This window comes from Coturnix japonica, chromosome Z, assembly GCF_054131305.1.
Source record: "Coturnix japonica strain WE chromosome Z, WE-NBRP24, whole genome shotgun sequence".
Classification (NCBI taxonomy): Eukaryota; Metazoa; Chordata; class Aves; order Galliformes; family Phasianidae; genus Coturnix; species Coturnix japonica.
Genome location: NC_140702.1, coordinates 52,801,600 through 53,089,957, shown reverse-complemented (window position 1 = coordinate 53,089,957; position 288,358 = coordinate 52,801,600). Strand labels below are relative to the sequence as shown.

The 288,358-nt window shown below is 39.8% G+C and overlaps 8 protein-coding genes and 2 long non-coding RNA genes across 33 annotated transcripts; 5 read left to right on the top strand and 5 right to left on the bottom strand.

The window, feature by feature from the left end:
- Positions 1-127,981: 127,981 nt before the first annotated feature.
- Positions 127,982-172,369, bottom strand: NNT (nicotinamide nucleotide transhydrogenase). Of its 7 annotated transcripts, none has more exons than XM_015848654.3 (22): positions 172,240-172,369; positions 171,299-171,495; positions 164,769-164,998; positions 162,795-163,012; positions 162,311-162,398; positions 161,511-161,599; positions 158,211-158,398; positions 157,458-157,591; positions 155,657-155,848; positions 154,302-154,455; positions 153,262-153,423; positions 152,386-152,496; positions 151,519-151,664; positions 150,607-150,802; positions 148,789-149,022; positions 146,886-147,046; positions 146,226-146,405; positions 140,642-140,801; positions 139,785-139,866; positions 131,290-131,408; positions 130,979-131,094; positions 127,982-130,179 (listed from the first exon to the last, which is right to left on the bottom strand). In XM_015848654.3, exons 2-22 carry the CDS (start codon positions 171,447-171,449, stop codon positions 130,030-130,032), a joined length of 3,261 nt encoding a protein of 1,086 aa, XP_015704140.2. In that variant the 5' UTR covers positions 171,450-171,495; positions 172,240-172,369; the 3' UTR covers positions 127,982-130,029. The 7 variants fall into 7 exon arrangements, 6 of the variants coding, with proteins under 6 accessions (XP_015704140.2, XP_085385700.1, XP_085385698.1 ...); XM_085529574.1 differs by having other exon boundaries at positions 168,759-171,495; positions 172,240-172,286; XM_085529572.1 differs by lacking the exon at positions 172,240-172,369 and adding an exon at positions 172,001-172,232.
- PAIP1 (poly(A) binding protein interacting protein 1) lies at positions 172,215-192,662 on the top strand. 3 transcript variants are annotated; one of them, XM_085529580.1, is made up of 12 exons: positions 172,215-172,345; positions 173,479-173,574; positions 175,450-175,625; positions 178,668-178,856; positions 181,251-181,363; positions 183,019-183,130; positions 184,211-184,336; positions 185,251-185,357; positions 186,385-186,502; positions 186,631-186,685; positions 187,327-187,420; positions 191,178-192,662. In XM_085529580.1, the coding sequence occupies exons 3-12, from the start codon at positions 175,515-175,517 to the stop codon at positions 191,269-191,271; spliced, it is 1,119 nt and encodes a 372-aa protein (XP_085385706.1). In that variant the 5' UTR covers positions 172,215-172,345; positions 173,479-173,574; positions 175,450-175,514; the 3' UTR covers positions 191,272-192,662. The 3 variants fall into 3 exon arrangements, with proteins under 3 accessions (XP_085385706.1, XP_015704146.2, XP_015704144.2); XM_015848660.3 differs by lacking the exon at positions 172,215-172,345 and adding an exon at positions 172,361-172,497; XM_015848658.2 differs by lacking the exons at positions 172,215-172,345; positions 173,479-173,574 and adding an exon at positions 174,038-174,366.
- LOC146754072 (uncharacterized) lies at positions 190,312-191,243 on the bottom strand. Its single transcript, XR_014939643.1, has 2 exons — positions 191,146-191,243; positions 190,312-190,601 (listed from the first exon to the last, which is right to left on the bottom strand). It is a non-coding gene; the product is annotated as an uncharacterized LOC146754072 (long non-coding RNA).
- Positions 192,663-193,548: 886 nt separating the features above from the next.
- CZH5orf34 (chromosome Z C5orf34 homolog) lies at positions 193,549-205,894 on the top strand. 2 transcript variants are annotated; one of them, XM_085529577.1, is made up of 12 exons: positions 193,549-193,657; positions 195,016-195,105; positions 197,243-197,889; positions 198,495-198,593; positions 199,791-199,914; positions 201,711-201,802; positions 202,036-202,105; positions 202,396-202,566; positions 203,182-203,270; positions 204,033-204,125; positions 204,927-204,967; positions 205,353-205,894. In XM_085529577.1, exons 3-12 carry the CDS (start codon positions 197,525-197,527, stop codon positions 205,535-205,537), a joined length of 1,329 nt encoding a protein of 442 aa, XP_085385703.1. In that variant the 5' UTR covers positions 193,549-193,657; positions 195,016-195,105; positions 197,243-197,524; the 3' UTR covers positions 205,538-205,894. The 2 variants fall into 2 exon arrangements, with proteins under 2 accessions (XP_085385703.1, XP_015704143.2); XM_015848657.3 differs by lacking the exon at positions 193,549-193,657 and adding an exon at positions 194,605-194,825.
- Positions 205,895-206,054: 160 nt separating this feature from the next.
- TMEM267 (transmembrane protein 267) lies at positions 206,055-218,038 on the top strand. Its single transcript, XM_015848661.3, has 4 exons — positions 206,055-206,149; positions 207,208-207,333; positions 209,316-209,700; positions 215,238-218,038. The coding sequence occupies exons 3-4, from the start codon at positions 209,389-209,391 to the stop codon at positions 215,571-215,573; spliced, it is 648 nt and encodes a 215-aa protein (XP_015704147.1). The 5' UTR covers positions 206,055-206,149; positions 207,208-207,333; positions 209,316-209,388; the 3' UTR covers positions 215,574-218,038.
- A 5,942-nt stretch (positions 218,039-223,980) lies between these two features.
- On the bottom strand, positions 223,981-239,883 carry LOC107305952 (uncharacterized). 7 transcript variants are annotated; one of them, XR_014939637.1, is made up of 7 exons: positions 238,750-238,888; positions 238,267-238,408; positions 234,579-234,750; positions 230,695-230,814; positions 227,896-227,967; positions 226,353-226,491; positions 223,981-224,175 (listed from the first exon to the last, which is right to left on the bottom strand). It is a non-coding gene; the product is annotated as an uncharacterized LOC107305952 (long non-coding RNA). The 7 variants fall into 7 exon arrangements; XR_014939639.1 differs by lacking the exons at positions 223,981-224,175; positions 226,353-226,491 and adding an exon at positions 233,018-233,094 and having other exon boundaries at positions 227,699-227,967; positions 230,695-230,787; XR_014939640.1 differs by lacking the exons at positions 223,981-224,175; positions 226,353-226,491; positions 238,750-238,888 and adding an exon at positions 239,532-239,883 and having other exon boundaries at positions 227,699-227,967; positions 230,695-230,787.
- Positions 226,022-239,100, top strand: CCL28 (C-C motif chemokine ligand 28). The gene is made up of 3 exons (XM_085529581.1): positions 226,022-226,332; positions 235,119-235,245; positions 236,032-239,100. The coding sequence occupies exons 1-3, from the start codon at positions 226,269-226,271 to the stop codon at positions 236,192-236,194; spliced, it is 354 nt and encodes a 117-aa protein (XP_085385707.1). The 5' UTR covers positions 226,022-226,268; the 3' UTR covers positions 236,195-239,100.
- Positions 239,884-240,896: 1,013 nt separating the features above from the next.
- HMGCS1 (3-hydroxy-3-methylglutaryl-CoA synthase 1) lies at positions 240,897-269,700 on the top strand. 5 transcript variants are annotated; one of them, XM_085529579.1, is made up of 11 exons: positions 240,897-240,946; positions 242,966-243,423; positions 243,787-243,912; positions 244,436-244,600; positions 244,776-244,944; positions 245,068-245,238; positions 245,617-245,723; positions 246,057-246,182; positions 246,487-246,650; positions 247,069-247,175; positions 269,050-269,700. In XM_085529579.1, the coding sequence occupies exons 2-10, from the start codon at positions 242,976-242,978 to the stop codon at positions 247,159-247,161; spliced, it is 1,569 nt and encodes a 522-aa protein (XP_085385705.1). In that variant the 5' UTR covers positions 240,897-240,946; positions 242,966-242,975; the 3' UTR covers positions 247,162-247,175; positions 269,050-269,700. The 5 variants fall into 5 exon arrangements, with proteins under 5 accessions (XP_085385705.1, XP_085385704.1, XP_015704156.1 ...); XM_085529578.1 differs by lacking the exon at positions 269,050-269,700 and adding an exon at positions 257,060-257,583; XM_015848667.3 differs by lacking the exons at positions 240,897-240,946; positions 269,050-269,700 and adding exons at positions 242,109-242,162; positions 249,689-249,799.
- Positions 251,115-260,551, bottom strand: NIM1K (NIM1 serine/threonine protein kinase). The gene is made up of 4 exons (XM_015848672.3): positions 260,307-260,551; positions 258,997-260,147; positions 253,958-254,226; positions 251,115-251,975 (listed from the first exon to the last, which is right to left on the bottom strand). Exons 2-4 carry the CDS (start codon positions 259,286-259,288, stop codon positions 251,226-251,228), a joined length of 1,311 nt encoding a protein of 436 aa, XP_015704158.1. The 5' UTR covers positions 259,289-260,147; positions 260,307-260,551; the 3' UTR covers positions 251,115-251,225.
- Positions 269,701-270,638: 938 nt separating the features above from the next.
- On the bottom strand, positions 270,639-285,598 carry ZBTB35 (zinc finger and BTB domain containing 35). Of its 5 annotated transcripts, none has more exons than XM_085529576.1 (8): positions 285,484-285,598; positions 281,752-281,890; positions 279,793-279,894; positions 279,014-279,158; positions 277,477-277,837; positions 277,152-277,374; positions 273,926-274,056; positions 270,639-272,884 (listed from the first exon to the last, which is right to left on the bottom strand). In XM_085529576.1, exons 2-8 carry the CDS (start codon positions 281,873-281,875, stop codon positions 272,213-272,215), a joined length of 1,758 nt encoding a protein of 585 aa, XP_085385702.1. In that variant the 5' UTR covers positions 281,876-281,890; positions 285,484-285,598; the 3' UTR covers positions 270,639-272,212. The 5 variants fall into 5 exon arrangements, with proteins under 5 accessions (XP_085385702.1, XP_015704151.1, XP_085385701.1 ...); XM_015848665.3 differs by having other exon boundaries at positions 285,494-285,598; XM_085529575.1 differs by having other exon boundaries at positions 277,152-277,837.
- Between the last annotated feature and the right edge of the window lie 2,760 nt (positions 285,599-288,358).

Here is a 288,358-nt window from a genome sequence, read left to right as displayed (position 1 = left end):
GATACAAGTTCTATGTAATGTCTTCATCATAATAATTCAATTAAAAAAACAAACAAACTTTTACTGCCTTTGCATACTGCAAGGATCTTCCATTCTCTTGCTTTGAAAGGTAGCTTGAATGTCAAAATAAGCAGCTCCCTGACTGATAACCAAGTTGCTAGAAATATTAACCTTAGATTCACTCTAAATACTCCACATATATAATTCAGAAAAGGCATTAAAAACATAAGATTCTCACTACCAGTTACCTTACTACCACTGAAGTACTTCATTACAAACGCAACAGATTATCTCACTACTAGTTCAACTGCAGATGCATTTACGGGTATCTGCTGCATGGTTGAAGATGCAAATTACTTCTACTTCTGATTCAAAAATTGAGGAAAGCTTTGTGAATAACACAAACAACAGAGTTGGTGGTATTTCTGACCTCATGCAAGAACTGATTTGGCCTACTTATATACTAAGAATCAGTTATCAAACTGCAGATCCATGGGCTGACTTGAAAATCAAATTTTGCTTAGGAATAGAAGAACAAGACCAGGCCATAGATGACAGAAGCCACTGTATATTTCACAAAGGACATTCTAATTTCCACTCGTAGTAAAGTTAGTGAAGTGAATTTGTCAAAGCAAAGTCAAATTAGCACACTACTCCTTCTGCCATTACAGGTTTTTAGTTTTCAGCCTTGAAGGAGCACTTTCAAGAAAAACCTACCCAAAATATGTATATGTACAACAAGTACATAAATTGGTTATTTCTAAAGTATACTGTTAGACCTCACAATTGAAAGGTGCCAAAATATGGAATTTCCACAGCTGTAAACAGTAAATACCCAAAATGTGGAGAGAAAAAATGCATGAAACTTCCAGTAGAGTGTGTTTTGCATTAATGTACACAAATGAAATGTTTTTCGAACAATTTAAATAAGTGGATGAAACGTCAGGAATGAAGAAATATAATCCAGTAAAGAAAAGCATGCATACCCTGAGGCAGAAGTGTTTTTCGTTTTCTTGTCATTGCACAGCATTTTGTTGTGAATGTGTGTGTTGGTGGAATGAGGTAGGGAACACTTTAAACAAGGACTTGAGCAAAATCCTGGAAAGTCTTTGCAAAGATTTCTTGTTCTAAAGAGCAGGTCTCTGTTTAAAGTCACAAACCATATGCCAGAGTGTGTTGAAAAAGTTCTTCTTTCCCTCATATGGGTTTCCACTTTCCTATGTTTGAAGTACAAAACTGTTCTACTGCTTTTTCTCACATGTAAAAATAATGCAACCTGCAGACAACTTACTCTTCCATTACTGCTTGTTTGTTTTTTACTGCCCAACTCAAAATTTGGTTTTCTTTTAGAAGAGCTTTTTTCTTTCTTCCCTTCTCCATCTCTGAACTAAAGAATTTAGCAACTGTGAGACAGTGTTCTGGAGCTGGGTGTTATTCATAGGTCTGACTGAATTTTACAGACTTTGGGCATTTGCTAGAGAGAAGTATCTTCAAAAGAACTTTTTAAATTAAATCTTCATATCTTTCTCTTTTTAATTACATACCCACGTATTCATTCTTTTCTCTTGACTTCTTATCACTTCTTGTCTTGTGTTTATTTCAGGTTCATATAATGCCTATTACTCTAATTACAAGTAGTAAAATAAGCTTAGTCTTTTGGGGGGAGTTTAAAGTCACTATGCATCCTTAGAAGAAAGAGATGCTGACCCTTTCCAAACCCTTGTTTAGAATAGTCACCTCTGCCCTAGAAGCTTGCACTTCAGACACTGTACCTTAGTTTTTAAAATCTTCAGTTTTAAAAGGGAGTGAAAAAGCAAAGTGTCCCCCTGGTTTTCCTCTTTTTTTTTTTTTTTTTTTTCTGTTTTTCTGAGAATATGTATCCTTACATTTTATCTGTATAAAGAACTACCCTCAAGTATATTTTTATTTTGTTAAATTAAATATTAAGTGTATTTCATTAGCAGTCCATCAAGATTTATCATTAGAAGTTTCTGTCTGTTTGTGTAGTCATATTTTTTAAATGAATAGGCATCATCATCATAGTCTCATAGTATCACAGTCTCGTGCGGGTTGGAAGGGACCTTTAGAGATCATCGAGTCCAGCCCCCGGGATTCGAGCCTCTGTGCAGCAGAGCGGCACTTCTACCACTTGCGCCACAGGGGGGATTCGAACTCCGGGCCCCAGTGCTGCAAGGCGGCATTCCTACCACTGCGCCACCGGGGCATGTTTAATTTATTCTTTACTTTTCCTATGTCACAGCATATCCATAATCTTTGCAACCCCATCACAGTACTATGTCCTCCTCTCTTATAGGCTGACAGGTAACTGCAATAAGCAGAGATGTGTAAGTCTACAGAAAGCTTTCTTTACATTATTAGTGAGTAAGACAGTATCCCTTCAGTATCTTCATGTAGGATTGTTTTGACCTGCACTGCTCAGGGTTGAGATGGCCAAAAGATATCCCTTGATGTTATGGTGCACACTTTGCTGACGAGCATACAGCACTTTTCACGCTGTTGTGGTGCTTCTCACACTTCAGTGTGGTTCTGCTGGAAGACTGCTATCTTTGATCTCTCAGAGCTCTGTCTTTTGATGCTATGTATTTTTTGACCATGTGGAAGGATGTTTTCCTTTTTTGAAGAGGAATTCTCACATGTTGTTTACTTTTCCCTATCTCTCTGAATTTCACTGAAGTGTTCCCTCTAGACTGAGAGGAACATGCTGTTCATGTGCACTCTTTCTCCTGCTCATGTTTGTGTTGCCTGGAAAAGACCAATTTTCCCTAACTGCATAATGCCATGCACTATAAATCACATTTGTGTCCCATTTAATATATAAACCACAACAGACACAGAAGAACAAAAGGAACCACACGCCCAGCTTTTTGACAAAACTCCCACACATTGATAATTAGAAGCACATAAAACCATACGCAGACTAGGAGAGCCTGAGTGGCTGTCATGCCTCATGCTGTCTGTCTCAGCCTCCTCCACTTTCAATTCTGCCACAAAATTGCCTGGAACAGTAAAAAGGGCAGGAGAAGATTAACATAAACAATCTGTGAAACAATGGAGATTAAAATAATAGTAAAGATTGCCTGACAAGTGTGCTTTCCTGAGACTATGGGAAATCTTTGCTTTAATTAATTATCTGCACTTGTTCAAGGGATAGCTGAAGCACTTAAACACTAGGAAGACAACGTGTTTTAAAAACTATCTCTAAAATAAATAGTTGATGAAAACCTTTTAAGTAACTTACCACATAGGGGATGCAAATAGGGGATTCTGCCTAGATGTTTGTTTTATGTTTTGTGATCAGACTCACTGGCTCTACAGACTTAAACAATAACCTCGCAGACTCACATGTGTAAGTATTCCCTCTAAGCCCAACAGAACCATTTGAAGGGCTGGATTATGCTGTTTGTGGTATGTACACTAACAAATGCAATGAACAGCTCTCATTACATTTGCTAGGTGAATACCCATGCCTCCACTGGCCTAATATCAATTTATATCCCAAAGAGGGGACTGAAGGCATTAGCAATTTGTAGGAAAAGAAACAGTAGCTTAAAGGGCTTTACCCAAAGATACATGATGGATCAAAAGCAAAGCCCATTAGGAAAACTAAAGCTACTTTTTCCTCTTATAGTACCACCATTTAGTGTGGTAAGATTTTTTCCAGCTTGCCGAATCAGGACCATATTTCAGGCATATTACAGTAAGTGTAACATCTGGAAATGTAATGAAGATTCTCACTGATTACAGCAATGTAATGATGAATATTTTAGCCAAAAAATTACCAGCTCTGATCAGTCTCACTTCTCATTCACTTCCCATTCTTATCATTTTGGCACCTGTCTTTTCATTTTATTATACAAATATCCTGTATTAATATCAACCTGTAACTCCCTTTAAAAGGTTTGAAAAAGCATCTTGAAAACAGATTTATTTTTCTTATTCTTTCTCTTATTTTTAGATCTATCATTAAATATCTCAATGTATAGGTATTTCACAGTAAAACTCTGTGCCAATGAATTGTGTTTAGCCCAAAGCAAAAGAAATACAACAGGAAGCTTAGCTGAAGTCACATGAGCATCACACTTCTTGATCATCTTGCCACATATTCTACCAATATTTCTCCCTTTGGGCAGCACCAGCATTTATTGGGTCCTGATCTCCCAGGACTACACCAAGCGTATCTACTGAATAACAGTGAATGACTCAGAATCTAGCGATTGTACGTGTAATTACTCCCAGGACAAATTTACTCCTCTTGCATGTCTAGTCAGTAGCAATCAACAAGAACAATTATTTAGTTTAAGAACCTAAATTAGTGCCTAGGTTCAAGTGGTCTGACAGCAAGATGAAAGTTAATTAGCTCTATTTGCGAAATATTTAAGTGCTAGTGAAAAGGGCTTTCTCATCTTGAGGTAATTAATTGCCTTTTGGTCATTCAAGCTGTTCATGATTGCAAGTCTGAAAGAGCTTTTTATGTCCCAAGAAAACAAACCAGCCTTAAAAAACCCTGGAACATCCTACCAACAAACAACCAGGAAATTCAAACAGCTCTTTGTCCAAAAATCAAAGAAACAACTGAAAATTCAATCATTTATGCCTTAGCTCCAATACAAGATTTTTAGGAGGTGATTCATAGTACTGATCAACATCTTATTTGTTTTTTAAAGTATACATAAAACATTAATTTAGTCTGATTTTTTTTTTCATGGTATTATATATGATAGAAGAAAATAAGGGGAGAAAACCCATTTTACTTTGAAAGTTAATATTCTTAATATTCAAATTTAGAATGATTGAATACGACCAATTTAGAATTTTTTCAGAAAACAATGATACAATAATAAATGCATTCCATAGGATTCCAATAAAATTTAAAATATTATTTCTGCTTTTTCTTATCTTTCAGTTAGAAAAGGAGACGAGCTTTAACAGCATTTTAAGCTTTTCATAGGGATGTTCTCTGAAACTGCAACAATTGAGCATGGTACCAACATATTTCCAATTAGGTTTCTTACAATTTTTTTTTAAGGAAAAGAATCAAATTTATCTATGTGATTCTGTCACGTCACTCATGGACACAAACTAATATTCCTTTGCTTTTAGTATGGAATTTTTTCTCATTTGTTTCTTTTTGTTTTAATTTCACCGTTCTTGTGAATATTTTTCATGTATTTAACTATAAGCTTATTAACGTATATCTTATTCTTTCTCTAGTTTGCTGTTGAAGGATGACAGAATGGCTAGTGAATAAGTATAAAAAATAAATATTCTGTGTGATATCTACTTTGACAAAGCTTCACTATTCTTGTACCCAGGAGTATAGAGGCTGCTCTGAAAGTAATGCCTCATATTTTATAACAATGGCCCATTATGTCAAAGAGATGTTGGCAGCACAGCAGTAGAGACTGAACCTTACCAGAAGCAACTCATTACATTTTGTTCCATGTGACAGATAGCAGCAGAGGGGCCGTTTGACAAAATGGCACTTGACATGGATGGAAGTACAGATGAGTGCAGTTAGGTGAGGGGTGGTGCATTTCAGCAGCAGTGACAGCAACAGTGGTCTGCTGATGCAGATTTTGATGAGGGCAGCATGCAGGCTTTTCATCATAACTGGTGACAATGTATAGCCAGTGGTGGTAACTATACCTGAAACTAGTGTTTTTCAGCTGAGAATTTGCTTTACATATTAATGTTATTGTGTTATTTGTTGTAGTTTATATGTAAATAAATAGAAGACATTACTTTTAAAAGCAGCCTACATATCTAGGTTGGTTTATGTAAATCATTTCCAAAGCAGCACATCTAAAAGTTTTGTGCTACTTTGTTAGTTAAAAAAAAATCCCTGTAGTTAAGTGGAAGGTAGAGAAAGCAGTGTACTTCAAAAACACTGCAAGTTGAAGAAATAAAAAATAGTGTCGCTTTCAACTTGGAAAATAGTAAATCCTCGACTAATAATTAAAACTCTTGCTTATTCTGAGCCAAGAAAATCATAAATATCTTTTCTGGAGGGGCTTAATTATACCTCTTACTAAAGGTTTTTGTATATGGAAAAAAAGCCAAATTAAACTTGTCTTACAACAATTCCTACACACAACAATTCATGTGAATGACGTTTTTGTTAATGGAATATCTTCATAAACTCCAAACTGGGCTCTTTTTTCATCATAACACAGAATAAGACTCAAATTGCTAGCCCAAGAATTGGTGTCATGACAGTTTCCCAGTCAGTTAACAGTTTACGAAAAGAGAATTCAAATAATAAAATAATAAAATAATTAATACAAATAATAAATGCCAATAATGAATATAAAATAAATAATAAAGATATAGTAAGATAATATAAATTACATATAAAACAGACATTTCTAACCACTAAAGTTGTTTACCAAAGACGCATGTACACAGAAAATTCTTCAGATTTGCTACATTCTGCCTAGAATCTTATCTGAAATTAATGGAGCTATACTGATATTTCTCTGTCTTGCTATCTAAAGGTAACAGGAACCTGAGATGGGATATTTTGAACTATGCTATTCTGTTATCCTTTTTGGACAAAAATAAATTTGGGTATATTGGTAATATGAAAAGGAAAAAAAATAGAAGAATGGGTCTTCCTCTTCCTTAAATGTGTGGGTATAGTACATGCTATAGATATTATTTTTAGGTCTGAAAACTGGTACACTATTCTATATTTTATGTATGGTTCAGCAATAGACATGCACTGCTGCTCAGCTGAACAGACAGAATTTGTCTTAGCCAAGGCCTTTTACTCACAGAAACGACACTTTATAAAACATTTTAAAGGGCTGGTCTTTTTGTGTGCATGTTTGTTTTGGGTTTTGGTGTGTTTTTTTTTAATTTGTAACACTACCCTTAGGAAGGCTTTTGTTGTCCTTGTTTTGTTTTGTTTGCTTGCTTTTGTAAGCTGAGAAGCCATGTTGGCTAGGAATTAATTAACAAAACCTCCCAACTAAAAAGTAATTGACCTTTGGAAACTAAGTTAAAAATGCTGGTCCAGCAGAGAACCCATGCATCAGGACTGTTTCAGTTTAAGTGTTTCTCACCCTTCACAAGCATAAAGACCACATGAGGCGATGGAAAGCCTCTGCACATGTTTTATTACCCTGCCAAATTATTCAGCTGAAAACTTGGTAATTACATGTAACTATTTTTGGCCCTCTAAGCTGAGGCCTCATGCAAACAGTCAAAATTTCATTGTTCCCCAGCCTAGATTACTGATGACACATTCTCCTCACCAGAATTTTCCTTCTTCTCTGTACCTTCTGTTATACTCTTTGGCAAGGTAAAACATCTTTTTCAGATTCCCTCTTAATCGAAGTTGCTGTCAACACAACAGAGAAATCAGTATGACTGATGTCTGGCACAAGTATGTACCTTGTAGCTGCCTCTTCCTGTCAGCCTACGCTATCTGCATGATTTGATGATCAGTATTAGAAACACATTGATTAGAGCTCTTCAGCTGATGCATGGATTAAGAAAGGCATTAACAGTTGCTCCATTTCAAGTGCCATGTCTTTTGAAAGCAGACCAATTGTTCCATCTAGGCCGGATTAAGAGCCAATCACAAGTAAAGTAAGCAAATGGTAGCCAAAGCATAAATCATTGCTACATGCTGGCAGCTGGCTGCAACTACATGACAACTATTCACAAACAGGATGCTTGGTGCCCTTTTATGTGGATCTTGTGTTCTTTGCACATGTTTGTTCCACATTAATTGTTCCTTTGGAAATACAGGGAGAGAACTAAGGTGCTGAGAGAATAATAAAATACCTCATTGTCTTTTGCTGCCTTTTCTTCTTGGTCTAAAAACCATTTTGTTTGTGGAGGAAAGACAATTTGCAGAACTGATGCAAGCACAGATAAGCAAAATCCGCAATGTTTCACTTATACGTGGTGCAAAAAGCATAAACGTTCTTGAGTGCTTTTCACTGACATATGAAATTACTGACTTTCAAAATGACACTAACTACAATCCCTTCCCTGGTATTTCCATCCAGGCACAGCCTTACTACCTCTTCACTGTTACTAGGAGGACTCTATTTATATGCTATTTCTCCCTCAAATTATGGTCATGTCAGATAAAAACAAAAATCTTCAGAAAGAATATTAGGTTCTTTTTATCTTGGAGAAATCCCAGCTGTGTTTTTACAGGCACGAAAACCATCTCCCCTTTGGGAAGATGACAGTATGTCTGAATGAGTCCACTTTCAAAATCCCAAAGATAGAATTCAGTAGGATTTAGTGAATTGGGTGGCTGAACATTTTTTTTGTATTTGATTTACTCACTACTTCTAATAGTCACAGGTATGTATATTTCACTCATATAAAATTGTACTATAATGCCAAGAACAAACAAAAGGAAAAGAAACCACACTATCCTATGGAATATATTTTTTTCCTTATAATTTAAACCAAGATTTGTGACATGCTTCCATGCCAAATATGATTCTTTATAACATTATCTCAGTTCATGAAAACTGCACATTACTCACAAATGTAAAAAGCATTTGATTGATCTCAAAACATCAACATAATAATAGCTAAGTAACATGCTCTTTTGCTCTACCTGTACACTCACTACTATCATGAGAAATACTTCTAACATGTAATCATTATTAACCATCTCAAAGCAAGCCAAACATCTGATATTCAGTTTTTCTGCCATTCAGACACAGAGGTCAATACTTTATCTATTATAGTTGTAAATACCAGATGTAAATACCAGAGAAAGGTGTAAGAATTTAAGCATAGGCAGGTGTTAGATAATCATGTCATGTTAGCTTTCATCTTGAATCCTAATTTTGAGCAATGGTTTATGCATCAAAATATGACAGAGTCCTGGAAAATGTTTTAGCATTAGCAGATGTGTAATTGTGAAGTTCTCAAACCACGTAAATGTCCAGAATCTTTCCAAATCCTGATGAGCACTTCAGCACATTTACTTTTTCTAGAAAATGGCTGCATGGAGGTTTTGGTAGACTTCTGTGTTATAGCTGGAATTCAGGAAAATTCTTTCCAGTATAATCCTCATTAACTAGACCAAGAAATAGTTTCAGAAATCACAGATTTTGGATTTCAAAACCCTTACAGACAGAAAGGATATATAGTCACCTGATAGAATAAATTTACAACCAAAGGAAAGTCAGAAACCAGTTAAGTCTGTTGTATGAACTGCTTGGGAACATCATGGAGCAGATCCTCCTGGAAGATATGTAAGGCACATGTGAGACGAGCAGGTGATCTGAGACAGACAGTATGGATTCACTAAGGGAAGATCTGACCAAATTGAAGACCTAAGATGGAGAGACAACACTGGTGAACAAAAGAAGGGCGACTGGTGTTGTCTACCTGGACTTGTGCAAGACCTTTGACATGGTCCTGTATCACATCTTTGTATCTAATTTATAAAGATATGGATTTGAAGACTGCACTACTTGGTGTATAAAGAACTGGTTGGATGTTTGCAACCAGAGATATTGTTGTCAACAGCTTTATGTCCAGCTCCTCCTCCTGGAGGAGGTCATAAGTGGCGTCCCCCATGAGGTCCATCCTGGCAGGGCTCTTCAAAATCTTTATTAATGTGACAGGGGAAGGGAGAAATGTCTACCAAAGGGATGTGGATACATTCAAAAAGTGGGCATGCAAGATTCTAATGAGGTTCAACAAGGACAATTGCAAGGTGCTGCACTTCGGCAGAGGTATCCCAAATACAAGAACAGACTGGAAGTACTCGTAGGGAGCACTGCTGCAGAGAAGGACTCAGGGGGGCCCTAATGGTCAAAAAGATCAACATGATCCAGCTGTGTCCTCTTGCAGCTGAAACACCCAGTATTCTGGGTTGCATCAGAAGGGGAGTGACCTGCAGGGATAAGAAGTCCTTTGTCCACCTGCACCCTGGCCATGTGAGGTCCCACCTGAAGTACTATGTCCAGGCCAGGGGTCCACAGTACAGGATGTGGAACTGTTGCAGCGGGTCAAGAGGAGGGCCACTAAGATGATTAGAGAACTGGAACACTTCTCTAATTAATATAGGTTGAGGGAGTTCAGCTTGTTTTAGCTTGGAAAAGAGAAGGCTTCAGGGAGACCTCATTGCAGTCTTCTAGTACTTGAAGGGAGCTCATAAGCAGGAGCAGAAGTGACTTTTTAAATGGTCTGATAGTGGTAGAACAATGAGGATATGATTTGAAACTAAAAGAAAGTAGATTTAATTTAGGAGTTCTGAAGAAAGCCTTTACTCAGAGGGCAGCAAGGCATTGGCACAGGCTGCGTGGAGAGGTTGTGGATGCCTCATCTCTGGAAGCATTCAAGGCAGGACTGGATATGATCTTGGGAAACCTGATCTAGTGACTGGCAACCCTGCCCATGGCAGAGAGGTTGGAACTAGATTATTTTTAAGGTCACCTCCAACCTAAGCCATTCTATGATTTTATGAATAGTGCTATGAAAAGGTCTTGAAGTACTATGAAAAAAAAACTCCAAAAATGAAATGACTTTTTTGACTGAAATAAATTCTATGTGACTTGGAGGCAGAGGTCTCTTTTCTGCAGAAATAAACGTCACACTTATCTCCCTTGATTTACTTCATGGAAACAATAAAGTTCCTTCAAATAGTTGTAGTTACTGAATGTGGCACTAGCATAATAATCTTCCAGTTTCTTCCCTTCAATATGGTGTTTTATGCACATATTAAATCTAACAGAGCAAAGTTAAATACCTGACTGCTGGATTCATTACTAGAGATTGTCACAATTGTCAGTAGCATCATATCATGATAACATGTTAAGTAATATGAGAGTTGCTAATTATTCTAGAGCTGGAACCTATTAAAAATACCAGAAAGCTAAACCAGAGAAGGGTGCTTTCTATTAAATTCTCAGCAGGAGTGAAAAGTCTATGAATTCAATTAAGTGACCTCATAATTTCTACTTGAAATCATGCCTTTGCTGGGTCTATGCACATATTTTGTCATGAGATATCTTTTCAGAAGAATGAAATTATTTTAATCAGTTGTTGTATTGATATACCACTAATAGGGATCTTTTCGTTTCAGTAAATTTATTTGCCTTCTTACAGGGTATAAATCAACTATAACACTTTTATATCATCATAATTGAACACACAGTAGTGACTTATCTGTTGCTGCAAAAGCGTCAGTAGGACAAAGTAACAAAATAAGCAGCTAGGGAAGGCTGACAAAGGGTCATATAACCTTCACAAAATCCTTTTGAGAAAGACGTTGCCTTCTGGCTTAGTTCTCTGCTCACAAGAGTCTTCTGGGTGTATGTCTAAAAGCCAGTGAAGTCTACAGGCTTTAAAACACATGCTAGCTATTAGAATATATTTAAGCACCATTTCTGAATAAAAATGTTTTCCTGAATCAGGGCCGCAGACAGGCTCAGAACTTCTCTGTGTGACCCAGCATCCCATGTGGGTTGCTGTAAGTGTAGCCTTGAGGAACTGGAACTGGATATTCCACATGATGATTCAACATTAAATGTTTTTCCAATTTGTGCTGGTCCTTTATATTTCCAAGAATGGGTGGTCCTAATTGGCATCATCCCAGTGTTAAATAAGGTAAAGGTGTGCTGAACAGCAAGCCTCAGGAAGACAGCACCACTATACTTGTATGGCTTGTAAAAGTGATTTTCTTGCCAGCAGCAACAACAGTAGTAACTGGAATTGCTTCATTTCAGAGGCTAATGGTAAATGCAAATAAAGGTTTCCTTGCTCTGAAAACAGCCCTTCTGAGCTAACAGAAAACAGAATAACTAGTAGCTTACCCACTCAGTAACAAATCTGCTTTAGCAACAATCCACATATAAGTCTCCAAGGAATCTTTCTGCTACGTAATTCTCCTTAGTCTGGTTATTATCTACAGGGATACTACCTTAGGTCAGCTAACCAAAACTGCTCCAGCAAGTCAGAGGAAAAAATTATATTACAAAATCATTCCCGTCAATTTTACATGCTTTTTTTTATTATTATTATTACAGCTGTAATCACAGCCCCTTCTGCACCATTGAAAGAGCAAGACGGCTTAGCAGCTCTACTGATGCACTTTTTCTATTGCTGATTATCAGTCCAAAAAATGATTACAAAATAGATTTTAAACAAAGTTTTGAAGACTTCTTCAAACCAAGATCCTTGTTTTGGCACAGGAATAAGATGTTTTGGGAAGAAAAAAGATGAAGTTCTATGAAACTATGGAAAAAGGTGTTTTTTTTTTCAGAGTGGAAAAAAAAAAGAAAAGAAAAAAACCACCATAACTGTTACAAGCAGTTCACTCCACTCTGGATTTTTAGCACAACACCCTTTTTTGGAAGTAACATGAAGATTTTTCATTTGTTGATGTCTACTCTTCTTCCTACTGGCACAAGCTTTTGTGATGCTTTCAGTCTAAAGTAAAATTACTTTATTTTCTGTACGATTCCTGTCATAAGACTGTAGTAAACAAATATTTCCATCTGCTTGGGGAGAGAAATGATCAAAGATTTGCCAACAATGGAAATGAGTATGGATGCAAACCAGCTCAAATCCAATCCAGTCCAATCCCCAGACTTAATAATTAGAGGGGCAATGGACACACAAAAGCTGACAGAACACAAACTAAAACCCAGGATACAAATGATCCAGAACTGAAGAACAGATGAGCTAAAATATCCTTCCAAACTTAGTGACTTGATCTCATCCCTGTGTGGACTGAAACTAGGCCCATGACTGCACTCCCTTGTTAAGTGGGAACAGAGCTGTGCCACAGCTCTGTGTCTGGTTTGAGAATAAGAGAATTCATTGTTGCAGTCTCAATAACTTAAATATTAAATGCAGATTGAGCTAGTAAATTCAAGGTCTGAGTTTTGAGCAATATGGGAGGTATATGAATCCAACACTGAGTCAGGCCTCAGGCTCTCTTGCTGCTAAGCCAAATCTGTACGTCTGCCTAGTATGCATTTCCAATTTCAATACATATTGGTTCTCTCTCCTCAAAATATTCCTGTTCTGAAACCTCCCTTGAGTTTCTGACTCTTTCCTCTTTCTGTCAATTGTTGTTTTTCCTTTTCTCTTGTTTTTTTTTCCATTGTTCTTCCCTTCCATTTGTACTTTTTAAAGGTCCTTCTGTTGCTTATTCCTTTTTTCTCTCATTATTTTCCTCTTCTTTTGTATTGACTCACTGACAGTAACTGTGGGAAATGACTGAACCTACCCAGTACTTTAACAAATGTAATAAAACTAGCGAGTCTTCATATGAAACATGATGAATCCCTACATTTCCTTTTGGATTTGCAGCAAAACAGGTGGTCAGCATCTTTAGGAGTAAGTCAGATATTCCCCTTCTCTGTATCGTAACCTCACCAGATAATAAGGATAGTAAGAATGGAGAAAGCAAGCAAAAATATATGGGTTAAACTTAAAGCAAAGAAAACAGGCTCCACTCCTTAGGCATTAAAGCTCAACATACAAATACAGATATTTACTGAGTTTAAAGTCATCCACATGCCAAAGACATTGGAAATAAGGAATGTAATGTTTTGGTTACATTCCTTGATCTAAAGGTAGAAAGAGTAAAAACTTTAAATTAGAAGCAGGGAAATAGAAAAGCAGTAACAAATTTTTAGAAGTTGTCTTACAAAAATTTCTATGCTGTGTTACAGAAAAAGATTTTTAAAAAAGAAAAAAGAGAAAAAAAAAAATGTTCAGAATCTTTGATCTGAAGTCTTTAGTCCTTTCAAGCCCAGATGTGGCTCTACTTTGAAGAAGAAAATCATATGACGTTTTACCTTGTCATGCTCACATTTGCATCAAGTACCATTTTGCTAGCAGAGTGACTCTGGTATTCCAAACATTCTGAGCCATTTGTAAACTTGTTCTTCCCAAACTGTTTCTTTCACTCAGTGAGACTTACAAAATGTCTCATCATTTCTTATCCTCATCTCTGAAAATTCTCTGTGGTGTTTCCTTTTCTTGAACATCAGCTTTTATATTTTGCTGCCTACTTAGACTCTCAGTAGACTTTACCTATTTACTTTAGAATTATTAGTTTAATTTTTAAGTCTGATAAGCAGAGATGTATTCTCAGTGGACAGAGATGGATAAGTGTTGTATATTGCAAGGGTACGCCTTATGGCACAACTTGCAAGAAGGGAAATGAAATGATCAGGCTCATTCAGACCTACTCTGATGGCTAAAGCCCCCTCAGACATTACCTGTCACTCACAGGTCTGGACCAGTGTAACAGATGTCAATATTTCCCTGCTGTCCTAAGCATCTTCCAGACTCTGCAGTGCTGCACAGTGTTTCTGTCCGTGACTACAAGCAGCCTCTTTGGTCTCAGCTTCACTCTAGCAAGCATCTCACACCAGAACTTAGAAATGATCCTCAAAGACATCCTCACAATAGACTACCACAGCACTTTATGGAAAATGAGTCTCTCAAGGACCTCTTTAAAGAATCTATATCACCAATGGGATTTTGAGCCTCCACTTTCTTCAAAATATCTAGAGTATTGTATTATATAACCTATTTTTCCAGCTTATTATTAGCCTGTTTCCATTGCTCATATGAAGAAATTCAAGATCTCTTCCTCCCACTGACTTACCACTGTGTACAAATAACATTTTTTTCTTCCTTTTCCCCAGAAAACTAAGAAGTACTGTGCATTTTTAAAATGATTGCTAAAGACACTTAAAGTGCTATGATGCAATATGTCATTTGCATCTCCCAGATGAAGCCCCAGTAAGCTTTAAATATCAAAGTGGAATCAGGTTTGGCTGTTAATCTAGACAGAATGTAAGGACTCTAAGAATGCCCATGCTGGACATTTCTCTGGAAAACTGCAAAAAGTGCATTCCACAAAGCTTCCAAAAAAATCCCACAGAAGCTACCAAGAGTGAAATTAGGATGCTTTTAGAAATAAACCTCAAAATTCTTCTTTGTCTGTCTCCCTGGACACTGTGTGACACTGTGTTCCAAGATTAGCACTAGAAAATGTAAAAAAAAACAATAAAAAAAAAATTATTGTCATTCATGAAGATATTTATCAAAGTATATTTTTACATGTATTTGCAAATTTGACATTCAAAAAGGTCGGACACCTCAGATGTAGGAAGATCTCAAGAACAGTGTTTTCAGCCTACTCTTCCCAGCCTACTCTTTTCTTGATACAAGATTACCAGTAAGACCAAGCTGTAGTTCAGTCAGGGTTGGTGAAAGACTGAGGCTATGCCTAGGCTTCAGGGGCATGCTGTGGGTCCCCCTGACCTGTGTGTCTGAGTGTTCTTCCAGTGCAACCCAAGACAAGAGGGAAATAACACCTGCTGGTGTCTCCAGTTGAGTGGAAGCTACCTAGAAGAACCAGTATGGATGGAAGATAGCAGTCCCTGGGATGTCCCCAAATTCTAAGAGATTAGAGATGATTACTCACCCTATTTTATGATGAGCAATGTGTGTAATTTTAGTTATTGTTGATGATAATTCTGTGTACATAGTATTGTACCGCAAAGGAAATTTAATTCTTCTTTAGTGGTGAAAAAAAACAGTTCTGGTATACCACAGCCTATGGTTTGCAAAATTCTGGAAATCTTATGGCCACTGTAGCTACAGTTATGGCAAGGAAAAATTTTCCACTAAATGGACAGCAACACTTAAATTTAGTTCAAATTCAAAGAAATTACATTTTCATAAAGTTACAGCAGTGCCATTCTCAATATAAAGCAGCAGAAAATCTGACTAAGTAACAAGAAAATGACAATTTTGCATATATATATATATATATGAAAAAGCTGTAGCACATTACCTATGCTTAGGAAACCATAAAAAGGTCAAAATCAAAGAACATTCATCTTGAAAAGAACATATTCCAGACACAAACACTAACAGAGCCACCAAGTCTTCTAATTCAAATAAACTAGCACCTTTTGTAATATATAAATCACTGGTATGAACACGTGTTAAAACTAAATACAGACGAACACGCTACAATAATTTTTTCCAAGTGCAACTCTTGGAATCATATAAGTCACTGTGGTTTCCAAGAAGACAAATGGCCTGAAAAATGAAAAATAAATTATTTCTGTGACTAATTGGAGTCAGAGATTGGAGGTCAGGCTCGGTTCTGCAGTTGACCCTGGTGACCAGTAAAAGTCCAGCTTGGCTCACAGTACAACTTTCTGTATTTAAGAGTTGTTTACAGTACAGAAACGCTGAAAGTGTACATTAGAAAACTTCCTCTAACAAATCTAAAACACATGCCAGCTCATAGGCAAGTAATAAACTTATAAGGGGCCATGTTGACAGTTTCAAAGCCTTCTGCTAGGACCCTGCAACACAAGACTGGAAACTTCATAATAAACATCTCTGCTTTTAAATTTTGCTGCTTGCTGTAAGATGCTTGAAAAATGTATCAGCTTCAAAAAATATTCTGTGTCCCCTTGCCTTTCTCATAAAAAAAATAAAAATATCATTCAACTTTCAGCACATCTTACTCATGCATTAATGACATACAGTCCTGATAAGGTCAAGAGAGTTATGCTATTGGAGTATCTGAGAAAGTTTCTTCACAGTCAGGCCTCTTATTTTTCACGAGGAAACAATATGATATTAATTTAGTCCATTGGCTTGGACTTGTAGTGTCTGATATTTTCATTGTGTTGTTCAAAGTATTTTGCTCCCTTCAAAAGTGTTAAAACTGTTTATAAAACACATCTGTTTCTTTGCATCATGTAATCATTGAGCGTGAACTCTGTTTATAAAGCACCACACATACGACAGGTTATAAAATTTCTCAAAGCTTTGATGAACAAGAGTCTCTTTAATCAGAGAAAAGTCAAGCTGTCCATGTGCACGGTATTATTATAATTACTACTTGAATCCACTTGTAACCATAACAGAGGAATCCATTTCCCAATGGAAAAATTCTTCCTAATCCATTAAGATAAAATCTTCCACTGCTCCCCAAAATCTCAAGTAAACAATGAAGCTTCCAGTAGAAAGATGGAAAGAAAGGAAACATTCAGTACAATTCAACAGCTTGACTTATGATGTCAGGTAGCAGCTAATGCAACTCTGTTTAATGCTGGGGAGAGAGAAGCAGCACAGCTATCATGCTCTTACCACCTAATAGGTAGCAGGATAGATCTTCACATGTCTGGATTGGCTGTACATGCAGTTTTAGATTTCTTGCTTTTATTGTCTCATCAGGTCAATGGCATTTTCTTCATTTATGTCTTTCCAAACCTATCTACTCATTCCTGCTCCACCCATGCTGGATGCAAAAGCAAACAGGGCACTCTTTTCTCCTAGCTTGTGGAACAGAAGGCAATTACAGGAGCTCCCAAATAGCAGGGCATTTAAGAAAATGTTTGAAGTGTCATTTACAAATCGTTACTATTCCCAACACTGATCCAGGATAGTTGAATGCTTTTGCTGGTCTTGCCTCCAGATAATTCTCAAAGCACTGTGGATTCCATTTAAAAGTCAATCATATCACAAAAATAGCCTTCCAGAAATTGTCTCCTCAAGAGCTGGAAGCTGGGATTTTTCCATGACTAATACATTCCATGTCTGTTTCATCTAATTTAATTGCATTGATGCATCCATTTTTCCCTTTTCATTGTTGAGCATGCCACTACCAGTGCTTAAACAAGTACGTCTGTCCTTGTTTGCCTCTAGCTTAAGAATGTCAAGGGCGAGAATCTTGTACTTTGACTGCTGCCCTGAATCCTGATGATGGTTTTCTCATCAGATAACCCAGAAGTCATTAAAATATATATACATTTTTTTAGTGTAAAATATATTTCATGTACGCTATCATCAGACCAGTCCTCTTTAATCTGTGGCAATCTTATTGGTTGATAAAGGGTCTATAAAAACTCTCCATTATGCTTGAGTTGGAAAAGTAATTTTAATAAGCAAACACTGAGGAAAATATATGCACCTGGAGATGCAGTGGACATAGAATGAGAAAGCCATCTCCAGTGTGGTGAATGAGATTCCTGTGCCACAGCAGCTGCATGAACATTCAGGCTGTGTGATCACAGCATAGGGTTGGTGCCTTCAGCAAGCTGCCTATCACCTGCAGGTCTTCTTCCACTATACAGAGAAGAAGAGATCATCAGCAGGTAAGAGAGACCTATCCCACTTGAGAAGAACTGGAACAGCAACTTCCCCACCAATTGCATCTGCTGTTCATTCTCATCAGGAAGAGTACAGCAGCTCACCAGCTGTTCTCCTGCTCTTGAGACCCAGAAATCAAAACGCTTACAGGATATTCAGTAAATAGCTCAGACCTTAGTAGGTCCCAGAAGAGATAGATCTAATAAGAACTAAAAACTCTTTTTTCCCCTAGGTTCTCTTACAAGACTTCATCTTCTTCTCAGAAAAGTCATCACCTCTGTGTTGAAAAATGCTGATTTAGAATATTTCCCTCATCTAACTATGATAAATGCTACTACTGTGGATTAATAGCTCTCTCAGGTAATTTAAAAACCATACTGCTGTGGATTAAAATAAAAGAATCTTTTTTAATAGTAAGAAAAATAAATAAATAATGTTTGGCACGCAAACAAAAAGGTCATAGGGTGCCTTAATGTACCCACCATAGGTGATGATATTAAAACACCAAGGCTAGATTATGGTTTAGGAAAATAAAATTCCTGTCATCAGATACTCTCCACTTCCACTTTATTAATACTATAAAATATTTTTTTAGTAGTAGTTGATGAGACGTGAAAGGAAACCCCTCTACAAAACAGGCCACATAAAAACAGTTCAATTTACAGACTGTTATTTTTTTGTAGTTATTAAAAAACTAAAATTTCCATTTATAACTGTTCCCAGAGAGTGAATTTCCAGTATCAATTAATTGTAAATAAAGAAAGTAATTAAGCTACATTGCCAATAGATTGTGCAATGTTAGTACAAGAATGGAAAGTTACAGAAACAGTGAGAAATAATACAATAGAGAGGAAATGGGTAAGAATACGCATATGAAGTGTTAGTCTTTTCTGCTTCATACTGTGAGCTCATCAGAGGTCATAAACTAAGTTCTGGACTCTGTCCAAATTAAAATTTAGATAAGAAAGCCTGGGAGTTACAGGAAGACGTATTTTCCGCTGTTGGCTAATGTCAGCCTATTGCCAGAAACTGGAATGGGGGACTGCTGGAAGCACCATATTTCAACTGTCACATAATGCATACGTAATGCTTATTTGTGTCATGAAAAATGTCACACCACCACTCTAACTGGAAATATACGTTAATCCTGCTGTGTTGGTAGGTTTCTGCAGAGATAATAACACCCTGCCTAGCTAAACAATCTTCCCATGCTTCCACAAACTAGAGTGATTTTGCTTGAAGTTAATTTCAACTTATTTGATTTAAATCATAGGTGTATCCATTAAAATGCATATCCCCAGAAATTAAAAGCATGCCATCCTTAAGACAATCCTTTACTTGTGATTCTTCACCTAAGCCAAAGCAAAATATTCAAAAAAATAAAAATCAGCAGCCTCTTTCTGGTGCAAATCTCCATTCACATTCGAAAGACAGTTCATATTATTGTGTGGAAAGCAGAGTCGAGTCTGTGTCATTAAAGGTCAGGAGCTACACTCTAAATATGGCTTCCTGTGTTATCCATGCTGCTCTCATAAACTCCCCGTGCCCCGCTACTTTCCTGCTCCGAATTGTGGTGGTCACGTGAAAATCTAGGATTCACATTATTTGTCTGTGGGTCGCTTGGTGCTATAAAAGACTGTTTTTACCACAGTGAATACATGTTAAGGGCTTACAAGCAACAACGAATTTAAGCTTGCTGTTAACTCTGAGCCTTCCAACTCTATTTATCCTACAGTCCCATGCTAAAATCTCACTGAAACTTGTTTCAATACAGAAACAAGAAGCACCCCACTATACTTTTTACATGCAGAAGTGTTCATTCAGATGACAGAAAGGGAAGAACTGGATGAGTGGGCAAACACTGCTGAAAGCTCTGCTGTGCTTATCACTGGGATTTGCCAGACTCTCCATTTATGTGAAATGAAAAACATTTCAAAAGCTATCAGTGAGGTTTGGTTGTCAAAGATGGCTTCAGGATTTGCATCACAACACCCACCAGTTAAGGCAAGACTCAGGCTTGAGTTATGAGCCAGGAATGGTGACAGCTGAGCAGAGCACTGATATTCCTGCTCTGAATAAGAAGCTTAGTTAAGAAGTGCAAATAAATGGCTTCATCTTCTGCAAGAGGCAACACACCTTGCAATCTGGCTACATGTTCTTAGATATTAACTGTGTCCCAGCACTAGGCAGTTTAAATCAGAACAAGCCTTATTGTGCTAGCTATCCACCTAGATTCAATGATACGTGAGGCACCTGGGATTCCACTCCAAACCCTTCTGCTGCTCTGCTTGAGAAGATATGTCAGTGCATCTACCAACTGAGTGTCTGCATCATCCCAGTAAACAGTCATTAGCATAATCCTCTGTCCTAGCTAATTCTTACATAGATTCATAGAAATAGAACAGCTTTCCAAGATGACTCTAAATGTTTTAGTTAAGAGATATGGACAATGCCTTCACATATGTGACTCAGAAAGAGTACAGAGAAGTTGTTGAGATGCATAGAGATAAAATCAGAAAGGGAAAAACCCAGCTGGTACTCAGTCTGGCAGCTGGGGTAAAAAGGAATAAGAAACTCTTTCACAAATATATCAGTACTAAGAGTAGGACTAAGAAGAATCTCCACTCTTTACTGGATGAGGCTGGGAATGTGACCACTGAGGATAAGGAAAAGGCAGGGGGTTCTGAATGCCTTCTTCATATTTGTCTTTAAAGGTCAAACCAGTTATCCTCAGGGTACTGCACTCTCTGACCTGGTAGTCTTGGCTGGGGAGCAGACTAAACCCCTGATGATTCAGGAGAAATCAGTCAAGAGTCCTACTACCCCAACTGGACTGCCACAAGTCCATGGGGCCAGATGAGATTCACCAGAGAGTGATGAGGGACCTGGCAGAGGAGATAGCCGAGCCACTTTCCATCATCTATCAATGCTCCTTGTTGACTGGTGAGGTCCCAGAAGACTGGAGGTTTGCCAATGTGGCTCCCGTCTTCAAGAAGGGTTGTAGGGAGGACCTGGGGAACTACAGGCTTATTAGCCTGACCTTGGTGCCAGGGAAGATTATGGAGCAGATTGTCTTGAGGGGGATCACATAGCAAGTGTGGGACAGTGGGAGAATCAGGACCAGCCAGCATGGGTTCACCAAGGGTAGGTCCTGCTTGACCAACCTGATCTCCTTCTATGATCTAGTGACCTGTCTGGTGGATGAGGGAAAGACTGCTGATGTAGTCCACCTAGACTTCAGCAAAGCCTTTGACGCTGTCTCCCACAGTATTCTCCTACAGAAACTGGCAGCCCGTGGCTTGGACAGGTACACCCCTGGCTGGGTAAGAAACTGGCTGGAGGACTGTGCCCAGAGAGTGGTGGTGAATGGAGTTAAATCCAGCTGGCTGTCATGAGTGGTGTTCCCCAGAGGTCAGTGCTGGGGCCTGTCCTCTTCAATAACTTTATTGATGACCTGGATGAGGGCAGTGAGTGCACCCTCAGTAAGTTTGCAGATGACACCAAGTTGGCTGGAAGTGCTGATCTGCCTGGGGGTAGTGAGGTGTACAGAGGTATCTGGACAGGCTGGAGAGCTGGGCTGAAGCCAATGGGATGAGGTTTAACAAGGCCTAATGCCAGGTCCTGCACTTTGGCCACAACACCCCCAGACAGCGCTACAGGTTTGGGGCAGAGTGGCTGGAAGACTGTATAGAGGAAATGGACCTAGAGGTATTGATTGATGCTTAGCTGAATGTGAACCAGCAGCGGGCCAAGTTGGCCAAGAAAGCCAATGACATCCTGGCTTGCATCAAAAACATTTTTGCCAGCAAGAATAGGGAAGTGATTGTCCCCCTATACTCAGCACTGGTGAGGCCCCACCTCGAGTACTGTGTCCAGTTTTGGGCTCCTCACTGCAAGAAAGACATCAAGGCCCTGGAGTGAGTTCAAAGAAGGGCAACAAAGCTGATGAGGGGACGTTAAGAAATATTACTTCTCTGAAAGAGTGGTCAGGCAGTGGAATGGGCTGCCCAGGAAGGTGGTGGAGTCACTGACCGTGGAGGTGTTCAAGGAACTTTTGGACGTTGTGTTGAAGGACATGATTTAGTGACAACTAGTGGTGTTTGGCGGATGATTGGACTGGATGATATTGTAGCATCTTTTCCAACCTTGGTGATTCTGTGATACTGTGATATGGGAGGTCAAGGACAAAAATCTATCTTTCAAATTGGAGAGAGGATTTGAATGCCTCAGTCATATCATGAATGTATGTGATAGATGAGTTGGTGTAGCTCTAACTCCGGGGATGCTGCTGTAGTGACCTCAATAACACTATCTTCAATTCTTGTAGAAACAAATAGTCCAAAGACAAAATTTGTTAAATCTTCTTTTTGAAATCACTTCTGGGATTTACAGCAACTGTCAGAGTGGAAAGCAGCAATGTTTGTTTGTATTAGAACTAATCAACTCAGCAAAGGCTTGGAAATTACTGAATTGTATATTTTAAAACTCCTTTTTTTCCACATTATATTATTTTTTATGTTTTAAATGAAGTAGGATGAGTGAAACTCTGAACACATAATTTTCAAAGAGCATATTAAAGTCTGTTGTTTCCAGCATGATCCTCCAAAGGGTGTTTTTCAGAAGCAGATTTCTCAAGTGTCAGCCCACTACTACATCCTGATCTAGTGTTCAAAAGCAGTGAGGTTGTAACACATCAATAGAAAATGCAACTAATTCACTGACATATTGTGTATGAAGCTCAGACAACTGGATAGCATTCGTTTATGCTGATACTTACTGATTCCCTGGGGCTTGTCACAAGCAGCAACCAGTTTGTCATGTTCTGTCTTGTGTGGAATAGCCAGGTGACTGTGGGACATCCACATTCAAATAGGGACTTCATAGATGCATTTCCTTCAAGCCTGATGGTTGGTGCTCAGATCTGTAGTGTGCTCTTTTTATGGGAATGTGTAAATCTTCAATACGGAAACTGTTAGTCCAATCGAATTTGGAACTAAGGAACTGAAAAAAGAAGTCATAAACGGATTAGACTATTTGACAATGAGATTAATACTTGAAACCCTGAAGCAATCCAATTTGATTCCCCATTACTGTGTATATATTACTTATGAAAATAATTCTTGGAAACACATGGCTGTTTATGTGCTTAGTCTAATTCTTTTGATAAGTTTTTTCCACAAACAGCTAGGAACAAAAGAGTTAAGAAACTGAATTTCTGTCAAAAGGTTGATACTATCCCAGTGTTCACTCATTTTGGACAAGGTCATCTTAGATATACTCTGCTGTAAATTTCATTAGAAAACAGATTGTGTAGTGTCACTCAAAACTTTGGTGACACACAAGAATAATGAAAAAACATAGTTCAAGTTCATTGGAGTAAACTGCCAAAAATGGAACCTCCAGAGTGTTGGAGTGTTCATACAGCAGGCTTATGATTTCTCATGCAGAGACAAGGGCAGTGTTATGTTTAAGATTACTGTTTATTCTGATGATATAAACATTTCTGCTAGTCATGTGAAAAGTGTATTTCACTTACTCCCTGCAGGTACAACATCCTTAAAATATCTTGATAATTTTCTTCATGCTATAGGATCAGTGTATTAATGATATAATTCCAAGGCAGAAAATAACGGTAACCAGACATCTCCAACAGAAGAAAACTGGTGTCTATTGACTAAATGTCTGGCCTTGGAACCAAGATCACTTGCATCAAGTTTGGTTTATATAACATAACCACCAAGCTGTTTCAAAACAAACCAAACTAGACTAAATAAAAAAATAAATAAAATGAAAAACCTCTTTTCATAACTCCTAAGGGAAAAAGCAACCTCAAGTTTAAAGCATAAAGTCATTCTCAGGTAGGTCTGCCTGGGCAGCTGCAGCTTTTCACAAGAGAATTTATATGCAGCCAGAAGAAGCCACTGCACAACAGTTTTGAGTGGAAGAGGAGGATCTTTCAGCTAAACAGTAAAATAACTGAGTCTGTTTGTAGTTATTGGACTGTTGTGCTTTTTTTTAGTAGGTCAGCATGCTGTTGTCTTATTAATTTGTGTCTGGACCTATCACGCAAAAGCTGTTATTTCACAGATGATTTCAATCAGAGCAGTCAAACCAGCAAATAGGACATCCTGGTCACAGTTACTTTCTCAACCTTATTTTGAACTGCTGTTTTTCAATCAGTCTTGGCAGATTTCATTACAAGGTATTTAATCCATCAGCCACATTTAACGTGACATAACAGCTTTACGTAAGAAAAGTCCACCTTCAATTGCAGAGCACACCGAGATACAAAAAATCTGTTAGTCAAAGAAATGGTCTTAATCAAATGTTATTCTGTGAGATGAAAATAACTTCTGTACTTCTGCTAGTCTTCTATTTTTCTTTAAGCAAAATCCCTCTCTGAAGAAGGAACCAAAGGAAGTTTGAATTTTTAGCTTTTAAACTGTAGAATCTAATTTCAAAACAAAATGTCTTTCCAAAGGTAAACTGTAAAACATTTGATCTGGAGAACTTTGAAATGAAACATGTCACTTTTCCAGAAACAAAAAAAAAGTTGCAAACTTTCAAACAAAACTATTCCCCAACTGTTGCATAAATTCTCATATAGTTCCAACTGAAACTGCGTCTGTATTTTTAAGTGAATGAAATATCCCTCCACCTCCTTCCTCCCCACAGAAAAAATATAAATAAATAAGTAAAACAAAATAAAACTCCTCCTTGCTTTTACTTGTTAGCTTCCAGTCTCTTCGTTTCTGGGAAAAGATTCTAAATATCAGTTCTCCCTGGATTTCAGCATTTTATATAACTTCTGTTTAGCCAAATTCAATTGTAATTTTGGAAGGGGAAAAAAAAAAATAAGATTCTCCTGATTCTCTTCAACTAAGTAAGGATTAACACTACTAATGTTTTAAATTTAATGGACAATCAGATTTAAAATTCTTAGAAAAGCTGGTGTGAACATGTGCATGTCAATCTGAAAAGGGAACAGGAAAATAAAGATTAAAGACAAATACATGAATGTGCACAAGAACTTCTTTATGGTGAGGTGACGGAGCACTGGAACAAGCTGACCAGGGGGGTTGTGGATTCTCCTTCTCTGGAGATATTCAAGACCTATCTGGACACCTACCTGTGTGACCTGGTGTCATGCACCTGCTGTGGCAGGTTGGACTTGATGATCTCTGGAGGTCCCTTCCAATACCTACGATTCTGTGATTCTGTGAAACTTATTCATAGCTCTCTGTGCTTACATGTCATTTTCAATTGTTATCTAGGTCACTGACTACTTATTCTTGAAAACTAATATTAGTAATGAGAGCACATATATATGTTTTGACCTTTCTGCTTGATTTTACATCTCTCAAAATGCAATCAGTTTCTGCAGTAGTAATCACACTAAGGATGTAACTAAGTTAATTTTTTACTCAGAAATTGACAACAGGATGTATTGAATGTATTATGTTCATTTGTAATTGAAGCAATTATGTCACTGAAATACAGAGGGGCTTTTTTTAGTCTTTTTCTCATAAATAGATGAAATTAGAATTTAAGCACGAAAACTGTATTACATTCCTATGTACATGCAATGTGGTATTTTAGCCCAGGCTGTATGTGTTGCTGGCACCATTCCTCAGCAGCTGATCTGCACAGGTATGTGGTCAATATAGCAGACAATTTAAGAAATTCCAAATTTATCTGTGTTTCTGCCATTTTATGTGAATGGACAAACAAAAGACATCAGCACAACTGGTGCTGAGGCTACATTACAGTTGCTGTCTTGCTTGTTAGCTGCTGTGGATACTGTGGTTACGTAATTGGTATAGTCTTGACTTTCAGTTAGTGTGGTTACATGTAATGATGTTGCCTTGCTTGCTAGCTACTGGGCAGCTTTGGTGCCTTCTCAGTTTACTGTAAGGAGTTACTGCTTTGATGCATTTTTTCACTGCCAAGCTACAGACAGGATGTAGCTATGGTCCAAATCTTGGAATTTTTGCTCAGCCAGAGGTTTGTTACTGAAACATTTCCCTTCATGAGGAATTTCAGGACTCAGTCTGACATCAGTGCGCTGCTGATAAGTATAATTGAAATATGTAAGTTTTATGAGGTTTAGATGGTGTCTAAGAGTCTCAACAATACAAACAGGAGTTACACACCCTGTTTTTTAAAAATTTCTTCAGAGAATAACTGCTCTCTAACCCCTTCTTTAAAGTGTAAGGAGTTCTACTATAAAAATCTTTTGTTACAGTAGAAAGGGAGCTTTCTTCTGTAAATTGTTTAACCCACACATTTCATCATATTTAGCTCTCTGCAGTGGAATTTTCAGGCAGTTAGTCTGAAACCATTCTTCCAATTTTTGTTTCTGAGCTAGAAGTGTGAAATCATAGAATCATGAAATCACCAAGGTTGGAAATGACCTCCAAGATCACCCAATACAACTATCCACATATCACCAGTTTCCCCATTAAACCATGTTCTTTAGTACCACATCTAAACTTTCTTGAACACCTCCAGGTATGGTGACTCATCCACCTCCCTGAGCAGCCCTTTCCAGCACCTGATCCCTCTTTTGGAGAACAATTTTTTCCTAATGTCCAACCTGAATTTCCCCTGATTCAACTTGGGGCTATTCCCCCTAGTCCTATCCCTAGTTACACAGGAGAAGATTCCAACTCCTTCCTCTCTACAACCTCCTTCCAGGCAGTTGTTGAGAGCAATAAAGTCTCCCCTGAGCATCCTCTTCATTGGAGTAAACAATCCCAAATCCCTGAGCCGTTCCTCATATGACTTGTGCTCCAGACTCCTCACCAGCTTCATTGCACTTCTCTGGACATACTCCAGGACATCAGTATCTTTTCTGTAGTGAAGGGGCCCAAAAACTGAACACAGTACTTAAGGTGCAGCATCACCAGTGCTGAGTACAGAGGGATGATTTCTTTCTTACTCCTGCTGGCAGCACTACTTCTGATACAAGCCAGGATACCATTGGCCTTTTTGTCCACCTGGGCACACTTCTGGATTGTGTTCAGCCCAGCGCTGACACCTCCAGGCCTATTTCTTCCAAACAGACTTCCAGCCACTCTACCCCAAGCCTGTAGCATTGCCTGAGGTTGTTTTGGCCAAAGAGCAGGACCTGGCACTTGGTCTGTGTTGAACTTCATTCCACTGGCCTCAGCCCAGCTATCCAGCATGTCCAGATCTCTCTGTAGGGCCTTCTTACTCCCACACAGATTGATACTTCCAGCCAACTTGGTGTCATATGCAAACTGAGGTTTCACTCTATCCTTCATCGAGGTCATCAGTAAAAATATTGAACAGTAGACACCAGTACTGATCCCTGGGGAACACCACTTTTCACTACAGGATTTAACTCCATTCACCACCATTCTCTGGGCTTTTCCATCCAATCAGTTCATTATCCAGCAAAGAGCATTATCTGTCCAAACCATAGGCTGACAGTTTTTCCAGGAGAATACTGTGAGAGACAGTCTCAATGGCTTTTCTGAAGTCTAGGTAATATCCTTTCTTTCATCCTCCACATGGGTCACTCAATCATAGAAGGAGATGAGGCTGGTAAAGCAGGACTTGTCATTCATGAATCCATGCTAGCTGGTCCCAATCCCCCTGTTAATTCACATATGTTATTAGATCTCACTCACTATCATCTGCTCCATAACCTTTCCTGGCACCAAGGTCAGGCTGACAGACCTGTAGTTCCCTGGATCCTCTTTGGGACCCTTCTTGTAAATAGGAGTTATACTGGAAGTAAGAGATCCCTACCTGGCGACAGAACATCTTTTGGTCAGAGTAATAGATGAAAACTGCCCACTGTCTTTCTGCAGCCACTTTCTTAATGACTGTTTTTCACATGGATTTAAGAATCTGTTTCTTCTAATTTGAACATTCTGCAGCTGTATACATCAGGATGAAGCATGGAATGGAAAGCTGCCTTTCTTCAACATAAATTATCGTAGAATCACAGAATGATAGAATGGCTTCAGTTGGAAGGGACCTTAAAGATTATCTATTTCTAAACCCTTCTCCCTTTGTCAGGGTTGTCAACCACTAGATCAGGCTAACCCGAGCCCCATTCAACATGGCTTTGAATGCCTCCAGGGAGGGGATATCCACAACCTCTCTGAGTACCTTGTTCCAGAGTCTCTCCACCCTCACAGTAAATAATATCTTCCTAAAGCTAGTCTAAATCTACCCTCTCTCAGTTTAAAGCCATTCCCCTCTGTGTTATTGCTATACATACACTTGAATAAAAAGTCTGGCTTTCTCTTGCTTATAACATCCTTTCAAGAACTGGAAGGTCAAGTACTGGAGCCTCCTCATCTCCAGGCTGAACAAGCCCAAATCCCTCGGACATTCTTTATAAGAGAGTTGCTCCAGCCCTCTGGTCATCTCTGTGGCCCTCCACTGGACCCTCTCCAACAGCCCTACACATTTCTTGTATTGGGAACCCCAGACCTGGACACAGTACTGCATTTGGGGCCTCACGTGGGCAGAGTAGAGGGATAAAATCAACACCCTTGCCCTGCTGGCCACTTTCCTTTTGACGCAGCACAGAATACTGTTGGCCTTCCATCTGCAAGCACATATTGCTGAGTCATGTCCAGGCTTTTGTCTACCAGGATCCCCAAGTTTTCTCTGTAGGACTGCTCTCTATGAGCTCTTCTTCCAGTCTTTACTCATATCTGGGATTGCTCCAAACAAACACCTTGCAATTGGCCTTGTTGAGCCTCATTAGGTTCATGGGGGCCTTCTGGATGGTGTCCCTTCCTTCTGCTGTGTCAATTGCACCACTCAGCTTTGTGTCATCAACAAACCTGCTGAGAGTACACTCAATCCCACTGTCTATTAGTATTTTACTATTAGTAAAGACATAGAAGAGTGCTGAAGAACATGTTGTCTTCCCAGCAGATATCTAAGAGATTGAAATCTCCCATTGGGAGGGGAGTCTGCCAACATAATGCCTCTTGAAGATGAAGTAAGAAGGCCTCATCAACAAGCTCTTCTTGATCAGGTTAGCCATAGTAGACCCCAACTACCAGATGTCCTTTATTGGTCTGGTCCCTAAATTTAACTCACAAGCCTTCAAGCTAGTCATGTCTGGTCCTCAAAATCAGCTCTTCATAATCTACCCATGTCTTAACTTACAGAGCAACTTCCCTGCCATATTGTCCTTCTGACGCCTTCTAAAAAGCTTGTCATCCTCAATTACAATATTCCAGTTGTACAATTTGTTCTACCTCTCCTCTGTTATATCTATTTAGTAATAGTTTTCTAAATGCATCACATTTCCCACCTCCTCCTACTTATTCCACTTGCATTCAACTGGTCCATCAGCAGCATTACCTTCCCTGGAGAAGCCCCCCCAAATTCCTGTAGGACAAATCCAAGTTCTTCCCCACTGCTTCTTAAAGCGACAGTATTCTCCAGCTCTGTCACTCAGAAGTACATCCTCTTCTCCCATGAAATGTTGTTTAAAGCCTGTTGCTTAGTATATTCTTGCCTCACCTGGTCAGTTTCAACCCATCCAGCATCAACAGCACTGTCTCTCAAAGGTACTTCCAAGATCACAGTGCCTAAAACCCTGGGCATGACACCATCCACACAGCCATTCATTCAACTGATACGTTTTCCTCTTTCTTCCCAGGTCCCAGTCACCAACCTGGAGGATCAAGGAGAACACTATTTGTGTTCCTGATCCCTCAAACATCCTCTCAAAGGACATGAGATCTCTTAAAAATTTCTAATTTCCTAGTTGCAGCCTCCTGTGACCCACCTTGAAAGAGCAGGAATGGACAGTAGTTCTCTGTACTTATCATACCTGGAGCTTCTTCTTGATGTCCAAAATACAAGTTCCTCATAGGCAGCAAAATCCAGTAGAGAGATTATCTAGGCAGCAGATGGGTGCCTGAATGCCCCTCATTACAGAGTCCTTAGTTAAAAAGAACCCTTCACCTTTCTGTGGTGACACTGGGTTGGACTTGAGTCTTCGGTTGGACCATATTAAATAGTTGTCCCTTTCCTGCTCTGAACCTTTATCTACACTTTCTCTTTCAGTCCCAAGGGCTTAATATCTCTTGGTTAAAGGGACTTCCTCTTGCAAGTGAGAGGCTCCTTCTCCTGCTCTGAATGGAGGTGAGTGCCCAGTCTCTTCCATCATGCATATTTTTCTGTCTGTCTTCTCAGGGTTGTAGGCTAGCTTAGCTTCTTTCCTTGCATGGACTTAAGTCAGGGCTGTCAATGTACCTATGTCTCTGCATGATTCCACACATCAGTCTCTCTCAGATTGCTGGATAATTCTCAGCCTGGTGATTTCCATGTGCAACCTGGCTCAAAATGTCAATTGAGCTGGGCATACTTGCAGCCATGACATTCTCTTTGTCCTCAGGCCCTTGGGGGATTTCCAGATTCTGGAGTTCCCTGCAACCAAAGGTCTGGGCAGCTCTGTTGCTACTTGACAGGTCTAATGGGTGCATGTGTCAGGCACCCCTGCCTGAGTTTCTTCCTGAACATAACCATTGTAGTGAGTAGTTGCCATGTTTGTTTCAATAGCATGCAGATCAAGAGAGCAAAGCAGTCCATCTTGTGTTCTCTCTTTGCCACACAAACTGCTGTGCCATGCCGTATTCTCATCCTGGTCATTGCAGTCCTGATCACTATACTTCCTGGGGGCTGCCAGTGTACAAGTGAGGGTGTTAAAACGGCTGCTTCTGGTCCCACCCTTACTGTGTCACCTACTCTCACAAGCACTGCAGACCCTGGGCAATTTCTGTCAACCCTCTCCCAGGCTTTCAACTTTTGGAAGCCTCTCTCACAGGGTGATCCTCATTTCCACTGCAGAGTTCAGCTGCAGTGCTGCTGATCACCTTGGGACAAGACCATTAATAGCAGCTGTGCCACATGAATTCCTGTAATTAAATTATGACAGGCCATAATTTACTAGTTACTAACTCAGAGCTATTCTTAAACCATTTTCCTTTTGTAGGCACTTACTTGGGAAAAAAAAAAAAAAAAAGAGATAGAAAAAAAGGATGGCCAGATTGGTGGCAAGCACGCACAAATGCTTTCCAAAAGCAAAACTTTCAGTCAGAGTGACAGTCACACAATTACATATTTTCCCCACTTACTAGATATTTCCCCTATTTCATCTTTGATTTCATATTAGAAACTTATAAAAGAGACTGCATCTGTGCTTCATTAGACTGTAAGTTCTGACAGAGAGAAAAAAAGAGAAAATACTTCAAGTGTTTCTCCAAACTTCTCTGGATTCTCCCAGTGGGACTGGCAAAGGCAGGAGGCAAAAGATAGAACTGACAGATTAACAGAGATGGAACATCTCAAAGAAAATACTAATAAACACATGAAGTATAAGACCTACTACCAAAAAAAAAAAAAAAAAAAAAAAAAAAAGTAAAGAAAGAAAAAGAAAGAAAAAGAAAGAAAAAAAAAGAAAGAGGAAGAAAAAGAAAAAGCTGTGTTCCAAGATTAATCCTAAAATTTTGCATTTGAAAGCATCTGTTTTATTAAATATATATATATACATTGCTTTTAATAAATAGACAACCTAGGTTTAAAAAACATATAGAAATAATGACAAAATAAATGAAAACTATTAATTCATAATCTAATTGTTCTTTGTACATAATGACCACACAGTATTCTAAGTACTCTTCTTCCTTGTTCAGTCTGCCATCATGAGTCTCCTCTTCAGAGACAATATTTACTCTTTTAATTTATTTTTTTCCATTCTTTCATGTACATTTCACCTACTGCTCTGACTACATTCTGACAAATGCTTCATGCCACATGTCCTTGCCTTTCTTACACTAGAATTCATATTTCCCAAATGTCATTTTTTTCCCTCCCAGTTATTTCTTGGCCTGCTTTTCTTGGTGGCTACAATGCCAGTTAGCAGTGCTTCTGTATTCTCTTGCTCATTATGCACTTACTTTTTTCCATGTTCCCCTTGTGCTTCTCATTTTTTAAATTTAATATGGGTTTTATGAAATCACTGACAGCAAGTCTTAGCACTTTTTTCATATTTTATGCTGAGAACAAGAACCATGGTGTTTGTTTTTACAAAATATAATCATGATTAGTATGTTTAAAATTGACCAGTTTCCTCCTTGTGGTAATCTTTTCCAAATGCCCATGTCACTTACTGTCCAGCTCTAAAATAAGAGCTTTAAAGAACAAAACAAACAAAGAACAACAACAGTAATGAAAATGCTACATAGCTGATGTCAGCTCTATAATGTTGAGCTGGGCTTTTTTTAGAATTTGAGATAGATTCAGAGGAAAATACATATATAATTTCTTACACTTACTTGATAAATCTTTTGCAACAGGCAAGTACTATCCGTCCTCTGTATGTTTTAGTATAAGAGCTTCCTTTGAATCTCTCCATTATTGTGGAGCTAATATAAATATAAATGTATAAATTATGTAAATATAAAATATAAATATAAAAGTTCTCCACTCTTATAGACCTATGACATACAAAAAGCAGTATATGCTTGGTATCTACAAAGCACTGTCAGTGTGTACTGTCAATATATTATTATATGACAGCCCTCTGGAATGAAGCTTTATCTTGTGCAAATAAAATTAGAAGTGCTCATGCAGATGTCAATTATACTACAATATAAAAATAAAAATGAATCTAAACAACAAACGAGAGAAAGGAATAGACAGGCTGTTTGTTAGTATGTAGGTTTCACTCCCAAAAACAAACTGTCATTTTGTCTTCTCCCATATAGCCAGGATGACTACCAGCCATTTTTATTAACGCTAGTGCTTCCCCTGGGTTAACATACCTTCTCTTGTCAATGGTTATCTGCCATCTATTTTTCTTTTTTTAATTTTTAATTTTTTTATTTTGCCCACCCTCGGCACACTAGTAACAAAGGAAGAGTCTAATTCCAAAGGCACTCACCAGCTACGGTTTCTAAGATGCTTTCTGTCACCAAATGCCATTCCCTATTTTCTTGTCTTTGTTTTTTCCCATTAACTAACTGTATATGAAACTTAAACTCTTTTAAGTGGAATGTCTGAAGTTGAACATCTCCAACACAAAGAAAAATTTAAAAAAAAAAAGAAAAAAAAGGAAAAAAAAAAAAAGAAAAGAAAAACAACAGAAGAGGTAGAAAGACCCAAAGTCAGAGTTACACTGACATATCCAGAAATAAGCCCTGACTATCACAAATGTACAGAACAGGTCTAAAACTCCAGGGATATAAGGGCCTGGGAAAGAGTAAGTAGATACCTAAATGTGCAGTCCATCCTGTGTGCCAAACGTTTCTATCAAAAATGCTGGTTTGGCTCTTCAAGGTTAGGGTTACTTAATGAAGTTGTACGCCCATGATCTGCACACAAGTGAGGTTGAAGGCCACTTTGTGCTTTAGACAGAGAACTGGCTGGTGTAAAGCTAGTTCAGCTATCACAACAGTAAAATGCTGTCATTGTAGTTACATGCAGCCAAGGCATCCCTCTCCAGGAGCTGCAGTAAAGTTCGTGGTGTTACTGAGATGCTAAAGACAGTTTTCTTTTTAAATATGAAGTACTAGTCACTGCTGGGGACAAGAGTTAGGGTTTTTTTTATTTTGCTCTAATCCGCTACAGCAGTTCTTATATTGTAAAGTGTGAGCAAGAGGAAAAATCTGGTCCAGTGAACCCACAGCTTTTAGCCTTCTGACTTTAAGCAGGACTACAGAGCTGTGATATTGTTTTCATTAACTCCAGCAATAAGCTGGCCTTCTGGGTTCGATCTAAAGCTGCTATGAAAAGAATTAATTATTTTACCAAGCTCTCAGTTTTGAGGAATGAAGATTACATAATTCCAGCCTGGTCTCCTTAATTAATTTAATGCAGGAATGTTACTTGCCCACAGCCTGTCTCCTATTGTCCAGTGAACTGTTACACAAACTAAAAAGTAATCAGGAAAAATAAAAGCCTAAGTTTACTATCTAATTAACGGGAAAACAGAAAAAGTAAGGACTTTTCTCACGTTAACATGTACTGGTACCCAAATTTAATCTTGGTATTTATTTAGGCTGTTTGTTTCATACTTTCCTTCACTGGTTCCAGAATGCACTGGATGGGAGGGCATTGTACCTCCTACCTGAAAAAATATAACAGCTGAAGGAGATTCCTCTGGGCAGAGAGAAGGACACACAGCAGCTCCCACTGCTGCTCTGATGGATGCTGGCATGACACCAGAGCACAGATATGACCCAGTCAGCAAGTACACAGCGGCTCTTCCGCTCAGACATCAATACATCTAGCACTGTGAATTGGGTCCAATTCTGTATTTGGGGAGTCACCTCCACCACCTCCAGGGCTGTTCACACAGCCCTTTTGGCAGCACGCTTTTCAAGAGCTGCTCAGAAGAAGACGCTCTCAGCACAGCCGACCCACCCACTGGGCAGAAACCACAGCACCGCCATGACAAACGTGCTTTTCCTCAAACACTGTTATCGGGAAAACATGGACATTTCTGGGCAGTTTATTCTCTTAATTCGCAGATTGCTCAATAAGAAAACACTTCTGATTCATCCTACACAATCCATGTTCCAACAAAATTGAAGGGTGAAAAAGAAGTATGGAAATAATGGCATAAAAACTTTTATACTACTAAGCCTCCAAAACAAATTTAAAACAGATGTATTTTTAAAAGTATTTTTTTCTACAAATTGGACCGTATTCAAGTCATTGCTTAAATTTTGCCAAACCAGAAAAAAATATGCCAAGTAAAGAGCTTTGATGAATGCGCAGGTGATGTCATTTCAGAAAGTCCTGGGACATTTAAGGGGGGAAACAACTTATGATTTCACCTCTGAATGAGAACAGTCTGCTGTTTATTCAGACTGTGCTTGAAAACAATACTAATCTGGTCTACAGAAAATGAGATAATTTTATTTATTTCAAGAAAATAACTATTTATACCTAAACAAATATATAACAATTTTCCTTTCATACTGACTGTGAAATATGAAAATATTCCTGCAGTAAACCCCAGAAATTATCCTTCTAGAGTCCTTGAAACATTCTGCTTTTTTGCAAAATTTGCACATTAATTTTCAGTACGTGGTCTTCAAATTTTCATTCATGTTACCGTGTCTAACCAGAGAGCAGAATGTGAAAATGGAAATATGATCCTGTTTTTAGGACAATGAAAAAGATAGGAACAAAACAAGAACTTGCCTGTCCTTCTGTCACCTTGGTGATCATTAATTCCAGCTTTCCTTGATTTTTATTGGCATACAGTAGAGTACAGGAAAGCCAAGTATATGGCAGACAAAGGGAAGGCAACGAATGTAATTTACCTGGACCTGTGCAAGGCCTTTGACATGGTCCCCCACTACATCCTTATCGCCAAATTGGAGGAATGTGGATTTGATGGGTGGTCCACCCAGTGGATAAGGAATTGGTTGAAAGGCCACAGACAGAGGGTGATCATAAATGGTTCTGTGTCTAGGCGGAGGCCAGCAATGAGTGTATCCCCCAGAGGGCTGTCTTGGAACTGGTGCTCTTCAGCATCTGGAACAGGCTGTTCAGGGAGGTGGTTGGAGTCTCCTTCTCTGGAGATACTCAAGACCCACCTGGACGCCGAGCTGTGCGACGTGGTGTTGGGAACCTGCTTTGGCAGAGGGTTTGGACTCAGTGATCTCTAAAGGGCCCTTCCAACACCTACAATTCTGTGATTCTGTGATCATTATCAACAACATCGATGATGGAATTGAGTGCACCCTCATCAAGTTGGCTGATGACACCAAGCTGAGTGGTGCAGTTGATGCGAAGGAAGGGATTCTATTCAGGGGGACCTCAACAGACTTGAAAGGTGGGTCCAGGTGAATATAATGAGGTTCAACACAGCAAAGTGCAAGGTTTTGCACTTGGGCTGGAGGAATCCCAGGCATATATACAGACTGGAAGGAGCAGTCCTTGCAAGTAGCCCTGCAGAGAAGGACCTGAGGGTCCTGGTGGATGAAAAATTTAACATGAGCCAGCAGTGTGCTCTTGCAACTTGGAAAGCAAACGGTATCCTGGGCTCCATCAGAAGAGAGGTGACCAGGAGGGAAAGGGAGATGATTGTCCCTCTCTACTCTGCCCTCCTGAGGCCAACCTGGAGTACAGTGTCTCAAGTGTCTCTGGGGCCCCCAATACAAGAAAGAGAAACAGGGAGTTGTTAGGGAGTGTCCAGAGGAGAACCATGAAGATGATCAGAGGGCTGGAGCACCTCGCCTACAAAGACAGGCTGAGGGAGCTGGGTTTGTTCAGCCTGAAGAAGAGAAGACTGAGGAGTAACCATGTTGCAGCCATCCAGTATTTAAGTGGAGATTATAAACAGGAGGGGACTCAACTTTTTACAAGGGTAGATAGTGATAGGACAAGGGGGAATGGTTTTGAGGTCAAGGAAAGAAGGTTTAGGTTAGATGTCAGGGGGAAATTATTCATAAAGAGAGTGATGAGGTGCTAGAAAAGGCTTCCTGGAGAATTTGTGGATGCCCTATCCCTGGAGGTGCTCAAGACCAGGTTGGATGGGGCCCTGGACAATCTGATCTAGTATTAGATATGGAGGTTGATGGCTCTGCATACGTCTGGGGCAACAAACAGCAATTTGATGAACATGGGCCATGCCACTGTTTTCTCTTATAGACTGCATAGAACATGGTGTGGGTTTCATCTTTCATATAAACAGACAGAGGTAGTTTGTACTGCCATGTTCTTTTGGAGTGATCACTAATTCAGGCACCAATCTAGTACTGTGTCACTGAAAGGGAAATCTAAAGCTTTGAAGTAGTTGGTGGCATTTAGTGAAAATAGCATAGCCAAGATGATCTCCAGAGCATTTCTTCAAACCTGAGCAATATTACCAGCCCACACATTCAAGCAAAATGGCCTTTCATCTATCTTTCTTCTCTCTGACTTCATTTAAGCCTTTACTTGAAGGTCTCTACATTTTTTTGTTTAGTATTTAAACATGCTTCCTGTTTCACCATGCTGTGCTAGAGCTTGTCTTTCTTCCACCATGCTTCCCTAGCATGCATCCATCCCTGTCCCAACAGCACCCCCACTTTGTGGATCATTTGCCATATTCTCTACAGACACATATACGGCAACCCAAAATATATTCTGCCTGCTCCTCCCAAGTCTCTTAGAAATGTATAATAATTCGGGAGCAGGTTATATTTGTACTTTTTTTATCTTCTTAGCTACTTCTGTTTATATAAAATTTAGTTCAAGTATGTCCCCAATGGGTTTTGCTATACAAGGAATGTGTATGTTTACTTTTCCTCCCATATTGTCACATTCAGCTCTATGCCAGTTATCTGAGAACAATAACACTAGGAAGACATCCTAGGCCAGCAAACCTTGGCCTCTGATGCTACTGTCAACATACTTATATCTTTTCTTCTCTATAATGTGATTATGTAAGAGGATAAGGAAGAAAAACGTAAAAACACCCATATTCCAGACAGAGCAGAGACAGTATCAGTAATCTCAAAGTGCTGGAATTCAAATTTTGAGTGGGCTCAGGAACATACTAGGTGCTTGAGAAAGCACATACAAAGAGAGCACTTTAAGAATGCTCTCCCACCAGCTATCCTAGAATGATTCTTTAAACTAAAAAGAAAAATCCTAGATAACAGGACTGAAAAAAGTCAGTTAGTGTATTCCTATAGGAATATAGCTGTACCTAAACTGTATTTAAATCAAGAAGGGTGTGGGGGATCCCCTAAGCTCATTGCAAGCATTATATCAGTTATATTTCTATCTGAGACTTTCACCAAAGATATCACTCATTGATAGGCCCAAAGTGTGTCTATTTGATTTTCACAAGCCTCCTGTTTGATCTAATGCTGACTGACTACAATTATCTCCTGAATCTGCTAGTTTACACATGAATTCACCCAGTCATTCTCTGGCAAAAATGTCAACAGATAGATAGTTTCTCTCTTTTCTTGGAAGGGAATGAGAGTATTGAAGAAGCTGGTGATGAGGAGATGGAAGGAGATTTTCTTTTGTACTAGAAAGTAGCTGATGATAATGTGGACACCTCAATGTTTACAGTTCTGCATCTAGCAGTTAAAGGACATGTGGTTTTCATAGCATTCAGCATCAGAGCATCTAAGATCCTGTTTACAAAGTTAGTCACCCAAGTAAGTAACATTGTGCAGTTTTTGCTACCTGAAGAAATATTTGCTACCATCTCAGAGGTATCACTGGTGGACAAAGAGAAGGTAATGATACCCACCTGGACTTCTGCAATGCCTTTGACATGACATTCTTACCTCTAAATTTGAGAGAGATGGATTTGAAGGGTGAACTACTTGGTGGAAAAGGAATTGGTTGGAAGGTCACAACCAGAGAGCTATGGTCAATGGCTCTGTGCCTAGGTAGGAGACAGTAACAAGCAGTGTCCCTCGAGTGTCTGTATTGGGACTCGTACTCTTTGGCATCTTTATCATGACATAGATGATGGAATTGAGTGCACCCTCAGCAAGTTTGCTGGTTTGCTGCAAGCTAAGCTGTGCAGTTGACACAGCAGAAGGAAGGGATTTCATCCAGAGGGACCTTGAAACTCGAAAAGTGGGCACTTGTGAACACAATGAGATTCAACAAAGCAAAGTACAAGGTTTTGCTCTTCAGTCAAGGTAATCAATATAAACTAGGAGAATACCTACTTGAGAGGGACTTAGGGGTTCTGGCTGAAGAAAAATATGACATAACCCAGCTTGCTTGCAGGCTGGAAAGCCAATGGTATCCAGAGCATCAACAGAAGAAGGGTGGCTAGCAGGGTGAGGGAGGTGAATGTCCTTTATTCTGCCCTCATGAAACCCCAGATGGAATACTGCATCCTAGTCTGAGACCTCCAACAAAGGAAATATGTGGAGCTTTTGGACAAGGTCCAGAGGAGCACCGTGAAGATGATCCAAGGGCTAGAACACCTCTCCTATGAGGACAGGCAGAAGAAACAGGGCTTGTTCAGACTGGAAAATAGAAAGCTGAGGGAAGACCCCATTGCAGCTTTTCAGTATGTAAAGGGAGTTTATAAATATGAGGGAAATTAATTTTTCACATGGGTATATAGTTACAATGGGGAATGGTTTTAAACCAAAAGAAGGGAGAGTTAGATTAAATGTCAGGGGAAAGTTTTTTACTGAGAGTGGTGAGGTGCTGGCACAGGCTGCCCAGAGAGGCTGTGAATGCTCCATCCCTAGAGGTGTTTATAGCCAGGTTCGATGGGGCCCTGGCCAAACTGATCTAAGTACCGATCTAGTGGCTGGCAGCTCTGCCTGTGGCAGGGGGTAGGAACTTGATCCTTGTGATTCCTTCTAACCCAAGCCATTCTACGATTCTGTGACTCTATGATTCTATGACCTTGTTTTCTTACAGAATGACAAAGTAAAACAGAAAACAAAAATTCCAACATTGCTCCCCTGACCCTACCTCCAGCACACTGTCATGAAGAAAAATGTATGCAAACAGAGCCACTTGACTAAGAATGTCACACTACCAGGCTTGAAGATTTAACACCATGAAACCTGCTCTGTGCTCATAGTGAGGTAGAGCAACAGAGAGGGACCTTCAGTAAACCAGGCTGACGAGATTTGTCAAGAATAAATAGAGAAAATCCCACTGTAAGTTTTAGCTAAAATGTAGATTGGTGTTAGAGCAAGTCAACCCACTTGTTGAAGAAAAGACTGCCTCCAGAGAGACTGGAGCTGCTAGCAGATCAGAGTACAGTAGATAATGGTGGACATGACTTTTTGAAGAGGAATTAAAAGTTGCAGTTTTCTACTCAGTGAAGCACTGAAAATAAATGACTACAATGCAATCCAGGACGAGTTTTTTCTCCTTTTGAGGATACACACATACAAAGTACTTTAAGACTTCAGCACTTATGCTGTTATTACTTAATATCAATTATTATATTTTAAAACATATATGATTGTGATGTCGTCTCTTTTATCCATTAAATAATGATCATACTTAGTTCCTTGAACTTAACAATCTGCAGAATTCATTGAGTTTGGTTGTGTGATTTATCTGATTTTATCATCATTGTTCCTTTGATTGCATAATATTCCAACAAATGAAGAGCTTATAGAATGGGTTCACAATAAACTTCCTATATATGACCATATGGGCTAGTCCACTAATGATTAATTAGTTCACCAAGGATCTATGAATAAAATTTCACTCATAAGTTGCTTGATAGAAAGAGAGGAAAAGTAACAAGTCAAACTGAAATTTGTAGCTTTGAGTCAAACAAATATTTTTAAGCAACATTCACCTAACTCTCTTCAGCTATTTAAATCCCCTTTTCAGTTAAAGTATTTCATGCTCTCCCAGGGTTAGCAAATCCTTCCTGCAGTTCTCAGAAGGCTTTCTATCTCATTTAGACATTCCTGGAAAGCTGTTCAACACAACACAAAACTTCTGCACAAAAATCCATCTCATTAAAACTGTCACAATGCAAATGTAGTGCTAAGTGGCGGAAATAAAATAAATGTTTGAATAAATAAAAACCTTTTCTAGGTAACGATTCAGAAATCACTGCATGAGGTTTCTGTCGAAGCAGGAGGATAGTGCTCAAAGCAAAAGGTCAGTGTAACTGAGTTTGGACAATGGATAAGTTCAGAACAGCGTTTGTGCTCTGCTGATCAAGTCTAGATTAAAATAGGTGCTGTATAATGGTTTTAAATGTAGAGATGAGCTGACAAAGATGTAAAAGACTCATAAGTACAGTGTTAGTTCTTTGTGGCAAAAAGAAAAAGGGGCACCCCTACCTCCATGCAACTTCTGTGTTGCAACATTCATCAGCCTCTGAAGCCAATCATTTTGTAGCCAAGAAAAAATACTTTCCTGATTTGTTACTTTTGTTGTGTTTGTCTTTCCTACCTCATTTAAAATTCTTGCTTTTAGAAACAAACTTGTAAATATTTACAAAACAAATCATACTAAACAGCAAAAGAGATTAGAGAAATGCTTTGGTACTAAAACAATGTGTTTCACGTAGCCTGATTGTATAATTCAATTTTATATTTGAGTGAAGATATGTAAATACAAATGGTGAAATGTGATCCAATTTTACAAGGTCATATTTCAAACAAGACAAACCAAATCCAAATGCTCTAATTTTTTCTTTACTGTGGTAAAACTAAAATTAAGAAATATATTAGCTCTGGGACATGTTTGGTTATTCCTGAATAAAAATATTAAAACATTCATAAAACAAAGTGTTTGACTGTAGATGAAAAGTATACAATTGGCTTTTAGTGCTTTTGCTACTGAGATTTATTTTGTTTGATCATTTATAACACCTACTTCTTTTCACATAAACAAATGCAAAACTTGTGTTAACTATTAAGAAAAAGCTCCTTTTTATTTTGTTAATGGTTTATCAATACTGGAGTAATAACAAAAAACATAAGAAACAAGGCTGTATCACATTTGTAGGTAATTAGGTTGTGGTTTATTTCTGTAAAAAACATGTTTGATATTTATTGATGCAAAGTGTCTTATAAACAAAAATTTCTTACTGTGTATACCATCTTAAAAAGACTATCTCTTGTAAAACCAGACAAAAGGCATAAGACCACTTTACTCATTTAAAAATAAAAATAAAAATAAAAAAATAAAAAAATACTGTTATTGAAAGTATACCATTTCTACAACGCTAAAAGTGAAGTAGAAAACAGGAAGGTTTTTTTGCGCAAAGCTCTTAGTACCTGGAAAGATATTCAATATTACAAATAATAAAGGTTTGATGTTCCTTGTGCTAAATCACATCATATATTATCCCAGATAAATAATTTTCAAAAGGGCTATAAAATGACGGATTAGCCTAATGAAATAGTAATTTCTAGAACATTCAGCACAATACAACAGAAAGTCTAACAGGTTCTAGCAAAAAGAAAGTTAGAGGGATGGGCACTGGTTATCTGTCTTTGAAAAGATGTCTGAAATAAACAGGTTAGAACAAAAATGATCTGTACAGAAAAATAGGGCTGGAAACGTCTTAAGTATCATTCAATGACCACACCAGATTGCCAGTCCTAGGCTTTTACAGAAACCCAGTCTACTTACTTCTTTATTGGTACTTCTCAGACAAAAATACCAGTTTCATCTCATTCATCCTAAGATGATTTGCGTCCTAGAGCTGAGCTTTGAGTTGAGCTTTTTCAGACCAAGAAAAATTATGAATTTCAATAGAACTTGTTCTGACTCGAAAGATTCCAAGTCTGAAATACTAATTAAAGTACAGTTGAACTATTAAAAAAAATGATAGACCAGATGAAATGGTACTTCATGTTTTATAAGACCGTACTCCTATCCAGCACAGTTAGCATATGCCTAACAAACTGTTGTGATCATGTAAGCAAAACTGAAATGTACAATTAAATTGGAAGTAAAACTAGTGCCAAGGACAGCAGTCCCAACAGAAAATATGAATGAACTGGACATAGGAGAAGAAACAGTGAAAATTCAAGAACAAATTCAAATTTTTGTTCCTGCCCTGAGGTTTTCTTGGCTGAATGTGGTGCAATATGGGAGCACTACATTTTGGACCTGTAAGTGTTTTCTAAGTGCTTTTTACTAAACTTACTTGCTTATCTGATGCCAACACTTAAGAAGCAGCTCAGGCATCTAAACAAGTGCTAAAATCCTATCTCTTTTTTGCATTTTTAACATAAATCCAAGACACTTGATTGAGACCACAGTTTTCTCAGTGGGTGAACAATGTGTGTGTGGTTTAGCCCCTGAATAACTGACTAACGTTTTGGAAGGATTTAGCACTCCCCTCATACTGAGAGGAAAAATCTGGTAACAGGGCTCCAGGCTTAGTTATGTCCCCATGATATGAAAGTCTTCATCTTTTTCCCCATCTGCAACATGGGAGTAGTCACATATTTATTGTATTTCATCGGAGTCTTGTGAGGGAATTACTTTAGGTCACTTTGTAGAACACTCAGTATTTATTAAGTCTGCTCTTACCAGCAGGTATTAATTACTCTTTTATTTTGTAAATAATCTGTAGAGCTCTCTTTCATCTGTACGTAGGGTTTTCCAAAGAAAGAAGCCTGTTAGTAGCTTCAGAATGTCTTGCTAAGCCTCCAGTTATTTGTGTTTGTCAGCTTCTCCAAGTTGGAAATGGAAGAGTTGCATTAAACATCCCTCTTAACTTTCCAGCATGTGATTCAAAGCAATTCCTCTGTCTTTGATTAGTTAGAAGTACATCTGCAATGTTGAGTTTACATTACACCACACAATCTCAAATGCAGATCTTATTCTGTCATCTGGACCATACGTGTTAGTGTCAACAACAGCAATAAACAATACAAGACACAGCTCACATAAACATTTCAGAAATCATAAGCTTAATCATTGTTCAGAATTTGAACCAAGCTATGACTAACCTCTTCAGCACTATAAGCCCTTGGCTTACTGACTTTGAAATTTTTCCAGAAGAACGTGTATCCAAAACCTGAACCTGGAGATGAAAGAGAATTCATGCAGCATAACGATGATGTGAACAGCAATAAACAACTTTAATAGTTGGTCAACTATGTAACTGAAATTGTGTTGTATTGTAGGCCTTTCTGAATGGCAGTCTCCTCTAGCGCTGAGAACACTAATGCTCTGATTGGATATTATTTATTTCATTTTATTCATTACTTCTTCTTTCACTGTAGACTGCATGATTGGCAGTGCTGCTGTCCCTCTACCTCTGGCTTCCCGAAGGCATTCTAGCAAATAACATCAACAAGTAAAACTGACTAAGAGTTAAACTAAGGGGGGAAAAAAAAAAAAAAAAACCTGCAACAATAATCAGTGGAAAACAATTGCTGAAAACAGAGCCTAGAAAATGTCTGTAAAGTTGGTATGTACATATGGAAGGTTTTCACATATAAGCACCAGACTTATGTACAGCACTTTCAGCTCCCAAGGCCAGGTAGATTCTTAGTGCACTTCCATTTGTGTCACTTCCCCTCACCTTGTGACTTCCAAGCAAGAAAACATGGATGCACTGGAAAAGAGAGAGCCACAGCAGGTTGTCTGCTGAGGACAGTCTAGACATGACCTTTGATTATTCTTACATTTTTGGTAAGAGGCAGGAAGTCAGGGCACGTTGCAGTGTTTCAGATTACAGACCAAATTAATGAAAACAGTTTTGCTCTTTGTTCCATAAATAACCATTAGGTCAGAGATGATTACATTCTAATATTTTATGTCCAGCTTTTATGAAAATCAAAATGTTCTTACATGGTGTTTTAGACAGTCTATGACAAGCAGGTTATTTCTGTAGCTTCCTCAGACATTCCAGCATGACAGTGAGCAAAGATCTACACCCATCTATCAATACCATACATAGCACTGTGCATACTTGAAGTAATCACTTACCAAAATTAGCTGTCAATATCTGGAAAGGCAGAGGGAACATCTCTTGAAAAAAGACAAAAAGATAGCATATATTTTCAGACTACTGGATATTAGTAAGCATCTCAGTTTCCTCCTTTGGGAATGAAATAGCAGTCATTGACTCAAGGGAAGCAAGGAATTATTGCCAGTAGAGAAGTCTGACCGTTTGTTCCTGAGAAAGTAGCAAATGTGAATCATCTGAAGGAACTCCCAGAATAATGTATTTTTGTAGTCTACAGTCTGAGTTTTGAAGTGCAGCCCTAAAATGCAGTCACCCACAAGGCCAAGTTACTGTAAGAAAGGAAACAGCATCCTCAGTTATTTCATTGTCTGGTCCCCAAACCAGTGAGAGTCAAAATGACCCCCAAGATCCCCTTGGTGGGATAATATTTTGCATCAGTATCTGGGCACTGGCAGATCAGCAGTTTCACTAGGTGACTTTTTTTAATGCTCTCGTTATTTGCTGTCTCTCATTGCTTTGAGCAGATGTAAAAAACAAAAGCTAAATTAGCTGTCATGTGTCACTAATCATGGAAGGACTGTCATATAAAATCATTGTTCATAAGTGGGTGCTATATTTAAGAAAACACTGTCTTGGCAAGAGAAGCAGACTTGTTTTTCACTGTATGAAGCTGCAAACCACAAATCCATTCTTTTCATGGACCATTCTCCCTGATACTCTTAGAATCACTGAATATCCATGGTTGGAAGGGACTCATAAGGATCATGGAAGCCAAATCCTGTCTCCACACTGGACCACCCAAAAATCAGACCATATGTCTGAATGCTTTATCCAGATGCTTCTTGAACTCCATGCTATTACCACTACCCTGCTCCTCTAGTGAAGAACCTTTTCCTGATATACAACCTGACCTTCACCTGTCGCAACTCCATGCCATTCCCTTGGCTCCTGCCACTGTCTCCAGAGATAAGTGCTCTGTGAGGAGCTGTGGGCCACAATGAGGTCTCCTCTCAGTCTTCTCCTCTCCAGGACAAACAGAGGGACTGATCCTCATATGTCTTCCCCTCCAGACTCTTCACTATCTTTGTAGCTATGATACTCTTAAATAGTTTTATTCCCCTTTTGTACTGTGGCATCCAAGTCTGTAGCCACTACTGGAAGTGAGGCCTCACTAACACAGTGCAGTGCAGGGCAATCCCTTCCCTCACCAATGCTGAGTCTGATGCACCCCAGGATATGGTTGTCCTTCCTGGCTGCCTGGGCATACTGCTGGCTCATGTTCAAGTTACCGTTGATCAAGACATCCAAATCACTTTCAGTGGGGTTGCTATCCAGAGTCTCATCCTCCAGTCTGTACATATTTCCAGGGCTGTCCCTTTGTAGGTGCAGAATCTGGCATTTGCTCTTCTTGCAGTTGATGATTGCCCAGCTCTCTTAATTGTCCAGATTCATTGCGCAAGGCTTGAGTGGGGGCTACCACTGCCCTCAGCCACTGTGTTGCCACCTGGCTGGGAATTTTACTCAGCGTATCCCTCAACACCTTCCAGGGTTCATGGTCCCACAGGATGTCTATGTGAAAAGCACTTTCCAGACCCACTGAATGGAAAGGAAGGGGTTTATTTGATCACAGTGCCAAGCCAATGTGCTGAGGAATTACTGCACAATTGCTGAAACATGAAATTAAGACTCTTCTTCCTATTGTTATGCTTTCAAGCTGCCAAAAGAGAGTTTAGAGATTTATGTGATATTTGTGCACTGAAACATGTGCCCTTTCAACTATGGATATACAAATGAGCCTCTAGATGCTCTAATGAGGATTTGGAACCTGAAAATGACTTTCTGAGCACCAAGCCAAAGCACTGGGCCCTGAAAAAGGAACTTGGAACCCAAAAATGAGAGTAGCCACCAAAGTTTCTTTTTGGAACATGAGATAGAGGTCTCTGGACCCTAAGTTGTGTCTTTGGACCGCAAGAATGATTAGTTGAATGCAAAACAGCAGCTTTGGTCCTGTAGGGGAGGCACTGGGCACTCCAAAAGATGTTCTACAAAAAAAAAACTAAAAAAAAAAAAAAAAAAAAAAAAAAAAGAGAGAGAGAGAGAGAGAGAACTACAACAGTGGCTTTGAATCTGCAAAGAAAATGATTTGTAGCCTGAAAAGAGCCTGCGTGCCGCAATGTCATGGTTTTGTGGTGCTGCTGTCAATATTCACCTGCTACTCTTTCAAAGATAAATATTTTATTGAAGACTTGCTATTTTGAGAAAGTTAGTAGTAGACTACTGACAGAAGATACAAAGTGTTTTTAGTAGCTGGAGACAGAAAACATCATGCAAGGTCTCACTCAGCTCAAGATAATGATAGGTAACTGAAGCTGTCCTTCATAATTCTTCTGCTAAAGCTAATGCTTTAAACAGAAAAGACACTGAGAATCCTGCAGGTTTATCAAAATATTGCATGGCCAGTTATCAAGCTTATATTAGTCTGTGTTTTCTGCAATGGGGAAAAGGTGACTGCAGCCTTCCCATGCAGAGCTGAGACTGGCTGCTGTCTAAGATATTTCTGAAATATCTGCTACTTAACATGGTTAGTAGAGAAGTTTCTAAAAGCAAAAAAATATTTTTGATATACTTTAATGTCTTAACAGACAAGAAGCCCATGCAAGCTCCAAGACTCAAATATAGCATAGTGCTCCTGCCTGTATCTGCCTGCAAACACAGCCATGATGCTGAAAGATACCGCGCAGGACAAAGAAAACATCATGTTTAACTGTTGGCTGCCTTTCCTATGAAATGAGGAAAAGAGTATTTGAAAATATACATATCTCATTTTTCTCTGAGTAAGTGAAAAAGTGTTGAATTGATCCTTAAATAGTTACGTCAAATTAATTCAACTCATTCAGTTAATTCAACTGATTCCCTTGTGCACATCCAGGATTTAGCATTCTTTTCTTTCTGCAGTAAAAGTTGCAAGCTGATAGAATAAGGGTGACTGGGACCATCAGATGATTAGGATAAAGGTAAGGAATTAAAATAATGTCTTCAAAACTGCTGTTTATTTGGAGATTGAAGCCAAAAATCACCAACCTGTGAAGTCAACCATAACAAGCAATCATCACTAATCAACACAAAATCATTGTACATATCTTTTCTGAAGCAAGATGGCTCAGCAGAACTATTTTATCATGAGACTGTAATAAAAAATGATAACACACTTCTATGACAGAGAATGGAGATTAAAGAGTCTGATTGCTCTAAGCAATGTATGTTAGTTGAACAATTTGCTAATTCTTCCAAAGAAGACTGATTTATGAACTCTTGATCCAATTTAAAACTGGGGGGGATTTTTTCTGCCTTTTTCACCAGAAAAGACACAATAGAATATGTTCGGTATTTATAAGTACACCAAAGAAGGAGTATATAAACAAAATATTTCACATTGGTGTAACTGTATGGATTTGAATTGATATACTCTTAAGATGCAGTGAACTTCAGTGGAATTAATATTTATTTACCTGTACCACTTGGTTGAAACAAAGACACAAAACTTCAGCATGTGTTTCCGATGTGGTTTAACCCAGTATCTGGCTAAACACCACACAGTCATTCTCTTACTTGTCCCTTCTGAGTGGGTTAAGGGAAAGAAATGGAGGGGGAAAAAATAGAAGAAAACTATTTACTAAGATAGTGAAAAAGGAAAGCATAATAGATATGACTATGTGTGTGTGTATATACATATATATGAATGTATATATCAAGTGAAGAAAAAGCAATTGTTCACCACCCCTGATCAGTGCACAGCTAATGTCCCAAGCAGTCCCAAAGCAGCAGAAGAGAAAAAGGTCAACTCTCACCCTCTTCAAAACTTCTGCATGATGTTGTATGGTATAGAGTACCCCTTTGGCCAATTTCAGACAGCTGCTCCAATTCTACTTCATCCCAGCTCCTCATTTGCAAATGGCCTTGGCTTAGCACAACACTGTTCAGAAAAAAAACTGTAAACATGTTATCAACAATGTTTTCAATTCTGTTTTTCTCCCAGAATAACATATCAGACCCTCTAAAGAAAACGCTTCAATTCCAGCTGAAAATAAGACACTTCCAAATATGTATGTTTCAAAAACTCTACACAGTTTCTCACATTACAAACATTTATTAAAATTTCTATTACTAAGATGCTTAGGATCACCAGTGAAGACTTTGAACTACATGGTCATCCAACAAGAAGGCAATCCCTGTCACCACAGTATGAAACAAGAAGATAGGAAAGAACATTATAAAAATGGTGATTTGCATATCAGTCTTAGCATCTCAGCAGCCTGATCTGGATTTCTTCAAAGCTTTTGACATAGTCTTACACCACGTCCTTATCTCTACATTGGAGAGATACAGATTAGAAGAATGGACTGTTTGAAGGAAAAGGAACAGGTTGGATGGTTGCAGCCAGAGGGTTGCTGTCAGTGGCTCTAAATCCAGGTGGATAGTGGTGTCCCTTAGAGGTCCATCTTGGGACTGGTACACTTTAACATCTTTATCAGTGACTTAGAGGATGGGATCGAGTGCACCTTCAACAAGTCTGAAGATGACACTAAGCTGAGTCGTAGAATTGACAACATAGAAGGAGGAGGAACCTGGAATTATCACTGAGGTCCCTTCCAACCTAAGTAATTCTATGATTTATGATTTACGATTCTATGATTTAGCCTTCATCAAGACGTATATGCTCCACTTCCTTTTTGGATGATTTTCCTTTTCTTGTTAATACAGCACAGCAGAATTTAAAGATATATACTCGTGCTATCTAACCAATGAAAAGACATTAATTCATTTTAAACACTCCACAAATGTACCAAGGATAAATAGTACCATTTTCAAGAAAGGAATATATATGTTTGATGATGGAGCATGTTTTGGACAGTGATTTAGTATTGTGAACAAAGCCAGCCGGAACTAAATAGCCATGCCAATACTGCTTGAAGACTTAAAGAAGCAAAAAGATTTATTTTTATGGAATACTTTGGAAAATAATAACAATAATGCAAGATAATAAAATAATAATGCAGAAATAATATGTCTCAAAATTTTCAAAAGGAGTCTATTGGAAACTGTTAACCACACAGCTGTATGCTCACCACCCTACCCTGAACAGCATGGAGGATACAGTTGAGAAAAAGTAAAACTCATGTTGAGATATAGATAGTTTGAGAGAACAGGAAAGGGAGGGAAAACAAAAATAATACCACTTGCTTTGTATATACATATGACAAGTTTTTAATATATACATAAAAGTGATTCACAGTGCAATTGCTTGCTACCTGCTGACCAAATTTCAGCCAGTCCCCAGGTAGTTTTACTATTCAACATGACACCATGTAGCATAGACTATCCTGTTTTGGTCAGCAGTTCTGGTTCTGCCTTTCTCAGCTCCTTCTGTACACCCAGCTGCCCACTGGCAGGGCAATGTAAGAAGCTGGAATGTCCTTGGCTCTGTATAAGAGCTGATCCATAACAACCTGAAACATCAGAGTGTAATAAATATTGTTTTTCTCCTAAATTCGAGGGACAGCAAAAATTATCTCAGGGTAACATCCACCTTGCTATTTACACCATTTCTTTCTATTTATATCATGCTCAGATCCCACACCTTCTCATGCATTCCAATTAATCACATTTCCTGTCTTTTGATAAGTACACACACATTCCCTTAGTTCTTAGGCCATCCTTCTAAAATGTTCATTGGGTATACATAGTACTAGACTTTGAACTCCTTCTGTCATAACAGATTTTTAGGGCAGGATAAATGGCACAGTGCTGGACTGCTCCATGCTGAAGCCAATTCTAGCTCCACCAGAAGTAAGTCTTCTTTAGTTAAGGGTGATTCTTACTGTAAAATCATTTATAAAGTATACAGAAATCATGCTAGTGATTACATGCACAATTATATAACAACACCGTACAATTAAAATCATTTTCTATTTTCTTCCAACATTAGATCTGCTTGAGTATGCACCTGACCTCCCCATCCTCCCACGTCATCCACCACGTGCACCTAGGTCTTGAGAGAAAGCAGTCCCACAGACGAGCTGGCCTTTGCCTGATATAGGAATAACCCAGGCTGTCTTACTCAGCATACTTTTCATATGTAATACAAGGCCTTAATCCACTCCTGCTATATATAAGAAGTTTCATTGGGCAGGCCCAGCTCAACTGGCAAATCCCTGAGTATCCCTGTACCCATTGCTCTCAATGTAGTTTTTAACAGTCCATTCAGTTTTCCTCGAGGCTGGTGTAGGAAAGGGAATGTGATATATTCATGTAGTGCCATGATCTTTGGCTCAGGTTTCTATGATGTTCTTTTTTAAATAAGACACACCATGATAGAAATATTTACCCATATGTTGCCAGTCCAGATCTACTTGAGCCTCTTCTATCCAAGCAGCCTGCTGAACCTCCTGGTTGTTTTGATACTTTTTGGAGGTACAGCTTTTGTGTATGCGGGCATCTATGTGACAAGTGGAGCCATTCTCCCTGTCTGCAGCGCTGAGCATGTCTTTTACATCTTGTCATGTCTGGACTAACCCAAGTGTTACGGCACGAACTGTATTCTGTTTAATTTGTTCATATGCCTATCGTTACTCAGAGCTTCATGTGAAATCATTCTTTCTCTGGGTCTCTTGACAGAGAGAGCTTACACTCAAGAATATGCATTCTCCAAAAAAACACAATGTCTGCGAAATCTTGTGTTTCCTTTTTGCTAGTTGGCAGAGACATAGCTGCAGTTTTGTTGACCACAGTCATGGAGATCTAACAAAGTCCATCTTGCCATTTTATTCCTAAAAATTGGATTTACGGCTCAGGTTCCTTCACCTAACTGTGCTTTATGGCAAAACCAGCTTTAAGATGTTTTTCCATTTCTCAAATACTTTTTCCTCTATGTTGCCCCTCAAGATGGTGCCATCACCTAAGACACATTTCAAACTGCCTCACAGAAGATGTCTGGGTGATATTCTTAACAACTGGACACATACAGGAGACACAGCAATGGGATCATGCTAATTTGAAATCCCAAGAATATTCAAAATTTTCAAAAACTGTTTTCATTCATCTGGCACAAAGGTTGTATTTGTTAATTGTTTCCATGGTAAGGTTCCTGAAGTGTGAAAATGATGGCTGTACTGTGTACAAATACTGAATTATCTACATGGTCAGTGGAACATGAGAAAATGCTGCACACAAACTGGCAAAACAATAAACAAACTGAGCTCAGCCCCTAGAGATGATAAACAGGAAAGGATTTAAGAAAAACAACTCTGAAAGCAAATAAAACAACACAGTAAACAAATAAACTAAAATTGTGATCAGCGACAATTAAATTAATATAATGCTTATAACAAAGTTATACACAGTTATACACAATCTGATCAGAACTCTTATTATCTCAACTCTTTAGGTACCATGTTGGATGCCAAAAAGACTGTTGTGGCTTAGCCTGTCAGGCAGCTAAGCAACAACACAGCCATTCACTCACCCCTAGTGACAGGGGAGAGAACTGGGAAAAAAGAAAGAGGACTGGAAAGTGGGTTGGGATAAAGACAAATTAATAGGACAGAAAAGGAAGGGAAAACAATATGAAGATGTACAAATGATGTACAATGCAATTGCTCCTCACCTGCTAATCAGTGCCAAGCCAATCTCTAAGCAGTGTCCCAGTAGCCAACTCTCAGAATTATTGTTCAGCATGACATCAACACCATATGTTATGGACTATCCCTTTGGGCAGTTTGGGTCAGCCATTCTGGCTCTGTCTACTGCCAGCTCCTTGTGCAACCCTAGCCTCTCATTGGCTGGGCAGTATGAGAAGCTGAAACATCCTTGGCTCTGTGTAAGCACCACTAAGAAACAACTGACACATCAATCTGTGATCAACGTTATTCTAGTTTTAAATCCAAACCAAGGCACCATACCAGCCGCTATGAAGAAAAATAACTAATTTTCAGCCAAAACTAGGAATGAGTCTTAGAGAAGTATAAGGTTTAAACATATCTAGAAATAAATGTTTTAAAATAATTTGAATTGTTTTAAATCATTTCCGTTTGTTTTGTATGGGGTTCAAGGTATTTTTGTTTTCATATGAACACTAAGAGTTCTATGTTGATTATATGATTCATGCTGATATCATGAAAAGGATTAATGTCAGTGAGTTTTATCGAGCTTTGATCAGACAATCATGCGCCTTATTGTTTAATCGTCCAGGTTCAGCACCAAACAAGATCAAAACTGAAATACGTAATTATTTATTTATTTAGCTATTTGCACCCCACACAGTTCTGGAATCACCCCATCGGATTATAGACTTGTCTTAACAATCTGCTCTCATTTAACTACTACTCATCACCAAATTGCCTATGTGTTACAAGCCTTATGTAACAAGATGATCTAACTTCTTTGGACAAATATTTTCTTGAAGAAAGTTTACAATTTTGACAAGACCTTGAAAATATTTATGCATAAAGGCTACTGCTCATTCTCACCAAATCATTTATTTTTGTCCTTGTCAGGCCCACAAATAAATAACTCAATTCTCACTAACCTGTAGAGGTAGAAAGAATTTATTTCAAATCTAGGCATCTGACAGAGTAAGGCCACCCAGATCTGGTATGAAAGACTACAAAGCATGTTTTTTGTAGCCTATTCTGCCATGAAAGATCTATCCTCTACAACTCAGTAGCTGATGTGGGGAAGGAGATTTCAAACCACGTGAGACGTATCTGCAACAGCTCATAAGGCTAGGTCATTTCCAAACACTCTGATTATGTAAAAAAAAAAAATAAATTCTTTCAATGAGTGTTATGTCATCTACAGTAGTTTGACTCTTTTGTTACGTATTTTTCTTACACAGCTCTGGACACAGAAGAAAAGCAGATGGCTGCAAACATAATCTGTCTCCACAATTGCTTGTCTCGTGAACACCATCTACAACTTACTCGTATCTAGTGCTAGATAAAATACAAAAAATATCTCACTGAGCCTAGTCTGCTTGTGACAGAAAATATCCACAAAATAGATGTGTATATTTTATTATTATTACTTCGGTGCTGTATTAATATTCAGAAATATATGTATATGTGTACTAAATACCAACATATAAAGAATCACAGTAAAGTGCTGTAAAAATTACTCTAACCCAAATGTCTTTTTTTCAGTTCCCAGTGTTCAACAGAGAGTTGGTTCATCTGTTTAAGATCACCTAAATCTCAGTCTCATATTAAAAGAAACCATAGAGTAGAATTAAGAAGCTACCCATAATTAGAACACCCCCTAGTTTTCAATCACTTTCATCTTCTACAGTATAACATAATTGGAGTAGAAAATGGAGCACATAAGTTGGAAGGGGCCTTGGAAATTATTTAGTCTAACTGCCTGACCACTCTGGGCTATCAGAAAGTTATTTTGAGAACACTGTCCAAATGTCTCTCGAGCACTGACAGGCATGGGTCATCAACCACCTCTTCAGGAAGCCTGTGCCAGTGTTTGATAACACAGAAATAAACATTTAATAAGATCATACTTTAGCCACTTCTGCTCCAGACTCGCCAACTCAGGTGTCCCCAGCCTTTCTTCACAGGACACAACTTTCAGCCCTGTTACCAGCTCAGCTGTCTCCTCTCAATGCTTTCAAGTACCTTAACATCCTTTTTATATTGTGGAGACCTGGACTGCCTGCAATATTCAAGGTGAGTCCACGCCAACACTAATTTTTTTGGTAGTTTAACACCAGAACAATGCTAGGAATCAATCTCTGCCCCTGCTCCACGTATCTCCCATGGGATGCTGTTCTTCTTAAACTGATCACCACAGGCTTCCCACAGGCTACAGATCTCCAAGCACTGCTCCAACAGAGCTCCATACCACAGGCCCACCCTTTTGGTACTACTCTGCATGGTTCACCACAGGCAGCAGTTCCCCCAGGCCTCCTGACCCATTGCAGGCTTTACTCTGGCCTGAGGCTGTTCCCATGGGCAGAGGCCTCCTTCAGGACAAATCCACAGCTGCACTGTGGGTTTCTCCTTGGCTTCAGGTGGAGGTCTGCTCTGCATGGTGCCCATGGGCACCATGTTCCACTGTAGCCTCCCCTGAGTTGCAGGGAACTTCTGTTGCACTCCAGGAGCACCTCCTGCCCTCCCTCTACACTGACCCAGGTGCCTACAGGGCTGCTTCTCTCACATTTCTCAAGCCTCTCTCCCAGCTGCTGGTGCACAGCAGTTTTTTTCCTTAAATTTGTTCTCTCAGAAGAAATCTAGCACTACTGATGGCTCAGCTCTGCCCAGCAATGAGCGAACTGGTTCCAACAGGAATGTTGGACTAAATTATATCTAAAGATCCCTTCCGACTTCTGTGATTCTGTGGTTCTGACTGGACATGGGGCAGCTGCTGGGCTCTGCTCATATAGGACACCTCTGCAGAGCCCTCTGCAGCCACAACCTTGTTGCATGCACGCAGTAAAATTATGATGTCCAATATCTCATTGTTGCAACAGCCATACTCTTCTGTTACTGAATAGAAAATCCAGCCGTGCCTCCTATTTGGCTAGTCAAATCATTCATTTTATCAATAAGTTATCCTTCATATCCTCTAGAAATGTTCTCAGTTTGCATCCCACCATACTGCACTTCCAATAGAAGTCATGGATCTGTTATATAGAGACTTCTTCCAGGTTTTAAAGATTTTATTGACTTTCTCTTCCTGTTTGGGTGAAAAGACAAAACACAACACGGTACCGTAAGAGTTAAAGAAATGTGTTGATTGATCATAGTAAACTTTTCTGATGGGTTTTGTATTCTTTTTAAGTTTTGGACTTCCATCCTATTTTAGAACAAGAAATTTATTTTAAAATCTTGAATTATTTCCTAGAAGAAAAAAAAAAAGAAAAAAGAAAAGATGAAAAAAAGGAGAGGAGAGGAGAGGAGAGGAGAGGAGAGGAGAGGAGAGGAGAGGAGAGGAGAGGAGAGGAGAGGAGAGGAGAGGAGAGGAGAGGAGAGGAGAGGAGAGGAGAGGAGAGGAGAGGAGAGGAGAGGAGAGGAGAGGAGAGGAGAGGAGAGGAGAGGAGAGGAGAGGAGAGGAGAGGAGAGGAGAGGAGAGGAGAGGAGAGGAGAGGAGAGGAGAGGAGAGGAGAGGAGAGGAGAAAAACTAGTTAAACAAGAGCCCAGCAACCAATCTCCTTTGGTTTCTCAATATAAATTGAAGAGTAGACTCCAGAGCAGTTCTCTGAAGGAACTGAAATAATCCATGGAAAAAGCCAGAGAAGAAAGTCTTTGAAAGCGGAGCAATGCCCTGACAATGGCCTCATTTTTTATTATTTTTGTCATGTGGAAACTTTTCCTCAGGGTTAATTACCTTTTCTGCATCACACTGCTCTTTCCTTCATAAATAATAGGTTTACACTCTTTGTAACTTTGGCTGTTTTTTGTTGTTGGTTTTTTTTTTTCCTAATGGTCAATGAAGCATATTTTATATCCCACATATTTTCTTTCCCTCGATTGCTGTTTGCCAGTCAGCATGCAGTGGAGAATAAATATTCTAAAAGCGGATTGAGAGAAATAGCAAGAGAAATCTGGCCACAGGAGAGGAAACAACCAAACTTGCCAGGTCTGTTCTACGTACTGGACTCCTTTCTGCAGCTGGCAAAACATTAGAAAATAAACATTGTTTCCTGATATTTTAATTTCCCATTGGAATTTACTATGGTAAGCTTTGCTTTTGGGGTAGGTATGTTCTGAGTATTTATTTGCTTTGTATAGTCAGAATACATAATAGTTAGGAAACAATCCTCGCACATGATGATTGGGAAAGTTCCCCTTCAGGTTCAGATGACCTGCAAATCCTGTCATCACCACTGCAAAGAAAGTACATCTTTGAATAGGAAGATACATTTACTGGATCCATTACCACCAGACCTAGTACTGAACTTTGGAGAATCAAATCAACCGTCACATACTGATAGGAACATTGATATGAATTGAAACTAAGTCTGTATGAATAATACAAGACAGATGTTTGTTCACTGTTACCCAACTAATCTTAGCCATCACAACAGCATGTGGCAAACACCTGCTAAATAAGGCCTGGCTGTGCCTTGGATGTGCTCCTAGTCACTGAAGGAAATTTCTTGTAGCATCATGTGGTAAACAAAAGAGCACAGAAGGTTTCACAGAATCACAGAATCAGAATTGTAGAGGCTGGAAGGGACCTCTAGAGATCATCGAGTCCAATCCGCCTGCCAAAGCAGGCTCCCTACACCAAGGAGGGACCATATTTGTCTCGAATTACCTCAGGTCCTTGCTTCTCCCAGTTGCAAAATCCCTGTTTGTTTTGTTTAGTTTTTTTTGTTGTTTTTTTTTTTTTTTTTATATACACACTGTAGTCTTAAGCAATGTTCACAACTACTCAAAAGCAAACTTTCATTCCACACAGAAGCACTGAAGGAGCTGTTTTCATCTCATTACACACTATGCACAAGATTGCTAAAGAATGAGACAGATGCATGCAATTGCACTATATCCCACGTGCACAATAATAAAGAAAAGAACTCTGAACCCAGCATAAGGGATAACAATCTCCTTCTTCCATCTTAAACTCCAACAGTAGCACTTCCATCTTTTCTTCATATTGTCTTTTCAGACATTTCTGTAAACATGGGCAAAAGTAATTGTTCTGTTTACACATCACAGATCTATTTTGCCACTGAGAACACTTGAGAAGCCATTACTTCATCAAAGTAAGGGTGGAGTAAGGGAATTTTTGGATTAAGTGAAAGGAAATCAAGAGTTAGCAGAGTGCCCAAATTGGAAATGAACATGTCTCCAAATAGCACATTTTGTACAATAGATTAATTGCAATTACTGCTGTCTTTGAAGTATAAAAAAAAAATACTGAGAAAACGTCAGATTGTTCCACACTGAGACGTGATGGGAATTACCTCTGGTAAGAGGCATGTCATGTCTCTGTAGAACTTTCCAAGGACTGACAAATAATATCTCCCAAATGTTCATCCATTTCACTCACAAGTCCTTAAGATTTTAAATTAAATCATTTCTTTGGGTACTCCATTTGGTTATATGATCACATAATTTTCTATATTTTCCATTCTAGTTCTTTAAAAGAAGAAACAAACTAGTATATGGGAAGAAACTACATGCATGAAGTAGAAGTGATTGTTTTGCAAATAACAATGCAAACACTGGAGATCTTCATTTTCCTACCAAACACATTTTTACCCCAGTGATATTGAACATATTTCAGTGAAATTGTTTGCAATTTGATGTGCAAGAGAGGAGAATCAGGCTGTTGCTCTCTTCTCATCCTTCAACTATTTCCTTATATATTCAACTTATTAAAGTGTAAGCTGAAGTACAAAGTACTAATAATATACCCAAATAAGGAACCCATGTTCAAGTACAGAACAAGTCATATAAGACTATATATGTTTGTCCACTGTAACGAAACCAATAAAAAGTGTTCTTCACGTTCAAATATTTTTCTAACTTTACCCTGGGATTGTTGCTTTTCCATATATGTTGGCTCAATACCATGACTTTTGTCATTTGGTAGAGACATTCACGTTTCACAGGATAGGTGTCAGCCCTATGCCATTTTTATTTTGGTTTCTTATAAACCTGGTTGGGATTACTGGAACAGATAGTTGAATAACAGGCTTCATCTTTTTAAATACTTGGTCAGAAATACCAGATTGTCACCAGATCAGTGTTGACATAAGTTGTTACCCAAATTAAACACCTTTCTTGTTTGTAGAATTTGGGATAGTTCAATTGGAAGGGATCTTCAAGGAGCTTGTAGTCCACCTGCCTAATGATGCCTTCAGAGCCAACTAAAATGATATTAAGGGCATAGTCCAAATGCCTCTTGAACACTGGTAAGCATGGGGCATCAACCACCTCTCCAGGATGACTGTTCCAGTGTTTGGTAACACTCACTCAATAAATGTTTCCTAACACCCAGTCTGAACCTCCCGTTAGCCAAGCAGCTATGTGCTGTTCCCATACTGCCATCAGTTCTCACAAGCAGAACCTGGAACCTCACTATGCTTTCCCTCCTTGGGGAACTGTCTCTTGGTTTCCTGTTCGTGATACAAGGAAACACAGGTGTCTACAACCTCTCCTTACAAGACATGCCTTCCAGCCTTGTTACCAGCTCTGTTGTCTCCTCTGGGTGCCTTCAAACATCTTAACATCCTTGTTATACTGTGTAGCCCAGAGCAACATACAATACTAAAGGTCATACTAATGGCCATACTATCATCTCAAAATCCTTTAGAAGGTATTATCAATCACAACGTATTTTGATTTGCGTTGTATTTTATGATAAGACAGTTTGACTTAAAAGCTTGTATTATCCTCCAATACTGCTGCACAGAGAACAATCCAGATCCATGCTATCTAGACAGCATTTACTGAAAGGATAAAACACCTGAATGAATTGTGGTCATGTGCAGGTGTTTTATCATGTTAGATACATGTATAAATTGCATTTCTAATATTACGGATCCTTCTCAATGTCATCAGACTAGAAACAGTATAATACTTAAAGCAATTCTATAGAAAATATGCAAAGTGAAAATCTGGGTTGAACTTTTACTTAAATTTGTTAACACCTTTATAATGAAATATTAATTAAGTTAAAAAGTCATCAGTGATTTTTATTTATGGTTGCATTGCTTTCATTAAGATTTAATCTGAGATTATACCTGATACTGGAAGGTGATCCTTCTAGTACTTGAAGGGAGCATATAAACAGGATGGGGAATGACTGATCACATGAGCTGATAGTGACAGGACAAGGAGGAATGGTTTTAAACCGAGACAGTGGAGCTTTAGGTTAGATATTAGGAGGAAGTTTTTCACTCAGAGAATGGTGACGCACTGGAACAGGTTGCCCAAGAAGGTTGTGGATGCCCCATCCCTGGAGGCATTCAAGGCCAGGCTGGATGTGTCTCTGGGCAGCCTAGTCTGGTGGTTGGCAACAGTGCCCATAGCAAGCGGTTGAAACTGTGGTCCTTTTCAGTGCAGCCATTCTATGATTCTATGATACACTAAAACATGTTTATTTTTTACATTTGGAATATATAATAACATACATAAGGTGGTAAATAATGCTAAATGTTGTGGTGATTTAAAACTTGTGTGTCCTTGTCCTTTGCAAGACAGAATAAGTAACCTACACAACACCTCCCAGTGAAAAGGTGAAACGGCAGACACCACGACTTTTATTTTTTATTGCTGTTAGTAGTCCAAAGGTGAAAATCTCAGTCCTTCCCCAACCTCTCCCAGCTGGTGCCCCTGACAGTTCCTGCAGATGTGGATCACAAGTCTGCTGGAGGCCAACAACTTGCATTCTCTCTCCTCATGAAGTGGAAGTGAGGTTGAATTACAAACATTAAGAAATAGTTCTGTAAATCATTTTGGAGGAAATTCTTTGTGTTTCCTGTGAAAGAAAGCTTATACTTCAGAGATAGGCAATACAATCCAACAAACCTCTCCCAAGTGAAATACTTTTATTTGCTTGTCATTTTACAGAAATGTAAGTTGGTAAACAGGTTAAGTCCCTGCATAGTTTCTTTCTTAGGGCACAGTTATTCCAAACCTTTTTTATTATTTCTTTTAAAGTGGGAGTTATGCTCCAAAAAAACAAGTCAGTTGAAATGTCACATTCCTGCAAAATCTATCTGCTCTTTGTGTGTCTTTGAGAAGTAGCTCCTGCTTTTTCTGACAAAAGGAATGTTTCACTTCTGTTAGCACTGCAAAGCCAATTACAGTGTAGAACGAGGAGCTGGACTCAGGCCATCCTTGTGCATCAGCAATAGCACTGTCACCTAATTTGCAAACACAGAGCAATTATGATTGGCAAGAATATATGAGGTAAACTAGCTTTTAGATTCCAACTTGACTGTGAAGAATTAGCAATATAAAAAATACATCTTTTGATTCTGATCAAACAAGATATGAAAGCTAGGAAGAAGCTACCTATGCTTATTTTTATAGCAGTAACATATAACAAGCCAATAAATAGCAATAAATAGAATAGAAGCCCAAGTAATATCCTTCTATTCTTGATTCCTTCTTATCCAAAAATACTTTTATTTAAAAAGAATAAAAATAAAAATCTAGCTTTCGTTAATCAGTTACATTGCTTTGACTAACTGACTCCATGACAGCAGGTGAAAATATGGACTTACACTTCTTGGAAGTTGTGGTCAATGGAATTAAATCCAGTTGGCAGCTGGTCACGAGCGGTGTCCCCCAGGGCTGTACTGGGGCCACTTGTATTTTACATCTTTATTAATGATCTTGATGAGGGGATTGAGTGCATCCTCAGTAAGTTTGCAGACGACACCAGGTTGGGAGGGAGTGTTGATCTGCCTGAGGGGAGAAAGGCACCACAGAGGGACCTGGATAGACTGGATTGATGGGCCATACTTAACTGTATGAGTTTCAATAGGGTCACGTCCTGCATTTTGGTCACAACAACCCCAGGCAACCCTACAGGCTTGGGGAAAGCTGAAAAGCTGCCTGATTGAAAGGGATCTTGGTGTGCTGATGGACAGTTGGCTGAATATGAGCCAGCAGTGTGCCCAGGTGGCCAAGAAGGCCAATGGCATCCTGGCTTGTTACAGAAATGGTGTGATGAGCAGGACTAGGGAAGTCATTCTGCTCCCTGTACTCAGCATTGGTGAGGCCTCACCTGAAGTACTGTCTTCAGTTTTGGGCACCTCTGTGCAACAAGTACACTGAGGTGCTGGAGCAGGTCCAAAGAAGGACATCAAGGCTTGTGAAGAGCTTGGAGAACCTGTCCTGTGAGGACAGACTGAAGGAACTGGGGCTGTTTAGTCTGGGGAAAAGGAGGCTGAGAGGTGACATTATTGCTCTCTTCCAAGATCTGAAAAGTACTTACCGTGAGAGCAAGGTTGCTCTCTGCTCACTGGTGACAGGTGACAGAATGAGGGGAAATGGCCTTAAGTTGCGAGTTGTGCCAGGGTAAGATTAGGTTGGATATCAGGAAAAAACTTCTTTACAGAAAGGGTTGTTAAGCACTGGAATATGTTCCCATGGAAGTGGTTGAGTCATCATCCTCTCATGTGTTTAAAAACTGTTTGGATGTGATACTAAGGGACATGACTTAGCGGAGGGTTATTAGTTAGGGTAGTATGTTTAGGTCGTGGTTGTACTCAGTGGTCTTTTCCTGCCTGAGCAATTCTATGATTCTATGATTCTATGATTCTATGTGGATCAAAGCTATCAAAAGGGACTTCCTGGCCTTTGGACAACAGATGAAGGAACTGAATGAACAGATCATCTTCTCTGCCTCCTGTATTGGGTAAGAACAAAAGAATAAATCAGAGGATCTTATCTTAAAATACCTGGCATCATGACTGGTGCCATCACCAGAATTTTGGTTTTATTCAACAACAAAATGGCTTACTTGGGACCAGGTTCGTGGGTACCAGATCAGGGCAAATCAACAAAGTGAACCTTTATGATTGTGCAACTGCATCAATGGACAAGGGAAGAGACACTTGTGTCATCTATCTGGAATTCAGGAAGGCCTTTGACACAGTATCTCACAACATTCTTCTCTCCAGATTGGAAAGGTATGAATTTGATGGGTGAACTGTTCAGCAGACAAAGAGCTGGCTACAGAACCAAGTCCAGGGAGTGGTGGTCAATGGCTACATGTCTGGATGGACATCAGTGACAAGCGGTGACCCCTGGGGATCAGTGCTGGAACCGATACCCTTTAATATCTTCATCAGTGACATTGACAGTGGGGTCAAGTGCACCCTCAGCAAGTTTGCAGATGATACTAAGCAGTGCGCAATCAATACACCAGAGGGATGGGGTGCATCCAGAGGGACTTGGACAGGCTTGAGCAGTGGGCACTGGTGAACCTCATGAGGTTCAACAAATCCAAGTGCAAGATCTTGCACCTGGGTCAAGGCAAAGTCCACTTCCCATACCAGCTGGGGGATAAAAGGATTGAGCCAACCTGAGCAATTCTAAGATTCTATGATTCTATTATTCTGTGACAACAGAAGGATTGCTGCATCAAGGGCACTATTACAGCTTCCTGAATGCTAAGAGGTTCCAAATCTAATGTAAAAGTGATATCACAGGGGAAAGCAGGCTAGTCTTCACCCAAGTCTTCTCCTGATCCTTAAATGTCCAAATTTGCAGCCTCCACACTGAAAAAGGTAACTGAATTGTTTGAGCCAATAGCTTACCAACGTCCTCTGTAACCAGAGCAGTCTGATGAGCACAAACTACAGTGAATAACAAGGTGCCACAGAAGTGAGTTATTTTATAGAAGCATGCAAATAGACACATTTTCTGGACTATGACATAAAGTTCTATAATTCTCACTCCTTTCCATTTCCAAACAAAAGGTGGCTGTGCTTGCTAGTGAATACATAACAGAAAATAAAGAACAAAAATATTTTTAACATACATGGGGATTTTTACCTATATGGAAATAAACACTGCTGAATGCTTGCTGCTTTTTTCAAACACTTTTCCATTATTTCTTCTTTTCCTATTTTGTATGATTCCATCATATTTTCATCTTGATATCTGTCTTTCCTCAAACCTTTCTGGCAGACTTTTTCACTCTCTCCATACTTCTCAGATGTTAGATTCTCTCTCCTACTCCACCAGCAGCATTTTGACTCTTTCCAGCTACCTTTAATTCTTAGCAAAGATCCACACCTGCCTGTTAGACAGGCAGACAAGTTACAGAGGATCTGACAAACTGTGAAGCTTTTAGCTCAGTCCCACTGACATCTATTCAAGTACACCTAGTTTTAAAACAACGTCATGGGCAAAAGTTTCTAAAAATCAACAGTAAAACCTCTGCAGGCCCAGAGTAGGCAGGTCCGGGGTCAGTAGGACTGATGGTTTTTATTCACTCACCCTTTCCAAAGTGTGGATCCTACAATCTGAAACCACCTAGTTTTCCAGAAAAGGAAGAAGACTTCCTGCCATCAAAATCAGCCCAAATAGGAAAAGCAATAACCTGTTGGCAGTCTACCACACTGCATGTATTTTGCTGCTGTAGGTATTTCCCTGTTTGCCAAAATCATCCCTAAAATTTAAAAAAAAAAAATAATTAAAAAATAATTTTTTTTTTTTTAAATTTTTAAAAGTTTGGATTCTGGGACTTTCAGTGCACTGTTTTCTTGCTAATTTTATTCTCCCAGCATTCCACTAAATATATTTGGCTCCAAACCTTGAAAAAAAAAAGCAATATTCACAAAGCAATAGGAGACAGAAAATTTGTATCACAGGGATCTCATAGAAGTCATGAAAAGTAGTTTAAACTGGCTTTTTTGTTACCAAAAAAATTGTAACCTAGCCCTTCCATTTTTGCCTTTGTTTCTGTCACTGACTTAAACTCTTATTCATTTACAGAAAAGCTGGGAACTCCCAGTTACACTAAGATGAAAGAACGGTTTCATCTTCCTCCCTCTTCTTTTTTTTTTTAATGGATTTTATTTTAATGGTGAGCAACAATTCTATTCTCCTAAATTACTCAGAAAGTATTTCCTCTTATCCTAACAGCTTCTTTTTTCAGTTATTCTCAAACTGGAACGAGTATACTGAGTCTAAGAACATAATTTTACAATTATGGGGCAAAAACATTAGTATTGTGTACAGTGGAGGAATTACACTGTTAGAGTTCACTGCTCCTATTTAAGCCACTTCAAAGTTTCATTTTTCATTTATTTTAAGATAAAAAAGTATATAAGATGAGGTCCTGGAAATTCCTATTTGTTGCAGTATGCAAGTGCAGTTTAAATACTTATTGGATGCTCTGAAAATACTATGCATACACAAATGTCTGATTTTCAGTGGAGACAAAAGAAAAGATCTTAGAATCATGAATCACACTAAAAGTGAATCTCTGAGGAGAATTCACACTTTGTACAAGTGGATTACTTGCCAGGAAAGCCCACAGTGTGCCACTTTCAGCTTTCATGTGGAACCTTTCTGCAGCAGAAAGGGAAGCTTTCTGAGGATGAAGTTCATTTGCTTCCAGCCTGTGCTTAGAGGTAGTCACTGATCCCTTACAGGGTTAATTAAAACTTCAGTTCCGTTCTCCCAGAACATCTCTCTAAAGAATAAAGGACAGATCTTCTGAAAGAATAGAGTATAGGGTGAATAACCATGTGTCAGCCATTAGCGAACACAGACAAATATAGAGATGTTCTCTAAGGTATTTCTTCTTCTCTGCCTCGGCTAACTTTTAAACTGCCCCTATATTTGCTACTAACTTTTCAAAAATCGGAGACTGTTCATGGACAATGTTTCAAATCAAATTAGATGCTTCATTTATTATAACATCTTTTTTACACCTGCCCAGACTCAAAGCATTCTGGGAAGCTCTACTCTGATTTATACCCACCCACTTTTCACTACAACATAGTCAGGTCTATATTTTGTTTAATTATTTGAGGAAGCTTTCTGAATGCCAGTAGTTCTGTGAACATCTAGTCAAAAGTTTCAAGTTTTGAATAGCAAGGCAAGGCTGAAACATACAAGCCAGATAGTTAACTGAGGGTAGGCAGTGCAGGGGAAAGAGGAAGAATGCCTTTATTCTGTAAAGAAAAACAATGGTTGGGCATTTGTGCTAGCTGAGAATCTGAGCCTTTCCCCCATACAGAAAGGATCAGCTTTATCCCAATATCCAAAAGCTGAACAGTGCCATTTTATATGGGCAGAGGACAACTATCAAAGTTTTCGGTAACCACAGGAACTGCAAATGATAACCTGTTCCTCTGCTTTAGTCACCTTTCAGTGCAGGAGTACAACTCCTTTTGTATTTCTACCAGCAATTTGTACAGTCTCAGTTTTCAAGTTCTGTGGCATAGTCTCTGCTCCTTCCCAGGGGGATTATTCCATTGCTTATAACTCTCCTGGTCAGGAAGTTTCCTTCGGCAAATTCTCTACTACTGTTCTCAGCTAGCTCTGCTGTTACTAAGCCATTTTAAATAATTTCTCTGTACTGCATCTGTGCTTATATATGCACAGTTTCTCCTCCTTCCAAGAGTCCTGCAAAATTTAAAATGCTTAATTCCTGTACTTCATTTCTACATAAGTGTTTGTCTTTGATGATTGTCTTTTCCAAATCTCTGCTTTCTGCTGCAAAAGTTCCATAGTCTCAGTATGATCTGATTTCCTCCTAGGCATTTAATACTATTCATAACTGCTGGTTACAAGTTCATTACTTCCTCCCTTCAGTCATCAGTTCAAGTATCAGTATAGACCCACAATAATCCTTAATCCCATGAAATATCATTGGACACCTCTTAACAAACATAAGATTTTTCCAGATGTTGTAACCTTCATATCTCTGCAGAAAGGAAATTATCAGAGATGCAAGTTTTCCTACCTGCCTTTATCTGGGAAGAAAACTTGAGGGAAATTATGACATATCTGAAAATATGTTACATTTTGTGTTATCTTAGGTCTTCATGATGCAAATGCCGCTAACAAACTTTGACTAAGTATGAAAAGATCCCCAAAATTCCTAGCTAGAAAAAAACTCTGTAGTTTTAAGCAATGATTTCAGAAAGAAGGAGGAAGTTTAGCTCATTTTATCATTACTATTAGTGAAAACCTCCAATGAGAGAGCTATGCAAAGGTTCAACTAGAAAGAGAAAATCCTCCTTGCAATCTAATCTATAGCCAAACACTAAGAAAGAATTTAAAATAAAAACAAAGGCACTGAGTCTATATTAGAAGATTCCTGTATAGAGAAACAAGACGTTCTTCCCAATACCATTTTTTATCACTTCAGATGACTTGTTGAGTGCTTATATTACTTGCCTTTCATTAGCATTACAAGGGCAAAGAATATTAAAAAAAGAGATCCTTATGAAGAAATGACAGAATACTTTTTGCACAACTGCTGATCACTTTATCTCAGCTTGTCTGCAAAATGAGTCACACGTGAGTGGTTAGTTTATTCCATCCAGACAATGAAGAAATGAAGAGTAAATTGTTTTTATGGGGGGAGTGGTGGGAAGGCAATGGAACTGCAAGAGTAGGAGAGGAGTCAGAGCAGAAGAGACAGGAATATATGATGTGTCAGATAAGTCAATTGGCTGAAACAAAAGAGCTGAAGTAAAGAAACAATAAAACTGATCTTTTAGATATGGATTATTTTTTAATGCTTCATGTCAGAAACCAGCAGTTAGATCTTACCATACCATACATCATTTGCATGACTAAGGATGTATCGTTTCTTCTAATGTGTCTTCTTTTGGCTCTTTATATATCAGATTTATAGTGTTGCACTGGGTATAGATGTATGGAAAGTTTGTAAAGAGTTCACATGCTGTAAGAGTCCCGTGGGCAGAGATTTAGGAAGGACGTAAAATGTCTAAATGCTTGGTATTTATTTCTGACAGTCAGAATGTTATATTATTCTTAATTTATATTCTTATATTGCTTTGCTATAATGAAAGACATAAAAAATAAATAAAAATAGAGAGCATCCAAAGGAGGACTACAAAGACTGTCAAAGGTATTGAGGGGAAGATGTGTGAGGAGCAGCTGAGGTCCCTGGGTGCATCAGAGGAACTGAAGGGAGGCCTGATGGCGGCTGCAGCTCTTCACAGGGAGCGGAGGGCAGCGCTGAGGTAACCTAACCCTAACCCTAACCCTAACCCTAACCCTAACCCTAACCCTAACCCTAACCCTAACCCTAACCCTAACCCTAACCCTAACCCTAACCCTAACCCTAACCCCTAACCCTAACCCTAACCCTAACTCTGCTCTGTGTGACAGTGACAGGGCACAAGGGAATGGCATGGAACATTCAGGGGAGTATTTGTTAGGAAGAGATTCTGCAGCAGAGGGTGGTGGGCATGGAACAGGTACCAAGCTGCCAGAGTTCAGTAAGTGTTTGGACAACCCTCTCTGAAAAGTTTCTCTCTGAGTTTAGTGTTATAAACAGGGAACTGGAGAAGACCAAGACTTGTTTGGCCACTGTGCAAATATTCAGTCAGGGTGGGGCAAGTCAACCACTCTGTCCCTCAATCTCCAAACTGATTCACACTGAAAAATGGTTTTAGACCCTCTCCTTAGAAACTATTTTACCTATTGAGAGTATTGTGATGAGGATAAAAATTAGAGACCTTGTAAGTGTGAAAAATACTTGGGGGGCAGGGGGCGGGGAGTGAGAGGGGGAGAATGAAATCATGTGAAAAGGATTGTTTTAGTTGCCTACAAATAAAACAAAATTTGGAAATCTCTCATCAACATAATGACTCAATGTGGGGAATTTGATACTGATGCAACTAAGAGTGATGCTGTGCAACCAAATTGGAATGTGGCATCCTAATCCACACCAGCTATTTTAGTGTTTCTGTGATCCAGAATTAAGAAAACAGGGCTTGGCCTTAACACATGCCTCTTGTAAAAAATACTTCATATCAGAATGTTATGAGCTAAGTCCTTAGAAAATTTTAACATGTGAGAAGTGTTAACATGCAGAGTCTTTACCTATTGCTAAGCTGGAAGTGGGTCAGACTTCAAATTTTGTGCAAATTGAGATTACATATGAATGCCTTATAATTATTTACAAATAAAAAAATATGTTAGTGCTGTATAGGACGTAAGTGTAAAGTGCAAAGAAAAAAAAAAGTTACTGCAATTTTGGAGACATTTGGCTGCAAGTGCCAAAAGCAAAGTGCAGACTACAATGAATGAGGATTACACTGGTAGAGTAAGTGATTTCAGACTTCTCCTGCCCCGATCCTTTACTTCTGCCCTGTGTGTGCTTTGTCAGAGGAGAAAACTTTCCACAGAAGCTTTCTACATAGGAGACAAAGCAACACATCACAAAGCCTCTCTGTTACTTTAACTGTGCAACCACAGGTGCTACTGGCAATGCAGGCACATATAAGTAACTATCTACACTGTGTTCTGATATTCAAAATACAGAAGATGCTAGCTTAGAGCAAGAGCAATGGCACCATGCACATATGCACACAGATATCCACCCACATGAGAGCACTAACATCTTGCACCCATTACTTGTCCTTTGATACAGACATAATCTAGTTAAAATGGAAATGTATTATGAAAGTCAAACAATTAATTGATCCAAGAAAGGTTGTTTCATGTTTTGTGTAAATCAAAGCTAAAAATTCATTTGAGGGACACTGCTGTATTGTAGACTAAACACTGTTTGGCATGAGCACAGGGCTCGGTGTGGGTGTTAATGTTGTTCTGCTCTACACATGTTCAGTAATCCTCAGCAGAAATGTTAACTCAATTTGTCAGTATTATCTTTATGTCAACAGTAATGCTTAAATATTTACAATAGACATAGTACTTTGAGGGTTTGTAACACAAGATAAATTGGAAAAATGCTAGCAAAATGGATGGTACTAATACAAGCCCTTGGCACTTTGTTCTCTTCAATTTTATATACAAGAGAGTTTGCTTGTAAGTTGGATTTTATTAGGCTGTGCAGTTTATTTGCTACTCTCAAGCTTTCACAAAAATGAGGCAGAGATATGTATAACCAATGTAAAAACAGAATTATATTAAGATAATTATGCATGAGGTCAAGGTCTACAAGTAGGAACCATACTTTTCTGCAGATACATTCTGGACAAAATCCAGTCTTGATATCAAGAGTATGGATACTCAAGATTTCAAACTGAGCTGCACCTGCTTATGTTCTGGCTGAGTTTAGCCATGTGTCATTGGAGAAATTATAAGTAAGCAGCATATATTTTTTCAGATAACATGTTCTGCATGTAATATTACTCCACATGCATTATTAGACAAATAAAGCAATTCCAAATTTTGTAGATAGCTAAAAAGAGAGTAATAGGAAGAATAACCAAGGAATCTTTGGAGAGCAGCTCTGAAAGTAGAGAAACAATAGAAAAAGATGAATAAGCCTTCCTGAGCTCTATCTCAGAATCATAGAATCATGGAACCATTAAGGTTGGGAAAGATTTCCAAGATCATCTAGTCCCACCATTAATCCATCTCCACCATGCAAAATAAACCATGTCTCTAAGTTTCTACATGTTTCTTGAAAAAGTAACTTTCCTTTCATTACTTTTCCTTTTTCAGAATCATTGCAAAACATTCTTTTAGTGAATATTTCTAATGAAATTCGGCTATGATAGCCAAGCATCAGCTTCAGCTACACATGACTTTTCTGTTTCCATCTCAGTCATTTCACAGAATCATAGAACCTTTTGGGTTGGAAGGGGCCCATAAAGGCCAACTAGACCAACTCCCTTGCAATGAACCGGGACATTTACAGTTAAATCAGATGGCTCAGAGCCTGGTCCAACCTGACTTTGAATGTCTCTAGGGGTGAGGCATCCCTAGAATCATCTCTGAGAAACCTGTTAGTGTGCCTCACGAAACTTATCATAAACGTATTTAATAGCATATCTAAATCTTTCCTACATTTCCTCATTTCCTGTCTCTACTGAAAATGTGTAATGTGTCCTTATATTTGTCCCTGCTTCATCGTTTGCTCTCTCATTTAAGTCTGATAATGTTTTGAGGTATGTATTTTTTTAAATTCTGAGCTTCAAAGAAGGGTTTTAGATGACAGTGCTAAAAAGCACTATCATGCAAAGAAAAATAATAACTATATAATAATACTATATATATTGATTCATTCTACTACTTTTATCCATGAATGTTATCTTACATAAATACCGTTTATTAAGTGTAAAACCTGTACTTATTACTCATATCACTCTTGTTCATCTTCTTGTTGTCTCAACTGCCATACCCTTCCAGCCCATTCCCTTTAGTATCATAGAATCACAGAATGATTTGGGTTGGAAGGGGCTTATAAGATCATCTAGTTACAAATCCCCTGCTATAAGCAGGGACACCTGCCTGACTATAAGTTATATAGGCATGATATATGTGTGATATTGAGTAAATCATAGAATCCCAGATATACAATCATAGAATCATACAATCATGTCTTGTGTTGGAAAGGACCTTAAACATCGTCTAGTTCCAACCTTTGCAAATGTACTCACAAGAACACAGAAAGCAAGCCACACCCTTTCAACATCCCTTTATTTGTGATTCTTTACCCTAAATAAAGTAACATATTAAAATAAAAATCAGCAGCCTCTTTCTGGTGCAAATCTCTGTTCTCATTTGAAAGACAGATCATATTATTGTGTGGAAAGCAGAGTCAAGTCTGTATCATTAAAGGTCAGGAGCTACACTCTAAATATGGCTTCCTGTGTTATCCATGCTGCTCTCATAAACTCCCCATGCCCTGCTGCTTTCCTGCTCTGAACTGTGGTGGTCACATGAAAATCTGGGATTCACATTATTTGTCTGTGGCTCGCTTGGTTCTATAAAACTGTTTTTACCACTATGAATACATGTTAAGGGTTTACAAGTTACAATGAATTTAAGCTTGCTGTTAACTCTGAGCCTTCCAACTCCATTTATCCTACAATCCCATGCTAAAATCTCACTGAAACTTGTTTCAATACAGAAACAAGGAGCACCCCACTATACTTTTTACATGCAGAAGTGTTCATTCAGATGACAGAAAGGGAAGAGCCGGATGTGGGCAACACTGCTGAAAGCTCTGCTGTGCTTATCACTGGGATTTTCCAGACTCTCCATTTCTGTGAAATGAAAAACATTTCAAAAGCTATCAGTGAGGTTTGGTTGTCAAAGATGGCTTCAGGATTTGCATCACAACACCCACCAGTTAAGGCAAGACTCAGGCTTGCACTATGAGCCAGGAATGGTGACAGCTGAGAAGAGCACTGATATTCCTGCTCTGAATAAGGAGCTTAGTTAAGAAGTGCAAAAAAATGGCTTCATCATCCTCAAGAGGCAACATGTTTAACATCACAACCTGGCTACATATTCACAGATCCATAGTACGATTTGGGTAGGAAAAGTCCTTGAAGACCATTGAGTTCTGACTGCCCTACTCTAAGAAGGACTAATGCAGAAAAGATTAGACTGCTAAGCATCCCATCCAATCTGGCCTTGAGTGTCTCCAGGGATGGAGCATCCACAGCTTCTCTGGGCAGCCTGTGCCAGTTCTTCACCACCACTCAGAATAAAGAATTTCTTCCTAACATATAAAAATATAGAATCACGTATTGATAGAATCATTAAGATTGAAAAAGACCTCTATGATCATCTAGTCCAAACATTTGCCTACCACAAATATTACCCACTAAATACCATCCCTAAGTACTACATCTACACCATATATGCACACCTCCAGGGATGGTGACTCCACCACTTCCCTGGGCAGCCTGTTGCAATGCACCACCACTCTTTCAGAGAATAAATTCTTCCTAAATCCCATCTTAACTTCCTCTTGTGCAACTTGAAGCCAATCTCTCTTATCCTATCAATAGTTATCTGGAAGAACAGGCTGAACCCCACTTTACCACAACCTCCTTTCAGGCAGTTGTAGAGAGCAATGAAGTCTCCCCTAAGCTTTCTCTTCAGATTAAACAATCCCATTTCCCTTAAGTGCTTCATAGAAGAATGTGTTCCAGACCCCTCATCAGCTTCATTGACCTTCTCTGAACACATTCTAGTGTCTTTGCGTCTTTCTTGTATTGAAGGATCCAAAACTGAACATGGTACTTGAGAAGCAACCTTACCAGAGCTGAATACTGGGGGAGGATCACCTCCCTTTTCCTGCTGGCTATAATTTTTCTGAAGAAAGTCAAGATGCTGTCAGCATTCTTGGCCACCTGGGCACACTGCTGTCTCAAATTCAGCCAAGTGTCAACCAACACCCTAGATCCTTTTCCTTCACACTGTTTTCCAGCTACTCTGCACCAAGTCCGTAGCACTGCATGGGATTGTGATCAAAGTGAAGGGTCCAGCACTTGGTCATGCTGAATTTCATCTCACTGGCTGTAACCCACCAATCTAGCTTATCTAAGACCTTCTGAAGGGCCTACCTTCCCTTATTCAGATCAACCCTTCCCTTCAACTTGGTATTGTCTGATCTAATCTATATCTCCCTCTTTTAGTTTAAAGCCAGACAGTGTTGAAAGTAGATCTCTGTCTTTTTTATAGCCTCTGGACAAATTCTAGTGTCTTCGTGTCTTGCATGTGGTGAGGAACTTTCCAGTGTAATTACTGGAAGATCACAAAGAGTTCTCCCTAGAGCCTTCTCTCCTCCAGGCTGAACAGTCTTGATAAGAGAGGTTCTCCTGCCTTTTTGCCTTCATGGCCCTCCTCTCAACCCAGTTCAACATCCCTTGGTCTGCCTTCTGAAGGGGACACGAGATCTGAATGTCATACTGCAGCTGGGGCCTCAAAAACGCAGAGCAAAGGGAGACAATCACCCCCACTTCCCCCGCTGGCCAACCCTCTTCAACCCAACCAGGATATTTTTGGCCTTCTGGCTGGAAGCAGTTACTGATGGCTCACGTCAAGCTTTTCATCCATGAGAATACCTAAGTCCTTCTCTGTGGAAACGCTCTCAATAAATTCTTTTCCCACACCTGTGATTGCCTTGACCCAAGTGCAGGACCTTGCACTTAGCCCTGTTGAATCTCATTAAATTCATGCAGGCCCACTTTTCAAGCTTATCCAGGGTGCTTTAGATGGCACCCCTACAGATGTCGTCAGCAAATCTGAATTAATAGTAATTAGAAGAGTTATCAAGGGATTTAAAAAACAAAATATTCTGTGCAAAGCTTATGTGCTTTCAAAGATGACTGATGTGACTGCCAAATAAATGGTGACTTCATGACAACTTCCCCAAAAAAATTCTTATCTCCAGGAGAGTATTATTTCAAGGAACTAAATCTTGACTGGAAGCAACAGAAAGCAACATTATTCAAAGTATACATATTGGTCTATGTTATCAGACAAGAGTCATTTTGTCATCAGTTTGCAAGATTTCAAGATGCTTCCACTCACATTTGCTTTTTTTTGCTTTCTCCATCCCTCCCTTTACTGCCCCCCAAAATCTGCAGAACTAAACTTGAAACTATTCAGATTCAAACTCATATTCATTTATATCCTCAAAGACTCATGAACTTCTGAATTGATCCGATCAGTTTGAGAAGTGGGTGAATAAAATCCAGTCCCTCCCTACTTACACACACACATTTCCCATCTATAGAACATGCACTGTTCTTTAATTAGGGAAGCCAGATGGGATTTGAAAATTTCTTTGAAAGAAGCACAGAAGCAATGTTTAGAAAAAGTATGAAATCCCCTCTTGTCTTTGAGCTGTCACTCAGGCTTTGGGTCTTTTGCCCAATATTCTATTAGCCATTCTTATTCTGGACCTGTGATATCCGATTCCTGTTTCTGTAATTTCCATCTTTTGTTCATTTGTCTATTCTCTTCACAATAACACTATTCAGATAAAGTATGTCTTTGAGTTGTCAGCTACTACTTTTTTTTTTCCTCCTTGTAAAGATACCATTAGAGCTTTGGGATTCTGTGATACAAATGTACAAAGCAAGAGCCTTTGCAGCTCACTTTTCAGAACTGCGTCAGACAGCATTAGCAGGGAGTTTTTATAGTTTACCTTGCAAATGATGGAAATCACTCTTTGTTAAACAGAAGAATCAAGGAAGCCCAGCAAAAGATGTATTTGTAGCACATTGCATGTGCATTATGCTGTCCTGGCACTGGAGAAAAAATGTGAGAGGATTATTACTTGATAAGGCACCTTGCAAATATAACACATGTGTGTTGTGTTACTTTGCCCATATGATCATCATTCAGTTCAAATTGGTATACTTTCAAGGTTTAAAAAGTAAAAAGATCAGAGTAATGACCTTGAACTGCACAGCAAAAGACACGGCATATTTTCATTACATCTCCTCAGTGCAGAGATTGCCATTTTTTTTAGGTACACATTGCCCAACTAAATGGAACTAGGGATCTCAGCGGCAATAAATCCACAAGGAATCCCACTGTATTTAAAATAATTTTAATAACAAGAACAGTAAGAGCCTGTGCTTTGTACTCTGCATTTTAGATAAAAATATATGGTGCATTACATACCAAAGCCCCTGTCCTGGTTCCTTATCTGTCACCTGCTTTGTGACTTTCGGCAGACCACTTATTTTTATACATGGGTCATGACTTATAACGTGGGAATGTTACCACATGAATCAAGAAGACCTGATTTGAGGTGCAATTTCATTTAATAGGACTTGGAGACACTTGGGTGGAACAGGTTTCATCCATGCATAAGGTCTGTGTTCCAGCTTCTTACCAGTAAGATCAAAAATTTCAAGGAAGTCCTACATGCGTGTATTTTTAGATAAAATTTACAGTTCGCCAAACATAGTGGTATAATTAACACTAATTGAGTAGTTTCAAGCTTTTCTCAAAATGGTTTGATACCTTCATTATGTTTTTAGTGTAAAAATAACCTTTTAAAAAAATAATAATATTTGCTAGCAGCCAGAATCATAGCTCAGTAATTGCTTTAACACTTACCTAATAGCTTAGGACAGGCAGTATTCAATGTAGTCTTCATTTCTAACCAAACTGGTGATCATTTTGACATATATTTGCTAAAATGTAACATCATATCTGTTAACCATATCTGTTTAATAGAGAAACTTCCACCTACTAGTTAAGACATTTTAATAAAAAAAAAAAAAAGGGGGGGGGGGGGTAAGTGGAAAGGGAAAGGAAACAGTTCTCATAAAAGCTTAGGTCTGTGTATTCTAACCGTTAGCATAGATCATTAAGAGGTTGTTTAATTTACATGCTATTTCTTTTTAAGTTTTTGGACTAATAAAGCCACAGGTACAACCAATTACAAGGGCCAGCAATGACTGGCACTGTATTATTTTCTATAAATAGCTGAATACTTAAACATCATCATTGAATTTTATATTTTCTATATTCTAAACATCTAAATTTTTACTTCTGAAGCCTGGAAAAATAACTTGGGATGCACTTGGTGTACCATATAATGACTCGTTAACGAGTTAATGGTGTTAAGTTCAACCATATCAAATACAGAATTAAAGCTGCACACAAGTCCTCTTCAGAAGAAGAAATAGCTTGCACTTGCTAATTGGAATTGTAGTGCAGTCAGAGTTGTAACCAGGATTCTAAGATTTTTTTTAAGGGAAATGAACAAAAGTAAACATATTTCTGGAGAACGAAATGTTATTTCCTTGGCCTTACTACCTCATTCCTCTTGTTCCTCTTGAGTACTTCTGGTTTCAACAGTCAGCACTACCAAGACACCAAACAGAGGAAGCATATTTGCTAGTCATGGCACCTACTCCTGGCAGACTCCAGCAGCAGTTGTTGGCTGTAGCTACAACTTTATCTAAGGATGTGTCACATATTTAGGCTGTTATGTGATCTATCTTTGCTGCTTTCCCTTCCTAAAAGCTTTCTCCATTCTCTGAACTTCTGTACTTTTTTCACATTTGTGAATTAGGTGCCGAATGACTTGCTCACAAAATAGCTACATAGGCTGTTTTACAGCTCCAGAGGGGAGCCAAGGCTCTCTTCACATTAGTGTGCTTTATGCTTTATGCAGGCAATATGGGAGACTTGATATAGGAGACGAAGTGCTGTATGGGTCCATCCATATACTTGTTCAGGGAAGAGGGTCAGATGTGCAGGCTCTGTTTCTTGCTTGCCTTTGCAAATTGTGTTCCCTCTCATCACTCAAGTAGGAAGCCTGTCACATAGAGAAGAATGGGCATGAGTTTCTATTAACTGCACACAAATCTGTACAGAATAACTCAGTTTTTTAAGAGAAAACAGGTCCCTGCTCCAGATAAACGTAAAGGAGAGCTGTTATTTTGACATAAAGGATCTGTTCTAAATAGCACTGAAAGGTATATTTTCTAATGCTGGTTTTTGATTTATCTTCGAAGAACCTGTCACAGCGTCTGAGTTTGGGGACTGGATAGCAACATGTACATTGTATTTCACACTGATAGGGATTCAGCAATGACTGATTTTCCATGTTCACCTTTGCAGGTACAAGACTGTGTTGTACAAAAGTTCTAAGGCAGCTTCTGTTACAGAAGTGGCAGCTTGGGAACCAGCATGATTGCACTGCCTGTGGATAAAATGTATAACCCTCTTAACTCTAATATCCTTCTAGGATGATTTAGAGGGCAGTTCTTTGAGAGGTATTTGTGCTGCATGCTTATAGCATTTACCATTCAAAATAACCTAATTTTGCATCAGTGATTTGTAGACAATTGGAAATTCTCATCAGCAAATCTTAACAATCCCTTTGACTTATTCAGAAATTCTCTGTAATTATTTGTAAATAAAAGAAGAGGAACTTGACAAATGCATATTTCAGGCAGTGTTTGCCATAGTATGTGTACAGCATTTCACAGGAAATACTTCAGAAAAAGAGGGGCAGATGTAATAATGGAAAATGTTCAGTTTTCTTTACCAAAGACAGTACTATTTCTGGCTAAAAGTGGATCACATCTTATACTGAGTGACTGATTTGCTAGGAATTAAAAAATGTGTGAATTTTTAGCTTTCTGTCTACATGTCATACATCTAAAAATAGACCATTTTCACTGAATTTACCTAGTGTTTACTGACTCAAGGCGCTTGATCATATGTGCCTACATATCTGAGATTTGAGTTGGGCTACTAAGCTATGATCAAATGGATGAGTGACCAGGTGTGTAATATGCTTAGAAGTACAGATAGTGGTCGTGTAAAACACATTGATCTCGCTCACTAACCATTTTTTAACTTAGAAAGGAACTCAAAAAATTATATCACAAGTTTTTCTGCAGATTCCTCTAAATAGGTTTTTCCATTACAATTTCATTATTTGAGTTATTTGAATTATTCATTATTTGAATTATTTGAATACTGAGATAAACAGCCTAGAAAATTCTGCACACTATTACCTGATTCTCAGTCACAGTCTTTTGAAAATCCCTTTTAAATGCTAAGATACATTATTCATAAAAGTGTCTCAGGTAATTCACTGCGGGAAGAGAATAAATGTGAACCTTGTGCCAGGATGGGAACTGAGCACTCTAAATCACAAAGCAGACAATGGATTTATATACTTATCAGACAGAAATAAGCTGCCAAGACACAGTAGTCTGGTATCTGTTGGACTTCCTCAATATCCTCTGTAACATTAACTCAGTTGCCTTTTTTTTTTTTTTTTTTTTTTTTTTGCACTGAATTTGGGAGATAAGGAAATAAATCTGAACTTCCACTCCTAGAATTATATAGGGTTTGTATAAGAAATCTTGTAGATGTTTTTTATTATTTTTAGTATCAGTCAGATACAGCAGTGCATGGATCTTTTTTTTTCTTTTGTCATATGTCTGCTGATAAAAGCAAAAGAGCTGAAGATATGGTTATATAGTAACATGCTTGACCCAGAAAATGCACTTTTGTGAATGCAAAATATTTTCGTAGATTTGTAAGAAAAGGCAGGAAAACATGAAAAGCTTCTGAAAACTTTGATTTATGGCAAATTCTGGCAAATCAAGTCATACATATTTTGGAAGAGGGAAGCAGAGTTCTGCAGTGATTTTTCCTCCCTAAAGAGGCACAAGTAGAACCCACAAAAGTCCAAATTCAGTGTTCAGTGGAAAAAACCAATAATTGAAATTCAAGTGCTCCCTATAGGGAGAAGATATATGTATTTTCAGATGGCAGTCTGACAGTGTGCTCTCCTGCCTCATCCAAGGCAGCCAAGCAATCAGGACAATATACAGAAGTCACTGAATAATATTAAGTATTTACTTCATAATCATGGTCAGCCATAATAATGGTGAGAACATGAGCCAGGTCTTTAAAGACAACTTGAAATTTTCAAGTTAAATTTTCTGTGTGGAGAATTTCAATCCACATCATAGTTACAACTGCTGCAGTTTCCAGCACTAAGTATTGTGTCAGTATTCATATAATGGCTATGTGGCATATGCGCATTTACTTCTATATATTTACAGTCATATTTCCCCAGAACTCTTCTGGAAGAAGAAGATTCAAAATGTGGATGGGGCAAAGATAAGTAAGAAAGTAGCTATCAGGTATTCCTACAAGGAAAAAATTGAAGATACTAAAATACTGAACTATTAGCAGTGACCTTTCTGGTTTTTTTGTTTGGTTGGTTGGTTGGTTTTTTGGGGGGGGTAGGGGAACAGGGGGAATACCATCCCACAACAGATTACATCAAACATTAGAATTGAAGATATTCTGACATACTGCTTTACTTTTCTACATCCTGTGGAAACACAGTCTACAAATAGAACTGCTCACAAGCCTTAGAAATAAATTATCAAATATCATGTATTTTGAAGAAGAAAATAAAAAGGCTATGCTCTTTTGTTCCTATTCCATATAAATATTGTGTGTAGATGGCGTTTGAAAAAAGGCTTGTGGGTAATGACCTCCTTGTGGTTAGACAAGAAAGCCCAGAAGAATTAATCACATCTGATGAAATCCTAAATAATTCCACTCACAAAGCTGTACTTCTGGGAGGGACACACAAGTGTTGCATCAGAAGCAGATAAAACCACAAAGTACCACATTCACGCAAATTTTTAAGAGCTCCAGTCTGCCAAAATTAGGTCTTGTTGTCTTGTGGTACTCCTTAGAGACCCCTCAGTTATTGACTGTATTGCCATTTCCTCTTTCCAGGAGTTATCCTTCAGAGTTGACAGAATGGGAAACTTTCTGTGATGACCTAAAACAAAATCCTTCCACCTTACTTTATTGCTTTATACTCCCTTTGTATTTTCTCACATAGTCCTCTTCTGCATATCACTACTACATATTTAAGCTTAATTTCATGATATCTATACTACACTGAAAGTGAAAGAACTGTGACACATTTGATGGTAAAGTAAAAGTAGCTGCTTATCCTTGAACCTTTCATAAGGCCTTCAGTGGTGAGAAACATAGATTATTTAGCAACATTACAATGGAGGAAAAAGGAAAAGTGTTCTCTGGTTGAAGTTAAATTGCCACAGTCTCTGTTATTACCATCATGACAGCTAAGATAGTTCTCAATGAGCAAGCTCGTTGCAGAAAGATAAACAGAAGGATCTTCTAGGTAAAATCTTGGCCCCGAAAAAGTAAAGATGAAAAATATTTCTCAGTACAGCTGTCACATGGCCTTTTCAGAGTCAGAAGGATCTGTTAAGACTTGGATTAGACACCATTCAAATAGAATATATAGTTGGGTGATAAATTATCTGTCTGAGTTTCATTTGCAATGCAACCTCCATTTTATAAAATTTAGGTAGAAGTGTTCTGTTCTATTTTCTAAATATGCCAATAAATAAATAGATAAATTCTGAAATTCAGAAATGCCGTGACAAAATTTGTTGTATGAAGACAAAATGTGTTATATTTTCCCTGCAGGTAAAACAAAGCCGTGCCCCATACCATACATATTCCCCTGTGCCGAAAGAGGTTCATATGTGGGTGCAAAGGATAAACAGTGCACTTAAACTCTACACTTAAGAGCTGCGGCAGTGCTGTCATATGGCTTAACTGCTCTTGATAATGAGTATTCGGTTTGATCTAGGGGTCCCAGGTTGTTAACTAGTCCTCGAACAGTACTCAATTATTTGCATAGTTATGTGCAACAGTGATAATTCATTGTAAATAGCAAAATAAAGCACATATGGAATACAAACAGACACATGTCACTAAAACAGAATATCTGTCTTTACTTCAGATCAAATGAATATGAACATTAAAAGCCTATGCCCAAATACTCAAGTGAGAGAATCTGTGGGGAATGTAGAAGGAACCTCAACATATAATGACATACCAGTGTGGCATTCACAGACTGAAGTACAACTTCTTAAATGTTGGTTCTGTAAACCTACTGGGGTTCAGAGAACAACCAGAAGAATTGTTGGCTTACTACTTCATGAGAAATGAGAAAGACAGAAGACACAATATACTGTATATCACAAGTACATAATGCTTTTTTGTTTTTTTAACTACTTTCAAATGCCTCTAAAAGACTCAGTCATACTTATACTATCAGAATTAATATCAGAGAGTCATTAGATATAGTAGATGGCTTAAAACCACCTGGATTTTAAATCTTGTCCTAGGGAACCTGAAGACTGTCTGAAACTCTCATCAGAATTTCCAATAATCTTTTAAAACCTTCAGGAATCAATGAGGATCCAGAAATAGGAAACATGCTATCTATCCTTAAATTATTGGGGTGAGGGGTTGCGGGGGGGCTGGGGGGAAATGGTAGTGAGAGAATGTTAGACTAGTCAGCTTAACTTCCCAGAAAAAAAAAAATAATAAAGGAAACACAAACTTGGCATACATCATAAAGGAAATGGTTTACAAGCACTTGAAAGGAATTAAGAGATAAGCCACAGCCAAGAAAAAACAGTTAAGGTCCCTCCTAATTTTCTTTTCTGATGGGTAAGAGGCTCTTTTAAATGGGGAAAAAGCAAAGGAATTGTCTCTCTTGAGCTGAGTAAGACTGTTGAGACTGATTCCAATGATGGTTTGGGATGGTCAGAATGGGATGGGAAAGCATCATCTGCCATCTTCATTTCCAGCCAGGTAGATACCATCTAGTTATCAAAATGCTCCTCTTAATCTGATGAATCATGCCAAACCTGACCTGGTTTGGTCAAGCTTAGTATGAAAAATGGGTCTAGAATGTGAGATCATAACAAACAAGAGCAATGTATACAGGTATTTAGTATCAAAAAGCTAACAATTAAAATGCAAGACTGCATCAAGCCTTATGAAGCAGTCTGCCTTCTGACTGACTCTGTAATTCAGTGACTTCATTTTTGACCTAGAGAATGAAACTGTTTTTTGAATTTATAGTGAACAGCAAGCTTATAAGATGAAGTAGAACTCAGTACGGTCTTAGCAATTCGGAGAAGCAGCATAAAAGCCAATTCAGTAGACTGAATTCAGTGGATAATAGGGAGGAATTACCCATTTAAACATTAAGGAAAGCAAGAAACAGGTAGCTGCACAAGTCAAAAATGTCATGCTAAGAAAAGAGCAGTTCCAGATGGTGGGATTTAAACAGACATATATTCTGCCAAATACAAAAAGTATTCTTTTTAAGAACTCTAAGTCCTCAGCTGGAATACTGATTCAATCATTTGCACAGGGACCAGATGAAGAAAAAATCCAGAGGCCTACCATGATAAAGCAGTCTAACAAAGATGAACTGGAAGAAGAGCTTGAAAGACCCTGGGACCATTAATTTAGATAAGAAAGGATAAAAACAAAAAACAAAACTGTGGAAGACAAAATAATAGTCATATAGTATCTATGCCATTGATAAGAAAGTCGGTAGAAGAAGGAATGCCACAAGGAATATTTGAGATGTCACGATGATAAAGCTTCTAGTACTCAGCACTGTTAATCAGTTGTCTTGGGAAGCTGTGATGCTGTCATGGGAGGGCATTTGAGAACAGTTTAGACATCTTTCATGAATGCCATAAACAAACTGAACTTAATGATTTCTTTCTCATTCCCTGTTCGGTGCATGCAGTGCCACTGCTAACACATTCTTCTGTAATGCTGGTAACCTCCTACTTCTTGTCTCGCTTGTAGCTTCTTCCATTCTCAACAGGAACACAAATATACTATTATCCGTGTTTCTATTTATGTAATGTAAGCTGACTACTGTGTTTCATGCTTTCTACTCTGTGCCCTTTGAAGAAATGTTCTTAAAGGGCATAATTCAATAATTCACTTGTCAGTGTCAAGGCATTCAGAGAACTGGCTGATTGGCAGATCTCAGACAGTGGTCATCAGCAAGGTAACAAAGTACAGGAACAAGTTGCCCTGAGAGGTTGTGGAGACTCCTCCTAGGGAGATATTTAAGACCTGGCTGGACACCTACCTGTGTGACCTATTGTTCAGAACCTGTTTTTGCATGGAGGCTGGAGTCGATCTCTCAGGGTCCCTTCAAACCCCCACAGTTCTGTGATTATGTGATTCAGTAAGATAACTTGCTGGTGTTTTGTACTTGCTTAGTGTATCTCTGTACGTCCACCTAGTCTGTAGGTAACTGATTTCCACAGCATGCAAAACATTCTCATTGTTGATTATCTTCAAGAACACCAAGAAGGAAATGGAATTAGAACTAAGGTCTCCTTTTCAGTGCATCGCCACCATTGATATGGATGATACTACTATGAGAACACTGTGACTGATGCAGATCAATCTGTACCTAATATGCCAATGGCAAGAGTCTATCAAGGAAATCCTAGTATTTTGTTCCATTTAAAGTCTTTGGTTATAATATTTTCTAATATTTCCTTTGCAGACTGTCAGGGCTTGTGTGCTTTTCCAGTACAGGAAGGCACTATCACTTGTAATGAAGAATTTTAAAGAAAAAGAGACAGAGTCCATGAAGGAGACTGAGTGGATGTCACACTGTACCTTATATATTCAGTTATGTAGCTGGTTTTAATGTTGTGGGTTGGAAACTTCACAAGTGGATTATATTCTAATAATAAATGGAAACTAACAAAATGCTCTACCAATGAATAGTTATCTTTCCTTAAAACTTTCATTTTGGGTCTCCGAATGGAATGAAAAATTGGCTGTAGCCTGTGTTGTGGGAGACGAAAAAAAAGCCATTACAAAGTAGCCTGGTAAAACATCACTCTTCTGGAGGAAAAGACTGAAAATATTACACAGCTTAATTGTTCAAACAGCTTTTCCACAAAGATACTGGGATCTTGTTTGCATGGGAAGCTCATCAACAAAAGTTTACTTTGACTAGAGATAAAGCCACCTGGAGTAAATTCATGCCACTGGATCATCTATTTTTTTTAATAGTCTGGGCAGTAAAGTATATCTAGAAATTATTACGATGGCCTGTTAACCTACTGTTATGAGGATGGGAGGATTTGTAAAAAAGGAAGAAAGAGGTTAAGTACAGGATAAACAGATGTCAAATAAATATTTTATTGTTCTTTTCCTGCTTGCTTTATTTTGACTACACTAGTTTAGTGCACCTTCTTGAATATGTGACAAGCTGTATCAAATTGGATACCCTCCATAGAAAGGTGAAAATGCCTGGAAGTTGAAAGAAGTATCTAGGATCTTTTTATATAGACTGCATGTTAAAACATTTCTCCTTTACACGTAATATTTATTTTTAATAAATTGGAGAAAATTTATTCCTCTTCTCAGAGAAGGAATTAGGAGAAAGAATAAAGAAAAGTGCTGTTGAGCAAAATGAGCAAACAAAGGTAACAATCATGGCAGTTTGAAGGAGGTGGCAGAACACAAGATTAAGAAATGTGTTCTGTAGAATTCTCAGAAGTAAAGTTGCTGATGACATATAAATTCTTGCATCAAATGAAACCCTTTGGAACTTGGCTTCATTAAATACTGCATATCGTGGTGTCACGCACTAAGATATTCCAAATACTTAGATTTTCTATGTATGCACAGAAATCTTCACAACTTTATGCATTTTAGCAGCAGAGTGAAAATCAGTATTGCAGTTTTCATTTGTATTTTGTACCAGAAGCAGGAACACAAAATTTATAGCCAGGACCACTTCCTATTTTGTTTTCTGCCTTTGTTTTCAGATTGGAAAGAAGTCAAGAGCCTAGTTTTGCAGAGCCTAGCTAGAAGTCAATAAGAGTGGGAGCAAACCCTACAAGCCCTAGAACACCAGCCAGAGTTACATCACAAACTAAATGCACCACTTGGATTATCTGTTGTTTAAAATAGATGTCTTTAGTATGCTATCTATGTGAATAAAAGCATAAACATTTCAGCTATCAACTCATCAGAACTGCTTGAGCAAGCATAAAATATCTTCTTGGCACCAGGTATTCACTCCATCCTCTTAACACGATTTCTCTCTCAAACTTACTCTTCAGCCACATGCTAATGGGTTCATCTTAAGATAGTAAAGCAATGCATGTTTTTAATATCAGACTTCTCTTGCATTGGTGAGAGCTACAGTTTTTTGCTGACAAGACAGTTTTAGAACTACGTGAATGGTACATGTTTGTTTAGGGAAAAAAATGAGGTGAGTAAGAATTCTGAATTGCAAATGATGCTATGTGAAAGAATAAAATGTGTCACAGATCACTTCACAAATGCAAATGAAGTAAGGTGAATAAAATGAGAATCGAGTTTTCCCTCAAATGCAATTTGAAAGAGCCTTCAATCTTTGAAATACTGTGTATGATTCCATGTTTATTTCTGAATTTTATTTTATTTTTTGCCATGCTTTTTACTGAGTGGGATTACCTGAAGCAGATCACCTATGTTCTTTTTGTTTGTCTTATTTTTTATTTTCTCCCAAGTCTCCTAACCCAGGACGAGGAAGACCATCCTAAGTCACAGGATATCCCTATCTGATTGATCACAGAGTCACAGAGTGGGCAAAGACTGAAGTACTTGCCCAGTGAATACTGCTAATGATCAAATGCTGTGTCAACCATGTCACTTTCTGCTAGAAGAGGTATGTGATGACAAGCTCACCCAAGGGAAAAAAGGTATCTTCTCTTTTCTTCCCTGAGACACATCAGCATTGGTTTCTCCTGCTCCCACATGCACCAGAAAATCCTCATCCATTATTATTCCCAGATCCCTTTACAGGGAAACATATATGGTTTTTTGTCCACTCATCCCATCACCCCTGCAGTTATGTTCAAATACACGCACTCTAATTCCCTTAGAGTGAAAACTGAAAATTAGAGGCAAGTAGGGAGGGAAGGTTACTCACAGAATTTTCCTTGCTGAGGACAGCAAAAAAGCTTTATGAACACTTCGGCTGAGGGACACCACCGGCTTCATCAAATTCTCCTTTCATCCGGAGCATCAGTGCAGTTTTATTTTCAGCACAGGACCTCACCAGCAAAGGACTTCAGTCACTCTGGGCCCTATTCTCACACTACAAGTGACAATTGACTTCCTCTGCATTGCTACGGGTAGCATGCCATAGGAGATTAGGGCAAAATACAGGAGGAATCCACTCCTGTCCTAGGTTACCTTGATCATACAATTCAGATTTTACCAAATTCCATTTAATGCTATCAGTTTCTGCGGTCTCTTTTCTTTACCCTACCACAGAGATTCTCTCAACTGTCCCACTGACAAGTTCGCCTATTTCTGATGTTTGTAAGTGCCTAGTATCAGATAAGCATTGGAATGAGTGACTGGGTTAGCTGATAAAGTTGCGAATTAAAGCCCTGTTTTCGACACTCCTGAAAGATTAGCTGGCCCAAAATTTAGAGCACATGGGAAGTTTTCCTTTTAACAGTGCACACAATTTGCTGAATAAAAGGCTCTAACAATTTAAAAGAAAGTCATGCTTAGAACCTTGGGAAGACATTTCTCTCCACAGAGAATTACACAAATGGTACTCTTCAAAGTTCTGTAAAATTTAACTTTGCAGGTTTCTTGTAAACAATTGTAGATCTCTGAAAATGTTGAAGCACTGAAAGCACTATCATTTTATGATATCCAGTATTCATTTTCAGTTGCATATTCATAATATGTAAAAATTTAAACAAACTATTTTCTACCCTCTCTGATATAAATTTAGATATACAGATACTGGAAGGGCTGTACAAATGAGATAATGTCATTTTAGTATGGCAGCAACAATGCAAATAGCTTTACCAAAGCACTAAATGCGCCCAGTAATAATGACTTGGCTCTGAGACTGGGCTGATTAGGGCTGATCTGAGTACCTGCATAATTCATGGGCAGGCTAGGCTGCTGCTTTTATTTCAGCTGTTGGTACAATTACCAAACAGTTCATTATTGTTTGAATAAAATGCCACAGAAAGTTTATCAAAACCAGAAATGCTGTTGAGGTTTTAAAATGTCTCAGATGCCCTATGTTTGTGCACACCTGTTTTGTTACTTGCTTTTAATATTCCCAGATGGCAAATGATGAAGATCTATTTTGAAATAGTGTGATGAGCTGCACTACACTCTGAGCTGCACAGAAATTTTTCAGCACATTTTTTATTTAAGTACTGCAATGGTGATTATTTACTGTGAGGGTAACAGAACAGATGGTGAACACTTAGCTGACCACTATCTACGGGTTGTACATGCAGCATGTCAGAACTTTTGTTAGCACTGGGACAATGATTCAAAATTGCAACCTTGTTGCTTGCTTTGGAATGGAAAATGGAAAATGATTACCCCTGAAGGATTATTCTTATGTCTTATCTGCCTTATGTTTGGTATGGTCACATTTCAAAAAGTAAACCAGATCAGGAAGACCATAATGAGTCCTCATTTGTAATATGCACTAAATTTAATTAAAGATGGGTGATAGAACAAATCAGAGTGCAGATTTTTATCTGATACCAAAATATAGTATGATTTAGAACTTTTTAACACATTACAAGGACCTAATGGAGATGTCCAAAGTCTTTATTATTGAGTTTCAAAGTTGTTTGACTCTGAGCAGGTCAGTGAAGAGCAGGCTCTAATTTAGCATCATTGTGATCTGTTACTCAAAAGACCAAAACTCACAAACCAAAGTCACAATCTGCATCATCAAATTTTCTTATCATGACAGAGTCACATTCCTTTGCTAACTCTGCTTTGTAATGACATTTTCCATCAGGTAAAATCTCTCCTTCCTGTTATCCTGCAGTAGATTACTAAACATTTTTTGCCATGCCTTCAAATCCCTTTGAGAGATGCATACTTTGGAGCCATGGTGTATCTGAGCATAACAATATTTCAGGCAAAAATGAAGAATTCAGTCCTCATTTTCTTCTTCTAAACCAGTGAATGGTAAATTTTTAAAGACTATTTTGGGGATCTAAAGCTACTTTAAAACAGTTATTGAATATTCTTCAAAATGCCTCACCTGACAGCCATGAAGGCTGAAATATCTTTTTTATGCATGGAACAGACAGAAGTAGGTCACAAAGACAAAGACACTGATCTGGCATCACAAGTTCCAATCCCTAATTCAGACTCTGAATGGAGAGTGCCAGTTTTGACTCCATCATAACCCTTTTTTACATTCATAGCAATTTTAGATTTCAACAATCCAGACTGAACTCCAGCTGAGAGCTCAGTGTTTATTGGAGGATCGACTTTTTCCTTTCCTTCAGTTCTTTCTCTATGAATGTTGTTCGACTTCCTCCACCCTGCTCCTTCTAGGAACTGAATGTATCTTTGGGAATAGCCTACTACTGGCTAAGAATCATTAAAATTTTTGTTACAGCATTACTCTACAAAAGTCAGAGGCAATAGTAGCTCTAAGAATTAAAAACAATACATAACGGAAAGGGTGTTATGGAATCTTTCACATTAACAGGAACCTAAAACATAACCAGGATACCACAAATGTGGTCCAGTTCAAGATGTGCTTTTATTTGCTTCTCTTTTCAAATTATTTTTGATCTCTTCTTTTTTTTCTTTCTTTCTTGTTTCACAATGATGTTCACATCTTTTCTCCTTTCAAACCTTGCCGATTGCTATCATCTTAAGAATCCTGTCATCCCAAACTCTCTTGTTTGATAACAGTTTGCTCTAGAAGTTGGAAATGAAAGTTCTGCTAAGACTTTTCTAAATGATTTTATATGTAGAATGTAGAACATAGATACCATTTTATTTAAGAGAAACAATTAAATCAGTAAAACAAAAGAAACTGTGGAAAATTACAGATGTGGATAGATCAGATTATATTAATAGACTCTAAAGAAATATGGAGCCCTAAAATGTGTACCTCTGCATATTACAGAGAATAGTGTTCTCAGCAAAAAACAAAGTAAAAGAATGAAACATATACTGAGGAATAACAAAAACACCCAAAGAGTGCTTACAACATTGGAACTAGAAAGAAGGAAATTCACTGGCTTCCTTCCTCCTACAAATAAATCAGTAACAACAATGACTGGGACTTGGAAATGGCAGAAAATAACCATGCAACATTTGTAGGCCATTTCTTTTGAGAAAGATCCTAAATTGGAAGTATTCAGTAAAATCTGTAAATTCCACTTCACATCTTCACTTGATAGGTAGTTCATTCTCTAAAGTTGCAGGGAATTTTTGGGTCTAACAGTAACAGAGATATAGAAGGGGTATTATTCTATCAAATCGTTGCCCTTTCTGAAGAACATAGCTACAGATGTATGCATCTGAGTACAAGCTTGTACCTAGCTTGTGCTACGACTGTCCCTTAAGCAAAATCTGTGCAAAAAATTTTCTTCATTTACACTTCGCCTTTAGTCTAACTGGAATTCACATGGACAACAGTAGGAATTGGACTGAACAGTGCATGCACACATACTGGCAGAAGCCATTAAGAAGAAATGCCCCACTGAAAACAGAACAGAAGGTTTTCCAAGCAGAGTTTTTTGGAACAGGAAAGCAAATCCTGGTAACATTTGAAAAAGATGAGATAAAGCACTTTGACTTTGAAGTCTTATATGTAGGCTCATAGATTATCTTCCAAGATAAACTGCTCTCTTAACAGCAGTTCTTGACCATGCACGAACTGAACCATCACCTTTGCAACCTGTCAATCTTAATCTCTTTATCAATATGTGGTTGCTCTGGTCCTGCTTATACTCAAGACAAAGATATAAACATGTTTCCTACTAAAACTATACACTATGCAATGTATTACAAATATGCAAACTGTTGCAAACACTGAGAGCTACTCTTAATTTTATGGTGATTTTTGAGAGCTGTGCACATCAAATGAGTAAGTAAAATAATTTGATATTTAAATTTTAGCTTTTTTCTCTCCCTTGTTTAATCTATGTCTTTTGTTTGTTTGTTAGTTCATTTGTTTGTTTCCAGTGAGGATCTTGCTTTTAAAAATATATACATTCTCAGTACACCGTTTCTGAAAAAGGGCCTGTGAATAAAAGCCAGCCTTCACTGCCTTCTGAAGCATCATCCATGCTTTCTGACTCCACCAGATCTGTTTCACAGATGTCTTCCTGTGCAAGACATCAGTATAATCTTCACTCCCCTGCACAGTGCTGCCGTGGTTTGATGCTATCACTTATGCAATGCTTTGACCTCCTATTTGGTTAATTAGGAGTATAAACTTCAGTTCAGATTGAAACAATAACCTCACAAGGGATTCTATACAATCAAATGCAGAGACAACTAGCTATATTTACTAATGAAATAGTCCAGTTGTGCTTTCTAGTGAGAAACTGGGTCCATACTGTATATCAAAGAATTATATCTTCTAAATTTACCACACAAGCAGTCTCTGAGCCTCTGGTTTATAGCTTTCTACCCTTTATATACTCCACATAAGGTAGAACAAACTCAGCTTTCAGGATAGCGCTATTGCCTTCAGTGGGATAACTTCAGGCATGAGTTTATAAAAACAACAGAATGCTCCCCTGGATCAAACATCTTCTCATGTGCTTTGACAAGGGGTGCTTTGTCATGACAGCCCAGCTTTGGGTTAGATCCTGCAGAGAACACATTAGCCACTTTCCTTCTACCAGTAAGTAAACAGACTTGAAGCATGGCCTCCAAAGGAAGTTCCTTTGCAGCCTTGTTTGTACTGAAAGCTGCTATTTACATACCTTGGAGAATGACAATGAGTCTGACACTGCCTAGCACTCCATAAAAGTCAATAGGGTTGCAAGAGTTATAAATCATGAAATAATATTTCTTGCAAATATGCCCAGAGTATTTAAAATAATCCTAAATAAGACTGCATGATTATTTCTCAAAATAGTATTAGAGAGAATGGATTGCCTGGAAAGCTGGATTTCAGTTCATCCAGATGTGTGCAATGGAATCATTTTTGTTTTCTTACAGCTATTAGAAAGTTATCCATCTTAGTTTTCACCATGGAAAATTACCAAACTCAGGGGCTAGCCATGAATGACACGAGAATCAATTTAATAGAGACAAAAATATGTCTGAGCCGAAACTGGTTTAGAGACTGGAATGATTTATTATAGTCTTCCCCCCGTGTTGGCTGTTATTTCCACTGCAGTCACTTTAATCTCAAATATCTGTAATGTGGCATGCAGCTAAAAGAAGATTCTACAGCATTTTTTGGAAAGACAAGGAGAAATGAACTCTCAAGCATTCAGATGGAAAAATATGGCTAGCTCTCCAAATATAAAATAAGTACTTATTTTTTTATACCAGACATTACCAAAATGATTTTAGCATTTTCAGACAGGACAATTCTCAAATAATTCCTAGTTTCCTTGTTTTCCTAGTTTTAGGCAGTTAAAACATAAAAGATGGCAGAAGACTATTTGGATTTTTATTTATTTATTTTCCCTTTTTTGTAGAGGTATGGTATTACTTACTTCTGCAAAATATTCCTCTAGGATGGCACAGTAGTAGATAAAAAGTAAACCAACATCAGGAGGGAAAATTGTTCACCTTTCACTCTCTCCACCACCTTCGTCTGCATGAGCCCATGCCAGATTTCCAGCCTTGATCCATTCACGTCAATTTTGGAAAATGTAATGCTCTATTCACCAATTTTGCAACAGAGTTCTAAAATACTACTGCAAGATAACATGTTTGGATCATCTCAGTAAATTACTCCCATGGGAGTGTTTACTAGTAAAAACTGAAAGAACATTTAAGTGGTTTTTCTCCCCCTCTCTTGCTGCAAGTGTTACACTGCTTGAGAACAGTGCCAGACTTCACATTGGATAAAATACTCCATTGTGTAGGGACCAAATCATGGAAGAGGTAACAAAAAAAAAATCTGTCTCTGGATAAATTAAGTCCTTGGCCTCTCTGCTCAAACAGCCAGCAAGGATCTTAGCTATAGCCAAATACAGTAGCAGTGATTTTCCCTGATGCAAATTCATCTTCTCCGTGATCTGGATTGAGCGACAATCTAGGAGATTTTCAGTCAGCTACAAAATGAGCTTCTTGAAAGAAATCAAATGAGATTTTAAAAGATTACAATATAGTTACTGCAAACAAAAGCATAAGTTTTGAAGAGCATGAGGACCTCATCAGCCTCTCCAGTGACTTGAATAGCACCTGAACAGTGTGAAGTGGGTTAACAGTTGACATGCAGAGCTTATAAATACATCTGAAAGCTGTTAATGTGTGACTACTGATTTTATGGTGTGCCAAGGTTAAAATGGGTAAGTTGTGAAGACAAAGCTTCATGTTGTACCAGCATACAATACTTGCAGTGTGTGGACCCAGTTCTTACAATTTTGACATACAGACAAGAACTCATCTTCTGCAGTCGGATCTGTTCATATCACCCCAGGAATGACTCTTGCCTTGGGAAATGCCATTGTGACATTACTTTTATCCAGATCCTAACTTTGGAGTGAACAACTGCACTTCAGGCTCACTCTCTCCTGAATATAGACAGCACTTGCACTGCGGTACAGAGGATCTCAGAAGGGACAAACGGTGAAAGAGCGGTGAAGACCCATTGGTGTTCGATAATCTTTCTTTATCAGAAAAAGGAGTTTTCAGACAGTAAGGTCGCTGCTTTGACAAATTGTGTAAGGAAGCCAGTGGAAGGTGGGGAGTACGCAAAATAGACTGCTCCCATTTGAAGTATGTGAACAAAAGAGTGATAGAGACCATGATAAAACTTGATTGTGTGAGTAACAAGGCCAAACCACTACCACATGCCTGATGAAAAGGCAGGAAAGATGTTGTCCAAGCCAGGACTCCCAAGAGAGATGAGATCACACTAAGCGGGGGAGGAGGGTACATACAGGATGTTGTTTTGTAACTGCCTAGCGTTTTCCAGAGTAAAAGTGATTGTGGCTTGGCTGAGCACAAGTTCTTTGCCTGCCTCCTACTTATCCCTAAAGACTAGAAACAAGAGCTCCACCAGCAGGTAGGCTCTCTGGAAATGCATCAAAACAGCATGGTGCTGGGATTGCCTGTTGTCAAAGCCTCTGGAAGAGCCAACCTGTTCATACAAATGAAGCTGACTGACAAAGAATTGCAGTATTGCCTCTGATTCCTGGGACATTAATCTAGACAGCCCAGTACCCAAAATGCAGAAATTAAAATAGAATTATTTGGTCTAGTGGAATCGTAAAGGGCTTTGCTGTTGCAATCTGCTTCCAAACCAAGTTTTCATTCAAAGTTTTCATTCCCCCTCCCACTGAACATAAGGGCTAACTTTTTCCATCTTTTTTAAGATTCATGAGCTCTTTTACACAATATCTCATGTGATCCATACTTTGCCAGATTCCTTATTTGTGCTGAATTCCTTTATTGCAGGGGCACAGATTTAGACAAGATTTGAGCTATTTCTAATTTTTCTGGCAGTGAATTTATTCTGGCTGCTCTTAGAAGCCTTTATCCTTCCTCTTCTGACTTCATGTCTCTCATACACCATCCACTCTCCTTGAAATTCCGTACTCTTAAGCCCAGAGTATTTGTTGCATTTGCCAGTGTTACCTTTCTTATCTTTTACACTGTGTAACCATCTCATTCTTCCTCCACATGTAATGTTTGATTTCATGAATATACATCCTCCTTGATCTGCTTTGCTTTTCCTGGTTCTCTAGGTTTTAGTTTTTGCAGAGCCAGCTCCCTTAAAGGACTGAGTGTCTGTTTACACTGGTGTCAATGAGTAGCCCTAGCACATGTCTGCATCTTGTATGAGGCAGAGCACAAATTGACATGAATTGATAGTCATGCAGGTGTTGGTACAGGTTATTCCTTTATTTTATATCTTTTTTTTTATTTCTCTAAATATTATATTCCATCCTCTCAAGTTTTATTTGATGCTATTAAATTTCATTGTGGCACAATGCCATACTCTTCATTTCTCCCATTTTTTCCCACTAATAACTTAATTACAAGTCCAATTAAGTTCTGAAAACAATGCACTTTCATATTCTCTCTCATCCACGGTTCTACTTTACAGTGTTACAGATGCTTCTTCAGTTACAAAACAAATCACAAAAGCTACATGCTGACTAACTGAAACAAATTGTACATCAATTGTTTTGTGAGCAAAAGTATTGCCTTAGTGGATATCAAGAAAATGAGTCCTCTGAAACTTCTCTATTCCCTTATTTTCTAAGTTCTTAATACACAGTCTGACAACATAATGTATTAAGATCAGTGTAGACTTCGTAACTAGAGCTTTTAAGTTTGCAAACTATAATAAAGATTCCCTGCAAGATAAATGACATCAGCCTTTGCCATCTGTATTTTCTATCTCCTGTAAAGCAAGAATATGGCACGAAAAGTTATTTTTTCTTAGAATACTATTTCTTGCTCTCTTTCTTTCTGACTTATTTCCATTTGTGTTACTTTCCATCTGTAAAGCTGCTCACTTGCCTGTGACTGAATGTTTATTTCCTTCTCTTTGATATAGGTACAATTTTTGCAAGTTATACCATGAATGAAAGGTATTGCCTTATTTTTGTTTGTGAACTAGGCTAGAGCAACAAAGCATCTGCCTGGAAAAAGAGATATAGTTTTGGGCAGAAACAGTCCTAGTCTTTTTGTAGTTTAATACACTGACAAGTATCATGCAAATTAGGTCAAATTACTAAACTCAGTCATAACAGCTCAAAGATGAATTGCTTAGGATAATAAGAGCTGTGAGAAAGCTATTCTGTTTTCTCATAACCCAGCCACAAAACAGCTTTTACGTCTAAATGGATCTTCAACTTTTATGGGCAAGACCCATTCCCTAGGTTGCAAGGAAGGCCTCTGAGCCCCCCTATGTGGTATCAGTCTCATCACAATCCCATTATCTATTGGCCTACGGTCCAGGCTAAGGAGAAGAAGAAAACTGTGGGGTCTTGTGTCCAGTTCTAGTTGTTCCACACTGACTGGAAATGACATGTCACTTGGCTGAGGCATCAAGTTCACTGAGGGGGCAGGAACATCAAGAAACGCAAGCTGTTTGTTGTCCAGCTGACCTTCTCAGAATATGGGGAAATGGACCAAATGTTTGTTGCTAAGACAGATACGATGAGGCAGATGATCAAGACATATACAGTGCATATAAGGACAGTCTGTGTTGAAGAAAGGAGTACCTTACATATCGTTAGGGTTACACTTTGCATATAGTCACATAAACAGGTGGATGAAACAACCCAAAGGCATCACATAGATATTAACTAACTCATTTTTTTTTCTGGTTGTGTCTGGACCATTTGCATGCAACAAGAATCAAAAGTATACATTTGTCCAGTAGAAAATACATGCAAAAATCATCATATCTATTGCTTTCCCACTCAGCTGCAGGTAAATTTATAGTGCCATTATAATCCCCTATATATATAGCTGAGTGTATTTACCAGATGATACTTTTTGGGACAGATAGAATGGACAGTGAAGATGAAATATTTGATGAACATTTATGGGCACAACAGTGTAGAAGAAAGAACAGGCTGCAAAGCTCATAGTCATGCAGCAGTGTAATAATGCGAAGGCTTTCCAGACACTCAAATCAAAGAAGAATGCAAATCCCTTGGGCAGTTAAAAGATATGTCCAAGCTGGGGGAGGGGCTGGGCAGGGAAATGTGCTTTCAGTAACAGGAGTAAGCTTCCAAACCCATTATTAGCTGTAAGCTGTATTTTCAGATTTTTAGTTCTCACTGAGGTCACAGAGAAGAGCATAGCTGCTATTTGTAGCTTTTTTGGTCACTTTTACACTCTAGGGGAGAGAGAAAGAGAGAATCACAGAGGGAGAGAGAAGGTGTAAAGTGTAAATTAGATTACTACCCACTGTTTGATTTTTCACAATTGACACATACAAACAAGCTTTATTAAGCATCATTCCAGTGATGTTTTGTGCCTAATCAAAATATAATCCAATTTTTTTCAGTGTGGAAAAGACACTGCCAAGGCCCAAAAGCATGGGCTGAGTAGGGAATGCGCAGGTTGCACTTAGACACACTGCACTGGAAGGCCACTCTTCACAGGCCACCAAGCAGGAGCAGCACTACTAGGGTTAAACCTGAGCATCCCAGCTCAGATAGCTCTTTATTATACCAGAATATAACTCTGAATTAATGCAATTAAGCTTTTGGCAGTAGAGAGGGCATTTGAAAAGTAGAATGTATAGCCACACGGACAATATAATTTTATTGTAACACAAGATTTAAAGATTTTCAGAAGAGATTAATTCAAAGATTAATGGTTTTAAGCAGGCCTGTCCACATCATAGCACCTCAGCACCAACTGTACATGTGCTATTAACCCCACCTGGGCTAAAATCAGGTCATGGGTCACAGTGCAGTGACAGCTCAAGTTATGGCGAATAAGTTTATGGAATATGATGCACTGGCTAGACACGGTCCTGTAAACAGTGAAAAATATGCAGCCATTCTTTCTGTTGGATAAAGGAATTTGAGAACAGGTTTCAATATTGCAAAAAAAATTACTGAGTTTTGTGTACATTTGCAACTCCATTTCCAATCAACATAAATACGGAACCTGCAAATTTTCAGGTGGAATGTACTGAGTTGAAATCAACTTTTCAACTCAAAATTCTGATCATGTATCTTTCTCATATTTTATAAGCAATCTCTTAACACAGGGAAATACCGCTCATGTCACGGTCATGTCTTATTCATGTTATTGGTTTTGGCACTACATGCATTTTTGTTCAGCTGTTGTTGGGAATGAAGCACAGGATGAGTAAAATTTTATCAAAAATATCCAATAAGCACCTTGAGAGCTCAGTAGGAACGGCTGCTACTGCCATTTAACCAGCCTGATGTGCCAGGTTCACAAAAACAAGGTCACGTATCCCACAAGTTTTATGTTTTTATTGCTTTCCTTTTTTGTTTTAACAAAGAATATTAAAAAAAGATGTTGTGATACTTACATACATCAACTATATTGTGTGATGACTGCTCCAAAAGTAGTGCCTTCCATTTTATTATTTTGGCCCATGACATGTGAGTGCTGGTGGTATGGCACTAGAGGCTGAGCCTTCCCACCAGTATCCCATTACATTTTGTTGCCGTGTGACAGCTGGCAGCAGGTGGGCAGTCTAACAAAATAATGTCTAATGTGAAAGTGCAAAGAAGCAAAGAAATATCACTAAATTCCTGCATGAGGAAAAGATAGCACTCACTGGCATTCATCAGAACTTTCTGAATGTTTGTAGAAACCTCTCAGTGGATGTGAGCACAGCTAGGTACTGGGTGGTGCATTTCAGCAGTAGCAACATCCACAGTGAGTCATCTCCATTGGTACAGAGGTTTATGAGCTTGGCATGCAAACTCTTGTTCATCACCAACGACAACATAGAGCTAATAGTCGCGTCTAAGTTGGAAATTATTGTTTTGTAACTGAGAATTTGCTCTATCAAACACTGTGCTCATTGTATCTGTTGTAGTTTCCACGGTAACAAATTGGAGGCATTACTTTTGGAGCAACCCACATAAATGCATCCCAGGACAATTCCTTTTCACTCACTGTGGCCCAGGCAAGACAAAAGGTTGGATACCCGCAGATTTACATTTCTAAAGCTGGCAAAAACACCTTGCTTAGAAAGCAAAATTAACAGTTATATGAGAAAAACGTACACCAAGAATCAAACTCAGAGATTTTAAAGTAAAGAGAGGTTTCTCAGTAAGGTATCAGATGAAACTGTCTTAATGAAAGGACATGATTTTTAAGTAGAATAAACAAAGATTCCAAAGATTTTTGAATGATGGATTCAGTAATGTTCTGTATCAGCTGCTGGAAAGGGCTATGGAGACATAGTTTTCTACCGTTCAGTGCACAGAAAACCAGTGTCTTTCACTCAAAGAGAAATACAAGCAGTGCTGTACAATTACACAGCTCACAGACTACCCTGGTTTTCACACCAGCTGCCTGGAGCTCCAGTGATAGCTACCAACAAGACAAAAGATAACATAGCAACACTTGTTTTCAGCATGAGCTTGCACATGTTGAAGACTTGATTTCTCCTGCTCTGAAAGAACTCCCTAGAAAGAAGAGAAGCCAGTTGTTCTTCTACATAAAAATCACATTATAACATAAAGTAGTAAAGGCCGTCATAATTGATAGCAAATGATTTCCACAGATGTGAACAGCAATGTGAGCAAAGACAGAAGCCTGCAGTTCTCAGTGTCATTGTATCTCCACTAATCTACATTCACCTCCCATGGGCACTGACAGGTTTTCATCTACAAGACAGGTATTCTTTCATGCTACATGGCCTCTTTAAGTTACACCGGCTGCTGTGCATTTCTACTGTTTTTCTTGATAATAAGAGAGTTTGCAAACAAAAACTCTTTTTGGTCTTCACAACACACTGTGCATTTTTCTTTTTCATCTCTGGATGTCTCTAAAGAAATTGAATGAGCATGGCAAAGGAAATCAGTAGAGCATAATATGGCCATTAGTGTATCAACTGTAGTGTGAGGGTTTATGAACCTGTCACTCAGAGATTAGACTAGACATGTTTCTCTCATCAAAGACTTCAAAGTCAAGCCTGAATACTCGACTGACTTTCCCAAGATGGGATTCTCCTACTCTCAAAACAAACATGTCATTTATGTCTACACTGGAGAACCCTCTCATAAAATGCCACATCAAGTATAATTAGTTGCATTATTGAATCCAACTGCTCCAGCATCAAATTCTCTGTAAGTTCCAGTGCGGCTGACTTGCTGCCTTGTAATTTGCTGACAAAAGGCATTAAGACATCATTTCCGTATGCATTAGGTCTGCTCTGAATTCGTTTATAGTTCCAGTGAACTGTAATCTAGTGCAGACAAATGGCTTAGAGCATTAACTGGAATGCTGCATTGCCAGGTTGTTTACTATACCACTTTTGGCAAGTCAATTAACATTTTAAATAACCTTTCTTCTTAACTTAATATTGTTATACTGCCTACACTAACCTCACAATCACCTTGTGAAGTTTAGTTAGTACTTGTTAGTTTTCTGGCTTAGATGATAAGTTCTGTTGAAATGCAAATTACCATCACACCTATTAAAGCCTCTTCCACATGATACGGAATCACCATGATGTAAATGTTTTAGGCACTTTAGCCATTCTGTCAATAGAACATAGACTGCTTGCAAACAGTTAAACTGTCAGCAAAGTGAACCTTCCCAAACACAGATACCATATTTAAAAATGTGGAAGCAATTATTTATTTTGGTTCACTGGTAATTAAGGACACAGAAATGCCTTTCATTAACTGGAATACAAATCAAATTTTTGCTAGTAAGTTTCAGAATTCATTCTTCTCCAACACACAGGAATGTCAGTAAGAAGTTTGGATCCTGCTTTGTACTTCTATGTTTGTAGTCCTCCACAAAGTCAGAATGAAGGATGAAGTCAGTGGGCTATTTGTTATTATAAGTGAATGTGTGTATAAGATGTTGAGTTTACAGCAAAGGTAAGGAAGGAAATTTTCACATCAGTTACAACAGAAATGGGTGTACTCTGATGTCTATGAGTGTAGATCAGTACTCACTTTTTGCTTCATTGCTGAGCTAAGCAGGTTAGGAAACTCAGAACTCTGGGAACTGCAGATGTATTTTATTGGACCTAAGGATCCAAACAAAACCATATTCTTGTTCTGATTTGTTCACTCCTAGTGTTGTGAGTTCTAAAGATTCTACCAAGAATTTTCCACTACATGATTTTTCTTGAAAGCACTGTTTATGAACAACCACAGTTCTCTATTTTTAGACAGGAGCTAGTCAGGAGCGTTCAATACTTACCTGAAGCACTCAACTTGCATTGAAATCCTAAAGCTTATGCAAACAGGATCTCCCTCTACAAGCCCCCAAAGACATTTTCTTCTACCCTTCAATGACAAGGGGATCCTGGAGTAGTGTCCTTATAGGGTTAAAATGAAGCCACAGGTTGGGGGGCCTGTATACAAAATGAAGTTTATGGTGGTTTAAGGATGCATATCCCTCATATCGAAAATGCAAAAGTCAGTGTGGTACATTTTATGACTTGCCTCGTCATGATTTTGAAACCAAACTCTAGATATTTTAAGTTTGTTTATTGGATACCTGGAAGCTCTGCATATGCTCTCAAGAAAATATTCCAGTTCTCAAGTTCATCGCATCATGTCTCTTTCTGCCTAAATGAAGCCCAAGCATCTTCTTTCCCCCTACTGAATGTATTACTGGCAAGAGGCTGTACAAGAGGCTTTTGAGAGAGGAAAGGGTTCCATGGAAGCATACATGCAAACTTAGGGCTTTTAAGCTGAAGAGGGATTTTATGATCTTGAATGAGCTGTAGCTATTGATGTTTACAGCTTGTGCTGTGTGAAGAAGCAAACTGGGTTAAACACAGAGGATTTTTCTTTGTAGCATCAGTGTTAATATGGGTTGTAGTACAGCCATGTGGCCAAGAGAATGTTCCTTTTTACAAGTATACACATAGAGAAATAAATGCTTGTGATGCCTTCAGAAAAAATGAGAGCAGTAATTTTACCTCCTTATAAAAATGTCAGTGAATTCACAGGTGCATTCTAACCTCTTCTGAGAGTGTTTCTGCCACTCAGTACCTTCTCAGTGCCAACAGTTCTGTGTGTATTACCTACCATAGTAGTGAAGTCCTATACCAGAAAGATCTACAGTCTCCTCCTTCTGCGATGATAAAAATGTGCTATAGCCAGGCCATCTGGCATTATCAAAGAGAAAAACTGCAGAGATGCATCGCCTTGAGGTATACTGGAATCCTTCTATGCTGAAATGCCATGCTGAAGGTGGCAGCAGAAACAGAGAACTGTGACAAAGGGTAAGGCACACGGTCTGTTGTAGCTTCATTATAAAGTATTTTGTGACCAGTTCTTTCATTTTTGTGTTTATGAAGTCTTCTCACCAATAGCCTTGAACAACACAGTGAACAGCAGTGTTTAGAAAAGAAAATCAGTGTGCGAGGAACCTTGAAAGGAATTTGGAACATACTGTTTACTGGATGTTAGCAGCTACTTGAAATTGAACTTTTTCTGTGTGTATACATTACCATCCTCCAATCCCACAGGAATTATACACAAATATCCAGCTCCAGTGATGGAAAACATGACAGGCTGCATTTGGCAAGGATTTTTCATTCAGAACTGACGTCCCTGCCAGGAGGTTTCAGAGCTTATGTGGCATTGTTCATATGGCACCTACCCTTCTGCAAAACATCAGTGTGGCTTAAAAAGTTTCCTGATTACATCACTCCTTTTCATTTTGTTACCATCAAATAAAAATTCCTTCATAGTGGGAAAAAGGTAGGATTGTTTGTCTCAGTCACATTAAATATGTGACACAGCCTCTAGTCCTAATTCCAACAGATTTATTAGCAAACCTCATAACTGATTTAATGCAAGAAAGAATGTCCCAAAACAATGATTTGGGGCTTCTTCTATTTCTGTATCTTCCACATTTCTGCAGAAGGGGTGGGACTCCTGTATACCAAGCATAAGAGCAGCAAAAACTTGATTTCATTGGCTGGACCTCATGGACTCTGCATAGAAAACCACTGTCTTAAGTCATTAAATCACAGAACATAGCCTGTGCAGCTTCTGTCTCTATGACTGCAGCAAGCTGGTCCTCTGCCCATGACCTGGACCAACATGCCTTTGCAGGTAGTTTTTTGTACAGCTTACCACAAGATAAAGAAAAAAATGATTTCTATACAAAATGAGATATTTAACTATATGTCCGTACTCTCAGAGTACCTTATTGTGTAGATGTGCATGCGCTGTGCATGTATTATAGTTTGCATGTAGTACTCACTTAAAATGGATATTTTCAACAGTGGAGAAGAGGAGAACAAAGGAATAGCTTTCCTGACATGTTCAGGAATGTAACAACAGGCATAGTAGGAGCACAACAGAAATTTTCACAGCAGAAAGAAATAAGGCTTACAAAGGGTGATAAAAAGCGAGAGGCTCACATTTGCATTCTAAGCACCCTACAGACCTTTTGCAGGACTGCATCCCATGGGCAACCCATGCTGCAACAGAGACCCCTTTAAGGGGCTGCTGGCCACAGGTGACCCACATCAGGGTAGAAACCTTCCTAAAGGGCAGCAGCCTGCCAGCAGCCCACCCCATGGAAGGGACACTCCCTGTGAGGCTGTGGCCCACAGGTGAGCCAAACATGAGCAGAAACACACCTGAGTGACTGCTGCCCACAGGCAACCCTCACCAGAGGGGCAAGAAAACCTGAGAATGCAAGAAGCAGAAGAGAAAATGAATGCAAAGCATAGAGTAGCAGAAGAAAAGGAGTGAGAAGCAAAGTGTAGCAGAGAAAGATAATTAAACAAAAAGAGGCACAGAAAAAAAGTTACACGCACAAATCCAAACCTCCTTTGTCACTTGTCACTTGAATGGAGCAACTGAGTTAGGCTGGATTTAACCTGAAGCATAAGTAAGGGAAGTTAAGTTTGGTAAAGGGAAGAGAATGGTGTTTGGCACAAGTGCTTTTTCAGTTGTTTATGCCATCCTTCTTTCTCCGTACCCAGACAAATTATCAGAAGTTAACTGGATATTAAACAAATAAACAGTCTCATAACAGAGCGGTTTTGCTTCATGCTTCAGTGCTCTTGACAATAGGATGTTCTTCCACAGAATGGCTCAGCCCAGCAACACCCTGATTTCTCCCCATGGAAGTGCTCATTTGTACCAAGTAATACTGACCAGAACCTGCCATGCCTGGCTCCCTTCAGGTGCCCCAGACATAGGTTTCCTTAACTACTGAAACACAAAATGTCATAAAGAGCTCATTGGTAGGTCAAGCCTAAAGCTACACAGGTACTGAAAAATATTCACTATTATGCAGGAATAGGAGTTATATTTGGTAGTAAAGAATTGCAGCCCAATATAAAAATAATAATTAATTAAATAGGCATGGATATTATTAAACACAGAGTTAGGTGATTGTGTTACAGGTGAGGCTCTAGCATTCCATTTTTCTTTCACTGCAGTCAGTAGTAAAACATGCGTTTACATCAATAGAAGCTGAATGGAGCCATTAAGTGTGGTTGAACTGTTAGGCCATATGGCCTCTCTCCATGTAGTTTTCTTCATGTTGCAGGTATTTGTTTCTGTTTTGTGTTTGTATTTACATTTTCTTGGCCCTTTTAATGCCCTAAGGAGCCATTTATAAGTGGTCATAACACAGTAACCCACAAAATTACAACCCTATAAATTATTCCCTCTGGCATTAAAAGCCTGGGAAAATACAAACACAGACAGACAGACAGACTTAGAACTTTTATTTAACAAAATTCAGGCCATACTGGTGGTAGGGGAAAAAAAAAAGAAAAAAAAAAAAAAAAAAAGCCATTATTTCCAAAGCTGGGATACTACTTTGAAATATAGTTAATTTTTACCTGCTTTTCTTATAAACAGATAACGTTTCTGGAAAAGACACACCAGTGCAAGAGCCAACTAGGCCTTCACTATTATCTTAATTACCCAAACTATTGTTTTACAAAAACAGAAAAATGTTTTTTGTTTTGTTTTGTTTCGTTTTAAAAAAGGTGAATATTGCTAAAAGACACTAATCTTAGTTTATTACATCATTCACAAAGCAAAACAGTCAAAACCAGAAAATTAATAAGGGGCATATGAAATCTTACTCTTGCCACACAAACAAAAAAAGGACAAAACACTGACACCTCTTTCAGTGCTATGCTAGAATATCACTCTCATTCATGTACTTCTTTGTCTGAGCTTCTCTCACACAAGGATTTCTTCCTATTTTTAATAAATGGAAAACCAAGACATGAAGTAACAGATTGTGAAATAATTTTGCAGATCCAGTGGAGACACGGATTGTCTCTGAATGACATCGGTCTGCATTTGCCTCCCATAGGAGTGCAAACAAGAGAGTGGTAAACATTCTTATGATCTTTAAGTTCCACATGCAGGTTTCTGGAAGCAGAATATGTGTAGCTCACCATAAGCACACCACTATTACACAACAGTTCAGAAAAGTCACAGGCCCTATCCACATTCTTGCCACATAATCTTGGAATTCTCTCCATCAGCTTACACAATGTCAACCATGCTCTGATGCTGTGGTAAAATCAAAGGTAATATTGACCCAAAGCATCCTGCCACACCACTGAGCATAGGAAAAACCTCATCGCCAAACTCAGACATGTGGCTAGACACTCCCTACTCTTAATGAGAAAAAGAAGCCACAAGGAAAACTGAGGGCAAGACAGGAAAGCTGTGACAAATTGGCTCACAGACTGCTGGTTGGTTTGACCGTAACTTCTCAGAAGTTTCCTAGCATGTTCTATCCTACATAGCTTGTGAGGTTCAGAAGGAACCCCCCCAAAAAGATGGTATGGCCCTAAAAAGACTCTATTTTTAGCTGTAGGCAAATTATATTAATTTCTTCACAAGAAGATTTGGACTAGAGATACAATTGCAGAACAGTTCAAACTAATGTTTGCAAGAAGACAAATGTTTCCATGTTAATCCTAGAAACAATAACAACAAGAAAATGCCTTTGTCAGTTGTTTCAAAATGTTTTTTTGACCTCTTAGTCCTAGTGATTATGAATTTCAGATGGGTGTATTGGATGCCAAATATATTAACTCAAATAATCAGTGCACTGGGGACCCACCTCTCTGGGAAACAGAATTCATCAGTAGAAAGTACTACAGGACCTGATTTTGGCACTTGTTAGCATGAAATCAAGCCCACGGGAAAGAATCTTAGAATTCACCCTAGGTACATTTACAGACTAAATTCCTAGTTATTCATTACTTTTCTGGATGCAGTTCTGCTGTCATAGAATTTGAGGAAGGTTTTCTTCCCTCTTTTCTCCTAAATAGATGAAAAATAGGTGAGAAACCACATTTTTCACTACAATAAACTGAAGAGATTTTACATCTGCTGGATGTAACTGTTTGTCCACCTGCTTTTACAGGAAGTGTCTGCTGGGCAATATGCTGGTTTTAAGTGTCCACTAACAGCTCCAGCTTACATCAGTGGTGAAATAAGGCCCAGAAGAGGAGGGAAAAGATATATCATGATTTCTCAGAAAGGAGTCTTTGGGCTGATCAGGAAGAGCAGGCTGCTAAAGACCAGCTGTCCACTGAACATACTTCTCTGCTATGCTCTTTTGTCTGAGATGTCATTTGGGTGTTTTATCCAGCAAGTACTGAGAAATTGTTCCTGCCAGCAGAAAATTCTCCTAAACACAGAGAGCCCTCAGGTAAATCCTTCTAGCTGTTTTAGTTATATTCACAGGGCCCAAAGCCAAAAGGCCACATGAAGAGCAACCTATGTGGCCCCTTCCCCATTCACCCACTTAATACGGTAGCAACACGCAAACTACAGGGACAGGCTCTCCTCCCTCGTCCCCTCGGAGAAAGTGTGACTTGGTTTTAGCCACAGAAACAAGCTACATAGATAATTTTACAGTGCTCGGTCCTTTATCTTATCTTAAGGCAAAACAAATCAATTCAAAACACCGATGTCTGTGAGAGCAGTAGTGTTCTGCTTACAAGGACTGAGATACAGAAAATCATCCTAACTATTCTAGAAGATATGACCAAAGGACTGGACTGTCTTTAAAATATTTTTCTGAGTCCAAAGCAAAATTCTTTCCGGATCATATATATATTTTTTTAACAGCAGGATAAATTCACTATTTTAAAACTCAGGTCTTTACATTCACTGAAGTGAAATGTTATGGGCATCATAAATTTTACTACTTTACTACATAAAAACTTGTTTTCATACCAAGTACAGACTGTGCCCAAGTGTCAAGTATAAATTTTAATGAATATTTTTATAAAATCAATTGTTTCAGCAGAAATAACATATCAACATTGAGAGTTGTGAGTTATTTTTATTTGCAAGTGTGTGTTCAGTAAAATTCACAGAAATGAGAGGTGATTCACTGCAGATTATAGACTGGCAGTTTTAAACAACTGCTTTCATCACAGAGGTTCCATAAAGAAATAAGTCACCAGTTGTCTGAAATTTCAAAACCGTAGATTATTAATTTTAAGCTTTTGCAGAAAAGTTAAACGATACATAGGATGAGTAAATTTAATTATTTAAGTATCTAAATTAAGATACTGACTTCAGAATTTCTCAGAATAGACTTCCACTGATTGTTTTTGAATGAAGTTGATGGTCAAGTATCAACAACCTATTTGGTGTTATGCAAGACTGTCCAGAATATTTAATTGTAGCCTTCCAGTTTGTCACATGTGTAGTATTTCTCACTGATGCTTCTGTGTTGACTTTTAATAGAAATCCTAAAGGCAACATAAGTCTAATTTCCATGGATTATGGAGAGAGTTTGTGGGTTCACTACAAGAGATACAAACTAATTCTGGCATCTGGACATGGTCCTGGGTGACCAGCTGACAGTACCCCTACTCAAGTAAGGGGTTGGACCACATAAGGTAAGTAAACAGACTACACATGCTAGCTCTCTAGATCTGTACCAAGGCTTAAGAGAAAATTACTCTTGAAGACTGTTCTTAGAAAATGGTCTGTTTTCATTTAAAATTTATTGCAGCTCATATGACCATATTAATTTAAACAATTGGTTCCTATGTCCGTATATAAATTTAAGATGATACTGTCTTTAAGTCATAGCTGTAGTTCTACTAAGACAGCAACTTTGTACAGAAACCTGATTCCAGTTATTGCCTAAATTTAATAAATAAATAATTTAATTTGCTATTGAGAAGTTGCCAGTGCCAGAATACTAGCAATAAGACAGAAAAAGTCCCAATCTGAGTTTTTTGTTTTTATATGTTGCATATATTTACAAATCCACTTTTTTTCTCTTTTCCTCTCAGTTTCCCTTACCATTCACTTTCTATTCTCTGTCCCATTCCTTCTCTGTTCTTCTCAGCTTAAATAATCATGTATCATATTGAGTTGGAAGAGATCTACAAGGATCAAGTCCAGCTCCTGTCTCTAGACAGAGCAACGTTAAGTCATGTATTGAAAACCACTTTCCAAACTCTTCTTGAATGCTGACACACTTTTGAGTCCCAGGGAAGCTTGTTCTGGTGTTTGACCACCTTTCCTGCGAAGAGATTTTCTTAACATCCAGTCTGAACTTATCTTAGAAACATAGAATCATAGAATTGCACAATTGGGAAAGACCTTCAAGATCATCAAGTCCAACCAGAATCTTACCATACTACCCTAACAATCCTCTGCTAAATCATCACCACATCCAAATGGTTTTTAAACACACTCAGGGATGAAGACTCAACCACCTCCCTGGAAAGCCTATTCCAGTGCTTAACAACCCTTTCTGTAAATAAGTTTTTCTTGATACCCAACCTAAACTTCCCCTGGCTCAACTTGCAGCCATTTCTCCCTGTCATTTCACCTGTCAACAGAGAGAAGAGACCAATCCTGGTCTCACTTCAGGTATCTGAAGAGATCAACAAGGTCTAGGAGTTGCCCAAGAACTGAGCCCTGGGGGACACTACACTTGATTGGCTGCCAACTGGATTTAACTCCATTGCCCACAACTCTTTGGGCTCTGCCATCCTGCCAGTGTTTCACCCAGCAGAGCATTTGCCCATTCAAACCATGGGCTACCAGATTCTCCATGAAATAAGAAACTTTTAAGACATTCCCTTGCCTCTTACCACTGGCCACCAGCCCTCTTCTCTCCCCTCATAAGGAAGTTGTAAACAGTAATTAGATTGTCCCAGATTCCCTAAACTGAACATACCTAGTAACTTCAGCAGTTCCTGGTAAGTCATGCCCTCTACAACCCATCAAAACCCTTGTGCTCATTTTGACACACTGTGATGTTTTTATATCTTCTTCGTGTTGTGAAGCCTAAAACTGCATACAATAGTCAGAGTTAAGACCACACTAACCCTGATTATAGTGGGGCAGTCACTTATTGTGACTAGATAGCTCTACAGTGTTTAGTGCATCCCACAGTGTGGCCTGCCCTTTGGCGACTATAGATTCATAATGAGAATTCCATCAACCAAAACCCCAGATCTCCCTCAGCAGAGCTGTGCTCCACACAATTGTCCCCCACCCTATACATACATACACTATCCCAACTTCAGAGTCTGATACTTGAGTGCCCAGTGCTCCAATCTACCAAGTTCTCTCTGTAGGGCCTCTCTAACCTCAATTGAAATGACAGCTCCTCTTAATCTGGTATCATACACAAACTTACTTATTTGCACTCAGCGCCTGTGTACTCGTTATTGGTTAAAAATAAAAATAAATAAATAAATATAAATAAATAAATAAATAGATAACCAACCCTGAAGAGAACTACACTAAAATTGTGCCCTGGAGAACACCACTAGTGACTGACTACCTACCTGATATTACCACATTGATTACCATTTGTATACAGCTGTTGATAAATAAATTAGAGATATCTTGCAATAACATTGGGATGAACTCCAGCAGCTTACGTACATTCAGCTGCAGTAGAAAATTCCACAAGTCCAGTGTCAACTGTCAGCGTATCACTCACTCTGTTAACAGTCCTTCAGTCCAGGACTCTGATGGCCCCAGTGCCTGTCACTGTTACTAAAGAAAGAGACAAAAAGTACATTAATATCTCTGATTTATCTTCATTCCTTTTGTGAGGTGACAAATCTCAACATTCTCCTCTTTCTGTAAACATATTTGAAGATTTTTTTTGTTATTAAAATGGTCTAATAAAGATAGGACAAAGGGGAATGTCTTTAAACTAAAAGATGGGAAATTTAGATCAGATCTCGGGAACAAATTATTTACTCAGAGAGTGGTGAGACACTGAAACAGGTTTCCCAAAGAAGCAGTGGATTCTCCATTCATAGAGATGTTCAAGACCTTGTTGGGTGGGATTCTGGGCCATAGCAGGTGGGCTGGAACTATTTGATATTTAATGTCTCTTACAACACAAGCCATTCCATAATTCTTTTGTAGTACTATCCAGCTACAAGCACTGTGCAGTCCAGCACCTTATTCACATTCAGCACTAGCCTTTCAACTCTTCTGCCCTGTTTATCTCTCCTGAAGGTCTTTTGACTGTCCATCACAACACACCAGAAACAAGGCTCTTCTCACCAGGTCTCAGTTATGTCAACAATGCTATAGCTCTGATACTGAGTCAAAGCATCAAATTACTCTTGTTTTCTCCTCATCCTGCATCTTTCAGTATCATTTCCTACAACTGGAAGGATAGAGGAGAATACTACCTGAGCTCCTGATTCCTTTACCCAACCCCCAAGGACAAGAAATCTCTTCTTATCACTCTACAATTTCTCATCACAATTTCATTACTTATCACATGGAAAATCAAGAGCAGATAATAATATGGGAGCCATACCAGGTCAGGAATTTTCCTGGTACTTAACCCAAGTACCAAGGGATCTGTAAACTTCTCTAGACTGCAGGTCTGATTAGCAGACAAGATGTTCTTTCTCCTCTCAGAAGGGATTTACTTACAGCAATAACCTGTTATTTCTTTATTGAGATGGTTGTGACCCTGACACTTAGCTGATCTGACCTTGGTGACTTCTTTTGCACAGATGGATCATCATCTACCTCATCATGTCCCCATCCTTCTAATTCTGGAGCCTCCTAACTGTTGTAAGATCAAGGTAGGCAAGGAGGAGTAGTTTCTACTGTTGTCCTGAGCTTACTTATTTCCATTCATCTCTGTAAATGAAGTACAGGTTCTCCCTTTATCATCTGCTGTAGCTAGATGGCATTTCTATTCCAGTGCAGGCATAGTATGGTTTCACAGTCAGTTTCCTCCTTGAGCTTCTGTTGCTCATCAACCTTTCCACTTCCCCCTGAGTTCTCTCAGGTGTTAATGCAGCAGAGGATGCAGAGGACACTGCCTTCCTCTGAGTGGTCACCACTACCTGAGCTTGCTGCGGGGCTGTGGGAATACAAGAAGGACTGTACAGAGCAGCAGCTATGCAGCAAGATAAACAGCATGAGAACCAAGGCCGTCTCTAGAAGAAGAAAGAACAGCTCGTGGCTCTGATTGGATAAATGCCTGCATGAATGGTAGAAGGGTGTTTGTGGAATGCTCTGATGACATGTAGGGGTGAATAGCAAAGGTAGAAAAAGAAAACTTGTGAAGGTATAAAGGTGATGTGAGAACTTGTAATAAATGAACTGGATCGTTCACATATGAGTCTGTGCATCAGATGCTGCAGGAGGCAGCTTATGACCAAGACTAGAGGTACAAGGATTTAGCACCCATCAGGCACCCCCAGTATCTTATATGCCCCGCGCTTTCCTTAGATGGCCTGAGATGCATTGGCACAGTTGGAACTGCCAGATGCCCATCAGCCTCTCCCACACCACAGGGGCGCTGAGGCCCAGAAGCCCCTTCAGACACCTCCCAGCACCTCATCAGCCCAAAGCTGCTCTCCACACACAGAACCCCTGCAAGGGCCAAACCTTTTTTTGTGCCACATTCCTGCCAGTAAGAGCATAAACAGTCTCCTGGTTGTACTTTGAATGAAAGAGGTTAACTGTGCTCAAAATACACAACCAAAACATGAATGAGCTCACTGCCAGAGATTAATTAGTTTAGTATCTGTGAGCTGAAGACTGTAGTACCAACCTCTTGCCATTGTACCACATCCAGTCCTCATACAGGCTTAACCTTTTACTTTAGTTGCAAGATGGCTCTTGCTAATTATTGCATTTCAGTGCAAAACAAACCCACTTTATTACATACTTCTGAACTGCTCTTGAAAAGAATAATGCCATAAGGACCTGTGATGAATCATGGTAGTGCTTTCTCTGCAGAATTCACATCCAAACCTCCTACGCTGATACTTTAAACTTCAGCAATAGTCTTCATCCGTGATGATAATGAAGTATACAGGGCACTTAGCGGACTGCACAGTGTTCCACAAGAGAAGACACAGTTCCTGGCCCCCTTGCCCTACCCAGTCTGCTTTGTATCTACCTGACATCCTTTATTTGCATGCACTCTCCTTTATGTGCTGTTTAAATATACAATAAGGTTGCTGCTTTTGCAGAAATGTAAATATACAACAGGAGAGTAGGTAATCTCAGACTCAGCTCTTTATTCATTTGCACACACTGGATTACTTTAGGATTTCAGATCAGCAGCTGAGAAGGCATTTTACGAAGAATGTTTTAGTCTTGCATTTATGACAATTCATAAATGAAAGTAATGTCTTTCTTAGGGTTTCATTTTAAGCAGTGCCTTGAGATTTTAACTGAATATTTATATGAATGAACGTGCAAAATTTTACTCAGGGGGTGCTTTTATTTCTAATGTTCTGGCTAAGTTTTGAGGGGTTCTTGGCTTTCTTCCACTGTCAGGAAGAGTTTTTTCCTAAATCACCATTTATTAGAGCAATAAGTCTTTAGAAAGTAAAAAGACAGGCAAAGAGGTGAACACTGTACTCTTTTTAAAGGTCTTCTACGGAGTAAGTGAAAAGTAACCCAGCCTCTGTCATCATGCCTGGGTCTACCTCTCTTCCAGCAAGCAGCCTTATTGATCTGCTTGTCATGACTCCCTGGAGAACTGCTGGTGTGCGTGGGAACCCTCCTGTTATGTAACACACCGTGACACTGAAATCCTGGAGGGCAATGAATCGCTGCAGTGTTATGCAATGTACAGTACCGTCCTTGAATTGGGGCTCCCTCATGACGGTCAGTGCTTCCCAGCACTTGGTTTTAGTGCCTGCTGTAGTATCTCTCTGCTGGTAACTAAATATTTTAGAACAGTTTATACTGACTCCAGGGACAGCTGTTGAGGAGAAAATTCCGTATTTCAAGCCAAATATGGAGTTCATGGCTTAGATCAGGCGTTGGACAGTACCCAAGAATTTGTTAGGTTTTTCCCCCTTGCTCTGAATTGTCCAACATCCCCCCTGCCTCCTCCTCCAAGCAAAAAGAACCTCAACAATAAAAAAAAATTAAAGCATATCCAGAGCGCTTACTATATGCTGACATGTTCTTAAAGGGGCCATGTCTGAATAACTTCAGTGTGCATTCTGGGTTTAATAAAGCTTTTCAAACAAAACGTAAATTTAATACGAATTTCAAGACGGTTTTAAACTGTCTCGGTGAAAAGAGCAGTTCATATGTTAGGAGGCCCCTCATGCTGTTGCATTTCTAAGAAACGTCTCATTCTATAAAAGCTAATGAGTGAAATCAAACAGATTTTTACCAAGTCTGACACACTGGCCTGCTCTTATTGCCTAACCAGAGAAAAATACAAGCAAAAAAGAAAACAACACCAGAACATTTTCCTAATTTTCACTTTTAACATTTTACATTAATCACTTAGCATACAGGTATTAGTTTTTATTACAGTACATATAGCCCAGTAATCAATATCCATTTAAAGTAAAATACGTGCTTTGTCCTAACACTGAAGTTACAATTGGTAATGAAAACGATAGTTTATCTTGCATTTCTACTCTTGCATTTCTACTAGCCAAAAGTCTATCTGCTTTTCCTTTGGCCACCCACAACAAATGCTTCAAGAGTATTTCCAAGTAGGAAACACAAACTAAATTCTTCTCCCATAAAATAAAAAACTGAAATATGTTCATAAAATGACACTTTGTCACAGGAATATGTTTTGGTTTGATTTTATAAATCCCATTTTATGCATTTAATTTCTATCAGGCTGTATCTTGCTTCTAAAGCATAGGAATATGCTACAGATATGCTACAGATCCTACACGGTGTTTAGAAAAATGCTGTTTCTCGGGATGACAATATGCTGTTTATACCTAACACCTTAACAAGTGTTCTGAGAATGACATCTCACCTGTTACAAATACAATGTCACAAAAATAATGTCACCAGCCTTTCGTGAGCGATACATCATTCCCAACAGGAGAGGAACTTCCATGCAACAAAAGATTTATGAAAATAGGTTTTTAAATTAAAAGGTACTGTAAAGAGTAAAAACCAATCTGTAGCAGAGAGCCTCCAAGGTAAGGGTGACTCAAAGCAAGTAATGCTTAATCCGAGTGATATGTAAAGTATTTTAAAGATCTGCAATTGGGAGAATCTGTGCAGTTATGAATTTCAGTAATGCTGTTGTGTTTTATTGGAAATTCTTGGTGGAGGTGATGCACCTGTGTGATGTTAGTCCAACAATAACAGCTTGTGACCATTTGTCAGGGGCCAGGGCACATCTTTCTGAGACAATGGGTAATAAAGGGCCCTTGGTCATCTGCTGCTGTCTCAGAATCTGCCTTCAGCACCTACTGCAGACATCCAAATTGGCAGGAGGGCTCGGTTCCTCCAGCAGGAAATGAACATAGGCCCTCTAGGCAACCAGTAGTGGTAAACAAACCTACTGCCTGGAGCTCCGCATAGCAAGATATTAAAAGGAGGGTTGCAGTGATATAGGTTCCTATTGCAAAACACTCATGGAGGTTGCAGCATGCGGAAGCCCTCTCCACTGCTGCACTACACCTGAGCTATCTTGGGAGAAAGGCTAAAGCATAGATCTCCAGGGATTTTTATGTCACTGAATTGAGCCTACTTCTGAATGGATTTATGCTTACAGGCACCTGCATAGCCAGAAAATACTCAAAATTTGGATTCCTTCTTCCATATTGGTGTATCTCTATTCAAGCTGCTTGAGAGGTTTCACTCTTTCTCAGTATAAGCATTATAGATGCTCTATGGTGTCCAATCAGTTTGGGAAATCTCCGGATGCAGCCAACAGAAAGAATAAATGCCATTACCACACCATACTTATCTAAAGAGAAAATACAATTCCTTCCTCTCAGCTCAGAGCCCTCCATTCCTTTTCTAAGTCTATGTTAACAATTTAATAAATGCAAAACAAAAGTATAAGTAGCTATAGAAGCCACTGCTTGAAGGAGCTCATTGGAGACAGTCTTCAGTTCTCAGAACAGACAGAAGCAGGTGCCTCTTCATGGTTACAGCCTGTGTATCAGAGACTGTGCTTTGAGCATTAGGCTGTTTTATAAAGGCTTTTTACTGCATTGTTGTTTTCATCCTGTTTTAAAATGAAGCATCATTTCTGGAAGAATCCAGTGCTTCCACAGGGCCCCCAGTGTGAGTTCCAGCATCCTGGAAGAACTCCCAGTGAACTGGTGTTTCCAGGAAGAAGGCATCACCCAGACCATGGTAAAGGCCCTCAGAAGAAGATAAATGTTGATTTCCACATTAAAAAAAGGAAGAAAGGCTCCGATTTTTATATACAAAAAAGCAGTCTCTAACAAGATTAGACAAAGTGTTTGGGAGCAGTCAAGTGAGTCTGCTTTGGATGTGACTTGGGCTGCTTTGGAATTTGGTTCTGTTACTAGTTCTACATCTCTGAACAAGGGACGCCAGAAGAAAGACTGGACCAGATGCTGTGAGAGACTTAGAAGTGCTTTTAGCCATTACAGCAGAGGATGATTCCATAACCTTGAGCACACTCCTACCTCCATGTCTTTCTGGTAACCCCTGATACATCACCAAGCTAAAAGAACTGCAAAAGAGGTATTATAAATCCTATTCAGGAGCTGAAGGATGTGGCATTTTTGTCTGACTGATTGATTTTTTGCTCTGTTTTGGTTTTTCCATTGCAGAGGGTTTAAAGAAGATTATATTTAATGAATCCAGTGGTGGGTAGTAAGAGAATTCTTGGCACAACAAGTGAGACTTGCTTTTAGTGCAATATGCCTCTAAACACTGTTGTATGGGTACCCAAAAGATTTTAAGACTGGATGCATTTCACGGACCAGATGGTCCCACATTCACATCAGGCCTGAGCTCCTAATTCCTGTTCTCTCACCTTCTCTTCTAATACCAACGCGGTAAAACTTTTTCTCGGACAAGAGCTGCACCGCTCCTGTTTAGCCAAGTACTTTTCATAATGTCTATGGGTTATCACCTAATAGTGCTTTGGCTTGTGTAAGCATGGGGCCATGATAAAAAGGTCACAGCTTGCACATGAGGGAAAAGAAAAACATGTAAGTGTTACTGCAGTTTTTCTAAAGTGAAGTTCTGGAAAAATTCATGTAAACTGTGCAGAGCTGTAATGTGAAAGGGGACATTTGTTTCTTCAGAAGGAATTATTATGGTGCAAGAACTGTCTTGGCAGATACACAGAACATATTTGCCCAGTGTGTAAATAACTTTTTCTTCTGTAAAACTTCAAGTGAATAAGTAACTTTTTGAAAGGCAAAATATTCATCTCTTTACCTTCTCTACAGATACACATACCTGTTTTGTTTTGGGTTATTTTTAAGAGAGAGAGAGAGAAAGAGAGAAAGGGAGAAAAAGCAGCTTTTTAATTCTACCTTTTGACCTCAGTGGTTTTGTTTGGTTTACTGATCAGCACAAGTTTCAAATGTCAAACCAAAGAGTATTGCTCATGAAAAGAAATCTGTTGGCAAAGGTGACTCCCCTATTGAGGTCACATTCTAGAGTTCAAAGTGTGGGAAAATTGATAGTTTTTCCCCATTTTCCTAAGAGATTAGTCATATAAATATTTTCTAATTGCAGAAAACACTACACATGACTTGGTCCATTGAAATGTATTCATTTGAGTGTCTATTGCGCAGTTTCTCTAGATGGAATGCCTTCCTTTCCCAAATTGCGTGCAAATGGGTCCATCCTTATTGGCTGACCTAGGGAGGAATGAAACCTTTCCAAGCCGTTGCAGCTGACAGAAATTCCTCTTGAGCTCAATACACGGGAGTTCTGTGCTCTTGGAGATGCTGCATGAAAATCTAGTGTTATGTTCTGTTCAGCCATGGACTTTTCATGTGTATGCAGTAGCATGCTGGCCACGTGAACATTGTACATTAATGCCAAACTGGAGCTCTCAGTTGGACCAGCTCTGTTGAGACCACAGTCACTGTTTTCTTCTGGAGACGGATCTTTAAGAGAAACTGCGCATAATGGCTGAGTGATCCCCTTTTAGTGTAAGCTATGGTTATGTCACCAGCCTTAATCGTTTCAAGACTCAGAGAGAGGTTGCTCTGACTCCAGGTACAGATTTTTTCCAGTTTAGTGATGAGCGTATTAGAACACAGAACCCAGAGCTTTAGCACAGAACATAAGTGTGCCCACTGTTACATCACAAGTCAGCCGACGTTTTGTCATAGCTCAGAGAAAAAGTCACATCTTCTTCCCTGTTTTCTTTAGACTATCTATGCTATTTTACCTAGATTTTTTTTCTCCCTATTTACTTTGTGAGTTGTCAGTTGCAAAACTTCATTATTTTCCATACAAGAAAGGAAAAAAGATTTAAATCTTATACTTTAAATCTTATCAGGATTTAAAATATACTGGTACACATTTTCAAAGAAATGAGCAAAACAAAACTAAATGGCTTTTTTCTCATTTGTCATCAAAATTCATTTTAAATGGATTTTGACATCCAGCAGGTTGGAACTACTTAGTGTTTTCTCATGATTCCCGAGCAGGTCCACCATAGATTTTAAAAGAATTAATGAATATATCACCCTGCAGAACACTAATGCATGCATTATTCATTCTGCCTCAGCTTGTTTGAAATGTTTGCTTGAAGAGGAACTCTAGTAGGTACTGTTTCATTTCATCACTTACAGTGCCTGCAACCAGACTGCAGTAAAATTTACAACACTGGGTTCTTGTATGATTAATATGCTACTGCCCTAAGAATCTGCTATACTTTCAGTACCATTACACACATGGGTCTCTGTTGGATCCACTCTTCATGACTTCACATATCATGAATTTAAAGCTAGTAAATATTTCCTTAAAGCGTGTTTATAATAGCATATATCAGACATAGGAGGCAATCTATGAGACGGTAGAAGAGCACCTTCAGGAGAAAAAAAAAAAAAAAAAAAAAAAAAAATGAAGTTCAAGCTAGAAAAGCAGCCAAAAATTAATTTGTTTATGTCAGCTCATCTGCAATTTACACCTAGGTAAACTCAGTATTATACCTAGGTAAACCCACTATTTTGCCTCAGTCTGTACCAGCAAGACTGGCCTTCAGGAATCCTGCGTTCCAGAGGCCAGGCTGAGGCTGGAGCAAGGAAGATGTGTCAGGTCAGGGAATACTTGAGCAAACTGAACATTCTTAAGTCCACGAGCCCTGACAGGATGCACCCATGACCGCTGAGGAATCTGGCAGACATGATTGCAAAACCACTCTCTTTGCTCAATCATGACAAGAGGGAAAAGTGTCTCAAGTCTGGAGGGAAGGAAATGACACACCTATCTTCAAGAAGGATAAGGAGGACCCGGGGAGAACCCATCAGCAGCTAATTGTGAAAACTGCTTCCAGGCACATAAAGGGAAAACAGTCATCAGGACTAATCATCATGGGTTCACCAAGGGCAAATTATGCCTCAACAACATGATGGACTTCTGTAGTGAAATAATCCACCTGATGGATGAACAGGGAGCAGTGGACATTGTCTTTCTAGATTTCAGTAAGGTTCTGACACTTCTTCCCATAACTCTGACACTTTGGGGAGGCTACAACACAGAATAAAAAATAAGATTTAAAAAGAAAAATAAAAAAGCCTGCTTGGCACTTGGAATGGCTTTTTTGTGGTAGAATCTACGCTGCTCAGAATAGAGAAGGCAAATAAGAAACCAGGATGTGAAACCAATTATACATGCTAGTGTCCAGCTGCAGCAGCCCACTGCCCTTCTTCTCAAATATAAAACACAAACCAAATACTAATAGAGCCATAATATAAAGTGATGAATTGTGAGTATGGCTCTCTCTGAAAACTGGGATGGAGGTCTAGCACATGCACACTTATCTCCATGAACAGCACCAGAGAAAAGAGCAGTCACCTTCCTTCTCCAAATTCCATTGGAACGTTTGAAAATTCATGCTATGTCTCCTAGATGAAGAACATTTTGCTAAGGGGCATAGCAAGTTAATGGTGAGTTCTTTATTTCTCTGTATTTTTCCATCCATCCTGTGTGCTATTACAAAAGCTGCATTCATATTTTTAATTAGAATATTCAGTGCCAGAAAGCAGTTACACTTCACGAGACAAAATGTTTTAGTTCTTATAACCTGTAGCACAGACCTTTAGGGCATCGTTTACCAAATTTGTCCAATATGTTTAACTATTAAAACAAAATTAGCAAAGGTATGTACTATACACTGTTTGAATTGTGTGTAATTCAGCCTAACCAAGCTCAGTTGTCTCCTAGGTATCTTATATTGTTTTACAGTAATTAGACTGAGGCAACCTGTCCTGATTGAAAATTAATGCTATTTACAGTAATTAAAGACTGGGACACTTCACTGTAGAGATTTAAGATACAACAGAACTGAAAAAAAAAATACATATATGTATATAAAGGTTGTGATCCAAAAGCAAACATGAAACACTTGTATTGACCTAAAGAACCTTGGAACAAGATGAGAAGCCTGAAGATCTGGTAAGTCACCTGAGTGACAGCAGATGCCTGACACCACATCCTCCAGTGAGTTCTACCTGAGTCTGAATAGAAGATGACACCAAATTATGGGAACAAATAAATAAATAAATAAATAAATAAAAATCTGGAGCACTAAATAAATGTTAAAGATATTAATTAACCATTTAAAAAAATGAAGTATGTGGACTTATCTAAGGCCTTTAACATGGTCTCTCATAGCACCTTTCTCTCCAAATTGGAAAGATATGGATTTGACTGGTGGACCATTCAATGGATGAGGAGCTTCTTGCAAGATTGTATCCAGAGAGTGGTGGTCAATGGCTCAGTGTCTGGATGGAGATCAATGATAAGTGGTGCCCCTAGGGGGTTAGTACTGGCACTGATGCTCTTTATCATTGCAGTTCACAAACATATTAAATATGTATTTACATGCTTTGCACAGACTCCGTGAGTAAAGTCTTTATGTCATAAATTTTAGGGGAATGATATAAAGATACAAAACTGTTTTTTAACTGTTGTTTGTTAGAGTGGACCCATACAAACTTCTGTTTTCCAGGATCAGATACTGAGAATTTTGTGAGATACAGCAAGACTACTTTTTATTCTGAACAAGAACTTCTGGCTGGAAATGAATCCAGTGTTCATTTTTGTAATGGATGACTTTCAATTTTTGTTTCTTCACATGATCAATGGAGATAATTCTGTCTGATTTTGGTTTTTCTGGTTGTTTGGTTTTTTGTCCTTGTTGTTGCTATCTCCTGATGCATACAGAAAAACTCCTTGTGGATGGGGAAAACCTACTCAAAATGAATTCATTGAGTTCTTCACCATGACCAAGATGTCTCTGTGCATCCTAAGTAACAGCAAAATTTTAAATGCAGACAATTATGCCTAAACAGAAAACACTGAAGTTGAACAGAATGTTCTGACACTATAAGTAGCCTTTCTTACTAATATTGCAAATATAATAATAGTGATATTAAGATCATTAACTAGGAATACTTGATAAACGCATATTGCTTATATTTTGTATTTATATATTTATTGTATATTATTCACAGATTTAGAAAATTAATTGTATTTTATTATTTTAGATATTTATTAGAAAGATTAAAAAGCAGCCAGGAATGGAAAAGAAGTGATGGGTCATTTCTGTTGTGGTGCAAGTCAGTGCTAATATAAGAGCAGGGATCATCACGACAGTGGCAGAAATGGGACCTTCCAGTTGACTGTCTCACAGTTATCCATTACAGAAAAGCCAACATGTACACCATGCTTTAAGCATGTATGCTAACCCAGGCAATAGCCAGCTACAATAGTCCTGCAATCCAAGATAACAAGATACTGTGTGAAAAAATTTAAAAAATAATAACAAATAAATTAATAAATAAATAAATAAGTAAACTTCTGTTAGTCCACAAATGAAAACGCAGAAAAGCAGAAAAATTAAAAAGGAAAACGAAATCTGCTGCTCGCCCTCACCTAGGCAGCATTCCAGCGGGCACACGCTATTTGGCATCTGAATAACTCCTTCCAGATGTATATGAGGAAGAAGTGACATCTAGTGGCTGCTACGGCCAATTACTATTTAGCTCTCTAGCCTACACCTTTTCTGCCAGGTGTTCCATCATCTCTACATTTCTCCTTTCCTTCTTCTGCTCCACACTTAATCCAAGTGCCCATACCAAGACAACCAGCTTTTCTGTCTGAAGATGATTCCTTCAGGACAAAAATCAGATAGAAGAATGATACAAGGATTAGGACTATGGATGGGAAGCCCACATCTCACTTAAATGAGAAATCCGATGTTCAGGTTCACAGTAGCAGCTGGTCACAGAGCCATCTATGATGAATTAATTCTCAGAAAAGCAAAATTAAATCTGACTTTCCAAAGGTATTCTGACTAAATTTTATACCTGACTTTGATATACATTAAAACTCAAAATGCTGTACAGAATACCCTCAAAAAAGCTGCATGAAGTGTATACAAATACACACACACGCATATATATATATTCTCTGAAAAATCCCATCAAAATGCTTCTAGGGCTAAGAAAAGGAACACAGAAGTGTTATACATTTTGCCTGGGGAGAAATCCCATAAGTATCCAACATGTCAAGGAAAGTACTTATATATATAAAGTACTTTCATATTCATTTTCATAAGCTCAAAAAGCAAGTATTTCCACACTAAATGGCTCCTTATAGATAATGTTACATCAGGACCTAGAAAATCTCCCCATTAATCTGTTTGGAGGTCCTTTCAGAAAGCATCTATCCTGGTTCACATATAAGCACAAAATAGCACTGTCCAGAGTGCATGCACAAGTTACAGTATTTCCTATGGCTGATACTTAGAGGAGGTGCTTTCATTTTGCTGCACTAATTGAAATGCACTAAGTATGCATTTCACTTTAAATTATAGTCTTGTAATGTTCAAGATTTTAGGATAAAAATAAGAAAGCAATACATATTGATCGCCACAAAGATGATCAGAGGGCTGGAGCAACTCCTATGGGAGAGCAGGGGCTCTTCAGCCTGGAGAAGAGAAGGCTCCAGGGGGGCTGCATAGCAGCCTTCCAGTACCTGAGGGTGGCCTACTGGAAAGATGGGGATGGACTTTTTATAAGGTTGCATGGCAGTAGGATGAGGGGAAATGGCTTTAAACTGGAAGAGGGTAGGTTTAGTCTTAAATTAGGAAGACATTCTTTATGGTGAGGGTGGTGAGACACTGGAACAGGTTGCCCAGCAAGGCTGTGGATGCCCCCTCCCTGGAGGTGCTCAAGGCCAGGCTGGATGGGGCTTTGAGCAACCTGGTGTAGAGGGAGGTGTCCCTGCCTATAGCAGGAGGTTGGAATGAGATGGTCCAAAAAGTCCCTTCCAGCCCAAACCATTCTATGATTCTATGAAACTGTCTTAGCCCTACTGTATGGGTCTCAATAACATTTACAGCTGCAAGATTTTACTAAATGATGGCAAATCAAGAACACTGAGGATGTATATGTTTTGTGGCAATTCATATTACACATCCTTAACTCACATCTAGCACTTGGGGTAACAAAGATCCTAACTCCACTCAAAGTGGAGTTGTTGTTTCACAGGGCACTCATAAGGCAAACTAGGGACTCTCCTCAAAGTATGAAAGGTCTGATTCTATGCTTTAATTAGAAAACTTGATTTCTGTATTTTGAAAATGTGAGATATATTTACAGAAATAAATAACAAACTTACAATTCTTAAATTCTCTGTCTTGACAACTTGTGAATACTGACATTAATCACTAATTGTTCCAAACAGGAACACCGAAAATGGTGGATACAACATCAGATGCAGCCTGCACAAAGTATTTTGTTCTGTCTTTATTTTGACAACACTAACATATGGAATACAAGATTTTCATAAAAACAAGAAGAAAACATATTTTAGATGCCACCACTCCTATTTTCATCTGTTCCCTTCCTATTTTCTTTGTATTCTGTACAACCACCTGTGTGCAAAACACGGTGAATTTTTTTCATGTGTCCATTCCTGTTAATTTAGGCCACCTCCTCCAGCACAAAACACAACTTCAGAAATCACAGCATCACAGGACTGTGAGGGTTGAAAGGGACCCCTGGAGACCATTGAGTCCAACCCTCCGGTAAAGAAGGTTCCATTCAGGACACTACACAGAAAAGCATCCAAGCATGTTTTGAATATCCCCAGAGAGGGAGACTCCACTACCACTCTGGGCAGCCTGTGCAAGTGTTCTGTCAACCTTTTAAGTAAAGGATTTTTTCACCAAAAGGAGCCTCGTCTCACCCTCTTGACTTTCATCTATAATATATGTATAAGCTCTGATAAAATCCTCTCTCAGCCTTTTCTGCTCCAGGCAGAACTATTGCAGATCTCTAGGCCCTTTCCTTGTATGGGAGATGCTCCAGGCCCTTCATATCTTTGTGTCCCTCTGCTGGACTCAGTCTAGAAGATTCCTGTTGTCCTTGAACTGAGGAGCCCAGAACTGGGTACAATACTCCGGATGTGGCCTCTCTAGGGCAGAGTGTAGGGGGAGGATCACCCCCCTCGACCAGTAACTGTCCACAAAATGAACAAATAAATTTTACACTGTAATTTCATTAGAATAATTCCCAAACCAACTTCAGATATTCATAAAAGGAATAACCACACAGAAAGTGATCTTTGGAGCTAAATAGCTGATAATATCTCTGTCTGGGAAATGAAAATATTAATACTCTGGCAAAATGCTTCAGTATTTCCTGAGAGGAACAGAAGTCTTCAGGTATGGTAAATTTAACATCCTGACTACTACTTCTTATCCTAATGCACTGGATTATTAGGTAAATCTGGCTGAGAAACACCTGTGTGCTTTGAAGATAATTATAATCATCATCATCATTATTATTTTTATAACATATTGATTGGAAAGTAAGGCTCAAATACTGAATGTTGCATCAAAATGCTTTTTCGAGAAAAAGAAAGCATTGCCTACAGGAACAATTTTAAGAACACATCTTCTCAAAGACATATTTTACAAATATTAGGACTTACTTCTGAATTAGGGAGATGAGGTGGCTAAAGTACTGTTAAAGCTCTCTGTAGTCAGAAGTCATCTTACATATTTACAGGAGGATCTGATGTATTGAAAACCAGTAGTAGAATACAGCTTAGTAAAGCACAGCATTGGCATGGGAGAAGTCTGGAGACTACACATGGTCCAGGTTCTGTATTATTGTTTTTGAGAGTTAAGAATTATAAAGGCAATTATTTTGAAAAGAATACATTCACACATAGAACATGTTGCTAAGACTACTGCCTACTGTAACTTAAAAGATGGTGGTTGTCTCTAAGTCACTGTACAGAGATAAAATGATGTAACATCCAATCAAACAGAATTTTAACCCAAAACACAGAATTTTAAGGCCAAAGCCACAGGGTTGGTCCCTCAGCAAAACAGAAGAGAATCTGCTGGTTAAAAAAGCTCAGCTCACTCCTCTTGAAAACTTCCTCTCTGCTCCTGTCATCAGCTGAGAAATCAAAACTTCAGAACATAAAATTTCTTATCCAGAGGCGTCATTGCAATTCATGTGGGAAACCAGCTCAGCACATCTGCAGGACCACCAGTGTGAGTCTTTTTATCTCAAATGTTATGCTATTTGTTACACTGGCCATTCTGAACTGTATTTTGGTCTTCCCCATCACATCAGCTTCACCACAGAGCAATGTTGTTCAGTCATTTAAGAACGTACATTTAAGAAAATCAGTCTGAGAAATTGCAGTGTCTAAGATGAGGACTACAGAAATCCAAAGGTAATGTGAGTGAATTTCTCACATCAATGAAAATTTTCTGAAGTTTCATATTCATATCCCCTCCCAGACAGTCACATTCACACATCCTTAATCATTTACAGCTGTCTTAAGGACCAAGTGAGCAATTTTATGATTGAAATGATATATTAGAAAGGGCAACAAAGTTTAGAACGAAATGCAACAGGCAGCCTACAGTCAAGGTGGGAATCTGCTTCCCTTTTCTAGTGTGGCAAAAGAGGATATTATGGCTCCCTGTAGGATAAGCTCTGCAAAAGAAAATGTGAAGCTGTCAACCTCCTGGATAACTGAAATTAGATACTTCTAAGTGCTAACTCTTACAAATATCAAAGATTATAACGATTTCAAACACAAAAGAAAAAGGAACAGGTATGTAAAAAAGTAATTAGCCCCTACACTTGCCACACTGCCCTGCAGAAAAACACAGTTCTGAGGTCTACAGACAGCTTCATGGGCAATGCTACTACACTGTTCTTGATCATATCTGGACAAGTAGGAGTGTTTTATAGTGCCTCTGAAAGTCCAAAAATTAATGAAAATGATGTTACATTAAGGATTCATGCCCTGCCAGATTCGTGAAGATGCAAAAAGACTCCTTTCAAATTGAGACTGAACTCCATTCTACAATTACCCAATCTCTCAGAAGCAGAAAATGTTTAACAATGAGGCCGGATAAACTGTCTGGATAACTGTGCTATATGATCGCTTTATTGCAGCTCAGGGATCACTCTTGGGACCACAGTTATATGGAAGCTTCTGAATAGCAAGCAGGGCCAGCAGAGAAAAGGTCCTACTGGATGCAATTAAAGCCATAAATCACTTCTTTGTAGAAGGATAAATAAGCTCTGAATTCATGTGAAACTAATTTCAAGTCTAAAAAAACCAAGATAAATTCCCACTGATGACCAAGCAAACTTCACCTTGCAACATGAACACTATAGAAATACTTGCACATCACACTACGTAGATTACACTCCTCTGGTTCTAAAATTCAGATATAACCATCTTATGCTTTACAAAGCTCACACTCAGTGGATATCTTTGGGGACAGAACACTGATGACAAACAAGGATTGCTGATGTGCCTATAAATTAGAGGAGTCAACTTCCTGTGTTGTACACACATACTAACAAACCCACCATAAAGTGCTTAAAAACTTCAGCCCGTTGTGCCATGGCCTGTGACAACAGTGAACTCTGAGGATGTACAATCAGGAAACCAAATGGTTCTCCCCATCCACATCTGTAATATTTTAATAGGGAAAAGGGGCAACTGCTAGTTATTACTGCATGAGACAGCTTCAACATCTGCTTGAGCTTTTTATGTTCCCTAGCTGTTATTTTCCATTCTGCTTGGGATTTTTTAAATTATGTGTTAGACTGACCATGTAATAGAATAACTTAATTTCATGCTGTGCTTACGTTCAACCACAATCTTCCTTTAGAAGACACTTCACACTGAGCCTGAACCCCCTCACTCCTGTCCTCCAGCTCTGCTGTTGGTTTCTTCCTTTAACAGGGAAAGGTTTGGAAATAACCCATTTCACAGGTCTTGTCAGCAAGGGACAGTAAAAGAAGGTCAAGAGACACACAAAGCCTCTTTTTGTTCTGATACCTAATTGCAAAACATCAAAATGGCAGTAACTGTCATAATCAGTACACTTAACAAGTGTCTTGCATATTTATTTTAAAGGCTGTTTTTAACATAGGAAGATTGGATCTTTGCAGCACCATTACTCCTCTGACACAAAATTTCTATCTCTATTCTATAGCAATACATGTATTTATACATATGTTTTATCTCAGCAGCTACAAAGAAGGTGGACTATTTAAGTCATTACCATTTCTCATTTAAGAAAATTAATTACAAATAATTAAATGCTAGAGTAGAAGGGAGTAAATTAAGCCCCATGTTTCTTTTATTATGGAATTGCAGGGTTTGAGATGGACCTCTAAAGATCATGGAGTCCAACCCCCTGCTAATGCAGGTTCCCTAGTGCAGATTACACAGGGAAATGTCCCTCCTTAAATAAGAACTGGTAAGATCCCCTCTCAACCTTCTCTAGGTTGAATGGCCCCAGGTCTCTCAACCTTCCTTCATATGGGAGATGTTCCATGTCCCTCATCTTTGTTGCCCTTTGTTGGACTTTCTCTAGATGATCCCTATTTTCCTTGAACTGGAATTGGACCCAGTATTCCAGACGTGGCCTGACCAGGGCAGAGTACAGGGGCTGATCAACTCCCTCAACCTCTGGCCACAATTTTTAATGCACCTCAGGATACCAGGGGTTGGTCTTCTTGGCCATAAGGGCATACTGCTGGCCCATGGTCAACCCTTGTCCACCAGAACAGGCATGTCCTTATCCACAGAGCTTGGAATGTGTGGGGGGGGAGCAGTGAATGTTACGTACCTTAACTTCAGCAAGGCATCTGACACTGATTCCTATAACATCCTTGCAGGTAAGCTCAGATGTGGCTATGTGGCTGGTACTGGATCTGGTCTTGTTTAATATCTTTGTCAGTGACTTGGATGAAGGGATAGTGTCCACCTTCAGCAAGTTTGCTGATGATACAAAGCTGGGAGGCGTGGCTGACAAACTGGAGGGCTGCATGCCATTCAGCAAGACCTGGACAGGATGGAGAACTGAGCACAGAGGAACCTTATGAAGCTGAACAAAGGCAAATGCTGAATCCTACACCTGAGGAGGAATAACTGCATGCATCAGTACAGATTATGGGCTGACCTGATGGAGGGGAGCTCTGAGGATAAGAACATTTCAAGGCAGTGAAACTGCTTGAGCCGAAGTAGACTCAATTCCCAACTTCCCTATTTGAATAGTCCAGAATCTCATGCTTTCCAGGAGGAACTGACAGAGCAGGACAGGTATTACTCATTAGATTATTATATGGTTCATAAAATTCCAGACTTAAAGAAGAGCTTGATTTTAGAAAGGCCTTTGAAAAGGTCGCCCACAATAACCATACAGCTTGCAGAGGAGGAATATCAGTAAGTAGTAAATTGGTTGATCTCCCAGGTTTAGATGGTTGTGATTGCAGCAGAAAGCCAAGCTACTGATAAGGCAGCAGTAGCACCTTGTGAGAAAGTCAGCATGGAAGTCATTACTCTCTGTATTGCCTTCATTATTACCAGGACAATGGGAAGGAAAGCACACTCAACAAGTTCAGAGATCTTAGCAAACTGCAGGCAGTGGGATACACCAGAAGGACTTCTGGGTGCTGAAGAAACAGGGAGGTAGGCATCTCATTAAGTACAGTCAAATAGAAAGTGCACTATTTAGGACTGAATAACCCCACAAAACAGTGCAGGCTTGACTAGCTAGAAAATAATTCTGCAAAAGACAAGTTGAACACGAACTTTGCAGCAAAGGCCAGCTGGTAAGCATACAGCCAACAGGTGAGGGATAATTCCTGCGTACTTTGTTCTTGTGACATTACATTTGGATTAGTTTGGCCAGAACAACAAACCATCAACATTCCAGAGTGACCCAAACCAGGAGCCACTGTGCACACATGACACAGAAAGAACAGGGAAGGGGGGGAAAAAAGGCAGTTCATCTGCTAAGAAGGATGAGGGAAGAATCTTCCTGTTGTTTTTGACATGAGGGTGGAGAAAGGCTCATTAAAAGCATTAGGCTCAGTAATGCATACAGAAGAAATAAAAAATACAAAATAAAAAATAAAAAAATACAGGACAGGTAACAGGTGATGCAATTTCCAGAGACTTCAGTGATATTCATATCAAAGTCTGTAACAATCATATCTAAAACTGAATCTGTTTTGACCAGAGGGTTGGAGTACCTAAATTCGTCTGAAACTTTAATAGCATGCAATTTAAAACAGAAAAGTTCTGCAGGTGAACATGCCCTCCTTCATTTTTGCTCCAACACTTTGCCATGATTGATCAGAACATTTTCATAGTTTGCTTGATGCAGGCCAGATTTAATAACTCTTAGGTGATAACAGGCAGCAGCAGAGGGCAAACTGAAATAATCAAACTAGCAGTCAGATGCACAGAAAGCAAAGGCTGTGGCTCTGCTATTTGCCCAACTGCAAATCTAGGACGTTGGCACATGCTTCGCAGGGGAGCAACTCAAAGCAAAAGGAGAGATGACTTCATGAATCAGCACTAGGCTGCAGCTTCTAAAAGAGACCTCAAGTCTCAGCTTGAATAAAGCTGGAAGAAACTATAAAAGCTGCACATCAGACATCAACTATAAAACTAGATTATCAGATGGTAAACATGGGCCTACATTCAACTAATGAGGTTAAACAAGGCCAAGTGCAAGGCCTTGCACCTTTGTCGAGGCCCTGTACCCGAGTACAAACTGGGAGAAGTTGTCCCTGGTGAATGACAAGCTGGATGTGACCCAGCAGTATGTGACAGGAGGCCAAAAGTACCACAGGCTGCTCAAATGACAGGGTGGCCAGCAAGAAGAGGGAGGTGACTACCTCATTATTCATTTAGCATTCATTTCAAAGCTGGGTACTGAAACCAACACAACTACCTTACTCACCTTGTTAAACTAGTAACTGATTATCAACTGCTGTAGGTTGTCTAAACTTCCTCATTTCCTAGAATAGGCTAAAGGCAAGTTTCTAAGGTCAAGCAATACCATTCATACTTCATATAAGTATTTTAAGAATCATCCAGATTTAAAGGGAAACACATACATACATATTACACTACATTTTTGATCTTGCAAATTCCCAGGAAGAGCCCAAGACTATCGAGGATACACCAGATATCCTATTCCTCGAGGAAACACAACAGGACAGAAATGACAGAAAAATAACTGATTTTTTATTAGTACAACAACTACCTAACTTTCCATGTTAAAGCACCGTTTTAATGATCAGACTGGTACCTCTAATCCAACGGTACATTGTTGTCTTCAAATATAAAAGAGAAAAGAATACTCTCAGTGTCCCCACTGTTTTGTTTTAATACGAGAGTTGAGTCTGGGATTGAATACTTATAAGCAAAGACATGTTGCATACTAAAGATATATATCTGAAGTTTATCAAGACAGAAAAAACTAATGCATTAGGATGCTAAATCCCTTCAAATCCCTTTTTTGCTTAACTGTGAATGAGACAGAGGATCATTTCTTAGTATTTCCTACTTCACTCATTTCACTTTTTTTTTTTTTTTTGCATACCTTAAAGTTGAACATGATATTAAGAGATCACACACTACATTAAAACATTGCAGCAGCTTTGTTTGAAGTTGTAATTTAATTACAAGTACTTTCCTGCAGCGTACAACATGTTAATGCCTACATAATTATTTTTACTTTCAAATCATACAAAAAAGATTTGCAAAAGGGTAGCTTTTACATACTGTTACATTTCTTCCTGCATTACCTATTTAAAGTCCATGTTTTAAGTGATCTTCACATAAAAATAGAGGTAGCTACGTGGAAATACTATGTTTTGTATGAGGTCTCAATACACTGCATACTACAAAGATGTTTGTTCTGTCAGTACAGATGGACTTATTTCAAGACTTACCTGATAGTAAGTTATTATCCCCAATATAAAAATGTTTTCTACACAAGTAAAACTATTCCTATTTAGCCTTTGTCACCATGGACAGTTGCTACATCATTATGCAAACATGATAAATGCATTTTATTAAGCAAATATTTGAGTTCCACTCAACTACACTTAGCATAATAAAAATAAAACAGCAATCTATGTCATAATTTAATTCTTTGCTGAATTTATTGTGGGAATTTAAACAGTGCCTTAAACTGGATTAAGGAGAAGTCAAATAATCAAAACACTGGATTTTAAGTTTGGTACATTTCTGTGCTGTCCAAGAAACAGCTTATTTTAAAAATAAGAAAAATCTAATAAGCTCCAGCATCTTAAATATGTTTAAATATGTTTGAAAGTGCCTTTTTCAGCATCACAAATATGTTGATTAAGGAAGCATTACTAAATTTTAAAACAGTAAATATGTTTAAATATCTAAGTGAACAAAAACTGAAAGACTGCAGTCCAGATTCTGTTAACAGTCTAGATATGCAAAGTGTTTTGACTGTACAGAACTGGATCATGTTTAAAAAGGCAACAACTGGAAAAGATGGAGAATCTAATACCTGCTGCAAAATTAAGCACTGCAGGTATATACTTCCTTGTCAGGTTTGAAGATCACTTGGTAGGTTCCTGAAATCCCAGTTTTATTCTACATAATCTAAGCGGGCACTACAAAAAAGCTGAACTGTATTTTAAAGAAGAGTGAATTTCCTATACTCCTGATTCACAGCATCCATACAATCCACAAAAGCAATAGTTCAACTCTTTACAGAGATTTAACATGATATTATGACCAGAATCCCAAATCATGTAAGCATTTATTTGCATCTGTTCACATCTGGTTGCATTTTTACTTTATATTTTGATGAAATAAATAGCTATTTTTGTTCATACTGGCCAAAGGACAACTTTAATGATAAGAAAGAATAAATCTTGGCACAGTAATTTTTAGTGAATTTCTATGATAGAAGTATAGATAGAAGAAAAAAAAAAAAAAAACACTTAAAGATAACAAAAAGTAATTACCTCCTTCTTCCAACAGCTCTATGTTAACCTTAGAAAGCCTATTTTCATTCATATGCATTGCCTCATAGGAGATTTAGTTTGATGGGCTGATGTGCCCATCCTTTCATAAGGACCTACATCTCTCAATCAACTACATCTCCTAGGAGTCAATGCTGTCTTCTGCAGATGTCAGCTGCATCATTATAGTAAGAAACACTTCCAAATCTTGTTTTCTGTGACTACAGTTTTGTAATTATTGTGAGCTGAACAGAAATTAGTATTTAGCTTTGATATGATTCCCTGGCTTTGGCCTGCAGGGCATCACAAGTCTTCTTAGCATCTCCCAACAGCATGGCAGTATTGGGTTTGTAGAAGATTGGATTGTCCACAGCTGCATATCCAACACCCAAAGATCTCTTCATTACGATGACCTGCATATAAGGAGATCATGTTTGACATAGCAAAAACCATCCATCACACTCCCCTCAAAACCAGGAAAGAAAACCAATATACTTGATGCAATGATGTTTCCTGCTTATCCAGAGTACTACTCTGGATTAATTCATATATTGTCTTAAGTAAAGTTCTAAAGCTTTAGCCCATGAAATATCGAATCAGTAAATGGCTGCACCTTCAGGAAAGACAATGAGCTCTATCAACATGTACAGTTTAGGTCTCAAATTTCAACACATATGGATAAAACATAATCTATGTTTCTGACAGTGAGTACTTGACTCTCAAGAATACGTGAGGTCAGATGATGCTGGGCAAAACAGGTGAAGTACCTGCCAGATCCATCTAAACAGACTAAGTTGTCTATTCAACACAGACATTCATATTTATGTATCTGCAGCTCAATACTAAAGGTGCCTATCAAAATTCCTGTAAACTTAACAGAAATGCTTCAAGGCTGCAGATGTGAGCAGAACATCCTTCGTTCCAGTCACATCTGTGGGCAGAAGTACACTCATTGGTCTTTCTGACTGAAGTCAGGTAGTCTCACTAAAGCACTCACTGATCACCATAAAATCATGAACACCATCACAACTGCAGAAAACTGACATTTGTTGGACAAAACCAACAAAAACTGAAGAAAAAATTAATACGGAAATCAGAACAGTAAAAAAAAAAAAAAAATCTCATTAGCTTCTCCTATAAACAGTTGCTTGGTTTTTTTTTTAAATGAGTCCATAGGCAAGAATGTGCTGACACAACATTGTTCAATCTCACCTGTTTGGACTTCCAGACCTCAAGAACTGGCATTCCAGCTATGATCGAGTTTGGATCTTCCTGAGCTGCTGAATTAACAGTATCATTCGCACCAATTACAAGAACCAAGTCAGTGTCTGCAGCCAGAAAAAGAAAACAAAAGTGAATAATATTACCTGAAACTTGAACACTGAGGCTGATGTACAGCCCGAGAAACTGTATGACTGGACTGGTTTTGTTCCTAAAATGCTTGTACAATGTAAAAACAAAATCAAATCAAAATCTGCAAGAACACATGCAATCTACTAGAAACTTATAGCTTGCATACTAACCTGGGAAGTCTTCATTGATCTCATCCATTTCCAGAACAATATCGTAGGGAACACCAGCTTCTGCTAGGAGTACATTCAGCTGACCAGGCATACGGCCAGCCACAGGGTGAATGCCAAATCTAAAAGAAAGCCCAGATCCATTAATAAGAATCGGCCATTCGGCTTTATATAGTGAAATTATCACCTGCAACCTCAAAGGCCAATGAAAAGTTTAAGCATATGTGAATCAGTAGAAGGAAATGGTTAAACATTTCATCTCCCAGTTGATCAGGGAACTGAGTGGGTGGGAAAAGGAACAAGGCCAATTGATTTGACTCTTCACCTAGACAGCAGCTGCTCCTTTTCAGGAAGCTTAGAGGTATGACTGACACAATAGCTCAGCAAAGAAAAAAATTAGACTGAATTTCCAGTAAAACTGAAGAGACTAGGAAAACATTTTTAATCTTTCCATCATAAGACTCTTAGAAATCCACCACAGCTGCAAGAACAGCGGCTTTGGAGAGCCTGCCACAATAGCAACAGCACACACATTTCTAAAGACAGCACAGAAGGAACCAGCAGCCACAAATATCAGGAAACATTACTGCAGGATGGAACAACAATTTAAGCCTTTCACCCAGCAGTAGCTTATAAAAAAAAACAAACTTGGTGGATTTTCTTCAACTACTTTTAAAATAACAGTTCTACTTTATCATTTTTTTCTGGCTACAGCCACCAGCCCAAGCCACATCTCACACAGCAAGCACTTGCATTCACCTTGCAAGTGGTAACATGTTTAAAACCTCACAACTGACATCTTTCATTCTTTATGAATAAGCCTGTCTGGGGCATTACAAACCCTCACATTAATATGCTTCACAGGTCCCTCACATCACTGAGAAGTGAATGTACTGCAAAGTGAACAGGCCACAATTCAGGCACTCTTCATGAAAGGGCTAGAAGACTGCACAGCCCTCCTGAAACAAAAGCACTGGAAACAGTAAACTCATGGATTTCTGAAGAAAAATTTCTGAACGGAAATCTAAGAGAGTCAGGAATGCAATAATGCAGACAGAATTCTTCAGAAAGGAATGAGAGACTGATAAATCAGCTTCCCATGTCTGAAGGATTGCCACATATTTCTGTTTTCAGCTTTACTGTGATTGAGGTGGATAATACATGACTGAGGGACCACAAGTCACAGTACAGATACATCCTTAAAAGGACAACTGGGCACTCCATCACAACATTAACACAATGCAAAGATGAGATCATTAGAAATCCATAAACAAAATTAAGGACATATAATTAATCCACAAAACACTTCATATACTGCAATTTTAAGCAGTCAAAACGTAGAACAGCTAGCTTAATAGGAATGCTTTATTTAAAGACAGAGAATAGTCTGTATTCAGCTGGTAAACATTTTGAATCCTGATGCAAAGGACAATACCTAGAATCAGGAAAAGGAGAGCAAATACTGGATAAGACACCCACAATTAAAGCTTTGCACCAATCACTCAGGAATATAAACCACATGTAGTACTGCAGCCAGCCCTACTCTAAAAAAAATTCAACCACTTGCAATACAGTAGAACTCTTATTCTGAAGTACACTCTGAAAGAAAAAAGAAAAAGAAAAAAAAGAAAAAAAGAAAAAATAAAACTATCACTTCTTTGGCAGTGAAAAGTAATTTTCCAACAAAATTCTCTTTTGTTTCTAATAAAATGATTTGAGCTTCTTTGTGAAGAAAACTGCTTTGGCAATACACTAAACAAAATACTCGTGAGGTTTCTATTAAGTACTATATACATATACAATCTTATTTCAAAGCCTGGAAAGCCAAAATTTAAGCTGCCAAGAGAATGAATTTCACCTTTGACTTCACCATTCCTGGCAAGAGGCAGAGGGAAAAAAAAAAAACAAAAAAAAAAACAGAATGGGACAAATGATCTTCGTTCAGGAAGTTATGGCATGAACAATCAGCAGCTAAAGACTTCTGACAGACCCTGCTTAAAACCACACACTGTGTATTCACAAAGTTTGAGAAAGCCACTCTCACAAATGCTTTCTGGTCAAATACTGAAATGACTCCCAGAAGCCTATGCTGAAGGCCTGCTAACCGAGTATGACAGTAACCTGCCAGTGCCTCTTGACACTGGACACACAAGCATGTCAAAAAGATTCATCAGAAATATATCTTATGAAATTATAAAACCCTAAAATGAGGATAAGAAATACACACGCAGAGGAATAAAATTAGCCAGTCCAATCATAAGTAGAATTTAGGGAAGGATGGAAAAGAGAGATCTAAAACCCCTAATGTGTTGCAGAACATCTAACAAAAGCTGCATATCTTGCTTCTGACTCACAGGAGCAGCAGTTCTTCAAAGCTACATGGTTTATGGCAAAAATCATTTTGTCACATATGCTTTTTTGGATGTTGAAAATATGAACCTCATTGTATTTAAAAATTCAAAACATGAATGACTTTATAGAAGAGGCACACTGCACAAAAAAAAATTATAAAGTGAAAAATCACTGAATTTCTTTGGTCGGTTTTTATTATCAGTGACACAACTTCCTTTGCTATTTTTTCTTTTAATCAAGAAGAAATCTTATATTCTTGACTTTCCGTTTACCTGACATTAAGTTTTCAGTCTAGATTTACCTTACCCAGAACAAAGACACAAAATCCTGTTGTGTCTGACTTAAAACACTATTCTGGTAGGTCACTGAATCACAGATCCACCATAAATTTTCAGTCTCAGCCCTGACTCAGAGGTTTACTTACCACTCCCACTGTCAGATATACTGAGGATAGCACACATGTATACCACTGATCGACTTCACACATAGCAGTATGGGTACCAAACAAGGATACACAGCCTCTTTTCATCCCCTTTGAGTATTCATAAAGACAACACATCACATTGAAAACAAACTATGAACCTTTTAACATTTTCTTTCCCTTAAAAAACTAAAACGTCTCTAAAACAAGCATGGCGTATCTAGAATCACAGAATCATAGAATCACTCACCTGGGAACAGACCTTAAAGATCATCAAATCCAACCACAACCTGACCATACTACCCTAACAACCCTCCACTAAATCGTGTCCCTGAGTACCACGTCCACACAGATTTTAAACACATCCAGGGATGGTGACTCAACCACCTCCATGGGGACCCTATTCCAGTGCTTAACTACCCTTTCTGTTATGAAGTTTTTCCTGATATCCAACCTAAACCTCCACTGGTGAAGCTTGTGGCCATTTCCCCTCATCCTGTCACCTTCCACCAGAGAGAAAAGACCAACCCCACTCTCTCTGCCATCACCTTTCTGGTATTGGAAGAGCATGATAAGGTTTCCCCTCAGCCTTCTCTTCCCCAGGCTAAACAGCCCCAGTTCCTTCAGTCTCTCCTCATAGAGTTGATTCTCCAAGCCCTTCACAAGCCTTGTTGCCCTTCTCTGGACCTGCCCCAGCACCTCAGTGTCCTTTCTGTACTGAGGTGCCCAAAACTGAGCACTGTACTCGAGCTGCTGAGTACAGGGGCAGAATTACTTCCCTAGTAATTCTCACCACACCATTCCTGAAAAAGCCCTCCCTAGAACAGAAACTATTGTAAAATCAAAATCAAAACTATTGCACTAAAATTACTGAAAAGCCTCAAGATGGAAATACTATTTTCTATAGCAAAAGTGCCCAGGTAGTATTATTGTACTCAATACTGTAAGAGCAAATGTGTACCTAAACCAACATGGAAGCGTTTCAGGATCGCTTTAACTACGAGAAGTCAGAATTCCTGTCATTACCATTCAGGTATTCCAGAGTTTGAATCTTGATATGTGTTATCTTCAGTGCAGCACAGTTTTTAAATATCACGATATGATTCTCCCATCACACATCGCAGACGACTATGCAGATTCCTAGCATCAAAGTACACTACTAGCTCAAGTAAGGCATACATGCCTCAGCTATGGGATGTCCCCAGAAGCAGTACTTGAGAATGGACGAAGCTCAGAGGCTCTGCTGGAGCCAGGTTTGCTAAACAGAATTGTACTGTATTTAGTATAAGTGAAGTATTAGTATTAGTATAAGTGAAGGCTAGTATTGGCTTTGTATTTTCAGCCACTACAGCGAGTTTAACAAAGCAAGGGCAAAATCAAAATATATGGCATGCCAAGAACCCAACAGCAGGAAATACTGAACGTATCTCCAAAAAGCATCACAAACTGATGCAGTAAAGTGACTTCCTTCAAGCTGAGCTGATCCATTGGCGTACCTACAATATACTTACAGAAGCATGCAGCTACAGCTGCAGATCATACAGCAAGGTTTGGTGGTTCTCTCTAGCTACACAGATACATTACTTGTGATAACAGATGCACTAGACAGACTTTGTTTGTCCCTCCATCAGCAGTATTAATAATTCAGAACCTGCCTGATTAATACGTCTACGATACAGGCTGAGAACTGACACATAACCTACCGAGTGTCTTCCTAATAATACTACATCTGCTTCCAAGAAACCTGAGTCAATGCTCATTGTTCTTGAATTGCCACTCAGCACAGGGGCACCAGTTTCTATTTCATGTATACCTGAGTTATGCAATATGTGAAGTCTGTTTAAGACAGCATCTTTACTGCTCAGTCTTTACAACTCCACCAGGTTTTCTTGCAGAGGAATAAAAGAACGGTAACTTGAAATTACATAATTTGAGCTTATCAGCTGAATGTTACAAATAGAAATGTATAAGCAGTACTCATGCACATTTTACTCAAACATACAGCACCATTGAGAAAAAACATATATCTGACTAGAGACCAGCCATAGAGGTAAAAATAAAAATTCAAAAATGCAGATTCAACACTAAATCCATCCGACACATTTTTAAATAAATAAGAAACCCATAAGTGTTTCCATGTGTTTTTCTTTAAAAAAATCAGATTCTCCAGCATCACAGGACAGAAACTGAAGCCCTCCAAAACATCTACTTATAAAAATAATGTTAAGAAGGAAGAAAAGAAAAAAACAGCATTTTAACAGCTAATCTGAAAGGGTATTAAAGAAGTCATCTGTATTTCCCAGTAACTATTAAAGTTAAAATGAAAATATACATATACATATGTATTTATGTATATATATATACATATATACATATCTATCTTAATTATAAGTTAGTCTTAGAAAGACCACACAAAACATAGTTTTAGGAGTTCCTTCACCCTAAGATTTGATTTCTTTTCAGAAGCTCTGTATTCAGGAAATCAAAATAAATTCATAGAAAAATTCTTAGGCATGCAACGCTGAGGAAAAAACTAAACTTTTTAGAATGTATGCAATTTAAGTGTAACATTAAAAAAATTAAATATTCTACATATAATTTTTTTCTAGAATATAATTTAAGTACTAATGAATTATTAAGAATGCTATATAAAAAAGCAGAATTTCACAAGCAGGAACCTTTACAAGTAGCATGTAGTCAAAGAAATATACCACAGTGGGAGCCTTCCACAATTTACTCAGTTGCAGTTTTGTGGAAACAGAACTAGCTATAGAACAAGCATTTTTTCTACAAGTCCAATGAATTTAGCCTGCAAAAAGTTTTGTTGTTTTGCCCAAGCAAGGAAAAGCTACACTGAAGGCTCACCAATTTTCAATGTGATCCTATGTATTAATGCGTTAAAGATGTGATCTACTGCAGGATCATCTCAAGTAAGTGATTATATCAGCTATGCAATGCAATGACTGGAACCATCTGAGTTTCTAAACTCTCCTGTATTTCTAAATTGAAATCCCAGTCATAGAAGTCTTTGCATCATATTATATAATCTGCACTCTTCACTACGTACGTTATGGCCATATGCATAGTAAATGAAAACAACAGTGTGTCTAAACCAATTGTGAGCCATGATGCAAAAAAAGACCATATGACAGATGCAGTTTTTCTTGGCACAGTATGGGCATTGCAAATTGATGACAATCGTATGTCCATGCTGGCACCTTTCCACAGCGGATATGTGAGAGTGTCACTACATCTGGATGGTGAGTGTAGTGGGGTCCTGAGGCGCTTCAACCCCATTGCAACCAGAGGGACAGCAGCTGCACTTAATGAACACCGTGGGAGCTCCGCAAAGTGATGAAAGGCCTAAATTACCACAGACTGTAAATACAGATTTATTTCATTAAAATACTAGGTAACCACTACAGTGATCCCTTCCTGAAAGTGACTCATTTCAAGTATAAGCTGGTAAATTCAAGAATTCATTCATGCTTCTCTCTTGCAAGGCCAACATGAGAAGGCAAAAATCAACAATCTCCTGTATCATCAAGATTATTTAAGAGGGAAAAAAAAAAAAAGAAAAAAAGAAAAGAAAAGAAAAGAAAAGGGGAAGGGGAAGGGGAAGGGGAAGGGAAAAGAAAAGGGGAAGGGGAAGGGGAAGGGGAAGGGGAAGGGGAAGGGGTGAAAAGAAAAGAAAAGAAAAAAAGAAAAGAAAAGAAAAGAAAAGAAAAGAAAAGAAAAGAAAAGAAAAGAAAAGAAAAGAAAAGAAAAGAAAAGAAAAGAAAAGAAAAGAAAAAGAAAAAGAAAAAGAAAAAGAAAAAGAAAAAGAAAAAGAAAAAGAAAAAGAAAAAGAAAAAGAAAAAGAAAAAGAAAAGAAAGCTTGCCCACACAGAAGCTCAGAAAGGAAAGCCAAAAGCACACAACACCATCATTGTGCTAGCCAAAATGGTTTTTCTAGGCTCTGTGTACAGCTAGCAGGTCTTGTCTAACTGAATGTAATCTGGACACAGTTTTTGCTAAACCTAGAAACATAAATAATTAAAATAACTCCTGTAAGAAGACAGATCAATATGCACCCTCATTTCTCATGAATGCATGTGCAAATACCTCTTTAAAGCCATGTTACATGCAGAATTGCAACACTAGATAAACACCTACAGAGTTGTTGCTGAACTCTATAACAACTTTGTTCTTATTTGCACAATACATGCTGTAAAATACTGTGATGACCTATATAAATGTTTTCAAAGAGCTTGTAAAAACAGAAGAAAAAAAAATCAAAACAACAAAAAAATCATTATTTACTAAAGTACCGATTCCAAAGGCGTCACCAGTTAATAAATTAACACATGCAAATCAGAGAATGAGTTTTTCTAGCCAGCATGCATCCAAATATATTCTTTCAAATTAAATCTGAGTTTTAATTAATTTAAACATATTAAATTACTATAATTAGAAAATATTTTACCAAACACTTAGCAAGGGAGGCATAATACTAACCTTTCCATATTTTCAGTACCTCTAGGATGCATGGCAATTTGAAGAAGCAAAGAGCTTGAGACCAATACCTGCACCTAAGAATTCTCTCTGCTTTTTGGAGCCACATACCAGCAGAATAAATCCACAGCAAAAGTCACAGCCACTCCAAAAAAACATCCACGCAACAATCAAAGAAGACTAATAACTCTTGTTTGCTAAAGCAAAAACTTAAAGAAGCACAGTAAAACTAAGTCTGAGATGCTTATGGATCTGGGATATCTGTCATGACACAAAGGCTGAGCAAGATTGGATTCCTTAGCGTGGAAAAGAGAATGCTCAGGGGAGGCATCACTTTAACACAGTGATTCTGTGAAGAATCACATTACATTAAAATCATGATAGATGTTTACAGACCTTTCTGTCTCCACTGCCTTCTAAACAAATTAGGCTGTAGAAATCTCAGATGTGAGATTAGACACCACAGCCCTAATGCTTGGAGAAAATAAAGGGAAATCAAGCACTATATCCTTCCTTTGGAAGTTCTGCTGCAAAAGTAAAATCACCTGAATTGATCATTGAGGATTCTGGAGGAACGTTAACAAGCTAAGTATCTAATTTTAACAGGCAGATTGTTTGCAGCACATCTTACTCCAAACACAGGTGCCACTCTCAACCATCTGCACAGCACTTCTCATCAGTAATCACTGAACATCATTAGCTATTCCACAGCACAGAAAACTGCCAGTAGAAGACAGGAGAGCAGAGGCAAGGTAGACTGGATTTTTTATTTTTAATCCAGGATGGAGTCTACATAAACATTCTAATAGGAATTGATTTATTTTATTTTACATCCATGTTATTTACTATTGCTGCTTTGTAGTAGGAAGCATTGCTTCCATTAATGTAAATAAGTTATCCCAGGAAATAAAGCCCTACGTTCTCGGTGCAAAGGCTGCTCACTACCTGATACACTTTTCCACTTTACATGAGTCTGGCTGAAGAAAACATTTTCTCCATATTGCAAAAGGTCTATATTTCCTGCCAATGATCCCTTACCATCCCCACTACAGCCCTTCAGCTAATCCCCAGCAGTGTAACAAACAGAGGAGATAACTTCCTAAGGGAATTCACTCAGAGACCAGCTTAAGAATGATAGATTAAAAGAAAAAATAAACCAAAGTATACACTTGCACATCATCTTAAGGGAATGAAAAAAGCTGTAATAGTTTTCACCAAGAAAAGTACTTACCTAACATTTTTCCCTTGTTCTCTCAACATCTTCACTAGATCAGCTATGGGATACTGAGCTTTTGCTGCACACAAACCATAGCCTGAAAGAATTCCAAAGTTTTAAGCTAATTTGTTATTTCAGCATAGACAGAAAATTATAGTAAGTATACTAAATATATTTCCCACACAAAAACTATCATATTTCTTATATGATATTGTAATTAAAATTTTATATATAACATGTATGAATATACATATCTATATTATATACCCATGTGTGTAATATATATGTAGTATATATATAAAATACATATACACTCTTGAGGAGTTTTTCAGTCTGATCACTGCAATTTACCTCTTCTTTATAGGGTACTGACCAATAACAGTACAACAGTTAGGCCAGTCAAGATATAAAATAACTTGCTTCAGCTTCGCAGAAATCTGTTCCTTGCTCAAACAGAAAAAGAAGCATTTATTTCTAGCACTCTTCTCATTCCAGTGCTAAAATATAATTTAACACTATAGCTGTGACCATTCAGCTGAAGAAAGTATGTATCAAACTCACCTGACATCCCTGACATCTCTGAACAGGAAAAGTAACACTGAATCATATGAGCCTATGGCCAACATAGGAGTTAGATGGAACTCAGGGATTTGTCTACTTTAATTCCAGTATTTACTGGATACCGACATAGATCTGGTGTTTGTTTTCAGGTTTTTCAGCAATTGCAATACAGAATCAAGCAAGTAAAGCATAAGAAATACCCTCAGTAACTTAAGTGATAGACAATTATTTTCAAGACAGCAGTTTCCTGTTTTGTTTTAAGGTATTTGTTTTAACAATACACCTTCTGCTATGAATCAAGAATGTCCTACCTGGAGTAATAATAATGCTATTTGCTTCTTTTATCATTTCAATTGCATTGTCCACATTAATTTCTGTGTGGGTTCCAGTGATTTCCATAGGCTTTCCACCAGCTGTTGATGTGGTGCCATAGCCCCCTAGAATCACATTTGCAAGGGAACGATTCATAGCCTGAAAGACAAGGGGTTTTTGCTCAGCTAAAGATGAAATCCAAAGAAAAAACAGAGTAGACTTTCACAAAGGAAATGTCTGGAAATATTAAAGCTTTCCTGATATTAGTCATTACACGCTGGTTTTGCCTGCTGACAACTCAAAACTTCTTAGAATAGGGTCCTTAAAACAGGCACCCTGATTAAAACAACAGCAGCCAAACATCCATTTCTAACATGTAATACTACGAAGACAATGACAGATAATCAGCATTTCACCAAGGCAGATAACAGAACAACACATGAAAAAAAGCTTCAGCAAATATTGGTCTCATTCTGTTCTTAAAGTTGAGAGATATAAAAGGATAATATATTAAAGACAGAAATTTCATACACACATATATAAAGGTTCCTCAAAAAGTAATGCCTCCTATTTCTATGGAAAATACAACAGATCCCAAAAACAAAATAGTAGAATTTCAGAGAGGAAAAATCTCAGCTGCAAAATACTACGTTTCAAAACAGCAACTAGCACTAGCTACACGTTTTCACCAGGGACCAACTAGAGCCTGTAGGCCACACTCATAAAAATATGAACCAGGGGAGGTGACCCAGGGTTTCACAGCTGTTATAATAGCACTGTTGCCAGGAAAATGTTGACCATGTGTCAGTCCATGTTTCAATAATCCAAACAGATGAGAGTCAGAAGGCACCAAATCCGGACTATACAGTCAGTGGATACAGTAGGACAGTCTGGCCAAGACTGTTAACATGTTTCACAGTCTTCAAAGCAGACTGAGCCTGGGGTTACCATCATGCATAGGCTGCCTTCTTCTCTGGCCTGACTCTAGAAGAGTGAATCTTCAAGTTTGTCAGAGTCAACACTTCGTCCAGGATTCAGAAACTCCATTACCACCCCTTTCCTATCCCTCGATACAGGGCACATCACATCACTGCTGAATGCTGTGTCTTGAACTTTTTCTTCTACAGAGAATTTAAAAATTGCTACTCTATGAACTGTCTTTTTGACTCCAGCTCATAGCAGTGACCATGTCCATCACCAGTAATAATGGGATCTGGGAAACTGTCTCCTTCACATTCAATAGGGTCCTGACAAACTTGCACCCAGTATTCTTTCTTTTCCTGTGTGAGCATTCATGGGATCCACTTGGCATAATAAATGTGACATTCCAACACTACCACCATCACTTCCAACACACTGAAGCCAATACTCAGCACCACACACACAGTTCCCTGATCATAATGCACTGATTTATGAGGAGTTGATCAAGATGCTCTTCCTTACGTGGTGTGACAACTGTGCAGGGCCACCTGGAACATGGGTTCTTTCATGTCACTGTCTCCACCACTGAAACACACCACCCACCACCTCACTGTGCTTGCATACACTGTTTGGTTTACATCAACATTCAGCAAGTATCAATTAATGTCAAAGGAGCTATTTCTTCCATACAGAGGAATTCAGTAACACACCTCTGCTTCATATGCTCTTCCATGTCAAGCACCATTGTCTTAGACTGTCCCTCTGCTGCCATCTGGCACACAGAAACAAAATGTAAATGGAACACTGGTGAGAAGGTTCAGTTTCTATAGCCATACCAGCTACATCTGCCTCTCTGATGTTGTGGGCGAACATAACTAAATAGGAGGCATTACTTTCAGAGCTGTTCTCATATATACACTCACATTATTATTATTATTATTTAAGACTTTTTTCTAAGTTCTTAAGCAATTCAAGATGTAAGCACAGAATTCCATGTAAACCACATGACTTACAGGCAGTACAGAAGCAAAGCTCCTACAGGATCACAACAGAAAAGAACAAAGCTAAGTAGCCACACAAAACTAACCAAATGCTAACTCAAAACAAACTTTAAGGAACCAAAGGGGACCATTAACTTACTCACAGAGCACCAAGTGGAAACAACAGATCTTAAACTAGGAGCTTTAAGAGGAGAACACATCCTGAAAATTCATCTCTGGATACACAGCCAGTAAAAGACGCTGGCTAAATGCTTTCACTGGCATGTCTCCTCGTGAGTGCGGTCCCAAAGCAATATCTGGAAGTAGGCAAAACTTGTAATTGCAGTAAACAATAGTTTAGAAGCAAGAACGGAACAGGCATAAATTGCTTCTTTAATTAAACATGTGTGTCCTACACTTGCTGTGCTAGCTCATAAACCGCAGTAGAACTTAAGAACAGATCTAGAGAGACGCACATACGAGCAAGAGGAAAAACCTCACACAAAAGTATGCTTCCAAGTGTCCATGCTCTACCAATAGATAAAATCATGCAACCTCACAGCTTTCTGTTACAGCCTAACAAGAAGCTCCACTCTCTGAAACTCACCATCCAGCAAATAAGCACAAAAAAGATTGTAGAACTACTTCTGTTTATCCTTACACATTATCACTGTTCCAGCTACTGCAAGGATGACACACAACTCAGCCCAAACACAGGCTTTGTGAAATCGGCATTTTCTACTGGCTGCAGTGGGCAGCAGTTCATATCCTCTAAAAGCACAATGCCTTTGATATGTATCACAATATTAAACCTTTAAACAGGAAAACAGACTAGGGTACCATAGCACTTACAACTGATAAGACTGTTTTAGACAGAAGAATACACTTCTCAGATGATGCACACTGAACTTACAAGAACCAAAACACTTTCAATTCTTATCTAAACTAAAAGGCTGCAGCAAGGCCAGGCCAATGTAAAGAAAACAAGGAAAAAAGGAAAAAAAAGAAAAAAAGGAAAAAAGAAAAAAGAAAATATGAAAAAATGAAAAAGATTCTAATAATATCTGAAGTCTGAGAAATCACATAAAGCACACGTGAAATCAACAGACTCTTGCCTGAACCACAGAAGGCTTCAAAGTGAGCCAAAACCTCATTAAGCAACAATTAACCAAAGCAGCAATGACCTACTCAGCACAGTGATAGTGTTTTTAAGTCTTCAACAGCCTTATTCACATTCTTTACCACCACAGATCACACACATATAGTAATAAAGTGCAGGCTTCAGCACTGCATTTATTCACATATAACAGAACTACCAGCAAAAAAAAGCTCTATGTACTGCGTACACACAGGTAATACTGCTTGGAGCTTCCACACCAGGAAAAGCCAAGGCCTTGATCTCTGAGAACTACAAACTTCTTCCACAGCAAACTGCACCCACATAAAGAGCACAGCTGCAATACATAAGGATGCAGCATATGTAAAATTAGCAGTCTGTCCGTTGTCTTACTGCTTCAACCCCAACTGATGGTTCCTCTCCTATCTGAAGCATATTCTCCATCCCTATGCATAATGATCCTAATAACTACAGCTGTAAACACCAACTATTCACCACAAAAATAGGGAGAAAGGTTAATTGAAACAACTGTTGTGAAAAAAGGCATGTTGCATTAACACTTTAAAAAGTGGTCAAAATGCACAAAAAGAGTGAGGAGCAAAGCTCTTGCCTTCTTATTTGAGAACTGAGTTCTTTGTCTTTAACTCATCCTAAATATACACACAAAGGGGGGATGGACAAAAAAAATACTGATCAGTAAGATGTAAGTGCAAATATTTTAAAAGATTATGCAAATAGATGTTGGTGAGTTTTACCAACTCAGTTTTAAGAGATTATGTGGACACATTTCAAGTTAATAAGCTACAGTTGATTTTCCTTCGTTGTTTTTTGTTGTTTCCTTTTTCTTTTTTCTTTTTTTTTTTTTTTTAAAAAAAAGTAACTGGAGAAATTGTAAGAAGAAGCATTCATCCATTAAGACACTTCTGCAAATACCCTCTCATCTGCACTAGGAGAGTTTCACTACATTGCTTCATCAGCACAGGTTACAACAGCCTAAAGCAGATTTATTGGAACCACTGGAATTTTGAAACATTTTTTCCTCCTAACATACAGATTGAGGAAAGTAATATTACTGAACCCTTTAATTGTAACAATGCCTTGAAAAGCAATCACTTCCTTTAAATGAAGCAAAACACAAAATAAAAATGTTGGGACATAAAAATCTTATTCTATTTATTGTACAAAGTTATACAAACTGATTTTAATTTTTACCAGCTAATCAACTTTAGTTGTCTTAGCCTATGTGAAGTAGCGCAAGGCATCTAGAATATTACCTAAAAAACTCAATTTCCTAAAGGTTGAGAAATACATAGAGTAAAACCCTTCTGTCACTGAAAAAAAGTTTTGTTATATTTTTTTAATTAAATCCTAGTGTTTCCTAGGGAAGTATGACAAAATTCTGTGCTAGAAATAAAAGACAGAAGTTAGAGAAAAGATATTAAGCTATATGATGACCATGCCTGGGGGAAAATACATATTCAGTAGATCCTGTTTTCACTAGGACTTATTAAAAATCTGATATTTACTTTAAAGAACATACTTTTCAAATATGCGTTGCCCTGTAAGCAACATCTTTCCACTGAAATGATCTAAACTGCTGACTGAATGCAGGTATTTAAATTTAAACAGATGTTCCATGAGCTACAAAATTCTATTTCCTTTCGATAAGTGGATACAAAACACTTAAGAAAGAAAAAGCTTCTTTAAAATTCCTATATGGGGCTGTCTACTTGAACTCCCCTCCATGAAATTGCACAAATAATGTTTTTAAGCTTACCTGAAACTACTCCTTACTCCCAATATGATAACAATATTATTTTACTGAAAGAGACAGAGTAAAAGAAGATGGCCAGGGCTAACCATAGGAAAGCTTCAAGGCAGCACAGCTGCAACAATTACCATACAAGAATGCAAAAGAACTGAAACAAAATCACACAAAAGAGAATCAGGTTGGTGGCTGCTGCAGTTTTCTTGCTCTGTCTTGGAAAACAGAAGGGAAAGAAATACAGGTAGAGAAAAAAGATCTGTGTGTGAATTATCTAGGAAAAAACAGAAGTCTATTAATAATGCATCATGATTACACCAACTGTAGTTCAAGTTTACTTGGACACATGTACTACTATTTACAACAAATTAGTATAAGCTTGCTGCCACCCAGTGGTACTTCAAAGTAACTGTTTTGTGAAGAACGCTCCATCCCACGCTGCAGAAAAGGAAGTTGAGATTACTCTCCAACCACTTTCTTTATGGAAGACACTACACAAAATACATTCTACTGATAATTTAGATTTAATTTAATTTTAACTACAGTGTAAAGTGTCACAACTACAGTGACAAGAGAACAAGTAATCATACCTACTCGAGCTTAGATTAAAATCCCAAATGCCCAAAATAATGCAATGTCTTTCCTTTTTAGGATTTGAAGTAGGTCTTTCTTCAGATCAAAGGAGTATTACTTCTAAATACCTAGCACCCTTCTCTTCCAATTACTTATCTTTCTTCTGAACATTCTAAATTAGGCTTTTCATTACTCAGAAAAAAGCACAATTTCTGCTCACTTCTTACCACACACATGATGTAAGAGAGGATGGCCCCAGAGGATCCAATGAGTGCACCAACAATTGTCAGCAAGTTGTTGTTCAGCAGGAAGCCCTCAGCACACAAGGCCCATCCAGAATAACTGTTCAGCACAGTAATAACTACAGGCATGTCAGCACCTCCAATAGCTGCTGTTAAAGTGACACCCTGGAAAAGGAAAGCATAAGCTAGGACTAAAGAGAACATGTAGAAAGGAGAGTCTGCCTGCAGCTTTGAAAAAAATAAATGCAAAGTTATTTAATAATGAATTTGTGTCTTTTCAATATAAAAGAAATCAAGCTCATGCTGGATGACAAGAAGGTGCTCCACTGTCCTTATCTGTGTTTACTTACATATCTTTACTCACAAAACCAATGCTTCAGTTCCATGGATTTTTAAAGATGAACATTCTGAAAGTATTTTAAAATATCAATTTGTCATATGATTCATATAAAGTTGTTAAGTTCTGTTTTACAGCTTGATTTTGGAAAGTCAGATAGTATTTACTACTGAAATTTAATATACAGGTACTACATAAGATAATGGTGACTCAGCATGCTAAAATACAATCATTAAGTGGAAATCTGCAAAGCTAGAGAACAAACTCCTTGTTTTACTTATTCTACTTTCTATAATTCCCCAACTTACCATTATGGCTGAGAGAGCTGACACAGAACCAAGACAAGTAATCCCTGTAGTATAACTAGGATCCATCATGTATGGAATCATTCCGCCAAAACTGGCAGCCAGTAACCCTGCATTCAGCGCATGTCGACCGGGCAAGAGTAGAGGCGCAGAATTCAGGATACCTACGATCAGATTAATGTGTAGAGATCGACATACATATGTGCACAGTCTTGTCTCTTGCTTCAGAAAAGACTGAATAGCTCAACAAAAGAAAACTGTAGGAGCTGGGAGTGAAGAGGAAGTGGAAGGATAAAGGGGGTGGAAAGAAAAGCTGAAACTCAGACCCTGTGCAGACTCAGGACCGCAACACATGTAGATTCTCAAATACTCCCATTTAAACACTTGTTGTGTTTCCTAATCTTTCTTCATTTCAGAAAAATCAATCTAAAGATATATTTTCCTCTCAAAAATACTTTATTTTCTGGTTTTGATATTTCTGCTTTCCAAGCCTCTGCAAGCTATACGCTACGGAGCTCCATAACAAACTCCTAGCCAGAATTTCTTACTACAAGCACTACCAGTCTCTCCAAAAACTGATAATAAAAACAGATGACCACACACACTGCTGCTTTCAATTGCTTTAAATTCACCAGTACCCTCAGCTACACAGGCTTCCCCACAGCTTCCCAAACCGGCAGAGACTTGAAAGGAAAAGAGGTTGAGGTATTTCTGAGACTAATTTCAAAATGACAAACATAACCTTATTTTTACCACAGCTCGCATTTTGTTTCTCAGTTGTTTGTGTGACTGTTTTGGTTTTCTTTTTCCTTTTTTAAAATACAGCAGCAAAAACTAAAAATAACTCAAATTACTTTTGCTTTCCATAATTACTAATTAAGCGTCTCAAGAAAAAAAAAATAAAGAACGGATAGACTCGGGACATGGAAGCCAAGAGTGCAACCTACAACAACAAGTTCAGTAGTACAGAAAAGCTTATTGTGATGACGTTGATTTATTCAGCATGAAAATGGAAGAGGAAAAGTAAAGGCAGTGAGGTCATCAAGTACATATGTACCCATCAGCAGGAGCGTGTGAAGACAGGAGAGACAGAGACGAAGAAGATGAAGAAGAAATCAGAATAAGTTGGTAAGTAGTCAAGCAGAATACATGCTACTGACAAAACCTTCAAAAGATTATTACAGAACACAGCTTTTCATCCATGATACGCTTCCTCCTTCATTGGCTGATCTCAAACACTGAAGAAAGTAAACAGATGTTTCCCAAAGAAACTACTGCAAGGTTGTAGAAGGATTAGCAATAGGAAGCTCTTGGCTGGAAGATTTAAGGGACAATTCTTATCTGTCTCTCAAAAGCTGTGCCCTTACAAAATCAAAAATAAATGTAATAAGGAAACACTCACATGCACAAGAATCAGGAAATAGTGTGTGTTTAATTTAGAACACTTATTAAAACATTAAGAGGCACAAAGTATGGACATATATATATATTATATATATTATACATATTGCACATATATATATTATGTATAATATAAGTATTATATAATATATATTTATATAATATATAAATATTATATATAAATATATATTTATATTTATTATATATATAATTATATATATATAATTTCTGTCAGGTACAGCTGATTTTACACTCTAGACAAGATGAGCTGACGAATGCTTACAAGATTTGGTAATTAATAAAGGTAATATGTCCAAACACTGAAAGGAAACCATTCATAAAGCTGTACACAAGAAAGAAGATAATTAAAAAGAAAACACCAGATTGAACAGAATTAAGTAAGCTTTCTTTCCAGTTACACACTGGACTGTCAAAACTATATCCATATGGAAAAAAAAAAAACAAAACCTTCAATAAATACTTAGCTATGAATGGAGCGTCTCACCTTGCAGCTTTCCATAAGCAATAAGAGAGCCACTGAAAGTCACTCCTCCAATGTACGTTCCAAGGTATGCCACAATCTTAGTCAGGTTTGCAGCTGGGTCCGTAGCAAAGTGAGGAAACTCAATCATGTATTCTGCTACACAGGTGAGCACAGCAGCCAAACCAACCAAACTATGAAAAGCAGCTACTAACTGAGGCAGATCTGTAATCTGGATGCGTTTAGCAATTGTCAGACCTATTGAGAATTGAAGACACAAGGGAATTCTTAAGAACACGATCTGTGAAATTAGAAGTTGATGCATCATTGCATTGTCCACTGAATTCATGGTAAAGACGAAACTGTTATTGTTAAAAAAAAACTTCAGAACTAGAAATCACTGAGCGTGACAATAGAAAGCTGTACGCATTTACTCTGTGCAGGAAGGATACTGTATAAACTAGGAAGCCAATTAAAGCACACATTCTGGATGCTTAATTAAGAAATACAGAATTTTCTGTGGAGAAAGCACAGTATAAAAAAAATAATTTGGCAGCATCCACTCAGCACTACTGCATGCTCACATTCCCTATCACAAATGATGCCCTCCTGCTTTCCACCAGTCTCCCCATCATTCTCTTGATCCATTAATAAACTGTCCTGAGACTTGTAATTTTTTATTCACATACTTGCAAAATAACAAGCAATAGATGTAAGATAGTGAACTGGACCTATGTGGCAATACTTAGCTAGCAGGGTTCTGCAGGCATGGGGTCTGTTGTGCTCTGCTCACAGCTGCCTCATGTCAAGTCACAGAATCAAAGGTGTTGGAAGGGACCTCTGAAGACCAGGTAAATCTAATCCCTGTGCTAAAGTAAGCTCCCCCCACCCTTTTATACAGAGTCAAGCCATAAGCAACACTGGGTGTGATCTTGGAGAACAGCTATAACAAAGGCAAAAACTACTGTGCATCAGCAGCTGGGAGAGAAGCTTAGAAAAATAGTCCTGCAAGCACCAAGGTTAGTGCAGGAGGTACTCCGGGCATGGAGCAATAATTTCCTGTAGCCCAGGAGAGGCCCTCAGTGAAACAGCATGGCCCCATACAGACCACAGGCATCACACATAGCAAATCTCCACCAGAAGCCACAGAGCAGCAGCAGATGCAGCATGAAGGCGACCCCAGCCTGTGAAGAATCCACAAAGGAGTAGCCCCAGGCCAGAGAAGCAGCCTGTGAGGAGCAGCTTGTAGTGGAGCAGGTGGGCTGGGGGAGCTGCCACCTGTGTGTAGTCATACTGGAGCAGGGCCTAATGCATGGGCCCTGTGAGCCACAGTGCTTGGAGAGCTGCAGCCTGTAGGAAGCCCATGAGGTTCTGTTCAGAATGGATGAAATCCAGTGGGAGGCAGACTGTGTGGAGCAGGGGCAGAGAGTGACCGTGGGGGAACAATAGAGATGAAGCATCACATTACTGACTGACCCCCATTCCCTGGACCACTCAGCAGGAGGAGGCAGGAAAGATGGGGGTGGGGGGATTGTTCAGTTCTCACTGCCCTGGTCTGCTAGCAATAGGCAACAAATTACATTAATCTCTCAGTGCTGCATCTGTTTTTGCCTGTGACAATAACTGGTGAGTGATTTCCATCCTTATCTCAGTGCTTGAGTCTTTCAGTGTATTTTCTTCTGAGGAGCAAGACAGCTCTGTGGTGGAGCTCAGCTACCCATGAAGGTGAAACCACCACAATCAGTCAACACACCGGACCTACACAAAATATGGTATATCTAGAGCTTACATAAATGTAGGTGCTGAACACATATTCATTATTTTAAAGAATGATATACATACCTAGGGTGCCACCAAGTGCCATTGCACCTGACATCTGAGCCAACAATTCGGGTGAAGGTTTAAGGCCTCCTAGAGTTGCTGCTAAGCCTCCTGCAACACCAATCATTCCCAAAGCATTTCCAAGACGAGCTGTTCCTTGGGTGGACAGACCAGCTAGGGCACCAACACAGCATAAGCCAGAGCCCAGATACATCATCTTTAAAGAAAGAACATTGATATGCATACATCATGTAGAGGCACAAAGTGTACAATATTATCAGGAACTTTCTCATTATTACACAGCATTTTCTACACAACATCAAATGGCTTGTAACTGAAACTCTTGACTGTGAAAATGTGTCGAAGAGATGTGATTTTAACCAATTAAAACACATTATTTATTAAAATTTTCTCTATGTCTTACAAGTTATTTTATGTGCTCCTCTGTTTCCCTCATCAGGAAACTGGAAGCTTCCGCAAGGTCTCCACTCAGTATGCTCTTCTCTGAGCTGAACAAACCAAGAGACCTCAGCCCCTCCTCTCACACCTTGCCCTCTAGACTTCTCATAAATCTTCATATCCCTCCTTTGGATACTCTTTAATAGTTTTATGTCCTTGTACTGTAGTGCTCAAAACTGCACTCATGCTAGAGCACAGAGCAGGTGACTATAGTAAATTTACAATTTAAGCTGTAATATAAGAAGGCTGCCCAATGAATAACAAGTTACTTGCAGCTTCTGAGAAAATAATAAGCTTTTAAAATCAGCAGAATCAGTAATTAAAAGATAATCAACTTCAGATTGGCCTTGTGGGATTATGGAACAGGTGAAAAATGCTAATAGCTAATGTCCTGTTTATATCTCTACAGAGTCAGTACTGAAGAAGCATATCACACTGGAAACAGCGAGCTAAGTGCTACAGTTATCTTCTTACCTGTTCAATGCTATAGCCACCAGTGAGAGCAGCTGCATAGCCTCCTACAAATACACCACCAGGAAGGAGGTACAAGTAGTTGTATTCAGGAGGATCTGTGGGACGTTTGAACATATCCAGCATTCTTTGTGTAACTAGAAACCCACCTAGCAAAAAAAGAAATCAACAATTAAAAAAACAATCAAATCTGGAACTTAGTACGTGCCGAGCTACAAGACAAGTACTTGGTTAAATCATATTACTGCACAAAGCTATTAATCAGCACTAACTAAACTTTTAGAAAGTGAGTAAACTGGAAATAAAAACCATAATCAGGGTGAGATGCTGTTGCTGAAAAGGAGTGTGAAATCTTGGAAGACTTGCTCTGGCTTCATACTCTATGCTGACAAGAGTGTATAGGCCAGCTTACAACTCTGCCCTTCTGCCTGTATACACTGCCAACAAACAGTATTTCTAAGCCACATGACTTATTTTCACATTTGTATCATTAAGCTGAGACTTCTGAAGATCAAGCATAATTTTTTTCCATGCCACTGTTACATTTCTCAAGTGGAAAAAGGGATACAAGTCAAATGCTGTACCATCTTGGGGTATAAAGGAAAATACATTTCACACAGTCATCACTCAAGTAATACTGTAAAAGAAAAATGCACACTTAAAACCCTTCCTTAAAAAAATAAGTTACACCACAGGGAGTGAGAGCTAGACGTATTAGCTATTGATAGATTTGTTTTGCTTATTTTTCCCTTTATTGATGGGTGCTATTCAATCCTATTGCCAGTACAGTAACTCCAATTTTATCCATTTAAAGGTAAAAGAAACAGAAGAATTACAGAAACACTGTTAAGAAAAGGCTATAATTCATACCTGCAATATTGACTGAAGAGATAAAGGCTGAAAGAACTGCTAGACTCTGTGGAGCATTCTCAGGGAGATAGGATCCTCCCATCAATACCAGCCCACCAACTGCAGTTAGTCCTGTTTAAAAAAGAAAAATCTTTACTGAAATTTACAAGCTTCCTTTCAGCTGTCAGATACCCCTGAACTGAAATTGTAACCCTTATTCTACATACTAGCATTTAAACAAAGACGGCCATAATCTTAAACTAACAATTATCTTGTATTAACAAATATAAATGTATTTCTAAAGAAAATAATCAGCATGTGAATGTAGTTTTGAGGTACAGAGAGAGAAGTGTAGAGTCAATTTCTGAGTAGTGGTTCAATAAACTCGTTTCAAAGGTCAAAGTAGATCAGAGTTGAGGTCTGTCACAAAGATACAGACAGCTTCTCTCCTTATCTGAAATATTTATAATGTCACCAATCTTACAGATCCCTGTTAGAAATTTTCACTCAGCTCTAAAGTACATGTTTTGAGAAGAGGAAATAAAAGAAAAGCAGGAAATAAGAAAGAGAAGTTACTTTCAGTGCAACACTACGGAGATAAAGAAAGAAAAGTATTGCATGAAAGGGGAGATTACAGGACTCCAAGTAAAACAAATAGCTTAAGAATTAAAAGTTTTTTACAACAACAGACAATATTTTTCTTTTGAGAAACCAAATATATACGTATTCTTGGAAACAGTTTATTTCAGTTGTCCTTGCAATTCATGAATGTAATGCAAAGTAGTACTATACTGTTTGGCATTTCAAAAGGCAAATCAACAGATTTCTGTCTGAAGTTCACAAAGGAGCTGTTCCTATTTCAAATAGAGAACAAATAGCTGTATGACTGCTACTTACCTGAGATGGCATTAGTCACTGACATGAGTGGAGAGTGAAGAGCAGGAGTCACACCCCATACTGTATGGTATCCCACTATTCCAGCTAAGCCAAATGTCGTCACCATTTGAGTGAAAGCAGTATTAGGAGAAACAATGCCAAGTCCTAGCATGCTAGCTAGACCTAGAAGAGAAGCACAGTAAAACTTTTCTATAACTTTTGAAAGGTTTCCTACATTTAAACTCTGCACAACAGGTGTCCAGTATTTAGCTAAAAGCAAAATCAAGTTCTGTGCACAGACTTTTTTCAGCACAAGCTGGACTGTCTTTGACAAGATTCCTCAGGTTTCTTCTGAAAGAAAAAGAAATCCATAAACATAACATGGATGTTTGTGTTGTGAATGCAGATGAGGAGACTAGGATAAGGTTCTTCTACCTTAACACTTACTCTTCTCAATCTACTGTTCCACACAAAGATAGTAGTAATCATGCTGAGGGTATTACTACTCATTAGACTTGAAACATGAAGAAGAGAGGTAAAATTTAAGAATACTGAATTCATTAATTACCTTACATAGAACTTCTGATGAGCACAAGATACTAAATCACAGGAACAGCTAATGGCTTGTCAAGACAGTGTCCTACACCCAATACTTCAGTGAAGACTGTAGACATTTAAGACTTACACCATACATTAAAGACTGAAGAAAATAATGATGTTAAGTTTATTCTGCTGCAAAAAAAAATAGATACCATCCCAAGCAAGAGTCCTTCCGAAATTTAACTGTTTTACTGATATTTAAATAAGAAAGCATGCACATGCATGCAGCATGAGTCAGTGCTGTTTGAAGTGTTAATATTTTTTGTTAAGTTTCTAGAATTTTATTTCTCCTCTCAAAAGAGACAATCACATAGCACCAACTTTCCAGTAGGACATACCAGCCAATCAACTGCTCTCTGAGTCAATTATTACATTTAGTGTGTAAGATGATGAGTCACTTAAAAGTATTAGCCAAATCAGGAGTACTCTACAGTGATCCTCCAACTCCAGAAATTGCCTACCTGTTGTGTAAACAGATGCACTAGTCATAGTTTTTCTAAAAGGTGTAACAGTAGCTGCTTTTTCTGCTTCCAGCTCCGCTACAGTCTTCGGCTTTGCAGGGGCTCCTTGGGGAATGTTATTTGGTGGAGGTGCTGGAAAAATCACCTTGCCATCCTGATAACAGACATTTACAGTTAACTCAGACATGCTAGATGCTTTATGGATCGACAAGTCTACCATTCTTAATTGTGTAACTCTGTGAATGCTTAACAACTTAGAGGCATGACACAGAAATATTTTCCATTTTCTACACTAGAAGTTTAGAAAGTAGGAGGAACAGCACATCATGACTAAATTAACCACACATTCTCATATACTTGGTTCATATATTTTTCAACATGCTTTAGTAATAGTGTCCATAGGAGCCAGATGGACACAAAGCATAGGGCTTGAAAGCAGGAACTGAAACAAACAGGGAAAGCTCCTTAAATGGAAAACTCCTCACCAAAATAAAGTGAAGTCTTGAAAACAGCTAATTCTGCTACAGATCAGGACTGTAATCACAGTCCGCCTAGAGCTCAGGAAGGTCTCATACATATGTCTTACATTTCTTCCCATCCTCAGGTCCCCAGAAGAGCAACTATTGAAGCTGTCAAATCTAGAAGTTGTATGCATCCCCTCAATGGTCTGAGAGTTGACATCAACATAAGCCTCTTCTAAAGTGGATATTTATATGCATAGCAAAATCTTGGTAATCTTATCTAGAAAAACTCACCAGAAATGGATAACTCTTACCCACCAAACTGAGCTTAATGTGTTCTGCATAATGTAATTGCACAAGGAGAGCCCATACTAATGCACGCTCAGTTTCTGCTTTAGTATTTCCTACTTGAGTTGAGAGTACCCTGAATATTCTAGTTCCTCCAGGTTTTTGGTTGTGGGGTTTTTTTTTTTCAGGTTTTTCCTGAAGTGTTTTTCTGGTTTTTCTTGTTGGCTTTTTTTTTTTTTTTTAAACTACAAAGTTGCATGAAGAGAATATATGTATTAAAAAAAAAAAAAAAAATGCTTCCTGGTCATGTAGTAACATTACAAAAACGTTCTCAATAATTATGTTTTTAACCACAAGAAAACAACATGCAAATTTAACAGTTTTCCTGTTTTCCAGCAGTAGACTCATAAGGTATCTGCTTAAACAAGAAAAGAAACAAAGAGGTTTCCATTCATAAGAAAGACAAGAAGAATATTCAACTGAATACAAATATAACTGCCTGTGCTGTCCAGCAAACCACCTCTGAGTGCTGCCAGTATGCAGTATCTCTGAATGTACTGCAAGGAAACAGCACACAAGCTAAAACAGGAATTTTTATTTACTTACCTTCATTACTACAGTTCCTCTAATTACATGATCCAGAGTACCATAATCAAACTGATCTTTTGGGTCAAAGTAGAAGTTCTCTTTGTCAGGACTAATAGCCTTTAGGAGTTTGATAATATTATTGGAATACAGAGTACTGGCCTGAGTAGCCATTCTGCTCGGTAAATCTGTGTAGCCAATGTGTGTAACACCCTGAAAGAGATCCAAGCAAACGAATAAGGACTAGTTCAAGCTCTAAAGCAGCAGTACCTCTTCCAACACGGCCTTCTGGAAATATATATCCAGAGTTTCATTTCTTCCACGTTATCTGCAGATCTAACAAAATTAGTTTAAGGAGAGTTACTTACTTACAATTCAATGTGATTAAATCTAACACACTAAACTATATTAGCAACAATTCTTCAAAGAGAGAAGGACATATTGGTAGAAGAGCCTATCTTCTCCCTACTCCTATCATTCTCTGCTTCTTAAATCAACCTATTAACAGATTAATCCTGCCCAGTGCTTGGCATTATCTCAGTCCTTCCTGAAGGCACACACTGGAGGCAATTTTCTGTATAACAGAGCTTTCTTAGAGCTACTGAACTGTACAGGAAGCATGCTTAAGTTTATATTTATGTCAGCGTACACTGTATCCACAATTATACAGGAGAGCAAATTTGAATACACTTGGCTATCAGGCTCTTGAGCTTTTGGAAGACATGGAGAACAGAAGCTAGCATAAATCCCTCATGCTCAAGCAGATACACTTTAAAACACTCCATATGCAACTTACAGCAAAGATCCACACGTACTTCCAGGAACTCTAGCTCCTTGATGCAATGCTCTGCATACTATTTGCAGTTCTGCACTGCTGCCCTTTTCCACAGCTCAGTAGTGCCTCACACTTCCAACTAAAAGCACCCCATATAAATTCTTCATGCAGGTACCTGTTTCTATCCTACACGTTATAAGTTCAGTTTTTAATCAACAACATCAAAAATCATAGAAAATCAAAAGCCGAATACATGTGACTCACCTTATACCCAAACAGGCCTGCACAGGTACAGCACAACAGTAACAGTATTACGCCTTTCTATTACCAAATAACAAACTTGGAAGAGTGCTACTTTAAACCTTAACCCACATTAATATAGGAACCTAGTTGTTACAGATATACTAAACAACAAAAAAGAAAAACATATGAATAGAAAACATGAACTCAGAGGCAAAGAATACTGGACCAAAACAAAAAGAAGTAGTTAATTAAGTCTAGGTAAAAATGGCTTAATTCAATGTTACTTCTAGTTTGGGTAACAAGTGGTTCAGATGCTCTAGGGGAGCATGTATATTCATGCTGGCAAGACTTCCTGAAGCTTAAATTACACTGAGCTAAGCCAGAGACTGCACTGATATAAACACGGGCATAGTCTAAATCTCTTTAGCTGTGCCTGTGACACCAGTTACAACCTCCAGTTGCAGAAGCTGATCAACAAGTCAAAGAAGTTATTGCTACTGCTATCTCTAGGTAGACCACAACGAAGATAACTGACCACACCCTCAGGTAAGCAGAGACAAATCACTGGTCTTGGAAGACTAACACTTCTTCACTTAGTGGCCTAATAAATACTACACAACTGTATTTGTTTCTTTTAAAAATCTTCAAATTATTAAAGAAATAGATGTCTCACAATCAAATGCAAGCATAAAGGACTAACGTCCAAACAGCAAAAGCAGCTACTCACTTTTAGCATATTCTTTATCAAATAGGACAAATGTGAATTCACACAACAGAGAATGCTGTGCACGTGAAAATGCTCACCTTATGAACATACAGTTCTCCAGGCTTTGTTGTCTCAATGTTTCCCCCAGCTTCTGCAGCTAAATCTACAACAACTGAACCTTCTTTCATAGATTCTATCATTTCTTTCTTAAACAAGACAGGAGCTTTTTTACCTGACAAGATGAAAAGTAAATAAATAAATAAATAAATAAATAACACAACTGTTAATTGTAAAGCTCAGGAAGTACAGGAGAACTTGCCATCTCCATAAACTTGAAACAAAAATTTTAATCAGTACCTAGAATGAAATGTCAGAGGATTTGTTACATGAATATTTTGCTCCCAAGCATATAAATACAGTGTACATGGGCAGTGTAACAAAGATGCTGCACAGTCCAATTTTGTCCTCAGTAAACAGACAACATCCAATCCTACAATTCAAGTCAGAGGGTGGAGAGGGAGGGGAGGAAATAACACATCATAAGTTATTAAAAGACTGACATTACACAATGTAGAGCACTGAAACCTAAGCACTGTCTCATTGCATTTTAATCATGAAGGACACTGCTGCTTCAATTGTACTCGTTTCACTGCACAGAAATAGGTGTAATGTAGTAAACAAGAGAATTTTATCTCCTTATATTATTACTGTCTACTCCTTATTCATAAGAAAACATGATGGTATTGAGACAAAGACTGACAGTTTGTGGGGAAAAGATAGCTTCTTTAAACACGGGGATTTATCAGAGAAAAGGTACATGTTAACACAGAGGATATATAGCATTTCCATACCTGGAATAAGTGCTGTAGTGATGATAATATCAACATCTTGGCACTGCTTGGCAAAGAGTTTCATTTCAGCTTCAATAAACTCTTTGGACATTTCCTTCGCATAACCACCCTGACCCTCTCCAGACTCCTTTATGTCTACCTCCAAGGGCTCAGCACCAAGAGACTTAAACTGTTCCAGAGCTGCAGCTCTAAAATGAAAAAATTGAGAGAGAATAGGAAAAAAATATATTACATAAAGATGTAAATCCCTTTTAGAAGTAGCACAATCCACCATGACCTGTTTTGTAGTAGTGTTCAGACGAGAAATCTAAAGTTTATTCCAAGTCATTTGCACCAGTAAATTTAGATCCCTAATGACAACTCTTGGATGAGGAATGAAGGCAGTCTTACAGGCAGGCTTTCTGCACTACCAGCGGAGTTATCCAAAAATAGAATCAGAGCTGGGAACTGAAGTGTTGACTGCATCTGCTCACTCATTTCTCTTGCCTCAACTATACTGGCCCATAACCCAAAGTTAGATGTGTTAAATAGGTGACATATATTCCACAGCTCGTGACTCTGCATTTAATCTATGAAGTGGGGAATACCAGAAAGTCTGGTTTTCGCAGACGGAATTATTTTTAACATTTATCCTGTAAAGCCTGTAACTTATATTACATTACACGATATCACAACAAATAATAAGGAAGTTCCAGTGTAGATCACAAACATCATTTTTTACCAAGCTAAAAGTATATAAAATGCTTAAAAAGAGAGTAAAACAATTTCTGTAATATTTTAAATACATTTTGATTCTACTTTTAAAGAAAAACCTTCCAGTTTTCAATGCATGGAGATCTTCCATCAAACTGAAGTGAAACACTTTCATAGTGTGCCTCAGAAATTTGGATACGTTCATGTGGGGTCTAAAAACATTTTCGTGTAAGATATAGGTAAGTAGCACCAGATATCACTTCCACATAAAAACAAGCACAAGTAAGTAATTTCAACACAGATACAGTATTAAGCACATCTAATTTCAATATAAGAAGGTCACTCAGACAGAAAAAAAAGAAGTTTAATCACATTTGCATTTCCTGTATCAGTAAGACCAAAAATGTTTGTGGCCTGTAATTTTCCCAGTCTTATGCTCTAAAAATGACCCTGGGATAAGGTAGTAGTTTGGAACACAAAGAAGAGATTCCCTAACAAAGACATAACTAAAACAGCTTCAACTGCACATTCTGTCCTTGCATCTTGAGTTTCATTCAAGAAAAAAAAAAAATTGGTCCCAAAAGCCAACACAATCCTGGGCAGTATCAAAAGAGGAGTGTCCAGCAGGGAAAGAGAGTTGGTAGCCCCCTTCTGCAGGTAGTGAGGCATTATCTCCAGGACTGGGGCTCCCAGCATGAGAAAGATAAGGAGTTCTTGGAGTGGGTTTGGAGAACGCCACAAAGATGACTGGAGTGCTGCAGCACCTCCCCCATAACAAGACCTTGAGGAAGATGGGCTTGTTCAGCCTAGAGAAGAGGCAGTTTCAAGGAGACCTTGCTGCAGCCTTGTAGTACTCAAAGAGAACTAATAAATAGGGAGGAGGCAGATTTTTTTATGCTGTCTGATAATGATAGAAAAAAAGAGGAATATTTTTAAACTAAGAGGAGATTTAGGTTAGATATTAGGAGAAATATTCGGAGGGTGGTGAGACATTGGAACAAGCTGCCCAGAAAGGCTGCAAATGTCCCATTCCTTGCAGTGTTCAAGGCTAGGTTGGATGGGGCCCTGAGCAGTCTAATGTAGTGGGTGGCAACCCTACCCATAGCAGTGGGTGGAACTAAATTCCCCTCCATACAAGCAATTCCATGATTCTAAGATTCTACAAAATAATTTGACCTCCTCCTTCCCTTCAGCAAAGCTTATCTCAAAATGATTACTACAGGTCCTCTCTGGGGTGAGAATAGTAGAAGTGAATGACAGCACACAGCTATCAACATTTACTAAAGCAAGCTACTGATGGTAGTATGCAGATTCTTTCTTTATTCTTCCCCATCCTCCCAAGAACAAAGAAGTGAAATAAAGAAGTGGACAACAGCACTGCCCTTTCTGTTTTCAGAAAGCAACAACTTCTGATTCATAAGTTTCTGAATGATTTAATAAAATCTTTGAACATTTTGCTCTTTGGGGCATAAAAAGATTAAGAAACGGTGTAGGAATAAAAAAATGCTAGGAAAGCATTTTTTGCTTTGTCCCCCAAGGGTCTGTCTTGGGACCGGTGCTCTTTAACATCTTTATTAATGACATCAATGAGGGAATTGAGTGCACCCTCAGTAAGTTTGCTGATGACACCAAGCTGAGAGGTGCTCAGTGGTCAATACAGTGGAAGGAAGGGATGCCATTCAGAGGGACCTCGACAGGCTGGAAAGCTGGGCTCAGGTGAACCTAATGAGGTTCAGCATGGCAAAGTGCAAGGTTTTGCACTAGGGCCAGAAGAACCCCAGGCACCTGTACAGGCTGGGAGGAGTGGTCCTTGAGAGCAGCTCAGCAGAGAAGGACCTGGGGGTACTGATGGATGAGAGACTTAACATGAGCCAGCAGTGCGCTCTGGGAGCCCAGAAAGCAAATGGGATCCTGGGCTCCATCAGGAGAGGAGTAGTCAGCAGGGATAGGGAGGTGATTGTCCCTCTCTACTCTGCTCTTGTGAGGCCCCATCTGGAGTACTGTGTCCAGGTGTGGAGCCCTCAGTACAAGAAAGACATGGAGATTTTGGAAAGGGTCCAGAGGAGGGCCATGAAGATGATGAGGGGGCTGGAGCACCTCCCCCATGAGGACAGGCTGAGGGAGTTGGGCTTGTTCAGCCTGGAGAAGAGAAGGTTGAGGGGTGACCTCATTGCAGCCTTTCAATACCTGAAGGGAACCTACACCCAGTAAATTCTTCGAAAGGGCTGACAGTAGCAGGACTAGGGGAAATGGACGCAAGTTGAAGGAGGGAAGATTTAGGTTGGATGTTAGGGGGAAGTTCTTTACTAAGAGAGTGGTTAGGCCCTGGAACAGGCTGCCCAGTGAGGTTGTGGATGCCCCGACCTTGGAGGTGTTCAAGACCAGGTTGGACGGGGCCCTGGGCAACCTGATCTAGTAAAGGTGTATGTTTGGTGGCCCTGCTAGGCAGGGGGGTTGGAACTACATGATCCTTGAGGTCCCTTCCAACCCAGGTCATTCTGTGATTCTGTGAAAGGAATTGTGATTCAACTAAGAACAATCTAATAGTACTTCAAAATACCTTAACAGAATAATTTTAGATTACTATTACTTTTCTCACACACCCACCTAGTATCAAAACCGCGAACAACTGCACCCATTGATTTAGCTGCTCCTGCAGAAGCCAATCCAGCAACTCCTCCTCCAATGATCAAGACCTAGAATGACAATATCATCCAGATTAAAGCATAAACTAGAAGTAGAGCTGGTTAGAAAAACAGCAACGTCATGCCACTTTCACAACAGCAGATAAACCCCATTACACACAGTCATTTCAAGGATTTACCTTAGGACATAGAACCCAGAATTGCTTCAGTAAAGTTGCCCTGTAAATGTAACAGTTTAAAAGATTTAACTCCTAGCTTCATTTATCTGGGAGCCAACTCACTTGTCGCTAATATTTCACATAACTAGCTCCAGGTTTCCCCTCACTTCTCCCCCCCTTTCTTTTTTAATTTTTTAATTTTTTAATTTCATGTCTCTCCATCCCACAGTCTAGCTGCAATTCCAATGAAATTGGAATTGAAGCAAAGACCTCAGCACATCAAAAATGCCAACATCTCTGATTTCTCCTAACAGCTTCCTTGCCTTTCCCAGTCTGTTAAAAAACAAAACACGTACATCTAGTCTGAAGTTTAAGCAAACATGAATAAAATTTGAATTATTCTATTCTTTACCCTCAAAAAAAAAGCAGAAGGAAAAAACACCACTATAATCAGTCAACAAAAACCCATACTGAAATAGTAACACAGCTTTCTGAAGTTTCTACAGTTAGTCTCAAAGCAAGAAAAAAGCCTTTCACAGTTTTCAACAGTGGTTAACTGCATTCACAAACTTGCTTATTAGTCTGGTACAGCATCTGCACATACCTTAGCTGGAGGAACTTTACCAGCAGCTGTGATCTGACCCGTGAAAAACCGACCAAAGTGATTTGCTGCCAATACAACAGCCTTGTAACTGTTGAATAAGGAACAACACGTTTCAATATTTTTTCAGGCTAACCACAATTCCATTCACAACAGCCATCAAAAGGACACACATTTGCCTACAGCATGCACAGAATAAAGAAAGTTTACTACTTTGCAGAAAGCTCACTTCAGCAAGCAAGCACACATTCAGAAAAAAGATAATCTAACTCTTCAGATATATATGGCTTAGGGCAAAGTGCTCAACCTTTCTATTTCTTTCACCACATCTGTTTTTATAGCCGTCCTGGAATGGGTGACTGGATACCAAGTTAACATCAGTAGAGTTACCTGAAAATACACATCATTCTGCAATTATGTCTTCTATTAACAACAGTAACAACCCCCACACCCCCCCAGGAAAAAAAAAAATATATACTTTTCATACCCAGCAATATTTGCCATGGAGCTAAGTGCATCATATCCCTGAGCAATGGTGACCCGTGGAACTTGATCCATAGCCAAGACAGTAGTTCTTTTTTCTGCAAGTTTCTTCAGGAGGTCTGGGTTTTGTGCTGGGTAGATAAAACTAATCAGTGTAGGTGCTGTCTTAAAAAGGTCTGCCTCATGTACACCTAAGGCTGGATTATGCATAGGAGCCCTCACCTGAAAAAAAAGAGAAGTTTCCAAATTAATCAGTGGAAACAAATCAGCGCACAATTCATTTCCTTTCTCCTAGCTTGCAGTTTGTTCATTCCTATCCACAGTGTACACAAGGAAGTATATCAAAGGCTGTTTACACAACTAATCAGAGTAACCGTACTTATTAGCTGCAGTACATTTAGTGGGAACATGAGAATTCAATTAGGTTTAACAAGGCAATCCTAGATATTAGTAACAACTGGAAAAACTCATTGAGAGCAGCATTGCAGAGAAGGACTTGCAGGTCCTACCAGACTAATAGCTGGACATGAACAAGCAATGTGCTCTTGAAGGCCTGGATACAGTAGGCCTTCTGGGCTGCATCAAAATAGAGGTGTGCAGCAGGGAGAGAAAAGCGATTGCCCCCCTCCTTGTGAGGCTCCATCTGGAGTATGGCATCCAAGTCTCTGGCCCACAGTACAGGAAAGATGCTGAGTAGCTGAAGTGGGTCTAGAGGAGAGCCACAAAGGGGATCAAAGGGCTGGAACGCTTCTCCTATAAAGACAGGTTGATGGAGCTGGGCATGTTTAGCTTGGAGATGAGAAGGCTCCAGGGTGATCTCACTGCAGCCTCCCAGCACTTGAGGGGAGCTTACGAGCAGGAAAGAGGCTGGTTTTTCACACAGTCTGATAGTAATCAGACAGTGGAGAATGGCTACAACTAAAAGAGCGGATATTTAGGTTAGATGTTAGGAAGACATTTTTTACTCAAAGCTGTGTGTGCCCCATGTCTGGTGCTGAGCCCTGGGCAACCTGATCTGGTAGGTGGCAGCCCTGACGATGGCAGGGGCTTGGAACTTGATGACTTTTATGGTCCCCCCCCAGCCTAAGCCATTCTATGATTCTATGACTTTTTAGAATTAACTCCAGGCAAATGAGTAATAGAGCAATAATAGTCAGCACACACTTCCTAAAACCACTGCACCCATTGCTTATAACCAGCAATTACAGTCAGCTGTTATAAAAAAACAGCCAATTTCAAACAAAATGTCTAAACATACGTTTTAATTAAGCTCAGCTGGCAATGTGTTATCACAAACAGAATTTTAAGCATGAAATCCAGCAGATAACCACCTTGATTTGTTTATGTTTGATTACCACTTATTACATTTAATTTACCTCTTTTCTTTTTAAACAAATCTACTTAAGAGTTGGTCACAAACTCTGAAAAACACTGCATTAATTCCTAACAGTACAACTTCAGATACAACTTTAAAGGAAGCCTCAGTGTGATTAAGATCTATTTTTCCTCTCAGGACCCTGCAAAACCTAACACATCTGAAGCGCCTTTTAGCAGTCTTCCCTGACACTCTAGTTAGAAATACTTCTAAAATACACTGTTTCTGAGCAATTGTTGGATTTGCTACACTTGAATCTTCAAAATTCCAAGCAACTGCCTTTGAAAAGTAACCTGGGATTGTATGTTGCTAATTTTAGAGCTGAAGTATCTTAAAAAGCATGGATCTTGTCTGATTAGTGCCTTGAATTAGTCAACCTTTCTCTATAAAACACAAATCCCCCAAGTTAAAACTTGGTAAGAAATTTCTCAATGCTGCTGTTGACCATTTTGGTACTCTAACTTTACACGTGAGTGACAGACGCAGAATTAAATTAGAACTTAGAGCTTATATACTGAGGCCTCAGCTCTCAGAAGACCATTTAAAAGTTTCACCTGTGAGTTTCACAAAAAGAATGCAAGAAATGTATAACAAAGCACTTACTTTTACAATGACATCAGAAGCCAAGACTTCCTTGGTCCCCTGGATTTTTGCTCCAGCTTCTCTGTAATGATCATCTGAAAATTTGGAGGCTTCTCCAGCACCAGATTCCACCACAACATTGAACCCCTGCTTAATCAAGGCTTGAACTCCAGCCGGTGATAGAGCCACTCTCTTCTCATTCTCAAAAATTTCCTTGGGTACACCTACAGTCAGCTGTTTATAAGGGACTCCTTTAAGAGTGGACAGAATAAGATAATATTAGTTGAACAGAAGATAACTGAATTGCTATTAATGGCATTCTTCAGTGCTGTAACAAAACATGCAGACACATTAAATTTAGTCCATCACCTCAGGGATGGCAAAAGAGAATTACTGTTTTCTAACAGTGCTATTTGCATTTCCTCAAATAACACCGACCTTCTAGACATCCTTTTTACTTCAGGTACCAGAAAGTGCAATCCACCCAGTGCTAACAACAGTTTTCTGTGGTTCAAAACCACCAGACTTCATACAATTCTACAATTACAAAACATAGGGGCTTCTGGTGATAACTCCTTCTTACTGGGCTAGGACAAAGTTACTAGAGAGGGTTTTAGAGGGATTTTAACTTCACCATGAAGAAGTAAACAAGTGAGTTTAAGCAGCTGAAATGCATTCTAATTGAACTTTTTTTAACCATATACCAAAACAATCTTTCAGTTGTCCTATGTCGTTATTTATGACTGTGACAAACATACCACAAAAGATAACTGAAAGGCTGATGTACAACTCTAAAAGCTGCTAAAGAATATTAAAAACGTGAATTTAGCAGTAGATGAAGAACCACGGAATAACAGCCAACTGGTTTGTTCAGTTAGACTTCTCTTCAACGGTACCTCCTTGTTTAAAGCTCTTGCAAGTTTTACTAAACATGATCAGAAAACTGCAGAAGCTTCAACTTGTTGCTTTTAGCTTAAGGTTTCAAATTGCAAACATCTAACTTCGTTCATGAACAACCTGTACTCTCCCGCCTGACAGTTAAACTCTTCAGATCCCTATCAGTGGTTTAAATACGCTATTTAAAAATACAGACTCAAGCAGGATAATCAGATATCACGCTGCCTCATGCTTGTATTACACAAGAGAGTATGCACCCATGTCCTGTTATGTAACAGCTTTCACCAATATCTCTGCAGAACTCAAATCTCAATTCTGAGATTCATACCGAAGAAGCCCACAGTGTGTATGTATTAATGAAAAGTAGCTCTAGCAACCCAAGCAGGCACTCATACTAGAAGTCAAACATACAAGACTCTAGTTACAAATATGCTTTTAAATTGGCCACCAATATTCTCTGAATGCTATCACATCAATTGTACCAGACTGGTAACATGTTGCACATTTTAGTAGAGCCTGCCTTTTACTTTTTTGTTTGAGTCAGAGACAAGTAAAACAAAATCAAAACCACTTCATTCTATGATAACACTGAAGAAATTAATTATTTTGATGTCTCTGATTCTAAATCTATCAATGAAATATAACTAAGACTGCAAAGTGCTTGAAGTTTAATCTAAAAGTTTCTGTTGTTAAAAATTCTCACGATAGTATCAATTTGTAACATTCTGAAAATACTGAGTTATCAAAGGTTTTAGCAATTACCTGTAATTCTCATCCATTAGAAAAAAAAAAAAAAACTAAAAACATAAGCAGTAAGACTACACCACAGAAGATTAACCATACAACAACCCGCTTTACTTCCTATTCTTTTTTCTTCTTTTTTTTTTTTTAAACTTTATTTTCCTCTTTAATTTAAACTAATAAAATGGTAAATATTTTGATGACAGGTATTTTGATATTTATTATATTACTTACCTGTATTATAGTGAGAACAATTATTTAAATTACAAGGGAAATCAAATGGAAAGAATAAGCTTTAAAGGAACTTAAGTGTGAGAATACACATTGCTACAGCAATGTTTGGCAAAGATGTCAGCATAGACATCGGAACATCACAGTGTAGCAAGGGGCATCCCAGGCACTGCCTCACCAGCCACCTGAACGCTACACCGCTGCCATCATTCATACAAATTACTCTTGTCATCCTAAGAGAACTTATCCCTCATCTCTTCTCCTCAGTACTCAACAATTAAAGCCCCACTTATGACTTTCACTACACTGTCTCAATGAAAGTGAGCTCCCTTCTTTTAAAAGCAGAAACAGAACTGAAAAAACTTAAAGTTGTTAAAGTAACAGCAATAAATCATAATTTCAGAAAAGAAATAGCTCCAGGACAGAAGGCAAAAAGTTTTTCAATAAGCACTGAGAAAAATCTAAACTAAAATGCTACCTTCCCTTTCGCCCTTTTTTAAAGTTTTGCAGTGAACAAATATACATGGAGAATGAAATAAAGAGCAGCACACAGAGAACAGAAGGATGGTTGTAAATTTAAAGTCACACAAACATTTAATGAAAGCTGATCCCTTTCTCAGAAATGTGTATATATATTTCTTAGCTGCTAAGGCGAATGAGAACTGATACTTACATTCTATTTTTATCCACTTGTTTTTGTGTGGAATAGCAGAGCAGAATAGCAAATGGCTCAGAAGGATGGTACAAAAATACATACTAAGTGCCAAACATGTTTCCCCATTTCCTTCTTTCACATTAGGATGTGTTGTGTCCAATAGACACAGGTAAAGATTTTTCCACAGAGAAAATATCTGCACCCTTTCCACTAAACAGAACCAGCACAGACCAGCACTGAGGACTATATCCTCCTCCAGTTCCTTCAGATATAAACACTCAATAAGTGTCGTTCTTTTGTTCCCTTTTCTACTCTGTCTCACTACCAAATATCTAGCAACCAGAACCCAAGTGAAAAATGAACAAAACAAATGACACTTTGCTTTATCATGAGAGGGAATAGGTCGTTTTTCAAACAGATTCTTCTTGATCTACTACATCACTGAACATCAAAAAGGAACAGATGTCTGCAACTGCAAAGTAAAGATCTGTGTTAAAACTTCAGGTAAGGATATGATGAATAAAATATTTGAAGGAACCTCAACTATCAATACAGAACACAGATTTGTTTTGTTGAATGTATAACTTTCATTTAAGTCATTAGATCCAAACACCTGAAATCTGCAATTATAAACTTAGGAACTTGACTTAATTTTCACCTCTAGAAATCAGATCTGTTATCTTTGTCAGGGGCTTAAATCTGAATGAATGAAGCTTCCTTGTTTCCAGGCCTCCACATGAGACAACCTTTTTAAGAACCACTTTGAATACGTTTTAGTAACTTACTACCTTATGACATCCTTAACATTTCCCAAAAACAAATGGAGTTACACATTCCTTGACCAATTTTTGAGTTTTATGAAAATTATGGATGTGTTCTTAACTGAGTAAGAGATGCACAGTAATTTTTTAGATATTGAGAATCTGCACAGAAAGGATTTTGCCAGTTTCAAAAGCAGAATCATTAACTTTCATTGGCCTTAGAGTCTTAGTATCCCACACATGTATCAGAAAGAAAATTAACAAGAATACTGTAATTTTAAATAAGTCACTCTTATTACTATGCCTTCTTACCCCCTCAATATAATCTCCATTGAATAAAGAGGAGAGACACAAGGCACAGATTCAGACTTTGAGTAAATAAAATCTAGATCTCCAAGCTTCAGAAAACAAACAATTATAAAGAATTACAAAAGAATCTTCTCCACTTACAGTCCATATCCAAATCAAGTGTTATAAGAAGATACTAAATAAAGCTATCGAGAAAGGTCAGAATATTTTTCTGAGGAAAAGTAAATTATTTTTTTTTTAATCTTCATAAAGTAATTTCAGGAAGTAGCATGTAAGAAAACAGAATCAACAAACACCAGAGACTGACCCAGAGAAAAAGGAGAAATAAGCTACGTTTTCTGAGATAGGAAAATGGGATATGAAACCTGCCTAATCGCTAAGTTTACTCCCCCATCAGCTTTAAATAAACCATCTCACCTGTTCTGAAGATGAGGACAAATTCCGAAGAACAGCAATATGATGTAGGCAAAAAAAAAGAAGAATGATACAGAAGATTAAACAAACACTTACGCCCTGTTCTTACACAAGTATCCAGATATTTTTTAAAATGTTATGAGAATGTATGTGGCATACGAATAATGTGCACCTTATCTATAGAATTAATAATGAACTGATGTGGGTTAAAAAGATATGCAAGATTTAGGAAAAAATAGAAAATTTTAAGAAGGAAACATCAAAATAGAAAGGCTGTCAATAATCCCAGGATAGACAGGGTGGTGAAAGTCACAGATTTGTGAATAAACCAATCTGGAAATACAAGAAATCTCAGAGCCAAGTACTCCATAAGCACCTATTACCAGGGTTTGGAAAAGTTCTGCATCTGTTTCTGAAGCATCTGATGCTGGCAACTGGAATACTTGCTTACTCCTGTATTAAAATTCCTATGATCCAAGAAAGAAAGAAAATAGCAGCAAAGTAAATAACAATATGAGACACATCCATTCTCCAAATTTTCTATTCAACCTCTTCATTCCACAGGCAGACATAACTCCTGTACATAAGATATCCAGAACAAAATGAAAGCATATCTGAGAAACTGGAATGAATAGCTACTGGCTCAGTAACAATTACAGTGTGCTGTTCTTTTACAAGAAGTTATTCTACTTAATATTCCAGCAATTCTCCCCAAGTGTCAGTTTAAGCAAACATAATTTATAAAACTAAGAAAAAAAGATGCAGTTACTTCATTTGCTATTGAAGTTTGTTTTAAAAGCACACAGAAGTTTACACAGGCTACATAACTGCTGGTCATTTGTCATTCAATTACTGTTCTATCCTTGATTTGCCCTTTACTGAATGACAAATCTCATGTTACCAAAATGAAACATAAGGACAGCTCAATTATCAACCAGAAGACTTACCAACCCTCATAATTCTCAGCACTAAACAACTGTGTTGATATATTATAAGTAGTACTCAACAAAGGCTTCCAAAAGAGGTCAAAAATGACAGCACTGAGTGTTTAAACATATTACAGCATTAAGATCTGTCTCTCTCCATTTTATGAAATCAATTCCTAAAACAAAAGAAAAACCCATAGACACACTCAAAAAACTGAAGAGACCTTTCAGTTACATGATCAAATACGTGACCAAAGTCATCACAGAACAAGAGCTCTTACCTGGGACATTTGAGAAAGAACTTTGAACCTCATTCCCCACAACCCAGATTAATATGCTCAACCAAAGTACAGCTTACAATGTTAAGATGGACAGACCACTGTCACATTTAAATACTGAATTCAGGGGGAAAATAAAATAAAAAATAGAGAATCAAAAATTAACAGGATATAAGCCTATGTTCTGATCAGTTTTGACAGATTTTGGATTGCAGCACTGTCAGTCAGAGGAAAAAATAAATTACAACACAAATTTAATAAAAAGACACATGATGCCAATTATCAGGAGTTGTCAGAATAAACAAACAATAATCTTCTCTCAATATATTTTTTTGGAAGCCCCAAGCACCATGTAACTGGTTTGAAAGGACCCCAAAACAAAACACCCACTGTCAGAATTGGCAGAAATCTGAGTTCTATGGTGTGTTCTTACAGCCTGCGCTGTCAAACCAGACAGATCTCTACTTATCTACGCCTCCAGAAGACCTGCTAATGTGGCACCTATGGTGCACTGTGTGCACAACCAGCCTAACTCTATACTTTATCTGTCTCAGACTGAGCACGCTAGTCTAGAACTGAAGCACAGCCTGGTCTCTATTTTCTTTCAGGGACACGTGACCTATGTGAGTTAATGGTCAAAAATATAATTAAAGCAGCTTTACATAACCTCCAGTCTTCTACCTGTCAGAGTACACACAGTGTAGGCTGAGGATGAAAAGAAAAAAAAAAAAAGAAAAAAGAAAAGAAAAGAAATAAAAGGATTTTCATACACCAGGATCACATCAAAAACTAGAACCAAGGACTCTCACATTTTACCCCCTATTTAGTCTACTTAAACATACCAACAAACCCTAACCATAAAGATGTAGACCAGAAATTCCTCAGGGCGCTGCAACACAAAGCAGTTTCGTGAAAAAATGGTCATGTTCTTTCTTAAGACATTATATCTACGTCTGCATGTGGCTATGCTTCCAGATGCTCCCTTTGTGGGGGATGTATTTCCCCCTACATTCACACAAAGAGCCACACTACCAAATCTCACAGGGAACTCAGGCGCATAATAAAGAAATATGTTTGTTTAAATGTTTCTCTCTAAGTGCCAGCAGAAGTTCTGACCACCTACCTCTGATGAGTATTTGGATCCAGAGCATTCACAATAAAGACAAGCACCTCTGAAATAAAGCCTTGTAAACTAGCATAAAATTGAACTGCCAACCATTGGCATGACTTAAGGGCTTCCTTTTTAAGATTTTTCTGTTCTAACATATCTGAAAGAAAAAAATCAAGCTCCTCCAGATTTTAAGACAAGGGATTACTTGCAACAGCCAAATTGATTTACCTGGCTTCGGTGCTGCCTGCGACCAGAGTGCCTGGTGGGTTCCAAACATTCTCAAACATGGCATCTTTGTGGAGTGCACCTTGGGTGGCAGCACAGCACCCAGTGTGGGCACGGGGCACCCACTGACAGCAATGCGCAGAAGGCTCGCCATGTTGATCGACCTCCGAGCTGACTCCTTGCCACGTATGGAATCCCTGCTGCACACGTGGAAACAAAGCAACAGTTAATCATGACAAGAGACAGAAGGTATGTAAACTCAGAGGCTGAAGTTTGACTGACTGCAGCTCGCCATAAAGCAGTCATTTTTCCTCTACCTTTCCTTAACAACTGGAACACAAAATCCACTTTTCCGCAGTGAGGTAACAGAGTAAAACAGAGGGGAAGAGAGAGCGAGTAAAACTACCACACTAAACAAGGACAGGACAGAGCTGACCTTGCAGGCTGACCTACACGTTGGCACACTACGCTCGCGTTCTCTTCAGACCATGCTGTAAACAAGGAGCTCGTGGGACCAAACTGGGCCCCCCGCCTGAACCCACGCAGGGCCACAGCTGGGACGGGCGCGGCCACGGGACCCGGACAGGGCCGGGAACGGCGGTTCGCTCCCAGCCGCACGGCCCGGCGCTAAGAACGCAGCGCAGCACCATCCCGCCGCCCAGCAGCACCATCCCGCCCATATTTATACCCCGTGGCCCTGCTGACCCTGGGCCAGCCGCCCGCTCGCCGCCGTGGTCACGGCCCCCAGCCCGCCCGCCAGTCGCCGCCTTCTCCCCGCTGCAGGCTCCGTTCCTGGGCTGCGGGCTCACACCGCCGCCACCCCCGCCCCCGCTCCTCGCAGGAACAAAGCGAAGCTCCCGCAGCGCCGCTCCCCGCCCCGGCCCCACCGCTCCGCACCCACCGGCCGTGCCGCCGGCACCGGCCCCGCCGCGGCACTGACCGACCTTGGGGCGAGGCGGCGTGGCGGGCCCGGGGAAGGAGGAGCGGGGGCGGGGCGGAAAGAGCGGGGGGAGCGCGGGAGACGGTCACGGGGCGGCCCCGGGCTGTGCGGTACGTGAGCGGTTGCGGCGGCCGTTGGTTGTCGGTGGGCGCGGCCCTGCGGCCGGCTGTTGTTAAAGGCGTTTGTAAGGAAAAAATCCCTTCAGAGGTCACCCTACTGCTGCCCCCTCTGTGCCTGGGGCTCTGCTGAACGCTGTGGCAAGGTACCTCGTGAGGGTCCTGCAGATCGCTGCTGTGCCTTTATATTGAAGCCAGCCTTTCTTTGAAACATGAGTGATTGCCCCGTGTTCTCCCTAATTAGAAATAACGTCATTAGTTTAAAAATAAAAACACTAGGAATGGTTGTGTTGGCCTGCCAAACTCTGTGTGAGGCTGCCAGGTGACCTGGTGCGGTTGGTGGGCCTGTGAGGTGACGTACCGCGACATCCAGGTGTCCCAGGCAGAATTAAAGAGGCTAAAGATTGCACAGAATTAGAATTCTGGCTCTCATTACTATTATTACCATTTAAGATTTCCTTATTGGGAAGGAAAAGCTGGGCTCCTGCTCACCATGATGCAGGATTCAGTGCTGGGTCTGTAGAGGAAAAATGCACCTGAGATCACAGTTTGCTCTGCAGTGTGAGTGGCTGCCAAATGCTCCCTGTTGTAAAGTGAACGTCTGTCAAGTGAACTCACGTTTGAGACCAAAGGTGAAAAGTTGTCTGGCATAGTAATGATAACCCGAGGTGCTTAATTCCTTGCTGATATGTATCTTAATTATTGATATTTGCTTTACTGAAACACTGGTGCATTGAACAGTGGTGGTGGCTGTGCTCTTATGTTTCTGAAACCAAAGTTTGAGAGTCTCAACTTCTGTTTCCACATTAATGCAAGCTTTTCTCTCTTGATTCTCTTGAATCTTCTTGATTTCTTTGCCTTCACTTTCAGCAAAAGCTGCACAGGATCAATTTGTCCCATGTACCCGGTTAGTTCCAAATGTGTCACCTTCATTATCTGGCCCAGATTGTCTCACCAAAAATCAGTCTAAAACATACCTTGGGGAAATAATACATCTTAGCTGTGTTTTACATTCTGTAACCTACATCTAGAATGATAAGACGTAACAATAAACAAGGACATACCTTCTAAGGTTTCACAGTAATCATGTTTTAAATACTAAACAGTCCTATGTTTTTTCCTTACAGGTTTTCATTCAGGCTCACATATTTTTCATCCTCATGAATCATCACCTGAGCTGGAACCAACAGACGAACCTTTGGATCGGGCTTTGGAAACAGCAGGTGGGAAGGTCAGGGTCGGGCTGTTTGGGAGCCAAACTACAAACACTGCCGGGCTGTCGGAGGCGGCGCAGTTCTGTCACTGGGTGTAAAACCCAGCAAACAGGGCAGGATTCTGAATAAAAACAGGTGAATTAAGTCACGGAGGGGTGAGTCAATTGAATCATATAAGCAAGATAGCATTGTATAGCCTGTTCTGGAGTGATTTCTTGCTGGCACTGAAGGCCATAAAACTAAACATGTTTGTTGCCACATCTGATGTATAAAGAGAAGTCACCATTGACAGCACAGTTGTACTGTCACGCTGGAGGCCTAATGGCGTGTTCCCGCTGCAGTGGGGCGGACCCGCCGCCTGGCGGCGCCATTCTGGGCTCGCTGCCACCTGCTGCGGGGCGGCGCCGGGGTCGCTATGGCGACGTGCGTGGTGCAGCCGGCCGGCAGGGGGCGCTGTGGGCGGGGTGAAACTGAAAGTAGAGGGCTCTGGCCGCGGCTAGGCGGGACCTGGCTCCGCGCCGCTCCGGCTCGCATACCCCGCCCCGTTCGAAGCGCTTGAGGCTCCCGGCCCGAGTATGGCCGAGAATTTCGACCGAGCTCCCGGTGCCGGTCGAGGTCGGGGCCGCGGGGGCGGCGTTCTCGCCGGCGCGCTGGAGAACAGCGGCGGGGCCTGCCCCGGAGGCGGCGGTTCGCACGGCCCCGGCGCGGTCGAACAGCAGCAGAACAAAACGAGCGGCCTTCTCCCCCAGCAGGAGCCCCTGCGGCCTCCGAGGACGGCGCCGCTGGGCACTGGAAGCGCAGGTATTGGGCCGCCGCGCCGTAAGACGGGCCCTCGGCCCGGACCTTGGCGCCGCAGGTGCCGGGGAGCCAACCCCGGGCCGGGCCGCGCTCGCCCCTGTTCCCCGTCCCGCCGGGACCGAGGTTTCTGCCGCGCCGTGCCGCACCTCGGCCGGGCCTGGTGGACGGCGCGGCCTTAGATGAGGGCCTGCGTTCCACAGGGCCGCGCCGCACGCGGCTGGGCCGGGAGGTGGCCCGGACCCTGCGCCTCTCGGCCCCTGTCGCGGTTCTGCGCTGTGGGCCTGTACCCGGGGAAAGGCGTAATGCTGCATCGCAGCCTTAGCGCAACGCCCCCTGCCTCCCTTTTGTGCGCGCACATCTGTGCGTGCGTGTTATCCGTCTGTTAATCCGACCGCAGATGGTCTCATCCTTCCTTGCGTTGGAGAAGTCTTAACTCCGGCCTAAAGGTTCGAGAAAACATAAAGCCAAGCCAAATGCAGCCCGAGGCGCTGTCGATTGGTTAACTTTTAAGGTGTAGGGATCAGATTCCCTTTTCAATGAACTTAGGAGCTACTCTGATTTGTGTATTTGGAAATGTTCAAAAATATGTTTCAAAAAATAGGATTTCGATGCTTTGGGTTTTTTTTGTTTTGTTTTTGTTTTTTGCTACTTATATGCAAGAAGGACATATTAGCCTTGAGGAATGTGTCAAAAATTAGTGTTGTCTGCTCTTTATTGACCCTTGAAATCTTTCTTTTGCATTTAAAAACTGAATAATCTGCAAGGGAAGCAGGCATACCAGAAGTAGACTTACCGGTTTCTCATGTTAGTGCTCAGAAAATGTGTTTGCAAGGGAGGCTGGTTGTCCCTCTTCTTATTTTCTTTTTTTTTTTGTCACTCTCACATGCAGTGAGAAAGGCATCAGAGTTTCCAAAATTGAAAATTTTACCTACATTTGAGAAAAGCAATAAAAATATATAAATAAGATTAAATGTCCTTGAAAGTATGTAGTCAAAGTATATTTAAAGTCAAGAAAGTTGTTTATTATGTGGGAGTACATAGCAAGAAAGCAATGTCTAAGAGAAGCTGTTAACAAAACCTTTTCAGAGCACCTGCAAACAACAAGAATCCTGTCTGGACCACGAGTTTCACTACCTACTTCTGGACCAGAAATGGCAAAACCTCAGGTGCCTGTGACTCCTGTGGCAATGTCAAAATTGTCAGTTAAGGCTCCTGAGTTCTACCCATCTGGATACAACCCAAACTTCAATCAGAACTTGACAGTAAGTGTTCATCTTCTCTTCTTAGCTCATAGCAATTTATGCTTTCTTGATATCTTCAAGGCTACATTTGCCTGAGAAATTTCAGAAATTCAGATGATAACCTCCAGAGTCAAGGTACAGTGACAGTGGATGGGTGTTATGGTATACATGAGTTAGTGTGCAGTGTTCTTCTGAAGTTCACAGCAGACAACCACAGCCTTTGTTGATTACACCAGACACTGACTCCAGAAACATCCAAATAAGCCATCTTTTTGGAGTCAGTCTGTTGAATTTTTGTCAACAATGCTTTTTAAGTAAAAGCTTTGTCGCACTTTTATGCAGATTTCTCAAGTTTTTGACGCAGTGTGGGAGATGAAGGCTTAACTTAACCTGTAAAAATATACAAAAACAGTGATGTGATAATATGCAACTACACTGAGACTATATTTTGAATAACTAATAGAAAAAAAAACTTGATTGGAATCCTAAACATGGTGCTGGCTGGTTTTAATTCTTTCTTATTCTTATCAACAAAATCATGCTGCTTGGTGCTACCTGCTTTGCCAGCTTAGTGAATAAAGTGACCTGTCCTGGATAATACAAGCTTATGGGCAATGTACAACTGTTAGCAAAAAGCCAGCACAAACACTCTTCAATGAATGGATAGGATAGGGAAAAATTATTACTTTGCCCCAGTACACTGCTCATGTCCTGTGAACACTGCATTTCAGTTTCAAGACCCAAAAATGCCGTTTAGATTGTCATGCGTTTGCATATGTATAATTACAAACTCCTGAGGCCAGCAATGTTCTGCAAAAGCATGCAAGCATGTGGGAGCTCCTCATTGCTATTTTGTAGGAATGTATTATAAGAGATTCAGCTTTTAATAAAAATAAATTCAAAATCCTAGCAGAACCTAGTCCATTTATTTGAGTATGTTTGACATGTTGCATGGACCCTAATCAGTCTATACTATGCATGGAATAGTGATCTTTCATACTGAATTAACATCTTCAACTGGGTTAGTCTGCAATAAAATGTTGGTTTAGAGCGCCTTGTTTCTATGCAGGTTTTACTCATGAGCTTTAAAATTGGTATAAAAACAAAGTTTTGAGAAACCTTTGATTTCTTTGACTTAAAGTTAATACAATTCAAATTACAAATCACACTTGTAATGTTCCTAGGAGTTTTTAGACCTGAAAATTTGCATTCCTCTTTTAAAGTACACAGATCTTTTGCTGTTAAGCATTTATTTTCTCAAGAATAATTTGTTGATTTATTGTGGTTTAGTAAATTATGGTAATAGCTATGTGTGTCTTTATAAAATTCAGTCATTCTGTTCATCTCCAGTTAGGTGTTTCTGTGTCCCTTAACTTCATACATACACTCAAATACGTGACCTCATATGTGCAACATTTCTTGTACTTAGTTTTTCACTAACTTTGTTGAAAGTTTTATATATATATATATATATATATATATATATAATCTGAAGGAGAAAAGGTTTATTCCTAAGAAGTCTGAAGAGAAATCAAACTGATGATAAATTGTCGGTGTCTGAATGGAAATGTTGTGAATACTTCTTAGGTGTGGGAAAATGGTATTTGGCACACTGACTGAAACAGCCTGAGAGCAGGTTTGGCTCATGGATCCTTCCTACAGACGTCCTGATTTTTAAATTTATGTAAATCAGAGGGTTATTTGCTGTCTACCTTGCCTGTTCATTGTTAGTTCTTCAAGCTTATGAACTGACTCCTCATAAAATAGAGGCAAACTGCTGATTTTCAGATTAGTTGCACATCCTTTTTCATTGTGAAGAATAACATAGTGGGAAGGAATTAAACTGAGAAATCATTGAAATTAATGGAAAGTTTCAATTTGACTTTCATAGCTTTGAATCATAAATTTGTAATGAATGTGTAAATGTACAGCCTTCTGTTTGCCTGCAACGATTTAAAAATAACTAAGAGAACTTGCTTTGTTTTCACTTAGTTGATATAGTATGTGGTGCTGTATTAAATGTTTTGTGTATTATGTATTAATGTTAAATCTTAAACTCTGCCAGTAAGAAATGTAAGTCACTTACATCTAGAAGTTACTGAACTTAATCTGTTTAGCTTTTAAAGTATATGTTATTACTAGTTAGTTACATCACAAAATATATTTTTCCTATGCTATTCCACTCATGTACTTGCATTATAATCATCCCATAACAGTATTAAAGTGTTACAGACATTCATTTTTGAATGAACAAAATTAGCAGTCGTCTGTTTCATCACTGGGAGCGTAAACATTGGTTAAGTAGTATTGTTCCAGCTCCTTCTTTCTTGAGATAGCAGGTGTGTTTACTGTCTGCTTGTTAACCCCAGTAACTGCAAATTAATGCAATACCACTGAAGAAGACATGAAACAGAACTATTTATCTTTGATCCATTTCCAGAAAATGCAGCTTCACTAGCTTTAGAAAATCAGTTTTCCTGGCCTAAGTTTATGCATAGGAATACTACACTGTATTTATTATATTTCTGTATTTTCTTCCTCTCTTGCTTATTTTGGAGCACAGTGGCACTCTCTGTAAGTGCAAAATATTTTGTTTCCAATTTTGAGTTACTTTTCCTTCTGCAGTTCATTCATCTGCAGCACAGTATGTGCGCACATGAAGAAAGGGTTTAGAGACTCAGTTAGGTAGATCTATTCTTAGAAGGTATACTTACTTGTTAGCCTGTTGATCTTACATCCATTTTAGCAAACTGTGTAATTTGGTTGTTCTTTGTTTTGTGTTATTCTTTATTTCTTTTTAAGTCTATTGGCATGCTTGTCTGAAAGACCCTAGTCTCTGTAAAAGCACGTTACTTAGTTCTACTCATAGCACTACTGAAGCTTTCTGAAGTACTGAGGTTTACGCGCTCTAAAAATATTTGTGAACCAGGTAGTAAGAACTGCTATCACGCATGCCAAACATCGGGAGTTACTGGTAACTAAGGGCTGTATGGTTGCTTCTGAAGCTGGCAGGTGTAACAACTCTAGGTTCTTTATAAATGCTATGTTTTTTCATTGCTATAGGATTCTTCCTTCGAAGATGGATATGGTGGGTATCTGACTTTGGCAGAATACGTACAAGACTTCCTAAACCATCTCACTGAGCAACCAGGTTGTTTTGAAAGTGAAATAGAACTGTTCGCTGATACGCTGAATGGCTGGGTTGTAACAGATGAAGCTTTGCAAGAACTTGTTGATCTCATCTATCAGCAGGTAGCCTGTGTATTCTATTTTATATCATGGTTTGGATGTCTTTTGTTACCTAGTGTCCAGGATACGCGTAAAAATGTTATTTGTTATATAATTATATCTGGTGAGCATTTTAATGTTTTTCAGCCTGTGTCTTTAGCCTGGTACCTGCAGAGGAAGATTTTGCTGGATACGCACTAAGGATGGCTTGAGTGTAGGGTGTTTGAGGCATTGATAAATTCACCCCATTTCTCAGCTGCCTTTATGGTGTACCCTAATCTTACAGATTACATGCTAAATTGCAGCTGCAGCTCTTAATTAAAGGAGTTATCTTTGAATTGCTGTATTTACATAGCAGGCATCAAAGTAACTCTTAAGCCATATCTGAGTAGTATGTTTTGATTCTTTCCTGCAGAATATATAGAATATATTTGTAGAATCATAGAATGCCCTTGATTGAAAGGGACCATAATGACCATCTAGTTTCAACCCCCCTGCTATGTCCAGGGTCATCAACCACCAGACAAGGCTGCCCAAAGCCACATCCAGCTTGGCCTTGAATGCCTGCAGGGATGGGGCATCTACAGCCTCTCTGGGCAACCTGTTCCAGTGCGTCACCACCCTCTGTGTGGAAAAACTTCCACTGAATATCTAAGCTAAACCTCTCATGTCTTAGTTTAAAATCATCCCCCCTTAATATTCTTCATTATGCTTAGATACTTTTAATTCTTTGAAATTCTAAACAACTAACTAGACATATACTATATATATCACCCTTCAGGAAATATACTTTTCTCACAGGCTTTGTTCTTCATTGTTGGTCTAATGGTAACTAGGTCCAGTTCCATTGATGGCCATGGAAATCAGGACAGAGACCTTAAATTGAACTCTGTCCTAATTGGGGAAGCCATTGCAGAGAACAGTTGAATCAGTTGAATCCAAGCAAATGAACTGTTGTTCCTGTCATTTGGGCTTGCTACAGAGAATGTAGTCACACTTGGGCTTGCTATTTATTACACTGGGTGTCTCCCACTTTGCTGAGTTGATTCCTTTCAAACACTTGAGGAATGTGAGCGACTCTTGTATTCCTCATCTAAGCAGAATTTTTACTGTGAAATACTGTGGGCTATATAGAAGCTGCATGACTGGTTGGTTCTCACACAGGACTCAAGAGTCTTGAGTTTCTTATTATCATACAGGTTCTTATTATACAACTGCCAAATGAGTGCTGTGTTTGGCAGTATCATTTTCTCATCCTGTATTTGGATACCTGGAGAATAATGAATAAACAACAGGAGTATTCAGTATAATTTTACTGAAAGAAAAATAAAGAAAGAAATAGGAATTCATCTAAATAACAAACATCTGCATACATTAAATAAACTGACTCACATTTAATGCAAATCTTTAATTTGTCACCTCATCTCCTGGTTTAAAACAGGCCTGGTAACTGAAAACTGCTGAGTGTTAACAATCTGAAACATAAATTAACGTGAGAAGCGAAATACATCTCAGTGTTTTCAACACTAGAATATAAGATTTTAAGTTTGGTTTGGGGGTTTTTTGGTTTTTTGTTTGTTTTTTGTTTTTTTGAATGACTGGAGATTATAGCATTTGAATGTCGGTGCATTTATTATTTTTCTGTCTTGAGCTTCTGCACATGTATGTCTTTTCCAGCCCTAGTTTATCACAAAACTTTCATTACATTACCAAAATGAGTTTTTAAGTATCTGCTTCAGTGATACTAATTAAATCCAGTTGAGAAGATTTGTAGATAGTTCTGTGCAACAAAAAGGCTAAAATGAAGGGGGAAAAAAAGAAACAAATCCTGCGCAGTTCTCCCTTCTTTTGAAGGTCAGGTGTCTCAGTCAATCTATAAAGATTAATCATCTGCTTTTCTCTATTCTTTCTAATACATTTACATATGTACCATTTCTTGTCGTGATTTACTCTTCCTAGGCATACTCTACTGCTGAATATAGATTCTAGAACAGATAGCTCTGAAATTTTATCAATTTTTTTGTTTGTTTGTTTAAACATTCATTGCTCTTTAAAAAAGTGTATATCCCTGAAGAAGTCTTAATGCCCTCTATAGATTTTTTTAAAATTTATTTTTATTTATTTATTTTTTTTACAGTTTCTAAGTATGTATTAGACACTCTTTGGTGTAGGTTATAATGGAGGAGTTGAATGCTCATGGTAAAAAGCCACAGAATCACGTATAGTGAGTGTTTCTGTTCTGAAATGTGCATAGCGAAGCGTTGAAAACTTATGTGCCAAATAATAATAATTAATCTTCTACTTTTCAGTTATCAAATCAACTGTTGTTAAATAGCTTTTTCTAAAGTTAAAGGTACTTGCTCATAACCTAATCATTACCTGTACAGTTAATTTATTTATCCACTTTTACTTTGAAAGGCCACATCAGTCCCAAACTTTTCCTACATGGGAGCAAGGTTGTGTAACTATTTATCTCACCATCTAACCATTAGTCCACAAAGTGGGAACTTCCGACAGTTGTTACTTAAAAGGTAAGTATCAGTGTGTCCTCTTAAGCCTATTACTTCCTGTGGCTGGGTTATGTATCTTCTTCTTTTGTGTGTAACTCTTAAATAAGCATCCAAAGAAGTATGAATTTAAAATAGAAGGATTTTAAATTGAGAGCTATTAAGGCAGAGGTACATACTGGATATTGAGTATGTACATACGTTATTTTCTTTTATGTAAAAACTGGACTCAGTTCAGATTCTGTAGTCTCTTCTGAACTCAGTACCAAATTATAGAGTAAATTTGAAAGCTAGTCGTATATACTTCAAAAGTATCCTAAAAATTTACATAAGTAAGACTTCCTTTGTCCTGTCCTTGTCCTTTGACTCTTACTGGGACTCTTTTTTTCTTGAATTGCTTAACTGGCTGGACTTGCTGTGACTTCATGGATTACATGGTGCAACATTTTTTAAATGAATGTGTCTCCTTTAAAATCCTAGCGTGTGACATTTGAAGGATTAATATATTTTACTTCAGGAGTGTTTAAAAATAATCCTTTTCTCTTTAAGGACTTTTGGCTTTCTAAGCATCAGGCTTAATTTAAAAGTTTTGCTTAGTGCATGGAAATTTACAAGCAAAAGCATGGTAAGCTTAAAAGATCATCAAAATGAATTTCTGGAAATTGGGAGCAGTACCTTTTGGAAAAGCAAAAATACTTTGTTACATGTCCTTGTTACAAAGGATATAACCTTTTCTCCTTCCTAGTGACACTACAAATCATCATTTTTATCTTGTTTTCTTAATTACATTTGTTAAGTGAATGGTATAATGAAGGAAATCCTTGCTAATGGTGATTCTTGGTTTTAAAACCAGCCCAGTGATAAAATTAGCACCCTAAAAATGTAAATTTGAGGTTGCTTATGGTTTTGCATCTACTATGGATTAATTTGGGATGGGGTGAGGATAAAAAAAGCTAACTAAATGAATACATATTCTCTTTCTCGGCCCAAATTTCTATCTAAAATGTGACATCTCTCCTCCTTAAACTGTTGAGTTTTCTCAAACATTTCCCAGTCAATTTCTTAATCTCAGCATGTAGGTAATGAGAATATATTGGAGGTTGTCTTGTTTTCCTTTTAATCTGAACTGCCATGTAAACTAGCACTATCTTTGACACACTTGTTGAAGACTAAAATATTGTGTCACTGCTGTATTTCCTTAAGTTATAAATGCTTTTAAATGTATTCAGTTTCCACCGCCAATTATAACTAAATTATGCATAGCTGTCACTTAAAATTGTGGCATAAAGAATTTATCGAGTAAGTGTATAGGCATACCTGGCAATGTGAGCACTGCCTTAAAATGGGGAGAAGCGTTACAGTACCTCCTGTATTTCTGTTAACATTTAGATGCCTCTGTTAAACTTGCATTCATACCGTATTAGGTGTATTTTTGTCTTCAGTATCTCAGTGCTTGAAACCACAATCATGTCATCATATTTATTTACTGAGGACAATAAAACACTTTGCATTTGTGTAGTCCTCTCATTTCCTTTACAAATCATGCTTACCAAGATTCAACATGGAACAGTTTTAACACAGTTCATAAGTTCTTAGCAATGTACTAAATCAGTAGCATATTGTATGTGTTGGGATGCTTTTAAGCACAATAATGATATAATTTTGTTTAATGTTTTCAGGTGTCAAGCAGAGTTCGAAAACAGAGATGAAGCTGCAAAAGGAGATGAGGTTACTCGAAAACAATTCCATGCCTTTGTACTGTTCCTAGGTGAACTTTATCTTAACCTAGAGGTAGGAAAAAAGTCATTTTTCATGTGGTTTTTCACCCATTTTTGTTGCATTTAAGCAAATACTGAAACAAGAGGTATCATTTAAGGTATTGTTTGTGTTGGTTTTTGTTGCTTTTTTATGTAGAAGGGAATAAGTAAAAAACTTCAGAACATTTTAACTGCTTATCAAAGGAACAAGCAAAAATGGACAGGATAATTAAAGGAAAAAAAGTGTTTGAAGATACTTTTTAGAAAAAGTGTAAGAGTTAAAAGAACCTAGCACAAAGTACCTTTCCTAAAACTTGCCTGGTCCTTGGCTTATGCTTGAAGCACCTAATACTTTCTTTAGATCAGTTTTTTTATATCTGTAGTGCTTACATACATTTTTTTTTTGTACACAAAAACCTTACTTGACTCTTACACCTGTGAGTTCAGCAAAGTCACCAACTTCTGTAATAAGCTTGACAATTTTTTACTGAAGTATTTCAAAGGTATGATCTAGTGAGATGCTGTAAAAATGTTCTTGTATCATGGGGAAAGAAAGCGATTCTCCAGCTCTTCCATTTTTGTACATAAACGGGCTTTGAAATGTACTTTTGTCTTTCTGGAAGTAAAAAGGAAGCTTTCCAGGAAGTTTGGGGGGAGAGAGAGCTGTCCAGTTTTATGGAGTTACCCCTCTTATTTTTAAACAGTTTTCTATAATGATTTAAAAAAAAAAAAAAAAACTTTCAGAAGTAAGTTATTACAGCAGTAGAGAAGTGTGATACAATATCAGGAAGAACTTGAGATTCCAAGAGTTTGGGATGATTCAGATTATTTGCCAGGCATCTTGCACTTTCTTCTCATCAATTTAGTAACAACAAAAAAAAAAAAGAGAGAGAGAGAAAGCTAGAAGTGCATTATTGTTACATTTGTAAGAATATTATTCAGCCTGTGTTCTAAAGTAGTTGTACTAGCTGGTGCGTTCTTCTAGCTAAACAGTTAAACTATGTTAATTACCAAGTAATTAACTATGTTAATTGCACATCATTTAAAAGGGAAATTATAACTAAATTAATTTCTGAAATGTAAGTCTTTTAAGTATTTTATTAATGTCTTGCAGATTAAGGGAACAAAGGGACAGGTAACAAGAGCAGAAATTCTTCAAGAAGGCCTTCGAGAATTGCTAAATGCTCTTTTCTCTAATCCTGTGGACAGTAACTTGATATGTGCAGTGAAACTGCTGAAGGTGAGAGGAGTTTTAAATGAGAAAAAAAAAAAGTTTTTCAAGTGAGGACAAAATTCATCAGCGCTATTTGTTTATGCAGTTGTGTGTATATCATATTGTAGTTAAAATTCAAATATTAGGATACTTTGAGTTTTCTTCATCTGGGGTAAGTAAAAGTAGAGTCCATCAGTACATATAATGGGAAGCAAAGAGAATGGTTCATCCATGGTTCCTGCTGTTGAATCCAAGTGGGATCTGGAGTGGAGAGAGGAGATAAGATAGGAGGAAAAAAAAATAAGAGGAAGTGAAAGAAAAGCCAAGTGAAAACCTTTTTCTTCATGCCAGAGGCTGTATGTATTCCTTGGTCACGAATCTGAAATCTAGACTAGCAGAAGTATCATATCACAGTTCCTTTTACAAACCAGTAATGTGATATAGAGAGACTTATAATCACAGGTGAAGTAGAAGTTCAGAATTGGTTGGGTAGAGGGAGAGAGATTAGTTTCCTAATCGGCATAAACATTAGTGGAATTGAACAACTGTCATTTTTGGATATCCTTTAAAATAAAGTTATATACTAGTTTAAAAGTATTAAAATGCAGGGCCGCATAGAAGAACAATAGCGTTGAAGCAGAGGAGTAAGCAGTCCCTTTAGGTCTGTTGCTACTTTTGTTGCAGGAGAAAACAGTAACCGACTTGAATAAATGGTAGGGTTTGGGCACACTTTCTGTTTTGAAAAATACTGAGAATTTAAGATCTGCCACTTTCATTTTCTTGGGGTTTTTGTTTGTTTGTTTGTTTCAGCAAACTGTTATGTCTATCATATATCATATCCTACTTTATTGCCTGAATGTTACAGAACTTACTGTGTTGACAGCTTCTTAAAGTTTTCTGTAATTTGCTTTTTGAAAAATGTACCCATCCCTTGTCTTTAGTTGACAGGCTCAGTTTTAGAAGATGCTTGGAAAGATAAAGGAAAGGATGATATGACCGAAGTGATTCAGAGAATTGAAAATGTTGTACTGGATGCAAACTGTAGCAGGTGAAAAGCTAAATTTGTTCCTTGTTTTGTTTGTTTTACTAAACAGGAAAGCTTAAAAATACTCAGGAGTACTGAAAATGTCCAAAGCATGCTTTCACTGAAAAACTTTTATTAACTAGAGGTCCTTTTGGGTAGCTTTTTTATCCAGTATGTAATATTTTTTAACTAATGGTCTTGGGTTTGTTTGCTTTTTGTTGTTGTTGTTTTTATCTTAATATATGTGATTAATGATGCATATGTCTTGAAACCACTCTGAAGCGCTTTAGGCTTTAAAAGCAGGAATAAGTTGTGATATCTCCTTATTCATACTTAAATCAGAATTTAAGCTTTAAATATGGTATTAAAATCACTGTAATTGTAGGTACAAAATGGAATACAATTTTCTTAAGTTTTTTTTTTCCTTTTTTGGACGTACCTTTTTGGCAAGGTCTGACTACAGGCTGCAGAAAGTAGAGGAAACAATTAAAGATACTTTCTTTCCTCTCTTTCTCCTAAGAACTCTTCTCCATGAACTTTCTTCAGAGAAGAATGCAACTTCTGTCATTTTAGGGAAGTAAGGAGAGGTGATATTTAATGTCTTGGAGGCCTTACTTTTGCTCCATGGATTACAGAATTTCAGTTTGAAGTAGGGGGCTAAATTCAGAAGCATAAACTAGATGTTTGAATATCATTCACTCACCCTCCTCCCTGTTCTCCTCACTATACTATCCATTTACAAGAAAAAGATGCATTACCCTAGTTGTGCTAGTTTGTTATCTTGATAAAACCTACAGCAGTTTCTATTTAATACAGACTCCCTACACTAACACAGAGGAAGTGGAGAGAGTATCTCATAATTGTCACACTGAGCATTTAGATTTGTGGGGAGGAGGGAGGAAGGACTCAAAATTACCTGTAGGTTGGAACAAATTTTTGGAGCTTATTCTGTGAGGTATCCGTCTAGTATTTGTAGGATAACAGATGCCCATTTCCTTGCTTAGCCAAAGAACATTCTAACTTCTATGGTGTTGCTATTTGGTATTACCAGAGATGTTAAACATATGCTTCTGAAACTGGTGGAACTGCGATCAAGTAACTGGGGTAGAGTTCTTGGAACTTCCTCACATACAGAAGCTACTCCTGAAAATGACCCAAACTACTTTATGGTAAGAATGTACTTCAGCTCCTTAATTTAATATGAATTTAATTTGATTCTTAGACATCTGTTTAACTGAAAGCTTCAAACAACTGCTTATTTGAATGTATGTGATTTTCTCTATAACTTTATCCTTAGAATGAGCCAACATTTTACACTTCCGATGGCATTCCTTTCACTGCAGCAGATCCAGGTACATCCTGTTTAATGTATACCTTCTTCAATAAGCTGTAATTAATTGTATTCTTGCCTAACTATATATAAAGTTCTTTGTAAAATATCTGAAACTCTTGCAGTTTAAAAGACAAAATTATATATGACTTTCTGGCTTTGAATTGTACAAAACATCCTTTACTCAGGGAATAAAAAATGACTATGTTTGAAATTGAGGATATGTATTTTAGTTCAAAGTATTCCTCAGCACTTGGTCTCTTTTCAAGGCTAGAAAACTTAGTCTTCTTCTATACACTGTTGGAATCCTGAAATCTTTAATGGGTTCAAGAAGGCCTTCTGGATAATCAGTTCACTGAATTATGTGCCTTACTGCCTAGTGTTTGTTTTCTAACATCTGGATACAGCGTAGTATGGTGTCATTTGAGATGAAGGTATCTGTGACTACCTTTACGGTTCTGTGGGATGATGGATATTATTCTTGGAGTTTGGTTGATATCCTAAAAAAAAATGCTGTAATATATATATATATAATTTTTTTTCCCCTACTGCTTCATTCAATTTATGGTTTCCTTAAATAAGCTACTTTCAAATTGTTTAGATTATTAATTTAGAGGACTAATCTCAATATATGTCTCTCCATCTGGTTTTTTATTATGTCAGATTACCAAGAAGAATATCAAGAGCTGCTTGAAAGAGAGGATTGGTTCCCAGATTATGAAGAAAATGGAACAGATTTATCAGGAGCTGGAGATCTGTATGTTTACTTCTAGAATAACTTTCTTAAAGATAACTTTGTACATACTACTTGTTCTTTCTGCAAACTTAAGAATGCAATCTTGAAAAAATTAAATAATCACTTCTCAACCTTGCAATAGGAGTTAAATATTTATAAGGTGTATGTTGGTTTGCAATTACACAAGTTAAATATCTATCCTTTTGGATATTATAATGAAATTTCAATTATTTCTGAACAGGTGCAGACTTCGCTCGCAGTGCCTTTTTCAGCCTTTAAAAAAACTGAAGTATCTGAGTTTCAAGCACTCTAAGGCAGCCTGAGTTGAGCATATGTCATAGCTAGAGATTATGACAATATTCAGCCTTTCACAGGGAAGGTTGCTAAGTTTTTCTCCTAAGCATGAATAGCACTCCCATGTCATGTGGCTGTTAAGTATTTTTTGTAAAACACAAAAAGCAGCCTCATAGCAAAGGGGGAAGCAGTAGGTGAGAATATAGTCTGATTTTCTGATATTGGTTTATAAGAACCTAATTGGAAACCACTAGAAAGAATGGGATCTAAAATAAATTACACTTGAACTTTGTAATCATCTTGTTGAAAGAGATTAGAATCTAAAAAGTATTTTCAGTAAGAGTTCTGGCCTGAATCAGTATTTTTCTTAGTGAATTAGAAGGCTTGGATGGAAGCTAGCTGATGTACTTGCAGGAATTATGGGATGAACATAAATTAGAGATGCCATCAGGAATCAGCAGGCTAATACTCAAATAAAAACACCTGCTTGAAGTGATGTACTTGTAAGACCAAATTAAGTACTAAATGGAGACAAGCAGCACTTTTTTTTCTTCTTTTTTTTTTTTTTTTTTTTAAAAAAAGCATATCTGAAGATTGGCATATGGAAGACTGACTCAGCCTTTATGAGAACTGATGTCAGGACCATCTTTGCTGAAAGCTTAAGAAAAGCTTATACAAATATATAGTTCAAGCTTCTGTCAGCTATTTCTTGGGGCTTTCATCCAGGAAAAGGGCTCTCTGTGCATCTACACTGCTAGAAAAGAAAGAGGACTGATTATTTAAGGCATAATACTCAAGAAAAAAATTTCTTTTTGTGTATTTCCCTGACAATTACCGTGATTTTGTGTAAAACCTAACATTTCTGGCCCCATTACAGATAAGATATTTTATTGCCTTGTTTGGAACTCATACACAGAAGATCACCTCAAACAACTGCACAGTTGCTGAGAGTCATTAGTTAGTTCTTTTTAAGAACTATGTTCCCACCCATACAGAATAGCCTGGCTTGGAAGAGACCTTGAAAGATCTAACATAGGCAGGATTTCCATCTGCTGCCTCTGGCTGCCCAGGGTTCTAGCCAATCTGGCCTTGAACTCCTCCAGGGATGGAGCATCCAGAACTTCTTTGAGCAGCCTGTTCCAGTGCCTCACCACCCTCTGAGTAAAGAATTTCTCATACTGTCTAATGTAAAACACTATCATTTTAGTTTAAAAGCATTTCCTCTTGTTCTGCCACTATCAAAGCAAGTAAAAAGTTGGTCTTCCTCCTGTTTATATGCTCTGTTTTGAGTAAAGTGGTCTTCCTGGAGCTGCTTGTCCTACAAGCTGAACAAGTCCACCTCCCTCAACTTTTTTCATGGGAGAGGTGCTCCAGCCACCTGGTCATCTTTGTGGCCTCCTCTGTACATGCTCCAATAGCTCTGCATCCTTCTTGTCCGGAGGGCCCTGGGCCTGAACACAGTACCATGAGTGAGGCCTCACAAGGGCAGATTAGAAGGGAATAATCACCCTCTCCCTGCTGTCCCACTTTTCTTTTCATAAGAATCATTTTCATAGAATATTAAGGTTGAAAGAGACCACTAAGGACATCTAGTCCAGCCATCACCCCCTCACCATCATGCCCATTAAACCATGTCCCTCAGTGGTGGCAGCTACCTTGGTTTTGAAAACCTCCAGGGACAGTGAAAAGCTGGGAAGGCTTCCTGGGAAGCCTGTTCCAATGCCTGACCACTCTTCCAAAGAATAAACTTTTCCAGATATCCAATCTGAACTTCCCCTGGTGCAATTTAAGGCCATTACCTCTCATCCTGTTACTGGTTACCTGGGAGGAGAGGCTGACCCCAACCCTGCTGCACCCAGCTTTCTAGTGATGAGGTCTCCCTTGTGCCTCCCCCACACTAAAAAAATCCCAGTTCCTTTAACTGCTCCTCAGAAAACTTGTGTTCCAGACCCTTTACAGCACTGATGCCTTTCTTTGGACATGTTCCCCAGCTTTCTTGTAGTTAGGAGCCCTAAACTGAATGTAGTATTCGAGGTGTAATGTTCCTGGTGCCAAGTGCAGAGGAATGATTACCTCCTTACTCCTGCTGACTACATTACTTCTGATATAAGCCAGGATGCCATTGGCCACCTTGGCCACCTGGGTGCACTGCCGGCTTATGTTCAGCTGGCTTGTATCCCTCTTTCTGTCCTCTAGAACCCCCAAGCCTTTTTGTGCAGTGCTGCTATCAATTAGTTCTTCTTCCAGGCTGTACATGTCTGGGATTGCCCTGACCCAAGTGCAATACCTTGTTGAACCCCTTGAAGATTGTCAAGGTCCTTTTGAGTGACAGCTCTTCTTTCTGTCATATCAGTCACACTGCTCAAATGGTGTCATCTGCAGACTTGCACAGAATCCCACTGTGTGTGTTACTGATCAAGCCCCAAGGTGGATTCCTGAGGGAGATCACTCATTACTGGCATCCACCTGGACACAGAGCTACTGACCACAACCTTCTGGCTACAATCATCCCACCAATTTGTTTTCCACTGGATAGCCTACCCTTAAAATGCATAACTTCACGATTTTGAGATGAGGGTATGTTGTGGAACCATGTCAAATGCCTTGCAGGAGTCTAGGGAGGCAACTTCAGTTGCCCCTCATTTGTCTTCTGATTATATCATAGAAGGACACCACACTGATCAGGCATGATCTGCCCTTGGTGAAGCTGAGCTGGCTGTCTCAGATCACCTCCTCAGCTCACATGTGCCTTTACATGTCTTCCAGGAGATCGTGTTCCATGGTCTTCCTGGTTGCTGTAGGGAGAAAGAAAGCTGTTTTGAAACTCTGGTAGTCTTCACTCTCTGAAGTAGTTGTCATTACTAATGGAATCCAGTCTTTTCTCTGGCCTAAATATAGCAGGTCTTTCCTGGAGAAGAAAAAAAAAAAAAAAAGTGGCAGCATATGATTTAATAAAAGGTATTATAACACAAATGCAAAAGAGACATGAATTAAGAGTGCCTTCTTATGTGCATCAGAAAATCAGAGTATAGGTTGTTCATATAATAACTTTTTCCAGCTCACTTACAAACATGGTAGTTGATGCAGAGTTTGAACTAGGATGCTGACGAACGAAAAAACCTTTTTTCAAAAGGATTAGCACAAGTTCATTGGGAAATTTTGGAAAGAAGTTTTTAACATTGTATTGCCCACTTTGTCATCCCAAGGTACTTCTTTAACCTAGTAGGCAACATGATGTGATTTAAAATGGTGTCAAACACTGTAATGATTTGTACATGTCTGTGCTGCTTAGAGGCTTTTATTTACTCTCCACATTGTTGATTTTTTTCCTCTTTATCCGCTTTTAATTAATGTTACAGTTAACAACTACTTATAAAGGTCTGTTTTATTCTTGACATCTGTATAAATATTTCACCAGTATACTGTTGCTGAAAGTGTATACTTGAACTTACTTTTGGTGTTGTGGTTGTTTTTTTTTTTGTAGATATTTTGATGACATTGATGATGAGATGGATCCAGAAATTGAAGAAGCATATGAAAAATTCTGTCTAGAATCAGAACATGGAAGAAAACAGTGAGAAGTTACACATAAATATTAAATATGTTTATTAAAGCAGTTTAGGTATGGTTAGAGTGTAAGGGGATGCATAAATTGAAACATTTGTACCAAAATAAGAAAGTTGAGTTTCTCCAACAACTAAAGATACAGTTTCCCTTTTGTTAAACAGAATCTGCCAAAAATTGTGATCATATGCCCTGTATCTTAAAATGTTGTGTATATATCATAGTTTATTTTATGTACAGGTATATGGTCAATGCTTTGGCTGCAATAAAAATTCGTCTTAAAAATATCATAGTGGAAGTTAAATTTTAACTGAAGCGGAACTGACCCATGAAATTTCCTTTGTGGGAAAAAGGAGAAAAACGATTTGATCTTCTAATTGCTTGCTTGTTCTAATATGCAGTAGAACTCTCCTATCCCTTTTACCATATACAAGGAATCCTTTTTGTTGTTTTTGTTTGTTTTGTTGCTTTTCTTATTGCTAAGTAGAGTATGATCCAAATACAGATTATCTCTGTAGATCGCAATCATGGAATCATGAGAAGTAGTTTGTTAAGATTTTGTGTTTTGTGGGTTGTTTTGTGGGGATATATATATACACACACACACACTCTCTTTTTTTTATTATTTTTTTCTTTGTTTCTTTCTTCCCTTTTTTCAACCCAAGCCCTTTTGTGTGAGGTCTGGACACATTAACATGAAATATGGGGATATTGTGAAAAACTAAGCTGTATTTTATAAGTCAGGTGCTTTCAAGATCTGTGGTTCAGATAAGCTTATTTCTAACTTTTACAAGCAAAAACTATCCTTTAAATAATTTGCTGTGTTCTTCAAGACAACATGAATATAGTTATGGTTTAACCAACGCTCCTCAAGAGTATGTGCAGTGCTCGATATATTTTTGAATGTATCTAACATGTCTAACCTTATGGCAACACTTGCAATTTTCTCCATTCTTCTAATTATTTTATATAAGTTGTCTTAATTTTGTAGTTTGAGTACGTTCATGTATTTCATAAATGTTAACATTCTGAAGCTGACTGCTCTTTTTTGACTCAATATAATCATGTTAGTCTATAATATTCCATTGTTGCTGTTGTTGCCAAACTCAGTTGTACTGTTTCTTGTTACCTGTTTCTGGTTAGACTAAGTAGAACCCCTCACCAAAAAAAAGAAAAAGAAAAAAAATAAAAAAAAAAGAAATAATTCCCAAAAAGTAGCTACTGTAAAGAACATGTTGTAAATATGCATGTAAATAATTCTGTTAATATTTCACTGTAATACGTTTGGTTAAATGACTTGTGCGTCTGCTAATACAGTGAGCACTGTTTTCTGGGTGTTTATTAAATGTTCATTTAGGTTGGAGTTTTGGAAAATAAAATTTAACTAGCTTTGTTCCCTTTGTTATATTTTCACTGTTTTGCCTTTTTGCTTTAAAAAAAAAAAAAAAGGTTTTTGATTCTTCTATATTTTTCCTACCTGCAACAGTTCTTTTTTTCTTTAAAGTAGCGGCCGCAGAGAGGATTACCTTTTACAAATGAGACACACAACATTTATAGAAGGACAGTAGTGATCAGCAGATGTATATTAACATTTCAGAATCTCTAGATGAAAACCCAAGAAGCAGAAATGTGTAAATTAAATTATTTTCAGGTGAAGGTACTTAACACGCACATTCTAGATTGAATTGAAATTTTTTAAAGAAAATTATGCACACATGTAGGTCAGTTTTATTATGACTTTACAAGCAGATTTCTTCTGGAAAATGGAAATTCTCAATAGCGTGACCAAGGAAGAAGGATTTGCAAAATTCATTATAGTAAATGAAGAGCTTCTTCAGGGGACTCTGCCTTACATGTTTAATTGTGCACCTCTTGAACAGCATTTTTTAATGAAAACTAGAATACATCTACTATATGAACAAGCTGACAGGGTGTATGTCTCACATGTAATGATAAATAAGAAATACCCTGAGTCATCGTGTACAATAATGTGAATTAGGAATTGTATATTTTAGGCAATCCAGATCAATGCTTACAAAATAGGCTTTTTCTGTTTTTCCAGGGAAAATAATGAGAGCTGATTATTGGGACTTCCATTCAAGGTGGTGGAGCATTCTATGTACACAAGGTTTGTGCGAGCTTTAGAACAGCCTTATACAATAAGGAAAAACTGTTTTTTAGCCTCCTTTACTTAGCAAGGAAGACAATATCATGTTTGCCTCAAGCATACAACAATCTTTCCTACTTATCCTAAATCCCACAGGAGTCTAATACAGATTACTGACAGTGGAGTGAGATGTCAGGGTGCAGAAGGAAGCAGGTATTGCCTTGTACCAGTCACCACTTGCTGCTTATCTGACCACTTTTTAACAGACAGTAGCTCTTCTATGTATCATAGAGGTGAGTCTCCAGGAGTTTAAAGATGACACAATTATAGTTCAAATCATCTCAGTCATAGATCCTGGATATACAGAATACAGAAAAATGATGGTCCAGCCAAAAATCAAGAATGATACTGCATATTTGTACTCCCTGAATTGCAGATGCCACCTCTAGTTCAATTACCAAGTTTTAACATCAGCACTGAATTTGCCAGCAAAAAAATTATACCAGCATAAATTCTCCAATATTTTAGAATATGAGAGATGTACCATTATTTGTATTTTTAACAGGTGAAACCTGAATAAAGACTAACCAGAACTAGAACATGCATTTCTCAGCTATAATCCAGTCCTATCAAGTTTTACACGTTTGCTTTAAAACTGCCACCCTTTTTTAGTTTGAAACCATTTCCCCTTGTCCTACCAGGACAGACCAACCCTTCTTTCTAACATCTGCACGTTAGATACTGAAAGGCCGCCCTCAGGTCACCTCACAGCCTTTTCTTCTCCATGCTGAACAGCCCCAGCTCTCAGCCTGTCCTCACAGGAGCGGCGTTCCATCCTTTGGATCATTTTTGTGGCCCTGCCCTGCACATGCTCTAACAGATCCGTGTAGGGTGGGCACCCCATTTTTATTTCTGTATTTTAACCAGAAGTTACTGCGTTACACGTAATAGCTTCCTTTTCAGGAGCGGTCTGTGTTCATTCATGCCTTTTCTGAGCACTTGTCACCACGTTAGGAGCAATTAGCACGTAGCTCTGTCCTGTCTTCCCCAGGCTGAGTGAAGACACGAGCAGGGGCAGGCGGTGCAGCAGCACATCTCGATAAACCACAAACCCCACTGAGGAAGCCCCTCTGCCCCGCACACACGCACCAGCCGTGGCAGCATTGCTCTGCTCCACGGCGTGTCGGAGCCGGAGGTCGCTGCTCGGCGCCCCGCCCCGCCCCGCCGCCCGCCTCCGCGTCCCTTCGCCCCGCGCAGCGCTGTGCCATGGCCGCCGAGCGGCTGATGGTGCTGTACGGGGACGACTCGGTGGAGGTGCACTACGCGGACGGGGCCCGCCTGCTGCTGTCCCCCTGCGGCTCCGAGTACCTGTACGAAGAGCCGCTGCCCGCCGCTGCCCACCCCCTGCAGCCGGCGGGGAGCACCCGCCAGCGGGTCCCGTTCGTCATCAGTGCCTACAGGGTACGTGACGGCCGGGGGCTGCGGCCCTCGGGGGGTGGGCAGGTGAAAGAAAACAAGACCAAAACGCGGCCCGGCGGCAGCGAACGGCCGCGAGGAGGCCGCGTTCCGGCCGCGCTGCTGGCGCTGAGCGCTGTGCCGGACGGCTGCGGGTGATGGCTGCAGTTTGATTTGTCTTTTCTTATTTAATTAGGAGCAAATTCTGCGGGCTCTCGATTTCCGGAACACGTTTTCTTCTCGGCCGTATTTACCTTCTCGTATTATACCCCCCGAAAGAAAAAGAGTAAGTTGTTGTACACACGTACCCCCTATACACGGACCTTCCCCAGCTGGGACAAGCGGTGCCTGCCTGACTCCGCACACCCGTGTGGGTGCGGCCTGGCCTCGGAGTGCGGGCTGCGAATGGCGTTGATAACTCGGTTGCGCTGCAGACGTTTTAAGTCACAGGTGTAAATTGTACTCCATCCTTTGCACACAGGCCCGTGTATCCTTTATAGCTGAACAGCACACCTGCATCCCTGTATCCTCTATAGCTGAACAGCACAGATCGTACTTGCTCTAAAACCCCAAATATTTCACATCTGATAGAATGAACTATCTCATATATTGTTACTTTCCTGTCATGAAAAATTGTCCAGGTAAAATCCCCTGAAATACCATGTTCTGAAGGGCCCATCCCATCACAGTTCCCCATCAGGCCTTACCTCCCCTGTGCTCGCAGAGATGCTCCATGGTGTGCAGCAGTGCGTGACCTCCCACCTTCCCCAGGCTCAGCTTCTCACAGAAGATGGCTGACTTTCCTCGCAGTTTCTAATAGTTCCTGCTTCAGGATGCAGAGGAGTAGCTTTCCAGAGCCACACCTGCCTTATGTGTTTCTTTGCTTTTTTTTTCCCCTTGGTTTAGTGTCTGCTGTTTATCTTAAGGCAAGAGCAGTATTTTCGTTGTTCACGAGATAGCACTTCCTCAGTGACCACTGTTTTATCATCAGTTATTGTTCTGTGGCCTGTGTTTTCAGCCAGTGCACGTCTTCAAGGCCTTTGCTGTTTCCCACACTTAAGCTGTGCAGAATAATAAGAGATAGCATTTACCAACTGCCGTGTACTCGCAGCGAGATCTCATAACAAGGGGTTACAGGCCTAAATCGGCCGGCCGAGGCCTTGTGATTTACAGGCTGCTCCCCACAAGGTGACGAGGGAGAGAATGGCGGAGGGGGAAAGGAAAAACTCACTGTCTGAGATACAGACAGCTTGATAGGAAAGAAAAAGGTTGTGGGGGATTAACAAGCGCACAAAGCAAGTGGTGCATAATGTAGTCGATAGCTGCCTGCTGACTGATGCCCGCCTTGGCTCTGTGTAAGCACTGCTCAGCAGCAGCACATTGGGGTGTGATCAGTTGTATTCTTATCCTAAATCCAAAACACAACACCACACCAGCTGCTGGGAAAAGTAGTTAGCTCTGTCCCAGACTAAACCAGGATAGTGAAGTGAGGCAAAGTTAATTAAACTGGAATGAAACATAATTAGGAACATGGATATTCTTCCCTTTAAGTATTTTTCAGAATTTATTTGAGAGGGTCTCTGCTTCTTTTTTAGTTTAGGAGGCTGTGATTTACCAAAGAAAAGCAGGCTAAATGTTTTCTGTGGAGTGATCCGTCATTAGGTCAACACAAGGGAAAATGGGTCCTTTTAGAGGAGAACTTGCATGTGAAAAGCACTCTGTCGGGACAGAATTTTCTGTTTTCAGAATGTAATTACTGTATATTTTAAACTGTATCTGACTGTTATCCCCCCTTTGGACAAAGCTGTAATCTGGGGGTTGAGGGGGATGCAGTGTTTGTTTGGAATCATTTTTGAGACTCATCTGCTTCATCTTTGTAGAAAGTAAAGCACAAGGACATACACTGTGAAAATGCTTCACGTTTATTTTGGACATAGCTGCTAACCAAGGCAGCAAGCTGCACTGGAGTATCACTGGAATAGATGAGGCTAATTTTTTTCAGGCTTCTCAAATGCTGTATTGTAGGATTCTAGAACCTTTATTATATCTCAAGTGCTCCTCCAGATGTACATCCTATCTGCGTCTTAGCAATAAGTGTGTAACTTAAGTATTTCTTAAGAAGCAGTTTGAAATAGAAATACCTGCTGTCAGTGGGTAGTTGTGCCTGGTCAGTCAGTTATGAATCTTTATAGTTTGTATGGATAGACATTAAATTACAAGCTTTTTGCTAGATGGAGTCTTGCTGGAACTGAAAGATGATACGAAGGACAGATGTTCTGAGTTCATGTATACAAATAAATACAGAGTAAAATGTTTTGCCATACATTAGATTGCAGAAGGACTGAGCAATTCCTCCATTGTAATTTCTGGCAAGTAACATCATTTTATCTTACAGCTCATTCCAATCCTTTATCTTGTATTAGATTATTTTCAGCGATACCTTAGAAGTTAGATGGCCTGACCCTGTTACTGCTGATCTGACAAGATGCATAAGGAATGGCAGTGTGAAGATCTCATCAGTAGATGGTTATGCCCACCTTTACCTGTCAGAACTGCAGCAAGAATTTACTGTGGAGTTCTTATGTAAAGTCAGCCAACCATTTGCAGCATCCTCACGCTTCTCTCCAAAGAACAGCAACTATAAAACCGAAGATCAGTCTGGAAAATCAAGTAAAAATCCTGTTCCAGAAATATCATCAAAACAAATGAGAAATGATTATAAAGACAGTGAAGATGGTCACACTGAAGGTGAATACAGAGAAGCAACCAAACCAGACAACCAGAGAGACAGAGGTGGAGTTCCTTTGTTTTCTACAAGCTGTTCTTCTGAATACACATGGGTTACACAGCGTTGGTCTGTTTCCTCATGCCCAGAAGAATGGAAATACCCTTTGTCATTGGCATTAATGTGCTACAGCTTGCATACTGCTAAGAACATACTGAAGACCTGTGATGAAAATAACCACGCATCTATAGGAGCAGATGTTCTAACAGACCCCAAAGCATACGAAGCAGTATCTCGTTTGCCTGTAGCTTTGCCGATCAGCTGCAGAGCACCGCATTTACATAGGTAACTTATACTGTTTGTCTTAATTATTAACATATGTTTACAATTCTACAAGTATGGGCTTCAACCTTTAGCAAAACAACTGATGCCTAGCTATAAGAAATAAAACATTCAGCACTGTATCATTTTTTTAGGAACTTCTCAGAACACGATATCTGTCAAACCAATATTCTTATCCTTCAGTAATGTCTGAAGAGTAAGTCGGTCAGAGGGAAAAATACATTTTCTGACCTGCTTTGTAAATGAAAGTGAGAGTACTGAAAACAGCGCTGTGTGGGTTTGAGGTTTTTTGCCTGTTTGCTTTTTCTCATTTTTGAGAAAGTAATTCTGAAGGGAAACAGTGAAATCTATTCTCTGTCAGCACTGCTAAAAATAATTGAAAATTTCATTGTAGGCTTGAGAAATTGAGTTTAGTCACTAACATGCATAACTAAGGAACCAGAGGGCATTAAAATGTGTGGCCTATTTTCTTCTGAATAGATGTGCACGTATCTGTTTTGATCTAGACTGATGATGTTTTTATTTAGGATACAGAAATTAATGACAGGAGAGAAAAAAAGAAAAAAAAAAGTTGAATTTTACTGCAGCTTTTACTGTATTTTTTACAGGTGGAGTTTCTGTGACTTCTTTTTACAAAAGAATCAAGATTCTGAGTATTCACACCCTCAGCTAATTCACATTGTATGGTGCAATGGTGTTTTTTACAGGTATGAAGGCAGTCCACCTTTTCATCTTCATTTGTATTATGGGAATTAAACATTAAGGTGCAGCGTCTTACTTCATTCCTTTGCAACTCTTTGATAAACAGTGTGCTGCCTTTATGTAAGTTTATGTTCATTTCTGCTGTTTGTACACTGGGCTTCATGTTTGCTTCACATTTTCTAGTACAGCGTAGTTCCAGGTCTGAAAGTGGGCATGCCTAAAACAAAGAGTTTGAAATAATGTTTGTGGCTTCTAAAGAAGTGATCTGATTTCTTGGAGGCTTAACTGAACAGCTGGAACTGCCACAGAGGCCACTGGCAGTTGCTTGACTTCTTTGCAAATCACAGCACTAACCTCAAAGCTCAAGTCTTCACTTTTTATAGACAGTTGTTGTAGCGACTGATGCAACTCATGTGTTGCAGGGAGCTGAATTCTACTGAATTCTGTGTTTTCCTACAAATGAGTTTGTTTGCATGGTTTTGATTTTGTTGTCTGTTTTTTAAATAAGACTTTTGTGAAATAAGCTTTTCAGATCTGCTTTACAGACTTTGAAAGTGCCATAGTTACTATCAGAATTTAGAAGTCTTTAAAGCTTTAATCTTTCTCCCTGTACTCTTTTTTTTCTTCATTGTAATTCCCAAATTTTGATCTCACCTGAACAAAGTGTTTATCAGATTTTTCAGCACTGTAATTACTGAAATCCAGGCATCTGGCCACACTGTTGCACAACTGAATCAATAAATGAGTTTTAGGCTTCAGAGTATCAATCACAAGAAAAAGACTGGTGATCTTAGTAAAAAAAGAAAGAAGGAAAGAAAGAAAGAAGTGGAACGTAAATGAAGATTTCAGGTTGTTTGGAAAGCATTCGGTCGTATAGGTCAAACAGATAGAGTGGTTCTTTTTTCTCTTTAGCACTGCTGTGTTTTTGGGCCAGTGGCACAGATGTTGAGGAACCCCTGTGAGATACCTCAACTAAAAAGCTCCATTTGGTTTTTTGAACGTGCTAATCCTGTACCAACCTCCGGCCCATGAAAATAGAACCTGGTAGTGCTCATCACCTGTCTGATATAAACAACTGGTATACATTACTGCTTGGGAAAGAATAGAAAAATGTTCACGGTGTCTTTGAAGTTTACTAACCTACATTTTCTGTCGATGGAGTATTTTAAGTACTTGTTAAATACCTGTTTTCTTTCTCTTAGATTTATCCATGGCAGAAGAAACATCACAGAAATTTATCCTGGTGATGAATCACTTCTCAAGTCAGAAGGAGACTTTCTGGGAAACTACTTTGTACATTATGCAATCCAGAAAGGAATAGAAAAGGTAGAAATAAAACTGTTCAAAAATATGTTCTGAATTCCTTCAATTTAGCATCTTTGCTTTAAAACATTTGGGTATGCAGTCTATAGTGAAAACCACATTGTTGTTCAGATGAGTACTGTAACAAATGAATCAAGCAATCTGTCATGCAAAGAATTAGATTATTCCTTCAGTTGCAGAATGTATTTTCATTGGTTGTAGGCAGAATAAGAAAAATATCTAGCATTGTAATATTTATTCCACAAGCTCAAGTAAGTATTGTACTGAGATGCAGTAGTATCTACTTTTCACTAGTATCAGTGAGTTTGCTTTTTAACTTCAATCTTTTTAAAATTAAAAAGTTTTAAGCATTTTCTTTTTTGCAGTACTGTACTATTTGGAGTCTTAAACTTTGTGGTTCTGTTCAGTCCTTGCCAAAGACCAGCAGTTCAGTGTGGGAGAAACGGTTTTGCCTCTCTATGGCTGTATGATTGCCTGCTGTTAAGTTTTGCAGAGTAGGTACTCTGAGGTACTTATGCAGTATAAATGTTGGAAGTAACCGCGGGAGACAAGTCTCATGCTATCATGGTCAACAAGCCTCGTTTATTAGGTGTTACAGCATCTCATTTATACAATCAGTAATAAGTTCATGCATATTGCAAAAGTAAAGCTCAGGATTGGTGAATTAGACATTACTTCATCTGACCTTTGTGGTTAATCTTATGGATACTTTTTCTTTGCAGCTCTGTCTACACCTTGCTACACATCTTGCTTTTCCCTCAGGCCGTCCTTGCCTCTAGATACATATTTCATCTTTAGCTACATACCCTGTCTTTTCACATCCTGATTTCTTCTCAGCTGCCTAGCCCGTGATCGGCCCTAGGATAGACCGTCTTTGTCTTTAATCACGTTCATTCTTTTACAATTTAACTAGTGGAATCTCTTCATGTCCTTTCTCATGAAGCCATTCTGCATAAACACTCTCCACATATAAATATATTTTATAAAATATATATTTTTAAAAATATATTAAAAAATATATTTTAAGAGCAATATCCAAATCTGAGCAGTGTGGTAAGGTGAATTCTTGGAAAATGAGGGAGAACTATGGCACTTCACTGAAGATGATACCTGTAAGTCCATCTACATGTGGTGAAATGTGGTCCTCTTTCCTAGCAGGGTCAGTAAACATTTGACAGTCAGGAAGGAGATGCAACAGTCCTTCAATCTCTTTTGATCCATAAAATAATATTTAGTGTCCAGTGATAGCCATGCTTACTGGTATAGCCTTCTTTAATTAGGTGAAGAGGGAAACAGGAAAAAAAAATAATAAAAAATAAAGGGTTGATAAGTATGTTAAATATGACCAAAAGATTTCTATGAGAATAGTAGCAGAAATCCTTCATTGTTTACAGTGATAAGTTTCTTTAGCGTGGCTTTTATTCCACTTCTCTTTCCTAACTCTATCATTTGATTTTTTTCCTCTGCTTATTAAATATAAATGCATGTCCAAATGCATGTCTTTAGGCTTGGGTGTTTATAAAGCAACATTAAGGATTAATGTTGAATTATTTGAAGCTAGTCTCTATCTTGTAGTAAGGCTTAGTTACTTAGTAATTAACTTGTAGTCTGCTTCCTCTCTGGTAAAAGAAGTCTTTGGTCCCTATTGAGTGTATGGAAACTGAATGTCTTTTTACAGAAATGGATTTAAAGGATCCTGCTGGGTTGTGGTCTTTCCTTATCTTTCAAGCTTATAAATACTCTTTCTGTGCTACAGTGCCTCTATAAATAACTAATGTTCCTCCTGCTCTTTACTGCAGAGAGAAGAAAAGATGTATTCAGTAAATAGTCTACCTCCTGATGTTCCAGGAAGTCAGTACTTTATATCTTCCATTATTACTGAAGCAACCAAGTAAGTTATTTTTTCTCTTTTATTTTTGATACATTAATTACTCTGACTTTGAGAGGACAGTAATTACAATTACATGTGTTATGTACTTGGTTGTTAAGTGTAAAAATCCAGTAAGTTCATAATAGCAAAGAAAACATCTGTAACTTACAGAATGAAGGTCACAGCTGTGGAGGAGATAATACAGTAAGAACAGAATGTTTAATATTTTATGTTGTGTTTCTTTTCTTCCTCAGAATGCTTCAGTATTGCTACAAGACTAAACTATCATTAATTCACAACTTTCATCTCTGCTGCTGGAAAATGGTATGTAGCTGTAGATTTATGAACTTTTTTGTGTTACAAAGATGACTGTATGGGGTACAGGACCTAGTCTAGAGGGAATGGTGGTAATCAGATCCTTTAACCAAAGATGAAAAGATTTGGGAACCAGAAGCGTGAGGTGTTGATTTGTACTGGTGAAGCAGAAAGCAATTAACTGATAAAGGGAGATGCATGTTGCCTGGTAAAACATGAGAATCTCAGAAAGATACAGGCAGCTTTAATTATGTAAGTAACATTTCTTCATTATTTTTAATGAATTTGTTTGGCTCTAGGTACCTGAGACAGATGGACGAGAAATGCTGCCAGTTTTGCTGGCTGAGAAGGTTAACCCTGGCATAGGAAGACTTCTTGTATACTCAGACCATAAAGTGCATGCTGCTTTTTGCGATGGGATCTCCTTGAATATGGTCTGGGATTTCAGCTTTTGCTATACAAAGATTCAGGTAACTCAAGGGGTGGAGAAATAACTGTTCTTAAGAATCTCCATTAAAAGCGGTAATTATGAAACAAATGAGGAAAAAAAAATTAAAAAGAAGATGAAAGATGTGACGTCTCTGCAATACAAGCTGGGATCTTTTGAGAGAGTCATAATTCAGTGCAGTTTTCCCCTATGGGTTACTCTCAAGCTGGTATATTTACTGAGAAACTGAGGAGGAAAAATATTAATGTTAAAGTGCCTGAGGATATAAACAAAATAAATATAATAGCTTGCCAAAAGAGCAATAACTGTGATGTGATGGAGTTGAAGTCTTTACAGTCAGTAGCAATGAAGGTAGGAAGAGCTGCAAATAATACAGATCTGGAAACATTCCTCCACACTTTCAGAAATAATTTACTCTTAAACAGTACAAAAAACAGTGTTGGGACATGGCAGGTTTTTCTTCTGCCCTCCCCTATGTTTGTGATAGCAGGCCATAAGAAATTCTGTCCTTATCAAAAAGCACACTCCAAATGTTTAAAGTGCAGTGTTCACATATAGTTAATAGCTTAAATAGCAAATGGTATTACTGTCCTTTACTTCTTCTTCAGACTGCAGCATAATTATTTTCTTTCCTAAGGTAAATGAAGATGTAGGCTGGTGTAAATTAACTACTCCTGATGGGGTACAGCAGCTAATCCAAATCAGGCACCCTGGAATCTATGAAAGGTATAAGTAATCTAAAAAAAAGTGAAATAGCAAACAGTTTTAAGCAAGCTCTTTTATATAAAGAAATGGTAGTTACTGGAAATACATGGGGGGAGGGGAAACATGCCCAAGTTTGTAATGATAAATAACGCATATCTGGCAAAGATTTGAGACCTGTATGACTCAGAATTTCTGTATATGGATTACTGTATATAAAAAACAAAGCCTCAAACTAGAGCTACAACTTGGCACTTAAATCAGTGGGTAAGCAAAATTAATAAGTGTTTGTGCTGTATGAAGCTGGCATGTAGAGCTGGAGTAATGCTTAATCCAATTTTTGCTTTATTACAGACACTGAGCTCCACCTACATACTGCTTTCCCTAATCTACTTGCTCTATTTACAGCCTCATTATGGGAATCATCCGAACCTTGCTGCACTGCATTCTAGCAAGCTGATACCCACACACAAATTAATGTTTGTATACTGTTCGTTACAGATCAGATGGCTTTGTTATCATTTTCTCTAGAATGCAGAAAACAGCATGGCATAACTGTGTAATAGCTCTAACATAGATTCAAACGTTAAGGGGAAAAAGATAAAAGGAAATTTTAAAAAGGCAAAGAATCAGAGGAAAAGCTTGATTTTCAGTCATGTTTTTTTCTTTCAAATCCAGTCTTATTTCTTAATACTTTTTGCAGAGTGAGGGGATGTAGCTTGAATTAGTAGAGTCTGCATTTCTCATCTAAATAACTACTTTTTGTCAAATTTCATGTTAATGTAGGTACATCAGAACAGTAATAGGATGGTGCAGAAGTTTGAATGAAAGCGAGGAGACTCCTGAATTTACTACACACACTGTAACCGAAGAAAATTGGTACTCTTTTTTATGCTAAATAAATGACTATAAATAATGCTAAGAATGATAAAACTCAGTGAGACTACAAACTGAAATGTATAGACTGCATTTCCTAAGAACCAGCAATGAAAACTGTAAATCCATTTATTTTCTGTGGTTCTGATTTTCTCTTTCAATCCTTAAAATGTACATAAAGTTAGGTTCTAGATGGAACTAGATAGATTTCCATGCTGTTTCTTCCTGCCGTACTTAAAAATCTCCGCTGGAAAAAGAATCATGTTACCAAAGTAATATCTTGCAAAGTGAAAATGAGATTCCAGACATCTTTTAACAGAACACCAAGATGTGCAAAGTAATACGTAGAACTTTTATGTGGCATCCAGATCTATTGCAAACATGCTTGTCCTTTATGATCTGTGCTCATGGCCAAAGGACTACTGGCATAATACACAACACATTCATGTAATGACAGATGTGATAACTGAAACTGATCATATTTGCACTTGTTATGCATTTTAGAGCAGATAAAGTAGCTGATGAAACAAATATATATGTGTGTATATGTATGTGTGTGTTTGTACTTACATACAGGAAGGAAGCTGTTTATTGAGCTGAGCCCTAATTTTTTGAATTATCAATTAATATTAATTAATGGTTGATAGGAAAAAAAAAAACATTTCTGTTGTGTCTTTTTTATTTTTCCACTTGAAATACTCTACTTCTTGAATATTTCTGAGAAACTATTAAAATCTGATGTACAGAAACATGGCTGAGAAGCCTTTTAGATAATATTCTAATAACCTTTCTTTTCTCGGACAGGTCTGCTGATGCTGAGCTTCAAAAAATACAGAGATTTAATTGTATCCTTTTGAAAGCTATGAGCATTTTGATGTCCGTACTCATATGAACTTCATCTCTATATTCAGAGCTGCCTTTTTAGAACATCAGTGTCCCTCTCATCTCCTTTTATTGCTTTGCCTGCTTCCAAAAATTACCTTTTGATGCTACATATGAACTCACAAACTCCAGTATATGACATCAAAAGTTTCATTTGTGAAGTACCTGTCAGGTGAGCAGAGGCCTTAGATAATGGTTATGGATGTTTTAGTGTACTCGTTTTTCAGTTTTAACTACTGTGGTGTAAAATGTGAGCCTCTGTAATGCAGAGTGGTGGTTAAAATACAGAGAAGCTTTTTTGTTATCCATATTGGTGGAAGACTATTTTTCTTAACAAAGTAATGCCAGTTCTGTTGGATAACTGCAATGTTCTGGAAGGGACGTCTGCTGCAAAAAACAGCCCATCTGCCAAAAAATCAGAAAGTGGGACCGATCCTGAGGAAATGTGCGAAGGACACGTTTTGGAGGCTCTGCAAAATACCTCCAGAATAATTCAAGACATTGAATCTCTTCTTGCCAGAGCTGGGAAGTGAAGGCCTTTGGAGTGTCCCAGCTGTCTGAAGGGCCTGGGTGTGTTGTGGGGAAGGACGGGCTGCGGCAGCTTCATGTGTGATGGGGTGGGAATGGGCAGAACGATGGGGCACGGTGAATGCAGCAGGGCCGGTCTGTCAGAGCTGGTTTAAGTGTAGGATCATACTGAGTGCCCGCTGGGACGGGGTAACTTCACTGTGGGACAGACTTGATACCAGTTGCGCAGATGATGGTGGGTGAGGAGGGGGAGCTTTATCACTGAAAGCGTCCTCAGAAGTTGCACCAAGTAGTGAAGTACTGAATAAAGTTGCCCAAACGGTTCTTATTTATTACTTTCTAATAAAATACGTCTCCAAAAAGCGCTCAGCCCGTCTGTGTGCGCGCCATCCCAAGCCATAAAGCATCGCCTTGTCGCTGTTCCGTCCTGCAGAGCCGCCCCTGCCGTTAATGGGAACTGGCAATACGCAGAGCCGCCTCTCACAGAGCAGGAGGCGTGGAGCCGCTCCCGTGGTGCTCCTCGGCCACGCATGCCTCCTCGCCCCGCTGCCGTGTGCCGTCCCGCTCCGCTCCCGTTCCCGTGTTGGAGCCGAGCCGGGGCCGGTTGTGCTCGTCAGGTGGGTGATGGGGCGGCCCGCGCTGCGCGCAGAGCCACGAGCCCGCCGTGCCGCCCGCTGCTCCGCGGCGCTCGGGCTCCTCAGCGCTCCGTGCGGGCTGTGCCGCGCTGTGCCCCGCGTCTGAGCGGCCTCAGCTCGGTGATATGGGGGCGGCGGCGGAGGGCACCCATTTAACCTTTAAGACACGGCTTGAGCTTGTGTCTTAAAGGGTAATGGCACGTCATGAGGTTTTGCACATAAATTAGTATCGGTGTTTTCAGGTGATCCCCGTGGTGTTTTGACTTCTTGTGTAAAAAGCAGTTTTATGAATTGCAGCTCTGTACCTCTGCATACATCCAACAACTTCTTGCTAAATTGGAGCAAAAATTCTGGAGGGTGATAGTGTTTCTAACTGCTGCTTTTGGCCATTGGATTGTGCTGCTCTGTACCACGAGCTGAAAGGCATCTTTGAGTCTGATTTCTCCCCAGATGCATTTTTTTTCAGCTTTGATATGGACTTCTACTTATGTCGGTAATTTACGGTGACAGCAGCACGTCTGTTATTTTCTCTTATAATTTCCTTAAATTAAATTTACAGTCAGCATTTCACTTTGGCTGTGCAGACAGAGGTTGTGACGAATACCTGATGGCCTGTAAGGGTGTCACGAGAAGTGCCAGCTCTGAACAGCGCTGTGTAACAACGGTGCATGCGCTTTATGCAGACCCAGCCTGTTTTTGGCACACTAACTGTGCTGACCACCCCCAGCCTTCAGTCAGCATCATAAGTATTCTGGTAATATACCTCCTCTCCCTTTCTGCTTTAAGAAGGATGTACCATCCATAACTATGATTCTGCTTCTATACCCAGGATGTGGCTTGATTTGTTATTTCTTTCCCCACATGGAGCAGTTGTTTTCATTTGTAAGAGGTGGTAGATGCTGTTTAGGAAGGGCAGTTTTGCTATAGGCATACTTGGTAATCTGAAGGGAAGGCTTTCTGTGTTTTTGATTGTTCTCTTACAGAGTTTGCAATGCTTTGTGCACCATCAATGCTTTCAGTGCCTGTTTTGTTTTACTTAGGCATGGAAGAAACTGTTCTTGGTCTCTGGACCCAACTGGATACAGCAGCTCAGCTCTGCTGACAGCACAGACCACATTTTATACTGGAAATAAGCAACTGCAAAGATGTGTTCTCACAGGCCCAGGGTGAGTTTGGTTCTGAATACTGACATGAGTTTTATGGATATGTTGCTGCAGCAGTTCTTCCCAGCCTGGTTTCTTGGAGAAATATCATGTCAGTGTTAATCCAGTTTTACACTGTGGCTGAGCAGAGTGAACCTTTTTGAGGCTATGGCTCTTTGTTTCTTAAAGTGGAATTTATTCAGATATACGCAGTATATTATAAACCCCTCTCCAAAAAAATGGCAGGAAGTATTTAGTGTCTGCATGTTTATTCAGAAGAGGCACAGCACAGTCATGGTTAACAAGCTCTAAACTCCACCTGCTTTTTTACATGTTATGCAAAGGCCATGTATTATTCATGTGTTCTTTGCTTTTTTTAACCTTTTCCAAATAAATGGCTTGGCGTGCTTTTTATTTTCTATGAAGATTGAAGTCAGTCATGGATAATTCTACAATGAGCAGGCATGTAAATAAGCCAGAAAAAAATGTTTTACATTTTTTCTGGGGCTTATGAGTAATAATATGTTTAAAATCCTGAAGTCTTTTAACACTGTTAGAAGTATACCTTTTTAAATTCATTTTTTAAAGGAGGTCTGATGCATTCAGGAAAAGCCTTTTTAGAATAAAAATTTACCTGGCCTGGCAATAAGATGAGCAAGATTCCCTGTGTCTCACAGGAATAGCAGCCTATTAGGATGTGTGCTTTGAAACTGTGCTCAGTCTCCAGGGCTGCCCAGAAATACAGAAGAGCATAACAGATGGCTAGAATTGGTGCTGAAAGGAGATTTTAAAACCTCCTTTCAGTGCTTTTTTAACACAACAAAGCTACAGAGTGTGTTTTATGTGAGGGTATTTTTTTTCCAAGTGCTTCTTTTTTCTTTCTTTTTTTAATATTCTCACAGATACAGGTACTCTGTTTTTGTAATCCAGGTATCTTGCACTTGTGTCTTTGCAGGGCAGGGGTCTTTTGGACCTTGGAATCCCCCTGAAATTTATTGTGAGGTATCAAGCAGTTATTTAAGGGCAGGGACATCTGAGAAATCACCTTGTGCAATTCATCACAGGGTTTTTAAGAGTTACAGAGCATAAATATTACTTAAGGACCTTCAAGTGATTATTAATACTAAAAGTAGTGCCTGTATTTTCACATTAGAATGGTCACCTTTTGAAAAATAGCATTACTGGGATTAGTTTGCTTCTTTTTTTCCTTCCTTTCAGAAAAGAGCTGGCATACAGGTAATGTCGGAAATAGTAGGTGAGGCCTGGAAGCAGCAGCTACTTGGTCACCATGGTCATGAAAAGCATATGTCATTCTGTTTTATAAGGGTTACCTCGGGTTGATTGAATAGTGCTGCCTCTGTATTTATGATAGGTTTTATTAGGTTTTTTTTTTAATAAAGTTATTCCAGTTGTTCTGGTTTTTGTAATGCTTTTTCTAGTTGCCAGTCTCCAAGACAAACAAGAAGTAGCTCAGAAAAGGGTATTGTGCTGATAATAAATATCTTTACAGGGTATGTAAGTGAAAATAGTGTTTCAGGATTCTGGTTTAGAAAGTAAGTTTTAACACCTGTGGCGTGGAGGGGTTTGTGATTGTTGAGCATCAGTCCTAGGAATCCTCAAAAATGAATCTTTTTATCTTTTGCTCCAGTGAAAAATATTCAATTTTGGTGACTAACTTTGAATTTAGGAGCAAGAGGAATCTTGAAATATATTCACTGTCACGTCATAGATGTGACTCAAATCATTTTGTGAAACTGAGGATTTCAGAGAGCAGAGTTAGAGCTACCTCTGTTACACAGGTGCGTGTTCAGGTTGGAACAGGACAAGCGTTTTAATTTAGGTCTGTCACATAGATTTGCTTAACTGAAACCAAAGATTCTCTAGGAATCTTACATGTGAACATGGAATTTGTTTTCTTATGCCCATTTAGCTGTGATGTCAAATGCTTTGTGCTAATGGATTCTTTTTTTTTCTCTTTAATACTGTGTTCTTTCTGCCATTTACAGAACTGAAGATACGCAGGACAATGCATATTGTATACCCTGATGACATTTTGTGTGCTGTCACCTGATTTTTGCCATGGCATCTGAGACTGAAAAGGCCCATGCCCTTCTCCAGACTTTCAGCACAGCTTCAGTTATTTCTAGTCTAGGTTTGGGAATATTCTGCTTTGCAGCAGACAGGCTTCTGCAGCTCTCCTTCATTCAGCAGAATGACTGGCTCCGAGCCTTCTGTGATAATGCAGTGCATGGTATACTGGGAATGTGGTCCTGGGCCATAGTGATTGGACTCAGGAAGAAAAGTGACTTCACTGAAGTTACGCTGGCTGGCTTCCTTGCCTCTGTCATTGACGTGGACCACTTCATACATGCTGGCTCCCTGTCATTAAAGGTAAGTGAATGGCCTGGTGAATGCATATTTTCTTTATCTCTGTTTACTTTATTGTTCTACTGCATCCTAAACAAAAAAAGTTTCAGTGATGATACAGTCTGGTAATTTTTTAAAAGATATGTGGGAATTTATATTTTTATATAATTGATGGTGATTTTAAAACAAAGAAATGCTGAGTTAAGTTCTGCTCTTTAAAAGCTTCTGAAAAAAAGAAGTTTTGAAAGCCTCTTTCACACAACATCCTATTGGAATCACTTTGGTGCTTTGTTACCCAAGTTCAGCAGGTAAGTGTTGCCATACATGCCTTGTTTGTAAACTGGATTATCCCATTCTGTTTTACAATAAGAAGTCGAAATCTGGAAAGTAGGTTGTCCAGCTGTTAAACTGTCCTTTACCAGCTGTGGGTAGGAGCTTCCAGTGTGCATCTTGTTCTGAATCTTCTGGGAACTCCTTAAACAGAAAAAGGATGTTGTAGGATGAGGGTTGTGAAGCCCCAGAACAGGTTGCCTAAAGAGTTGGTGGGTGCCCTGTCCCTGGAGACATCCAAGGCTGTGCTGGACAGGGCTCTCAGCAAACCAGTCTTGCTGCAGATGTCTCTATTCATTGCAGGAGAGTTGGCCTAGATGGCCTTTAAAAGTCCCTTCAAAAATGATTCTACAATTCTCTGTTCTGTTTCATTCAACTAGTCATACTCAGAAGTGGTATATTTGGTCTTAGCCATCTTTAAACATTTTTCCCACACCCAGCAGTACATGACTGGTCATCTTCAAAAAGGCAGACTGAGTTTGGCCTTAAATATAGTTGGCTGTAAAAGAGAATCAAGCAAGTGTTAAACTTGTTAATAAAAAGGAGAAAAATGAATATGTGAATATGTGTGAGCATCATCCATTTGCAGAACTGCCTTTTAGAACAGAGTTTCTCAGTAGAATTAGTAGTACCAAATTGGCATTACCAATTTTTGAAGTCGTTCTCCAGTGTTTTAAGTGTGTCCTGTTCCCTAATCTTATGTGCTTCAGGAGTGCATTCCCAGCTTTATGAGAAAAAGTCAGTCTGATCTGTATGTGCTGATCTGTATGACCCTTCATTCAGATAGTTGCAGAACTTGCTGAGATCTGCCTCCCATTAACCTCTTCTTCTCCAGACTGAACAGTCCCAGCTCTCTCAGCCTTTCCTCATGAGGGAGATTTTTCCTTTATTACCACTGTGGTCCTTCACTGGACTCCATCTCCTGTAGTTCCATCTTTCCTGTGTACCAGGGAGCTCAGAGCTGGACACTCCAGTAACTCTGGAGGTGGCCTTAGAAGTACTGAGGAGAGGGGAAGCATCACCTCCCTTGACTTGCAGTGCTTCACAGAATGCTGTCCTTCTGCAGCCTGAGACACCATTTGACTCTGCATCTGCAAGGACACTGGGCCCTTTTCTACACAGCTGCTGCCTGCGTTGTTGGCCCTCAGCATATACTGTTGCACAGTGGTGTTCTTGCTTCGGTAGTCCCCGGTTCTCCCCTTTTCTGTGCTTTTTGTATATGGAAATACTACAAAATCTAAAAAAAAAATAAAAAAAAATTAACCAGATTAACGAGTCCTGTGATGTTCTATTGCAGCAGTTAAATCTAACTATTCTCATGCATATTTCTTATTTTAAAGTTAATAAATACAAGTAATACGTGGTTTTAGACTGGTTATGAAGAAGTATTTTTTGAAACGTTCGTGCTGCTTTTTCTGGTAGTTGCGATTAGCGCCGGTGTTTTTGTTAATAATGACCACTGGGCGGCACTCCCCACCAGCGCTGGTTTAGAGAACAGAGCATCCTGTCATGGAACTGCTAGATTTTTTAAATCTAAATGTCTGAAAGTAAGAAGGCAAGATGACCAAAAACCTTGTCATAGCCACTTGCCCACTTATCTCTTCCTTCCTGCATAGGTTAATTGGGCTAATAAAGGATGTTTTACCTAATAGCTGCATCCTGTGCAAGTCTGTAGGCTCTTACAGTAACAGCGTTACTCTTATAGCTTGAAAAACATATTCTTTGCAACAGGCTTCTTAACTAAGTGACTCACAAAACAAAGCTAGTGCACCTGGATTTATGTTTTATAAACCTTCTTCCATTTATCTGGCCTCATCTGAACTGCTGTCTGACTAAATTATCTTTAAAGGATCCAGTCCCAAACCATATACAGAATTCTGCAAAATCAGCATAGATTTGGGTTGAGCAGCCTGGGCTGATCCCTTTTACTATCACTTGCAGTTCTGTCTTTTTAAAAACAGAGTAAAAAATCAAGTTTTACATCTTCTTGTACTGCCAGCAGTCTTTGTAGTTTGTGACCTAAAGTCATCCTCATAAATTTGTCTGCCTGACCAGCTGAACTTGATTTTTAGTACGTGATTTTTCATTCTGCAGCTTAATATCATACCACTTTCTGTTGTGTGTTGTAATTTCAGACTATTGCCTGCGTAGCTCATTACTTCATGGAGGACCCTTTTACTGTTTGTGTCTCCCACACTTCATGTTTCTAGATTGGGAGTAACTGATTTATGAGACTACAGTGTTTATTGCTTAAGCAACACATTACTAAGGAACTAATAAATTAAGAAATCTAGTTAAGTAACCACACCACTATTACTAATTTATAACAGTAGTATCTTTTACATTATTATACACCATTTATTTTAAAGCTCTTAATCATCATATTAAATGTGATGATTGATTCCATTTTTTTTAAGTAATTTTTCTATGGAGCACAAGGCAGCATTACCATCTGCTGTGAGTTGCTACCATCAGCCTCCTCCTCTTGTTCCTGCTGACACAGCTTGTTGTGTGAACGATTTGGCTATTGTTTTGTCATTATTTTTCTGGAGTATTTAGGGTAAATAGTCACCTGTGTATTCATACAATTTATACTCGATACACTGATAAATATTTGAGTACCAAGTAGTATTTGGTATGACCTCTTGCCCACACTGTCTCTGGCAACAAGTGTGAACTCTATAAAGACTTTGCTACCTAGAATTTGTTCTTCAGCATATTCCAGGAAGTTTTCACTCTGTATAATGGCACACAAAAGGTACAAAAGTCTGATCGTCACTGAACCCACCGTTGTGTTCAGCTTTGCTGATAAACTAGGATGACATGATGGGTTAAATGTGATACAGGTGTGACTTGCATGAGAATTCTCCCCCAGTGCTGTGGTCCAAATACTTACGTTGCAGAATAGTTGTGTGGAAATTGCTAGCTTGGTAATTAAAAATTACCAGCTTGTGAAAGTGTAGAAAATGCAGCTGGTGACACACAGGCTTTTGTACTGGCAAACATATGTAACAGATGTTTATTAAGCCACTGATGACTCAGTCTGGGCTTCAGTGGATCATTTCTGGAGAAAAAGCTTTGCACACACACAGTGAATTGAAGACTGAATTTACAGATATGGACTCAATACTAGTGACCTTGAGCTTGTGGAGAATCACAGAGTACAAGTGTTGAAGCCCATGTTAAATAAACTCATTGCTATCCCCATGTGCATTAGTTTCCTTGGGTTCTTCTGCATGTGCTTTGAGTCTCCCATCTCTACCTCACTGTGGTTGTGAGAAGGGCTGGGGGAGCAGGACCTTCAGGAAGATTTTGCAACTAGGTTAGGTATATGATAAAGGTCACTTGTGTTATGAATACATCCCATAGGCTATTTTTGCAACTTTTTCCAGTTTGCTTTGCAACTGCCGCCCAGTCTCTCATGGTAGACATCTCCCTCAGTCTGCATACACCATGATGTTCCGCTTTTTCAGGGGCATTAATGTAGAAAAGGCGTGTCCTGATGTTTTTTAAATATCTGGCCAACTAGATTGACTGGTAGGAGTAAAAGTATAATAGGTCATGTTGCCGAACAGAACGACATCTCTCTCTTTCCTGGGCCTGTCAAGTCAAGGATGTTACTGTAAAATCATAGAATCACAAAGTGGCTTGGGTTGTGTTGGAAGGGACCTTAAAGAAAACCCAGTTCCAGCCCCCTTCCATGGGCACGGCTGCCACCCACCAGCTCAAGCTGCTCAGGGTCCCATCCAGTTTGACTTTGAACCACTCCAGGGCTGGGGCATCCGCAGCTTCTCTGGGCAGCCTGTGCCTCACCTCCTTCTGAGTTAAGTTTCCACCTAACATCTAACCTAAATCTCTTATTACTTAGTATAAAAATGTTTCACCTTGTCCTATCGCTGCCTATGCAAAAAGTCAGTCTTCCTCCTGCTTTTAAGCTCCCTCTATTGGCGGGCTGCAGTGAGGTCACCCCAGGGCCTTCTCCAAGCTGGATAAGCTCAGGTTCCTCAGCCTTTCTTCATAGGAAAAGGAAGGAAGAGTTAACAGATTATTCTTCTTTGACAACTTCAGCAACAGCATTTTGGTGGCCTGACGCGTTTACAAAATAGAGGTTTTTAGCCAGTCACAAAAATCTGACTATCTTTATGGGATAGGTGACAGTTTCCACATCACGAGATTGTTGCACTTTAATCCCCTAATGGTCTACTTACATGAAACAAAAATACATCTGTAGAAAATATGCCCCTTTTACCAACTTGAAGAATTTGGGCCTATACCTTCATAATTAAAAGACTGAGATGTTTGTTGTTGTTGTTCTGCTTTGAATTTGTCAAGTTTTTAGTCCTGTCATCTTATCAGTCCTTCATTAAAACTTACCCAAAGAATCTACTTAATCATTTCTGAAATCCAGAACTTTTTTTAGTGTCCTTTGAGTTTGTGGAAGTAATTATAACTGTTGCTATTAAGTACATCCATAGAATTTTCTCAAGTGCGTTCTTAATTGATGATTGCCGTTTCTTAAATTTGATATCTCCTGTAGTGCGTCCTTCCACTAGCTGGACATTCATCTTAATTAAAGCCCAAAATCAGGCTTTCACCTGAGTTAACATTAAACAAACTGTTAATTAAAATCAGAAATGATTCACATAATAGATTCTGAATGTGTCATTTCCCTCCTCATGAATAATACTATGTCAAGGCAAATAAAATACATGTAACTGCAGTATTTTTTGTTAAATTAGAAATTATGTCTCTATTAGATATAGTCAAACTAGCACTTTACAGGTAGTAAATGAAATGTATTACAGGATGTGTTTTTGAAAATAAATACCAATAGATCCCATTAAATATTTCAAGCATATTGTATGGTTGTTTTCCTTTTTATTATCTTAAGTATATATGATCAGTGCAGCCTACTATAAAGGATCCAGTATGCCCTGTGACTCAATGACAAATAGCATTCCTTATACCGCTCCCTTCCTCTGTTTCCATTAGTACTGCTTAGCAGGATGTATGATTTGGACAACAGAGAAAAACTTGTCCCAGCACCGTCAGCCCTGCTGCTTACCTGACTGTTCATGCTGTTGATTTTGATTAGCCACATTGGAAAGGAATGATATGTTTTCCTTTGCACTTCCACTTAGCCAGATGGCACCACAAATGTAAATGCACATAAAATCTTCCTTTCTTGTCATGATCGTCGCTGTTGCCAATTATGTTCTTCTCTTCTGCAGGCTGCTCTGAGTCTTCCCCGGAGACCACTCCTTCATTGCTCTACTGTGATTCCTGTTGTGGCTCTGACATTAAAGCTTGTTATGCACCTTTTCAGGCTTAAAGACTCATGGTGCTTTCTTCCTTGGATGCTGTTTATATCCTGGACTTCTCATCACGTCCGTGATGGGATTCGTCACGGCCTCTGGATCTGCCCATTCGGAAAAACTCCTCCTTTGCCATACTGGCTCTATGTGGCAATTACAGCATCTTTACCTCATCTATGCTCATTTATTATGTATTTAACAGGAACTAGAGAACTAATGTCTATAAAACATGGAATCCACATTGACGTATAAGGGTGATGTATCTTAGTCTTCTGTAACACACTTGAAACAGGCCGTGCTTGTCACTGGAATGGTTTCCTTGTGGTCACAGTAACCTGCTCCACAAATGGTATTAACATTTCGTATCTGTACATGCCCTTTGTAGATTGTCTGGTCTCCCATTACTATTCACATGCAGCTGGCTTTTCATGAAGTACTGATTAATGAAGTACTTAATATCACTGTAGTAATTACATTCTGTTTTGCTGTTTCCATTCATCTGATCACCAAACATTCTGGATTTGCAGTCTGCCTACATTTCATCTGGATAGCATTTGTATAGTACTTTAAAAATGTAAAATTCTGTATAGGTGCTAAGTACTTGAATTCAGTAGTTTGTCACACTTGTGAAAAACACCAATTAGGATTTCGAAGTAAGTTATTTGTTTTCCTGCTGGGCTCTGGTATTCAGCAGTTTTTAAAGGAATGCTATTTGTAATTCAAAATGTGGAACTGTGGGTCTACACCAGTTTGAACACTGCCATAATACAGTGTTTATACTAAATTCTGTTGTCATTTGATACCCAGTTTGCAGGCTAATGATTAGAAAGGAGAAGACAGTGGTTACATTATTATGTGTGTCGACTGAAGTGCTTAATTTAAAATGTATAAATTATGAATATTTAAATTGGAGGTAGAGAATTTTAATATTTAAGCCATATGTTATTACAGTAAAACATAAGCTCTAGGGAAGATTCTGGAAGTTGCAAGAAAATAAAAATTGTTTCAAATTTTGATTAAAGACCTCACTACGTTACTGGCATACAGCATTTTCTCTTAGGTGCAGTATCAACCTAACTACAAAATAAAATGCATTATTGTTAAGGTGAAATAGAGGTTTCCTCATAAATGAGCTTCTTAAAGAAAAGTATGAATATGTTGCGGGTTGAAAACAGTAGCAATGATTACGAGCTATTCAAAATAAAAGTGTTTTTTAACTGATTTTCACAGAAAATGTCTCATATTAAAAAGGTTATTTGGAAGGAATTGTGAGTCCTGGTGGATGAGAAGCTGGACATGAATCAGCAGTGTGCCCTTGCAGCCCGGAAGGCCAACAGTATCCTGGGCTGCATCAATAGAGGCCAGCAGGGACAGAAAGGTGATTGCTGAGCCCTTGAGAGGCCTCACCTGGAGTACTTCATCTAGGTCTGGGGCCCCAGCACAAGAAAGACTTAGAGCTGTTGGATCAGGTCCAGGGTAGGATCACAATGATGATCAGAGGGCTGAAACACTTTCCCTGTGAAGAAAGGCTGAGGGAGGTGTGCCTGTTTAGCTTGGAGAAGACAGAGCTATGTGGAGACCTCAACCATAGAGGTATAGAATGTTTTAGGTTAGAAGAGACCTCAAAATCACGCAGTTCCAGTCCCTGCTATGGGGAGGGTTGCCACCCACCAGATCTGGCCATGCAGCACCCCATCCACCTTGGCCTTCCACACCTCCAGGGTTGGGGCATCTGCAGCTTCTTGAGCCAGTGCTTCACCACCCACCGAGTGAAGAATTTTGCCTCAACATCTAATCTAAATCTACTTTATTTCAGTTAAAAACATTCTCCCTTGTCTTATCACTATTTGTCTGTGTTAAAAGACAGTCTACCTCCTGTGTATAGGATCCCTTTAAGTACTGGAGGGCCAGAAGATCTGTTCTTCGGTGTCACTGATTCTGACTTGGGACTTTGGTTGGGCCAACTTAACAGGGTTGTCCTTTTCCAGTTTTGAACCATGACCTCCACTCTCTCATCTTTCCATCCCCAGAGCTTTGTTGCATAGGGGACACCTGGGTGACAAGAGGGAGATGATGACTCCTGCTGCCTGCACAGAGCAGGTTCCAGTTTCCTCCCTCTTGCATGATTTTGCTGTTTGTCTCCTCAGAGTTGGAACTGAACAATACGACACATCAGTGTCTCTCTGATTCACATAAAGCTATGCTTCCATCCCAGACTACTCCATCGTTCTCTGATTCCTGAAATGTCTGTTATTAATGGGTTTTGTTTGGTTTAGTTTTCACTGTATTTCATTGCCCTCTACGGAGATGGGGCCTTACTTATCCTAGTTAGTGATTAGCAGGTGGTGAAAGGGAATATTTCTTTGGAAATACTTAACAAAAGGCACAATGATCTGGCGATGTGTTTATGTTTAGCATTACTTAAATTGCACAGTGTTGGTATTAGGATAAAGGAATCAAAATTAGAAAAAGGAATAAAGAACTGAAGCCTAATACTGCCAGAGGCCTTCTCAGAGTACAGAGTTCTATAGGTCCTCTGGAGTGCACAAGGCTTTGTATGGAAAGTGTTACACCATTTTAAAATGTGCCTTCTTTCAGCAGTTTCTGCCCTGTTTGTTCTTCACACTAGAAATGTACGCCTACAGAAAGCTGTCTGACTGTACTGTGGGCCTGATTATCCTCTATATTACAGCTAATAAAGATGGTTGTTTTTCGTTTGTTGTTTGTTTGTCCCTTGGAAAGGAGAATGAAGAAGCATAACAACCGTAAAGGGATTGTTGTGACTGCGGATTTCTCTTTCATAGCGTGTGAAGGTTTCCCAGAAGCAGCGTCAGCAGTGTCTTGCATTACAGCTCTGAAAGCAGGAACTGAACATCTGTCCTTTATCCAAAGGTGTGGTGTTTGGTGGAGGAGGAATGCTGCACGTTCATTTAATTCTAACCTGTATTTTAAACTTCAGGTTGTGAAACCCAGCAATGGGTATCATCTCTGCCAGAAGCAGAGTCACTTCAGTATCACTCCAGTATCACTTCAGTGCTGTAGAACATCTTCTCTCTTCCCGATTCCTGGTCTCATTTGTTTATTTTTGTGGTTTATCCATCTTCGCTGCAAAGTGAAATGTATGTAGGAGCAAAGCAGAGAATTAGACTTTCTCATTTCCAAATTAGTTATACTGCCTGGTGCTGTATCGTGAGATGCTTGATTCTCACCTGAAATGATTTATCATTCTTGCTACATTTAAAGATCTGATGGCACGCAGATCTCGCGTGTTTTAAAAGTATGTATTTATTTTGCTTTTCTCAGGCCGTGGTCAGCTTCTTAAGGTGAACTGACTTGTAGTTTATGGGCAGCCAGATTGGAGCAGAAAAGAGAAGTTAATTATTTATTGCAGTCCCTGTCACTGAGGGCACCTCCCTCTTACAAACGGATTTCTGCATTTTCGTACGTGTTTTGCATTTCATCTGCACTGATCTCTCAGCCCAACGCTGATACCCACCAAGTAAAAACCACGGCAAAAACAAACCAGCTCTATAAATGTATCTTAACGAACTTGTGTTTGACTGCAGGCATTACAGCTGAGCACATAGGAAGTACAAAAAGTTGTGAATTACACCAAAAGATTCTTAACAAACTCAAGGTAGTAATTTCACATGTGATGCACGATGCATGTCAGTAAATTATTGTTCATTCATTTATTGCACTGATCTAAACTATTTCCACGTGTCATTGAGCTGTACTTTTAGTTGAATAAAATGGCGGTGCTGATTTCTTTTCCATCTCTACTGAGTATCTGTTACAAAAGGTAAATACAAACAAATGCCAAGTGTAAAATGTTCGAATGTTTTTTCCCCCCATTGCCCCAGAAACAAGATGACTCTTAATGCCCTGGTGGACTTCTCAGCCCAAAGGAACATATTTCTTATCAGGCTGTGTTCTGGTTGAAAATCTAATCTTAATTTACACGTAACTGCTGATACAGTTTTTCTGCAGTAAGGTACGTTGTATTAATGACCGTGTACCTTCAATCAGTTACTGATACGTGAATTCTTCATCACAGATGCCACGCTCCAAGGAAACTTCGGTTAAGTTTAAATTAAATAACTGGATCGTCTGTGTGTCTCTCCTCTGGATGTGCTCCTATAGGTCCATGTCTCTCCTGTACTGAGGACTCCACATCTGGACGCAGCATTCCAAACTGTTGGCATGCTGTTAATTTTGAATGTATACGTGCATGTGCTACGTCAGCTGCTGTCAAAATGGTGATGAAACACGTTTGAAGAGAACATTTCATGTTGACAGGTTTGACTGATGTAAATTATGTCAATTGTGTAAGTTTAGTCACAGCAGAAGAAATCTGGTATTATGAGTATATGTGACATTGGGACATAGCGCAGGCTTTGATTCAAGCCCACGGGTTGAGTTTTGTTTCCTGCTGCAGGCACACCTTGTGCTGGAACAAAGGAAGCACTGTGAGAGTAGAGCACCATTTGCATTTATTAAAAACATGCACAACAGCCAAACTAACAAACAACAGTCAGATTTCTTTCAAAACACTGAATTTGTACCTTTGGCTCTGTCTTAAAATTCCTTAAATTAGGTGTTATCTACACTGAGTTGTAAGTTAGAATAAAGCCCTGGCTTTGTTACGTGGTGTGGGGTTATGTGCTTCCACACACAAGGAGCGCTAAAACTGGCATCTGCTACACAGAAAATCCTTTGGGAAAAGGGTGAGAACATTGGCATCCCGCTCCTTACAGCGATCAAATGGCTGCAAAAAAAGGTTGAACAATGTTTTTTGTTTTTCCTTAGCAGCTGTTTGCAGTGGTCCTACCAACTGTGCACAGAAGGTATTTTGTTGAAGGTGGAAAAGGCCTCGAGCTCAGCAGCTACTGAGCGTTCAGTGAGAACCTGCCCTCAGTGGTTGTGCAGCAGTCCTTGGGTGCATCTCCCATGGGAGATGGTGATGTGATAGAACAGGATACAAAAACAAACAAACAGATACCAAAATATTGAGGACGGAGTCACCCGGCTGTTATTTTCCTTCATCTGTGTGTCCTACCTCTCTGTCTCACTGAGGGCTGCCCTTTAGAGAGTGTTTGCATTGCCACATAGTGTACACACAGTGCTCCCATGGAGGATGAAAGGTTTCAAGTGCACAGGTGAAGGTGAGTGAGGCGATGACAGCACAGTGCCCTGTTAGTGACCCGCTGCTGCTGCTGCACCATACAGCGTGCAGGGATGCGCCTCAGGAGGAGCAGCACTGATTGAGATAGGAGTGCTGTTCTCTGGCACTAATGGAGCTCCCTCGTGCAAGGACTGCATGCCAGTTTCCCTGGCAGAAGTACCTTACTGATGGAGATGAAAGCTTGAGCTTTCAGTTCAGGTTCTAGCTGACCTGGCGCACTGACGTAATTAAATCTGGAAACACTACAAATATAGATTTTGCCTGTGTAATGAGAACAGTTTCCATTAAAATTTTCCATGTTTGAAGGTGCATGCAGGAGAAAGTGCATCACCAGCCTGTCCAGTGCCTGGCAGCTGCTTCTGCTGAGGCCATAAGGGACAGAGGCTTATGGTGTTACTCAGGCCTCCTGCACAAGGTACTGCTTGGTCTCCAAATACAAACAGCTGAACAGGGGTGTTGTGGGACGTGCATTAGGAGTGTATTAATTATATCAGGAGCTGCATACCGTCTTAATTTATCAAAGTAAAACTGAGAGTGAAACTCCTTGCCTGCTCTCTTTTCTCAGTGTTCCTGTTTCCATGAATCACCTGCATTTACTGCAGCCGCCCTTATCTCCCAGTGCTTTACAAGTGTTAGTAGTCCCACCGTGTGCTTAATCAAACTCCAAACAAACAAATAAATAAAAAGTGGAAAATAATTTGAAGGGTTAAGTATCATTAAGAAAATACTAATAGAGAAACTGGGCCGGATAAGTGTGTTCAAAGATACATTCTTCAAAGCAGAAGAAGCAGAGCCGAATGGGGAAAAAATGCAGTTTTCTAAGACAAAAACGTGGTTCTAGAAAGGAGGTCACTTCAGACTTGGTGGTTCCAAGCAGGGAATTGCATGGTTAAATGGTCTATCGGTCACTTCCTGATAGCTGGCTCAAAATGATGAAACAGTCTGGGGCTTAAGAACTACAAAAAGAGAGCTGCTATTGCAAACAGTTTTCTAGTGCCAGGAAATTGGTAATGCCAGGAACTATGGTAATAAACTCACTTGCCAAAGTAAATCTCCTTCCTACCCCAGGTTAGTAAATACAAATGTGCAGGAGTGTTGTCCCTTCCAGGGACCCGATGAACAGGAACCCCTGGATGATTTGGGCAGGCAGTGATGGAGGCGATGGCAGCAGGAGTGAGTGATGTCCTGTGGAGAGCAGTCAGCTCCACTCTCGTGATGTGTCAGCCTGGTCTGGTGGTTGGTGACCCCATGCACAGCAGGAGGTTGAAGCTATATGATCATTGTGGTCCCTTTCAACCCAGACTATTCTGTGATTCTGCTACATTATTTATTTTATTTATTTATGGTCTTGTTTAACCTTAAGATACAGGCTGACAGTTGGGCTACATGATCTTAGAGTTCTTTTCCAACCTTAATGGTTCTATGACTCTATGATTTTATCAGATCTTACAGAATGAGAGTTGCCATAAATTGCCCCGCACAAATCATGGACTGGCTGAGAGAGCAGGGGCTGTTCAGCACAGGGAGGGGGTCACTGTGGGGAGACCTCAGAGTGGAATTTTGGGATCTAAAGGTCTGTAAGAAGGAAGGGACAGACTGCAGCAGGGTGTGCTGTGACAGGACAAGGAGAAATGGTTTCAAACAAAAAGAATGGAGATTTAGATTGGACATAAGGAAGAAGTTAATTACAATAAAGGTGATAAGGAACTGGAACAAGTTGCCAGAGATGGTGGATGCCCTGTCCCTGGAATCATTAATTGTCAGGCTGGACGGGGCTTTAAGAACCTGATCTAGCTGTAGGTGTCCCTGTGCACTGCAGCTGGACTAGGTGACCATTCAGGCTCCCTTCCAACTCAAACAATGCTGTGATTCTCTACCATTCTGTGGTTCTGTTCCCAGTGAAGCAGCAGCTGATATCACAACAGAGACCCAGCTACAGTTCTGCCCATTTGTTCCTGTGTAACACATAATTGAGTTTCACACTGAAATACTTCTGTGACCTTCTAGAAAAAAAAGGAAGTCAGCAGAGTGTGGGGAGGATGTTTTGGCTGAGCTCTCCTCAGAGAAACAGGCTGGCAGCCATGGGCACGAGCTCACCAAGGCAGCAGGAAGGTCCCAGTGCCAACTGTGTGCTGGAGGGGTAACACAGGGCATGGTGATGTACAAGGGAAAATTTAATGTCCCAGAACAAACAGTGGCTGCAAGAGATCAGGGTTCAACAACAGTTCAGGGTCAGCAATGACTTCAGCAGCCACACAACAGGCAGGGGGTTCGGTCAGAAAGGAGGGGGATCACACAGGCAGCTGCCTGGCACTGACCTGGACCTGGGATGAAAATGTACAAAAGCAAAGCAAAGTCCAGTGGAGGCACTTCCAGGTATGGTGCCTAACTCTGTGCCAGTGCCCCAAGTGCCAGCACACAGCAGAGGCCAGGGCACCTCAGCTCTGCACAGAAAGGAGGCCAGGGTCAGGGCAGCGTCACCATCTTGGGGCATCCACCTGGAGACATGGCTGCTGGGTGAGGAAAGGTGCTGTCCCATCTGCACTGCATGGTCTGGCATCGCCATGAGCACTGTGTGCAGGTTTGGGCAGCAGCACAAAAAACAATGTTCTGAAGTTAGAGAGAAGCCCATGACATCTATCAGTAAGCCAAAACCAAAGGTTTGAATTACATCTTACTGAGCACAGCTGCTGTCCAAAGTTGTTTTAACATGATTTATCCCAATTTCACAAACTGAGTTACTAGCTTTACTCTTCATTGGGCATCAGCTCCTCCAGTGGAAGTTCAGGGTCAGACTGAAGGCTGCTGAGTCCTGGCTTTCCCTCCTGTGTTGCAGAGGCTTTGGAGCTGGGCTGTGTCGGTGGGGCAGGGCACGAGGTGCTGCTTCCTGTGCCACAGCATCGCTGCTGTGATGGAGGCTGCGGGGGCACGGAGTGGGGCAGAAGGGCAGATTGCTTGAGTGACTGGAGAAAAGTGTAAGACATTGTTGTGCTCCATACACAAATACAAGTTAGAAGATAAAAAGTGGCCAACCCGAGAATTAGCTTTGTTTCTCAAGGCAGAAGAATGACTGCCTGCTGCCTTCTCCAGGTTAGCACTTTCATTTCATCTTTGAATTCAGTCCAGGCCAATATATCAATAAAACCCTCCACTTTACTTTCGCCATAATTGCAGCTAATGCCACTGTCAACTATGTCAGTGCAATTCTGGGAAAAGAATTTCTTGGCTAACCTGGCATTTATTTGTATGCTGGACGGCTGCCTGTGTAAGTGGAGTCATAGCAAAATATTTGCCATTGTTTTCTGGCTTTATTATTATTTTGAATTTCCCAATGTCATAAAATGGAGCTGTTTCCTCAATTTACCTTCTGCTTTTCTTTAAACTAGGTTTAATATTGTAAATCACTGGCACATACAGTGGGAAGCATATTTGGATCTCCATAATCAGTTTCCTTGAGGTACATTCCCACTGAAGTAAGTATTTATTTATTTTATTTTGGTCCTTTACTGTGGACTCTGGGAGAACAAAAGTTGTAAAACATGAGTTGAAGTTGTGATGTGACTGCAGAGCTAAGCTTTATTGAGGATGCTGCAGCTGGGCTCATTTAGCCTGGAGAAGGCTCTGGGGAGATCCATTGCAGGTGACAGGTCACAGAGAAATGGCTTTAAACTAAAAAAAAAAAAGGTAGATTTATGTTAAATGCCAGGGGAATTTTTCACTGAGAGGGCAGTGAGGCATTGGCACTGCTGTGCAGAGAAGCTGTGGGTGTCCATCTCTGGAGATAGTCAGGGTCAGGCTGGATGGGGCCCTGGGCAGCCTGAGCTGCTGGGTCAGAGCAGGGACCGGAACCAGGTTATCTCTAGGATCCATTCCGAGCAATTACATGATTCTAAGATTTGTGAACCTGCACCAGGATTTTAAAGCTGCACCTGGAGATCTCATGCAAAGCACGTGTCAGAGTGAACACATTGGCTGTGCTCAAAGATGTGTAGCCCAGTTGTGCAGCGCCAAGCAGCTGGAACGCAGGAGCTAATAAGAACTGACTGAGGCTGTTTCTTTAAATTGCCTCAGTAACACCTGTCTCACTGTGTTTCTTTTTATTCGGCTTGTTCCTCTTTGTGCTGCCTTGAAGTGCATTCATGCTAACAGTCTCATTGTTACCTAAGCTCAGGTTTCTGAATGAACTGGGAGCCACTTCTGCTTCTGCAGCGGCAGTTGAGTTTTTTAACAGATTTTTTTTCTGTAATTAATTGCTGACAATGAGTCAGCTTGTTGATTTCAATGCAAATGACTTCCTTGAGGTTGAGCTTCCAGTGGCACATGTAACCTTCCCCTCATAAGGTAGCTGGCTGCCATCTGAACGCGCAGTGCTCTGCAGGTGCCTTGCTCTCTTGCCCCCGTAGATAAGAGCATCAAGAAGGAACCAAGATGGACAAAGTTAAATCACGATAGCCCATCAGTCTGATTGCAACATATTAATTTATTATTAGGTGGAATTGTGAAACTGGTGTTGGGGAGTTTCAAGTGCAGATTAAAGTCTCTGAGGCTGGCAGTTCCTTATGCCTTGTGATCTGGGATTTTGGAAGCTAAGAACAGCTGCAGTAAGCAGTGCTGTGGTGAGACAGAGCAAAGGTGAGCCCGGCCATGAGCCCAGGGCCTCCTGGGCTGGTTTAGCTGTGCAATCCCAAGGGATCCCATAGGAACTGCAGAGCAGCAGCGCAGTGTGGCTGCAGTGGTCACAGCACTCAGTTCAGAAGCTGCCCATAATCAACATGGGCCTTGAAAGGTTGGAACCTGTGAGCTGTGTCAAGTGGAGCAAAAAGCTTCCCCTGATTTCCCCATTGCCTGCATGATCCAGGAAAAGCCTTTCTAGACGCTGCTCACAGAAGCACTCTGGATAGCATCAGCCCCCAGATGCTGTTTACTGAAATGGGGTGCAGAGATGAGAGTCAGGAAAGAATGGAGGAGGTACACCAGGTGTAGTTCCCTTCTTGCTGTCTTTCCACCAACTACTCCAGAGCCCCAGCAGGTCAGAAGGGCTGTGGCACGGACAGTGCAGCCCTGAGAGCGTACACACTGCAGGCACAGCTGGACTGAAGGCCACAGTTAGGTCTCCCCAGAACCTTCTCTTTTCCAAGCTAAGCAAGCCCAACTCCCTCAGCCTTCCTTCAAAGGAGTCGCGCTCCAACCCTCTGACCATCTTAGTGGCCTTCTCTGGACTTGATCTAACACCTCCATGTCTTTCGTGCTCTGGGGGCCCCAGCACTGCAGATGGGGCCTCACAAAGGCAGAGCAGAAGGGGTTGATCACCTGCCTTTCCCTGCTGGCCAGAGGAGCAACCCTAGCAAGGGGGGCGAGGAGGGCTCAAAGCAGGCATGGAACTGCACATAACAGGGGTTTGTCAGGCATCGAGCAGCACAGCAGGGCCAGCATCGAGCAGCACAGCAGGGCCAGCATCGAGCAGCACAGCAGGGCCAGCATCGAGCAGCACAGCAGGGCCAGCATCAAGCAGCTCAGCAGGGCCAGCATCGAGCAGCACAGCAGGGCCAGCATCGAGCAGCACAGCAGGGCCAGCATCGAGCAGCACAGCAGGGCCAGCATCGAGCAGCACAGCAGGGCCAGCATCAAGCAGCTCAGCAGGGCCAGCATCGAGCTGCTGCAGGGTGGGGCGCTGGCAGCCGCGCTCCCTGGCAGACAGGAGCCACAGGACATTTCCTGAAACACCTGCACCTGCTCACAGTGCACCCGCTGCTCCAGCAGGAATGGATGTGAGCTTTGTCACTGCCCTGGCTGTGCTGGCGGCTGCAGTGAGCCTGGCATCCCCAAGTAAGTAACACCACGCTTACCTACTTCTGTGATTTGATTTCCTAAGAGAATGAGGGTATTCCCAAGGGGTGTCTGCCTGGAGCTGTGTCCAAGATCAGGGCTGTTAGCTTACAGGTCTGTGCCATGAGAAGCTCTAAAAGTGAAAGCCAGCTCTCCCACCTGCAGAGAAACATCGTATTATTTTCAGCAGGTTTCACCTGAGTCTTTCCTTCATGTTTCCACAGAGGTGTGGGAACTCTGTGATTCTATACAACGGCTTAACAAGGAAAAGCCATGTGGGCAATTTGCTACAGGGAATACAATCAGGAACGCTGCAGCTGAGATCTTTAATTGCTGGAGGCGTCGTACCTTGGAGCAGTGATTTCCAAGGAAACACTTAATGAAGTTTTACTGTTTGTTTAAAGGGATCTCCGCAGTTCAGCTGCAATCTTCTCCTCTCTTGATTCTCTCTGTCTAAAGTTTGATTGTCACGGATGACAGAGATCTCAAAACCCTTTTTACAACAAACTTCATGTAACCTATTTCTCACACTCGGAAGAGGCTTTTACAACTCTGCATTCACTGCGTGTCTTGAGGATTCGCAAGATTTCATAGTGCTTGCTTCTGTCTCCTTGCATTTCCACTGAAACACATTTCAAAGTAATAATCCTTAGGTTTTGTTGTAACTTTCCATGGTAAAATAAGCCATGTTGTTGGAGAATATAACTCACATCCTGGAGGACTCGGTCTTTGCAGTGTACCTTTCTTAATTCTGGCTGCATTAGGAGCAGAAGTTGTTGAGTTCACAATGCATAGATGAAGTCTACCTTACTTTATTAATCCCTTAAAATGGACACAGTACCTGCTGCCCTGCACAGGCTACATGAATTTTTTCCATTCATTTTATGATCTGGCCACTCAGCCAGGTCTTGCATAACAGCAATAGAGTGCACATACACAGGTCAAAGGAAAGGTTTTCTTGGAGCATGTTCTTTCACACTGCTCTATCTGGCACGGGGAAAATTCCTTCATTCTCTAGTTCTCTGTACGCAAACACACTCCATGCTTAGCAGCAACATACAAACAGTGGAACACAATAAAAGTAGGCAGAGCTGCATGTGTATGGGCCCAGGCACACCCTTCTCGCATGGAGCTGGCAGATGGGTCAGGCTGCTGAGGCTGCTTGGTGCACATCTATTTATTTCAGTGGCATGGTACAGGTACACAGACACACTTTGGCTGATGTATACAGACCCAGACTAGTTGTCTTTGTTCATGGCTGTGCATTGGTAGCTGTTGGAAGGCCATCTGGAGGCCACATCACACCTGCCACGGGCAGGACTGTGGCCCTGGCAGGCAGTGACAGAATAAGTGAAGATCCTGACTGTTTTCTAGAATCGTGGCGGAAAAAATTTAATTTATTCATGTAATTTTATTACATTTTAAAGATTCCGCTTTCTCCTTCCCCCAGCATTCTTCTCTCAACCCACTGCTGTCAGCATTTTACAATGCTGACACTCACACCTGCAGTGGAGAAGCAGCACTGTTTGAGGGGCTGTGCAGCAGGGTGGGCAGGAGACTTACTTCAAAGGTGGTTGGTTTGGGTCTTGGTCTGAGAAGACAGTTCTCTTCTGAAAACTCCTGCATATAGTTCATCTGGAAGGTAGGGAAAGAGAAAATTGGTAACTCGTAATAAAAGCATCTAAAACAAGTACTAAGTGCAAGGAGTTGGAATCACACTGTATTATGTTTGCCAATGGTTCTATCCTTCTGCCTTGATCATCTGTCAGCCAAGATCAGAGCCTTCCTCGTAGCGACATAGGTACTGATGTGCTTCAGGTTAAGCTGGAAAGAACTTTGAGGTACTGAACTCTTAAAACAGCCTGAGGTTTGTTTTAGATGACAGGAATGTTTTCTGGTAGTTTCATGAGCAAACACACACTAAATGATCTGCCTTATAGTGGCTAAAGCAAAGTGTATGTGTGATAGCACTCTTCCTTTTGAGGACAGAGCCTATCTTCATAACTCAACAACACTTGCCGAATATCAGGTCAGAGTCAACAGCCAAATGGAACCTGTTACTGTATTCCAGGTCCAGCATTTTGGGGCCACACTCTTCATTACAGACCACTGTCCAGATGAGCCTGATGGCTTTGAAGATGGGCAAGGTATTGCCCAGACAGATCATGCTGAGGGTGAGCTCCTTATGTACCTTCCCTGTCATATTGGTCAGGAGCAGCTCCTCAAAATACATCTTAATCACCCTATTCCTGATGAGACCCATGTCCCTGAGCAACCTGGAAAGAAACTGTGACGGCACTGAGGAAATGGCACAACTTGTTACTGGAGGTGGGATCCAGAGAGGGCTCTGACTGCTGTGGTAGCATAGTACAGGGCTCCAGGCCCACCATGGGAGCTAAGGCAGCCAGCACTGATCCCAAGACCAGCTTTGGTGCTGCCTAGCCACCTGCTGGCTTGGTGCCATGGAAGTAGTCCTGCAGGATGTGGCTGGATGTGATGCAGGTGTGGAAGAAGCTGTCATCAGCTCTAGCTTTGCAGGGGGTCTCCAGCATCTTCCTGCAGATGAGCAGGAGCTGGAGCAGGAGTATGAGGAAGCAACCAGCCAGCCTGAAGGAGGAGGCTGGGAGAAAGACAGAAGGGGTGGGGGGAGCAAACCATCACAAGAGTACTTATCCCTGTGGCAGTGGTAAGCGATCTGGAGGTGCTTGGGGAACATGTAGATATGGCGCTCAGGGACATGGTTCAGTGGCAAGGGTTGATGGGCTGAAGGTTGGACTAGAAGATCTTAGAGGTCTTTCCCAACCTTAACGATTCTATGAAGCTATGAATTTATCTACAGAAATGTCTTTACAGACACTAAAGCAACCTCATACCTACTATGTTCTGACTAAGCAAGACAATAATCCAGATAATCAGTGCAAGGTGGGGTTTTTTTTCGATTTTTTTGTTCCTTTTTTTTTTTTTTTGTGGATATACAAAACCTACTTTGTAACCACAAAAGAATCCCATTAGGAAACACTAATGACTGCTGCTAATAATTCCAGGAATTGTGTAATCAATGCAAAGCTACATCAATTCACAACAAATCTGAGGCATATTAGCAGCAGATCTCACAGTTCAGCATAGATACACAAAGTGCTCCAGGTTTATGGATTTCACCATGCAAGACAAGCCTTCTGTCTGACCACCAAAGGCCTGGCCAGAATACTAACTGCTGGCATGAAACCAGCCAGGAGGAGAGCTGCGGAAGGTTTAAAGTGGGTAGGTTGGACACAGGAGCAGAGATCAGAAATAATTTTCTTACTGTTCCCACCTATAGCCCATCATTTTCCTATTGAACTTGGTTAAAGGAAGCAACAGCGAAATCAGGAAAATGTGTGACAAAGTACAGGGGTGGGGAATGCAGTGACTCCATCGCTCACTGAATTTCACACAGATTACTCTCTTTTTTTTTTTTTTTCTTTTTTCCTCCAGCTGATTCCCCTCAGCTAAAATATGAGACAAAGACATGTCCTGCTGTGTTCTGCAGGACGTGTCTGTTTGAGACAATGACTGCCGTGTTTCTCCTTCCCAGTGTCTACACACATTGAAATATTAATCTAACTGCTTAAAAAAAGCTACAGCAAGGGGCCAGCAGAATAACCATTCACTACTCCTACTGGATTCAGTAAGAGGGCTCTTCATAAGGCATCTTCTGTAAATGGGAGGGAGGCAGGAGGGGAAGGAAGGAAGGGAGGAAGGAAGGAAGGCAGGCAGGAACTTTCAGCAAAGAGACTTGACGCTGGTGAACAGAAGCATAAAGGCAGATAAAATGGAGGTCTTGTTTCATCAAAGCCACCATATTCTCCGTGGTTCATTCTCTAGCAATCAACAGCAATCACATAATTTCAAACCCACGGAATATCACAGACTTTGAGGATCTCTTCCATTTAAAGAGAAATACTGCTAAAAGAGCAGGTGAAAGCAGTCCTCTGTAGTTGCCAATCGCTTTTGATCCATTCAGCCCTAAGAAAGTGCTACCAAGATTCGATGGGCTTGAAAGAAAACAGACCACTGTGGGAAGCTGGAATTAAGTTCTCACGCTACATTCCCCCCAAAACAAGGACTTTTTCAAATTAATTCAGAATTTCAGACATCTCCTCTCCTTTCGGAAAAATCAAGGTTTTTTGTATTTGTTTCTATTCAAAGGTGCTGAACAACTTCTTTCAACATGAAAGGCAAAGCTTTCCTTTCTTTCCGTGTGTTTTGAAAAAGGAAAAGCTATATGCAGCATATTAAATAAATCAGTATAATGAATAGACAAGCAATAATGTATTCCATAAGGTACAGTGGCAGAGCAGCCATCTGAAAAGGACATCATACCTTGAGAGAGAAGTTGGGGTTGATCGAAGGTATTTTTCCAGTTCTGTGTGCTTGCCCTTAGCTGGGGTGCTTAACTTGCTCCAGTGGACACTTCTGCAATACCAAAGTATTTAGATGCCACTGAAAATAGGAAACAAAATAATTAAAAAGCAGTTGTTTTTTCCTGGTGAGTGTTCCTAAGGAACAAACATTGAAGCTGCTGAATAGCAACAGAGTGATCCCTGCATGGACCTGTCTCAAGATTCATCACTACTTGGTCCTGCCATCCAGCAACTCAGAAAGCTCGTTCGGAAGTCTGAGTAAGAAGGCTCGATGCCAGATAGCAGGTCTAAACAATTCCGGTAAGCAGACATGGACCTCTGATTGTGTTGCTGAGGCATAGAGACAAGTGAAATGGGCAGCACTGGAAAAATCTCTGGCAAACAAAAGGCCAGGCCAGCTTCCAGGTGTTCTTTTCCTCTACCCACTGTGAAGACCAGCAATTACCAGCTAACAAGCCCGATCTAATTGCTAAAACCCACACATATTTCTGGTGTTGTGTTGGGCTGAACTCATTAACTTTGCTTATTATCACCTCGTTCATTCCCACTTACTGATTGAGAGCACAGTTACAGTAATAATGGGCCAGGCAGTGGAGCTGTAGTGCAGCCAGCGCTGCGGGAGAGCAGGTCCCAGCTGCTGGGATGCAGGGGAATTCCCTGAGCCACTGCCCCGAGCGTTCTTCCTGTTCAGAAGAAGATAAACGTACCCTTGTTCAAACTGACTGTCATTTTCAAAGCGATCGTGTCTCTGCCAGCACAAGATTGCAGATGATGTTTACATGTTGTCTGATGGAAAAGCTCTGATGATGTGTGTCCATCAACAATTCAGAGATAGATAGTTTCTATCTGCCATATTTGCCACTGCAGATCATGCACCAGAACAACTACAAATATATTACATCATATTTAATAGTAATAGCTTATTTTTTAGTAAAAAAAAAAGTTAGTGCAGACTGTAATTCCTCAAGGCAAGCATCCATACAAACCCAAAGCACACACCTCCACAGAAAGATACCGACAGGCTCTTAGCCTCTGAGAGGTGCACATAAGCACCGTTTTACTACAAAATTTCATTCCACTTCCTTGTGATGTATTCACCAGCTTCACATGCAGTCTGCTGTGTGCTTTCATGTTTAAAGGCACAGCTTTTTCGTACAGTTGCATTAATTAGAGGGATTTAATGCTCCACTTCAAAGATTGACTGAGCATGGGGTAACTGAGTTCACTCTAAAATTGCTACTCTGGTTACATAAGCGATTGTTAAAGATGCAATTGCAAACACCTTTCTGCAGTTCCCAAGTGTCTTGCAAAGGGGCAATGTCATGGACAGTGAGATATTCACAAGCTCATCTGAAGGCATCAAGAATTTTGCTCTAATTTTCCTCATACAAGTTTACACGGATATAAAATTAATATAATAAAAAAAAATTATAAATTTAAATTAATAGAACAATATTTTCTTAATTTTCTGTTATACAGTGTGCAAAGGCCAATGCAATACTGTCCAGATCTGTGGAACAAAACAAGTGATACTTCTGAGTACACGAAGCATACAAAGTGGATGTGGGCAAGAGATGATAGCCATGCAGCAGAGAAAACAGCTGAGCATGAGGTCAGGAGGTGGCTGCCTCACCCTCGGACCTTCTGTAGTGCTCCATGACCCTGCAAGAGGCTGTCAGTGCTGGCCTTGGCAATTTACTAGACCGCACAGAAGCAGAGGAATAAATCTCAGAAAGTGTTCAGGATACAATTATCCTTTTCCGAGCTTTTTTTCTTGTATAATCCTTTTGCAAGCCTTCCTCTCTAGGTTGCTGAAAAGGAAACTGCTAGAGCTGGTGTCTTTCACTCGCCTTTGTGACCAGGACGTCCCAGGGCTCTGTCATCCACCTCATGGAGAGCGAAAGCTCCTGAAAGGTGTGGCAGGACTCACAGCTGGCTTTTGGTGACTCCTGCTACACTGCTAGCTGCTCTAGCTTGGTATTGCACCTCTGGTAGCATCTTCTGTTATTCCAGCTCTCCTCCAAATTTCTCCTAAGAACCAGTGCACACAATCTTCTTGACTACAAAAAATGTTTTGAGGAGGTTTTTAATTTCCTATTTACAGAAACTACTCAAAATAGATTCTCCTACTTATTCTTTTCTTGCTCCACGACTCTTGCACTCCAAGGCTAAATGGTTACTTAAGGTACAGCATGGTTTACAGGCCAGGAAAAAAGAAATTCAAACTCCCCTCTATGCCCTCAGTGATTCATTGACTGCAACAGAGAAGTCCTTGTGCTCACCTTGAAGCATGGGTCTGATCACAAGACTGTCACAACCCAGATGAATCCCTCAAACCTTGAACTGATGGAGGGAATCCCTTTCAAAAGAAATATTTCTGCACTAGTCCAGAAAAAAAATCAAACACCAAAATGTTACTATTTGTCACCAAAAACTGTTGAGTTATGATCTGACTTTAAAATTATTATTTTTTTACAGTGGTATTTATCAAGCAGGAAAAAAATCTGCAGATCACTCCCTAGCAGAGACACATTCAGTCATGAACCCACAAGCCCCTGGGGGGTATGAGGGGGAAAATAAAAGAAACAAAACAGCAACAGCATTAATAATTTCTAAGACAAAAGATAATGGAGATGATTCAACCTTACAAGGCAGAGCTTTTAAGTTACACTCCTGAAAACATCATGTGTCATCAACATCAGTGATCTTCCATTCCCATGTGGTAGGGAGGAGGAGTTGCTACTACTGTGAGAGAGCAGCAGGAATACTCAGAGCTCTGTCTAAGGACAGATGATAAGCCAACAGAGAGCACTGTAATGAATGCCTGCCGTAGACCTCTCAGTCAGCAAGAAGTAGATGAGGTCTTCTTCTGGAAAAAGCCTCAGGTTCACAGGCCCTTTTCGAGATGGAGGACTTTCACCACCCCTGATACCTGCCAGAAAGACAAGACAGCAGTGCTCACGCTCATCAAAGAGAAAAAGCCGGAGGCTGACTGCAGTGACCATGAGATGGTGAAGTCCAGAATCCTAAGAGAGGAGGAGACAAGAAGCAGGACCATAACCTTAGATTTCAGGAGATGTCTTCTTCTACAGAGATCTGCTTGAAAGAATCCCACAGAATATGATCTGAGAGAGAAAAGTGGTTGAGGTGAAGTGGTATTCAAAAGTCACCTCCTCCAGGCTAAAGGGAGACCAATCATAATAAAACAAAAAAGGATGAAAACAGTGGTCCTAACTGAACTCTGGTGTAAAAAGGAAGTGTACAAGGGGAGGAAGGAGGGTCAAATGAAAGAGTAGTTACAGACTGATAATGCAGGAATAGGGTCCAAAAGCCAGTGCTGGCCTGGGTCTAAATCTAACAAGGGTTATAAAATGCAACAAGAAAGAATTCTACAAGTACTTACATAGCAAAACAAAGATAAAGGAAAACACGGGCCTGCTACTGAATGAGGGCAGGGCTATAGATGTTAAATGACATAGAAAAGACCAAGATGCCAAGTACCTTCTTTTCCTTGTTTTTATGATTGAAACTGGCCTTCAGAAATCCAGGCTTCTGAGACCAGAGGGGAACTCAGGAGTACTGAAGAGTTATCCTCAGTGGAGGAGTATCAGGCTAGGGAGCCAACTTAAAATAAATGGATGTGAGGGCTGTGGGCTGACAGGTTGCATCACTGGTGAATCCTGAGGGAGTTGGCTGACAGCAGTGCAAGGCAACTGTCAATTATCTTTGAACAGTCATAGTGACCAGGCAAAGTTCTTGAATACTGAAAGAGAGAAAATATCTTCCCTTTCTTCAAGAAGATCAAGCATGATGATCCAGGAACTACAGGCTGGTCAAACTCACCTCAGTCCCTGGGAAGGTGGAAGTTTGGTGGCCCTGCCAGGCAGGGGGGTTGGAGCTTCGTGATCCTTGAGGTCCCTTCCAACCCGGGTCATTCCGTGATTCTGTGATTCTGTGAAAAAATCCTCCAGGAAAGCATTTCTGAAAGGGGAATCTCAACAGTGTGCACAAATGCCTGATGAGAGGGAAAGAAAGCAAAGAAGTCAAGTTTTTCTGCTGACAAAACAAGAGGCAATGGTTACAAATTAAAACACATGAAATTCAATCTGAACAAAAGAAAACATGTTTTTACTGTGAGGGTAGTCAAAGACTGGAACAGGTTTTCAGAGAGGCTGCGGAGTCTCCACCTGTGGAGATATTCAAAACTCAACTAGTTACACTCCTGGGCAATCTGCTCTAGTTGTTGCTGCTTGAGTAGGGCAGTTGGGCTAGGTGACCTCATGAGATCCCTTACGACTTCGACTATTCTGTGATTCTGAGAAGTCAAGCTGTGAGTTGTCCCTTCATATCTATGCCATTTCTAACTTTGTTATTACTTTCTAGCTTTATTTCCTGAGGCCTTTAACTGTTGCACGAAAATTTCAGAAGAAATTCCTAGAGGAATTCTCCGAAGAGTGGAGAGATTTGAAATCCAGAAACATGATGGCCTGTGTCACCTACACGCTGTAATGTAAGTCTTGCTTTGCATGCTTCACTATGAAAGTGGTACTATGAAATCAAAACCTATTAGGCATCATCAAAACCAGAACAATCTTAGATGGATAGCTAAAATTTAATGAAAAATAAGATTGTGAGCTGTTTAAGATTTGTCCTCCCTTGCACTACTTGATCTCAAGAACATTCCTGAACTGCAAATATTCAGTTTCCATTTCAAGAACAATATTATTCAGTCTGCAATAACCTTGACACTTGCTTTATTTTTAGAACTGAAAAAGAGCTTATGCTCTTTCATTCATTTCACTTTTTCCAATTCTTGACTAAATTAATTACATCAGGTTTACACATAAGCTACTTAAAATTAATTTACTTTTTTACTTTTTTTTTCTTTTTCTAGCACAGTATTACAGTGTTTATGTAAAAATGATAAATTTGAAATAAATCCTGGACATGTTTATTTCTAGACATTTACATTTGCTGGATAATCATCACAGTGGTAATAATAATAAAGTCTTCTACTTATTTTTTGGCAGTGTAAATGTACTGGTTTGCACTGTGGTTCAGAGCCACTGAAGTAGGAACATTTTTTTTTCAGATTTTGGAAGATACTATGATAATGGAAACCTTAGGTACCAACATTTACCATATCTGACACCAGACAGAACCAAACTGATGTAATATAGGATTAAGCATTTTAATGATGATTCCATATTTGAATGATAAGTATGATTAAGGTTTTTGCTGTTGTTGTTGTTTGGTTTACATTTTATTATCTGACAACTGATTTTTGCTGTGTCAGTCTCCACATAGAAGGCAGAAAGTTCTGTGTAAGCCCACGGATTAAAAGACTTAAAAAGTGGATGAAGAAGAATAAACACAAGATCCCCAGAAAAAAACATCATGGAAGAAAACACAGAAGAACCAAAATATTGAAAAAAAAAAAAGGAGAGAATAAACAGTAACATGAAGCAAGCCCCATAATGAAGGTACCTCTGGCATACAGAACCGTGAGCAAAGGTAGCAGACTGCATCAAGGATGGATGATCATACCATTAAAATGACCTTTCAAATATTTAGGTGCCAGAGGCACCATCACCTGTACACAAGAATAACGCTGGGCCAACTACAAACAAAATGGCTTGGTGCTCCTGAAAGTGTCTCATAGCAAGTGCTCTGCTGTACCTCCTAGATCTATGGATAAACTTAAATCACCCCCTTTCCAACTCTGCTACTTTCCTGTGATTTTTAGCTCACATGCCAATATTTCTTCTCAGTGCTCCATTTATCCGCTGACATTTTTTATTCGAAATTTTACCTTCATTCCTATCTCTTGAGTAGCAGATTTCCAGGAGGGTTGGCAATGATGTCTTAGCTCCCCGTACTCTTTCCATCAGCACAACCAGTGGTTTTAGTGCATGTGGGGTTTATCTTAAGTACGGAATAAAGTACTGACTGTACCTTAATTTTCATGACTGTTCTATCAAAGATATTCAGAATATTCAGAAAAACAGGAAATGGGGATATAAATGTGGTTCTGTAGTTTTTAATAATTGGGATTGCTACAAAGCCACAGATTTTTTAAGACCCAGAACTGCAACTTAAATGCAATTACAATATTTGCCTTTATCAAGATAGTTTAAAAGACAGACTCTGATAGCTTTGTTTATATCTTTCAGTTCTTCAGAGTGTTTGTTATCTCACATTAAGTTCTCTTGGATACTGTAGATCAAATTGAGAGATTACAGGAAGATAGAATTAATCTCCAAGTTGACAAGTGTATTTTGGTTGGGCTCCTGTGCATTCTTTTGGAAACTGAATTAGGAATAAACTCTACTAATCATTTAGTGTAAAACAACTTTCCACAACATTGGTATATAAAATATCAAGACAACACTTTTAAAGATTCACTCTCTGGTAGAGATTCATTTATCCCTGAACCCTGACACACAAATAAGACAAAGAAGAACCTTCCAGTTAGGAAACTTTCATTTAGGAGATGTCACACCCTCTGTACCTGAGTGTTATTTTTGACCTTTGCTATTTTGTACTTGGCAGCAAAATAAAATCAATATATATATTTTTTCAGTAAAGTCATTTCAACGTTGTGTTTTGCAGAACATGTCATTACAGCACATGACTTTGCCTTCCCAAAAATGCTGGTTTAAGCTATCTTTTCAATGAATTTAGGTACCCAAAGATGCAGCCAGTTGCTTCTGAAAACTGCAGTGAATATTTTAGAGTCTCAGAAGCCTCATTTCCATTGAATTCCATTCAAAATGGGCTTATGAGTCATTTAACATTCTTGGAAATACCAGATTTTAAGAAACACCCTTAGTTCCTGGCTGTTTCATTGATTTTAAGTCATTAAATTAATGTAATAGGCTGTCTCTCTAGGAAGCTTAAGAAAAAAAAGCTACCACAGGTATGATTGCCTAAGAATTACCAGAAGTAACAGAAGTACAAAAGTTGTTGTTGTAAGACAAAACCAGAACCCTAAATTTGATACACTGACTTAAAGCCAGGAGGAGAATCATCAGAGAACACACATGCTTCCTTCCTTAGGAGATCCCACTTCTGCTCAATTGAGAAATGGTAAGAGAGACTCAACTCCAAACTCCTGTCAAAATAGACTCATATGATGAATGGGAGGAAAAGGAAGCTTTTGTCCTCTCCCTACCAACATCCTTGCATGTTGCTGCTACATGGTTCTTCTGAGTTATTCTAGGTTTCTTTGGAAATAGCATCGTTAGTGAATGGACTCCCCCTTTGTTAGGTTTCCTTTCTGAGGCTGCTATGACAAGGAGCAGCATTCATTCTGGTGTGTTAGTCCGAATGTACCAGAAGCAGTCTCTATTACATTCTCTATTGAAAATATCACTGTTTCTTCAGTCATAAAAGGAGAATGACCTGAATTCTCACAAGCGGGGGTGCAAATGGTGGCGATCACATGTCTGGAGAATAAATTGGTAGAAGACTATAATTAATTACCTAAGAGATCTAGAACAAGATCCACCAACAACTTTAATATTCTTACCTCAGTCTCTTTGAGAAATCCATATAAAATGATCGTAGATGATTCCATTGCAACAGCAGGTCCTTTCTTGCAAGCAGTGTTTTATAAGAGTTGCCATATGTACACCCAATGACAGGATAATCAGATCTGAAGCCTCTTAAATCTGAAGAAAAACAATAATGCTATTGACAACAATTAAAGAAGAAATTATACTGATTAATTAGAAGTAGTAGTAAATCTTAGGCTATTAATGTTACTAAGGGCTACTAAATTAGTCATTAAACTGGTCTGCAAGACGAGGTCATCTGAACTTGATGTAAATTTAAATTTGCACTTGGATCCAGAAACATCCTTAGGAGACAAATATATTGCTCTTACCAGCACAGATTAAACATGCTCCCTGAATTTAACCCAAGATAATTACTTTAAAAAGTAGGACTGTACTACATCTTCAGATTCTGTTTTAAAATTATGAAAATCTACCAACTGGTTGTTAAATTTTACCTTCTAGCTTTCTTTCATCATTTGTAGGGGTGTCATCCTGAAATGAGCTTTTCCACAGGCACAGTAAGAGAACATGGTTATAATTCTGTTGGCTTCAGGTGGTTGATTTGTTATTTTTGTTGCAAGTACATTCTTTTAGATCAATAGCAATGATGTCATGCACGTCTATGTCATACTACCTTCTACAGCATGGAAAGTAAATACTAAAGGTGGTGGAAAGTCATTCATAATCCTGCATCATACAAAAGAAGGCGGTAACATGGATTATCTCACCAAACCTGTTTAGTCATTTTGGCACTTTTTCTTATCAGATATGTAAAGATTTAATAAAATTCATAAGATTGCTGCTTACATCTCCATATGTTGTTGGCGAAACACAAAAACAACACTTTTTTTTTCCATTTTGAAAGCATATACAACATTTATCAAATAAAAAATAATTATAGTTTTAAAAAGCCCCATGCAACAACAAGCTTACAAGTGAACACAGCTAAGCTGTCAGGAAGCAGAAGGGGCAGGAGCTGAGTGTGACTACAAGGAGAGCAGAGCTAGTGGCTTTGCTTTCAAAGGCATGCTCTCCATACAAAAGAGCAGGGCAGAGCCAGTGGCAACAAACGGGTCAGCCAGGAGTCCAGATTTCCAGATGAGTCTGCTGAGGTGGGGCGGGCTTAAGGGCCAGCTTCAATGTCAAGCCAAGGGGTCAGGAGCAGTAGGGGATGTAGCAGCTTGGAATTAAGGGGAAAGGTGACAAAGATGGCTTCTCACAGCTTCCCTTCACACACCTCTTCACTTGGCAGCCCCTTACAAGGGCACTTGCAGTTGGAGCTGGCCTTGCCCAGACGGCTAAACTAAGGTGGTGGAGAAGGGTTTGCAAAGCCCTGGCTGTGTTTGCAGTCCTGACATACAGTCCTGCCAATTCAACAACACTATGTCTTGCTCCATCTCTTCCTGAATGGCTCCAAAGTACAACGTGAGGAAACATTCTGCCACTGAGGTACATGGTAGGCTGGCATTAGTAACACATTTCAAACAAGGAAACATTGAACTTTCCGACAAGAATTCTGTTTGGTCTGTAGGCATGGAAGGTACAGCGTGTTTATACAACATAATGACATCATGGCCCACCAAGTTTGTATTTTGTCACCGTGTCCTTTCAGGTTTGCAGATGTACACCGACTGACGTCAGTTTGTCAGAAGGTTGCAGAGTAACAAGCGCAAACAAAACTCTCAGTTTCTCAGTAGTATTTCTCAATTCTCGCACTGTGAAGATTTGTGACAAATCACTGTTTCTGATGATTACGGAACAGTTACAAGTTCAAATCTAATCATAGAGACAAGACAGGCTCTAAGGCTCTCCATGAGGTCTTTCCCTGTCTTTTCACACTGTTTCCACCTGCCCATGATGGTGGAAATCCCCCAGCCGTGGTGATGCCCTGTATGTCAGCTGTGCCAGTCTTCTTGCTGCAGCCATCACCAGCTGCCAAGGGAGTGTACTCCGTCGGTGTTTTACAACCAGCGTATCCAGGTTTTAAAACTGGTATGCGATTTTTATCGAGCCATTTCCCATTTGTCACACTCACACACACAGAGCCGGCAGGGCGACACTCCGACCTCCGGTCCCTGGGGCGGCTGGGCACCCTGCACGGCTCGGGGTGCGGCGGGCAGAACCGGGGCCGCCCCCAGACCCAACTCCACGACCGTCCTGCGGCTCCGGCCTCATGGGGCCAGGCCCGGGTGACACACGGACAACAAACACGACACGACACGAGCGGCCCAGCCGCACTCGCCGGGCCCGGCGGGCCTCGCCCCGTTGCTAGGCAACAGGCTGCTCGCCTCGCCGGGGACCGCCAGCCGTCCTACTCTCACCCGCGGTCGGCAGCGCGCTTCCATTGGCTGCCCGCGCACTGCGCTCGGCTCCCATTGGGCGCCCGCTGCCTCTGCCGCTCTCTGATTGGCGCGCTGCCCTCTGGCCACGCCGCGTCACTTTCTCACACCATCCCCCCCGCCTTCTCCCACGGCTGCCGGCCGGCCGGAGGGCGGGACTTGTGAGACGACGGCTGTGATTGGTCGGGAGAGCTGTCGCTCAGGGCTTGGGCGGGAGCGCGGGTGGCGGGGCGGTTTAAAGGCGCCGCGTGCCGGCTGCCCGTGTCCGCTTCGCCTCCGGTGTGTGTGTGAGACGGGACAGCGCCTGGTGCAGGTGGGAGACGGCGGGGAACCGAGTGTGGGGCAGGAGGGGTGCGAGGGATGCAGAGCAGGGGGCTGCCGGGTACGGGCAGATGGGCAGCGGGTTGTGTCTGGGTTTTGTGCCTTTATAAGGCTGGTAGGAAATGCTAACAGCAATTATAGAGAGCATCTGCCTAATGAAGCCACTGGGAAAATGTATTTTCTGGGTGCACCAGCAGGAAGTTGTATCTTGCAGTGCTGCTCGCTCCATACGTGCCCGTAATGGGATGCGAAACAAACCCAAACCAGCCTTGTTGCTCCTTTATACTAAAGCATCTCAGATTTCCTTCGAATGGCTCTTTGAGGTACTTCTCAACTTCCACCAGACATCGGTGGCTCAGGTTTGTGTGAGGCTGGTCCATGAGGACAGAAAGCTGTTTGTCTTAGGTGCATCTATCTTCTCAAAGGCACCGACCTGCTGAAGATGCCTGTGCCCCAGTTTCTTGCAGTCAGAGCAGTCGTGCAGAGCTTTTACATTGCAGTGCCCGCGGGTAGCCCTGGCTTTGCTTTGTCGGGTGTGTTTGAAGTGCTGTACGGACAGCACGGCATCAGCCCTCTGCAGAAAGCCTTTGGACGAGAGAACTGCAGAAATACGTGGGATTAAATGATGCTTCTCATCGCCAGTGTCTGCTGAGGGCAGGCGTAGGGGCGGTGTCATCTTCAGCCCCACCGGTGATGTAAACCCATCCGGTGTGTTGAGCTGTGAGGGAGATGTGCCTGAATCACAGCCTCTGTTGTAGGGCTGTGACGTGTCCGGTCCATTACATGCTGTTATCTTTGTCCGCATAATTTCAGTTCAATCTCCCCGGATGGGGTGATGCACAGGGAGGCGGTGCTGGTGTCGGGATCCTGCTCCGTGCTGTGAGGTGGCACAGGCTGCCTGTGCAGGCGGTGCTGCCCATCGTGCTATAGGGGCGGTGCCGCAGTGCCATGCTGTGAGCTGGGCTGAGCCTGAGGTGTTCGGGCAGCCGGATGCTGGGCTGAGAAGCTCCCACCGGCATCTCCAGCCGAGCCCCGTACCCGGGCTCAGCGCCGCCCCCATTGCCGGCTCCAGGTGCCGCCCGCCCCCATTGCCGGCTCCCACACACCACAGGGGGCGCCCGCCCGCAGCTCCGCGCTTGCGCACATCTCCAGCTGGAACAGCCGCGCATGCGCCCGCGCTGGCAGGCGGCCATGGGCTTCCGCAGCGTGTAGGTACCGGGCCGGGCGGGCAGCGGCGGGACGGGGAGGGGGAAGGAGGGGAAAGGAAAGGACGGGGCGCGGGGCGCGGTGTGCGGGGCACGGGCGCGGCGGGAGGCGAACGGGCGGGCGCGGCTCCCTCCGTCCGGCGGCGGCCTCTGCCCGCGGCCAGGACCCGGTAACCTTGAGAGCGCCCGGACGGACGGACAGTGAGCAGCGGCGGGGCCCGCAGTGCTGGAACCGCGACATGTGCGGACGGGCCGCGCTCGTTACGAGCTGAGCGCCGTCCGGTCAGCTCAATAGCTGTATGAGGACGTATCCGTATGGGGACGTGGCGGGGCCTGGCGGCTGCGACGCTGCGGAAAACAAAAGCAAAACTCTGTGTGAAACTGAGACCTGTGTGCAGGAATAGAACTGCGTGTGTGAAGATCGACGTGTCTCAAACGCTTCCATCGTGTGTTTCACTGCCATGAAATGGCAGAGTACATCCAGCTCTACTGCTGCAAGTTTATTCTTGATTGAAAAACACACTTTATAATCATAGTATCACAGTCTCGTGCAGGTTGGAAGGGACCTTAGAGATCATCGAATCCAACCCCCTGGGATTCGAGCCTCTGTGTAGCACAGCGCACTTCTACCACTTGTGCCAATGTGTGTTGTAAAATTTACAGTGATGTTTACAGTGTGCTCAGGCCACAAGTCTAAAACTCGTTACTATTTCAGTAGACCTGCAGAAGGATGGAGTGTATGGAGTATGTCGCTGGTGATGGATGTGGGTAAATGAGCCGTTCTTCTGTTTCTTCTTTGCTTGCAGATCTGCCACAATGCCTGGGTCTCTTCCAGTGAACACCGAATCCTGCTGGCCCAAAGACGTGGGCATTGTTGCTCTGGAAATCTATTTTCCCTCTCAATATGTCGACCAGATGGAGCTGGAGAAGTATGATGGCGTGGATGCAGGCAAATACACTATTGGGTTAGGCCAGTCAAAGATGGGCTTCTGCTCTGACCGAGAGGATATCAATTCCCTCTGTTTGACTGTGGTTCAGAAGCTTATGGAGAGGAATAGCCTTTCCTATGACTGCATTGGGAGACTGGAAGTTGGAACGGAGACAATAATTGATAAATCAAAATCGGTGAAGACTGTCCTGATGCAGCTGTTTGAAGAGTCTGGTAATACAGATGTAGAAGGAATTGACACAACCAATGCGTGCTATGGAGGCACTGCTGCTCTCTTTAATGCTATTAATTGGATTGAATCCAGTTCTTGGGATGGTAAGTTCAGGGTATTTTCTTTGAAGTTACATCATTCTCTACCACTGAGTAGTCTGCCTATACTTACAGCATCTGTGATTAATTGTATAAAACCCAGAGGGCAAGCTATTGTAATTCTTCCAGTCTTAAATGCTCTGGATGTTTGCCACTAATTAATTACATACAAGAGATAACAACATGGATAATCACCAGATAATCATCTTTTCCTCTAAGTTTTCCTTCACTTTTTCTGCCAGTAAAGTGTAAGGGAGGAAGGGATTGAAGAGACCCTTAATCCATGTTCTTTATAACCAGGGGCTGGAAGTCACTGTTGGCTGTTAAAATACTGATTCGTGCCTTATTGTTATTTCTGTGTTTTTACAGGACGTTATGCACTTGTGGTTGCTGGAGACATTGCTGTGTATGCCACTGGAAACGCCAGGCCAACAGGTGGAGCTGGTGCTGTTGCGATGCTAGTTGGTCCAAATGCTCCTTTAATTTTTGAGAGAGGTTAGTCCTATGAAAAGATAAGCACTTTTTCCACCAGATACCAGATTCATTCTAAAGCGTGTCCTGTTTTTTTTGTTTTTTTTTTTCCTGGGGTGTTTGAGGGCTGGATTAACCTCCATTAATGTCAGAAACTGCGTTTTGTCTCCTCTTGGTTTTGCTTACTTGGCCAAGTCCTAACATAAGAAGCAGCAAGAACCTATTAAAGGTGCTTCTGTCTGTTTTTCAACTTGGGCATTCTCCAATTAAAATTGATAAAGAATGGGTTAAAGCTGAATAACAGAGCACCCTATTTTCAAGAATAAATGATTTGTTATTTGCTACGCTCAGTTGTACTGTGCTTGAATAGCAGGCATCTGAAATCTGAAAAATTCTGAAATATTACCTAGAAGGGCCTGAAGTCCCAAGGAAACCTGTTTATTTAGGGCCAGACATTACTTGTTTTCCATATTTGTTAAAGTATGTATTCAAGGTGAATGAAAGGTTAATCAAGTAACTTTCGGCTTTGTCAAATTCTCTCCATTAGGACTGCGTGGAACCCACATGCAACACGCTTATGACTTCTATAAACCAGATATGGTCTCTGAATATCCTGTGGTTGATGGCAAACTATCTATACAGTGCTACCTCAGTGCATTAGACCGCTGCTATAGTGTTTATCGCAATAAAATCCATGCCCAGTGGCAAAAAGGTATGTCACCTCTTAAGCTGTTATTGCACTTTAAATGAGCCTGCCAGCAGGAGTTAGACTTTTTGCTTTTTGTATGTTAACATATTGAGATGACTGAATCATGTCATCCAACTATTTTATTTTAATAGTTGAATACAAAAGATAATTTCTAATACAAATTTCCTGCCACTTCCAGAGGGGACAGACAGACGTTTCACCTTGAATGACTTTGGATTCATGATCTTTCATTCTCCCTACTGTAAACTGGTACAGAAGTCTGTGGCAAGGCTGTTGCTGAATGACTTTCTCAGTGACCAGAATGCAGAAACATCAAATGGTGTTTTCAGTGGTCTGGAAGCTTTCAGGTGAGAATGGCTGCTGTCTTCTTTTTTCGGATGGTATTAACTAGTTAAACATTGGAAATGTTTTTCCTTCCTGTTTGTTTTAATAATGGTTTCTAACCACTTTTTTCTTTTTTTTCCAAATAGGGATGTAAAGCTTGAAGATACATATTTTGACAGGGATGTGGAAAAAGCTTTTATGAAAGCTAGTGCAGAGCTCTTCAATCAGAAAACCAAAGCTTCCTTACTTGTGTCCAATCAGAATGGAAACATGTACACGCCTTCAGTCTACGGTTGCCTTGCTTCTCTTCTAGCTCAGTAAGCATAAAACTGGAAAATCAGAGTCATAGCTTTCCGTATGTGAGCATTTTCATTTTGAAAAACCCTTTGTAAAAGTACCATGTAGCAAGTGTTTTCCTATTAGACTGCCTTAATTAGTAAAACTACGTTACACAATTAGTTCAAGTGATAAGTATAGTCAAAATTTCTATGTCTGAAGCTGGTGAAAAGCACTGCTTACTGCTTTTCAAGGCAGGATGTCATATTTTAATGTGGCATAGCCTTCTTACACTGCTCCAAACAGCCCAGTACCATGTCAGGGCTTTTTTGTTGGTTTAATTTTTTTTTTTATTTAATATCTGAAACTTTGTTTACACGCAGTGTTATTTTCTAAACCAACTGTTATTTCATTTACAGGTACTCTCCGGAGCACCTTGCAGGACAAAGAATTAGTGTGTTCTCATACGGCTCTGGTTTTGCTGCTACGCTGTATTCCATCAGAGTTACACAGGATGCCACTCCTGGTAAGAGAAAGGAGATGTAAATTAACTCTTCTGCATAGCTTACCTCTGACTGCTTTGTTGTATTACCCACCAGCTTAGTAAACCTGTTGAGCAGCACTTAATGACAGTAACATAGAATGTCCCCTAGAGCAAGATCACCTTTAAAGTACCTCCTTAGGCAAATAGCATTTTCAGATGCTACGAGTGTTTTGCTCAAGTCATCAGGAATTTTTCTAACTAACTAGAAGTTCAGCTTCTAAAATGCAAAATATCTTGAATAGCTGTACAATGCTAATGTGTTAATGTGCAGTGCTTAGCACTGGTGCTACCCTACATTACTGGTTTCTGTTGTAGGTTCTGCACTGGACAAAATAACTGCCAGCCTTTCTGATCTTAAAGCAAGACTTGACTCAAGAAAATGCATTGCACCTGATGTCTTTGCAGAAAACATGAAGATTAGACAGGAGACACATCACTTGGGTAAGAGCTTCATAAATTTAAAATGTTACTAATCCTACAGCAAAATACTTAGTACAGAATTTACATGGCTATAATTAAATGTTTTGTATGTAGAATGAACTGGATGTCCAACTTTTTCTTCATCTGTAAAGATATTTTTCAGTAGTTTGTATTTATTGGCCTGATGAGGCTGCAGTGAAAATGCAGACTTGGTTTTCCTGTCTTTTTACTTCAAACTGCAACACCTGATGGCCTCTGTTTTATAAAACACTTGACAGGAACCAGCTGACAGTACATCATGGGCTTTTTTTTGCTCTGTTTACAGCCAACTATATTCCACAGTGTTCAGTAGAAGATCTCTTTGAGGGGACATGGTATCTTGTGCGTGTGGATGAGAAGCACAGAAGAACATATGCACGACGCCCAGTTATGGGTGATGGACCCCTGGAGGCAGGAGTTGAAGTTGTCCACCCAGGCATTGTTCATGAGGTGAACACTGAGTGCTCTTTTAAAGTTTGATATAAATGATTGAACGGTTTATGTGTTTGTCACAGCATGTGTATGTATGTTAAAAGAGAAAGGGGTTTTAAAAGTTCTTTCAAATGCTTTGTTAAAATATGGAACATGGAAACAAGAAATGTTTTTAAAAAACAAAAGAAAAAAAGGACATTGGATTTTAAAAAGCACATTTCATCCTAACATGTATGAATGAAACTGCACAAGAATGAAACAAGAAGAAACAGACTGTTTTCACACACTCATTTGCATGAGCCATGACTGATTTTAATGACTTAAGACCAAACCATCCACATAGCATGAATGTTTTTTGGAAGTTGGACTAGCCATGAAGTATGAATGTGTGTGAACTAGAAAACTGTATTTAATGCTTTTTTTCCCTTCCTCTTAGCACATCCCAAGCCCTGCTAAGAAAGTGCCAAGAATCCCTGCAACAACAGAGTCTGAAGGCGTTACTGTTGCCATTTCCAATGGGGAGCATTAAGATACCTCTGTGAGGTGGGAAATGGAAAAAGGTGTGAGGGTAGGATGAAAGAGAGAAAAGATTACAGTAGTACTGGAGTTTCATTATACAGTAGTACTTAATTGGAGCATGAAAAAACTGTTTAAACGCCTTGAAAGGATTTGTTGTAATACTATGTGCTGATATTTATAGTATTTTCAGAACACTAAAATCATTAATATACTTGGGGATAGAGTGACTTGCTAGGGGCTTTGTGGGTTCCTTAATGTGTCTGAATTTTTTAATTGCTGAGTAGTAGTTGTAGTCTATTACAAGGTCTTTGTACATAGAAAAGAATGGATCTTCTGCTTGCTTTTCCCATGTCAAATGACTTGAAACCTACACTGTTAAGTTCTACTTGTACTTGCAAAAGTCTGAGCTTTTAATGTTAGGGTTCTCAGTGCCTTGACAGTAACTAGTCAGTCTAATGAATACTGCACTTCTCTTTCCCTTTATCACCTCCCATTTCTTCTCCCAGTCTACCTCTCCTCACACCATTGCTTTGGAAAAGGTGTAGAACCAAATAACATTACTGGAATGAGATTACTCTTCCTCCATATGAATGACTCGTTCAAGAACTGCAAGGCTGGTAGTTTCACCCTCAAGAAACTCTGTAACTGACTATGTTAGTTACTTGGTAACTCCACCTGCTATCCTTTTTGTGTGTTTTGTGCCTGCATTAGAAATCACAGAAGCCTGCAGGGAAAAAGGAATTGCAAGGGAGACAGACAGTTCTTCTTGGTAAGAAAGGGTAAATTTCTTGAACTGCCTGATATGGCACTTTTTCAGGATTACCAAACTGTAACATAAACATTTAAGGAAGAGGACTTATAAAACAAAACTCACAGAATCACAAGGTTGGAAAGGACCTACAGGGTTGTCAAGTCCAACAGTCCTTCCATCACCATTGCTTCTATAAGCTACCAAACCAGATCTTGTAGCTCCTCATCCAGACACCTGAACATTGCTGGGGATGGTGACTCTACCACCTCCCTGGGCAGGCCATTCCAGTGCCTCACCACTCCCTGACTTCCTTATATCTAATCTAAACCTCTTCTGGTACAACTTGTGGCCATTTCTTTGGGTTCTGTTTGTTGCCTGGCTGAAGAGGCCAAACTCCTCCTCATCACAACCTCTCTTCAGGAAGTTGTAGAGTGCAGTGAGGTCTCCCTTGAGCTTTCTCCAGCCTAAGCAATCCCAACTCCCTCAGATACTCCTCACAAGACCCCTCACCAGTTTCATTGCCCTTCTCTGGACATGTTCCAGAGCCTCAATGTCTTTCTTGTATTGAGGGGCCCAAAAATGAGCACAATACTTGAGGTGCAGCCTCACCAGTGCTCGGTACAGACAGTGCTCAGTACAGAGGGATGATTACCCCCCTGTTCCTGCTGGCCACACTATTTCCAATGCAGGCCCAGATGCTGTTGACCTTCTTCGCCACCTGGGCTCACTGTTAGCCCATGTTCAGAAGAGCATCAACCAACACCCCCAGGTCCCTTTCGTCTTCACAGTCATCCAGCCACTCAGCCCCAAGCCTGTAGCGCTGCATGGGGTTATTGTGGCCAAAGTGCCAAACCTGGCACTTGGCCTTGTTGAACCTCAGCCCAGCAATCCAGCTTATCTAGATCTATTTCAATTAGTAGAGCTGCTTTAATTGGTAAACTGAAAAAAAGATCATTTTGGATGTCCTGAACCTGGAACTCTGGCCTCTTGCTATTCTTTATATAATGCATTTCTAAGAGACAGTTTCTAACTTTGGATTTGGCATTGAACTTCAAAGTTCTTGTCTCTGTTGGGGATGTTGTAGAAGTGGGGTCTTTTCTTTCTTTTTTTTTTTCCAGACATGCACGATAAAAGCTATCTGTCTTGCAAGTGGTAGATACATATTACTTATGGGGATTATATTCTGGCAGCTTTTTAAAGCCCAGATTAGAAATAAACTATGACATGAGCCTTGTAAGCTTGTAATATATATTTAATTGAGCTAATGTACAGAATGAAGTTTTGTTGAACTTTTTTCTTTGCTAATTCTACAGAGCTACGTATCATAAAGTAGCAAAAAACCATATTCATCTGTTTAAATCACAATCTTTTTTTTGTGTGTGTAACAAAGTGTTTGTAATATCTGTCACTTACTAGGATTTGGTAACTTGCTGTATTTGTACAGTCAAGCCTTGATAAAAATTGATGTTTATAATTTGATGGAGAATAATCTGTTTGTTCTGCTGAAAGTGATGGAGAGGTGATGCATGAAAATAGTGTTTGCAGGTATTTTGGTTTAGGTTGCCCTCATGAAACTTGTCCTGGCACCAGAAAGTAAAAATGCCATGGAACAAAAGTCCATTGCTGGCAGTGGACAAGCCGAGAATTGAGCTGCTACTGGCAAAAAGTTAACCACAGGGGCCTCACTGTGAGCAGATCCTTTATTAAAATAAAGTTTGAGATGTTTGAAACACACTGCAGTAGTGCTGACTTGTTGGGTTTTCAGGATGCAATTTTTCTTTAACAGGCAAGAAAGAGGAAACTGGCCTTACGAAAGCTTGAAGTTCTGGGGTCACAGTCTTTGTGGACCTCTTGGATTGTTGTCTTTAATATGTCATTAAAAAAAAATGGAAAGAAAGAGTTGCTGAGGCTTGTGGAAAATCATTATTTCAAGGCTTTGTTTCAAGATATCTTAAATGTTTTCAGGTTGCATGGTGGAGGAATTCATTCACAGCCTATGAAGTAATACTGATCTCATTACTGTATTTTGGAAGGTGGTATTGTTTTATGTCCTCACAGACTGTGAATGGGGGATTGGTTCTTTGTGTGTGGCTGAGTCTGGTTGAACCTGGTTTCCCACAGGTAGTTTTTCAAAGTTGTCCTGTTGCTTATTTACATTACTCACTCTTTGAGGTCAAGAAAACATCTAATCAGTCCCTGTAATAGATAAGGCATCCAGCTTTTATATTTGAGAGCACTAGCTGTACCTCTCTAAACCTTTCATTAATTTACTTGCCTTAACTAAAATCATTCAGACTCTGCCTTAGTGGAGGCATTTCAGTTGTGCATGTTCAGAGGGAAGCTACTGCACTTTTCTACTACTGCGTTTGTGCTGGTTGACCAAAGTATAAATTACCCAGATAAAAGGTGAAGATGGGTTGGGACATGGCAGCATCTTGGTGACACTCAGAAAAACTGTAATTGTCAGGGTATCCAACTTACAACTTGTGGTGGTCAAGAGTATCAGAATCAGTTTTGTACCAGCCTTGCCAAAGTAGTGTGACAGAAGGTTAGTACAGCCTGTAACCTGATTGACTTTGGTACTGACAACAGCCATGTTACATAGAAAGATATCTAGTGCTAAAGCAAGAATTTCAGAATTTAAGAGTATGTTTATATCTGTTTATTTATTGGAGTGCAGCTCTATTCCAAGTGTGTAGAGACTGTGAGAATCATACAAGTAGTGGAAAGTGTCAGAAGATTAATGGTTGGTTACCCGTCCAGTTAGGCACTAAAAACTGCAACCACGCATGCAGGGTTCAAGTAGCACATCTGAATTTGCCTTTGAACTGTTACAAGTTAAGAACCATGGTCAACAGCAGCACGGCTCTTTCTTTAACTAAAATGTAATGAGAGCTGTTTCTGTTGTTGGATATAGCATATTCAGTTCATTTTTGTGTTTAAACTGAGCTCTCTGCAAAAAATCCTGTTTGCAGTGGTATAGTTGTGTCAAGCTAAGGTGAAACTTGTCAAGAAGTTAACTTACGTACTGGAAGCTCTGAAGCGTGTCATGTTGGATCTTTATTAAAAGATCACTTCCACTGATAATTCCTTACTTTTTTTACTTGAGTTCTTGCACTAGTTATACCGTGTTTCTTGAGCAAGGGATAAACAGATACGTTAGAGCTCTGCATTTGGGCACTTCAGATGTGAGCTGAAAAATACAAAGGAGATGAGGCAAATTTGGTTTATTTAAAAATTACAAAAAAATGCAACACCAAAACCTGTGAGAAGTGAATAAAACCCTTTGCTAAGCGTGCTGAGTATTAAGCCTGTAGTGTGGTTTACAAAATAGAGCACAGCTTGGATGTGTGCTTTATACTGTTAAAAGAGCTGATTCCTTTATTTACGTCTTGTTCCTTGGGATCTGGGTGGGACATTATAGGGACGCATTCGAGTGCCCTTTTCTTTTGTACTTTATGTAAAACAATCCTGTAGACACCTGTTATTGAGCTGCGTGCGTCTCTTCCCCGATTATTTTGAATATGTTCTTCTGTGATTCCCAGATCTTTCAGAGCGTTTTTCACTTCAATTTCTTCCTCTTTGAGCGTATTGATCTCCGATAAATACTTAGGATCCAGTTTAAATGGCTGTAAAGGTTTTGGGTACTGTATCCCCTGCATCCACTCGCTGTTCATAATGAGTTTGACAGAGTATCGTTCTGTTGGTACTGGCTGAAGGACTCCTTTTATCAGTTTCTGGCAAGGTTCTGAGAGGCAGGGAGGCAAGCTGTATGTCCCGTCAAGAATGCACTTTTTCAGTTTGGCCACCGTATCTGCCCGAAATGGCATGATCCCCGTTATCATGAAGTATAACAGTATTCCTAGTGCCCAGATATCTACATAAACGCCAACATAGTTCTCATCTCGGAAGAGTTCAGGTGCAGCATAAGGAGGAGACCCACAGAAAGTATTTAAAGTTTCATCTCTTTTACTGATGGTGCTGAATCCGAAGTCTCCCACCTTAACGCAGGTGTTACTGGTGTAAAAAACATTTTCTGCCTTCAAGTCCCGATGAATGATATTATTCTCATGCTGTAGAAAAAGAACACAGGGTATTAGCAAGTGGTTAAGTGACAACTCCTTATCACTGATTAATTACTACATAGGAAAGGGAATTAATGATCTCAGACACAGAAATAAGCTTTGCTATGAAACCAAAGGTTGCAAGTTCATCTTAATTCTCTGCTGGTAAGAAAATGACTGAGTAGGTGTGGAAATGTAATTATACGTACTTTGAAGGATAGCAACGTCTTGTCAACAAGGAATTAGTATTAAGCAGATGTGATGGCATTATTGCTAATCCTTTGTGACTCTGTATCTTCCTATGCTAAGTATTTTGTTTCAGGATTCAGAGCACATGCTTTTGAAATAACTACATTTCTGTACTGATGTAACAAATATATATGTATTTTAAGTATGAAAAGCCATTTTTGCATTTGTTCTGAGCATGCAGACTTATGAACTGAAAGCTTCTAGTTCATTGATAACGTGAAGTGAATGTGATACCAGGTAAGAGAACTGTAGCAACTGTCCTAGTCTGTGATCCATGTCCTAATGTCTAAAACTGGCAAGGAAAGAGGATCACAAACCTGTGCCTGGTGATAGTTTATGTCCTCGTAGGACGTGCAGTATTGTCTTCTAGTTTTAGAAATCTGAAGTAAATAGGCTGCAATGTGTAACTTTATTTTTAACTTCAGAAATGGAAGTGCCAGATGTGCTCTGCTGAGTAGACACATAACTCTGCTGACTCAGTAAGGGTTTAATTTCATCTTTGAAATGGCTAGGAAGAATGAAAGTGTTTGAGCACTCCCTGTCCTTACCCTTTAAGTAAGAGGGTGCACATGGAGACATTAGAGAATCCTTGTCATCAATAACAAGCAAGGGTCTTTGGTCCTCATGTGGGCTGGCAACAGTAAGGTGGGATATAAGTGGCCCGATTTTAGTAGATAAGCAAAAAAATAAAATATTTTTTGCAGAAGAGTGTGTGTATGACTAAAAAGGCTGGTGAGCTTGGAGGTGTGGATTTAATGGTAAGAAATACACACAGTCTTTAAGATCCAGTAGATCCTCAATCCTTGTCCTGTGGAGAAGATGTTGAAGCTAATTCACTTAAAGACATTTGATTGTTCTGTCAAAATACATTAATACGTTTTTCATATGTGTTGTTTGCAATGCATTTCTAGATGTCTGACCTGGAAATACCCTTGCTTTCAGCTTCCTTCCTGTTGGAGCCTGAGCCCATTCCATGGCTGGAGAGTATGAGCCACCGGAGGGCACTCTGAGCCAGCCTTAACAAACAACTAGTTTTAAGTCAAATGCAGATCAGACTTCTCATGGCTTTTGTAACGCTGTTCTAAGCAGCTGTACTGACTAAGCAAGGTTCAGAGAGGTTGCACTGGAAGTCGTTAATTACTCTTTTATGCCCTTATAGAATGCTTTGGATTTTAGGAAATGCATCATTCTAAGTCTAGTTGCAGTGATGAAGACTAGACAAAAGGAAGTCATTTGCTAAGCATTGACATCACCTAAGCAAGGAACAGGAATTAACTGTCTTATGCACCAGTATCCCACATTTGTTAGTAAGCAAGCTGGGTGTCCGCAATACATAACAGACCTCTTCTCAGGACTGCTTTCTTCTTGCAGAAGAGTGAGTGATGCTGTTTTGAAATAGCTGTGGGGTGAAATTAAGCTTTGCTGCCTGATCCATACAACAACTTGAAGTGGTCAGGAGAAATGCTGTTATTGAATGGACGGCTCCACCCACCACATGCTCTCAATTCAGCCTCCTCCCCAAACTTGTCAAGAAGAGAGGCAGTAAGTTCAGATGGATGTGAAAGCACTCAGGTATCTTTAAGACAGCATTTCACGAGCTGTTTCAGTCTTCAGAGATAAGGGCCTGAAATCCTGATAACAGTAAACTTACTAATTGGAAGAACTAGATACACCCTCAAAATCAGCTAACATGGTGAGGCTGCTAATGTGGTGAGCAACATGCCCATGGAAGAGTAACTTACCATGTGCTTCACAGCAGAAACAATCTGGGAGAAGATTATTTTGCACTCTGTTTCTATGAGCTTTCCTTCTGTCGTGATTTTAGTGAAGAGTTCCCCACCTCCTGCATACTCCATCACCAGATGCAGCTTTGAGAGTGTCTCCACCACTTCGTACAGCCTGATGATATTTGGGTGGTGGAGCTTTTCCATGCTGGATATCTCACGAGATAGCAAACGTTGAGTCTTCTGGTCTAGTTTTGTCTTGTCCAAAATCTTAATAGCTACTTTCTCTGAAAAGAAAATACTCTTCCATGTTAATTCAGCAAGTGCAAACTGTAATGCTATTTATGTACAATGCCCGGTTATATAACTAGAATGATGAATATAAGATAAGCTAGAGAGGCCTACTAAGCCCTGTCATCTTTCATGCACACCCATGTTCCTTACTGTCTCCTGCATCATTACTCACTGCTGATACAGCTAAAGGCTGGTAGGGTATTACAAGTGCTAATCAAATCCTGTAACATGTTCCTAGGCTGTCAAGCATGTCAGTACATATCTGATGGCAACAATTATCTGTGTTAGGTGTCTGGCTTGGACACTGTGGCTTTTAAAACAGAAATCTGTCCCCAGTCTGAGAGGAAGCCAGCACCCCTGCTCTGTTGTTGAGAAGGAGGTGGGCAAATGAGAGTCTCAGCATTACAGGATCCAGTAGCTGTGCTCCATTCAGAAGATACAGACTGTTCCTGCAGAGTGCCCTGGGCCGCAGAGCTTTCCCGTTTCCAACCTGGCTGTGTGCTCACGTTCATTAAGGGAAGTCTGTGCCTTTGTTCATATCTCAGTGCTGCTCAGGTGAATTAGTTACATGCAACAGCCCAGTGCTCACAGACTAATGGAGCTGCTGAATTTAAGTAATTTGTTCCAGAGCAGGTGGACTCCATTGGAGGTAGTGTAAGGACTTGGAGAATAACCCTGAAAGCTTATAGCAGATGTGTTTGTGTGTGTGTAACTTACAGAAATGTTACCTAATGGCTTATCCCATATCCCCACAAGTTACCAAAATCAGTGTTGCAGAGGTTTGTCTTTCTCAGGATAGCTGTGCCAGTTTTTCCAACGTGTTGATGCATGAGTGGCTCTTGGTACTGCACAGAATACAGGAAAAGTACAATTTTATGTCTGCACCACAGTGGGATGTGAATTCACACCACAGATTTTATACCAAGGAAGGACATAAAACAGTGACATAGAATAAGATGCAGGGATCCTGTGAAACAGCTAATCAGTCTTATACGGTCCTAGTAATGCAAAGCTGTGGTTAACTTCTTGCTTCTGTAGCGTATTTACACTAAGCTAAGGGCCTTGAAATGCTAATACACATATACAGCTTCGCGGTATCAACAGGGTAGCTCAAAAAGCTCAGTGAGAACTGCTCTTATGGTTCTGTATGAAAGCTGGTAGGTCACGGCATTTATCTTGAACACAGCTGGTATTGGAGGGATTAGTCTGGTTAAAATAAGCTTACAGTGCCTTTGTATAACTTACTAAGACAGCAAAATTAAACGGGAACATGGTCGTTAAAAATGTTTATTCTTGGGGAAAAAGCTATTTCCTTAGCAATTCTTCATTCTTATCATTTTATTTCTAAGAAAAGCTTCATGTTCTAGAAGAGAAGGTTGAATTATTAAAAAATAAAAGCTGTTACTTTGGAAGAAGCATGACGAGGTCATTACAACTTCACATTTGGTAGAAAAACTTTCAAGGTGCTTTCATTTATACTGTTACAAAGTTATACACCTCAAATTTTGTGTTTCAATACACCTGAAGAGTTATTGATATATAGATATGCATTTATGTCCATACAGATTAAGAAAACTCCATGTTTGGTATATTTACGTTTCTCAGTAACATGAATTAGTTCCCCTACTACAGTGCAGCAGATACTCTGGAGCAGTGAGATTCTGAGAGCTGCTGACTTATCCCTTCCATCCCTTCTGCCTTCAGACAAAGTCTGAGCTGAGGAGAGGGCAGACTTCCCTGCTTCGTGTTGACTGCTGAGGCTGTTAGGAATGATTGCACCTACTGCACGGTGCAGACACTCAGCATGGTGAAACAGAAGGGAATGAGCTGTTCAATGGGAACAGCACGTGGCAGATTCTGGCAGAGCTCTGACTGCTGACCTAGGGGTGAAAGGCTGTAAAACCCTTGTCACATTGGTAGTATATTGACCCCCTGAACCAAGAGTAAAGTCTGTTAGCTCACGGTTGGTTTGCACAGGTAGATGGTACAGAGAAAACAATTCTACAGTTCTTGCAATCTTAGCTACGTAATTGCATTGTTACATCTTGATTTATAACAGTTGGAAGCATTTAGATTTTCAACAAGCAAAAAAAAAACCAAACAAACCCAAAACAAAACACAACAAAAAGCATCTTATAGGAGAAATAGAGTCACAGAATGTCCTGGGCTGGAAAGGACCTTAAAGTTCATCTGTTCCCATCCCTCTGCTGTGTCGTCTACTTTCTCAATACATTTTTACAGAGGAAACAAACAAAAAGGGTTTAGAACTGAAAGGCCTGATCTTGTTCACACAGCACCATGTATCAGGACCCACCTCATTAAAATCTGCATTTCTGCAGTTGTATGTGCATGCAGGATGGAGAAAACTAGCTGCCCTACAGTGTAAGAAAAGGCCTTTGTTTTCTTTCAAAACTGTTTCAGAAAAGAAAGAAAGAAAGAAAAAAAAAAAGAGCCTGGTTTCTAGATGCTGTATTTCCCTTGTATGGCAGCAGTCATTTTCATCGAGAAGTTTGTTCACCGAAATGCTGAAATTAAATATTAGAAGTGTTTTGACTGACCGTACGTCGAGATTTGAAAAGAGGTCTGAAGTCTTAGTGAATAAGAGAAGAAACGGTTGAGAAATTATTTCAGGAAGAAGTAGCACATGCTACGTTGGTAAAAGGAAATAGAACCGAAACCAAGTGGGGGCAGCGCGTCCAAATAACCCAGTAACATCACAGCACCAAAGAGTTTCCTGCAGCTGCTGAACAACCAGGGCTCTCTCTGTGAGAGCAGCAGAGTTCTTCATCCATTTTGATGCTGCTGGTTTGTTATTTCCCTTTTCAGCCTCTTTCTTTTGGGTGTTCTGCTGCAACTGAGCACACAGGCTGCAGAACAGCACGCACCTGACTACAGAATCACTACAGAAACTGAACCTGGTGAAGAACGAAATTGTTTTCTTTTTCAAGTGGAGGGAAATGTCAGCAGAAAGACAATGCTTAGAACCTACAACAGTAACTGAAGAGATGAGTATGTGCAAGATGTACACGTACCTCCCCCTGCCACAGGGGAGGCCTCTTTTTTTTACATCTCTGCCAAAAAGAGACTTTTACTCATTAGCATTGTGCAGACACATCAGTTCATTAACAACACAGCAATGAACTTCTATTGGAAGAAGGAGACTTCTCTTTTGAAGGGTGTGTGTATGTGTGTGTGCTTATGTAGGGGAAGTGCACCCACACTTGATCCTATAGTCCACCCCAGCTGCATATTTTATGATGCCAAACTCAAAAGCAGGATCGGGTAAGATAATGCTTTCTGCTTTCCCCTCAGCCTTCCTTCTAAATAACAGTTGCAAACTTACCATCAGATGCCCTAAGTCTGGTTTTGGTATTTAATCTGTTCAAATTTACTGTGTTTGCCAAAGTCCAAAAGTGTTCAATCAACCAGCCCTATGCAAATGCTAAAGCAACCCTGTCTCCTAAGGAACTTCAACAGGTGAAAGCTCCACCCGGCTCAAATTCATCTTCTCATTAGCATTCTTCCTGCTCCCAGTACGGGAGCAGCATTTCTAAACACAAGGCAGTTTTCTCTGGAAGGAAAAAGAAGCAACTTGCTTTGGGACAAGGAGAACAGGGCTGCCTTCCTGCAACAAGGAAGGAGAAAAGACAAACCCAGATAAACAAACCCTTTAGGCTTAGACAGACCTCCGTTTTTTGTATTTATTTTTTTGGGGGGGGAGGGGGGGAACAACAAACAAAAAACAAAAATAAAAGCACAGGAACAGACAATACCACCAATCCTGCACTTCCCGATGCAAAAACATCATTATAACTGGGCTCAACACCAGCTTCCAGACCTGCCGTCTGGGCTGAAATAGGTCGTCAGCAAAATTAGCAGCAGATAGTAAAGAGTGAAAGCTTTGGGGAGTATCTGGTCTTCTCACCTTCCAGATGGTGAAAGGGATGAGAATCGATTGGATTATAAAGGAAAGTCAGGGAGAAAAACTGAAAACAGTAATGTACAAAGACATGTGGAAAAGTAGCCATCCCCAAAGGAAATCAAGCACAGTTTCTGTTATGGTCAAAGGCAGCAGAAGAAACAGGATAGATGAGCGCAACTCCACAGTTACACCTGTAACCAAAGTGATTGCTGTGGTTACCTCGGTTCTCTAGCTCTCCATACAAGCAGTATATGCAGCATGTTTCTGTACTTTAAAAAGAAAAATAACTGGCAGTCCAGCACAACCCCTACCCACATCTGGCTGTACCAAAGCTTGTTTTCCTGCATCAGCTCAGCCTACACCTGTATTCCTCATCCCAGCTCTTTACCTTAGTGAACCACCTGCATGACACAATGCCACATTTCTCACCAAAATGATTAAAATTAGCCATTAAACAAAGGAAGCCTTGCTCCCTCCAGCTGTAGAAGGCCCATGCCCTAGCTAGGCTGCTCTGGAAGTTTAGCACGTGTGAGCTGGGCAGGGGAGTCAGCAGGTGGATGTTTGTTTGCAGCATTATGTGCAAAGTGTGGGGAGTCATCAGCCTGCAGCATGAGACATGCCACCCAAATGTGCTTCTGGCTTTCTGTCATGGATGGAGGCTACCCCAAACCTAAGCATTTATCTTTGTACTTGCTTATGGATTCACACAACAAAAAAGACACAAATAACTAGTATATGTGTATTGAAGGCTTGGTAGCGTTTTTCTTACCAAAGAGGTCAATTTGTGTATACACAGAACTAGGGCGACCAGAAACCAGGTGACTCACACAGCAGTGCCTACCTTTGGTTAGAGAATGAATCCCAAGTTTCACTTGTGAGAAATTCCCACTTCCTATTTCTCCTCTGACTCGATAGAAGCCAATTCTCTTCCCCAGGGTTAATTCTTTCACCACTTTTTCATTGTGGGACATATCCTGCATTAGCTTCTCAAATGGGGTCAGCCTCTGCTGCCTGCCCTCTTCATCTCCTCCACAGCACTCCTCACGCCCGTAGTCTTCTCCACTGTCCTCACGATTCCACCTGGCATAGCGGTGCTTCCCAAGACCTCCTCCATTCACAAATCCTGTTGTCATAGTCTGTAGGTGATCACTTCTCCATTGAACAGAATGTCCCAACAAGGAGTTTAATGAAGTGAAATATTTATCTGCAATACGCAATCTGTGCAAACAGCAACAAAACTGCTTACTGAAGGAGTCCAAATAGTAGCTTGGAATTCACCTCAGAAGTTGCATTTACACATTGCAGTTCTGTCCAAATTTGGAGATGGAATTTTATTCTATTTTTGTCCATTTCTCACTGTCAGTTTTAGTGTGTCAGGATGCTCGTCTGCAAGGTAACAGAGGCTCTGCAGTAAAACAGTAAGCTTTATGCAGAAATACAGTGCATTGCTTACATTCTATGTAGTACATTTGACATGAATGCGGAATATTTGACACCAATTTTTAGGCTTTATCTAGCTGCTTTGAAAACTAACTTGATAGAGAAAATTCAGACAAGTAGCTCATTAACTGCTCTGCATAAATCCCGTTGCTTCCAGTTCATTTTGAGTAGCTAACCTTAAGAACGTGGCTCCTGATTCTGGTACCAGTCCAAAAGCTGAACACGGGGTTTTGCTCTGATTCATTCCTCAGCCTGGGAGCTTGTCAGCGTGCCTTGCAAGTGACGGCCTCGAAGCCTTGCTGCAAATAGTCTGCTGCCCCTCAGTTTCCTTCCCATTGCTGCTTTCACAAAGCAACTGATCCTGGGAGATGACAGGAAAAGCACAATCTGTGCACCGACCAAAAGAAACGCAGCGCCTCAGTATCACTGAAGTCACATGGCAGGACAATACAGGATTAAGTAACTGCAATGTCACTTTAACCCGCCTTTATTTAGATGAGCTTTCTTTAACGCCTTGAGCCTTCTCAAATTTTTGCCAGACGCACGGTGTTCCTAAGCAGGCAGATGAAGAAAGTCATTAAAACCATTATGTAACAGCCGAGCGCTTCACTTAGAGACAGCACACCAGGCATCATTTTGCCAGTTTAACTCAATTTGTTTGGCAGCACATGGAAAGAAGTCCTCACTCTGAATACATAACTAATGACTTACCATTAAAATGGTACGTGGTGTGACAGCGGGCTCTAAACCCCAGCAACTCCACTATGAGGAAGAGGAGGGGCTGAGGGCACCAGTGCTGCTCGTCCTGCTCAGAGCACACCCCATAGGGTCAGCATCCCGCTGCTCTGCTCACCGGGCCGCCCGCGGGCCGTGCCTTCAGCCTGGACACTAATGGAACAAGCATCAGGACAGCCCTCAATGATGCAGCCAGGCAGTGGGCGCCTGTTCTGTGCTGCGCCTTTGAACTCCTCGTGCTCTCCTGCAGTGATTTTACTCCCATCTGAGCTTGGCACATCACACAGCTGCGCATGAAAAGGCCGTTTTGTTTTTGATAGAAAATAGGACGGTATAATCAAATCGATCTCAGATCTGGAATGCTGTCAAATCACGAGAGACAATGAATGAAAAGAAGTTCAAAGTAAAGAACTTGTAAACATTGCCCAAACTTTAAGAGAGTATTCAGATCTGTTTTATTGTGTCCTATGGATCTAAGCAGAGTCAGCCCCCTGACAAACACTGCATGTTTGCAACCATCCCTGGCCAAAACCTGAAACTGTAAGTGAAGGGAAACGGAGCACAGCCTGCGGGATCCCCGTCAGCCCATCCTGAGGAGCACCACGTGCTGCCTCTGTCTCCATTTATTTATACCAGGATGTGGAATATCCTCAGCAAAAATACAAGCCAAACAAACAAGCAAGATCCACCTCAGCCCAAACTCCCATTCTGTATTCGCTCTCCTCTGTATGTGGAAAACACAAATCCTTGCAGGATTGCCCGAAATCTGGCCCATAGTTGTTTTCTATTTTAACCTGTTTTGTTTCATGATTTTAAGTATATTTCAGGTCATTAAAAAATTGTTAGATGAACGTCAACCATGTTGCACAGTTTTAATGGCAGACAACACTGTCAGAGCAAGGCTTTGGAAATCTCTAGTTAGTGAGTGCAGTGACTGGAATACTGAGAGCAGCTGAAAAGGGGCACTCAGGGAAACAGATCTCACAAGTGTCAGCCTGTTCAGCATTAAAGAAACGCAACTGAAGGCCACTTTTGTGCAAAAATAAGCAGGGCCCTTACAGTTGAATAGTCGAGGTCTCAAGAAGGATTTCTATCAAACAGACCTATACAGCCGTCTCCTGAATACATCTGGTAATGGCAAACAGAAGGCTGTACCTGTGTACTGTTCAGTACCACAGTGACAGAAACACCACATGGGGATGCCAGGACCTTGCAAAAATTCTGTTGGGTCAAAGGCAAAACTTCATTAGGGCATTAACACGCAGCTCTTCCCCAATCTGCTCCTGCCGAATGCTTACTGGGGCCCAATTTCTCCTTTTAGAGCATTAGATTTTAAACCATTAATCTGCTGGCCAGGCTCCCCGCGACTTGTTGGCCTGGCAATCTGCTGGCCTGTGGCCAACTGGCTGGGTTTCCCCCATCTTCTAAGATGAGCTATTTCAGTGTTCTTGGAGTTAGCAGAAAATATAGCACCTATTTCTGGCCTAGGTTCCTTCCTGTAACCTAAATCAGTGAAATCCACCTTGGGGGCATCTAAAAGGGTGCTGTCTGTAAAAGAAAACAGTAGTTCCAAAGGGAATGGAGAAACTACAAAACTGGGACTCATGCAGATACAATGGAGAAGAATGTCCATATATATCCATTTGTTTCCAGTGTGGTTATTGATGTAAAAAAGCCTCAGGAGAATGTTTTGACCAAATTATTACTGCCTATAATAAAATAATCAGGCACAATAACTAAATAAATAAACCCAACAAGAAGCAATACAAGACAGGGTGAACAGACATAAGACATTTAAGATACGTCCCAGCCCACTGCTGCTCTCATTTGACCTCGCTGTCCACATATTTCCAGGTATTGATGTTCCAGTCCTATTCTAGGAAGTGCTAAATGCTCTCAGGCTCTTGCTGAAGGCTCCCTTTAAACCCTGCATCACGGATCTGAGGAAACAAAAGGTAAATGAGGGAAACAAACAGCAGAAAGGCGATGACTGGATATGCAGACTTTGGTTCCTGAAGTCCCTGCTCTGCAGGTAAATAAAGTGTCCTGCTCTCAAGAACTTGCAATGAAACATGGAAAAGTAAGAGCAGCTAGCACACAACTACCAGCACAGTTCTTTGCAGCTCGTTCTCTTTTCCTAAGCCTGTCCCTTAGAGAAGCAACAAAACTTCCATCTGCAGACATAAACTGCTGCCATTCCTGCTTGGATGAATGTGAACGAAGCCTCATGGCCTAGTCTGCTACTGCTCGAGTCCTCAGAATAATGGTCTGTTCTTTATATACAGATGCCACCGCACACTGCATTAAATTCAGCAGGGCTCCCTTTTCAGCCCCACCAGTGTGTGCTCTGAAGGGAGTGAGATTTGGGAGGTACTTCCTTAGGGCAGGGGATTAGCTTGATTTGCTCGACTTTCCCTGAAGATCAGCTTGTCTCTATCCTGGTACATGTAATGCAAGCCAGCTCTGGACCTGAACAGGATTTAAAGTTGCAGGGCTTTTCTGCAAAAAGACAGAGCAGTGAAACCTAACTCGGTTGATATTGCTGTGCTCTGATCTGGCACTGCTGTACCAACCAGATACAAACACCACGAAATGCTTCTGTCTAAGTGGCAAAAAGGAGAAAAAAATGAGCAAGGGACAGAAAAAATGCACCCAGGCAATAATTCTTTGGACACAGCAGTTCAATGGCAGAACAAGACTTGAAAACACTTGACAATTTTATCAGTGTCTTCAGCTATCATTCCAAACACAGGACTCAGCCCAGCACACCCAGGACATGGGCGGCTGCCTCAGCACGACCTCACGCAGAGCTGGAGGCGCCTGGCGGATTCAGACCACCCAGCATCAGAACGGCATTGCACAGCGCGGCCTGAGCCATAACATAGATCTGCCTGGTCCTCGTTGCTAATGAGAGCTGCTGTGAAAAGAACACGGTGGCACCACTCAGAGGGTCCCTCAGCCCCATGGAGGAAAACAGCTATCAGGTGGGCCCTGCAGGACTACACCAACCCACTGCTGGGTCTATGCTGTGCCTGCATCGCAGCAGCAGCGCTCCATCTCAGGGTGCTGCAGTACTGGAGTGCTGCAGACTCACCTTTCCACCTGCCACATGTTACCATCATGGGCCAGAAAGAGCTCCCACAGGCGGGCAGTGAGGCAGGGAGCCCTGAGCACATGCACAGCAATTGGTGTCGTACAAACCGCACTGAGTTAATTCATTGAGACTTATGAAGTAGAAAATAAAACACAGGGAAAAATCTCTTTTATCCCTTTGTAGCATCGCATGATAAAAGCCAGAGACAGAATTAATTAATCTTTGAGTTGTGAATAAACTTGAATTAAAAGCAAAGACGAAAAGCAACGCATGTGTAGAACTCATTGATTTCCCAGGTCTTTGAAACACGTGGGAGGAATTAACTTGAAATCTGACAGTACTTAGAAATAAGATTTAACTCAGTCAGTCTCTTTTGCTTCCTTCTCTGATGTGCAATGCAGATCAGTCAGTTGGTCATGGAAATGTCCTTCCAAAAGAACAGCTACTTCAATTAAGCATGTTCTCTGAGGCAACTGATGCAACAGAAGTCTTTATTGGGCTTATAAATTGCAGGGCAAGATTTGCATCTAATTCAATTACATCATTAATAATGAATTTGACTCATAGGCTTTCAGTGAAAAAAAAGATGATCTTTGGAAAAAGAAAGGGATAGCAACATAAGCCAATTACTTGAGTGCCATTCAGATTGTGGTGGAAATCAGCCTTTATTTATTTCAGTAGAATGATTGTATATCTACAGCTGCCTGAAAGGAGGTTGCGGCAAGGTGGGCATCAGCCTCTTCTCCCATGTAGCTAGCAATAGGACTGCGGGGAATGGCCTCAAGCTGAGCCATTAGGAAAAATCTATTGTCTGAGAGAGTGGTCAGGCAGTGGAATGGGCCAGGGAAATGGTGGAGACACCATCCATGGAGAAGCTCAAGAAAAACTTGGATTTATTCCTTTGCAATCTTGGTTCCTGTGTTGCAGCTGAATGTGTAGACATGCATTCATGCACACAGTAAAATAGACTCTTTCCTTTTGGTTCTGCTTTTAAGCTTGTCTGGCTCTAAAAAGTCTATATTGTCTCTTGAAGCAACATGACAAAAGCCAGCAGTGCATGCAGAGGAGCATGTACCCACACCTTGAGGTGCCTGCCCTGTCCTGCTAGGGATGTGGGAGAGAAGCCAGGGCCTGAGGGCAGGCGCAGACCCACAGCTCCAGCCTGAGGAGGCCAAAGAGGATCTCTTTAGATGTCCCAGCAGTCCACAGCTTCCCAATAAGCCCCTGCCAGAGCCACATGAAACAGTTTCTACATCTCATATCCTTAAGACTGTGCTACGTTCCACGCTTCATTTTACAGACAAAATTTTCCTGACTTGAATTAACAAAAAACAATGTATAACAACAAACTTAGTTATATTTGATCATATAATCTTATTGAGATTAGTTTCATGCATGTGTTGTGATGCAGATTATTATTGTTTTTGTCAAAATGAAGACTTACATAACCTTGGTTCTGTAAGAAAGAGTAGCACAAGTCTTAGCAGCCATCAGTGTTAGGAAAACAATTATTTCCATTTAGATTTTCTAATTGACTCCACCAACACAGAGTCTGGTGTTCTAAAGGCTTCTGGAACTGCTAAATATGTAAAACGTGGCATTTGAACTGACACGACATATAGACACCTACCTGACAGTTACATTTGCAAAACCTCCGTTCACAACATGAGATCCAGAATCCAAGGTTTGGCAAAAGTACATGGGTAAGACACCAGAATTCTGCACCATCCCTCACTTTTCTCCCTTAAGAAATCCATGGGAAAATTGTGGAGGAGAACATATAAATGAATTCAAGAATAGAGGCACAGCAAAATAAGTGAAGGAGAATATATTCCTGTTTGACTGAGGTTCTGAAATGTCATTCTTCTTTAATATAGGTAACACAATGCTTCTACCATTTCATTCACTGTCGCGGATCTGCTTAATTAGCTTCCCCTCTGTCAGAACAAGAAAAGGCAGCTGCCTGAGTGCAGTCTGATGAGAGGGAACAAAAAAAGCCTGGTTTTGTTTTGCATTGTAAAGGGAGAAAAACAACAGGAAAACAAGCAGCAGAACTAGCTAATAGTGAATATTTCTTTTAAAAAGAGAAAAAAAGATAATATACACAAACTGTTACAGGAGTCTTCTACTTCAGCAGTGCTGACTGATTGAGCAGAACAGGTATTTTTCCTTTACCATTATAATTAAACTAGGAAATAAATGAAGTCTATTGGATTTATCTGTCTATCTGTATGACATGTCAAGAGTCATCTCTGTCTTCAGCCAGAACTGCTTTTTTTTTTTTTTAATATATAATGTTGCTTACTAGTGTAAACATCAACAGCATATTCTGGCTGCTGCTAAGTTGTGCCTTGGACTGAACTCTCATCAACAATATGTACTTTTCTGTCTCTTCATTCAAGGCAGCAGTATTTCTCAGTGCTGCAACGCTGGTGCAGAGAAAAGAAAACACACACCTCTTGCACCATCTCATAAAATCAGCCCTTAAACCCAGCTGATCACACCATTTAATCTGGCGACAACACAGAGCTCAACAGAATGGCTAACAGATCATTCTTACAGCCTCTCAGTAACAGGCCAGGCATGAGCTAACATTTCTCATTGCTACTTACTGGTTCCAGAAAGAGCTGTGTTCATTTTTGTCACGAATTCTTCAAACCTGGCAGTACCACTGAGGTAAAAGGCAAAACGTGGCCATTTATCACCCTGACCATGGCAGTACTGAACACCAGGAGGGATCACTGTGCTGAAAATCTGCTCCAGCCTCACAGCCAGCCCCAAGCCCACATGCTGTCTCCCTTTTCTCTGCACGGAGAGCTCCAGAATTTTGCTTGGTCGTGCCACAGATTTAGATGTATATATATTTTCCAAACACTATTCAATCAATAGTCGCCAACCCTGGAGGTGTTCAAGAAATGTGTAGATGTGGTACTGAGGGATATGGTTTAGTGGGCAATATTGGTGGTAGGTGGACAGTTGGACTGGATGAACTTGGAGGTCTTTTCCAACCTTAATGACTCTGTAATTGCAAGTTCCATAACAGTATTAAAACAGACTCAAAGCACTTATACCAGGACTTCTAACACAGTCAAATGAAGCTGAGTTCTTTTCCTTCAGCCTATATGAGTATTCTGGTTCCAGCAGTTTTCTTTCAATGATCATTTTAGAGTGGCTTAGATTTATTTTTCTTCTTGCTTAAGGAATACCAGTTGAAGGAAGACAGGAAAATAATGTAAACAGAGTCATGTTTTTCATTCTTCCTCAAACAGCGTCACCAAATCAGCTGTTGTTTGCATACCACAATTCAGGTTAAATATAAATTTATTCTGAGCATGTTCGTATCCATTCTGAACTGAAACACGTTTGCCAGTCCCTGTATTAGCACAGCAGCAATGTTTTACACAAAGGAAAGCTACCACAAAATACAAACAGAATTGAGAGTTCATATCAGATTTAAGACTCAGGAGGCTTTGGCAGACATCATGTGTTCAAAGAAGTGAAACCCCATACATATGCCATGTTATATTCACTGCTGAGGGGACAGCAGAGAGCAAAGCTAAAAATGAGCTCCAGGTGAGAACTCCTGACTTACTCAGCAGTTCTCCTTACATTTGCAGATAACTGCACTTGTCTCTAATTGTGTCTGGATTGCTAACAGTAAAAAGTCAGAAGAAAGCCTCTGCCACTGCGTGGACAAACACATTAGAGAAATGCAGGTTCCCCACAGCAGCAATGGGCAGCAGTGAAACAAAGCTATACAAGCCAGCCACAAGCGTGGGGTATCAGGGCTTCTGTCTGTTTTCCCTCTTCCGCAGCAGACAGCTGCTCCCACTTCACACACGTCTCTACAAAGCCAACAGTCACAGAGCTTCCCAGTTAAACACTGCTGCTTCTATGGGCAGCACTGCATGTCTGAATTCATTTCAGGTATTCAAACAGCTAAGCAAATACCTTCAAATACTTAGGGCATGTTGTCGCCCACCGATTGCAGTACAGCCCCCATAGCACTTCATGGGTCAGATATTCCAGACTATCACTGTCTCATGTAAAGAAGAGTCACAAATGTGTTTCCCAGCATCAGGCTCATGGGGATGGCTCTGCACAAGGTACCCAGTGAGACAGTTGTTATGAATGACAGTTCCTATGTGTTTCTTTGACCACAGAGATTATAAAGATTTGGTAACCCTAGTCTATATTTTGACATATATCACTCAATGACTGCACTTTCACATGAGGCATAAGGAGATATTCTGGGTATCTCCTAACTCCAGAGATTTCTTTTTTTTTCCTGCCAAACGCATCCTCGGGAGGTCATCAAATCCTGGGTCACTGGAGATCAAGAGCGCTAAAGAGGATGATACAGACTGCACCTGGGAATCAGGCCAAGCCCAGCTCACGCTGCTGCTCCAGCACTAATTCTGATGGGAAACTACTCCTCTTCTCTACTCCTCGACTAGTGGTGCTCCTCAGGGGCTGGTATCGGGTCTGGCATTATTTAACATCATTGTCAGCAGCACAGACAGGGGGGTCGAGGCAGGTTTGCTGACAACATCAGGCTCAGGGGTGCAGTTGAAGGGATGTCCTTCAGAGGGTCCTAGATGGACTTGAGAAGTACATGAAACTACTGAGGTGCTGCACCAGGGTCAGAACAATCCCAGACAGGAATGCAGGGTGAGTAGAGAATAGACTGAAAGCAGTGCTGTGGAGAAGGACTTGGAGGTTGTGTGGGACAAAAGCTGGACATGAGCTAGCAACATGGGCTTGCTTTCTGAAAGGTCAACTGCGCTGTACCAGGAGGTGATTGTCCCCCTCTATTTTGTACTCGTGAGGCCTCACCTGCAGCACTGTGTCCAAGTCTGGGGCATCGAGCACACTAGAAAGATGTGGAGCTGTTGGAATGGGCCCAGAGAAGGGCCATGAAGATGATCAGGGCACCTCTCCAGTGAAGAAAGGCTGAGGGAGCTGGGCTTGTTTTAATGGTGCTGTACAGAAAACAGCACAACACATGGACCCACTGCCCAAGGACAGGGCTGCCATTTTACATAAATGCAGTGTCTGAACTAAGCCACAGTGTGCACGTGCACATAAGCTGTGCCTCGTTACCTGGCTTCGTGGCAGCTCACACAAACCTTGACAAGAGTCCACAAATACAATGCAGTGAACACAACAAAAGCTCTGGAACCAATAATGTAGTAATTTCAGAATAACAAATGAGGCTAATGCAACTGAGGATCAATACAAACTACGAGTAACTCTGGACTCTTCAGTGCCAGATCAGTTTCTGAGCATTTTCTATTTGCTTTGCAGGGAATACTCAAGTTTTTTCATTTCCTTCTTTATTTTACAACACAGAAATCACAACAGCATCAGCACTTGTTGCACAGTATAACTGGTTTACCTTCATGAGGGACTAAAGACTTTTAATCCAATCTCTAAAACATGAATGACATCATGACTTAAGACAGAGAACAAATATTTATTATAAACATCTGACAATCTCAGGCTTAGGACAATGAAGTAATTCAGACACTTCTGTTGCAGCAACAAAGTGCTTAAATTGCCCTAAAACTGTGTCTTTCCTAGAAGACTGCATGTGCATCACTTTGACTCTGTCTGCTTTAACAGGATGGAATGAAGACCACTGGAACCAGCTGTTATCTATCTAGCAGCTCAGTACTGATGATCTCATTTGGAAACTGGATTAAACTCGATGGATTAGCGTGCTGCTGTACAGCTGCATGGATATATGGTTGTCATGACAACCAGCAGAAAGAAAATGTACCCTACTATCCTCCCTGAGCAGATCTGTCTCCATGAGCATTAACAAGATTTATCGGCAGGACAGACATACGCACAGTTATTTTATTGAGGAGATCCACGCTGGTGTAATCTCTGATTCTCTACAGCTTAGAATACTAACTCACAACCACATGCAAAAGATATTGGCTCAGGTCATGAACAAATTCTGGAAGCACTGAAACATCCATGGATGTTATCTGAAATTTCTCAAAACAGTATTTTCCTATTCATTTCCAGGGGTATGGAGTATGAGAATGTGTGCATATGCTGTAGATGTAATGAAGTGTTATTCCATGCTCCCTACAATGTGTAGACTCCCTCATATTTTAAGCCTATCAAGAGACACACTGAGCCTATTTTGAAGTTATCTTCTCAGTAACTTGTTTTTCCTGCTACAGAGAGAAAGATTTTTGGCACTCTTTTCCAGTGCCACTTAACTGCTTGCAAAAAAATAAATAAATTAAAAAAAAAAAAAAAGTATTACAATAAACTATGTTTACTTGCATTAATGTGGGACTTGGCTAGAGATCTGCTGTGTGAGTTTACAGTGTCACTGTTTTCACAGGGCAATGCAAAGGACTTCATAACTGGAGAACATTTACTGAAATACCTCTAAAGCTGCAATTTTTAAAGCAATAATCTCAAGGATCCCCTACAAGAAACTGTAAGGAGGGCAAAAATCAGCAGGTGTAGGATTATTTGTGGCACATCTGATACCACAGGTTCGAAAAGAGACATCAGTTGAATGAAAAACACTTGAGGATGGATTTAATGACCAGGAAAAATAAACGGAACAAAACTATTCCCTCTCACTGACATCAGTGGGATTACACTCCCTGTGGAACTTTAGGTCTAGGTCCCTGTTTAGCTTTAGGTCTAAGAGATTACACGGTGCAAAGAAAAAAGGTTTTTAAAAAGTGGCAAGTTACACAGAAAGAAAGTTGTTCTCGTTTGAGATGTTGTTAGCAGAGATGTGGTAGGAATAAAGATACATGGAACCATTTTGACAGCTCGCTGCTGGGCGCGGTGCCTGGCAGCAGCGCGGGCCGCCCTCACAGAGCTGTTCCCGCCCGCGGCACAGCCCGCCGCCATTTGCTGTCGTCAGGCAGCCCGCCATTTGCCCGCCTCCCGCCCGCCCCTCACAGCGAGGACGGCCTTGCCGCTCTGCCCCCTACTCCGTCAGACCACCCACCCCTCCTCTTCTCCCTGTCCTACCTTCACAAAGTTTTGGCTTTTAGTGGATACTGAAAAAAAAACAAAAAAAACCCCCATACTTCTAACCCCATCCCGTTTTCATGTTCACACTGTGAAATCCAGCCACGCCTCACACATTGCTCTTCGTTCCCTCTTTTCAGTGTCATTTTGCAGAAATTCAGCTGTTCACTCCGCAATCCAAGACAGAAATGCAAATCACGTTAATCAAATCGTTGGGAACTTTAATTGAGATCCATGTTTGTTTTGCAACAGTTTCTCAATGGATAAGATAAAACACAACAACCATTCTGCATGACACTAAATAAAAGCACAAATTTCAGGAAATAATCCTGCCTTTGGAGAAGACAGAATGGAAAAGCTTGATTTTAACTAAGAGCTACAGGATTACTAAGTGCATTAGAGAACTTCCTTTGAAGCCCTTCGCTTAAGGCTTTGCAAAGGAAGTTCTTCAGAAGCGTAGAACTCTATAGTCTCAAGGCAGTAATTGAGAATTAGGAGTCCTTAACACGGCTGAACACAGATCTAGACAGATACTTTCTAAACAAACATAACCTTTAAAATTAAATTAATAGCCCATTACTATAATGAGATTGATTGTTAACACTGAGATGTGACACCATAATTGCCAGCCACTCCGCTGTTTCTGCTTTATCAGATGATATAAATAGTGCAACATTTCACGGTTGGTATTGTTTTATTGTGTAATATTGAGTAAAATGCTTATACCCCCTCCTTTCCGATCCCCAGTTTAGCACTCATACCTATGGCTTTTTATTTTTATTTTTAGCACAATGTCTTTGTGTCAAATGTCAGAACTTCATTTCGAAAAAAAGAGAAACAAGCAACCAAGAATCCAACACCATATAGACAAGTCTTCTCTGCATTTGTTTAAACATATTCACTTTCAAAAACGAGTATTTATAAAAGTCTGCTGGTAGCTTTCCTCCAGCTCACGTTTAACACAGTCTCTAATGTGTCCCTTTAGAGTGTTCTATTATCCCCATGTTATTTGGTTCTTCCCCCGACACTCCTCATAGTAAGTGTAATGCAAAAAAAAATTAAAAAAAAATAATAAAAATCAGTAGATGACAATTTCAAGCAAAAATAAAAGCACTAAAACATTACCTACATTGCCTTTTACTGAACGAGGTTCCTGAACACTTCAGGAGCTCTGTGGAAATTCCACCAGTCAGTGTTGAAAAGGCACAGAATTTTTGTGCTCTGAGATCTCCAGCAAAAATATTTTTCGCCCAGAATGAAAGTTCAGAAGTTCCAGCTTGATATAAAGAAATGCAGGGACTGCTGTCAGACACAGCACCGCAGGTGGATGGCAGGCACACTGCCCAGAAAATTCACAGGTACCGGATGGATCGTTTGTATGAGAAGCCACCAGATTTTACTAATTCTTCTGTCACAGACACCCTGCAAATCTATAACAACAGCTTGCTTCTTAAGCAAGAAGAGGTGAAGTCATTCTTACACATAACGAGCGATGGTCTAACAGTAATACAAGCTATTCATTATTAAAATTCTTGCAAAGCTGCCCGTTTCTGTGGTAGTTTCTGTTCTGTGGTATTACATGAATAACAGTTATTTTTCACGTGTGACAGAAATTCAGTTGTACACGAAGAAAGCTAATTTTGGTCCACTTGTCCAGCTTCCAAAGGACAGCATATTTGAAAGATGACCACTGACAGTTCAAAAATCAATGTAAAAGTTAACAAAAAAGAATTTGGTATTATAATCCTAAGCCTGCACAGAGTTGTTAACTGTCCTAGTTGTCCACCTTTTCATCGTTTGTTTCCACTATCTGTTGAGTTTTTAACTCTTCAGCCTGTTCATGAACTTCTTTACCTGCATCATCTGCATCATCTATGCAACTAGGTTCCTTTTCTCCTGGATCTCCTTGGTCAACACTCTCATATTCTACTTGTTCGAGGTCAGTGCCATCTATAAGTTCTGCTCGTACTTCTTCCATCTGTATTTGATTAACATGCTCAACATGCAACTGCTCCACATGAACTTCAGCACCTTGTTCAGTTTGAATGTGCTCCACTTCCAGGTAGCTAATTTGCACCTGTTCTTGCAGTTCATCCATCTGTGTGCCTTTCACTTGATTGTCCTGTATGAGATCCTGGTGCATCTGTTCCACAGTAACCTGTGCAGGATCCACTTGTACCTGAATTACTGGTAGGACATGAACTTGCTCCACTTGTTCTATTATAGTCATTGATGTTACTGGTTCACCTTCCACAGCTTCCACTGGAAGAATCTCTTCTGTCACTAGTCGGTCTGAAATATTATGTGTGTCTTTTAGATGCCTCCTCAGCTCACTGCCTTGCATAAACCACAAATCACATAAAGTACAGTGGTTGGGTTTGTCGCCAGTGTGGATTACCAAGTGATCTTTAAACTGATCCCAGCTGTTAAACACGCTGTTACAAACCTGAAACAAAAGACCCAGGGAGTATAACAGTGCCAACAGAAATATGACAAAGTATAATGCCTACTTCTTTCCATTAATACAATGTAGCTTATTAAGACATAGATTAAAGAAAAACCCAACACATGTCAAAGGTAAAACCTGAGAAGCTAGCTTCAGATCAACAGAGCAGCTGTTACTAAGAAGTATGTCATTTTGAGTTGCTACCAAATTTATCAGTCAGTACAGTGCTTGGAATTGCTTATTTCAACTCTATGTGAAATTTAGATGAAGAAGCATGTCCCACTAAGTGTCTGGTGCAAGAATTATGGGCAGAAAGTCTTGTTAGTGAAGGTTCTAGATGCAGGACTTCTAGTCAGTTCTGATCACAGCATCAGGAGGTTTAACTAGCTAGATTAAACTCTCACATTTTGTCATTTCTAAAAAACATCCCTCTTAAATCTTTTAAAACTACATCCACGTTAGTTCTGCCCAGCTACAAGTATTGTCTACTCTGCAGACACATTATTTTGAGCACATGTCCTTCCCTCCAGCTGGCACGGAGATGAGTAGCTTGAAAATGACACACAAAGACACTGCAGAAATGAGCATATCTATCTACAGAATTTATATTTGCTTAAAAGATATTATGGATTGTCATCATAAAATGGAATGACTTTACAGATAAAGTCATCATACTGAGTATCAAACAGAAGAATAATAAAACAGGAAATTACAGAGTACTTTGTATTTTGGACTTGAGTGAAGCATGCACACAAGCAGGAAAAGGCTAGTTCAGAGCATCAAGAACCCTGATAAAGTTGTAGAAATAATAAGAAAATATTATAAAATCCCATACCAATAATGTTGCATTTCAAATGGCAATATCTAGATATCAGAACTTATCTGCACATCATGGTTGAATGAGATTCTTGTATTTATTGTAATAAGAGAAACCCTTGTTGACATAAGCCTGCTCCCATTGCCTTCCCTGCTTAGTACACCCACACTCCCAGTACAGGATGGAGGTGTCCAGCCTCATACTCTGCAGCCCTCATTACCCACCTGACATTCATACAGCTTCTTCCTTCCCTTTTTAGCTCCAGCTCCAGACTGGCAGGCTGTCAAGTGACACTTGAGCGTGCTATTCCGAGCGAAACGTTCATGGCAGTTTGGACATTCAAATGGTTTTTCACCTGTAAAGACAGACACAAGGATTTATAAGTGCATAAAAACAACCAGTCTTCTGTCAGCTTTCCCTCCTTCTGCTCTCGCTTTTGCAAAAGTTGATAAATACGCTGTAAAGACTTGGCCAGCTGAACTGCTCTAAGAATAAATTTTACTCATGTAAATAAAAGGGCAAAAGCCTAATGCGATGTTGAGTCCCATCTAGAAAAAGACAATACAGCATCATTGCTGGCACTGTCTGAAGCACATTTTAAGTACGTTTCTTCTCAAAGTCTGATAATTAAGCTGGCATTAATGTGACTACAGAAAAAAACTAGTTAACGAGGCAGAAGCATTTCAGTGAACAATGTAAAAAACATACATTGGCGAAATTAAGTTTAAAGCCTGCAGTTTCAGGAAGACAGACAACACTGACAGGGATGGAAAGCCAATACATCCACATTTTTGGAAATAGATAGAAATGCCTGTGTAGCTTTTCAACAGAAATCCACACGTAGCCAATAATTCCTTCTCACACAGCTGGGGGCCACGGAAGAAGTTAAAAGGTGCAAATATTCCCAGTATCCATTATGAAAGGCAATGTTTTCGGAGCGTACTGCATAGGTAAGGCAGAGCATGCAGAACTGCCATCAGTCTGCCACATTAAAAATCACAGACTGTGCAAGAGCAGCAACACATGGATAAGCCAAGGTGACAGAACAGCATAGAACTCCCAGCACAGAATTACACTTGGTCTGTGATTTAGCCACATTTAAATAGTTCCTTGCTGCAAGCCACTGCCCAGCCAGAGGCAGACCTATTCTACTCCTGCTCAGATTCTGCAGTAATCTCCAACATGTTCTGACAAATGCACCCAGGAACGACAACTCAGTGATAACAGTGCCAACATCCAAGGGCCAAAAGAAGGTGAGTGTCTGCACAGTGTGTCAGCACCACAGCCCAGGCTGCATGGCACAGAGGGATGGTGGACAGCATGCACAACTCCTCCACTTCCATCACCACACAAGTACTTCAGAAACTCTATACAGGTTAAAAAACAACAACAGCAAAAACAACAAAAACACCATCACAAAACGAAATAAACAAACAAAAAAAACACCTATAAAAAAAAAGTGCTTCGCTTTGAGAAATATTCAGCAGACAGAATTATCAGTAAAATCAGAGCAAATCAAAGCTCTTCTATCTCTTTTAGCTAGGGGATATAAGGTTTGCAAAATACCAGGATGAAGCAGGCATATTGAGAGCAGCAGCTTCCATCTAGGATTGACTTCTGCATGAGGAAATTGCTCTTCTTATGAAAGTCAACCTACACCTGCTGGCTTTAATTGGTATACACTACATATGTGCATCCTTGCAGAATTTCTGTTGTGCGAGTTACTTCTGACTGGCAAGTGAAACCTCATTCATTCTCATGGGGGGAGGAAAAAGACACGATCATTATACTACACCAAAACAATCTGCTTTATGAATTCTGTCAGTACTGTCAGAAGTACATGACATGCAGGACAATCTGGAGGACAGACTTTTTTTTTAATTTAAAAAAAAAAAAAGGGGGGAGAATTCTTCAGGCAGTGTACATGAATGTTAGAGAGGCTGTCCATTCTGATTGCTTTTACTGAGACAAGGAACAGCTTTTGCTGATGTCAAGTTCCTGCATGGAGCAGAATTAACAAAATGAATAAACAGACTATTTCTTCTGCACCTGTTACCTTAATGCTATTGCTGGTGCTGCAATTCAAAAAGCACCAGGACAAAATAGTTCATAGGACATTTTCTCCCTGAACATTTTGAACATTTCATTTTACATAGCATTCAACAAATTCTGTACAGAATTCAGTTTAGAATGCCTTTCCGTCAGCAGGATTTTTCCCACTAACCTTATGAGACCTCAATGAAGTGGTATAATATGGTGTGATTCCAAGGCCAACATTTCCAAGACATAAAGCTGGAAGTAATTAAATTCTATGTTATAGTTGTACCAATAAATATTGATAAAGTTCTCTGTACTGCTTGAGTTCTCTGCTCAATTGCTTTGTCCCAAAATCCTGCCACATCAGCTACCACCTGAAGGAGATACCTAATTTACTGTTAATCTGCCGCAAACTTTTATCTGAAAATACTTTTGCTATACAGCCTGTAGTAAGTTCAGTCATAGCAAAGAAATGCTCCCTACTTTATAGAGTAAGGATTTTCCAAAGACTCTCTGCAAAAGCAAATTTTAAAGAGCTACTGTGAATGGAACAGACTAAATATAGTGTCATAGATAAGGTTCGGATGTCCCACACACAGATTTGAAGAAGTTCTATTTAAAAGGCTTTAAGAATGAACTGCAAAGGAATAGAGCTGCTGCCCTCCATCAGATTCTTACTGACATGTTAATCAAAATCATCTGGAAGATCATATAGTTTACACTCAAAAAGTTGTCCACATAATGCTTAATATCTATTCACATGGATATTTTAACGAGATGAAGAAGTAGCGTGTTAATCTCCCTTGCTATAAGGAAGAAAGAAGGAGTGTGAGTCACCTTGCAATCCAAAGACACTATTCATATTTCAAAAAGGTAGACTTTACAGTAACAGAAGTCTCCTACAGTCACTAGAAACGTTTTGCCGTTAATTAGCAAACACAGTCAAATTGCAGATGACAAGAGAAAGGACAGAACTGCAATGGGAGGATATTTCACACTGACAAGCTCAAAGTTCAGATACTGTTTAAGCAGAAGAATGTATCAGTAAAATTGTAAAAATAAAAGTAGCTGCTCTTGGTTTAGTACTTTTAAAGAAGTAAACATGCCTCATCAAATCATTAATAGCCAATGTTTAAAACACTCGAGAAGCTTCATTAGGTCTTTCTGCTTCAGGTGTGTATTTTTAATAATTAAAAAAGTCTCAAATCCTCAGTTCATATCAACAGCAAAAAACCACCAGCAAAGAATCATAAATATATTTCTACAATTCTTTGATTACAGCGTTAGCTAGAAGCCCAGTATTTCTAGCACTCACATGCTCTCTTTGTTATATCAGCTTCTTCCTCAAAGTATGCAAAAACCCAAACTGCTAGAGCTAAAGCCACAAGAACTCGACTACAGCAGTGCTCTTACCTGTGTGTTTCCGGAGGTGCTCTTTAAAATGCCCAAAGTGGTCAAACTGTTTATCACAGTACTGGCATATATGTATTTTTTTGCCAGGTCTTTGCTTCTTAGGGGCACCACCTTCATCAAGGTGGTAACAGGTGAGGTGCTGTTTCAGAGCATTCTCTCGTAGGTACCTTTTATTGCATATGTCACACTTGTAACTCTCAGTAGAGTGTGTTTTCATGTGTTCCTTAAAATGGTAAAACAATTTAAATGAACGGTTACATTTCTCACAGTGGAATAAATTGTTCACGTGTGACAGTTGAAGTTCCACAATTTCAATACCTTCTACCTGTTTGCATGAAGGATCAGCTGCATTGTCAGCTTTTTCTTGGATCTGGCATTTTCGCTCTCCCTGTCGATACTTGCTAGTGATATCTGCCAAAAGAGCCAAAGCAGATTCATCGGATGTACCCGTTGTCTGTATGTACTTTATGGACTGCTCTGCAGAAGCTACTTCCTCAAGTGTCTCAATGTCTTCTTCCACTTCAATTGTTCCCTCAGCAATCTCAACTTCAATTTCAACAGGCTCTGATTCTGCAGATGGCAGTGTTTCTGTGATAACATTAGATGTTTCAGCTATCTTCCTCTTTTTCACTTTACTTTTACCTTCTGTTTCATTTGATTCTAAGGCTGATGAATTTTCTTTGTTTCTGTAAAATACATGTGTAAACATGGTTAAGATCTACAAATGCTTACATAAAAGCTCCTACCTGATAGAAAGCTTCCACATAAAACACCTAGGTGTTTCTCAATGAAGCTGGATGATTAATGACCATATAACCTGAGTGCACTGCACAAGCTGTTTTCCCCTTATCCTGTACCCCTCAGAGCTGCAAACCAGAAGGTTAGTGCTATGGAGCTTTTTACATGAGGTTATTATATTCTCTTACAGAGCCCTGCTATGAAACAGATCAATAAGAAAGACCAGTTAGCCTAATGGCATAAGTTAACAGAGCAACTTGTCAAATTTTGTACTTTTTTCTACTCAGAGATAAGACTCAAGTGCTTTCTCTGTTATCAATCTCTTAAGCTCTGAAGAGCATCCTATTGACTGTGGCACCTTAAAGTTAGAAACCACAAGAACTGTGATTCCGTACAATGATTACTGTAAAATCTTGCACTTCAGGAAAGAACAGAAGGTGACAGAAGAGAGAAAAAAATAGAGAAGACAGTGAGATGTGGAAAGAATACTCTATTTAATTTTCTGGGCTTTAACAAACTACCCAGCTCTGTTTCCCTCGTCCCTGCATCACCCACACACACAACATTCTTCCTCCAAGACATCAGAGACACCAACCCATGACAACCTCAGGCAGAGCTGAGTGAGACTGTTTCCAAGGCTGACTCTGAAGATTATCCATAGTGTTGAAGTTTTACTTCCAGATTTTCAGGTTTGAAAATGGTCAGGTATTATCTCAAATCAGTCTAATGAGATTAATCCAAAGGCTTTTACCCGCCTTTGCAGTCAGATGATTTTTTTCATGAAATCTAGTCATGCAGGAGGACTGCTGAATCACGGCCTCAACCACTGATTGACCACTTGAGGCAAGCAATGAGTCAGCATGGGAGCACAGGTGAAGGCAATTCAGCTGTGTGACCAGAGAGAGGCTTATGCATGGTACCAAGCAGTGACATGGGCAGACTAAGCAAAGCTACATATACAATTCTGACCCAGTTATTGTAATAGAAGAGAATGGGGCCCCACACAAGATTATAAGGTTCCCTGATAAGGATCAGCAATTCAAAATACTAGCAGATGGCTCTAGTAAGAAGATTTTTAAGACCACATTTCAGTGTTTGTAAGAGAAGGAGGATTACGTATTTACCTGATTTCAAGAGCTTTGATTGCTTCTAACATCTGCAGATATTCTGCCGCTTTCCAAACATCATTTGCTTCTTCCTCACCTTGGACCATTAGTTTCGCTGTATAGGTGAATTCTATTAGGTGACGAAATGCCATGTTACTTACACCTGTTAAGAAAAAAAGAAAAGCAAATTACCAGAGCCTCTATCTCATGAACCTTGCATGCTTCCCTGCTCAGAATTTTGTTCACAATACTTTAGATGGCAGTGTCATAAGGTGACATCCTTAAAAGGCTCATGTTGGAATAACAAGCCTGGTACAGAAACATGGAAATTTGAAACACCTACAGAATAGTGCCATGACAAATACAGGAGTATGGGAAAAATAATGTGAATAAAGAGCTCTACTTACAGAGAGATTAAATGTATACATTTATATAGAAAAATACAATCTCTGTCTCAGAAGACTTCTGATCAACAAGTTACTAGAAGTATACTGACAGTTCCATGAAATCACTCCCTGCCTACAAGGGAAGTATTGCTCCATGTTTGTCCCATTCTTGCACTCCTGCTAAGGCATCTACCACTAGCCATCACTGGGAGCCTTTTCTGCATGAACAGAATGGCTTTTATCATGGAAAAGGTCAGTCTGCTAGTCATAAAAAATTACAAGGAAAACTCATGAACTGAGACCTTAAAAATTAACTGTTATCATCAGGCATGCATGTCTGCCTCTATTAAGGATTCATTACCAGCTCCAGTACACAATGCTGAAAACTTTTATCTACATGAATCAGATTACCTTCAATCTCCACCAAGGGCTCCTGAGTGAAATCTTGGAAGAATCTGTAGAAGAACTGGCTACAGGCAGCAAGGACAGCTTTATGAGCTTTGAAATGGTGGCCTGCCAAGAGAGACAAAAATTTAAGATAACACCTTACTAATTTATACTGTAGAGTAAGTGCAGATGAACAAAAGAAAGCAGCTGTAAAATCTGTTTTACAAACCTGCCCTAACAACATACAGCCACGTGTATCAGCAGAGAAGGGAAAGCCTTTGACACAGGCCCCCTTTACGTTCTTCTCCTGAAATTACAAAGATAAGGATTTGATTGGGTGGACTCTTCAGTGAACAAAGAACTAGCTAGTACAGAGAGTGCTAGCACCATCAGAGCATGGTGTTCAGTATCCCAGTGTCTGGATGGAGATCAGTGACAAGTATTGACAAGGGAGATTTAGATTGGACATAAGGAAGAAGTTTATTACAATAAGGGGGAGGAGGCATTGGAACAGGTTGCCAGAAAGGTAGAAGCCAAATCCTTGGAGACATTCAAGGTCAGACTGCATGGGGCTCTGAGCAATCTGATCTAGCTGCGGACGATCCTGTTCATTGCAGGGGAGTTGGACTAGATGACCTTTAATGGTCCCTTCCAACTCAAAAGACTCTGTGATTTAATGTGTCTCCTTGTAACATGAGATACTACTGCAGTAGTAGTAGTACTCTAGTAGTACTCCTATTCCGTGCACATGCCTGCTGACATCACTGGACTGGCATTGCTAAAGTTCTGCAATTCAATCATTTCAAGTACTTTTTTACTCCAGAGTTTTTCTTTTCAAATATTTATGGTAAATCCCTGTGAAAACTTTTTCACGTGTGTCTTGGGCACAGCTCTCAGATATTATCCAAGTTTGCTGTGCTTTTTACCACTCTTACACACTGATCTAATTTTATCACCACTTCAGCTAGCATAAACACAGCTGTAGAACAGAAGCGGTTCTCCCGTTTTCCAGGCTATGTACTTCCTATCACTGTACCACCATGGCACAGGCACAAACACTTGTAGTGCTTCATGGGATTGAGATAAGAAATGCAGTATAGATTAGAACTGTACAAATGTATAAGAAAACAGTTTTGAGCCCAATATACAGGACTGTTATAACACTAGAGCACAAACAAACATTCTGGCTAAGTTTTGTGCAAGCACTGGCAGTGAAACCCTGGCAACTGCAGAAGAGTAATCTTTTCTTCATTTGCTTTCTTTTTTCTAAGACAGGTTTTACATGACCCTTTTCCTTCAAGTGAGCAATGGTTACACTTTCAAGGGTCAGGCAGTATTTCTTAACTTGAGGCTGTCCTATTGGATACTGGCTTTCTTCCTTGAAGTGTCCATCCTTTATAGGAAATGTTTAGTGCAAAAAAGAAATCTCAGGCTATCTCTCAGACACCACTGTTTCTGATGGGATAATAAGCACTTGCATCTCTGTCTTCCCTTTAGACTAATACTTGATGTCTCTAGGACACACACAAAAAAGGAGAAGTGAGTTCTTCCACCTTATTTTAGCAACATTTAAAAAGCAGTATGCAGATACTATAGAAGCACAGAAGCAATCTTACTTCAAGCTGTTTTTAAATAGTATTTGTACAAATTCTCTGCATGCAAACAGTCAGCGTAAGTTAGAGAAAAATATTTTTAAGATATTTTAGAAATACATAACATTAAATACAGTACAGCAGTTACAAAGTGGGATTCTATCTAAAAGTATTCAGCCACTTATTTGAAAAAGCAGAAGCACAATTACTAATGACTGTTGGAGACTCTGTCCACCCCAACACTTTAAAAGAAATTCTGAAAGCAACCTGCAGCCCATTCAGTAGCACGAATTTGTTAGCAGTCTGACAGCTGACCTGTGACAAACGCAAGACATCCCTGCAGGATATCACAGTTCTCTGTATAACAACTGGTCCACGTGCCCATACATACCGTCCACAATTAGAGTGATGTCTGTGAACTGGTCCTGCTCACGCTGTTCATTCAATCTATCCAAAATGACTTTATAGTGTTCTGGGAATTCCTGGATGCATTCCATTTTTTCCTCAGCTTCCATGGCAGAAGGAAAAGCCTGTGAAATACACATTAGCAGAGTAAGAATACCTTGCCACTCAGTTGGTGCAGCTTACCTTACACACATGAACAAATTGGTACTTTTCAGGGACTACAAAACCAAGAGATACACCAAACTACCATGACAACAGGCTTCCCATGTTCTAACTAGCAGGTAAGAAACATTAGAGTTAATTTAGTATGGCCTTATGTCAAACAGCAGTCAAACTGAATTTCCTTATTCTCCAATTCAGTGAGGACTCATTTCTCTCAAAGCAAATAATGCAGGGATATAACATGTCTACTGCTAACTACTTAACTACAACTCATCACTGCAGTGACAGGATGTTTACAGTCACTTCCTGCAATTTGATCAATTTATAAGGTGGAAGAACAGTTGCTAACGCTCCCTTGCTTAATGTACATTCTATATCCAGTGAATACAACATGTTTACTTTGTTTAAGTAGGAAAGTCCTAAGGTAGCACTTGTAAACTTCTGAGCAGGTTGGAGTTGCCAGAGAGTTGAAGAGTCTCTACCCTCAAGAGCAAGAAGGCTTTTGTTTCATTCACAGTCAAGTAGTTTCTCCCCTGCTGGGTGAAATATTTGTTGCCAACCTCTTGATAGAGATAAGTGGGCTGTAATCCTATGGCCCTTCCTCCCTTACTGATACAATAATCGTAGCTGGGGGTGGAAGGAAGGTTCTCAGACATCAGAAGGTTTAGCATAACTGCCTGTGGAGACACCTCAGCTGCTTATGCAAAACAATCTTTGGAGAGAATCCAATCACTAGAAGCAAAGCATTTCATAAGTTAGCTGCAGAAAAAATGACTTCAGATTTATGCAGCAGCCCTCATCTTCAGCACCCACACTCATATGGTCCTCATGCTGAGAATGCTTCAGAAAAAAATGAAGACATTTCAGAGTCACATTAGTACAGAAACCTCAGTTTGTTTCACATTCTAACTCACTGTGAAGAACATGCGGCTTCTGAGAGAAGACAGTGAGACTCAAAGGAATCTGAGAAATACTCTTTGCTACACTGTTAAGCTCAGTATAGACCAAAGGAAGAGAGCAGAGCAGTTAGTATTACTAAATACAGAAATGAAAATTTTCAGTGTGGCAAAGAAGCAGTTGCTTTCAGGACGCTAGAAGAAACTATATGAGAGGGGTGTTGTCTCTCCCAGTGCAGATTTTTCTGTGTGTGTGATTGGAACTGGAAAGCCCGAGTGTAAACCTGTCCTGAGTGCACTCACTGCACCTGTGCTGCTGTCAGCATGCAGACCAGCTCCCTCGTGTGGCTGCATAAGTTCTGTTTTGCTTCCAACAAGTGCATATACCAGTATAAGGGGGTTGACAGAAAAAGAGAGGAAAATAATTATCTAATAACTATGAAAGCAAAAGTTATTTTCTTACTACTAACATATCAAAGAAAGGAAAACCTCAGATTTGTATTTTAATCACAAAACATGGTCTTCCTTGGATCTCAGAGAAACTGTCCCTTGGAGATGGTAAAAGGGGAAAAAAAGACAAAAAGAATTGCTTAGAGAAGTCCAGTTCTGCCTGCTACCAGTGCTTTGCCAAGTGGGCTCTGAAATACGTATTAGACTCTCAAAGGGGAGGAGGAGATCAGCCTGTGGGAGGCAGTGAGGTGGAAGGAATGAATGCTGCTGCCTTCACTCATCTATTCCAATGAGCCTTAGACAGAACACTGCAGTCATCTGGGTTTCCACATCAAGTGTCACGTGGGAAATTGTCAGCCATTTACTTCAGTGCTTAATTCTCCCTGCTTTTTTGGGGGGGAAATCATACAAGGATAGATGGTGTGAAGTTAAAAACACCGAGTCACAGGGGTTGAAAGGGACCTCAAGAGATCATTGAGTCCAGCCCCTAAAGCAGGTACCCTACAGAGGTTCATACAGGTAGGTGCCCAGCCAGGTCTTTAATACTTCCATAGGAGGAGATTCCACAACCTCCCTGGGCAACCTGTTCCAGTGCTCTGTAACCCTTAGTGCAAATCAGTTCTTTTGCATGTTAGTATGGAACTTCCTGTGTTCGAGTTTTAGGCCATTGCTCCTCGTCCTACCACTACACAGCACAAGGGACTGGCCTCAACCCTTCACCTCCCACCTCCCTATGGACATTTATAAATATTAATCAGATCCCTTCTCAGCATTCTTTTCCCCAGGCTGAACAGGCCCAGGTTATTCAGCCTTTCCTCATACAGTCTTTCCTCCAGGCCTTCTGTCATCTTTGCAGCCTGCTGATGGACTTCTTCTATGAGATCCCTGCTTTTTGTTTGGCCTTTTTATTTATTTATTTATTTATTTTTTCTCTGAACAGTGGAGCTCAGAACTGGACACAAAATAATATCCTAAAAGTAAAGCCAAACCAGCTTTTGGTCCTCAAATACCATCATTCCTACCCATCCAAATGTAATTTGGAATTAAATTGCCATGTCCATGGGGGTATGTTAAAAAACAAACAAAAAAAAACACCCCAAGCTGACCTCAAAATAATAATAAACAGCTCCCTACCAAACAGACCTCTTCTTTTTTTTCTTTTCCCTCAAAAGCTTCCCTTCTTTTCCCTCAAAGCTTCAGTCTTTCTCAGAAGATTTAAAACGGAAAACGAAATAAGGAGGAAAAAAAAGGGGGGGGGGGAAAGCACACAGGACTGCACAGTTTATGGGTAACTTACAGCCCTGAGTTAGTACAAGGCTCAGTAATATTGTGTGGGGGAGGAAGCAACAAAAAAACCCAAGGTTTTTGTAATGTTTGCTGAGAACGTCGCCGCTCTGGAGCAGGAAGGGAGGAGTCACCACAGGGATTACACTTGGGCCCTCATTCCAGCGCTGGAAGCCCTTCCATTGCTTTACACCTAACTCTTGTGGGAGAGCTCAGCCAGTGGCTCTATTTCTCACTCCTTGGTGAAACTGCTCGTGAAACGGGACGCGTGTGGCCCGGCACGGAGCAGCTCGGCCCCTACAGCCGCAGCTCATGGAGCTGATGATTTAGCTGTGCCGTGCACACCGCGCGGCGCCCATTGCAACCAGACGGGCTGCGCCCCGCGCTTCTCCTCAGCGCCCACAATGGCGCCGGTCGCTGCGCCCCGCCCCAGGCTCTGCCGTCGCTCATCCCGCGTCCCGCCCTCAGCCGCAGCCAGCCCCGCCCAGCGCTGCAGCCCGCGCTCCGAACGCACCGCCAGGCCCTCCTATTGGCGGGAGCCGCTGCCAATCATCGCGACTCTCCGCCAATAGTAGCGCCACAGCGAGCATCGCCTCTGACGGGGCAGCCAATGGGCGCCCGCCCAGTGCCCGGAGCGGGAGCAGCCGGAAGGCCTGGTCGGGGCCGAGGTCCCGCCGGGCACGGGCCGCCCGGGAGCGTCGCGGCGGCCGCGGATGGCGGCGGTGTCCGCGCGGGAGCCCGCGGTGCGGCCCGACACACCGGCGGGACGAAGGACGCGCCCGGCGGCGCCGCCGCCTCGTTAGCCCTTATTACGTCATCAAAGCGCGCATTAAATCGATCTTTTTTCGGATCGCGGGCGGGCCAGGCTCGGCGCAGCGCCCCGCGGGGCCACGCGAAGGTTGTTCCCGGCACTGACCGGCACCGACCGGCACTCACCGCTCCGCCGCGCCGCGCTCGCGCTGTTCCCGCTTCCTGCTGCCCCGCACGCTGCAGAGCGGGGCGGGCGCCGGCCAATCGCGACTCGCATTCCCGGCCTGCCCCGCGCGGCGGAACTGGGAGCTGCGTCACGTTCCACACGGCGCGGGCGGGGCGGGGCGGGGCGCTGTGCGGGGCGCGGGGCATGACGGGAGATGTAGTGCGGGAACTGCCGCCATCTTGCGGGCGGCCTGCGCACGGCACGGCACGGCCCTCACTAATGGTACCACACAGCGCGGCTGTTTACAAGCTTGTTTTACTGACACCTTCAGCACGTCGCCATCGTGACAAATCCATGTAACTTTATTATATTCCTCCTCCACCAGAAGTTAACAAAGCGCTGGGCGTAGAAATGCTGCTGTCAAGTGTCAGCAGCACCAACTAGTTCAAGACAGTGTTTTTTAGTACATGAGGTCCCGGGCATCAAATGCACTGTGTCAGCTTTATTAACACGGATGGTTTGTAATGTAAAACACATTGAGGTCAGTTGTATCCCTTTTATTTCATGTTATTACCTACCGGCTTTGCAAATATCATTATATTAATATACGCTCTCAGTCGGTCTGTTCAGACCATTGTCTTGATCTAGAAGAAATTCCATCAGAAAGCTACAACCTATTTTTCAGGTGTGTTCAATTGTATTAGGAACGCTGACAGCAATACCTAAGGGGGTTTTAGACTGGAAAAGCTGTTGGATAGTAAAACAGGGTGAGCTCCAGCAGACGGTGACATCTCCACCATCATCTTCTCCCTCTGGAGACTGAAGGAGTGACTTGTGTTCTTGTGTTGCAGTCTAAGCGTTGTGTGCTGAGTGGTAAAAATTTAACCTGATCTGCAGAAGGTTTAGCCAGGGGACCAAAATGCCTTTGTAACTGAGAATTCTAGAAATTCTATCACCAAAATGCCTTTGTAACTGAGAATTCTAGAAATTCTATGCAACTGTAAACAATAGGTGCAAAAAATGTGGATAATAAACTGCACTTGTTAATTCTTTCCTATGTAAAAGCAAATCTCCTAACCATAACCACGCTGCCAGTTCTCATTCTGCCAAGAGCCCCCCTGTCCTCTGTGGTGCTGACAAGTTTTAAGCCTCGAAATAATCTTATTTAGAATATGTTTTACATAAACAATGAAAAACATGTCGAGCAAACATGGAAGTGATCTTTATCCCTATCTCTGTTCAATCCATATTAGCCACTTCTATGAGTAAAAATTCTCTATGCTTACTTTTTTTTCCTAGAAGCACCTTGGTGACACTCAGGAAAGATCTGTGTTCATTAAGGTGACCTGATGAGCTGTCTGGTCACCATATTTAGCTGAGTTTACTCATTTTGACTGAGTTTATTAAGTTCTTAGTGCTTATCATGGCAGTGCTGAAGAAGGCAGAGAACATTCAACCAATTCAGGAGGGTTAGCAGCTTTCTCTGGTAAAGCATCAAACAGAGAAAAATGAATGCTAAATTAATGATGGGAAAATGTGAATCATTTTCTTTTCTTTCTTTAAGGGAAAAGTGCATATCCTGGACTCCCTTTTTTTTTTTTTTTTTTTTTTTTAAAGTAAAATACTCTTATCTGAAGAAATGAAGGAATTAATAAACTGCAGGTGTGAAACCAAGAATTCGGAATATGTGCTGATGGCACGATTGAGTAAAGAATTATTTTTGGTGGTGGTTAATAGAGATTATAAATTAAAGTCAGCAGGGATCATCAAATCATGTGGTCCAAAGCTATCTGCCTAGCAGCCTGACCTGCACACAGCTTGCTGGAGGTCCTGTCTGGCTCCCTGTCTGGTTCTGAAAGCTGTGTAGTGTACTGACACGCACACAGATATCCCACCACATAGTCTGAAATCGTAACCAAATGATTCACCCAAGGGAGAGGGAGCTGAGATGTGGCCCTTTCCTGGCCTCATTAACACAGTAGTCTGATGAAATAACTGCTTATACCTTTAGCAATAGCAATCATCTGTAAGAAATCTCTGTACAAGAAGTCTTAGTGTGTCTCCATTGTACAATGAGTTATTGCCCATTGCAAGCCAGACACATACTGTTATGCAAGAGAAGAGCATTTCTGTAGGGCCCTTTGACAGGTATGCATAATGAAATAAAACCTGTGGCTGTTTATGTTTTGTAAAGGAAAATAAATATGGGCTGTGCCTCCGTAGTGTGATAAAGAGCTCTACTCCTGGTTCTCCTCATTCCATTACTATCTCAAGAAGGAAGGGAAAATATAAGGAGTTAGCTGAAGTTAAAATGATGGCAATAAATATAGAATGCGATGCTTAAGAACTGTAACACAATAAATAGTAAGCTAATATTAAAAGTCTTCAGGCCGTACATCTGTAACACAAATAGATCATCTTGTTCCTTTGTTATCTTCATGTTTTCAAGAGGAAATGCACAGTCAGCACAGGATGTGCATTTATGTCCACCCAGCACTCCCTGCTGCTTTAAAACCTCCGTGCCAAGTCTGGTCTGCTGCCTTCAAGTTCATGTTTTTGTAAGCTTGAAGAAACCAGCTGACTAGTGAAATTAGGGAGATCACTGTAATTTGAATGCTGGAGGAGAGAGGTTTTGAATTTTTTTTTTTTTTTTTTTAAACCAAATATTTTCTTTTACATTATTTTGAATTTCTGGAAGAAGAAAACAGTTTAAGAAGTTGTGTGTTTATCAGCTTTAAAAACCACAGTGACTTGAGTTCTGGAGAACTGTGAGAATCATTCCTTAAGGGACTGCACAGTGTCTTAGTGTTTAAGTAGCAGTGGGCACCACATTTTTTACTGCTATCACAGCATAAAAATACAGCAGACATTGGTTAGGTCAGTAT

Excerpts from the sequence above, each read along its gene's own strand:
- NNT (XM_015848654.3), bottom strand. The coding sequence starts at position 171,449 with ATGGCGAGCCTTCTGCGCATTGCTGTCAGTGGGTGCCCCGTGCCCACA. Across the intron at positions 151,665-152,385 it reads CTCTTCAGTCAATATTGCAG|GTGGGTTTCTAGTTACACAA; the intron begins GTATGAATTATA and ends TTTTTTTGCTAG. Across the intron at positions 146,406-146,885 it reads CAGCTCTCTCAGCCATAATG|GGTGTCACTTTAACAGCAGC; the intron begins GTAAGTTGGGGA and ends TTCCTTTTCCAG.
- PAIP1 (XM_015848658.2), top strand. The coding sequence starts at position 174,141 with ATGGCCGAGAATTTCGACCGAGCTCCCGGTGCCGGTCGAGGTCGGGGC. Across the intron at positions 181,364-183,018 it reads CGACAGTTGTTACTTAAAAG|GTGTCAAGCAGAGTTCGAAA; the intron begins GTAAGTATCAGT and ends TAATGTTTTCAG. Across the intron at positions 187,421-191,177 it reads TTATCAGGAGCTGGAGATCT|ATATTTTGATGACATTGATG; the intron begins GTATGTTTACTT and ends TTTTTTTTGTAG.
- CZH5orf34 (XM_015848657.3), top strand. The coding sequence starts at position 194,631 with ATGGCCGCCGAGCGGCTGATGGTGCTGTACGGGGACGACTCGGTGGAG. Across the intron at positions 202,106-202,395 it reads ATCTCTGCTGCTGGAAAATG|GTACCTGAGACAGATGGACG; the intron begins GTATGTAGCTGT and ends GTTTGGCTCTAG. Across the intron at positions 204,968-205,352 it reads AAAAATACAGAGATTTAATT|TTCTGTTGGATAACTGCAAT; the intron begins GTATCCTTTTGA and ends AAGTAATGCCAG.
- TMEM267 (XM_015848661.3), top strand. The coding sequence starts at position 209,389 with ATGGCATCTGAGACTGAAAAGGCCCATGCCCTTCTCCAGACTTTCAGC. Across the intron at positions 209,701-215,237 it reads CTGGCTCCCTGTCATTAAAG|GCTGCTCTGAGTCTTCCCCG; the intron begins GTAAGTGAATGG and ends TCTCTTCTGCAG.
- CCL28 (XM_085529581.1), top strand. The coding sequence starts at position 226,269 with ATGGATGTGAGCTTTGTCACTGCCCTGGCTGTGCTGGCGGCTGCAGTG. Across the intron at positions 226,333-235,118 it reads AGTGAGCCTGGCATCCCCAA|CTTTATTTCCTGAGGCCTTT; the intron begins GTAAGTAACACC and ends ATTACTTTCTAG. Across the intron at positions 235,246-236,031 it reads TGTCACCTACACGCTGTAAT|TCTCCACATAGAAGGCAGAA; the intron begins GTAAGTCTTGCT and ends TTGCTGTGTCAG.
- HMGCS1 (XM_015848667.3), top strand. The coding sequence starts at position 242,122 with ATGCGCCCGCGCTGGCAGGCGGCCATGGGCTTCCGCAGCGT. Across the intron at positions 244,601-244,775 it reads CCATGCCCAGTGGCAAAAAG|AGGGGACAGACAGACGTTTC; the intron begins GTATGTCACCTC and ends TGCCACTTCCAG. Across the intron at positions 246,183-246,486 it reads ACAGGAGACACATCACTTGG|CCAACTATATTCCACAGTGT; the intron begins GTAAGAGCTTCA and ends CTCTGTTTACAG.
- NIM1K (XM_015848672.3), bottom strand. The coding sequence starts at position 259,288 with ATGACAACAGGATTTGTGAATGGAGGAGGTCTTGGGAAGCACCGCTAT. Across the intron at positions 254,227-258,996 it reads GATTCATTCTCTAACCAAAG|AGAAAGTAGCTATTAAGATT; the intron begins GTAGGCACTGCT and ends TTTTCTTTTCAG. Across the intron at positions 251,976-253,957 it reads TTTCTGCTGTGAAGCACATG|CATGAGAATAATATCATTCA; the intron begins GTAAGTTACTCT and ends CTTTTTCTACAG.
- ZBTB35 (XM_085529575.1), bottom strand. The coding sequence starts at position 281,875 with ATGGAAGCTGAGGAAAAAATGGAATGCATCCAGGAATTCCCAGAACAC. Across the intron at positions 279,159-279,792 it reads GCCCTTGGTGGAGATTGAAG|GTGTAAGTAACATGGCATTT; the intron begins GTAATCTGATTC and ends TTTTCTTAACAG. Across the intron at positions 272,885-273,925 it reads AGAAGCTGTATGAATGTCAG|GTTTGTAACAGCGTGTTTAA; the intron begins GTGGGTAATGAG and ends CTTTTGTTTCAG.